General features: G+C 42.1%; 2 protein-coding genes across 7 annotated transcripts; both read left to right on the top strand.

The window, feature by feature from the left end:
- The first annotated feature begins 33,700 nt into the window (after window positions 1–33,700).
- PAMR1 (peptidase domain containing associated with muscle regeneration 1) lies at window positions 33,701–99,741 on the top strand. 3 transcript variants are annotated; one of them, XM_039537180.1, is made up of 12 exons: window positions 33,701–33,902; window positions 47,530–47,706; window positions 48,527–48,655; window positions 57,687–57,801; window positions 62,607–62,824; window positions 68,018–68,125; window positions 88,693–88,863; window positions 91,717–91,929; window positions 93,902–93,968; window positions 95,737–95,969; window positions 97,080–97,372; window positions 98,750–99,741. In XM_039537180.1, the coding sequence occupies exons 1-12, from the start codon at window positions 33,821–33,823 to the stop codon at window positions 99,284–99,286; spliced, it is 2,343 nt and encodes a 780-aa protein (XP_039393114.1). In that variant the 5' UTR covers window positions 33,701–33,820; the 3' UTR covers window positions 99,287–99,741. The 3 variants fall into 3 exon arrangements, with proteins under 3 accessions (XP_039393114.1, XP_039393115.1, XP_039393116.1); XM_039537181.1 differs by having other exon boundaries at window positions 33,701–33,893; XM_039537182.1 differs by having other exon boundaries at window positions 33,823–33,898.
- A 7,596-nt stretch (window positions 99,742–107,337) lies between these two features.
- SLC1A2 (solute carrier family 1 member 2) lies at window positions 107,338–221,449 on the top strand. 4 transcript variants are annotated; one of them, XM_039536664.1, is made up of 11 exons: window positions 107,338–107,805; window positions 177,656–177,795; window positions 180,291–180,443; window positions 181,141–181,391; window positions 184,781–184,949; window positions 188,272–188,398; window positions 195,235–195,468; window positions 201,239–201,433; window positions 206,198–206,332; window positions 215,690–215,921; window positions 219,977–221,449. In XM_039536664.1, exons 1-11 carry the CDS (start codon window positions 107,789–107,791, stop codon window positions 220,049–220,051), a joined length of 1,728 nt encoding a protein of 575 aa, XP_039392598.1. In that variant the 5' UTR covers window positions 107,338–107,788; the 3' UTR covers window positions 220,052–221,449. The 4 variants fall into 4 exon arrangements, with proteins under 4 accessions (XP_039392598.1, XP_039392599.1, XP_039392597.1 ...); XM_039536663.1 differs by lacking the exon at window positions 107,338–107,805 and adding an exon at window positions 149,944–150,006; XM_039536665.1 differs by lacking the exons at window positions 107,338–107,805; window positions 206,198–206,332 and adding an exon at window positions 125,418–125,433.
- Window positions 221,450–239,557: the final 18,108 nt, after the last annotated feature.

Raw genomic sequence — 239,557 nt, forward strand, 5'->3', positions numbered from 1 at the left:
AAAAAATCCTTTTACCTATAAAGGGTTAAGAAGCTCAGGTAACCTAGCTGGCACCTGACCAGAAAGACCAATAAGGGGACAAGATACTTTCAAATCTGGTGGTGGTGGGGAGGGGAATGGCTTTGTTTGTCTGTCTATCCTGTGTGCTTGCTGGAGACAGATCCAGAAAGCAAGCAATCCAACTCCATTAGAATTAGTAAGTACTAGCAAGGGAATGAGTTAGTTTACTTTTATTTTGGCTTGTGATTTTCTCTGTGCTGAGAGGGAGGTGTATTCCTACTTTTCTTTTTGTAACTTTAAAGTTTTGCCCAGAGGGAAATCCTCTGTGTTTTGAATCTGATTGCCCTGTGAGATTATCTTCCATTCTAATTTTACAGAGGTGCTTCTTTTACCTTTTTTCTTTCTAATAAAGTTCTGCTTTTTAAGAATCTGATTGGTTTTTTTAGTGTCCTAAAAAAACCCAACGTTGGTCTGTGCTCATCTTGTTTATTCTCAAGCCTCCCCAGGAAAGGGGGTGTAGGGCTTGGGGGGATACTAGGGGGAGTAGGAACTCCAAGTGGTCCTTTCCCTGAGTTTTGTCTAATCACTTGGTGGTGGTAGCATCACCTAATCCAAGGTGCAAGGGAGAATTTGTGCCTTGGGAAGTTTTTAACCTAAGCTGGTAGAAATAAGTGTTGGGGGTCTTTCATGTGGGTCCCCACATCTGTACCCCAGAGTTCAGAGTGGGGAGGGAACCCTGACAGGGTTGTTGGCAGTTGAGGGTCAATTACAGTAGCCCTCGTACTGCACTAATTTATACCGGTGCCTTATCAGCTCCCAGCCAGTCCCAGCACTGGGGAGCACAAAGGTTGCATAAAGCCATCTTAGCGCATCCACCCCGTCCTGCACCAAGTGCAGTTTGGTTAAGGATAAATAATCTGGGCTCTGCTTTCTGTTGCTGCATCTTCTACAGATTTACCATGTGACCCCAGGCAAATCACTTAGCTTGCTTGTGCCTCAGTTCCCCCATTTGTGAAATGGGGATAATGATACATGCGAGGATGGGAGGATGCATTCATTATTAATGTTTGTGAAGGGCTTTGAGAGGCCCAGTTGGAAAGTGCTATACCAGGTTAATGGATTTTATTATTCATGATTAACCCTGAATTTGTCAGTGCCTGTGTCCTCCTTAGTGATACCAAAATTCAAAACAAAACCTTTTTGAGAATGACTGTCCCTTCTTCAGTCCCCCACCACCACCTGGGCCCTCAGATCCAGATTAATCTTAATCTCCAGCCCTGCTCTGGAAAAAGATCTCTTTCCCCCTTTTGCTTTATTTAAGATGCTACAGTCCCTGGATGGAAAGTCAGGGCGATATCGAGACTACACAAAGAGTTCCCTTTCCTCTGGGAAATTAACCAACATATTTGTTTTGATTTCATCTCAGTTTCTTTGCAAATGACTTTGTGCTGAGCCATTGAACTTTCTGTAAACAGTGTAGTGAGAGCCATAAAATAAATCATCCAAAGAAGAAAAACACCCCAAACACACACATGAGTTACTGGAGCCAATTCTCCCTGCTCTTTGTTAACCATCACAGAAGCTGATTTTCCTCTGAGTCATATAGAGATAACATAAGGCAGTATAAACAAGCAGTGGAATCATGGAGCAACTCAGAAAATAGAGATGTTTATTTTTTGAGCTTTGACATGCATTAAGAAGAGACATCATTGCGGTATTAAAAAAAATCCAGCATGTTATCATCACAGCAAGCATTGGACTTCTCCAGACACAGAACAGTATTAGAGAATAAATGACTCAATATAGTCTGCCAGGCAAGAAATTATATGTAGCTGTTCAGATGGACTGGAAATGGTACAATCTTTTATCTTCTATCCTGGGCAAACCATGCAGTGGGAACTGTGCCAGATCAGGCTCCCGTTTGAGAGCACCGGAACCCCACTTTCTTCCAAGTGCAAGAAAATTTTCTCTAGAAGAAAGACCTCCAGGTTCAGACCAAGATTTTGGAGTCACTGAAGTAGAGGCAGTCCTTGTAGATTCCATTCCAAGGGGACCAGACCCTTTGTATTCTGGGTCAGGACTAAGGGCGTTTCAAGAAATTATACATTGAACTTTGATAATTATTCTTCTATGCAAGTGTTTGTAGAGTTGTCATGTGTTCTGTCTTTGTACAGCACCTCACACTGGGGTTCTGGTCCATGACTAGGGCTCTTAGACACTAGAGTGATTCAAATAATAACATGGTATGATTCAACTTTATACTGCTTTCACATTAAGAAATCCTCCCAGGACCTCTGTGTAATATGATTCTCTTTTACTGATGGGGTAACAGTGACTTGCTCAAGACCAGAAAGGAATTCAGTATCAGGGCTGGGATCCAAACTCGGGACTCCCTGGGCTGTCAGTCCTCTTCTCACAATGCACTTGTGCCTAGAGTATACACAGACCTTTAGCCCACACTTCTCCCCTAGGCTCCCTTTCTGTTTAACCCTCACTATCATCAGTTTTCATCTCTTTCTAACCAGCCCAGCAATGAAGATAAAGGAAACATGAAGGTCCCAGTCTTTTCTTTTGTGTATAAAAATGTGTTAAAGAGAAGGAGCTACCAGTATTGCTTCTTGGTGACCTTGATGCATGGGCGGCAGGTGAACATGCGGTAGGGGGAGGCTAGACCCTGGCCCCTCCCACTCTGCCCCCTGTTCCCCACCGGAGTCCAGAGCACCCCTCCACCTGTGGCAGCCGGCCCCCCTGCGCATCCCCAGCCCTAGTGTGCCGGGTGGGTGATGTGCCCGCAGCCCCAGCCCCGGAGCATCAGGCAGGCATAGATGACACTTTTGTAACTCAAAGAGTGTTGCAATCAGCTCAAGGGAATTCTATGTTAGACCTGCTCTTGACAGATAAAGAGGAACTGATCACAGAACTAAAAATTAATGGCAGCTTAGGTGCAAGTGATCATAACTTGATCACATTTATAATGTGCAAACAGAATAAAGTCCAGAGCAGTAATATATATATACTTGGTGATTTAAAAGGGTCAGATTCACAAAGCTGAAATCAATTATGAGCCAAATCAGCTAGGATGAAGAATTTAATCAGAAAAATTGTTTAAGAACACTTTGCTAGATTCCCAAAATGCCACAGTCGAGGAAGAAGTCTATATTGGTTAAAAAAACAACCTGATTTAGAGGGGGAATGAAGGAAGCGATAATAAATAAAAACACGTGGAAGAAAGGGGGAAGTTGATAGTAATAAATATAAATCAGTATTTAGGAACTGTAGAAAACTGAGAAAGCAAGCAACAGGCATAGAATAAGAAATCTAGGGCCAGCAGAGTTAAAGATAATAATAAATAATAATAATAATAATTGAGTTTTTAAAATTATATTAGGAACAAAAAGAATCCTGACAATGGTATCGGTCCATTACTAGATGGAAATGGTAGAATTGTCAATAATAATCCCTCAAAAGCAGAAGTGTTCAATACATATTTCTGTTCTGTATTTGGGGAAAAAACAGTCTCGTCATTATGATAAAATTCTTTCCATTCCACTAGTATGTCAGGAGGTTGTTAAACAGCATCTACTAAAGTTAGACATTTTAAAATCAGCAGGTCCAGATAACTTGCATCCAAGAGTTTTAAAAGAGCTGACTGGGGAGCTCACTGGACCTCATTACTTTTTAATAACACTTGGAACACTGGGGAAATTCTAGAAAACTGGAAGAAAGCTAATGTTGTGCCAATTTTTTAAAAGGGCAAACGGGACAACCCAGGAAATTATAGGCCTGTCGGCCTAACATCAATACCGGGGCAAGATAAGGGAGCAGTTAATATAGCACTTGATTAATAAAGAATTAAAGGAGAATAATATAATTAATGCTAATGAATATGGGTTTATGGAAACAGATCCTGTTAAACTAGCTTGATATTTTTTTTGGATGAGATTACAAGTTTTGTTGATAAAAGTAATAATGTTGATATAGCAACAAAGAGTCTTGTGGCACCTTATAGACTAACAGACATATAGGAGCATGAGTTTTCGTGGGTGAATACCCACTTCGTCGAATGCATGCACCCACGAAAGCTCATGCTCCTACACGTCTGTTAGTCTATAAGGTGCCACAGGACTCTTTGCTGCTTTTACAGATCCAGACTAACACGGCTACCCCTCTGATGAATGTTGATATAATATACTTAGACTTCTGTAGACTTGGAACCACACAATATTTTGGTTAAACAACTAAAACGATATGAAATTAACATGGCACACACACATTAATGGATTAAAAGATGACTGACTGATATGGGAAATCTTCTTTGAGAGGGTGTGTTTCTAGTGGGGTTCTACAGGGATCTGTTGTTGGTCCTAAAATATTAAACATTTTTATCAGAGACGTAGAGTCAGGAGACACAGCATGCCAAACTGGGATTGCATTATGGATTCTGGTCAGGAAACGAAATAATATTTAATGTGCAACACCCACCTTAATTGTTTTATTATGATAAAATGTCAAGGTTGAATCTAACCATTTCTGCTTAAGGTCAAATGCTTTGTGATATCCAGGAGTGTTTAAAATGCTGCCAATGACCCATTAAGAGCCAGTAGTTAAATGTAAGTGTGGTTTTTTGCTCCTGCTAACGATAGCTCATCTCAATTGATTAGACTCTGCCTGTTGGTATGCATACTTCCACCTTTTCATGTTCTCTGTATGTATAAATATCTCCTGTCTGTGTGTTCCATTCTATGCATCCGAAGAAGTGAGCTTTAGCTCACGAAAGCTCATGCTAAAATAAATTTGTTAGTCTTTAAGGTGCCACAAGTACTCCTGTTTTTTGCTCTGTGATTTATTGTTTTTTGGTAGGGCTTGGGGCAGGAATATCAGCACTGAAACAAACAGCTCATTTCTCTAAAGCCTTGTCTATGCTAACCTTCTTTCCCTTACATTTCCCACAATTGCTTCAAATGGAACCAGGAAAGCAAAAGACAGAACCAAAAACAAACAAACAATCATCATATCACCTAGATTCTAAAAGAAAAGCATCCATTGAGAGCCAAGCAAACAGCAGTGCTGTAATGTACTGGTAGTGGGTGAGTGAACTATGTAAGAGTGAGTGAGTGATGTTGCCCTCTAGTGGCTGGCTTAATGCTGGGGTAAATGACCTACTACTCCCAACAGTTACACATGTTTTTATGTAGTTCATGTATTAGATAACTGTATGTTTAGATATAAAAGACGAGGGTTCTGATCTCAGCTCTGTTGTGTGCAATTTATATTTTAACTACATCTGCAGCACATGGGTTTATTCCTGTCTGTGCGAGAAACAAAGCAATAAAAAGCAATCCTTGGGAGAAGAGCCCTGCAGATCTGGATATCAGCTAGACACGAGACAGTGGTTGGCTTCTCTCTGTGTGAAAATTGAGTACAAAAGACAAGAGAAGCAAAGAGCCAGTAAAGACATTTCTTGGAGCTCCGCTCCTTTGACACTGTATATTCTTGGATATAGCTGAATGCGATGATAAGAGCATAATTGGAGAGAATATGCCATGAGCTGGGTTGTACATATGCCAGCTTTAAAACAACAACAACTACAAATGAAATCAAACCTTTGCTTCAGGAAAAGTGGTTGCCTGTGGCATTTTCCTTCATGTAGGGTTGGCAGGAGAGGAGTTTTATTATTAAAAATGCAGATGGCTCCAATGGCTGGAAAAAAGAGAGTTAAAATCAGCTTGGGGAAGTGCATAGAGTTAGGAATTTGGGAGTGTGACAGAAATGACATGAGTCCTAGAACAAATGGCAGGTGTACCATAACGATTGTTATGCGTACTCAGGATAGGTCAAATGCTGCCTTGACTATGACTACAATATATTTGCATGGGGTGTAAGTCAGGAACAAGTGTCGCTTTACAAAAATAATGTCTTATAGCACATTTCTGCCAGGGATCTCAGATCTGCAGTTTAGGTACTATATTGGGGCCATATGTATGTCTCTAAAAAATCTCTACAAAGCTCTCTGTGTTGGTGATACACAGTACTGACTCTTTGGCATGTTAGCAGCTGTGTCTGAAGTCTCTGTCCTTGAAGAGTCTCAGTTTGATTTTCAGACTGGCAATTCTGGTTTCTTGACTGCATATTTCCCCTTTCCAAACCTATTTACATTCTTTTGGTTTTTACTGCAGGAGAAGGATCAGACACAGAATGTTTGCTGTGTGGCTCAGTCTTCATTAGCTCCAAGACATGTGTCTTGTTAGCCTATATAACAGACTCTATAGTATGACTGGCAAGGCCGAAAGTCAACTGGACATAATACCATAGACCAAAGGTAGGCAACCTATGGCACGCATGCCAAAGACAGCACACGAGCTGATTCTCAGTGGCACTCACACTGCCTGGGTCCTGGCCACTGGTCCAGAAGGCTCTGCATTTTAATTTAATTTTAAATGAAGCTTCTTAAACATTTTAAAAACCTTATTTACTTTACATACAACAATAGTTTAGTTATATATTACAGACTTATAGAAAGAGACCTTCTAAAAACGTTAAAATGTATTACCGGCACGCGAAACCTTAAATTAGAGTGTATAAATGAAGACTCGGCACACCCCTTCTGAAAGGGTGCCGACCCCTGCCATAGACTACACAGTTACAAAGGTCTCAATCAGGATGTCTGCTGCCCCCTATCTTCTACAGCCAGAAACAGTGGTATATAGCAGAGATTTCACTATTCTTGGTTCCCCTACAAACATACACATAACTCACATTCTTCTGCACCCCTGCCTTCCATTATGTTAAGTGATCAACTCCTATTTGATAGCATTCATAGAGAACCCAGCGGATCTACAGCCCTTTTCCATTGCACTGGCCATTCACAGCCAGCTTTTGAAAGCTCCTACATAGTTGGAGAATGCCCCATATGGAAAAAGGATTAGTAATTTAATTTCCCTGATGAACAGTGTGGCATTTCAGTGTTCTCAGACTTCTTAATCATGAGTTAGCCTACTCTTTCATTCCTACTATCACTGTCCCTCTCCTTTTCCTTGACATTCAGGAAAAGTTCAACAGGAGACTGTCACATAACATTTTTTATTAACTCTTTCTCCCTTGCTAGAGTTATTAATTCTTTTTATTTTAATAACCAAGACAATAAAATAATAGTATTTGACACTGGCTCAGCCAGAAAGATCCATCAGTGAAATGTTCTGCTTCTGCAGATGAATGCCAAATCTGTTTAATACTGTACAGAAATTCTACTCAAGAGTTTAAGACAGGAAGTAAAGAAGACATCCATGTGTAACCACAGGGAGAACCCAAATAGGCAGAATGTAGAAAAAAATGTCAAATTTAGCTATAACATCAGGGCTATTCCCCTAATCATGTGACATATGCTGGGAATGACTTTGGTTTTGTTTCATTTCAAAGTTCCTGGGGCTCACAAGTTTCTGGCTCTGACTTGTTGAGTTGCTTGAATAGTAAACAATCAAAACTCATTTGTAAATATGTGGATGAATCAAAGTGCCACTCTAATTTGCAGGCTGTGCAGATGTACCCTTAGTCTCTCTGTGCCTCAGTTGTCATCTGTACAATGGGGATAATAGCATCATGAGGGTTTCAACAACTGCTGGATATTCTTCAAAATGCTGGTGAATCCTGAAAGTGGCATGGCTATTAGCATGAATGATTATTCATTTGAAAATTCAACTGAAAAAATGAGAAGGATGGTTTTACTGCAATTTAGGGGGGGAGGGATAGCTCAGTGGTTTGAGCATTGGCCTGCTAAACCCAGGGTTGTGAGTTCAATCCTTGTGGGGGGGCACCTAGGGATCTGGGGCAAAAATCAGTACTTGGTCCTGCTAGTGAAGGTCCCTTCCAGTTCTAGGAGATATGATAGGGTGCTAGCCAGGAACTTGAGAGACTAATTTTCAGTTCCCTGTTCTGCCACAGACTTTCTGTGTGGTCTTGAGCAAGTCACTCTGCATATGGCTACAATAATGAGTCTCAGAGTCCTGGTCAACAGACTCAGGCTTACATTAGGATGCTAAAACTGTGTTGATGTTCTGGTTCAGGCTGGAGCTTAGGCTCTGAAGCCTAGGGAGAGGGTGAACTTCAGAGCCCAGTCCAAACATCTACATGGCTATTTTACCTCTGTAGTGAAAGCCCTGTGATCCCAAGTCTGTTGACCTGGGGTCTGAGACTTGCTATTGCAGGCTGTGCAGATGTACCCTTAGTTTCTCTGTGCCTCAGTTGTCATCTGTACAATGGGGATAATAGCACTTCCCTATCTGATAGGGGGATTGTGAGAATAGATACATTAAAGATTGTGAGGGGCTCAGATATTACAATATAGGTAGCCATATAAGTACCTAAGATTGACAGAAAATTTGTAGAAGAGAGAACATTCAGTGTTTAGTCATTCTTATGAAGCTCCAGTCACTCAGTCTGAGAGCAGAAACAATAGTGTGTGTGATTTAGGGGACCAATCACACAAGACAAATAGTGAATAGTGAAAAAGAAAGTTTATGAATGATCAGTTGTCCGAAACGCATTCACCCAGTCCATTCAGTGAAGCCTTATGACTAAATGTATACACTCACACTGTTCAGAGAAATGAGTGATACATTGGCTGGGGGACTGGCTGGGGGAATCAGATATAGAGTTTCCCACCTCTATGTCACCAGTTGCAATCTAGCCAGGTTGTTGATAAGGGAAAGTTGTTTCTGTCGGCTGATGTTTAGTGGTTCAGATTAAAATGAGCAAAAAAACCTCAATCCAGTTCCTACTGGACAATGGTCCATATTACTGACACTGTCTGCCACTCTCCTTGGCAATCTCAGAGAGGTTGTAGATTGAAAGGATGGTGGCATCTGAACTTCCCTCTTATCTTTCAGGGGTGAAACATACTGGAAGTGTGATATAGATACAGTGTATATATTGCTGTCGCCTGTGCCATATCTATTCTGGGGATGAGCAGAGAACTTCAGTGTCTGGCATTAAATTCATTTAGCTATATCATAATGTTGGGGATTTTTCAGACCTCTATGTCCTGCCATCTCCAGATCCATCTCTAAAGGGAAATCTGTGGAGCCTGGAGACTGATGGCTGAGAGTTGGGGTCAGGGTCACTGATGCCTCTCTCAGTTCTGAGGACATCTGTGAAAGGACACTCTGGGTATTTCACAAGACAGCTGTCCTGATGAGAGATGCATAAACCAACAGATGAGCAGAGCATGCACAGCACACTAAATGGGGCAATTTTAACAAAGAATTTCAGTGGCTTAAATGGGTCAGTCAGAAGCCCTGCAAAACAAAGTTTGTGAGAAGCCAATTTAATCATGCTGTAAGAAAATAGCCAGTATTTATTCCTAATTAGCTCTTATATAGTGTTTTCCATCCATAGATAACTACCATTACCTCTGTTTTCCAGATGGGGAACCTGAGGCCCAGAGCAGTGCAGTGTCTGCCAGTGCAGCATGAGTTTCTGGGACCAGTACTGTGGAGAGTGCTGTCATATTTTCCACAGAGATGTTTTCTAAGGCTTGTCTGGTGCACAGCCCAGCATAAGCAGGAGTGCAGAGCTGTACCATGCCTCTCCTCCTACACTGGACCAGTCCTGTTTTCTGAAGGAGATTCCCCCCCACCCCCGCTTCCCTCCTTCCCAGCCTCTCAGATGTTCTCCTGCATGGCCCTTATGCAGGCTGTGGGAGTGGGATGTAGGGGGAGTGGCTCCTTTTGTCACCCCTGCCCCTACTCTGACTGCCCACCTGCCTAATGATTAGGCACAACTGAGGCTAAGGGCTTGATCCAGCTCCCCATTAAAATCACTTGGAGTCTTACTGGCTTCTCCCTGGCCTGCCAGTCCTTTGGATCAGCCCCGGGCTCAGACTAAGTCCTTGGATCGGAACTGCTCAGCTTTGGGATGAGTTGGTATCGGGATCCAGATTTTGCAGCATGGTCCATCGCTGGTGGACCTTTCTCATGGGTGCAAGGTGAAGGCACAAAGCCTTTGTACATGGAAAGCTTTGGGCTGTGCTATTGTGGCAGAGAAATTACAGTTCCTGTTTTCCATCCTCTTCTTGACAGGAGAGGCTGGCTCAGATTAGCGAGAGGAGAAGCACAAAGGCTTGTTTGGCTCTTCTCCAGGCCTCTCTTCTTCACCCTCTGCTCTCTCTCAGCTGTGTTGCTATTCCTAGCCAGAGAGACCTAGATCCCAGCCACAGGTATTTACATGGCCTGGTATTTTTACAACCACAAAAAATTAGTTTCCTTTTGGCTGAAAGTGGGTGGAATCCCAGATCTGGAACATGTGCTGGTGGGGTAATGTCTGGAAAAAAATAAAAGAAGCCTACAACATAGAAACACAAGTGCTATGGAAACAAGGGACATAACAAACAAGGCTTAAAGAGACAGGCTCAAAGCTCAGACTTTTGGAACCTACAGGAGGGAAACATACATACAACAGAACTGTTGAGGTTTTTTTGTGCTGGGCCAAAGAGATGGAGTAGCTTTTCACTTAGCTATTAAAATGATATAAATCAGATGCATGAAGATAGATAGATAGATTGCATCTAGTGTGGTGGCTTTCATCTGAAGTCCATTAAAGTGACATGTGACATTTGGAAACTGAACTTCTTTTCTCACATTATCTCTTTTGACAAAAATGTCCACAGTTCACGAAGGATGTTGATAAATTGGAGGGGGTTAAGAGAAGAGCCATGAGAATGATGCAAGGATTCGGAAAGATGACTTTTAGTGATAGACTCAAAGAGCTTAATCTATTTATATTAACAAAGAGAGAAGTTTAAGGGGTGACTTGATTACAGTCTGAAAGTGGGGGAAAATATTTAATAAAGGGCTTCCCAGTCTAGCAGAGAAAGGTATAACATGATCCAGTGGCTGGAGTTTGAAGTTAGACAAATTCAGATTGGAAATAAGTTGTACATTTTTAACTGTGAGAGTAATTAACCATTGGAACAGTCTACCAAGGGTCGTGGTGGAATCTCCATCACTGACAATTTTAAAATCAGTATTGGATGCTTCTCTAAAAGATCTGCTGTAGGAATTATTTTGGGGGAAATTCTATGGCCTGTGTTATACAGGAGGTCAGACCAGATGATCACAATGGTCCCTTCTGGCCTAGGAATTTATGTATGTATGAAGTTGTTCCAATGGTTAATTACTCTCACGGACATTGCTCATGCTTCCTTCTTTCCATTCATGTCCTGTAGATAAAACAGTAGGGAGCATTGTAATTTGTTAACCCACAGATAGGGCTGGTTGAGATGCTGCCAAACTCTGCTGCACAGTTCTCTGGAGTCATGGCAGACAGAGGCGGCAGGTTTGGATAATTTTTGGTGGTGCCCAGAATGGATCCAAATCCGCCCCCCCGCCCAAGGCTCTGGGAGTGGGTTTGGGCTCGGGGAGGGAGTTTAGGTGCTGGGTGCGGGCTCAGGGCTGGGGCAGAGGGTTGGGGTTCAGGAGGGGCTCTGGGCTGGAGTTTGGGTGCAGGCAGTGGCATTTGGGGGCCCCTGGGCCCTTTTAAATCAGCCAGGGGGCAGCAGGAGGGGCCGGAGGCATGCAGGGGTGGCAGGTGGGGCGGAGGGGAGAGACCCAGCCCTGAACATTGGTGGAGCTGGGCCTCCAGGCCCTGAATATTCATGAATTCTGGGCACCATGGGCCCATACAACTTGCCACCCGTGATGGCAGAGTCCCACACCCTCCCAAAGGCCGGTCTTAATGCTAGCATGAGCTTTTTCCAGTGAGTGGTTACATGCTGACTGAGAACCCTCCGGTAATAATTACTTAAGTTCCATGGAGATTCTGGACGCATCCTTATTTATCTAGCAGTGGTATATCACAGGTTTCCTTCCACCCCAAGGCTCCCTGGCTAACAGGAGATCTCAATACATGTCATCTAACTTCCTTCGCATATGCAATTCTGAACATAATTTCTTTTGGGTCTCTCAGTTTCCCTAGGAGGTCTGAACTGCCCCCTTGTGGGCAAGGCAGAAGAGTTTGGGACAGATGTGTGTGGAGGTAGATATGGGCAAACACTAAATCCTAGGCTTTATAACTGAGAATAGGGCTCAGCTGAGGAAGGTTGGTCTTGTAGGCACTGAACTGGGACTCGGGAGATCTGGGTTGAATTTGTGCTATCGCCATAGGCCTCCTGTGTGACCTTGAGTGAGTCACTTAATCTCTCTGCACCTCAGATCACCATCTATAAAATGGGAATATTAATACTTCCTTTCTCTCATCCTTTGTCCATCTAATTTAGATCATAAGATCTTTGGGGCAGGGACTCTTTCTTACAATATGTATATACAGCACTTATCACAATGGGACCTCAACTTCAGCTAAAATCTGAAAGTGTGGCTTTCATACAAAAATTATTTAAAAAAGTACATTGACTAGATTTACAGGAGCTCCCAGATTTCCTACTGTATTGCATGCAGGTTCTTATACTATGCTGCTCACTGTTTCTGAGCTTCTTGAACTGCTACCTAGTGACCTCTGTATAGAAATGTGGAAGGTGCAGTAATCTTGTCCGTCTCATGCTCCCTTTGAAAAAAAAGAAAAGAAAAGAAATAGGCTTCTAAGGTTGTTTCCCTGTTTTATTCAAACTCCTCTACAAGATTCTACTCCTTGAAACCCACCAGGATTAACATCTGGATTATTTGTTAGCAACCCAAAAGGACCTTCATAAATGCATAGCACTATATGCCTCTTTCTCTTCTGCCTTCCTTAAGCCTTTGAGGGGCCATTCCTGGGGTCTTCTCATCTTATGGGAACATTTTTTCCAATGCTGTTGCCCTCACTCTTTACCCAGGCTGCGAGGAATTAGAAAGCGCAGCAAGCATGAGGTATGTGGATTGGAATGTCTGCTGCTCCAGGGACTTAATGGGCTACTGGAATACGCAGACTTTGCTTCAGGTTTCAGTGCACACACACTGTAAATCTTCTTCACAAAATTATAAGAAAAAGAAAGGCACACACAGCTTTGACCAGAGCAGCTACAGCCACAATAAATCTGCCTTCTCTCTTCAAGATGCTGTCTTCACGTCCAACTGCTCATGTTTCTGTGTGATAAAATTAGGGATGTCATTTGCCAAGGGTGAGGGGGGCAGTTCCCCCCTCGACTTTTCATAGCTCCTCACCAGGCTTTGCTGTGGAAATACACATAAATAATAATAGTAATAATAAAGTAAAAAATGGAGAGTTTATTGTTTCCTTAAATTCACTCAAGTTTCCTCAGAATGGGGCCCAACACACTCCAAACCAGGGGATCCTTTCTGACCAACCCAATCCGAGTTTCAAGTATGTGACATTGGTTTTATGTGGTTTCATCTTTTGACTGGGAACATTTTGCACAGCTCTGGCCTGGACTAGTAGTAGGACTTATTTCTTCTGTATGACAACCACTAGTGGGCAATGATACATGTCCACAGCCAGTGCATTAAATCTCACACTCCTGCAATCCTGTCCAGTAAGGGCATATATGCCATCTCTATGTCACAGTGATGAAAAGCTTGATGCTGAAATACAGCCTGAACTAAACAATGGCTACATACTGACCCAGTGTCAATACAGACATCTATTGCCTTTGTTATTTGGGGGCAATTTGCCACCTGGTACAACACAGCTAAACTTTGCATGGAACTAGGAAATATTACATTTGATAGGAGTCTTTGTCCTTCCACTGGATTTCTTTGTTTGAGGATCGAAAGGTTTCTTTTTTCTGATTGTGATGACTGTGTAGCTCTGTTTTATCTGACAATCAGTAGCCAGACAGACACCAGAACAGGTGAAATCAGCAAAGACTCGTGGAATAGCTGTGACAGATACAGCTATTTCCTGCAACATCCTTGAAGAACCTTACTAAATTAAGTTTAAGTATCTTTGGGGTTCAGGGTATTTAATGCAAAGAGTATGTGTTATTGAAGGCCAAGATTGTATGCTACTGTGATGCTCCTCAGAGCTACCCAAGATTGTGAGACGCCTCACCACTACTTGCCCTTAGCAGGAAGCAGTCTTGTCTGTGCCTGCTATAGCTCAGCTCTCTGAAACCACCAGCCTCTGGCCACACAAGCACTGTGTCCAGGTTTCCACAGACTTCATCCTCTTTGTGCAGGCTATTGATAGGCACACACCCATCCCACAAGCACATCTTGCAGTATCCAGACATAATAACCCCTGGGCACTCACTGAAATTACCAGGTAACCTGTTTCCAAAGGAACAGTGTGCACACAAATGTGTTTGTTCAACTGAGGGTCAGCTCCAATATAACATCACAGCAGTGAGCTATATTTATAGTGCAAACAATAATACGTTTATTCTTCTTCTTAGTGTGTGGGCGACATGCCTCAGGTGGCATGTGACCAGGATTCACAACTGAATTTGGTCTGCAAGTCAGATCATTAACTTTCCCAGTCTAGGCCAGGTACTGACAGGGAGTGTGACGTGAACACTGATCCATGCCCCAAGAGAGAGTGAGTAAAGATAATGAAAACAGAATGGTTACATATAAAACAAAAAGACAAACCCAAACCTGGATCTACACTTATCAATGGTTACCTTTCCTATATAGATGCTCCCTGGGTTATGCAAGAACTGACTTATGCAAATTCGCACTTACGGAAAATGTTCCATAAGCCAGAAATAGGATTTTCGAGTTGTGGAAATTTTTGCATAATGTATGGGTATACATTTCGACTTATGCAAAATTCAAATTATGCAATGCTTTCTGGAATGGAACGATTGCGTAAGTCAGGGGGTGTCTGTATAATAAAGTAGATTTTCCCCCACAGACTCAGTCCCTTGCAGAGCTAGCTGGTTTTTGATATTATGACTTCAAACATTCATGAATCACCCCTTTCCTCCAGGGGTTTTCCTCAGTGACTGGATAACAGGATGCCTTACTTGATGCCTAGATTTCGTGGCCTAAAACCCACTTCATCAGATGCATGGAGTGAAAAAACAGTAGGCAGTATATACATTACAGCACATGAAAAGATGGGAGTTGCCTTACCAAGTGTGTGTTGGGGGATCAGTGCTAATGAGGCCAATTCAATCAAGGTGGAAGTGGCCTATTCTCAACAGTTGATAAGAAGGTGTGAATATCAACAGAGGGAAAATTACTTTTTGTTGTGACCCAGCCACTCCCAGTCTTTATTCAGGCCTAATTTGATGGTGTCCAGTTTGCAAATTAATTCCAGTTCTGCAATTTCTCGTTGAAGTCTGTTTTTGAAGTTATATATACTGCCTACTGTTTTTTTTCACTCCATGCATCTGATGAAGTGGGGTTTAGCCCACAAAAGCTTATGCCCAAATAAATTTGTTAGTCTCTAAGGTGCCACAGGGACTCCTCTTTGTTTTTGCTGATACAGACTGACATAGCTACCACTCTGAAACCAGTTATAGTCCAGTAGCTCTTTGAAGCGCACTTCCAGATAAGGCTTTTCTCCCCCGTTGCTTGTTTTTCATGTTGACTTCACGTCTCTGTTGACTTTGTATGTAGATGAGCACCCATTGTGTCAGTTTACAATGCTTAATTTACATTTGGCAGAAAGATGAATAAACACCTCTGGTCTGGCAGGAAACCTGTTTGTCAACTCTGCCTTGTTATGATTTTTAAAAACATATTTTCAGCACATATACACAACTCCCTAAATCTCATCAGTACATACATCTCACAATGGTTATGAAGACCAGTAAGACATAAGCTTTTATTAGATATCTCACTTGACCATATTTGGATAAATATTTTGAAAGTAATGTGTTAGGTGTAGTGAGTTTGTCAGGCCTGTCAGATGTTGCTGTTACAGAACAGAGAACCCTTTGCCAGTTTGCACTGTGCATGCCTAGGGTCACTGTGATCTCTCTAGGAGAGTGATATTATGTGAACCCTGGGACGTGTTATGAACTTCAGAAGAATGTATTAAACAATGGGCCAGACAAAAATTGACTTTTGAGACAATCAGCGTCAAGTGGTTTGCCTGGGGACTCTCTAGAGAGATGTGAATGCTGCAAATTCCCCACCTCCAGTTATCCAAAAACCCAACTCGCTGAAGCTATGCCCTGAGGAGGGAACCACTGTCTACTGATCACCCGTTCCCAGAGTCTCAGGATCAAAGGTCCAAGCTGTATAGTGCAGTGGTTCTCAAAGTCGGGCTGCCGCTTGTTCAGGGAAAGCCCCTGGTGGGCCAGGCCAGTTTGTTTACCTGCTGCATCCGCAGGTTCGGCTGATCGTGGCTCCCACTGGCCGCGGTTGGCCACTCCAGGCCAATGGGGGCTGCGGGAAGGGCAGCCAGCACATCCCTCGGCCCACGCCACTTCCTGCAGCCCCCATTGGCCTGGAGCAGCCAACCGCGGCCAGTGGGAGCCGTGATCGGCAGAACCTGCGGATGCAGCAGGTAAACAAACCAGCCCGGCCTGCCAGGGGCTTTCCCTGAACAAGCGTCGGACTGGCTTTGAGAACCACTGGAGTAGAGGAAAGATTAACCAACTCATGAGTGTGCTTTTTCTGAGCTGAGGCTGTTCTGAGCTTGGGAACAACAGAAAAAAACCCTTTGTGGGGTTTGAAGGACTGACTCCTACCAGAGCCTTTGCTGGAGTTGTGGTGTGATCTCTTGTAATCTTATTAGCATGTGGTTTTTTTTTATTGTTTTTAATATGTTTTCTTTGTAATGCTGTTACCTTAAGAATAAATGTGCTTGCACAGAAAAAGCTGTGTGGTACCTTATAACTCTGGGCAACTACACTGTTCATAGCCTTTGAAGAGAAAGCAAAGTGCAGACACTGCCCTGTTTAGACAGTCTGGTTTGCTGGGAATAGCACAGTGTTGGCAGGGAACTGTAAGCCTGGAAAAACCTCAGTCAGGATGGGGAGAGACATGGGTTTTCCTCACAGGATGGTGATGGCTAAGGAGCCAGGAGACTAGTGTGGGTGCCCTCAAGGAACTTTGGAGGGGGGAATACAAGTGCAGTTCCCCTGAACTGTGACAACAGCGCCTGGATTAGGATTACTGTGGACTCTAGGCAGCAGTTGTGCCAGATGAGCCAAAAGGGAATCTTCCCAGAGACAATCTGGTAGGAGTTGTGTTGAGCTTGTCTTAGCTGGAAGCTGCTGTTTCACATTCTAGAGGTGATCTGAAAAGGGGAAAAATGGGTTTATGCTCTTTTCTTTTTACTATGTACAAAGAAGGCCTGAAAAGGTTTCATTTTATAGATTTTAAAGTTTTTTTCCCCTGCATACTTTTTATATTAGAAATTTAGCTCTTATCTCCTGTTTTTCTTGGTAGACTCTATGGAAAACGAGTGAATGGATAGGATTATAATGAAAGTATAACTGGATTTATTGAGAAGTGAAGTATTTTTTTTCAGACTGTAAAACTCTGTTTTTGTTAACACCCATTTAACTCAAAAACCTTGTAAACATTTGGAAGAAAACATGAGCTTGTTAAAGATTCAATTAATCTCACTCATCAGGGCTGAGAACTACACCGGAGACATCCACAGAATCTTATACATTCCTGATACTTCAAAGGTTAAGCATCAAGCAGAGAAAGTAGATTTTAGGGGATGAAAATGCCAGCATTTCAGGCCTCCTTTATGCACCAAAAAGAAACAAAGAAGGACACACATTTATTTTTCTTTTTCCTTTGCAAGTCACTCTGTGAACAGGCTGGGCCCAAGTCAGTTCTGGTGTAATTGAGACATCATTAAAGATATCCCAGGTCAAAAGTGGGGCCAGCTGTGTTTTCAAAATGTACTCTCTTAGCCTTGACTCTTCATGGCTGCATTTTTAATGTTTGCAGTTTTTAATCTATCAACATTGCTTAATGTAACAAAACAAAATAAACAAATTAGGCAGAGAGCAAAAATTTGTGGAAGTGGCTCAGGGACGGACTGAAAGGTCACACTGGAATTAAATTAACACCAGAACAACCCATTAAAACAACAATTTCCTATCAAATGCTTTGCATTTCCAGTTAAAAAAAAGATACAAAAGAAAATCTTTTACCGGATATAACTCATTAAGAGGGCCAATGCAGGGTACCAAATGGCTTAAATGATGCCCACACAGAAGTGTGTGTGTGTGTGTGTGTGTACACCACACACAAAAAACTATATTAAAAGAAAGTTAAGGTTGCAAAGTCAAGTGATCAAAAGTTAGGAAATGCCAAAATTAAAGTTGCCCGTGCAATCTTAATTTGCTCCCTGTGTGCATCTGCAGCATGATACAGTCTTTAATTACATGATCACATACTATTTTTTCTACAGGACCCTTGCCTCACTAGGTGCATAGGATGGACCTTCTGCGGGGATGAGTTAGGGTCAGGGGCGGCTCCAGGCCCCAGCACACCAAGTGCGTGCTTGGGGCGGCATGCTGCGGGGGGCGCTCTGCCGGTCGGGCGGTAGGCAGGATGCCTTCGGCGGCATGCCTGTGGAGGGTCTGCTGGTCCCGCGGCTTCACCGAAGCCGTGGGACTGGCGACTGGCAGAGCGCCGCCCGCAGCATGACACTGTGCTTGGGGCGGCGAAATGTCTAGAGCCGCCCCTGGTTAGGGTTATGTAATGAAGGAAGCTGTTGTCTGTAGGCTCCTGGCTTCATTTTTTGAAGAAGATAGGAGATGTGTAGCAAATTAAAGACAGGCTTTCAGGAGAGAAAGGATGGTCTCATGATTAAGGCAGTTGAATGCTGCCCTGGAGAATTGGGTTCTATCCCTGCCTCTGCCACAGAGTTCCTCTGTGAATCCAAGCAAGTCACTAAGCCATACTTCACAGGTGGTGACTAATTGTCTTCTTCAGTTTCTGGGTGCCTGACCTGAGACCCCGGGGTCTTGATTTGCAGAAGTGCTGACCAGTTACAGCTACAACTAAAGTCAATGGGAGCTGAACTTTGAACATATAAAGGGATCAAAGTGCTATACAGTGTCTAAATACTCTTGGGGAAAAAAAAAGTCCTGAGGAGTCTCAGATTGGGTATCCAAAATTAATGGACACTTTTGCCCTTAGTGTCTCTGTGCCTGAACTAATAATAATACTTCCTCATCTCATAAGGGTGTTGTGAAAATTAATTCACTAATATTTTTGAAGCACTCAGGTACTGTGGTGATGAGTGCCATAAAAAGCCCACGAGGAAATTAATAATTCTGTCTTCTGAGAAAGGTTTGAATAGTGTGCAGTGGAAAAATAGCATGTGATCATTTAATTAAAGACAATATTGCTCTAACAGTTATAACTAACATGATGTTAATCAGGATTTTTTCCTTAGCATAGACAAGGAGAATTATGTTTAAAATGTATTGGGTTGGGTCAGATTCAGCCTTGGAATACATGCTTAGATGCTATGAGAATGGCCCTATAGAAAATCCGAGGATAGCAATAAGCAGCTGCTATTCCCATTGACACCTTATACCAAGGGTGGGCAATAATTTTTGGAGGGGGGCCACTCCACAAATTTTGGTAAGTCATCATGGGCCGCACATTTCTACTACATTAATGGAGGGGGCATGGGGTCTGGGAGGGAGTTTGGGTGCAGGAGGGAGTTCTGACCTGGGGCAGGGGGTTCAGGTGCGGGAGGGGGTGCGAGGTGCAGGCTCTGGCTGGGAGGTGCTTACCACACGTGGCTCCAGGCCGGCGGTGCAGCGGGGCTCAGACAGGCTGCCTGCATGCCATGGCCCCACGCTGCTCCCAGAAGCGGCTGCGGCTGGCTTCTGCTGGCATGTCTCTGTGTGCCCCTTAGTGGGGAGGGGGCAGCGGGTCTCCATGCGCTGCCTGTGCCTGCAAGCACCGCCCCCACAGCTCCCATTGGCCAGTTTCTGGCCAGTGGGAGCCATGAGCATGTGCTGGGGACGGGGGCAGCGTGCGGAGCCACCTCCCCCTTGCCAGGAGCACGCAGAGACACCCACCCCTGCCTTATACCAAGGTTTGTTCTTGAAAATATATGCCAATTACAATTCTTAAGACATCTGAATTTATGTAAACCTTACATTCAACAAACCTATTAAAAGCAAATCTTGCTCATGAAGGATCCCTATGGAATTCCCTATTGGACAGTGTGACAGTTCTGGAAGGGTAAGGCACTTACGCATGTGCTTAACTTCAGTTGGACTTAAGCACATGCTTTCCTGAATAGAGATGGATTTAAGCATTGCTTAAGTGCTTTTTAAATACTTATGCTTCACGGGATGGGGGTCTAGAGCAGAAATATTCATGAGAATGTTCTGTGGGGCTAGCTGTCTCATGGTATCAGTAGTTATTTAGTTCTGTTACCACAAGGAACTCCTACAAGATCTCACTGCAAGTAAGAGGGATAGAATAGAGACAGTTTATAAAAGCTAAAGGAAACCTGCCCATTGTGTACACCCCAATGACCCAGCCTCAAACTAGAAAACATTGAATACCTAAGTATTAGTCAGTTGCATAAGGGTTAAAGAGAAAATATAGGAAAGGTGAGTGCTATACAAGGGGAAATTCACTGTCTACAGACTAAACTTCCACAGTACATTCTTTTTCCTGAGGAGCTTCAGAGTAATAAAAGAAACAACAGTGTATTTTCTTGGCGGATGAAATTAGATACTGGTGGCCAGTGGCCTCTAGGGAGTTCATATTTATATTATTGAGCATTTTACTCACACTGGAAAAATATTCCTTTTTCCTAAACGTTTGCTCTTTGTCAGGTTGCCAAAGCTTTTCGGGAAGATGAGTCACTATCAAATGACAGTGAAACGGCTAATTTGTGTTTGTTGTGTGAATTATCTTTCGATAGAAAAATGCTGCCATTTTATAATGATCTTGAGTTGGGATCCATGCACAGTGCTTGGACATTTACACAAAGGCTGCGTGAATGTATCAGAAAAGAGTTGTGAGTCCAGCTGTGGCTGCAAGGACATTTGTGTCACAGCAGACATTGGGAGAGTTATTTGAACTGGTATCAGAAGTAGAAGAGGGAGTGCTGCAGGTCAAAATTTAAGTGCATTAGGAGAGCTGCAAGGGAGCCCAGGATTAGAAGAGCAGGGTATAAGAAGGGTCAGGATTGAGGTACACCAGTGAAGCTGAGCGTTACATTATTATTTGTATTATGGTAACATGGTGTCCATTGTGCTAAGCACTGTACATTTAGAATAAAAGATGGTTCCACCCTGAAGGGTTTACAGTCTGAATAAATGAGCCCAGTACTGGAATAGCAGGTGATAATACAACTCAGGATGGAGGTACACTGGCAGAGTTGTGCATGTGTGAGTGTTTGCGCAGTGTCCATAATTAGAATAGCAGGGCCTGTTGCTGGTCAGAACGGAAGTACATTCGGAGAGTTGTGAGGAGCCCTAGGTTTAGAATTGCAATGGCTATCACAGATCAGAACTGAAGTGAACATAGAATTAAAGCAGTGGGTAAAGGAGAGGGGGCTGATATAATTTATTTATACTTTCAAAATTCCTCTGACAAAGTCCCTCATAAGAGGCTGTTAAGGAATCTAAGTAGTCACAGGGTAAAAGGCAAAGTATTGTCATGAATCAAAAACTGGCTAAAACACAGAAAAGAAAGAATAGGACTAAATTACAATTTTCCTCACAGGCGATGCCATGGGCACAGTAAGGTGCCTGAAGATTGCATACGAGGCCTAGTGAAGTTTAATATACCCCGATATAACGTTGTCCTCGGGAGCCAAAAAAATCTTACCGCGTTATAGGTGAAACTGCATTATATCGAACTTGCTTTGATCTGCCGGAGTGCGCAGCCCTGCCCCCCCGGAGCACTGCTTTACCGTGTTATAACCGAATTTGTGTTATATCGGGTCGCGTTATATCAGGGTAGAGGTGTATTTGTTAATGATCTGGAAAGAGGAGTGAGCTGTGAGGTACAAAACGTGCAGATGATACAACGTTATTTAGATTAGTTGAGTCCAGAGAGGACTGTGAGGAAGTTCAGAGAGGTGACTGGTCAGTACAAGGCAGATGAAGTTCAATGTCAACACTGGAGGAAAAAAATTAAACTACTACTTCTCTGAATTAACTATATCAACTCAGGAAAGGGACCTGAGTCTCACTGTGGACAACTCAATGAAGAACTCTGCTCAGGGTGTAGCTGCAGTCGAAAAGAGCAAAGATGATGTTAGGATGCATAAGGAATGAGATAGAGAACAACATGGAAAATATTAAAATGCCTTTATATAAAACAATAGCTCACTTGGAATGCTGTGTGCAGTACGAGTCATCCCATCTCAGACGGCTATTGCAGAACAAGAAGGGGGCCAAAAAAGGGCCATGAGAATGATTAAGGGCATTAAAACCCTCTCATATGAAATGTGATTGTAAAGATTAAAGTTGCGTAAGAAAGGAGATGACTTAGAGAGGGCATAATACAAGTATATCAAATAATAAATGGTCTAGAAGGCAGACCGGGAGTTTCTGTTCTCTCTGCCTTGAACCATAAGAACAAGGGGGCATTATGGGATATTAAAGGTGCCAAATTCAAACCTGATAAAAGCAAATATGTTTCCACACAGTGTGTTATCAGACTATGGAACTGATTGTCAGATGAAGCCTCACCATTGCTGTCACTGAGGCCTAGAATTTAGCAAGTACCAAAAAAAGCAATTGGACATTTATATTTTATCCGGATAATAAGAATATCCATAGTTATAATAGTTAATGCTAACAATTTTTGGAAGGGATATTAACCCTCATGCTTCAGGGCTTATGCCAATCTCTTAACTATTAGGTGTGACAAAGTTCCTCCTCTACCTTGGTGGGTCCTGCGCTTATTGGCAGAGTTGCTCACCTCAGTGATCTTCCCCACAGTCTGGATCAACTCCTCCTGTGTCGGATCAGGAGTTGGGAGGTTTGGGGGGGACCGGGCCCACCCTCTACTCCGGGTTCCAGGGCCCTGTGGATTGCAGCTGTTTATAGTGCCTCCTGTAACAGCTGCATGACGGCTACAACTCCCTGGGCTACTTCCCCATGGTCTCCTCCAAACACCTTCTTTATCCTCACCACAGGACCTTCCTCCTGGTGTCTGATAATGCTTGTACTCCTTAGGGTACGTCTATACTTACCGTCCGGGTCGGCGGCTAGCGTTCGACTTCTCGGAGTTCGAGATATCGCGTCTAATCTAGACGCGATATCTCGAACTCCGAACGCGCTCCCGTCGACTCTGGAACTCCACCACTGCAAACAGCGGTGGCGGAGTCGACAGGGGAGCCGCGGACTTCGATCCCGCGGCGTCTGGACGGGTGAGTACTTAGAACTAAGGTAGTTCGAATAGCGTAGCTGAACTTGCGTACCTTAGTTTGACCCCCTCCTCTTAGTGTAGACCAGGCCTCAGTCCTCCAGCAGCACACCCTCTCAGCTCCTTGCGCCTCTTGCTCCCAGCTCCTCACACACACTTCCTCTCCTCTGGCTCCTTCTCACCTGACTGGAGTGAGCTTCTTTTTAAACCCAGGTGCCCTGATTAGCCTGCCTTGATTGGCTGCAGGTGATCTAATCAGCCTGTCTGCCTTAATTGGTTCTAGCAGGTTCCTGATTACTCTAGTGCAGCCTCTGCTCTGGTCACTCAGGGAACAGAAAACTACTCATCCAGTGACCAGTATATTTGCCCTCTACCAGACTCCTGTACCCCTGGTCTGGGTCTGTCACATAGGGTATAGGTACACAGCAGCTGGGAGACTGCTTCACAGCGTGAGTAGACAGACACAGGCTAGTTCTACCTGAACTAAAAATAGCACTGTGGCTGAGATGGCATGGATGGTGGCCTCTGCCACCTGCAGGATTCTTACCCTTTCCTCTGAAGTACCTCGTGCTGCACTGTAGGAGATGGGATACTGGACTAGATGGACCTGCAGTCAGATCCAGTCAACTGTTCTTATGTTCCTATGTGCATCATCAGAACTATGAGCTGTAGGTTCAGAAGAGTAGGGGGAATTACAAGTCAGGACTGAGGCTTATTGGCAGAATTGTGTGGGAATCCAGTGCTGGAATAGCAGGGGATACTGGGTCAGGACTGAGGTGCGCTGGGAGATTTATCCAGGATTATCAGTCAACACTTTCATTAATACAAAATTATTTTGAAAGGAGAAAATCTGGAAGGGTTCTGAAAAATTGTTCTTCTAATGAGATTTCCATAGGGAAAGTTAAAGTGTTTGCTCAGTCGTCAATTTGGAAACCATCATCTTTCAGCCAGTTTCCTTATTCCCGCCCCCCCTTTAAATACCAAGTACGATTAGATCATGTTATGAACTTATTGCCTGCCAAATTTCATGTTTTCACACATACTGAGCATGGTTGACCTTATACAAGAATCTTAAGCTGATAAACCTGTTTGCTTTACATCCGTCTAATGGGGAAAACTCCCCCCACCAATTTTTTGGAGGCTAATGCAGTAGCTAGAGCCAATTAGTTCGAACTTCTTACCTGTCCAGATGCCGCGGGATCGAAGTCCGCGGCTTCCCCGTCGACTCCGCCACCGCCGTTCGCGGTGGTGGAGTTCCGGAGTCGATGGGAGCGCGTTCGGAGTTCGAACTATCGCGTCTAGATTAGACGCGATAGTTCGAACTCCGAGAAGTCGAACGCGCTCCCGTCGACCCGGCCGTAAGTATGGACGTACCCTCAGTCTTAACCATGGATCGCATGAAGGAAGGTGATGCTATAGCACAACATACGAATATGCAGAACTCTATGCCCTGGACATTAACATTCCCTCTGACCCGTTTACTCTGTGGCACATGCAGCTCAGTTTGGATGATGGTATTTTCTAGCAGACTGTAGAGCATTTCATTTGGAGGAGTTGCAGCAGGATAACAAATGAGGTGTAAATAGCAGAAGTTTATTGGCAAGCCCCAAACACTGAGGGCCAGATCCTCAGTTGGTGTAAATCAGCATAGCATTATTGGCGCCAATAATCTTATGCTGTTTTAGACCAGCTGACAATGTGACCCTCTGTGTGCTTTACTCACACAAAAGTTTCACCTAATTGTCAGTGGCAAATTAGATTAGTGCAACTGGGCTTTTGTGCCGTGGATGTGAGTGTTCAGATCTTAAATCTGTTTCACTGACTAGGATAGAACTTTTTTCTACCCATGCAAACCCACACAATTTGATAAGACAGCTGGTATTTGAAGATGGAAGAGCCAGGACTTGAATATTAGGGTCTGTGGCAGGTTAAGATTGAGGTGTAGTGGTAGAACTGCATGGGGAAACCAGGAATGGAAGAACAGGTAAGGTTGCCAATTAGGACTGACTAATAGCTGGGTCTTCCTATTAGAGAAGGTCCTCCCATAAGTGGACAATTATTTTCAGTAAGAGGGAAATTATCACTCTCTCATTGCCTGGGTTATTTGCTCAAAGATCCCAATATTGAGGATACAGTGTGTGCCTATTATTTGCCATGATTTGTTTTACTATTTGTGTGACTGTAGCAGGTAGTTACATCACAATTTAGTATGCATTATCCACATCCAGGTGCTAATATGTGTCTGGGCCTCTAAGTGTTACTGTAATAAATAAATACATAAATAAAATGATGGCACTAGCTAGTTGTCTCAGAGGAAAGATATCTGTTTTATTCTGTTCAAAAAAACAAATTAGAAAAGTTGCATGGGAAACCTATCTGGAGACTCCCATAACACAGGAATTACAATAATGGATCAAACCAGTCAATCCAATCCAGCATCCTGTGGCCAGCATCACATGCTTCATCTAAAGATACAAGAAAATCCATACTGGGCAGTTATGGAAAAACTGCCCCACCTGGGAAATTTGTTCCTAACCATTGACACTTAATGGATGGACTATTGTGAGAATTCTAGTGCATTAGCACAAAATACCTACAATAACTACAAAATGTAATTTACATTGTTATTTCTAGTATCATGGACCCAGATACTCAGCTGGTGCAAACTGGCATAGCCCCATTGACTTCAGTTGAGCCTATGCTGATTTACACCAGCTGCAAATCATAATTTTCATGGGCCTGAGCCAAAGCCCTTTGAAGTTGATGATAGTCTTTCCACTGACTCCAATGCACTTTGGATCAGGCTGTACCAGATTAAAAAAGTGAACAAAAACTGAAATAGAAACATGTATCAGCAACTAACAAATTTTGGAGTTGTGATAAAGAAAACATACAGGCACTATGAAGTTGTGTACAGCTACAAAAACCACTAGAGACAATGACAACAAATAGTGAATGAACCGGTAGGAGAGACTGGAAACACTCCATTGGATCCAAGGATGGTTTCTTGGGGATTCTTCCTGAGAATGAATTTACTTGTCACAGACAGACTTTTTTCTTAGGCAGTGTTGTATGTCACAATGCAGTGGAAATCAGTGGTATATGAATAGATTTCAGAAGTTTTGCACCGTGCCACCACTGAGGAACTGGTTTAAAGATGGAGAAATAACTAGAAGACATTGGGGAAAAAAAGTGGGAACCTTGGTGTGACGGGGCAGAGTGGCCCCGCACCGGTACAGCAGGGTTTAACCCTTCTCTCTTGGCAGAGGAAGCCACGCCCTGGAAGCTCTGCTGGGCATGCTCCAACTGGAGATCAGATATAAAAGCCTGCAGATCAGCTTAGTCTGGGCTGACTGCTGGAGGAGAAGGACACACGCCACTAGCTCCTGCAGAGGGAGGGCCTGCAAGCCAGGATCCGGGAGGCAGCCAAGCCGAGGCACTACCTTTGACCCAGACGGAGGGCGTCACAGGGGAAGAACACACCAGAAGACCCCCTGCCGCAGAGGAACCAGTATTCACGGTAGGAAGTGACCCAGGGGAACTATAGAGATAAATGGCGTTAAAGCTGTATTGATGATTGGCGTGTTGTGGGTGGATCCCTGCCGAGTGAGTGGCAAGGAAAGCTTGCTGCTACCAGGGCCCTGGGTTGAGGCTTGCTGGAGAGGGCGGGCCTGAGCCCCCTTACCCCCTCACCCCCAAACTGTGAGGGTTTATATGGGCTCTGGCTGCTAGGCCATGCTACCCCACCCGAAAGGGGGTTTATATGGACTCTGGCCACTAGGCTGCACTACCCCACTCGAAAGGGGGTTTATATGGACTCTGGCCACTAGGCTGCGCTACTGCTCCAGACAGGGGGATAGTAGAGAAGAAGGCCAAGAGGTCATAACAGGCTGCCCACAGAGGGGCGGCCACAAGGACGGGAGAGTGGTGAGGTGTGGACACCCCATCCTACCCCTGCCACAAGGGGACGCTGCGGTGACAGGCCTTCCACACCTGGCAAGATAGAATGATGGGAAATAGACTATTTATTTTACTGTACTCCCTCCACTTGTAAAACTGAAGTCCAGCTGGACAAAACAGGGATCTTGGATACTCTTTGTATGCTTATTTCTGCACAGATATGTTGAAAACAGGGCCGCCCGGGGGGGGGGGGAGGCAAGAGGGGCAATTTTCCCCAGGCCCCGAGCCCCACAGGGGCCCCCACGAGAGTTTTTCGGGGCCCCTGGAGCGGGGTCCCTCATTCGCTCCGGGGGGCCTGGAAAACTCTTGCGGGCTGGGTGCAGGAGCTTCTTCGCTCCCGGTCTTCGCCGGCGGGGGGTCCTTCCGCCCTGGAAGGACCCCATGCTGGCGAATTACTGCCGAAGACGGAACGGGACCCGCCGCCGAAGTTCAGCTCGGTCTTTGGCGGTAATTCGGTGGCAGGGAGGCCCTTCCGTTCCGGGACCCGCCGCCGAAGTGCCCCGAAGACCTGCGGCGGGGGCCCCCCGCCGCAGAATTACCGCCGAAGACCGGGCTGCACTTCGGCGGCGGGTCCCGCTTCGGCGGTAATTCGGCGGCGGGGGGCCCCCGCCGCGGGTCTTCGGGGCACTTCGGCGGCGGGTCCCGGAACGGAAGGGCCCCTCGCCGCCGAAGACCCCGGGCCCCCGGAATCCTCTGGGCGGCCCTGGTTGAAAATAATACAAATCAATAACCTCTCTGTCAAGTTGCACACCGCTGACTAGCTTGGGGAGCTGCACCTCACTGACAAAGTTTTTCACTTTGTTTCACATGGGTTTTCAAACCTTTAAAAGGAAGTTGCAGTGATGACTTCTGATCCTTCAGACAGCTACATAAATATTTACTAAAAAAGAAGATATACATATATCTATTAACAGTGAATGTTCACAGCTGTCTTGTTTAGAAATTCCTGTCACTCCCCACAGCAGCAAGAGATGGTGGTGCCATTTTACTGCTTTTTCCCAGCTGGAAGTCCAGTCTGCTGGAATATCTTTTTTTTTTTTTTTTTTTTTACTCTGTATAGTGCCCTCCAATAAGGGGGCCTGATCTCTGATTATTGTCACTGGGTGCTACTGCAATAAATAACAATAACAATAATGATCATCAATATCATTTGAGACTGAAGGAATGTAGTTCAGCCCATGAAATCATGAAACAAGCAGGAAACTTTCAATTGGATCGCAAGATGAGTTCTGTTATTTGTCTGCATTTTAGTTCGGTGCTAAGGCCCTAAATTTTCAAAGACTTACTAACGTGCATATCTGTGATAACTCAGTGGGACTATTCACATGCTGAAAGATAAGCACACGCTTAAGTCTTTGCTGGATCAGAGCCTAAAATATCAGTGATAAGTATAGTATAACTACATAGATGGATAATTTAATTTATGAACTTGAACTTGAGCCCACAGAAGCCAATAGAAAGACTCCCATTGACTTGGGTGAAATTTGAGTCATGACAGAGGGGTGACCGGGCCAAATTTTATTGAGTGGTGTTGCAACCTGCTGTACTGGGTCACAGCACAACTCATGACAGTGGGGTGGCTTGGCCAAATCTGTTGCCCTAGGCAGCTGCCCAGAAATCTGTTGCCATATGCAGCTGCCTAGTTCGCCTTTGCCTGCTCAACTCTTGGTGCTGTCAGTGGTTGGTTGATTAATATCCAAGCCCCAACTATCAGTCTTGTAACTGCCTATCACTTCTCCCACCTTCTTCTCTCTCACTGCAGGTTGCCATGGTGAAGATCACCATATACTGTATACAAAGGAAGAACACAGAAGGAATCACTAAGAGTAAAATCAAATCAAGGCATGAAATAACACTGAAAGAAACATATGGCTTGTTAGATTCCATTAAGCATTTACATTTGTCTGGCCCTGTTTTGCTGGTCATCTGCCCAGAAATATAATTGCAATCATAAACTTTAAACTGACTCCATTTTCCGAAGAAATATGTTAACAAATAAAAACACTATTATTATTGGTTTAAGTCCCATCAGGTTGAAGTCAATAATTAATGCCAATTTTATGGTCTCCAGTTCTTTCGGTTACTTCCATTCTGGCTCACGGGCTCTCCTGGATTGCGAAGAGGAATATTTCTGTTGCTGAGGATAAGGGTCCTGCTCAGAGATGGGAATAGATTGTACAACTGAGTCCAGACAAAGCTCTGCAAACAGCTCTCGCCGTTAGCTGCCTCTGGAGGAATGCTGATAAAATTCTATTGCGGTTCATAAATGCTGGATATTGCATTATGGGCACATATAGTAGAACTTGGAGCTCAAAGGGAAAAGCATGGCCTTAGTTTAATACAGTGAGTAACTTATAAAACAGTCCTCTGATGTTACAGTAAGGTCTGGGATTTCTTTTAAAGGCTGGCTTTTAAAGGCATACACTTTGTAACCTCTCCACTGAAAGGGTTCCCTCATCCAGCAATAAAATTTTGAGGGGTGGAATAAAACATTAGTGTTAATCTTTCATTGAACCGTTGCTTCTGCTACTCCTAAAGCCTCAGGTTTGATTTTCATTTGAATGTAATTTCCACTCTGAGATATAAACCCACTCCAGCATCTCGACTATTCCTTTTCTTTTACATTCTTCCTTGAATGGGTTTTTCAGCGTTGACCAGGGCAAGGTGGGCATGATCATGCTATCATTGTCACCCATAATAAAACTTTATGGGCTTCAAGTTTTGGCTGCAAGTGTTCGAATGCTTTCTTTAGCAGAAAACACTCCCAATGATTTTAATGGGCATCTTGCCTGAGAGAAAACTGCTGAATCAGAACTGCTGAAAGAGATAGGGCATTAGGTCAGTGGTATTGGGGATTAGCAAATCTCAGACTGACATGCTTGGTTTAGGTAACTGTTCAAATCTTGATCATCTAAATTGCTTTGGGTCGCAAGACTGGGGTGGAAGTTACAAAAGAACAGACCCTGTTGTGGTATTTCAGCACTCCAGGGCTGACACAGAACAAGTGATTGCAGAGGTACCTGGAAATGGGAACAAAGAAAAAGTTCACTAAACATTAAAAAAAGGAAAAAGCTTTGTTCTTCTGGTTCAATCTGTGAAATGGGCTTAATTTCAGGTTTGATCTGACTTTGTTCAAATCAGTTCACCCATACCCAACAGTCAGTGTCTAGTGGTTAGACTATAGGATGAAGAATCTGGACTCCTGGGTTCTCTTCCTGTCGCTGTCGCTCACTCACTGTCATATCTGGAAGGTGTAACTTCGGGGCTCTGTTTCCCCAGCTGTAAAATAGTGATAATCCTTATCCACTTCACAGATTGACACACACAATGTTTGTAAAGCACTTTTAGAATTTTGGATGGTGAGCACTATGGAAATGCAAATTGTATTTTAATGATCCCTTAATCATGAATTAGTCACTTATTAATTATTATTATTTGTAGTACCAAAGCACCTAGATGTCCTCATCATGGACCACTGTGCTAGGTGCTATATAAACACAGACCAAAATTATGGCTTATTGATGGGTAGCTACTCTCTAATTTCTGTCATAACACATTGCCTGCAGTTTTCACACCACCATGCCTGCACGCTCTGTTTTACAATTCAGTTGCAGACTGGCATGCAATTTTCAAACCCGTACACTGTATGTGCAGCAGGACAGATAGAAAGTTTGTAGCCAAGTGCTACAGTGAGATTCCTGAGCAGCACAGCACACAGGGCTCAGAGCTTTCAGCTATTTGCTTTCTGTCAGCAAGAGTTACATACAGCCTGAAATATTTGGCAGGAGTGATCTGCTAGTTCATCCCCTGCCTCTCAATGGAGACATAAGAAGTGTATTCAAGAACACTATGTAAGCAGTTTGGAGCCATTGGGTCAAGGGTTCATCTTACATATGGCCCATGTCAATGGGCCATGCACTGGGAGGTCTCTGGGGTCCATGACTGCAGTCAACTCTTTGGATGCTGCGTCACCCACTCTCTGGGGATAGAGGAGGGCTCTTATGGTGATGGATTCACATGGAGGGTCCCTCCTGCAAGGTGCTAAGCACTCTTGAGTAGTGTTGAGCATCCTCACCTCCCACTAGAGTCAGTGGGAGCAGATGGTTCTCAGCCCCTCAGAGGAGTACTCAGCACTATGCAGGATGGATCCTAGTGTCAGATCCACTGGCCCTGCTCTCCTCTGGCCCACCTCACCCAGAAAATAGTCCCCATGCTAGGACACAAGGAGCCCCTGCAGAGTTGCTCTCCACATTCTATGCCCCTTAAAATGGAACCACCCCTGGTCTGCTGTGTTCAAGGACTGCCATGGCTCTTACTTGGGCCACAGGAATTGGCTCAAATATAGGAACACTAGTGGGCCCCTCTCAATTTCTTCCATTTGTTATTGGCCCTTGCACAGTATCTAACTCTACACTTCCCTGTATCCAGCATCCTTTAGTGCTCTGGAGTGTTCCCTTGCCCGGTAGCCTGAGCAGGTTTCTATTCAGACTTTTGTGGAACACCCCCTCAGGGAGCTGTAAGCTAACCTGCAGTTTCTCTCTTACCCAGACTGCCTATGTTACATTCTTTCATCAAGTAACATATAAACTAGGGACGTAAAAGAAGTTATTCATGTTTCCACAGACACTAGAGCTGTTTTGTTCTGCAAGCCGATAAAAACCTCCAGCTTCTATTCTTTCCAAGATCCTTCAGCTATTTTGAGTGACCTTTGTCTTTTTATTACACAGAGAGGAGAATGACTAGTTTACTGACTGGAGTGGCAGAGCTGGCAGTCAGGAATCAGGTCTGGTCAGTGACATGGTCCCTATAAGGCTGATGAACCTGGCCCTTTTTAGAGTTTTGCATCTAAAGTATGTCAGATTTCTGATTTTCTACTTCTCTATTGTGAGAGCAGGTGAAGCTTAGTGTTTTCAACCAGGCTGCTCTTGCAGATTTTGGGTTCAAAGTGAGACAAGAAGCAACAGGTGTTGGGAGTTCAAACTGAGGAGGATCGAAACTGAGAAAACAATATTTGCATGTGCTCTTGCAAAGTGAAGTCAAAAACTGTGCTAGGGATAGCTCAGTGGTTTGAGCATTGGCCTGCTAAACCCAGGCTTGTGAATTCAATCCTTGAGGAGACCACTTAGGGATCTGGGGCAAAAATTGGTCCTGCTAGTGAAGGCAGGGGGCTGGACTTGATGACCTGTCAAGGTCCCTTCCAGTTCTAGGAGATTGGTATATCTCCTATTATTATAACTCCTTAGATTTTATCACAAGTCTACAGCTGCTCTTCTTCCTGCCAGGGGCTGGGGGCAGATGAGGAGCCACCAGTAGAGGAGGATCTGTGACAGCAAGGAAAATAGATGGGGGCGTGGGTCATGGAGGCATGTTGTTCATGCCACTGGCTACTGCTCTGAGATTCTTGATGTTGCCCAGCCTACCTAGAGACCTTATAGGGAGATATAGGTGCATGGTAGAGCTGGTCAGAAAAGAGAATTTCCATGCAGCAGGAAATTCCAACACTGAATTAGCTTTTGTTCTAAATGGGAACAAAAAGTAGAAATTTTCAATTTGGAACCATCAAAACACTTCATTTTGATAATGTTGAAACATTATGCTATAATACAAAGCATTATAAATATAAAATAAATCTAATATTAAAATATAATATAAAAGTTGAACCAAATTAAAATGCAACGATAAAGTCAGAATGAATTGTTTTGACTTTCTTCTCTCGAAATTGACATGTTCCCTTGAAATATTTAGATTTCAACAAAACTACATTTTCCAATAGAAAACTATTCTGTCAAAAGTTTGTCACCTACTAGGGTAGGTGTTCCGAGCCATTCCTTTTGCACTTTGCATTTTATAGCCATAGTGGAACAAATCTTTAAATAACCTTATTCATTATTTGATCCCTGCATAAAAATGTGTGTTACAGTGGTGTTGTTGTAGCCACCTTGGTCTCAGGATGTTGGAGAGACAAAGTACAAGGTCCAATATCTTTTACTGGACCAGCTTCTGTTGGTGAAAGAGACAAACTTTCAAGCCTACACAGAGCTCTTCTTCAGGTTATGTTATGACAGAGGCATCCTCGAGCAGCACATTTCACATGGTGAGGATTCCTGGCCACTGATGGGGGTGGTAGGAATGCTCTCCCCATGCACAGAGCATGACCAGCCTTTCACGAACATGCATCATTGCACCAGCACACAAACTCCTGCACAGTTAAAGGGACCTTGCACTGAGCACCTCCTACTGGGGATACAGGCACCTTCTGCTCATTTACACTAGCTGGTAAGACGTACAAAGGATTTTTTTTCCTTTATAATTTCTTCCCTTTGAAGATGAAAAATGCTGTCTAAATGTGAGCATTATTGCCCTTTATTGATCCCCACCCCATATATCCTCCATTAAGTGGGTTGCCTGCTGGAGCCCAGAAAGGGTTAATGCAGCAGTGGAGAGGTTTGGGGTGACGTCGCGCTTCTGGACGCCTGAGGAGTCTCTTGAAGGTAGTTCCCCTCTGGTGATGATGGGAGTGAGCAGAGGTCTGAAATCCGAGATGCCTCGCAGCCTGGACTTGGTGAGGTCCCAGTAAAAGCAGCTCGCCTGCTATTCCTCTCCCTGAGCAGTCACTCCGTTGCATTGGCCTGGGCAGCATGGAGCTAGCCCCCTGGACTCACATAGGACTCGCACTGCTCCAGCTCCTTTTCATCTCCTGCTTGCCAAGAGGTACTGTAAGTAAGCGAGTGCATTCTATACATGGCTGAATGCTTCCCTTCCCTTTACTGTGGGCAGGGGGCTTTGAGCTCTTGCTGCTGTCCCGAGAAGAGGAGAGATCTGAAGGGATGTTAATAATAGAAGGGGCTTATTATTTATTTATTTATTTATTTATTTGTTACTGGCACCAGGGAGAAACATCCAGGATAATTTCCTGAGACATTTAACAGACTTAAAAGGGAAACAACTGGCTGAATTTATTGGCCAATGGCCATCAAGAGAAGGGGCTGCAATCACTTCACCTACTTAGTGCTTTATTTTCTTAACACTCCGCACTAAGGAAATAATGATAGAAGGGGCACTTAAGTCTATGATTTGTAAAGTAATTTGTTTGTCTTGGCAACAGAGACCAACACCAAGAGGGGGGAAAAAAAAACCAAGAGGGAAAGAAGGAAAACAAAAGCCACACATTGTTTCCGACCTGAGCTTTAGTTCTGCCAGTATTAGTGTTTCAAAGGGGGAACCTTGTTAAAGCTGAATGATCTTTTTATAGCAAATTCTTATTCCACTTTCTGCTGAACCAGCATACTCAGTTCCCTCTTGATAAGGTTAACAATGAGCATTTCAATAGAAGCACACACATTTACTATGATTATTCCTAAGAATGTGCATTGTTTACACATGAATGTGGCTCTAGCTACTTATAAACATTGGCTTCTAATGTCAGCTCTTCGTGCTGCTCTGTGAGGAGTGTTACCCATTAGAAACCAGCAGAGGACTCAGAGATAAGGCGCCTCTAAATCAGTGTTTCTCAGCGAACGGTCGATGGACCAGTGCCGGTCCCTGAGAGATCCCTGACATAGTTTAGGAAGGCAGCATGCTGGTCCCTGGTATCAAAAAGATAGAGAAACACTGCTCACATTTCAGTTGTGAGAGACCCATGATATCGGAATTCCCAGTAAGGTAAGTATCTCTTTAAAAAAATAACGACAGTAAATGTCAAGTAAACACTCCAGTGACCCAGACAATGCAGCTTTCAATAGCTATAAATAACATAGTATTTATGATAATGGCTCAGGATCCTCCCCAGTCTCCGTGGGGAGAGGGGACATAAACAGAGTGGCTTCCCTCTGTCGCAGCTTTATTCTTGTCTCCCAGATAGGCCCTGGGTGGAGGATGGGCACTTTCCATGCAGGTCATGTGCTTCCAAAATGTTAACAAGGGGCTCCCTCCAAAAGGTTCTGACTCAGTGATACAAGTGAACATTCCCTGGGAAAAATACTCTGCCTCCCACTCCACAAAACCCATTAATACTTTCCATTGTTTTCCCTCCCAAATGCATCTACCCTTTGGCTCTAATAATCCTCAGCCCATAACTTATCATGCTTCACTCTCCCCTCTACCTGATGTGACTCTGCTACCCAGCAGCTGTTCCTTACCCTAGCAGCAGTGATGGCAGGTGGGTCCATCCATCCCACAGCCTCTGCTGGTGGCAAAAGAATAGCCTCACAGTCTCTGGTAGTTGTTCTAGTGGGGAGTAAATCCCCCTTAGGGTAGGTCTATACTTACCTGCCGGGTCGACGCGTAGCGTTCGACTTCTCGGAGTTCGAACTATCGCGTCTAATCTAGACGCGATAGTTCGAACTCTGGACGCGCTCCCGTCGACTCCGGAACTCCACCACCGCGAATGGCGGTGGCGGAGTCGACGGGGGAGCCGCGGACTTTGATCCCGCGGCGTCTGGACAGGTAAGAAGTTCGAACTAAGGTAGTTTGACTTCAGCTATGCTATTTGCGTAGCTGAAGTCGCGTACCTTAGTTCGACCCCCCACCCTAGTGTAGACCAGGCCTAAGTTGTTGGGCTGGGTGGTCAGTGGTGGATGAGTGCCCTTTTGGAACTGGAGGTGGGCAGGTGTCTCCTGACTGCTGAAGGCCTCAGAGGTGGGAGGAGGTCTTTACCAGGCTGATGATGGTGGAATGGGTTTTCCTTGGCTGGTGACTGGAGGAATGGGCCTCCAGGTCCCCTGCTGGTACTAATTCTTCAGATGCTGGGAAGGTAGACACCAGCATGGCAAGAGGTGAGCTACAGTGATTGTAGGACTCCCTCTCAATGTAGCAGCACATTGGCCCTATCTCCTCTCCTGCTCCTCCTCTTGCACTGCTATAGTTGGTGGCAGGGAGGAGTGCAGGGACTATGTGGTGCTTTCCCCACATATACCTGGAGGAATTGGTGGGGGATGCAAGAAGGGAGTTCCCCATACAGCAGGGTCACTCAGAAAAGATGGACCATTGTAAAGAGCAGAGCAGCCTTCGCATTTTGGGACAGGTTCAGAAACAATGGTTTGCCACCCAAGGAAGTAACCAATTTCTGTCCATGATTATCACACCCTACTATACAAGGTTTGTGGGGATTTGGGGACAGGGTGGGGGTAAAATTAAGGAGCTGGGTTTTGGAATAAACCTGAAGCATGGCTGATTCGTATTTCCTAGAAAGTGTGTGCATATGTTGAGGTCCCCATGTCTCTTGCTGCAGAAGTGGACCCCAAATGCATTCAAGATACATCCAGATGCATTCAATCTTAGCCACTGGGTTACCTCAGTTTACGTATTTTTAGAGTCTTCACAAGCACAAGGGCTAGAGACTTTCATTCTAAATGAAAGCTGGGATTATCTTTTATACGACCACAAGGGCCAGACCTGGTAACAAGAGGCTTGCAGGATCCCCTACCAGCTCATCAGTGCCCTGTACATTGTCCATCCACCAAACCTACAAGGACTCCCACCTTAATACTGTCAGTGTCAGTATTACTTTGGGTGCTGTCTCCTATGTGAGATGGAACCCCAACATTCCGAGCTTCCAGGGGCAGCAGCCACCAGGGGAGGTCTTACCATATGGATATATTAGAAGGGGATGGGGTCAGGGACCATAGAAGCAATATAGATGCTCTAGTTTAGTGAGAGAACCCCACGTCTGTTGTGTAGAGTGGGGGTAAATCCCACATCCCCATGGGAACAATTCAAAGGAAATTCTGGGATGTGAGCCTCATGGCTTTTCCTGATATCTCTGTGCGTAATTGCAAAGAATGTTATTTGTAAGCAAACCTGCTGAGGTGCTCAGGGTGATGGACAAGAATTCATAATAAAGACTAGAGACTAGTTCAGTCCAAAATCCTTTCTCCAAACACCCACAGATGCTGGGGCTGTTTGGAGATGGATTTGAACTTTGGGGCTTGCCCTTCTCTGTAGACTGGAAAGGACCAACACCCTCCACACTTTGGGAAAGTTTGGCTCGATATCCTAATAAAGATGTGAGCTTTGTGGGTTTTGGCTCGTGTGCTGGTGGGCTCTCCTTCCAGCTCAGGAAAGAAACAGTGTCCTGCCCAAGTCCATTTCAGGCCCTTGTCTCTCAGCACCGTTCATTGATCAAACACAAAACTCAGGAGTAACACCAAACAAAGCAATTCCCCTGCCCAGGGTGGCCTGTAGTCCTCAGAGGCCTTTCACCTTTCCTCTCAGTGGTGGAAGGAAGTCACACCTTTCCCTTAAGTCCCTTGCTAGCTCATGTGACAGGCAGGTAGCCCATAACCCTTTCCTGGCTGTTTTACCCAGTCACAGGCCCGTCTCAAACAAACCCATGATAGCAAACTAACTACAGCAAGATAATAATGCCAAAACTACACAGGGGAAGCTGAGAGGGGGGCAGGGTTGGGGCAGACTGGCCCAAAGTGCTTTAGAGGCTGAAAGCATCCTTCTCATTTTGGTTTATGGCCTGTATTTTGGCCTGACTGGTCAAAAACCTACACTGAGGAGGTGGGGTTTGAGGTTTCCAGGGCTAGGGGAGGATATGGGTTGAAGAGGAGGGTGCTCGAGGTGATTGGGCTCTGAACAAGGTTTGCTGTGGTCTGTACTTGTAGCATAGCATTCTGGCCAGTGACCCAACCAGCCTGCCCTGAAGGGGAAGAGGGAATTTGGGTGGGCTCAGTATAAGGCAATGAGGAAGGGAGAAAGTTCTCAATATGGGGCAATGGTGGATGTGATAAAAATTGCCTTTGGGGAAAAAAAGGTGCTGTTGAAATGTGGGGAGCAAGGAACTGAGAGCTGCTGCTGGGGCAAATATCAACCCCCTAGTGCCTGTCATGACTGCTTATAAATTAGAGTCCCCAAAATGGCAGTAGAAATACCTGCTGGGATGAGGTGGCCTGTAGAACACTGCAGTATTTATTGTACAAGGGGGATTTGTAGGGCTGGTGTTGCTATGTTGGAATTAGAACGGGCACAACATTGACTTTCTTGTGTTGGAAGACTGTGCTCGGCGTTATGCTGACCACTCGTGGTGTCACGTCGGCAATGAAGATCAAGCACCAGAAAACCCAGAAATATTCTTGTTATGTGCTGTTCCTGCCATCATGCCACCTGGATGGCCCACTTCCAGCCCTAGCACATACCAAGTTACTCTCAGACTTTTTCAAACAGCCTCACTTTTGTCAGACTTTTACTTGGCCTTGTTTTTAGTTACATGGAGGTATTTTCAGAGTTGCTTTTTAGGATGGGTCAGGCAAGGCCATTCATATAGAGAAACAAACTTCAAAACCATATTCAAATTCCTATTTATGACAGGACAAAGACCTGAAAAGTCATTTGTTCCCCCCACTAACCATCTTTCTTTTCCTTTCTACAAAGGAAAAGCTTATGGGAGGTTTTTGTTGTATTCTTGCTAAGAAGCAAAGTTCCTGTGTTTATACAGGGTATGACTGGTGCTTGGTATTGGTATTTAATATACGGTAACAATTCTGCAGCCATCCAGGAACTTCACAGTTGTCACTTTGCTGCACATCTGGGCCACTCAGTACTTCATTGCAGTATTCAGAGCCTCTTGCATCAAAACAGGCCCCACCTCTTGAACTACAGTAGAGTCTCCATTACTGTTATGAGTGTAGAGCAGTGATTCTCAACCACGGCCTGTGGGCTGTTTGCAGCCCAATCAGCACATAGTTGAGGCCCATGTGACATCCTCAGGGACATGTAGGTAGTATATATATTGTGTGGATGAGGCCCACATAACACAGAGAGCTGCATATGTGGCCCACAATGGTTAAACAGGTTAAGAACCACTGGTGAAGGGCTTATAAAACACAGTTGATCAGACCTGATCCAGCAGCAGGCTGGTGTATTTACACTAAATAGTATATTTAATACTTTAAAAAATACAGTACTTAAATGGAAAGTATTTTTTGTGGGTTGTTTAGTCCACTTCAAATATACTTCTGCACCTGGAACTAAAAATAGCTTCAGCGCTTAAAAAATGATAAAAATATCATTGAATAACACTTACGGCACTTTTTGTCTTTATAAATATTCAATAACTAAGGGGACAATGTTAACCAGGAATCTAAGCAATGCATAAAAAAGAATTAAAAGCAGTGTCAGCACTTGTCCCTGAATTCACCTGCCAATTTTTGTGGTTTATATACAAGCACTTTCCCTTTGTTTTCCTTCCTTCCCTCTCTTATTTCTATGTGAAATGCCACACAAATAGCAGGGAAAACATACTAACAGGGGAAACAATGACTCTGAGTCCTCACAAAGTTGCTGTCCAATGCACAAAGTAAGCAAACTGAATAGAACAGGAAAATATTTCCCTCTTTCAGCTATCTTAGTTGTTTCCAAGAATTGTAAGTACAAACATTTCAGAGAGAGTATGATTTTTCAAGTTGACATTATTGCCTTCATCTTTTCAACATCTGTAGGAAGCTGGGTATTAGGAGCATCATTTGTACAACGTGGAAACTGAGGCAAAAAGAGGGTAGAACAAAGACCTTCATTTTCAGCAGCGATTCGTGATTTTGGTTGCTTCACTTTCTGAGTGCCCAACTTCAGATATTTTGAAGGGGCTTGATTTTCAGAGGTGCCGAGCACTGACTACTACGGCTGCAATCCACTTGGGCTGCAGATGTGCAGCACCTTTAAAATCAGGTCCCTAGATATCTCAAATGGGGCACCCAAAATACGAGGCATCCAAAATTAGTGCTCTGTGGCTATGTTGACATTGCATTCAGAAGTGTGACTGGAACACACACAAACATACCCAAGCTAGCTTTGATCTAGCTAGTGCAGCAGCAGGGACTAGGCACTTGAGTACATACCCAGGGTCCCAGGATGGCTTCAGTGATGTACCCCAAATCAATAAGAATTAGTTTAAGGGGCAGGATTAGAAAGCTATTGTTCCTGATTCCCAGGCTTGTGCTCAGATCACTAGACAATGACTGAAATCCTGGGCCTATTACAGTCAGTGGGAGAGTTTTGCTATTCACTTCAGTGGAGCCAGGATTCTCTCTTGTTTACAGCTGATAAATTATATAGCTGCTGTGTGTGCTTAGAGCTCTCATGGACTTTAATGTCAGTTCAGCCCACAACACCTACAGGATGGGGACTAGAGACTAATTGCAATATTCTCAAGAATGAAAGTACAATGGAATTAAAAAAATAAAGGAAATTTAAAATCAATAAGCACAGACCTGAAAGGGAAAGAAAATGTATCACCACTTGTTGGGTTTCACCTCTGTCAGTGCTATTTTTTTTTTAATGAGAAAAACTCATTTCAAAGGTATTACACTAGGGAACATTATTTAATATGAAAAGCTTTTAAAAATTGCTCCTTGAAATTCAGACACAAGCTTTCTCCATACAAGAGAACAGTTGTTAATGAGTATCATAGAGTAAGAAGAAAATAAAATAAAAAGGGTCATATTTTTCCTGTCTAACACGAACTGGTTATATAAACATCCAAAGGGATGCAAAGGGAGTATATCTGTTCAAGCTTACTCTTAATGATAAAACACTTTTAATTTGCACAGCACAATTGTCAGAATTCTGGATATAATTACTTAAAGGGAAAACTGTCACGTAATTTAGGCCTCCACATTAGGTGCAACCCATTATTAAAATAGAAATAACTTGTGATTTGTTCAACATTAATGAAAACTGTTTTTTTTTCAAATGGATTTCTATTGTCCCCTGGAGTGTTTGCAACATAAATTTTGCAACAATGTACTGAGGAAACTGACAGTAAGCAAAAGGGAACTTGACCAGTCTTTTATCATTGGCAAAAATAAGGTCAAAAATAAGGTCAAAAAAGGTCAAAAAATTACAGCATACAAAAAAAGTCCAAAATAATTTATTTCTGTAGAAGTATTTCATTTTTAATTAATGCTTAATTATTAAGACTGGTAGTGCCCAAACTGTGATTAGTAACATGGATTTTAGTTTTTTTAAAACATGACATTAGGTTTTTATAAATTAACTATTTTACCTTGACAACTTCGCCTTAGGTCCAGTATATTTGAGGAAGTTGCTGCCTGAAAAGTGACATGAAGATATTTGCAGGAATGTTTCTTATTAATTATTATTATTTTAACAGTTGAGACCTGGATCCACAAATATATTTTGTCTCATAACCTCCACTGATTTCGACAGGCTCTAGGCATTAGCTGTTACCTAGCAAATTTCATCTCTAGATCTCAAAGCGTAGACTAGGGAGAAGGGTAAATATCACTATCTAGATTTTACAGCTGGGGAAAGTGAGCCATGAGAGAGCAGAAGTAGCTTGTAGGATTTGAAATTGTAGTAATTCAAACAATAATAAGACATCTGACTGTTGGATCCAGCAGTGCCATAGGATTCTCTCTCTTTTTGTGAGTTTTGGATAGCATTAATGTATCATTTTTGTATAAAGAGTATGGGAAGTGGGGCACTGCACTCTTTTCTCTCTAGTTACTGAGGGGAAAAGTGTGGATGTGTATTTTGAAAATCAGGATTAAATGAACTAACTAGTTCAAGATGAAAAACTGTATATCTCATTCCTAATCCCCCGGAGTCATCCAATCCCTGACAAACCAGGGCTAGTATGGAGCCATTGACCTACAAGGGAAAGTCTCTGTATCCCAGTTTTCCATTCTCTTCTGTCATACAGTCCATGCTAACCTGGATCTGATTACAGCTAATAACTTAAAGGTGTAGGGTAACATTTTCAAATGTGCCTTCGGCTAGGTCTACACTATAATATTCCACTGGCATGGCTACGTTGGTCAGAGGTGAGATGAGATTTGATCCCTTACCGATACAGTTGTGCTGGCAAAAGCCCCCAACACAGATGCAATTATACTTCCAGAAGTATAGTTTGTTTTGTTTGACGGGGGGTGGGTGTCGAATAAGCAGATGCCCTCAGAGCACTTTGCTGATATAGTATACTGGTACTACTGAAAAAACACACTCGTACATGGGGATGAGAGTGTCCATGGGGAATTGTAGTGCTATAACTAACCTTAGCTTATACCGTATAACTTTCCATGTAGACAAGCCCTTGATCACTTAGGAGCCTAAATCCCATTGATTTTCAATGGGATTTAGGTGCTTAACACTTTCTGAAAGTTTATGTGGAAGGTTTTGTATCTCACTCCCAACGCCCTAGAACCATCCAGTTCCCTCCCCCTACACCCTGGAACTAGTCTGGTTGCCCCTGATCTATGACCGGGTTACCAGTGATCTAGCGGCAAAATGCTGATGCTTTTTGGCTCACTTCAACTGTCACTGAAGTCAGTGTCAAGACTTGACGAGAGTGGAATCAGGCCCATATCTCATTCTCAGCCCCCAAGAGATACATGCTCTCCCAGCCCTCAGACTGAGTAAAGCTGGTGATTTAGAGTTTCTCGCTCTCCCAGCCACCTCTCCATTATTTCAGTAAGACCTTATTGTCTGTACAAACCCTTTTAGGCTTTTTTAAAAAAAAATAAAAATTAAAGAAATACCATGGAACTATTTGGGGGAGGGGTGCAGAGTGTGGAAAGAGAGACTGCACCCCTCTCTGGAGAGGGGTGCAGTGAAAGCTACATTTTGGATGCTTGTGTTTTCATTGAATTGCAAACAATAGTTCTGTCAACCCCTCTGACGTGAGTAGTAATAAAATAATTTCTTGTGGGACTTTATCACCTCGTTCTCCGAGGTCCTGCAGTTTGGGATAGGATTGCATTTGAGGTTTGGCAAGGAGGTGGCTGGGTGAGTCATATGTATGCCCCGACCATCCCAGTGATGGGAAAAACAGACGCTCTTCTGTCAAGGCGATGTGATTAATAAACTGTTTCAGTTCCTCTGCCACACTCCATGCTGGGCAGCACAAGCAGGTCACTCGGCGGGAGGGGGCAGCCGCCTTTTTGGAAAGGTGAAGATGAAATAAGTCTATTTGAAACAAGGAAGAAAAGAATCCTAGGCAGGAAGGAAAGAGAAATGATGTTGGAGGCTGACAGCCAGGGAACATTCCTCAGCACTTGACTTGTTGTGGATTCATTTGCAGAGTGCATTGGGTAATGAAAGGTTGACAGCCCTGAAGATTAGCCATGGAGTTGCTACAGTGCAAAGGCCCAGATTCATCCCTGGGACAGCCCTGTGTGATATATGCTATATAAGTGGGAATATGAGTATCATTTATATAGACGCAAAAAGAGGTTAAGAACAAAGCATTTTCCACAGGACCAGTCCTAGGGTCAGTGCAGAGACTGTGACTCTCCTATTCAGCAATTCAGCTCCCAGGCCAAACTAAACTGAACCCCACTCTGCAATAGCCTTGATAGGCACGTCTACAGTGTAGGTGGAGTGACTTGTATTAGTGGGGCTCATGTCAGTGTGCTGAAAATAGCTGTGTGGATCCTGTGGAGGCTTGGGCTAACCACCCGAGGGGTGAGACCCTCGAGTGAGTCTTTGGGCTCTCTGATGAGATGGCTCACAAAGGGGTCATTAGTACATAGTGAGCTGTGGTTGCCAGGCTGGATCCCTCCATTCCTGCTGGGTACTGAACAACCATCAGATGGTAATGGCCTTATGAACCATAATGGCCCCCAACATTACAGGTGCATTTATATGCTTACTAATAACTGTGAATGCAAATAAAAAGGATGCACACATCTAAGTACCTTACTGAACCTGCAGACCAGGTAGATAGACCTGGAAACGTACCACAATAGCAACGGCTAGGTCGAAGATCTCTTAAAAATCAGATCCTAGCTCACTACCGCCAAACAGGACTGGACGCAGACCAGTGACAGAGGTGAAAAGTTCCACACTACACTGACATGCTCCTAAGTCAACCAGTTACTCCCACCCACTCTCTGACACCTTCCCCCCTGCCATTTGCACTCTTTAATAACATTGCTCTTTCTTGCTCACAGTTTCCATGACCTGGAGCTGGTTTCTTATGTGCAGTTTGTGCCTGGATCTAATGGTCTTTTCTTCCATCATGAAAACCTTATAAATTAGCCCATTGTTTGTTTGCTTGTTCTTGTTTCAGATAAATATTTTGCATGGGGAGTTTTGCAACTCAGCCTCTTTTAGAGTCACTTCAAGTCTCTGCCTGGACATGTTTCTCACTCTCCAGAAATACAGCTGCTGGCTACAAGTCAGACTTGCTCCTTTGAAGGGTGCCTCTATTAGCAAAGTCAAGCCACTAACTGCCCCACAAATATTTTAGCCATGATTCAGAATGGTCCAGCTTCTAATTTATTGCATTTAGCTCCACCAATCAATCCCACCTCCCCTCTTCTGTTCCCTCCCGTCAGTTATGAAAGTAATGGTGAAGGGTGAGTGGGGGAGTAAACTGAGTCCCCAAAAGGGATGAAGTGACATACTGCCCCCAAAAGCAAGAGGATAGCAGCAGGGGAGCCATTATGCCTCTCTGAGTCACAGGTCCTTCCTGGAGCTCCTGCTGGGGCAGAGTATCTGTGTGCTCTTCTAAAGGCTCAATCTAGCCTTCATCAAGACAAAAATGGTCTTTAATATATGTTAGTCGTTCTTTTAAAGTGTCCAAGCAAAATAGCCCTTTCGCCTTTTATTACACAGGGTGAGGAGACATCTGTGTAAAGCAAGCTGGATTCCAGAGTTATTAAAGACACACTGTCAAGTCTTTATGTAGATTTAAAAAAAAAAAGTGTACAAAACCTATGAACAATAGATTCCATTTTTTTTTAAATCCAGAGGAAAAGGTTAAAAATGCCACACCCACGAATGTCCCTGCCATGTGTACTCTCCAAACTTTGCAGCCCTGTGTTAGTGCATGAGAACCTGAAAGTGAATTAAATTGGTTATAAATCAATGGAGAGCCCATTTCAGTGTCTCAGCTAAGTGCAAGAAGTGAGCAAACAGCAGACACGGGGAAAAGGAAATCTCATCTTTACAATTCTTTAAGGGCCAGCGTCTGGTAACCCTTCCCTATGCTGCTTTACTCTGCAAATAGAACTGCTGATTTCAACATGAGTAAAAAGAGAGAAGAATCTGGCCTGTGGGTCTGGTCTAGTTGTACCAATGTAACTAAAGCTGTGATTTGATATCAGTTTAGTTAAAAACACTAACAATTTTGTATGTGGATACTCAGATTGATTTAAACCTGGCTTATATCACTTGCATTGGTAAATTTATCAGCACAATCTAAACTGATATAGATCCCATTTATCACTATGTACTAGAAATCTTTAAGGAAATGAGATTTCCAGCTTGATTTTGGAAACTGAAGAGATTTACATAAAATTTGTTAAAACTTCCAAATTTCAGGGTATTTGTTCAGGGGCTCAGCTTTCACTAGGAATGAGCTGCTTTCTAGGACACCTAATTGCATTGTTATTTTTTAATGGTGGATGGTGAGACGTGTTGAATTGGAATGTCAAAAGTTGAGCAGTTTTAATTAGGAGGATGGTCTTGGCTTAGGGTGAATAGTGGTGAACAGGGACAGGCAAAATCAGATAATTATACCTTTGTAATCAATTTGCTTAGGAATCTGCATGAAATACAGTTCACAACCATCTATACATCACATAACTATATCTCTGTAGAAGAAAGAGGTATAGTTATGTGTTTAGTGGACCCAATATGGTCCAGTTGTTTGTCTGCTGTTCTGGGAGTTAGGAGACTTGAGTTTAATTTTTGGCTACTGTTTTTGCTCTGGGACCACGGGAAAAGACACGTCACCTCCTCAGTTGCCCATTTGTAAAATGAGGGTAATGATACGAATCTTTGCTATATAAGAATTAAGTATTATTATGATTTTAATGCAAGCATATATTATCAGATTGGACAATTACCAAACAAACCACCACCTCCCCAAATGCCAGGTGTTGCTTTTTTGTTGTAGATGGGAAGAAGGCAGGCAACAATCAGGCTTAGAATGCAAACTGACTTATGACTAACTCTGGAGTCCAAACTGTAACACAGTTCCCAGGAGTTTGTGAGGCCGGAGCTAGGAATAGGCTATGGAATTACACCAGGGATGAATTTTTGCCTACAGCGATTTAGCTCTCCAGTTAAATACAAAAATCAAGAAGCTGTAGGTGGTCCCTTTTTGCTGGGCTGACTAACTATCATTAAGAAGAAAGGCAAGCTTCTGAGTGAGACTCAGGCTTCATCGGGCCATGGAGAATTGAGTGAGGCAGACCTACCACTGAATCCTACAGAGAGTTAACTCAGACCTCATTGTTAAATTATGAGACACACTGAATCAAAAAGGAACTGTGTGAAAAGGAAGCCAGGTAACATGGATGGGAGTTCCGCTCCTTAATAGCAATGTCTGGTTTGTTGCAATAACAAAGCAATTCTATCACTCAGAACAAAAGGGAAAGAATATTCTGTGGCCAAAAAGGAAAAAAGAGGCTCTCATTATGTTTCTTTCACATCTCATCTCTCCAGTCTGCTCTCTCACTTCTTATTATCAGGCTCCAGGAAAACAGCCATCAGGTCTGTCAACTGGTTAAGAGACACGCTGACAGCATCATGAGCTCATTAGATTCCAATTTGTAGAGTTAGACAGTATGGTGGAGGAAGGGAGATGGGATCCGTAGATTTACTGTATTAGTCTGCAGTCACTATCCAAGGTATTTCAAGCTGTGGTTTCCTAGAAGGGCACTGTCAGGATAGATTAAATCTCAAAATGCAGCAGTGGGAGGTAATTAAAAATGATTTAAAAATCCTGATCTAATTAGAAATGTTTTCATGAAATGAAATTTCAAACAAACAAAAATCAATGGAACAAACTGTTTTCTCCTGCAATGAAAGCAGCAGGTACTAGTGAAATGAAACTAGGAAATAAACTTGACTAGAAGCCAGAAATGAAACTGACCTCTCCATTTGGACTCCCCATTCTCCAAGCTGCATGAATAGCAAAATAATACACAAAATGGCCGGAAAATTAAACAGTCCAGCAGATATTTTAAATTCATTTGGAATAAATAATCTAAATTGGAGATGAGGTATTGAACAAGGCCTGGGATTTTTAAAAAGAGCTTTAAAGTGAAAATGTCCCTTCAAACTGGGGTTTTTCCCCTCTGAATGCAGAAGCACGGAAGTCTAACAGAGAAAGGAAGGAACATATTTCCTTAATTCTGGGCTCGGTGCCTCTTTGGCTGGCAATGCAAATCTGCCTCTTTGTGTTTTAGCCACAATTTATATTTTGGCAGGATCAGATATGTTACCACGTGGGTTGGCATTTGCCATGTCGCAGGCCTGGGCCAACCTCTTGCCATGTATGATCTGACTATTAACTGAATAACAATCAGTGAATTGGGTAATTCTCTGCATTTTATGCATTATTTCTCCCCCACTGTTTGCTTTCTGTTTGCAGAATACATGGTGATCAATGAAAACTGCCCTGGAGCTGAATGGAATATCATGTGCCGGGAGTGCTGTGAATATGACCAGATCCAGTGTGTCTGCCCGGGCGGGAAAGAAAAAGTGGGCTACACCATTCCCTGCTGCAGGAATGAGGAAAATGAGTGTGACTCCTGTTTAATCCACCCAGGTGTGTTGTGTTGGTTTGTAACATTGTCCCTTGTACCTCTTGTTTTCTCACGCAGGGTTTGTGGAGAAGTGCCAGCATGTGCAGCCGGTCGTTGTGCACAGAACCAGATGGGGCACGCAGCCCATTTTGGCTGCCTGACTTCATGGATTGCTTTTAGTCTCCTCAGGGATCCATCTGTGCCAGTGCAAGCGGCTCCTGCACCAGTGTGAGCTAATGCGTTCAGCATGTGGCCTCATGTAGCACCATTGCTTGTCACACTGTGGGCTGAGAGTTTCCAGGGCTCTCTGTGCAAGCCTGGGAGCTCTCCACAAGGTAAAGTCATAACTAGTTTCACACAGGTCATTTCTGGCTGGGGATTTGATTTCTTCAGCCTCTGGATCTGGTTTGTACATTGCATTACGAAATGAGAGGGGAGAGAGGCTGGGGAGTTCGGACTCTTCAGAAAGCGATGGGAAAGCAAAGTTAAAAGTAGAAAGAGGGAGAACCAGCTGAGAACAAATTAGATTTACTGACAACCAGGGACGGAGCCACGCTGCACTGAAATCCAAACTCACACTTCCCTGAAGGGTTTTCAGAGCAGGGGGGATGGGATGTAGACATACAGGGCAGCTACCAAGCTCAGATCCAGATTCGAGAGCTTGAACTTGCCAATGTGGGGGATGGATGAGATCCACAATAGTCAGCACCACGAAGATCACAAGCTTCTTTTGCAGTGTGAAAAGCAAACAAAGGGATTCCTCCCCCGCTTTTTCCCCACCCCATCCTCTCCCTCCAACACCAGCTGTCTAGATGTCATTCAACAAAGTGACTCTGCTTTCAGGCTGCACCATTTTTGAGAACTGCAAGTCCTGCCGCAACGGCTCCTGGGGTGGAACGCTAGATGACTTCTACATCAAAGGGATCTACTGTGCGGAGTGCAGAACAGGCTGGTATGGAGGGGACTGCATGAGTAAGTGCCCTCAGTGAGATACCCTACAACTGGGCAGGGTAGCACTGGGGATATAGTGGAGGGGATAGTGGAGGGGGTGACTTAATCGGTTCATAGGAATTGCCATGTGTGACGAAGTGGGAACGTTCTTAATGTTTTCTCTGAATACTGTGTGGGTGCCTCAGTTTCCCCTATGCCTTTCTTAAGTATCTAGGTGGCGGGATAAGGGGGTGTGATTGGTGCAGGGCCCTAGAGGGCCAGTGTGATGATGTCTGCACAGAGAATGACTGACTCCCTGTCTCCTGGCAACTGATGGCCTGGGCCCCTCCCCTGCAAAGGTGCCAACTGAAGGTGTTAGAGAACAAAGAGCTCAGGTGGCCTCCTGGCCTAGGAAAGAGACAAAGGCCAGAGGAGGGGCTGGAGAGTTTTAGTTTGGAGCTGGCTGGGGGAATAGAGGGAGCCCCAGGGCTGGGGTCTAAGCTCCCTGCCCCCCAAAACGGATCTGACTGAGGGGTCCTGTTGTCCTAACCTACAAGCTCTGTTTTGGACTGTGTTCCTGTCATCTAATAAACCTTCTGTTTTACTGGCTGGCTGAGAGTCATGGTGAATCGCAGGAAATGGGGGGTGCAGGGCCCTGACTCCCCCACACTCTGTGACACCATGCTATACCAAACCAGTGGTCCAGTTAGTCCAGCATCCTGACTCTGAGAATGGCCAGTACCAGATGCTTCAGAGGAGGGCATAAGAAATCCTGCCAGGAGCAGTTATGTAATAATATGCAGTGCTCAGAGGGATAACTACCTGCTTGCCCTCATCAGTGAGAGGTGGGCTTAGGCTCTGAAGCATGAGTGTTTATAAGCCTTCCAAACTCCTGATGTAGTTTTTTAATCGTTAACTATTGTAACTCTGGATCTTCTTGTTATCCATGTTATTTCTTTGGATTTAGACAAAAATAAAAAGGGTGCCTAACCAAACCCTGCAGAGAATCTTGAGGAAGCATAAAGAATCCTGTGGCACCTTATAGACTAACAGACATATTGGAGGTAAGCATCTGACGAAGTGGGTATTCACCCACAAAAGCTTATGCTCCAATATGTCTGTTAGTCTACAAAGTGCCACAGGACTCTTTGTCGCCTTTTACAGATCCAGACTAACATGGCTACCCCGCTGATACTTGAGGAAGCATGAAGATTTACAAAAACATTTATATTAAATAGCAGCTTATCCTCACAGCCAGCAAAACTCAGGTCCCAACAAAGCACAAATCTCTCCTCGCACAGATCTAACCACCTTCCACAGCAGAAATACAGTGCCTTGTAACTTATTCTGATGGTCAAAAGACTGGGGCTATTTCAGACCAGGATGGGGCTATTTCAGGTCATGTTCCAGAGTATTATAAAATAATGGAAATTTTTTTGTTTGTGTCCTGCTGAGCTCTTAGCCTCAATGTTCTTTTCTGCTAGTGAGTTCCAAAGGCTAATGGTATAAAAAGGTATTTCCTTTTCTCAGTTTTAAATCTGCTGCTTAACCATGTTCTGCACATTTACATGGCTTAGCCTTGAATGAGGATCATCACTGTGGGGAATACTTTTGCTAAGTGAGCCAAAAAAGTGGGGCCTTTGTGGCTGAACTGGCCCATTCTAAGGTTTTCTCAGCTGAAATTCACTGCTCACATCTGAACGTTTCTTTTCAGTTAGGAGAGCCGACCCTCTGTATGTGGGACACATCATTTTTTCCCACATAACCTTAATTTTATTCTATTATTGAACATTTAAAATGCACAGGCAGCTGGGGTGCGGTACACACCTCAAACATGATTCTTTAGAGTTTGCATTCTGGAGTGAAAAGACCCTATAGTTACTTAAAACCAGAACAATTTCCATTGGTCAGAGGACAAAAAGCATTGTCTTCAAAAGCAATTGCAGCCTACACTAGGAGAGTGTGGTCCTTTGTCTCCCTCTAGTGGTGGTCCAAATATGAAGTTTATGAGTCTGTTTCTGCTTCTTGCTAGAGGAGTTAGTCTTTTAGTTTAACGGACAGAATCTCTTGCTTTTAGATCAGAAGGTTCCAGAGTCAAATCTTACTGATGGCCTGAGCAGAATCAATTCCATAATCACTGAAAAATACTGAGCATGGATTGCTATATGAAAAGAAAGACTTTCTTGTAGTTGGCAAAAAATAAAATAAAAAAATTCTAAAGCTGCATTTTTTTGGTCCATCACTTCCGTTTGAAGTCTGTGATTTCCCATTAGAAGTTGAGCAAATAATCACTTATAGAATCATTTACTTGTTTAATAGACTTTCCCCTCTTTTTCTGGTGGCGGAATGGCTGGGAGCTGATCTCAGATTACTCATTATTTGACATTTTTTTGCAAATTGCCTTGCTGTTTGACGCTTAAATGGTGGAAATATGAGCTTTGTTATGTAGTTGTGATTGGTCATGCAAGTCACATGGAGATTTCCCCTGGATAAATGTAACGCTTGTAATCAGGTTTCAGGTACAAACACTCCAGGTAATCAGGTTTCAGTGTGCAAACTTTACACATGGTGTGAACAAACATATGTGTGAGTTATCGCTATTTCTTGCTTTTAAATACTTGGGAGGTGCTCAGAGACTGTATGATAACAGAGGCTGTATAACTGACTGCTAGAGAACGTTTAACTCATTGACTGTTCAGAGACAGCAAACAGAGGAGGGAATAAGCACAACCAAAGCAGAGCCAATGTTGTCCTCCTAAATCTGCAGACATCTTGACACTACAGTTTGAGAGGCATGAAGTGCCCCATTCATCTCAATAAATTGTTGACTCTGAAGCTTAAAGATGACACATACTGCAGTGGTGGGTGTCAGTACAAAATCCTCAGATGGTCAAAAATGGCAACATTTGGGGCGGTTTCACTGCTGATCACCTTAGCAGAAATATGCAGCTAAAGTGCTCATCCTACAGTTCTAAATTACCTTCCATGCCTGCCCAGGTACCAACCAGCTAGGGTGACCAGACAGCAAGTGTGAAACATTGGGACAGGGGGTGAGGGGTAATAGGAGCCTATATAAGAAAAAGACCCAAAAATCAGGACTGTCCCTATAAAATCGGGACATCTGGTCACTCTACAACCAGCCAACTGTCTCGATGCAGCTGTGCCCAGGCAAGTTCTGCAATGCAGATCAGCATTGTGAATAAAAAAGTCTGGAGCACATTAAGCCTGACAGTGCGGGTGTCAGGTTTAATGTGCTTTCAGCTTAATGTGCTGCCACTTCCAGCAGCTCCCATTGGCCCGGAGCACCGATCCACGGCCAGTAGGAGCTGCGATCGGCCGAACCTGCAGACAGGGCAGGTCAACACACCGGCCTGGCCTGCCAGGGGCTTTCCCTACACAAGCGGAGACCCCTGTTTGAGAAACCTTGGATTAAAGGGAGACGGACGCACCCTTTTCTGGGTGTAAAATACATTGCAGTACCACAATCCACTCACCAGATGGTGCCCAGAAGCTCTTAAATGGCTTCTTTTGACCTGTAAGACAACAGACATTGCAATGGGTTATAAGCTGAATGAGGCAAACTGATTTTTCTTTTCCCTGTGTCATAGTTTGCTGGGTGGGAAGTCACAATATTAAGTAAGAATAAGACAAATGAGGACAAAATTCACTTCAAATGGTGCATAAGGATACACAGCTGCACTTCAGCCTCTGAGGCCCACATTTTAACACTGGGCTATTTTGATGAGCCTTTAGACAGTGGTTCTCAAACTTTTGTACTGGTGACCCCTTTTAAAGCTTCCCTTATAAATTAAAAACACTTTTTTACATATTTAACACCATTATAAATGCTGGAGACAAAGTGGGGTTTGGCGTGGAGGCTAACAGATCGTGACCCTCCATGTAATAATCTTGTGACCCCCTGAGGGGTCCCAACCCCCAGTTTGAGAATCCCTGATTTAGAAAGTCTTTATTTGGGGAAAATAAAGGAGAAGGATATGAATTTTTCACACACACACACACACACACACACACACACACACACACACACACACACACACACTTCCATTAGAGTAAAAATATTACTGATGAGATGGCTGATTGCTTAAATGTGTGGGGCTAAATTAAGCCCATCACTGTGAAGTGTGCCCAAGTGGGGAGAGAACAATTTTGGGTCATTATTCACTTAGACTTAATGGTGTGATCAAGAAATGAAGGCCTGTGACTCTACCATTACCACTCCTCTTAAGCCACTGAGGTTCTGTCTCTCTCGCTCCATCCACCCCCCTCCTGCAAATTTCTGAATGCCAGTGGATGTAACACTTCTATCATTGTTGCTTTGTCTCCGGTCTTGGCTCCTGATGGAACCCCACACTGATGCTGGGAAACCCAAACAACAGGTGTTGAACTGTGACCAGATGTCTCCTCCCCCAGTATGAACTCTCATAATGGGATAGAACTCAAAGGACTCTTGAGTTGTTTTTTCTCTCTGTTCCAGGCCTCAGAGAAGAATCTTTATGTGCCACTGAAATCAGCTTTTTTTTTCCAGACAAGAAAGGAACCCTGATGCTGACACTTTTCCAAAGTGGATTATTTTTTTCTGAAAGAAGCCGGATTTGCCAGCATTAGTGGCTGGGGTACAAATTATTCGTGAGAATTTTCCAGGTCTCCCACAGCTTTAGAAGGGGAAGAAAAAAGATCCCATTTGATCAGAAGGTGATGGAGCTGTTGTTTGCCTGCTGTTTGTCTGGGGGAGGCAGCACAATGTCTGCTAGATGAGCAGGAGAAAGGGTGAAGATCTGATCTGATCTCGGATGTGCTTCATGCAGAGAAGCACATCTGAGAATATTCGTTTGGAGGAAGTCTCTGAATGGCTCCTCTTTAGTTTTCAGACCACCTGCTTTGCTGGCCAAACCTACTTCCTTGGCATGGACATTCAGAAGTTCAGACTGTACTGTTCCAAATAGAAAAGTGCATTTAGTATGCCCCGCACATAAGCATTCTTTTGCTTCCCTTTGTGAAAGGCAGGAGTGCAAAGGAAGCTCAAAAGCCCCTGGTTACAAAAGGGAAGCTTTCTTTGAGGTGATCCAAGAACCTTGTCACGCAATCTGAAGATTTCCCGCCGCTTTGTCTCAGGTTGTTTTTGAGGCAGGAGCCAGTAACAATGCAAGGTCCCTTTCCTTGCTGTGGGAAGGCACATTATCATGTGCGCTGTAGCAGATTCTGGCATCTTAGCTGCATCCTAATGGGCCTACAGGAGTGTAGTAATTAATTTTCATCTTTTACATGAAGAACCAACAAAGCCCCGGTGTAGGATGAAACACTTGTGACGAACTCCTCTGAGCTGGAGTGCTGTTTCATCAGGTTCCACTTAATTGCGGGTAGCTGAGGGTAAACCAACAAAGGGTGTTTTATTAGACAGACAATTCTCAACAGGAAACAGGAGCAATTGACCTTCAATTTTCCCATGTCTCTCACCATAGTTCAGACACATAAGGCCTGATTTTCAGAAGCTGGAAGCTATGGATGCTCTGCACTAGTGAAAATCAGGTCACTTCCACTCTTGCTTGTCCTCCAAAGGGAAGTGTGGCTTATGGCAAATGCCACTTACAGTGACAGTCCCGTTAGTCAAGAAGGGAGTGCACTGAGTAGCTCAGGGTCCCTGTTTGGGAATGGACCAAACTGACTGATTCTCAGTCAAGGAGCAGTGAATGGACTAAGGAGGCTGAAAAGCTTCTGGGAAGTCTCTTGGCCCCTCCTCCACAGCTTAACTACAGTCTCTTGGCCTCTTCCAACAGTTCTTCTCCTATGCTTGGTCTGCAGCCTACCCATAATCCCCCAGTGCAGACATGTTATTACCCACAAGGCAATTTCTAGAACAGAAGATGCGGTCAGAAACATCCAGCAGTGTATGAACAGAATGCTTAATGAAAATCCTGATAAGCTGTAAAACTCCACCAGGAAAAGTGTAGCCAAAAAATTAGGCATCAAAAGATGTGATCTGCATGGTACGTGATGACATAACTCTGCACCTTCACTTAAGTAATGTTTATAAAGTCCTTTAGGATCCTTGACAAGGATTTCCATTCTACAAGCGGGGAAACTGAGATATGGTGCAGTTAAGTGACACACTCAAGGTGTTTGGTGGCAGAGCTGAAAATAGAACCCAGGATTCCTTACTCCCAGTCCTCTGCGTTAAAAGTGTTCCATTAACTCCAGGCTGTGGGGAAGAGGAGCATATCAAGTATGGATTATTGAAATTTAGGTCCAGGATTGGGAAGGGATCCAGTGGTGCTCGAGATGCAGCAGTCCCTCTCAAAACTTTCCCGTATCCCACCTACTTTGCCACAGCTCTGAAGGCCTCACTCTGACTAGTTGCTGAGTGGGAGACTGCAAAGGTTAAACGTCTTCCTCTTAACCACATCCACATGTCGGCATGTGAAAAAAGAGGATGAAAGGGACAAGGACTGAGGGGAGGAGTCTTTCTGAGGAGGGGTGGGAAGGAAATGGGATTAGGGCAGTGATTTCCCTACACCCCCCCTGAATTTTCCCAACACCCCCCCCCCAGTTTTGTGAGCTAGTTACATACCAATTTAGTGACTGTTTGGAAATCTGAATTTAAACTGAAACATTAATACACACTTTAAAAGCTTATACAGTGTATGATAAAATATGTGTATCTGAAAAAGTATAATAGATTTGGAAAGTATGAACAGACTAGCTTCCTTGCTTCCTTATACAGCTGTTTTTTATGATGTCAGTGCATTCATTTCGGTGATGTTGGCCAACCTAATAATTTCAAATGATGATTTGTAAGCAAAGTCTAAATGAGTTCTCCCTGACAGCTAAGGCTTCAGGGCCAGATTATATTTACATTCACACCTAATCTACCTAGGTATCCAGCAAACAGAGCTGTGTTGTCCAAGTGATAGATTTTGGCTGGGGTTGGATTACAAACCACTTGAATGTGGGGGGAAGAGGGGATGAAATGTTGTTCTTATTGTATGAGTAAAGGGCACTAGAACTGTACTTAGCCTGTGATGATTTGAAGGCCTCGAGAGAGGTTGGGGACCTGTCCCTCTCCACTGTTTAAAGACAGAGCTGATTAGGCTCCATAGATAGTCTTTTGTTCTGTTAAGTGACCACTGCAGCCGAAATCACTGACAATCAGGTCTAAGTGCTTAGTCCTGTTGTGGGGACAGTGTTCCTGTGGGTACAGTGTTTCTGTGGAAGAGACGGCCCAGCCTGCACTAGCAGTGAGGTTCTCACACTGAAATCACTGAGAGCTGGTGGAACCTCAAGAGACCAACTCACAGAGGTCACAGTGGTAGGTGACAGCAGAAGGTGACTGTGCAGGGCCATTGGCAACAGAGTGGTGGAGTGAACGGTGGCACAACGAACAGCCGTGGCCAGAGCAAACTGTGCCTTTTTGTCCCCCACCTGGAAGGTGTACTCACGTGAAAGCACCTCTGAACTCTGAGTCTCCACTGACCAAGGACAACACTGGTGAGTGGAGTGCGGTGGAGGGAAAAGTCAGGGGCATGTTAAATAAACATTTGTTTGTTGGACTATATTTTAGTCACTTTGCTCCAGAATGCTAGATTTGTGACTGGGAATGGAAACTTATATAAATGTTTCCCAGTAGGCCAAGATTTTTAAAATGCAGTATTTGCCAAGGTTGTTATCTCACATTGTTGCTATCTTGGGAGGTCATTATGTTGGGGAGTTTCTTTACTAAACATTTTTATTATAATTAATTTTTACATAAGAATGGTCATACTGGGTCAGACCCATGGTCCATATAGCCCAGTGCCCTGTCTTACAACAGTGGTCAAGGTCAGGTGCTTCCGAGGGAATGAACAGAACAGGGAATCATCAAGTGATCCATCCCCTGTTGCCCATTCCCAGCTTCTGGCAAACAGAATAGGGACACAGAGCATAGTGTTGCATCCCTCCTCATCCTGGCTAATAGCCACAGATGGACCTGTTCTCCAGGAATTTATCTAGTTCTTTTTAAAATCCTGTTATAGTTTTAGTCTTCACAGCATCCCCTGGAAAAGAGTTCCCTGCGTTGACTTTATATTTCGTGAAGAAATACTTCCTTTTGTTTTTTTAAAATCTGCTGCCTATTAATTTCATTGGGTGACTGCTAGTTCTTGTGTTATTTGAAGGATTAAATAAAATTTCCTTATTCACTTTCTTCGCACCAGTCAAGATTTTGTAGACCTCGATCATATCCCCATTAGTCATCTCTTTTCTAAGCTGAAAATTCCCAGTCACTATAATCGCTCCTCCTGTTTCATACCCCTCATCATTTTAGGTGCCCATCTCTGTACTTTTACCCATTTTTCCAGATCGTTTATGAATATGTTGAACAGCACTGGTCCCAGTACCGACCCCTCAGGGATACCACTATTTATCTCTCTCCATTCTGAAAACTGATAATTTATTCCTACCCTTTATTTCCCATCTTTTAAGCAGTTACTGATCCACGAGAGGACTTTCCTCTTACCCCATGATGGCTTACTTTTCAAAAGTCAATTTAAATTAAATACTTTTTAAAAAAATGTATATTTTTTTAGAAATCTAGATCTGTTATGTGTTATGGTGTAACTTGCATTATTCTTATGTTAAATTTGCATAATCCTAACAAAACATTTACTTTATTCATATCTTTTTTATATATCTCATTGGTCCTGACACCCCCCCTGTAAATTTGAACACCCCCCCCAAATTTCAATTCCTGGGGAAACCACTGGATTAGGGGAGCCCCACATTTTAGGGTAGGACTTGGGGAGACCAAATATTGGTGAGTCCAGACTTTAGCTATGATTAATCTGGTGCGGATGTGGAGAGGTGATACTATATAAGCTTAAAGGAAGGGTGTTGAATTTCTAGATAATGTTGAAATAATATAGTAGTATAATAATACTAATAATATAGTAGGGCATTTTAGTCATTCAGGAAGTTTTGCCTCAGATGTTAGTATGTCAAACGTGTCTGTTCTGGCCCCTTCTCCCTGAGGTGCTGACTGATAGTCTCTAATGGACTTGCTGTTTTTACTTTTCCTCTTCAGGATGTGGGCAGGTTCTTCGGGCTTCCAAGGGTCAGATTTTGCTGGAGAGCTACCCACTGAATGCACACTGTGAATGGACCATTCATGTTAAACCGGGGTTTATCATCGAATTAAGGTAAGTGGGAGGTGAATTTCAGCAAATTCTGTCTTCTGTATGAAGCAAGGTGGCATGTGTAACAGATGGGAATCAGATTTTGATCTCCAGGTGGGTCAGACTCTGGTGGCTCTATGGCAAAGAAAGTGCTGCCCCCATCTTAGGAAGCTACTCCATATTTAGCACCTGGCCCAGCGGGAGATCTGGGAATGCTGCACTCCTAGCCATGTTCTGCCTTCAGTCCTGCTTGGAATGTCAGCTGATACCAACGGATGTTTCTAGAGACATCCAGGGCATTATATATCCCTAGGTGCCATTATGGTCCGAGCATCCAATGGTCCAACAGGGAAGCACCAGACTAGTGTAGAATGGATTCAGTGAAGACAAAACTCTGGAGTGTTTTGGGGCAGGGAGAAACTGGCTCAGGTTACTCTAAATTTGTGTGAAAACAATTAATTAATTTTAATTAATGTACCTTCCCCCCCATAGAATCACAGACATTAGAGAGGGAAACTCCCTCAGACGGAGATGGAAAATGCCTCACATGAGGGGGCGCCCACCACTTCTTGTAGACTTTAATAGATCTCACGGTCAGGAAGTATTTCCTGATACTCAGCCTAAATTTTCCCTTTCTAAATTTCATATAATTACATCAAGTGACGTCCTCTTGAACTACCCTAAATAATTCCTTTCCATCCCTGATGCCTACAAGCTTCCTATATTTGTATAGTTAGTTGTTCAGTCAATCTACGTATCTAGCCCTTTCAATCTTCCCCAATGGCTCAGTCTCCTCAGCCCTTCATCAGGGTTTCTTTTCCAGTGCCTGAGAGTCTTCATTTGGTGCAATTAATTTTGTTTTTGAATGCGTTTGGCAAAGAGCTCACACATACAGCAGGAAGCTTGGCAGGGGATCAGATTCAGCCCCCACCAGCAACTACAATAAGAACATGAGTTAAAGGCTTCACATCAATCTTTCCCCAGCTTTGAGACCAGGCAAAGAAGCAATGTTAGGTGCACAAACACATTTCTAACCACAGATTTAAAGATAGCTTTAATATTAAATCAGAGGAAGGAAAATCACTCAAGGAGAAAATAAATGTGGGGATTCCTTTGACATTAACACCAGTCCCTTTATCATGCTCACCACTGTGTAGTTATTAGCAACAATAATTACAAACACTAACAAGGGTGAAACCTCCTCAGAGCAAGTGCAAGATTCTGTAGGTACCTTCAGGGGTGGCTAGATATAGCAGTGCCTATAACATGGTACAGGGAGTTTGGTGTTCAGACCACTGATGCTGCTCTGTGTTACTCTTAATGGGACTGAGACACATTTCCTTTGCTTTTACAAGTGCATTGTTGGATTGGGCTGTAGTTCACTCTGTGCAAAAAGCAACAAGATTATAAATGATATTGCTTTACATTTATGCACGAGACTCTTTCATTCCTAAGGATGCCAAAGTGCTTCACAAAAGGTGGGCTTGACCCTGCTTTCGATCATATCAGTGGGGGCAGGACTGGGTCCTATGTTTTACAGCACCAGTGAATGCAGCTATCTCTGGGGTGGGAGGATGGCAGCCAACTGGCACAGATCAGCAGTGTACAAGTAAGAAAGGAGAAGGATATTAGGGCAAACCTCTACACTTGCCAATAGTGCAATGGGATCTTTAATTGCCAGGCAGAGTAGACAGGGTATTTGTTTTTAAGGTGTCATCCGCAAGAGCATTGTAGGTTATGCTGCATGGGAAGCCTGCTAGGAATTAAATCTGCAGCTCTAGACCACTCTGTCCCCTCCCTTTCCAGGGGGAGGAGTGATGGTTCTGTGCCTGGAAATTTGTGTTACCATTCAAGCACTGTGAAATTGTTATCACTACTGCTGCCATAGGGCGCAAGGTATCTGATTTGAATGGACAGGTGGCATTACCCTTTGAGAGCTTCCTTCTAGCTGATTTGCTCATTTTTCCATTGTGGCCATTCCCCACACAGTTCAGCAAACTCAATACTAACCCTCTACCTCCCTTGACACAGGGTCCCAGTGTTAGGGTGAAAGAGTCCAGAAGCAGAGTCTGATGAGAGAGCTCCCACTGTTGGGTTTAGGGAAGACAGTAGTTTAAACTCCGCCAAATCTTTCCATCCTGGTCCTGCTGCCTGTGCCTGGCTCTTTAGACTTACTCCACTTCCACATAAACAAGCAGAGTCCCTCTGCCATTGTTACTCTCCGCTCAGAATAGTAATTGTTAGCAAACGGTTCGCGGAGTCACCATGATTCCTGACAATAGCACTCCATGATTCCTGGTCTCCATGTAGCCCCAGCAAACCCTGTGTGATTGCCACAGGGCAATGCTGGTGATCCTATCTGTGTGAAGCAGAAAGGAAACAGGTCACCAGCAGTAGCCAGCCAGCTAGGCCAGACTTCTGTACCTTTCTTCAGGCCTCTGTTTGTTATCTTCCCAAACAAAGCAAGAAAGGTATACAAAAAAAACCCCAACACTGACAACAATCTGGTTAGCGGTTTGGACTCAGATCTGCCAGCTGGTCCTATTTACCAACAAATATCCCTCCCCTCCCCCGCATTGTTAAGCTCTCCTTTATATTCCAGCTGAGAGTGTGGGCTAGTCAGGAGTGCTGATCAGCTGTGTCAGCTGATTCCCAGCACCTGTCTGCGGGGCTGCTCTCTGGCCTAGGGTCAGCTGCTCCCTATCTCGCTCTTCTCCCCGCCCCCCTGCCAGGGCTTTAAAAGGGCAGATCTCCCTGTTGCAGTGGGTTTAATACATACTCACTCACTCTCTGAATCTTACAGGACTGAAAATAAATCATCTTCTGACTTGAGATGTGCTATCCTGTCCTAGGGGATTTGGCTGACCAGTCCTGCTTTGATAAATGGTTGCTGTAGTAGTTTGCTTTGTGTGTGCATTTTCTAGCCTCATTTTTCTTTAATTTGAGATTTATCATGCTCCCTCAGCCCATGTCACATCAGGAGATGAGATACAGCACTCTAGGTAACACACAACTCACATTTTCTTTTATGCTGTGACAGAGCTGTATCTAGGAATTGTTCTTTTCCTTTTGAGAGAAGCTTCCCCCCCCCCCCCCCCGCAGAGGTGTATTCTCAATGCACTCACTAATAACATCACTTCATAACAGTACTTTGCGCTCCTTTTCAGTCTGAGGATCTCCAAGCATTTCATTAACATCAGGGAATTTGGTATTATCATATCCAGGACAGTTAGGAAAATAGTCCCAGTTTTACAGGTGAGGAAATTAAGGTTAAATAACTTGCCCATAACTGTGCTTTAGTCAACAATAGACCCCAAGATTTCAAAAGTGTTCAGTTGACTCCACTGAGAGCAGAGTTAGGACAATGTTGAGGATTTCTGAAAATCCTGTGCCAGGTCTGTCAGCTCCCATCCCTGCACCTTAGCCAAAAGGCCTTGTGCATTTGTACAAATCTATTGCTTCTGTAAGAGCAGATCCCGGGGCTTGATCAGCCAAAGAGAGTTTGTTCTGAGGATGTCATGCTGGTAACTTGATATCTCATGGGTAAGTAACAGAGTGTCAGTCAGACAGAACTGGAATTTGGACTCACCAACTTGCTCATGAAGTTTAAGTGAAACTGAGATGAATTAATGCCTGACGTTTATTGAAAGCAGATGCCATTTTTTTCTCATCCACCTTCCAACAGACCCTTATGAAAACTCTGGGCCATATCTTCCTCTGATATAACTTGGTACAGCTCCATTCAACTGCTCATTCAATGGAGCTATGCAGATTTACACCAGCTGAGGTTCAGCTGTTACTCCAAACACAAAAATAAGTACTGACTGAGTGAAGACAAGTGAGTGTGTATTAATGTTAGTCTGATGGGAGGGGATAGAAGGGCATCAGCCATTTCACATAACACAGGCTTCCTTACGCTCTGAAGCCACCGAGTCCCCAGAAGAGGACAGTCGGGAAATCAACTGTAGACTGGAGGAGTATGCTGAGCATCCAAAATGATTGTGCATTTTTCCCTTCTCTTCCGTTAGAAAATGTTAGATTGCCAGACCATTCAGCCCACCTTTGAAGAGGTAGCATGATAGACTCGGTCTGATCCATTATATCCCTTAAAGAAACGTGGTCTACAGAGTTGAGAGTTTTCAGGGAGATTGGGAAGATTAAAAGCTACATTTTTAAAATATTCTACTGAGCGGTTAGTGGTGTGGGGTGTTCTCTCAGGCACAGAGCTTGGAATCCTTACCCTGCACAGTGATGTAGAGCACAGCACCTCAGGCAATTGCTTATTCTCTAAAGGCTCTTTTTTATTAGCTCTCTGTCTGTTTTTCATTCATTCCGTTTGAATATTTTGGCTTTGTGCTCTGCTAGCAGCAGCATGTTATACTGTTAACTAGTGAGAGCCTTGCTCCATGGCTGATGCAAAAGGATAGATAGCATTTACTGTAAAAGCCTCCAGATATTACCCTCTCCCTTCTGCATTAACCCTGTCCCTTCCCCCTTACACAAAGGGTGTAAGTACTGGCTATTGACAATCAATTCCTGTTTTGTCTTCTGATCTGAAATAAATTGTGTTTTCTTTTTGTTCCCATTCTATCTCTTTCTATCTTATTTCTAAGGGACCTATCATAGTTTCTAAATGCAGAACACAACAATTTAAGTAATACTAATAAAGTCCAAAATGGAGTTTAGCTCTCTGCCCCCTCCAGTGTATCCAGCTGTTATCCTCTCCTTTAGATGGATGCTGTAGGGGGGCAGTAGCTTCTGAACTGAATTTGAAATACAGTCCAGCCAGGTGAGAGTGGCAGTCTGATTTTGATGTCCTTCTGCCTCAGGTTTGCCATGCTGAGCCTGGAGTTTGACTACATGTGCCAGTATGATTATGTGGAGATCCGGGATGGGGACAATATAGATAGCAGGATAATTAAGCGTTTCTGTGGCAATGACAGGCCACCTCCAATCCGAAGCAGTGGGACCTCACTCCATGTTCTCTTCCAGTCCGATGGATCCAAGAACTTCGATGGGTTTCATGCTATCTTTGAAGAAATTACAGGTAAAGGAATAAAAAAAAAACACATGGCCTTTTATTCTCATTAATTCAGTCTCACTAATCTTTCTCGCTGTTCTGCTTCATTAAAAACTTTCATGCTGTGTTGCCAACAGCAGTTTATACAGGTAGGTACAGTGAAGGTACAGTCACCATATGGCTTGCTAAAATGAAGCTCTTCTAAAGTAGACCCCAGTCCCATTATTTGTGCAAAGACTCAACTGATTGCAACAGTTTAGGGCTGAAGTTTCATGGGTTTGTGATGTTTCTTTTTGCACCAAAGAACTGGGAATGAGTGATGAGATGGAATTTTTGTGCACAACTCATCGCAGTCAGGGAGTTGCTTGAAGTAGTACGTTGAAGCAGAGTAAGCAGTTTAAAATGGTAGAAACCTGTTGCATTTCTGGTGTTTTGCCCATGCGAAAATGCTTTAATTATTTCTGCTGCTTCACATTTCAGATCAGTAGGGCTTTTTTAAAAAAAAATTGTTTGTACAGGGAAGATGCAGAAGGCTCTTCCCATATAAAAAACAAACAAAAACATTTTTCTCTCTCCTTCAATGAAGAATGCGATGTGCTAAATATTTTTAATGAAAGAAGTTGAGTTCCAAAATTCCAATCTATTTATTAAACGTATTAAGCTTGAGTCTGATCTTATTTACACAAGGATAGCACCTTCCCCTCTGCATTACACCCTGTCCCTTCTGCCTGCCTGCAAAGGGAAGGCTGATAGCTCCTGTTTTGCCTTCTGATCTGAAGTGGGCTACATGCCTTGTGTCTTCCTTGTATGGGGCAAGTCTGTAAAACCTGTCCATAGAGTTCTTAGCAGAGGAGGCCAACCAGTGTGTGCTGGTTTGCCATAGGAAAATCCTACAGGATCTATAACAGCTAACATTAGGATTTCCCAATCCCTCCCTGAAGTAAGACATATGGGACCCCAGACACACATCAGTGTCCCAGATTCAATGGGATCACATGAGCTGTAAATCTAGTTCAAGAAGTTCAGTTAGTTCATGTAATCTTTGCAGCTAAAGCACACCTGAGCTCCAAACCTATTGGGGTTCAGCTGTTACTAATAACCCAAGGTGCAGTTAACAATCTGAAACGTGCACACACAGAGGAGAAATGGCTGCCCCACGTCTGCATTTACTGAACCCACTTGTCTACTTGCTGGTCCCTATAAATACAATCACAATCACAGCAGGAACAGTTAGACAATGAGAGCTAGCACTGTGCTAATGAAAGGGCTGATGGAAAGCAAACATTGCCTCCACCAAATGAAACCTGGTGTGGGGTATGTTGCATACGGCTGCCTACGCTCCTAGGCCTAACATTTTTGATATGGAGTAGGATGAATTGATTCCATTTTCTCTGCTCAGCATGTACCACTTAGTATTCTAGCACTGTTCTGCACTTTATTTCCACCCCATTATTAATGGTATTTATTTGAGACTGGATGGTGCAAGCAGGGTAATCCATGCAGAGCATGATGCAAAGGGGTGAGAGTTTGTCCGGAGGCCTCATTGTGCACCTTATTATGAATCTGTCCTGGCCTGATGAGTAGCTGAAGTGAAAAGCTTTTGAAACTCTCACTGTGTCTCTTTATGTGAAATGTTAACCTGGCCAGCAGTACTGTTTATGGAGAATACAATGTACAGGGGGGAGCTGAGGGAATGAAAGCTCTGGCAGCATACAGCAAGCTTCAGCATTCAGTCTTCTGAAATCCTTCTCAATGCAAAACCCCAGGGGGTAGCTGACATCCATGTAATAGGCTGAACAGGGCTCACTAGGTCAATCACTTGCATGATTGTTGAGAACAGGATCAGGTAAACACACTCCAAGGCTGAGCAATAGCCCAAAGGGATGCTATGGTATCCGTCGTAGCTTAGCACTGGAGTGAAGAAGATAGGAAAAGTGGCTCATGCAGCGAGAGCAGAGTTTTTTCATTTACATGTGTCCACCTTTGTGGGGCTCTCTTTGTACTTGGGTCACCTTTATTCTGGGGACCCTATGTGGGATACATTTTGCAGAAGTTGTCTCAGAAATCGTGTTCTTCATGAAACGATGACACTGATCAAACATGGGGAAGTAAGACCAAATGGTCAGAGAAACTTAGGGAAATGCAAAATAATCTACAAAAAGTATGTCCCTAGAGGAAAGACCAGTGGACAGCTAGTTAATAAAAGAAACAGCTTAATCGGCTGAATGGCCTATACTGGAAGCAGGTGTTAACCATCCGAGTGCAGCAACAGACACTGTCAGGGATAAAGGGTAATCCAGTCTTTGGCGACAGTGGCCAGAAGTGACTAAGCTGACCTTAGATGTGAAAGACAGGAGGAGGGAGGAAGATTGAAATAAAGTGAGCGGGATAATTCCCCCTGCTCCTGTGTGTGGTTGTCCTTCTTTAATAATCCCCTTGTGGAAGATGAGGGATTCCCAGCTGATTTGCTGGCAACTATTACTCAGGAAACATTATAAATGTCAATACGAAATCCCATAAGTAGGGAGAAGAGCTAACTTCCCTTCATATTTATAATAGAGACAAGCTGGGTGGGCTTGATAGAATGTGTATCCATGGAAATAGAAAGGTTCTGGGAATATCCTAGTTATGTGAGTTTGTTCTATAAATTCTATTGAAACAAAATGTAGCTGGAAAGCAGAAGACTTTTTTTTTTCCTTGCAAAAACTATTGTGAAAAAAATGTTTTCCAACCATCTCTCCTAACTAGTTATAGATAGTTACATGATACCCATCACACTGGAGAGATAGGGCCAAATCCTAGTCCACCAGAGAAAAACTCCCATTGAGTCCAATGAGATTCAAATTTGGTCCATAGGTCTGTTTTTACTGCAGGCCTAATAGATGCTGTCTTAATGGTTTTCATATGCAGCCAGGAAGGAGTTACAATTCCTCAGGTGAAACCAGAACACAAAAGTGGACAATTGTGAGCAAAAATTGGATGTCTAAGTCACTGTGTGGGTGTTCTGGCGGATTCTGTGTTTTAGATTTTTAAAGGGCATAGTGAACTATGACAGATTAGAAATAATGCTGGGTCTGGCTTAATGAGAATCACGACAGTCACCGGTAGCCAGTAGGGTCAGTGGATACTGATCCCTGCCACATGACATGGGGAGGGAACTTTTGTAACCTTGTTCCATGCCATATGACTGAAGCCAGGCAATAAAGTCTCATTTTTATCAGCTCTTTTGTGTGTCACACCTCCATCATAATAACCCACATCCATGCTCATTCATTTGACACAAGTGGCTCCACAGAATAAATTGGCAGACAAATAATGGCTTGTGCTATCAAGACAGAAGCAATAAATAAACGTACCATTGGTCCCATTGCATTGACTTCAACTGACAGGAAGATATGGCCTGTTGGTTGTAAAATATCAGTGCTTCCCTGGCTCTTCAGCCTCTTCTCTCTCTCTCTTTTTAAAAAATGCATTTTCGAACAGCAGGAAAGAACAAAATTATCGTTTGTAAGCTTTTCAGGAATTTGTTATCCTCCTCAGTCACACTTTGGATAACCCCCCACCCCCATCCTCATATCCAAGTCTTTAAAGAGATTGTGCAAGGTTTTAGCAGTGGCTTTCCCTGCCCAACCTAAATACAAATAGCTTTACATCTCCACATGAAATCTTGTCAGAAATCTGGTTTTGATGTTATGAGTGGAGTTCTGTTTCTCTTTCACCAGCTGGGTCAAAGAGACTTGAAAAGCCTGTTTCAATAAAAAAACTTTGCAAAAGAATCTGCTGATTTGACATGGGCCATTCTGGGTTTCATCACATTGAGAGTTTGAATATATTAGTGCCATCTCTGAAACTGATTGTTCTGGTTAAGATTGTGGTCTATGGGGGCAGCTAGGGCACTACCGACCCTGCTTTGCTCCATCAGCGATGTTTAGTGGTAGAGTTCATTCCTCCCTTATGTTAAAGTGGTAATTGGTATATTGTTGATAGACAACTGTGATCTCTAAGTGAATTAGAATTTACTCTTTTTATACTTTTGTAGCAATGATGGACTAGAGGTTCAACAAATAAAGTTATGAGGAACCTTTAGAAAGTCCCCTAAAAGTCCCCAAGAGTATTTTTATGGCAAATTGGGGTGAACTCTTCAATCTGGATCTAGATGTGAACTTTACAGCTCTGGCCTAACTTGGTATGATGGATCTGAACCAGAACATCAGATTCAGAACTTCACAGACTTTGGAGATGTTCCTATTTGAATCTGGATCTACATTTTATGATTTGGGCCCTAGTTTCTACCTGATAAGACCTGAGTTCAGGTTGATTTTCTTCTGAAAAAGTTGGGACCTTCATTACTGCCTGAAGTGGTGCTTGTGTTACATCCCATTAGGAGCTAGTGATTTTCCTCTGCTATAATAGAGGAAATACAGAACCCTGAGGGCCTAAACTCAGATCTCTGAAGATAAGTGGAGGAGGAACTGACTTTAAGCAATTTGTTTTAAAATGTATTTATTTGTAGCTTTAAGGGTGCATCTTTAAAAAGGGAGAGCAGGCCTGGTGCCCAAATGTGTGTGCAGCACAGTGGCTTTTGCCCTTGTTAGTAAGCCTGGTACATGTGCAAATAATTAGCTATGCACGTAGACACCCATTTATGCTTAAAATTTCTGATCTATTTGTGCCACTTCTCTAATTGCACCTGGATAATTGTGCCAGGATGCATCCCAATCAGCTAGTTCCCAACCTGCTTCCTTTGCCAGTTCAAGGTCATCATCATCCTGATTTAAAAGCTCATAATAGGGGTTAAGAGGACACAGGAACATCAACCATTGCATTTGCATCCATGACCCAAGGAGACAGCTATGCTCCTTTAGGGCAATACTGCTCACAAAGCCCAGGATGAGGTATGTAAGAGACAGAGGTAATGTGACCCCTCAGGTAAACCCACTGTAACTCGAAAGCAGTGATAGAAAGATGGGGGGCCACGACGGACGAAGAAAAAGGAAAAACAACCACCAATAAAAGGTTGTACATTCCGAGATCTTCCTTCTAGCAGGGAAGTAAGAAGATTGGAGGGCTCCTTGAATCTACTGAATACTTAACCCTAGATATCTAATTTACCTGGGAGGCCTTTAGAAACTACTGTGATGAGTTATATAGAAAACCGTAGCTAGCTGGTTAGATAAGAACCTTATGAAAGACTGAATATTCTTGCCTCTTCTTTTGCAGCTTGTTCTTCATCTCCATGTTATCATGATGGAACATGTATTCTTGATAAAGTTGGTGCCTACAGATGTGCTTGTCTGGCAGGCTATACCGGGAATCACTGTGAAAGCTGTGAGTATAGGCATTGTGTGTGTGTGTTTGTGTGCGATCAAATGCTGTCATGAACTCAGCCAATTGGTAACTGTCGATATATTTATTGATGTGTAGGTTGATTATAGTAATGGAGGATATAGTGAGCTCCCCATAGCTCCATTAAAGGCATAACACTTGCTTTCTATTAGGATTGCCATTGAAGACTGCAAGGATTTTATGTGCATCATATAAAGAGAGTATTTGGAAAAAATAGTACACAGGGAGACTTATAAAGGAGCATGCTTACTATGAGAGACGTGTATCCAAGCAGCCATTTTCCATCCTATGGGCAGGGTTCCTTTCTTCTACCACCAACCATTTCAGTAGTGCCCCAGGTTTTATGCTATTGCTTTAGCAAATGGCAACCTTTTGGGCAGAGATATTCTACCTGCCCTTACAGGCAACAATCTTCACTGACACAGGGATTAGGTGCAGGGCCGATCAAACAAATGGTAGCTTCTGATCCTGTACAGGTGGATGGTCCCAGTTCTAGCTCTTTATTCATACGGGGGAACTTTTGTTTCTACCATGCCAAGCACGTGGTAAAATAACTGGATTTAGGTGAGATCAAGTCAAATATCTGTTCTTGCCATTTTTATCCTTGATGCCTGAGTAAATTATTCTGCCTAATGAAGAACTTAAGGCTGAGGAGGAATAAGAACTGTGAAATATATGCTAAGATAACGGCTGTGTCAACTGTATCAGCAATATCTCAAGTAATTAGGCCAGGTGGAATTCCAAGTATTTGACTCATGATTGAACTCTGGGGGTATCTGGCTTATGATTGAAACAGCTTACAATGGTAGTGCTGAAAACTACTCCAAATGAAAGCCCACTATGAATCATAGAATCATGCTGTGTTTGCCCATCAAGATTTTCATTTTATGTCTGTGTAAACCATTATAAACCTGTCCTTACATGATTTCACATCTTTGCTCATGATGAAGATTTCACAAAATTCCTCAGGGCCAAGTTCACCCCCTGGTGTAGCAACCTGAGTGGAGTTGCATCGTTGCAATGGCGTTAGCCCCTTATGTCCCTGGCTGTAAGTGGAGGTGAAGGACAGTAAGATTTTTACAGTTCCATAACTATTTCATTCATATGACTAGCTTCATCTCATCAAACACCAGAGTCAGAGGCAAGAAAGTGAAACTGACTAAACATAAACATGGTATTAACTTGTCTAGTTTCACAGGGCAATACACAGAGCAAACAGAATAAATGGTGGCAAAAACAGAGATACAAACATCCATTTTGGTTTTAGAAATCCAAGTGGTGCTTAGTAATAGAGTTCAGGGAAGAAGTAATTTAAAACACTTTTATAAAATGATTTTTAACTTGACATGAATCCTTTAATTTGATTTAAGAAGGAACAGTGCCATTGGATGAAATACTGGGGATTTTATGATGTCCGATGCAGCATGTGGTCCTTTGGCTTCTGTGGAGGAACATTTTTACAGCACAAACCTCACACCTTTTCTGTCAAATACAGAAGGCTTGATATTTTTCCCCATGCATGAATTCCAAACATCTGAGTGGGAAAGCATTGTGATAAAGTCTCTGTTCAAACTGGCTTCCGAGGAACATTTTTAAAGATCTTTCCTTTATTGTTGCCAAAATGTATCCTAAACATTTGCCAAGAAAGTAATGGGGGGAAAAAGCAGAAAATCAAGTTTAATTATACTTTTCAGAGCAAAGGGACAAACTGGAAAAATATCCATGGCAGTAATACTGTAAAAATGGAGTCAAGTAGTTTCCTAACATAGTTGTAGTTCCAAGAATAACATGGAGACCGAATTATGCAATGTAGCTTTTCACCAACCAGATCTTGCAGATATGGAGCTGAGGGGGAAGTGTAGGCCAGCTTTAGTTTTACATAGAACATTTAAAGTGAGGTCACCTTTGCAGCATTGAATAAGCAGTTGTGGAAACCTTGGGTCTGAGTCTCCTTCCAATTTTATTGGAGTTAATGGGCAGTAATCCCACTGAAGTCAATGGATTTATCTCAGTGTAAAATGGGTATAAGTGAGAGGAAGATTAGTGCCTTTGAATATTAAATTGATGTAACAAAATTTGCAACAGAAGGCAGTCAGAGCATTGCAAAGATTTTCATAGGGAACAGTTAGAGAAACTAGACTGCATTCTCTCAAGGAATAGAGATGGAGGGAGCATCTCAGTGAGGCACAGTGAGGCTGCCGGGGGGGGAGGGGCAGAGGGGGCAAATGGGGCAATTTACCCCAGGCCCCAGGCCCCACAGGGGCCCCCACGAGAATATAGTATTCTATAGTATTGCAACTTTTTTTAATGGAAGGGGCCCCCAAAATTGCTTTGCCCCAGCCCCCCTGAATCCTCTGGGCAGCCCTGGCTGTGGGGACTGAGACAGACTCAGCAGAAGTTAGAATTGAAAAAGATGTATGGTACTGGATCATCTAGACTCTGACCATGCCAATGCAGAATTATTCCCTGTCAAGTCTAGTTTTAAATGAGCTAATATATAGGGTCATTCCAGACAATAAGGAGAGCTGCTTTAATGGTACAAACTTCATTGAACCATTTTTTTCCTCTAAACTGAATTCTGTCACTGTGATGAAATGGCCACCGTGTTCAAGCTGCTTCACTGGGACAATATTCAGCCTAATTATTCTGGTATTAATAAAGTGATTAAAGGCCACAGCTCGTGCTCTCTTCTATCTCATACAGTGGCAGCCAGGAAATTGTCTTATCATTTACAATTAGAGGTGTTAATATGGTGGTTTAAAGGCGTCAGCTGAGGGAACTGAGTTGAGGACATGTTAAAACATCTGGTAATGATTCAGTCAAGCATGTTTAAATGGACAAAAGGTGGGTGAGGTATTATCTTTTATTGGACCAGCTTCTATTAGTGAGACAGATAAGCTTTTGAGCTGACACAGAGCTCTTCTTCAGGTCTATCTAATATCCTGGGGCCAACATGACTACTACAACACTGCATACAAAATGCATGAGAAACTACTAATTGAGACAATTCTGATTCCTCTGTGATGACCCTATTAAATGATATATATCACGTGACCTTAAATAACAAAATGTCAATCAGCGGAGGAGTTTAAGTGAGGGCTTCATTACTTCCCCCCCATAAATACAATAAACACCACTCCCAGAGACTGCTTACCTTTAAGAAGCAAAGAATCCTGTGGCACCTTATAGACTAACAGACGTTTTGCAGCATGAGCTTTCGTGGGTGAATACGAAAGTCTTGCATCCGAAGAAGCGGGTATTCACCCACGAAAGCTCATGCTGCAAAACATCTGTTAGTCTATAAGGTGCCACAGGATTCTTTGCTGCTTTTACAGAACCAGACTAACACGGCTACCCCTCTGATACTTGATACCTTTAAGAAAGTTATGATAATCAAGTAAATAGAGAAACCTAACATTACATTAACAATGCTTTTTGCATCATTCTGTCCTCACACTGAGTTAATTGCAACTCCATTGACCTCAACAGAGTTAGCTGTGATTTATGCTAGTATAGGTGAGATCAGAATCAAGCTTTTTGTGTGTGTGTGTGTGTATCTCTCTCTCTCTCTGTAATCATGCAGTCATAGACATTAGAGACAGCAAAGATCTGATCATCTTGTTCATTTTTCTTGTTAATGCTGGGATGTTTCCTGCCATAGCCAGGGACAGAATAGTAATAAATCCTTTAGAGATATAAATTGGAGCAACGGTAAACTGGGTAGAGGTCTGATCCTGTCGCTTCATGCACGGAACTGCCACTCGGAGTCATCATGTTGTTGATGTTTTACAAAGTGATGGCTTGTTCTGCAATTGCAGACAGAATTGGTGGAGTCTTTCCTAACATCACAAAGTTGAGTTTGTCCTCCGAGGACAAACTGTAGAAAGATGATGGCAGCGCTACTTGAGAGCAACGAGTGAGGTGCTCCCTCCCCCACTCCTTCCATCCTGGGACTGAGCGTTCTGACTCAGTAGCCCTCCCAGAGCCTGCTGGCCCCACAAGCAAGGGACTCTGACCTCTTTCTGCTCTGAAATATCCTGTTATCTTTGTTTAAAGCAAAACCAAGCAAACTTGAGTTCTTGAGCAAATGGGGAATTCATTGCTCAGATCCGATTTCCATTTTTCTTCTGTTTCTCAGTCCCGTTTGCCAGGAGCAAGAGATTTGTTCTACATGCTAATGAGAAGGGCATAGCCAACAGACTCAGCTGTAACATGCTGTTCCCTCACTACTACCAGAGCTTTCCTTAGCACAGGGTTTCTCAGACAGGGGACACGGCTTGTGTAGGGAAAGCCCCTGGCGGGCTGGGCTGGTGCGTTTACCTGCCCCTGCTTCCAGCAGCTCCCATTGGATCCGCAGCCAGTGGGAGCCGCAATCGGCCGGACCTGCGGACCGGGCAGATAAACACACCAGCCCGGCCCACCAGGGGCTTTCCCTACACAAGCGGCGACCCCTGTTTGAGAAACCCTGCCTTAACAGTTTTGAGTGGGCCTATGAAAAATTGTTTCAGGCCCCTCCCCACTGCAACTATAATTGATCCCCATCCACTGTCATCATACAAATTAATACGCACAGGCCTGGCGTGAGGATTTGGAGAGGGTCAGTAAAGAAAATCATTGAGATTCCCTCATTCTTAACTGACTTGTTGTGTATAAAAAGGGGAGGAAACTTTATCCTTCCTCCCCCAGCCACCTGCTGTCAGAGAAGTGGAGCCCAGCTGTCTGTGCTGGGTTTTGCACGGAGGTTATACAAGTCAGCTTTTTAATCCCGTGTTTCAAGGGACAAATCTCCAGATAAGGCCAGGATTGAGGGCTTTTTACTGATAGAATATAGGTGTTCACATTTGCAAACTGGACTCCTTATGTGATCAACGCAAATCATCATTGTAACTCAGTACCTCCAAAGGGAGCCACTGCTGTTTTTTCAATTAGCAGGTGCATTATCGTACTGTATGTGCATCATAAGGCCAAGTACATGCCTCATAGTTGTACTTTGGTAGCTCAATGGTAATAAAATGCCTCTGATTCATGGGAAGCCACTATCAGCCCTTTGGCTCAGCTCCGAGACAGCCAGGGGCAGTACGCAGCAGTGCCACGCCAGAAGGAGGAGCCCTGGACGAAGTGGGTATTCACACATGAAAGCTCATGCTCCAATACGTTTGTTAGTCTCTAAGGTGCCACAGAACTCTTTGACCCTTTTACTGAAAAAGAATGTGACTCTTCAGTCACAATTACTTCCCTGCTCCCCGCACCCATTTCTCCAAGTAGGAAATAATTTACTGCAGCTTTTTAATGTGGGTGCAGCTTGCTTCTTCCCTTGCATCAGCTCAACTCTGCTAGCTGGTGTGTTGGGGAGGTGAAACCAAGACTCCACCCACTGCCCATCCTCTGTCCTTGCTAACCTGTTTGGGATGAGGACTAGCAAGAATACAAGCCCTGCTCCCTCCCACATAGATAGACTTGGAGGTGTAATAAAGTGAGTGCTAATGGGCTTGTCTTCATTGTCTTAACTCGAGTCCCAGCCACACCCACAAACACTTCACTTGAATGTGACAGTGCTTTTAAGTTAGTTTGGCTGGCCTGTCTGGAGGTATAGGCTAAAACCTGAATTAGCAAAACTCATGTGTTTTTAATATGACCTCTCTGTATGTGGGCACAGGCACCAACTTTGGCTTTGCCCCAGGTCCCACTCCCACTCCACCCCTTCCCACCCCCACTCCACCCCACCCTGCCTCTTTCTGCCCAATTCTGCCCCCTCCTCTGAGCACGCCACATCCTCGCTCCTCCCCGCCAGCCTCCTGCACACCATGAAAGAAACAGGAGGAAGCACGGGGGGGAGGAAGCACTGATTGGCAGGGCCTGCTGGTGGGCAGGAGGCACTGGGGGGAGGGAGAGGTGCTGATAGGGGGACTGCCAGTGGGTGCTCAGCACCCACCATTTCCCTCCAGTGGGTGCTCCAGCCCTGGAGCACCCACAGAGTTGGGTCTACTGGAGGGCCACTGGAGGGCCAGTAGTCCTCCAATTCCTTCCTATGTGCCCAGAAAAGACAGACAAGTCCGTCCACAATTCACTGAGATGGCGGGGGGAGGGAGGGAACAATTCATAGAGCATCTTAGTTTACTGCATCACAAGAACCATGGGATGTGCACCAAAAAGTCTTAGTGCCACACAGGAGTGCAGTGACAATGCGGACACAGCAGCTCAGATGTTATTGCACACTGTGGGGTCTCCCACTTGAGCTAGGGTAACTTGAGAAGAGTAACTCAGATTGGGTTATTTACTCTTAATTGCAGTGAAGACATACCCAATGCGACTACACAAGCAGGTCTTACGGTTCTGTCCATCTCTTCAGAGGATGGGGTCTCAATGCAATTCTATGGTAATATGGTAATAGTGATGTGGCTAGTATTTTTTAATATTTTGGGAGAAGGCCAGTTATGATGGAACAAGGCCCCTGTCCATCATCTTTCTCTTGCTTCTATTGTACTTATCGAACCTCTTATTGGCTTTTATGCCCCTTGCTAGGTATAACTCATTTTGTGTGCCTTAGTCTTTCTGATTTTGTCCCCCCCCCATGCTCATGTATCTACCATAAAGGACACTGCTTACTTCACTAGGCTACTGTTGAGATAGATATGTTTAAGAGGTAGGCATAGCGTTGCTTAGACTACAGAAAACATGCACCTGGAATTACTATCATGCAAACCCTGTTTTCCTTGATAGTAATGGATGTAAGGAGAGACATTTGGTCTTGGGGTTGGAGAAACAGCATGGGCCAGAGGACAGAATTACAGTCTGAGTCCCAGCTCTGCCACTGACTCACTGTATGGCCTGGGACAAGTCATGCAATGGTTTTTCCATCTGTGAGAAGAAGTTGATAACCTTTGGCTGCCTGGTGGCAGTGTCGGGAGGAGTCGTCAGCTTATCTGGTTGCAGTGCTCTGAAACTGTAATGGGCTAAGTATTGTTACTGGGAAACAGGTGATGTTTCGAGCAAGCCTGAAGGAAGCAGCACCATTTTTAAAATTGTTTCTCCTGGTCCTGTCACCGGTTGTTTTTCAATGCCCATTTGACACCCAGCAGGATTAAATGATATGGAGGTAAAAATGCCTGAGCCCTGTCTATTGCATAGACTCCAGCACTGCTACCACTGGGGACAATTAGAGGTCTCAGTTCTCCTAGTTTTTGTGTCATTAGGAAAAGATTTTAAACCTATTTTAAGGTAACTTGTGGTAGAACAGTACAGGGAGCCTGGGGTTTACTTCAACCTGCTAACCCAACTTTCTCGTCTTCACTAGAATTTTACCTTGTGCTAGTTACCATGTGTTAGCTAAAAGCATTCACTTTTTTCCTAGTGAAGACAAGGCCTTTCTGTGAAAGCAGTTCAATCTCTGGCCCAGATTCTATCCTGCATTTTATAGAAGGCACAGAAGGGGGTGGGTAAAGGTAGTTTTCACCATCTTTGCACTTTCTGAAGTCTGGGCTAACACAGTCCCCGTTATAAAGCTAATTTATGGCAACTTTTCACAGAGACCTTCAGCCAGAATAGTTGAAGCACAGAACACTCTAGCCACACCCACTCCCATCGCCAACACACCTGGGCGTACCACTATCATGTCCCTATGCTAGTGGCTGTGAGGAATGCTGGCATAAAGTCATTACAATAGATCTATGATCAGGGGAATACCTAGCTGAGGTGTCCTGGTTGCTTTCGGCTCCTTTATGCCACAGGAAGAGTGCAAAGGAGCCAGAATGTAGCCAAGAATTTGGGACTCTACCACCATTTACTCCTTGCTTTCTCTGGAGACTGCCAATGTGGCTGCTAATTAATACAATTCATAGCTCTTCGGGTACAAATGCACAAACTGAAGTTTGTGGTCGTCTGAGAATCACATTGAACACTTTCCTGGTATGCCCAAGTATGAAATGTTTCACTCTGCCTTTCTTCAACGGTTCTTCTCAGAGATTTTGCTACTCTGGGATTCAACCATCTATGAAGCTGACTGCCCTATGTGCTCCTCTCTGCTACACACTGTGGACCCAATTCTTCACTGCCTTGCACCTTATGGAACCACTTACCACTGGGCTAAGTGGATATAAAACACTACCAAATCAGAATGGTAGCATTGTATACCAACTTTGCAGAGGTGTGGATGATGACATAAGCGACAAGGCAGCAGGGAAATCACACTCACTTCTTGTTCTCTTTCAGGCTGCCCCCATGCTCCTCTTTGTTTTGTTCACATGCTCAGCAACTGTTTTTTTCAGCCAATCAAAGTACCTTGCTTAGCTGCTTAGCACTCTCCAGCAGGGTGTTGTCTCTGCATTTTATTTCATTCAGTTCTCTTCCTCCCAATACCCTCATACCATCACTTGGTAGTTTTGATCTCATTTTCTTAAACAGGCAAATAGCACAGAACATCATAAGCCTCTTATTTCTCTTATGCATTCAAGGAATGAACTGGCCTTTCTGTAGCCCAAACTAATGCAGGTCTAGATTAGGGTGGCGAGACAGCAAGTGTGAAAAATTGGGACGGGGTTGGGGGGGTAATAGGAGCCTGTATAAGAAAAAGACCCAAAAGTCAGGACAGTCCCTATAAAATCGGGACATTTGGTCACCCTAGTCTAGATCATTAAGATGGTGTTTTTCTATTTGATCATTATTTTTTTATACATTTAAGACACATTTACAAATATTTTCTTGAAGCACCTGGTTTTTCCTTGCAGGTCAGCCATCCTGCTGACCAGGCTTGTCCCTTCTTAATTTGAGATCTGACAAGTGGAAAGGCTTTGGGCCAATTTCATAATTGGATGTAGTGATGAGAATATAATCTTTTATACTACTGTGGTTTTCCTTTTCAGCTGCATGGAGGTTGTATTCTCTGTGGCATGAGAATGTAACATTTACGAAGGGACATATTTTAGAATTTGTTCTATGTATTAATTTTCAATGTGCATAGAGAAGGTGAATGGTGGGGATCATTAGGATTTCAGTTAGCTCAGCATCCTATGAACAAATAGGTCCAATTGTATAATTAAATAGGCCATCCAAATACCGGAAAGGTTGTAACCAGAGACACAGTTTTCTAAGGACTAAGAACAATGCTGATAAAGATCAAGTGGCTAATTGTAAGCAGCAGCTTCCAAATTGCCTCCTGATGAATAAATCACAGTGGGTGACCCAAGCATATTTTCACATGGATACTCTCTCATTCACAGAAGCAGGGAGATGGAAAACATCAGGGGTGTGCTCCAATTGGCTGGAAGGGAATGAGAAGATTTTGGTTTCAGTAGGGATTACATCATAGATTTGTCTAATTATTCCTAGCTGGTGGAACTGTTGCAGAAAAGAAAATTATTTGTGAAGAGGCACAGAGAGCATGACTGGAAATCCACTGGGTAGAGTACCTGTGGATTGATGATCAGCTGTTATGATTTCCTTTGGGCTTCATATGAGGAATGATAATTCTTAATGTTTATACAGAGCTTTTTAGCTTCAAAGACATGTTACAGATGGGTAAACTGAGACTGAAAGGGTTAAGGAGCCAATCTAGTTCCCTTTGCCTCTCCCCCCCACTTCTGCAGATAATGAGAGTACTGATCACACAGGGTGGAGTTGGACACTGGGAGGTTGCCAGAGGGTGTGCACCCAACAGATTCTGAACAGTCTATCTCTGTTGGGTCTTTGTCTGCACGAGGTGCTGGGCCTGAGATAGAAGGGAAATGAGGGTAGAGACAGTTGATCCATAACCGTTATTGGTTGGTATTTCTCCAACACAATCAAAAGTGGAAGCTACAAAAATCTGGTGACCACATGATCATCTGCAGAGGTTCTTTGTGGTCTTGTAGGAAAGGAGTCTTCTGGGGAGTTTCCCTGTGCTCAACCTTGGAGTGGAGGACAGGATTTGCCACTTAGGGTATGTCTACTCTGCACCTGGGAGAATGCTTCCCAGTGTGGGTGGACAGACACATGCTAGCTAAAGGACCCCCTGGGTATGTACTAAGGTGGCTAGCCCAAGCCATCATCTGTTTAGCCCCCAGCTACACTGTTATTTTTCTTATGCTAGCTTAAGCAGAGCTAGCACATGTCTGTCTACTTACTTTGGGAAGCACATTTCCAGCTTCAGTGTAGACATACCCCGAATTAATTGGCCGAGGCCTCTGAAAGTGACTGTGCTGGAGCTGAGGTTAGAATTCAGTAATCACCAACCTCTCTCACCATGAATGTAGATACAGTAGATTATGCTTGATAGCAACCTGGATATTGACAACTTCTGGCTAATAGCAGCATTTAGCTGGGAATCAATCCTGTCCCATTGACTTTAATGTTAGTGGGAGTTCAATATTGGCAACAGCTGCCACTTATTAAAACATTTTTTGGAAGAAGTGCCCCAGCTGCAGGCAGGTTTGCGGGGCTGCAATCCGGGAAGGAAGCAGTGAGATGTAATGAGTCCAAACGCCTGTAGAGCACAGGGAGAGGTACAGTGCAGCCCCACAGGCCCCCAGCACCTCTGCTCCCCATAGAAAGCCCTAGCGCCCGGGCTGCAGCACCTCTCCCCACTGCTGCCTTGCCCAGAGGCTGGTTTGCAAGACTGCAGCCAGGGAAGGCATATCCCAGCACTTCCTTCCCTGTCTGGAGCCTCACAAACCTGCCTTCCTTTTATTAGCAACTTCCAGATAACAGCAACATCTTGCTGGCAACTGAGGGGTTACTAGTAACTGGAATCTACTGTACTATGGTGACAGGCACTATATAGCTAGAGGATTTTGGCTGGTATTCATGTGGCAATAATAGTTCAGTAGTAGAGTTCCCCAGTTCTTGGAGATTCGGTCATACAGCTTATTAAAAAAAGTGCCACAGTTAACAGGAATATTTTTCTAAGAATAGAACCGCCCTTCCCCGCAGCTTCTGTACAGAATGACAGGAGGTCTGCTGCAGTATTTATATCTACGCTTGGCAGAATTCAATTTCTTTCTTTTTTATAATTTTGCTGAATAATATTGATGTCTATTTTTAATTTTTTTTATTTTTATCAAATTAAATTTTCACGTTTAGGGAATCTTATGGTGGGGGAGGCTACAATAATTATTTATTGACAGTAGAACTAGAGATTCAAAAAGTTAAAGCTTTATAACCAATGAAACAAATTATCAACAATCTATGTCAAAATATGCAAAGTAAATAGCCTTAAATCAACTGCTAATCATTTCTCAAGGTCGTTTTTCTTACTTTGCCTATTTGTAAATTTAGATAACTATTGATGGAAACATTTTTTGCATAGGTTTGTGTGCATATGACAAAATCGTTCATTGTTGTATGCAGTGTTGTATCCATGTAGCGTCCTAGAATATTAGAGAGACAATGTGGGTGAGTGTAAAGGTGCAGGACTCACCCCTGCGGCACCCCCTACTGGTCATCTCAAGGAATTATTTCTCCAGCCGTCGGAGCACCCTCTGCAGGGCCGGTGTCCTGCTTGTAGCTGGCCCCGTGTCCCTTCCGGACCCCGGTGTCCCTTTATCCTGGGGCTGCCCCTGGCAATACCCCCACCAGTCTCTATGGGTCTCCCCTCTCTGGGAACCCCCCAACCCTCTAATCCTCACCTTGCCTCAGTCTGGGCTACCACCAGTCACCATCTAGCCCCCGCGCCCTGGGGCAGACTGCAGTGTAAAAGCCACTCATCATAGGCAAGGGGGTTCAGACCTGCTGCCTTCCTCTGCCTCCTAGTACCTCTATGGGCCTAGGACCAGGCCCTGCAGCCTGGGGGGTTGCCAGCCTGGAGCTCCCCTGGTCCTCTGGCTCTCCCCAGGCCTGCTTCACTCCCTAGGGTGACCAGACATCAAGTGTGAAAAATTGGGACAGGGAATGGGGGGGGGGTAATAGGTAGCTATATAAAAAAAAGGCCCCAAATATTGGGACTGTCCCTATAAAATCAGGACATCTGATTACCCTATCACTCCCAGTACCCTTTCTGTAGGCAGCCAGGCCCTGCTCTCTCCCAGCCTGGAGAGAGACTTCCAGGTCTCTGGCTCAATACAGGCCAGCTGCGGCCTGATTGGGGCATGGCCCAGCTGCAGCACTTCCTCAGTCAGCCCAGCATAGCAGCTCTCAGCCACAACCTTCTCCCAGGGCTGACTTTAGCCCTTTTTCTGCTGGAGTGCGGGGAGCTGCCCCACTACACACCCTCCCCCTTAAGATCCCACGGTGTGTGTGTGTGTGTCCTATCTCCCCAGCATTCCTCTCAGCTGGCCCCCCAGAGAGTCCCTCTCCTTGCGCATGCTCTCCAGTGCAAGGCACAGCCAGCTCCCTTCCTCCATAGTTTGGGTTCCCACGGTAGCCCTTCCAGCTCCCCGATGGGATCCCAGGTTTGTCTGGGGCCTCCCTGCCCCTGACAATCCCGTCTTTTGGGCCCTGGTCATCACCACCCCCTCCTTCGAGGCAGTCTCAGACCTGGCCTGGTCCTCTGGCCTCCCCCTCCTTCTCTGTACAGCACCAAACACACAAACATATAGCATATGCACACACACAACCACCCGTTGAGAGGACGGATAATATCCTCCAAAGCAATTCAGCTTTCAGCAGGCCCTTGCTTCAAGACACAATGCATTGATCAAACACAAAAACTCATGAGTAGCACCAAACAAAGCAATTCTCTTTATCAGTATGTATTGCAGCCTACAGAAACTCTTTCTCCTTCTCTGTCTCAGCTGCAGATAGATGACACACTCTCCCATGCGTCTGAAAGTGGGTATTCACCCATGAAAGCTCATGCTCCAATACGTCTGTTAGTCTACAAGGTGCCACGGGACTCTTTATTGCTTTACACCCTCTTTTAAATCCCTACCAGATCATGTGACAGGCAAGTAGCCCTCAATCCTTTCCTGGCTGTTTTACCCAGTCACACAATGATTATCACTCAGGAAGGCCACTTAAATACTCCCCACCAACAAGAGCCAGGAACTTACGGGGGGAGGTGTGGGGGGGACAGGGGTGAGTGTAGATTAGGGAGAGAAGGAATAAATGTGGTTGAAATAAATGTTATCAGAACTTTGTTGTTCACATGGAGTTTCAGAACACAATGAGCAAGAGTAGAGAACAAACTCTATGAAAAATATAGATGACAATAAATACCATAAGGATCAGGTCTGAAAATGTAGTTAATTATGGGGCTTTGTGACGTGCATCCCAGTGCTCTAGGATAGCTGCTGAGCAGTCCAGTGGAGGCATTGTCGAAGCATGTGCGAATCAATCTGGGGTGCTGGATCATCTGCGCCTGCAGGGAGCTATCACCTGGAAGAGCTAGTCTGCAACAGTAGCAGTTGTGACTAGCACAGAGATTGAGGTGAAGATACATTTATTTTATATTGAATCAAGTTTCTCATTTTTCTGAGAGAGGGAGTGTCCCAAGCTACTCCAGCATCAGAGGAAGCAGCATGGTCTGGTGGATAAAGATATGAGGAAACTTGGTTTCTGCTCCTAGCTCCGTCACCGACTCACTGGCTGACTTTGGGCAAGTCACTTAATCACTCTGTGTCTCAGTTGCCCCAACAACAAAATGGGGGTGATGATAGCTATGCATTTTTATAAAGATCTTTGAGATATATGGATGATTAGAGGTAAATATTATTATTCTAACTAACTCTCTTCAGGCAGTTATTTTAATAATCTTGCCCTCAAAAGAAAAATTGGAACAGAAAAAATAAAAGGTGATCAAATGAGATGCCCCAAAGGCAAAATTCAAACCTATTTTGATTTAACACTCTTTATTTCAGCGGGGTTTGGGGCACGCAGGGCCTCTGTATCTGGAAAGGGCATTAAGCTGCATGAAGTTCATGCAGGTAGAGCTGGGTGGGAATTTTCCATTGGAATGATTTTCTGACAGGAAATTCACTTTCAGCAAATTTGAAATTTTCCCAGTTTTGCAGGAAATTTTTTATTTTCAGTTGGAAAATCGTTCCCAGATCCATGGCTCCCTCACTCCTCACTAGCCTGCCTGGAAGGCCACTAGTTAGCCTGGCCTCCCAGGCTCCCGGAGCAGCCTGTCAGGTGGATTGCCCCAGAGCCAGCCCTTTCAAATTCCCAGACTCCCTGAGCTGCCTGACTCTCCACCCAGTGGTCTGCCAGAGCTCTGTGCAGTTCAGGAAGCTTCAGAAACATTTCAAAAGGATCCAAATGAAATTTCAGAATTCCCATATGGTGGGAAATTTTAAAAAACAACAACCAGTGTTTCATTGCATTTCAGAACGATTTTTTTTTTAATTTCGGAATTTCTTGTGGAATGGGAATTCTGGTTTCCTGCCAGATCCATGTGCACATCTCTTCTAACTCCTGTATATGAACTTCCTTCAATATGACACTAACAAACAATGTTCCAGGTGGCGTCTGTAAGCCTCTCTTCAGCTACAGAACAAGTACATCAGAAGAAGCAGCAGCTTCCCCTCCATACTCCCTACTGCCAAGGCACCTCAGTCTTGACCTAAGGGAGTGCACTTAGCAGGGGTGAGAAGACAGCTCAGTCTCCGCGGCTTATTCAGTTCAATCCTTGGCTTCTCAGCTGAGATTGCCAACACACTTTATGCAAAAGCAATACTGCAAGTTAATAGAAAGACCTTCCCTGAAACCAGTTGAACAGGCACAACGTGTTATACACATTAGAACAAAGGTCAGACTGGAAGCAAATCTCTGACTTGGGACTGTGTGACCAGATCAACTTCTTTAGCAGCAGCGGCATTAAAAAGCCTACACAAGCAATTTAAAAACAAACAAACAAAAAACATTTCTAGGCCCTACTGTGTCAGATTTTAGGAGGATAGACTGGAAATGCAAGCCTTGCATTAGGACCAGTGATGATAAATCAGGTATCATCTGGGCATGCAATCTATTATTGAATAGGAGATGCATTATTTAGATATGATGTATTATGTTATATATATATAGGGAACTGGGTGGGAGAGCAGAAAAGTGGCATTTGTTTGAACAACAATGAGGCCATGGGACAAGAACAAATGGCACCTCCAGCAGGACACTGAAGGAAGAAAAAGTGCAGTTGATCTAGTTTCTCCCATTGCAGATTATGAGCATGAAAACCATTTCTAAATGACAGATGATTCAGAACTGAGGAATGTCTCCCAAAAGCAATTGAAAAAGGAAGAGGAATCTGCACTGTATTATTTATAATGGAACATCTGACTTTAAAAACATTTGTTTGTTTATTCTAGTTTTTTCTGAATGCAAAAAAAAATAAATCTGTCCAACAGGGAACAATTTTAATATATTTCACGAGACAGATATGTTTTTCCTTTTCCAGGATGTATCAGTAGGAGACAAAGGAGGGTGCTATTAAATTTTATTACACAGTCCATGAATATGTTACAGAAGCAATTGAGACATCTGTTATTTTTTGTTAGAGCATCTCTTTAACAACAGTGCAGTGCCAGCTGTGTCAGCATTTCTGCTAGAAAGGCCTGCAGCCATCCCTCCTTGTGCTTTTACCCTTTCAGCTCTCACAAGCTACATAAGTCAGGCTGGGTGCATGCTTACCTTAGATATTGCAGTGATGAGGATCTGAAAGTACCTAGGATAGACTGGCTGTGAAATGTCCAAGGAAGACTGGAGGTTGAAAAACAAAGAAAAATTAAAGATGGGAAAGATCTGTTGGATAGTCCAGTCCATTTGTCCACCAGTGCAGGATTGTTCTCTCCAGGGCATTTTCTAGTTCATTGTCTGGTTGAATTTTCAGTTCTCAAATGGCGAATTCTACTGTTTCCATTGGGAGTCTATTCTACAGTCTAAAAGGAAGGTTTTCTTTATATTCACTAAGAATTTTCTGATTCTTAATTTCACCCTATCACTCTTAGACACACCCCTTTGTGCTGCCCTTAATAATTTCCAGCCATCCTTGATGATTTTAGACTTCAGATTATTGTAGGCTATTAGGCAGGGCTCAGCCCTGAACCCTTCTTCATGGGCAAATTCCACATCGTTTATGTCACTTTTCTCTGAACTCCCTCCAGTTTCTCTATATTTTTCTAGCAGTGAGGTGCTCAGAACAAATGCAGTATCGAAGGCATGATCACACCTGTGATATGTGGAGAGGGATTATTTTCAGCTCCAAGACATGATGCATCTGTGTTTAGATAGCCCTAGATTGCACTGACTTTTGTGGTGTGGTTGCATTGAAAACTCATGTTTAATTTGCTGCCCATTATCATCTTGCGTTCATATTTGCTTCCCAGAACCTCTCTCAGTTACTCCATCTGCTGGGTTGCAGGTGGGTATTCTCCTCTGTTCTCAGAGGGGAAGGCATATACCCTATGCAGCAGAGTCTGAAAGTCCTAGGCAGCCTAGGGCTATTGCTTCAGATGCTTGCAGAGTTTTCTCAATCTGTCATTCCTTCAATGTAAACAAATTGCAGTTTTTTATGGTTATTCTTCTGTTTGAGTCCTTAAAAATCAAGGTTTTGTTGGCTCTGGGTGGGCATAAAAGGTCTGATGGTACTTTTCAGAGAGACTCTGCTTATGTCTGGTCAAAGTTTCCTCTACCCCCCCAAGTAGTATGGCCATCACACTGGTGCTGCATATACATAGCTTGAAAAAGTGCTGTGGGAGGAGATGTTATAATCTGAAAAGCTTGGCAGGGTATATGACTGCCAGGGTATATGACAGAACAGGGGACATTGCATTGACACCAAGTTGCTCCCTTAGTCTTAGAAGTAGGATAAGAGCCACTGATGCCTGTGCTTCACTCAGAGAGAAAGTCCTCCTCTTATAGTTTATCAAGACAGGTTTTTCCTTCTTCTGGCCCACTATAGCCATCTAATGCTACATCTGATCAACATTGAAATCCGTAATTACTTAAGAATCCCCAAAGGTGTGAAGCTAGAATCACAGGACAATAGGAATCACTTATTTCAGAGAGAGGACCTGATCCTCAGCAGCTGGCCGGTTCAGGCGCATCTTACTTCAGAGTGAGAGTTTGACTTAAAACCAGATCTCCAACAGAGGTCAGCCACTAAAGAGAATTATAAATAGAACCAGGCGCAGATGGCTGGATGTTTTGCTGGATTGCATGGTACAGGGTTAGGTATAAATGACATCTACTTTCACAAAGTAGTTCACTATTTTTTTAAAAAACTTTTGAGAAATAGCTGCACAGACCACTGGGGGGATTGGGTGTATCCTGAAAGGAGCTGAGAATGTTGAAAGGCTTTAACAAAATATCTCAGACAAAGACCATCCTAAAATTCAATTGCATGCACTATACAATCTGAGGGAGATGAGAATCAATCAGGTTCATGCATCTGACAAGCAGCCATCCAGACAATGAAAGGAAAGAATTATATGAAGCACACAAGGTGCTAGGATTTCTTTCAGGATCATCAGTGGAGATTTCATTGCAAAAAGTGGCCATGAGGTGAAAAGGATAAGGCCCCAGTGGAGCTGTTTAAAATACAGTAGGAGACAAGGATGAAAAGGAAGAGAAGCTGAAAGGAACAAAACAACAGAGAAACTCAAAAGGGTAAAGGATGCTATAAGGGTAACTTTATTAGGACTGCCAGTCCAGTTATTATAGAAGACAATGCAGGACTCAGCTACAATAGCGCAATCTGATGAATGCACTGTGATATAAAATCTGATTAGTTTTGATGAGAACAAAAACTAACATACAAAATGATCCAAGGAGAAAACAAAATGATTGACTAATTCTGCGCTTACAGTGGCAAAGGTGGAAGAACAGGACAGAAGTGAGATAAATGTTTGAAAGACTGTGGTGTCAGAAGAGAACAGACACACAGCAGGTAAAAATATAGGTAACAAAAGGAATGTCTTTGTTAATAATACTTAGCCATTATATGATGAAAGCACTGTAGAGATATTAGCTAATCCTCACACCATTTCTGTGAGGTAGGTAGTTTTATTATCCTCATCTGGTGAATATAGAAAGCAAAGTAACTCACCAAGGCCCCACCATGCGTCTGTTGTCAAGCTAGGATTAGAACTCAGGCCTTCCAACCGTGTGCTCATTCCTCTTAGTGACAGTGTCTTTATTAAATTAGCCCATAATTTAAATGCAATTTAGCTCATAATTTTGATGTTGGGTGTTGTACCAAGATAATGGAACTGAACTGTTAAAGAAAACCTTGAGATGGACAAAGCTAAGAAGGTCACCAGACTGGAAACCAATATAATGAACGGGACTAGAAACTGAAGATCATCATGTAGAATATCAAGCAAGAAAGATACCCTGAGTTTGTGATATTCTCCCAGAAAAAAAAGTTATAGTAGCTGGACAAAGATTCTATCAGAATGGATCCCAAAAGATTGGGAAGCACAATTTAAACTGTAGAGCTGATATGGGATATTGGTTAGGACTACTGAGATGCAGAAAGCCCTATATGGGAGAGGAAGACTAATTCAGAGTGTGTTTTGCAGATATTTATAGTGCTTTCCCTCTTTTTTCAATGTATGGCAGTTGACAAGTCTGTTGTGACTTTATATTTAGAGACGAAAATTAGGAGCATGATGGAATAAATTAGCATTCTGAGAAAGATATGAAGAGTGACTGAGAATGAAAAGACTACACCTGGGCAGGCAAAATATGTTTAGAGATTTTAAAATATCTAGAAAAAATGCTTGAACAGTATGATGAATACATTTCCCCTCTGCTCTCTTTCCTTTACATATGTAAAGCTATCAACTAGGAACCATAACTGTATAAAAGATTCTTTGGTCAGTTTTTAGGATTACCCTTTGGAGTATTCTGGATAAGGATGTATTCAAGTCTAAACTCTGAACCCCCCACGTTTGGGAGTGTTTGGGGTTGGGGTCTTTTCTAGTTACTAAATGTCCAACGGTTTTCTCTCCCAAGGCTCACAGAGCCACGTTGCCAAATGATTGCTTGAAGTGTGTAATATTTCTCAAAATGGTCAGATTTCTATGGACCCTTGATGCTTGTGAATGGTGCGACATTCAGACCTGGTCTTGCAAAACTCACTCACATAAATAGTCCTTATTTATGTGAGTAGTTGCATAGACTTCAGTGAGTCTACTCGCATGTGTCATGAGTAAGGATTACAGGATTGGACCCTGAGAGAGGCTTTGCCATTGACATTGATAGGAACAGGATTTGACCATCAGTTAATAAGTAACAATATTCTTTACACTTCTAGTTAATGAAATAGTAACATAGTAAAAGAAAAATTCATAATCTTGTGAAGGAAGTGTGAAACAGGAAAGATATATCTGGCACCCCTCTGCATTGATACTACCCAGGGGCGGCTCTACAAAGTAGGCTGCCCCAAGCAGCGCGGAGCGCTGCGCCGCCCTTCCCCAGTCCCGCGGCGGGTCCCCTCTTCCCGCGGCTCCGGCATCCTGGGAGGCGTCATTTAACTCGGTTGAGCTCCGCCGGCATGCCTGCGGCAGGTCCACGGAGCCCGGACAGCGGACCTGCCGCAGTCATGCCTGCGGGAGCTCAACCGGGCAGCGGGAAGACGGGACCCGCCGCAGGCTGGACTGCGGCGGGTCCGCTCGCCCCGGGCTCGGGTGGCCCTCCCGCAGGCATGCGGCGGAGCTCCACGAGCCAAATGACACCCTCCCCAGGATGCCGCCCCAAGCGGGCGCTTGGCCCGCTGGTGCCTAGAGCCGCCCCTGATACTACCATCTTCTCTGGGCTACAACTGCTCTTATATAATAAGATAACAGGCACCACTGAAACAGGTAAAACCTTAATCCTGCAGGGCTACACCTGCCTGGAGCCCAATTGACTTCAATGGTGCATCTGTTCTCAGCGAATTGTGGAATAGGGCCCAAGATACACAGAAAGAGAGAGACACTGAATCTTGTGTTCTCTATTATGCCCTTAGAGACATTCTTCCTCGGTGTGATTAAGCTACCCAGCCAACCAGTGTACAAAGGGTGCTGTGACTTGAACATTTACTATCTGCAATAGTTACATTTATTGGGATTTTTCAGTATATCCCAATATAGAAAATACTATGGCAATGGTAAATATTACATTATGGTAAATGACAAGGTCCATTTTTAATGGTTGTTGTTGGGGCCCCACAAAACACAGCTGTACGTGCTTTTAGATGTGAGTGAGAACTATTAAAGAGTATGTGAAAGCTGAAACAAGAATTTTAAAGAATTTCAAAACTGGGGTTTCCAGCTTCTAAATTATATCTAGTATTTCTCTGTTGACCGACAGAGTACTTCATTTAAAACTCCTATTGAGATGGAGGGAGCTTCGAAAAGGGACAGTTTCAGCAAATTAAGGCCCCAGTCCTGCAAACACTCAGGCATGTGCTTACCTTAGCACACATGAGTAATCCCATTGAACTGAATGGTACCACTCGTGCTGAAAGTTAAGCATGTGCATAAGCGTTTGTAGGATCAGGATCACTGAATTTTTTAAAGAACTTGCATGTACCTGGTCTTGTAATTTTGATTCCTGTGCCCATTTTAAGCTATTTTTTTAATGTTCTACATAAAGAATCTTCCTAACACAGTCCTGTTTTTGTAATAAAGTGGATTTTTTTGAAATATCTGAACTGTCAGTGGTGATGTGTAGGACTCCAGGTGCTCCCGCTCATGGTATTGTGGAAGGAGATGACTTTAAATACGGGGCCCAGGTTTACTTCAAGTGCAACGCAGGTTACAGCTTAAAAGGCAGCCGTGTTGCCTACTGTCAGCTTGATGGGAGTTGGTCAACACATCATCCTGAATGTGGTAAGGTTGCTTTAAGTTTTGATTCTTATCATGCCTAATCCATTGTATTGTCATTAAAACAAGCTATTGGGATTTAAATATTGGAATGTCCAAATCTCACTTGGAATTGGGCATATTCATGACTTAACACAATGTTCTTTCATTTCTGTATTTTTAAGACACCATAGTGAATATTAATTTACTATCTTGGTGCCCAGGCCTGCAATCCTTACTCAAGCTAAGCTCCCATTGTTTCATCTATGCCTAAGCAAAGACTGCTGGGCTTGGACTATGATTGCACAATTTCTAGAACCTGAAATACAAAAGAGGACCATGTGTCTTGTGCATTAATGAATAGCTATTTCCAGCATGACTGTGCATCTGATGTTTCTTCTGAAGAGGTTTGTTGCACTCTGTGGCAGTGATTAAGTGACGTATTGTGGGGAGAACAGAGTAACATAGCAATAGGACAGTTGTGCTAGAAAAAGAAAAATACTTTTGGTTAATGTTGCCTTGCTAGTATGAAGCAAACCTTAGATTTGCCATTGAAGATCCAAATCTTTCTTTTCCACCCCTCTGGCCAAACAGCGTCATGTATATATTTCTTCTTCCAGAAAGACGCTTCTGTTTCAGTTGTTTCCCACTGGACAGCTTTTGTTCCCAGATTCCAGAATCCGTTGCACTGCTTGGAGTAGGGCTTTCAAAAAGATGCTAAGGCAAACAATGCAAAATATTCTGGGGAATATTTGGGAACTCCTTAATAAGAGCTCTTGGAGGTCAGCAAGCACAATTAAGGACATCCTTTGGGATGGATAGAAATTCTCCAACTGAAATAAAATATTTTGGAGTTGGGTCTATGACAGTGTCCCTAACATTACGATGACATTGGCTGTACCTCTTTAGTCTATAACTTGGTCTGCCTCTAGCCTTGTCTATTATTAAAGCTATCTAGGTTGTAAGAAGTGTGTTCTTCCCAACTGGCTTCTCCTTCTGTTTAATCTGTCAGATAAGTCATAGCCCTATACTTAACTTATGTCACAGTCTGACACCACAGAAATGATAGTGCTGTCACAAAGTCAGTGATATGCAGGGTCATATAGGAGAAGGCCCTTTTCAAGTGGAGGCAGTTAGCTTACTTGGTTCAGAGAAGTTCAGGGACTTCTGAAATACAAGGGCTCTACCAACCACTTGGTGCAACCATGCTGGATGCTACTATGGAAAATAGTGTACAAAAAAGGGCTCCTTGGTGTGATTTCTTTGCATTACTCAACAAGGATAGACTGACGTAGTGTGGTTTCCTCCTGTCCAGAATGACAGGCCAGATGGCAGCCTGGGTCAGTGCCTGTAGGCAGGTTAAGTATTTGTAGGGTAACTACAGATAGGCACATCAGGTATCTTAATTCCCCATCTCCATTTCTGTGACTTTCTGTGAGATCACATGGTGATGGGAGTTGTACTGTGAGTCATGACCACTAGCAATGTACCAGCCACAAGGTCTTGTGAAGGCAATGAAATTAATACGTGAACAGGAGTAAAGCAAGGGGGAGAATGATGGAACTAAACTAGAAGCAGGCATAGAGCTTCCTTCCTCTCCCTCTCCTGAGCGTCAGGGAGCTCAGCTTCACCTCTTCCTGCCTCTTCAATATGGTCCTGATTCGGCAAAGACTTACGCATGTGCCTAACTTTAAGCAGGTGATCAAGTCCATCTCTATTCAGCACGGCACTCAGGCATATGCTTAACTTTAATCACGTGCTTAAGTCCCATTTAAGTTAATGTAAAAAGAACATGCTTAAGCACTGTGCAGAACAGGGATGGATTTAAGCATGTGATTAAGGCTAGTCATATGGTTAAGTGCTTTGTTGAGTCAGAAAGTATCTGGCAAAATGAAGACTTATGCCCAATTCAGGAAAACAGATGGGAATTGCATTGACCCCATCTATGATGCAAAAAAATACACATTAATTTCAGCCTCATAAGAAAAGCAGGGGGAAAAAAGTCAATGATTGCCAATGGACAATATTAATGGGAAATATTTTATTTTTATTACAGAGCTTCTAAATGCGTAACACAAACAACAGAAAGCTGAAAAAAATAAAGAGTAGGGGGAAATATCACTTTAAGGAACATTTTCAACTAGTTGTAAGCCACAAAAAAGCAGTAAAGGGTAGGAGAAAAACAAAACAAATAAAGGGAAAAGAAAAATGGGAAGGGGATTGAGGAAGAAAAGGAAAAAAAAGTTTTTTATAGACAGAACCTAATGTGAATAAGAACGTTTTCATGTTTGTTCTTTATTTCAGAGAAAATCAGTGTTCTTTATATTTCAGCACTTCCCTGTATTAAGATTGCTATGTTAATGCTAAAAAAAAAAGAGAGAAAAGAAACTGAATATAAACAAAAGTGAACCTAAGTAATCTAGTTTCATTATCCAAACCTAGTGAAATGTGGAAAGTAAATAAAATAGGAAAAATGGTGCAAAAGACTCTGTATTATGTATATGCTTAATTTTATGCACTGTAAGTAGTCCTGTAGAAGCCAATGGAACAACTCACTGTGTAAAGTTAAGCTTATGCCTAAGGTTTTATAGGACTGAGGCCTAAATTAGATTTTTAAAATTGTTTTCGGTTTAAACCCTTTCAGCTTTTAAAAAACCTACAGCGCTGTTAGCAGTATGGCTATTAAGTCTAGGCTAAGACTTCTACATTGACATTGTCCCTTTAATATTTGTTGCTGACTAGTCCTGGCATCACATTTAGTTAAAAAAAATAATTGTAAATTAAGTATAATTTGTGTAGCACTGTCTGCATGAAATGTCAAATGATCAGGGGCTCACAATTCATTTTCTGTGAAAAATGTTTACTTTTTTTTCTTGTTAGTTCTACAAGAAAAAAACTGCTCAGACCCTGGTGGCCCATTCAATGGGTACAGAAGAGTGGTGGAAGACACTGGGCTAATGACTGGACGCTATGCAAAAATCGGCACAGTCATTGCTTTCTTTTGTAACAACTCATATGTTCTTAGTGGTAATGAGCAGAGGACCTGCCAAGACAATGGAGAGTGGTCAGGGAAACAACCAATCTGCATAAAAGGTAGTTTTCAGTCTCTTTGCTACAGCTCATAAAAAGTGATATGTTTTACCTGGAGTTTGTTTTGTATATTATTTTCTGGTTAAACTATCTGTTTTCTAAATGCCTTCAATAAAAGTGTGTGAAATGACTCAATCAGATTGGCACCCGATACTGAAGCTGATAGTCTGCCAACTTTCTCTGGCTGCTGAACTCAGCCAGGGAAGATGCTAGTGATTCCAGCTGAAGTTTCTTCCTTTAAGAAAGAATAGAAATGTATCTCATTTCCCCCAATACCTTTGTTTTCCCTACTCTCATATTGGGATCAGATATGGGCAGGGTCAGTGAATCAAAGAAGACCACCGAGGAACTGGAAAATGAAGAAAGGTCTATTGTGTATAAGGAATTATTAGCCTTGCTGTCACAAGGTCCAGTTTGCAATCAGGCTTAGTCAAGAGGACTCCTTACAATAGTAAGGATTTGCAAGATCAGGCTTACAGTCTGCAGCCTTTCAAGACTTGGTTCAGCAATCCATCTGCATTCAGCAAAGCACTTAAGCATGTGTTTAAGTGCTCTGCTGATTCAGGGTCTAATAGACGTGTGATGGGAACCACCACAAGAGGAAGGAATTTGTGTTGGGAACCGTCTAAACTTTTCCCCAAAGAGAGAGAATTTTGTAATACATATTACCAGATTTTTGTTAAACAAAATGAAATATCATAAGGACAATTATTTATCCTTTTGGGGTTTTGTTCTGTATTTTAAGGTTTAAATACCCCCGCCGCACATTGTGTTAAGTGCTCCATTGATAGAAAGTACCTTTTCCTGCTAAGCCTTTCGATTGATGTTAACAATAACATATGTTATTAATCAAAAATGCAGCTCAATATTGTAGAATGCCACAGTCTATGACTTCTCCAACATGCAGATGAACCACATCCAACAGGAATCCCACAGTCCATCCACTGTACTGGAGGGAAAGAGATCTTGGCACAATCAGCTGCATTATTAAGGACCCATCAAATATCTATTCTCCCCACCCCCAAATAATTATAATAGACATAATTTAAAGTCCTGGGATTCCCCCTTCTGTTATCTTAGGCAAATTTGAGTCAACTTGTTATGTTCGTTCGAATTAGGCCCCTCTCCCAGGAGAGTGTACAAGCTGATAGGTTGGCAGCTCTCTGTAATATCCTACTATTTTCATGCCAGGTGCCCAAACATCTGGATTATCCATGTATGCCTAGGTAGATGGTGATTATATATTTTAATTCAATTTAACAAAAATTCACTCAGATTGCAAATAATCAGATGTGGTCTTTTAATTATTGCTCTGCAAAAGCACTGGTGGTCATTTCTCTCTCTGGCTAAAACTATTATACCTGCCTAAGGCAGAAGAAACTCAGATATTACAAGGATGGGTGCCTGGCAAATGAGATAGATAGATAGATAGATAGATAGATAGATAGATATAGCTAGAGCAACAGAAAAAGTATTTTTAGGGGCAGAGAAAAAACTGGGATCCTCAATTAGTCTCTTGTAGTATATCACATTCTTGGTAGACATTGAAAAGAGTTTGAGAGAGATTGAGAGAGAGCTCGAGCTCAACTCTTTTCAATGTACTGGGAATGTAATATACCACAAGAGACTAGCTGAGGATCCCAGCTTTATCCATCTATCTATCTATCTAGGCAGGTTTAACAGGTTTACAAATCCTTGCCATGTATATATCCGAGACAAAACAAATTATCATTCCAACCGTGAGCATTTGTTTAGAGAAACATACAGTAACATAATAATCAGCTCTCTCTATAACAGGGCCAACAACAGGGGTGTTACTGCATATATTTTAATGAATATAACTATATCTATTTATTGCCTCTTCTCTTAATCCAGTCCATTGTTGCTAGTGGCAGGAAAGGTGGACAGGTATTTGAACCATAACATTTGAGCTCTGAACATGGAAAAGGATTGTGCAACATTGTATTTTTTCTAGCCTGCAGAGAGCCAAAGATCTCTGACCTGGTGAGACAGAAAGTGCTTCCAATGCAGGTTCAGTCAAGGTGAGATTGTAATGCCTCAATTTTAAGAATGTTTGTAGTTTATTCCCCCTACCGGATGCAGCCAGAATTAGGGTTCTGAGCTTTGTAACAGCTAACAGGGATTCCCCAGAGACTCCCTGGGGCTAGTGATGGTGTTTTGCAACTTGGGACTGTGGGGTTTTACTGAAGAAACTGGAGGTGAAGGGGGAAGGGATCCTAGGGTGGTCTATTGCAGTAGGCATCATCACTCAAAGAGATGCTACATGATGTGGTAGGAAGTTGGGTTGGATAGGGATGGGAAAGCTTGGTCAGAAAAAAATCAGAGTCTGCCATGAACTTTTACTCATTTCTCAAAAAGAACCCAACCCAAATCTGTCTGGGGATTCTGCCATGTTCAGAGTAACTCTTTTATAATCGTCATTATTTTTTGGTTTTGTGCCACTCTGCAGTGCTGATCTTGTATGTTTTTAGAGGCAGTGCAAACATCACCAATATCTTCAGTCTCCCTCCTACACACACACACACACCTCTAAAAGATTCACACTGCTTAACACACATGCCACCAAGAAACATATCTGGCCCTTATCACTATAGTATCTGGGCATCTCACACTCATTAATTGAATTTGTCTCCCCATGCAGTAGGAAAGTATTATCCTCATTTGTACAGATGGGGAACTGAAGCAGAGAAAGTGATTTGTCGGCTGTTACACAGAAAGTTGGCAGCTGAATAGGGAACTGAACATAGGCATCAGAAGTCTTAACCTAGTGCCCTATCAACTGGACCATCCTTCCTATTCAGACTTCTTCTTGTTTAAAGAAAAGAAATTGACTTTACTGCCACTGCTCTCAGCCTTAGTATCTTGGCTTTGAGGAGTGTCACATGTAATCCACATACATAAGACAATCTGTCTCTCTAGAACCATAAGGGATATATGCTTAAGTATCATGAGAAAAATCTATCCCCCAGGCATTTCTGGCTCGACTGACTGCAACAGGTAGCAGGAATCTCACAGGAAACTAATTTCCTGTCCATTTTTGCAGTTTTCAGTAGGTTTCCCCACAAGCAATCAGACCTTCATGTACTTCCAAGTGCTTTCTCACAAAGATCATGTAATTCTCATGAATGAAGGATTTAAAATATTAGCTTTGTAAAGTTCATAGTACACATTCAGAATGATTAATTTCATTTTGAGAGCACATTTAAACTTTAAAAATAGGTCCCATATTTCATCAAATCAGTGCAATTCCTAAACTAAAATGTAGTGATTGGTGCAATTATATATTCTCTCTGGTATGGTAATTATCTCTGTTAATTGCAAAATCAAGCTACTTTATCAACATGGTTTAGTCTGAATCTTTTCCCAATACTGCCTATTATAATGCACTAGAGAAAAAGAATGAGTCTAAACTCCTCTCTAGTGAAAATTAATTATAGCGACACCCAGTTCTAGTATAATTTTTCCATTTAAAAATGCAGCATCACATGTCTTTTGCAAATGGTGATAACATGAACTATCATCCACAAAATATTCCTATGTGACCGGAGACATTCCAGAAAAAGTAAACTAAAAAAAACAAAAACAAAAAACAAACCCATCTATAAAAAGGTTGAGCTGCAAATGGGAATTCTGCTAAACTGTGTTGGAGAGTTTTTTACCTTGTGCTTCCAGCAAATAAGCAAAGCCCTTGTGTTTTAAATGGTACTTAGCACAGCTGGTGATAAAGCAATGATCATGATCTTTTTTGTCATATTATTATTTCCCCGTGTTTCTTGTGTGGTGAAACAGGGAGACACCTCTGCATCAACTCTACTCTTCTGCATTCAGTAAACAGAAGCTCGAAATATATCCAACCAAGAAGCCAACCCTGCCCTTTGGAGATCTGCCTCCAGGGTACCAGCATTTGCACACTCAGCTTCAGTATGACTGCATTTCTCCCTTCTACCGCCGCCTGGGAAGCAGCAGGAGGACCTGTCTGAAGACAGGAAAATGGAGCGGGCGGGCTCCCTCATGCATTCCAAGTGAGTTGTTAAGAAGAAAAGAAATGCACATCTCCTTGGGGGGACATATATTCATCTTAGATAATTGGAGATTCCTAACAATGTAGGCTGCCTGTGCTCCCAGCTGGGCGAGAAGGCTCAATGACACTGGGAAGACAGATGACTCTTTCTACTCCTCAGCGGAACTTCTGTTGATGACACCAAGCAAAGAGTCAAGCTTTCAGTTTTGTAATTTGCCAGCAGGCTTTCTAATCATCTAGCTAAGCAATAGACTTAACCAAGTTTGCCTATGATTTGGAAACATTTTCCTATTATTCACATTTTCCTGTCGCACTTAGAGCAAATTCTGTTTTTCACTTGTCTCTGCACTTTGGCAGATAATTTACAGATATATCAGACCAAAAGCAATATAGTGGAACCAGTGAACTTTTAAGAGGCTACTCCCTTTACTCGATCCCTTTACTCGATAGGATGGGCCTATTTTGCAAAGTTCAGAACTGGGTATGAATTAGCTCAGAGTTAGGGGCTATGTAAATCTGGGGATTTGGGAGAGCCCATTATTGTCATAGGGGCAACTGTAAAATTCAGATCCAAACAAAAGTTCAGAGGGCTTTGGATCTGGGACTTTGGTTTGGGCTCATCTCAAGTATCAAGAAATATTTTTTTCAGTCTTTAGTTGCATAAAGCCCATTTCTACGAGATGACCCATTTCTAGTCGATTCTTGTGTGGTTGCTTAAGATGGATTTTAGGGTGGAATTTTCACATAGCTGTGGTGTCATTCTGATTCTTTCATGTCTTTATGTAGTTATATTGTTATAGAGCAGTCTTACAAAATTGTAATGGAAAATTACTAGTTCAGATGCAAAATTTACCTTCCCACCTTTTACCAGAAATTCCAATGAGAATGAAAAAAAAACTAATATTTTATTCGCCCTTTAAAAATAAAAATTCTCAAGGTGAGTGAGTAGAATGTTGCAAGGCTGATCCAGGGGTGAATTGGTAAACATTTTCCTAGTGCTAACAATAAAGTTTAGTACCCTAAGGTGCACCATAGTTTGGAATCAGGAAGTGGAGACATTCAGATTCTTGAGGAAAAAGAATCAACTCATCCTGGGTTCGTATTTTTACAGTCTGTGGAAAAACGGAAAACATCACTCTTCAAAAGACTTCATCTATCAGATGGCCCTGGCAAGCAGCCATCTATCGGAAGGCCAATGGGGTAAAGGATATCAGCCTCCGGAAGGGGGCGTGGATCCTGATCTGCAGTGGGGCCCTGGTGAACGAGCGCACCGTGGTGGTGGCAGCTCACTGTGTCACTGACTTGGGGAAGATCACTGTCCTCAAGACAGCGGAACTCAAAGTGGTCTTGGGGAAATTCTACAGGGACGATGACCGAAATGAGAAGACCATCCAGAACTTACGGGTGAGTAAGGCATTCAGATGGGAGTGGAGAAATGCTGACAGAGATGCAGACCCGGACCACCCCTGTGGTCCGTCTTGAATGAAGAGAAAAAAGCCTATTCATAGGAATATGTATTATATATATTTACATACTTTTGTTTTGACATTCCTGGAGCCTGAAGTCCCATGTTCATTGACAGAACTGTTGGGGGGCCGGGAGGAAGGGGCTCAGCAGCACTGCAAGCTTCCCTGCATATCATCCCACTAACATCCCTCACTTCTGACAAACAGGGATGAATAGACTAGTTCAGCTTGTTGAGCCCATTAAACCATTGGCCTCTTGGGTGAAATTGCCAAAAAAAGAGATGCCAACCGGTGATTATGTTTTTGGAGAGGGAGACACATGTCCACTGATCCTGGTCTGTCGCCATCAACTCATTATACATTTCAGCCCCAGATCTGAATAACTCCAAACTTTGGGGAGGTTTGGATCTGACTCCAGATCCATAGATAACAGTTCAGGTCCAGTTCGCATCAAAGTAATTTGATGAGTTAATTGATTTTCCAAGCTAATCTGGGCAATCTAATGGTTTCATATAAAAATCAGGAGAAACTCAGCAGTTTTCAATGTGTTTTTCTTTTTGATTTTTGAGTTCATTAATATGTTCTCTCCAATAAAATAGAATTGCTTTGTTTTTTATTTTATATTCAACTTTCTGCTTCATTTTGGTACCTAACCCCACATTCCTCTGCCCCGCCAGAGTATTTTACTATTCTTGATAGGAATATCTTTCCCTATTCTGCTCCTGCTGCCTGGAGTTTTCTTCTGACAGCATCTTATCAGCCTAGTAGGGATAAAAGATTAGGCTCTAAAGTTATATATTGCATAATGCATTAACTCTTTCTTTTGCAGTGAGTTATTGGAAGAAACTCAGTAAGATATATTTTAGTTCAGCTGTAGGACACTGTTACATTTCTGCAGACTGAAACAGACATGCAGTCAGTCATTGTCCACTAAAGGACTAGGCAAAGTTTTCTCAATAAAAGGTGAAGCTACTTGAAATATATTTCCCTCTTCCAATTTCATTGCAACTGTAAAATGGGCCCATTTTTGTTGAAAAATTGATTGCCTTTCATTATTTCTTTCTTTTTGCTGTCAGTAAAAATTGATTTGATCCCAAGCAAAAGTTGTCTTTGAAACACCGCATTTGAGTGTTTTGCATGTTTTTGATTTGAAAGAGGATTTGACTGAGTTGCATAGACAAGGAACCTTTGAGTGGTGCGAAACCATCTGAAATGAAATATGAAATTATCGTGGAAAAATTGTCACTGATTTCCCATTCTTCTATTGTCCATCATTAGTAATCCTGTAAATTTTCCTTCTCCGGTTCCTTCCTAGATTTCTGCCATCCTAGTGAATCCAAACTATGACCCCATATTGCTTGATTCCGACATGGCCATTGTAAAACTTCTGGACAAAGCCAAAATCAGCAGCCACGTTCAACCCATTTGCCTGGCATCTGCTCATGATTTGGACCCATCCACAGAAGATTTAAAAATAGTGATTACTGGCTGGAAGATACTGGCTGACATTAAGGATCCCAGCTACAAGAATGATACAATCCGCATGGGAGCTGTTCAGATGGTGGACTCGCTGTTGTGCGAGCAGCAATATGAGGATAATGGAATCCAGGTCATCATCACTGACAGCATGTTCTGTGCCAGGCAGCACCCCACTGCCTTTTCTAACATCTGCCCTGCTGAGACTGGAGGCATTGCAGCCATAACTTTGCCAGGAAAAGCGTCTCCTGAGCTAAAATGGCACCTGATGGGATTAGTGAGCTGGGGTTATGATAAAACTTGCAGCCTAGAACTCTACACTGGTTATACCAAAGCAATCCCATTCAAGGACTGGATTGAGAAGAACATGAAATAAAAAGCTGGGACTGGAAATGGCCTTTTATAAGTTTCGTAGTTTCTCTCACAATCTCTACTGCTTTAGGCTTCTCTTCCCACAGATGAGCCACATTTGGGATTTGGTTAAGGCAGATGCCCTGACAATTTGTCATAGGCGCCGCTGTTCAGTGAGGCCACTTTACTTACAATACAGGCTCTCTCTGCGTGAGGGGTTTCAACATATCTCAGCCTGCCTGTCTCCCTGGGTGGGAAGATGGTGCTTGGCTCCTGAGTCTGACACCCATAAGCAGGACAACTGGAATGGCTGAATTCAGTCTGTGGTATATAGTCAGCTAGATAAATGGATCTGTGTGCATTTCACAAAGGAGCATAGGTTTGAGAGAATTTGGAGGTTGGAAAGAGTAGCCTGAAGTAATTACTATGGATGAGCTTGTTATGGTGTATTCTCTGTATTGCCATAGTATGATGTATTCTTTCCCCCTCCTGAGTGCTGTACACATTAAACGAAGGTTTGTTTTTTAACCTATTTAACCATGTCTGATATCACTTTTATTCAGAGTCCCTGTCTCCTTTTTTATGTCCTATTGTCAGTGGGATGGGCCTCTCCGCTTAGTGGTTATGTGGTAGGGGAACCCAGTCCCTTCCCCTCCACTCTTTTCCAACCCAAGAGCCCTCTTGAGCATCATAAGGCAGGAGTCCACTACTGGCAGTCTGTCTAATGCCTCCCCTGAGCCTCCTCAGCAGGGTAGGGATTCTTGGCCCTGTGCAGCAGACCTCCCTTGGGAAAGCCTTCCTGGCATTGTCCCTTTGCAGCAGCAAGCACAGGTCTGTCTCGCTCCACCTACCATCCTGCTGTGCTGAAGAGACTCCGTTCCACGTCCCTCCTCCAACTGGAGCAGGCCCATGGGGCAGCCCAGAATTGTTCCTGCAGCCTTAACTCTCTAGTGTGGGGGTTTGTCTACCACATCACTCCTACCAAGAGGTATTTTCTGCCTGTGACTGCATGTGCATTGCTCTCACTGGGTGCTGTTCGTGCACATTGAAAGGAAAAAGTGGCACGAAGCCTCAGGTTTAAGGTGTAAACAATTGACAACTTTTTGGAATACATTCAGCTCTGTTATTGGTCTACACAGAAACACTATGATTAAACACAGTTGTAAAGTCCTCGTCACGTATTAAAAACACTAAAGGTATTTTTCAGACGCCTTCTCAGGGGCGTATCCAAGACCTAGTAAGGCCTAAGGGAGTGGATCTCTTTAACACATTCTGATTTGATTTACGATCAGTGAAGCCCTTCGCTGAATCCTGCAGAGTTAGAGTGATGGTCATGATAAACTAAGTAGTCTATTTCCAGCTCTGACTTCTACGATTCCATGAAAACCTTGGTTAGACAGGGTTAGCACTCAATGGTTTCTCTGCATTTACAGATTTGAAAATTATTTAAATGATGGACATTATTGCTGCAGATAGCAATATGTAGTTTAGTTTGCTTTCAGTGGCAGAGGGACTCAGTGTGTTATCTTTTGGGTAGTGTTATTTTTATTGGCAATATGAGTAGACAAATGCATTGCCAAAGTTCAAAAGTTTAAGGGATATGGCCATAGCAATTGACTTCTCATGTTGCATTTTTCTGTTCCAGTTCAATTCCCAGTTAGCCATCTGCCAGCGGACTATGCTTGGCTGACATGCTGCATGGCAAGAAAAAAAGTCTTAATTAAATTTGAAAAATCAGGTCTATTTCATTCCTTCTGTGGGAGGAACTATTTGCCAGTGAATGTATGGGATTTCCTACTCTTACTGTAGAGGTTAGATGTAATTAGGTGACAGTTTTGTGGAGAGGACTGTCTTGCAGTAGGTCAATGCTAGCATTCCTAAGGCTATTAACAAAGAATGAACTAAGAGCATGACAAAGGAAGATACTTGTATATTGGAACATATCCTATCCAGTGAGAGCTCTTTCATGGCTGAAAGAAAGGGGAAGGTGAATCTCTCTATCCTTAATAGTTAGAGTCACTCACTCCCAAAGCAGAAATAAAGAAGGGCCAGGCCTGATTTTCCTCTCACTGACACCGGCGTAACACCAATGTAACTGCATTGCCTTCAGCAGTTATTGAGGACTGAAACCAATGTGAGTGAGAGGAGAATAAGACCCCAAATTCCTCCTTTTTCTGGATATAAAAAATGCCCAGATAAAACCTCCTCAGTGCTCTGGAGTCCAAGCAGCATCGCAAAATCTCATTGTGAGTTAAGTCCAGCCTCAACTTCTCCTCTTCTCCCTTTTATACCTATTAGCTGGGCCTAGTAGCATTATGATCCCCAGCCATATCCATTCCTCAGCCACTTATCTTCTCCCTGACTAGTTCCAATCTCTCACAGACCAGACAGGGAAAACTGAAAGGTTGGGCTTTAGCTATATCTGAGTGACCATAACCCAGCTTTCCACTGGCTACCCAAGAGTCAGATGGGTAAGAGCGTATGTACCCCATCATGGCAAGTAGAGGGATTCAGCTGAAGGAATTACAGAAATGAACTTCAGAATAAGTAAAAATAATTACACCTGTTACATACATCAGAACTCAATTTCCCTTCATTTTGCAAAGTCCATGAATCTGTTCTGAGAGGACACAGACATGAAAACTCCAACCCAGGCTGAGAGTTTGTCAGAGTCCAGGTCAAGAATTGTAACACATTTTGGTCCACACATACAGAGTCATATTCATATACCCACATGGTTGTGTGTTCAGATGTGTGCATGTATAATCCCTCATACAGAGGTGCACACATATGCACACATATACACACATTCTGATTTATATTCATAGAAATTACAGATGGAAAAGCCCTGATAGGTCAGCTAGTTCAAAGGCCAATGAAGGGCTGTTCCCTTCAGCATTTACCAGTACTTTCTAAGTCTAGTTTTAAATATCTTGAGGGAGGGGGCTACTGTGAGTTCCCGTGACAGACTCTTCTGCTTGACCCTGTGGTTGTGATGTCAAAGGAAGTTAGCAGCTGAAATGATCAAGCTGTCACAGCTCTGGTATTCTGGCCTTACAGAATACAGTCAAACCCAATGGTGTTAATTAAACACAGAGCTCACATAATTAACCAAAAAAAAAAAATCTGAAAAACAAGCTGGTATCACAACTCCTTTTTCACCAGGACCTATTTTTTAAATATTAAACTGACTCAAACATCCCTCTTTAAGCAGGTGAGAATCTATGCCATCTGCTAAAGGAAGGCTGTGAAACAGCACAACAGGGATAGCAATGCATTTGCACCAGGGAGAACATCTATGCATTTTAAAAGGTACATGAAGAGATCCCTATTAAAAGCTAATCTCTACCCTCTCTCTCTCTCTCTCACTCCACTGGAGTGACTGGTTCATCTCTCTGGCTTCTATTCAGAAGTCTTTTGGGCAAAATCTGATCAAAAGGTTGGCATATGCCTACCATTTTAGAATACCTCTAAAAGGAGTGGGTATTCGTGGTAGAAGATGGTATTGCGCAGAGTGAACATCTGAAGTTAACTATAGGAGCCAAGAAAATGAAGCCAAATTCATTCCTGGTGTAATATTGTTGATTTCAATAGAATTACCTAGTGATTAATTTGATCCTGGGGCCCTTAAATCTGCATTTAATGGCTATATCCATCTTAGGCACCTGAATGTTCACTTGAGACACCTACAAGCAGATTTAGTCAGACATAAGTGCTTATATTTGAATACCATGTGAGGCAGTGATGTCCAAACTTCTTGCATTTTTGGCACTCAAGGCACTAAATCAGGACCTTCCAGGGTGATTGTGTTAAGAAGAAAATTTGCATATGAATCTGCAAGGATAGTGTGTTCTCTGAGCTGCACCCTGCAATTTTTAAACAGAGGGATTGGAACCAGTTCCATCCAGGAAGGGAAATCAAGGTAGGCATCTGGTTGCTCTGCCTGAGCCCATGGGAGCACCTAGCAAGTGATGGCTCCTCTCCTTGACACAGAAAAGGTGGGAAAAGATGAAAACCAACGGCCATATACAATTCCCTGATTCCCTGCCATGCTTGAGGTCTGCTCTAACTTGTGCCAGCTGGCTATGGTCCCCATGGCAACATACACCAGCTGGGGATAGATGAAGCACATCACACTCCCTCCCCATCGCCTTTGCCTCTGCACCATGGACTGTGGAGTGGGAGGCATAAGAGCCAGCTATACTGACTCTATGGCTGCTGGGGACTCTTCTACTCTGGGGTAATCTCCAGCAGGGTACTTGTGGGTGATACCTGCCCCTTTGTACTGCCTAATCAGGGCAAAGGGGGAATGAACCAGGGCAGAAAATCTACCCACAGTATTACATTGTGGCTCCTTAATCTTAGTGAAATACTATGTTGGTCCTTCAGCCTAAAAAGGTTGGACACCCCTGAATTAAGAGGGCAATGCGAACATCAGCAGCCAGATCCTCAGCTGCTGTTTGTCACTCCATAATGAAGCAACTCTGATTGACATCAGCTTAGCATCTACCACAATATATTATAGGTGGAGCTGGTAGCACTGCCTATAGTTAAGGTTGCCCAGTGCTTTCCATTATAACATGCAGTTTTCAGTTCAGGTTGAAATTTTCTACCCCTGGTGTCTGCCTCAGGCTGAATGTTTTGGGAAAGTTTCAGCAAAACTGGTCAGACATTTCCAAGAATGAGAGTAGGGAAAAATACATTGTTTTTCTTATTTTTAAAAAATTCTTACACCTGTTTGGTTGAGAAGTTCTAGCATCACTATGCTTCAGACCAGGGGCTTAAAATTTGGCAGGGAGGGAGGCGGTCATCCTGCTGTCAGGGATGTGCCTTTTGTTGTCCCAATGTTACTTTTCCCTAATTTGGCCAAGTTATAAACCTCTGGGAAAAAAATCTCAGTTTGCATAAGCTCAGTAGAGATGTCCTACAGGGTCACTGCTAAGAACTCCAAAGATTCCATTTGCATCGAGCATGTGCCAGCCCAGGACTGAGCAGGACTTTCCTTGCAGTTGCTCTCTGCTGCTGCGATGCCAGGCACAGGAACCAAGAATAGGTGGACGGTCTCTCCTGTATTTCCAGTGGTCCTCCTGGTGATGCCCACACAACACGGAGGAGAAGGAATAGGATGTCTGACTGACATGGAGAATGGTGAGGCAGGCAGGAGAAAGAGGTTGGAGGAGTGGGATGGGAGCAGAGGAGGAAGGGGAGAGGAGCTAGGTTGGAATGGTGGACAGGAGCAGAAGGGGAAGGGAGCAAGAGCTTTGGGGAGATGGATGAGATTGGACTGGGCCCTGGGGCAGAAGCCATGGGTTGAGGATGGATAGAAGAGGAGAGGGAAAGGAGTTGGGGCATGATGGGGTAGATGGAAGCAGAGAGGGAGGGGTGCAGGAACTGGGGGTGATGTGGTGGATAGGAGCAGGGAGGAAGGAACTAGTGAGTGGATAGAAGGACGGGGACTGTAGCCAGGAGGCCGGGGTAGAATATAAGCAGAGGAGGTGGACAGAAAGGGAAGGGAAGGGGACAGGAGCTGGATGGGGGACAGACAGGAGAAAAAAAGGGGGAACATAAGTGAGGCGGACTAGACAGAAGTGTCTATAACAACTATAGCACACTCCCTTCCAGAATCTGGAATTGAATGTAGGAGTCTTGAATCTTTACAATCCTTTGCTGACAGCAAATATTGGCAAAACACATAATCACAGTGTATGCTTCAACCCCCTCAAGTCCCTAGTCCGCACATAGGATAACAACCTACCATTGCTACCATTTAAAATGACCAATTATGTTGTATTGTGGTAACAAAAAACACCAGCTTTCTGATTCAATGGCACTGGTGCATGTATGTGGGCAGCTTTCTTTCTCCCTCATAGAGAACTATTTAAATATGATTTGCCCTATTCTGTTCACTTCCTCTGAAGTATCTGGCACCTGCCACTGTTGGAAGACAGGCTACTGGGCTAGATGGACCAGACCATTGATCTAACCCAGTTTGGCCGTTCTTATGGTTTTATGAACACTTATCATGATTAGAGGTTTGTTTATTTTTATAATTCCAGCAGGAGGGCAAAGTCAGAGGCTCTATAGTCACTGGCAGAATTAGTCGCTGTGGTGTTGCAATCTGTGTTCTTGCTGCTTCTCCCCATTTGTTTCTAGGAGCGCGAACCCAGGGATTAGGCTCCATTAGGCTTCTGCATATTTAGCTATTTCTTTTTAATTTAACGAAACGAAACGAAACGAACCACTTAAAATTGACTAACCATGGGACAATTTACCTTTCTGCTAGCTTCACTGTCTCCTTCCAGAAGTACTGATTTACCCACATCTCCAACAGAGGTCAGCAGAGCCCCATTGGAGAGATCTATTCACTGTATTCATACTTTATTTAGTGCAAAGATTCTCTTCGTATGCATCCGAAAGCACACCACATACAAAAGCCATCACCAAAGCACACATTCGCCTCTCATCACTGGTTTCTAAAAAGCTAAGCAGTTTCTTGTGAGTCTTCATATGTCGAAGGCATATGATCTGATCCCTGCTTATCTAATCTATCTATTGATCTGACCTGTTCCATTATTGACGTGGTTTTGCGCCACTTTCCTCTTGTTCTGGCAGCTTGCGAGGCAAATCAGGAATGAAAGAAATGTAGATTCTGCTATCGGTTACTCAAGTGAATATTTCCCTTAACTTCCACAGGGTCTAGTCCTGTGCATAAGGAGTGGGGGGGGGGGGGGAGAAGGGCTGCAGAATAGGCCCTGACTAAGTAAAAAGTCAAGTATCAGAGGGGTAGCCGTGTTAGTCTGGATCTGTAAAAGCAGCAAAGAATCCTGCGGCACCTTATAGACTAACAGATGTTTTGGAGCATGAGCTTTCGTGGGTGAATGCATCCGACGAAGTGGGTATTCACCCACGAAAGCTCATGCTCCAAAACGCCTGTTAGTGTATAAGGTGCCACAGGACTCTTTGCTGCTTAAAAAGTCAAGGACTCCATTCCAGTTGAAGAGAGGTAGAAGAAACCTGACACGTTATTATTGGGGGTCCAGAGAGAGACACATGTAGATCTCCCGTATGAGGAATTTCCCCCCAGCCTTCTGATTTACACTCTGTAAGGCTCTTTATTAATAATAATGCAAATTAATTTTTAAAGCCAGGTAATTTATTCTGGCATCAAAAGAAGAAATGCAGGAAAAGGCTTCTCTGGCATTAACTAACTGCTGACTTGCTTCCAATTTCTCTGTTGTGTGTTTTTCTTTTCTCTCTCCCTCCCCCTATTTATACCGTAGCGTGACCTTTCCCCGCCCCTCGCTTGGAGTCCCAATCCGATTGCTAATCGGGTTTAAAGGACATGAACGTGACAGTTGTCTATCTACCGGGGGAAATTAACTCTTTGCCTTCATCCCTTTCCCCAATGCGATCTCTCTCTCCCCTCCCCCTTGTTTTCTCCTTATACTGTAATTCGGTGGGATTTACCTGCTGCAGAAATGTGTCTCACACTCGCCCCGTTTGCCAAAAGGCTAAAATTTGCTCTAATGTGCTCGAATCGCCTTCCAGTTATACTTCAAGAGCTGCCCCCCCGCCAGTTCCTAACCGGGAAATCCAATCAACAACCCCCCAAAGGCAACGCCACGGAAACAAAGAGAAGAAGCTAAAGACGAGACTGGGAAGGGTCCTCCTTAGGGACCGACTGAGATTTACAGCCGCTGAGCTCGCAAAGCGGCACGAACAATGCAAAGGGAAACGAGCGTGTCTCTCTGCGACTGTTCGGACGCGTCCTTTATGGTTCTAATTTAATCTCCTGGGTTTAACCTCACCGCCGTAGATTTAAAATCCCCTGGCAAAGAGGGGGGCAGGGCAGGTAATGAAAACCGAGCAAGGCTGAATCCCTGCACTAACCCAGCAGCGGAAATCCCTGTCATTCCTCTGGATCCAGGCATTCCCTCGGTGGGATTTTTCTTCTTCTTTAAATAAGAGGCTGGGGGGGGGGGTGGATTTATAGGGGTAACAGCAGCTAGTGATGTCAGCCCTTGCCTAAAATAGAGAAGGATAGACTGCAAATCCACAGCTAGCAGGCTAAAGCCTTCCAATCCAGCCTCAGCCAACACCATGTCAATGTGAAGTCACCCACCACCTCTTCCTCACACACACACACACACACTCACATGCACTCCCCCCTCCCCACCACTCCAGGAGGAGAAAGCAAGGGATCAAAGCCCAGGTGTCCTCCAGAGCCGAACCCTGCCGTCCGCTGCTCCTTTCCCACTGGGGGTGGCAGTGCTTTCCCCTCCAAGACATGAAAGCCTAAAAGACGTGGAGAATATCAATCCAACAGGAGGTGGTGGTAGTGGAGGGGGGTGGAGGAATCTGAAGAGCAGAGCTTCTGGAGTCTTGCCTTTTGGAGCCTTGAGGATTATACAAGGAATTTTTGTGCTGCTACTTAGACGCTAAAGGGGGGGTCCCATCCAAAAGACGGAGCTTCCTTTGCATCCCACCTCCCTTGGATTCTTGAGAAGACAGGGGGGATTTCAGGACCATGGCATCGCCAGAAGGGTGAGGGGGACTGTCAGTTTTGGAGGGTGGGATGGGAGGAAGAGCGTGTGTGTGTGTGTAGTGCTGTGCTGTGGGTGACAGTTTCATTGCATCTGTTTCCTTGTATCCTTCACGCCTCTCCCCCTAAACGAAACCACCAGGGCGCGAGACGGAAAACAGTCAAAGGCAGGGCGGAGAGAGACGGAATTTCAAAAATGAGCCGCTGGGAAGGATTCATTTGCCTGCCGTCCGCAGATGCAAAGGCAAATGTGATCAAACCACCTGCCTCAAAGCTGGAGAGGTGCCCAGATCAATGGTCAAAATGAACAATAAATGGATCTCTGTGTATATGTATAGTCTATATTATGCAGCTTTAACTAACAAAGGGAGGGAACAGAGGAACTAACCAAACCCATTTTTATATTGCAAAACTCCTTAAGGTCTGTGCCAGTTACAGTGAAATGCGGTAAGAGGGGATAAGAAATGCTGGAGCGTGCTGAATGTTACACAAGAGGCATTATTTATGGCACAGTAAAAACAATGTGTTCATGATAGGACAATCCCTCTGCAGCTCTTGTGAAATGTCTGCGAGCACCAGCCACTTACTGGCTTCTCTGGGGTGTGTGTGTGTGTTTTTAAAAGGAAGATCTGCTCGCAAAAGGTTTCTTTGATCGCTGGTTGCCCTCCTGTGATATTGTCTAGCAATATCATTATAATGCGTCTGGCGTGAGCCTCCCTCTTTATCCCTGGACGTTGTCAGGTTGGATCAGCATGATCTGCTCTAGACAGGACCTTCCGAGGACAGAGTGCAAAAGGAGGCTCTGTTTATATACTGGGTTTGTGTCTCCTGGGATGAAAGACTTGATGAGCTGATTTCAGTAACCTGGAGCAAGGGGGCACATTGCTGTAAAGCGTTGGCACCTCAGTGTCACACTACCTGGGCAAAGAACTGTCTTCTTCCAGGCAGATGGGCGTTAGGGCAGCTGACTTGTGGAAGTTGTGTAGAAATTACAGGCGCTGTTTTTTCCCTAGACATTCTAATTCCTCCAGAAAAAAATTAATTCCACGTGTATTCACAGCAGAACTCTGGCATAGTGGAGCAACAGAAACTTTCTTCTCTGGAAGAAATAATAGCTTAGTCTTGGGTACCATGCTGCCTCTGGAGGGAATTTATAGATAACATATATGCACATAACTGTTCCAGTAAACTGCACAGCACTTTAGCATTTCCCCTTGACAATGAAATGACCGATTGGAGGTTATCAATAGATAAATGGAGCCGCAAGGGAGCAGGTTTCAGCTGGGAAAATAGGGTATGTCCAAGTGACTGTAATTGGCCACATCTTACCATTGCGTTATCATGCCCCAGCTTTGACTCTTCTCTGTGCACCATGCAGCCAGATGCCTGTTTTTATTTTAAACTATGAAGTATTTACTAGGTATATGTTTATTTCACAGACTCGTAGACTAATGTATTAGCTACTGTGACAGTGTTTATACAGGAAAGATAACACAACAGAGAGAACAACTATAAGCAAAGACACAGGCTGGTGGGTAGATTTTTCAATCTGAGATGAAGTAAACATTTTTAAAATATAAGCAAACACAGTAGTGCTTTTTAAATACATTGATTGTACAGCCAGATAAAAGAGAGAGAAAAGGGTTTAAATAAACACACTTTTTTTCTCTTTCCATGTTGGAGCACATAATGGGGGCAGGATAGGAAAGGAAGGAAGAAGTTTAAGCATTGTCTTCAAACTCCTACAGGAATGAACATAGATTAAGAAAATCTGGGGCATGGAGCATCAGTGACTTCATGAGTCATCTCTATTTATTTGGTGTATTTGATATAAAAATGCACCAACATGTCTTAGGATCCTTCAGATATAAGCATAACTTCAGTCTCTGCTGCTTTTATCAAAGAGGTTTTTTCTCAAACCACCTGTTTCCAACATGACAACAAAACCCCAATCAAACCAAAAAAACTACCAGCCCCTGCCCCTATCAGGTGTATATCTGAGGATAGAGCTAAGCCTTCTACTATAGTCTAAAGGTCAACAAACTCAGGCTCTTTGGACCAGCAGGGAAAGTGAATTCTGGAAGCATGGGACTTTCTCTATGAATGGCTGTCCAACAATCCTTAACATTTAACACTGGGGTCTGTTAGCTGGAAGGCCACAGATGACCTCCACTGTATAGCAGTATACAGAGTGAGACCCAGTCTCTCAGGTATGTGTTCCTAAATGGGGAAAAGATAGCGAGAAATAGAGGCTAGTGTGAGAAAGCAAAATGGTACTGAGACAGGTTAATCTGACATTCTGCTCTTGAGATAGGTATCTAGGGTGGTATTGATGTGCAGATAAAAACACTTTCAGAGGTGTGTGTGCCATACCTGTATTTAAAATTAAAGTATTTGTGAGTTATTTAACAATTTATCCCTAAATGGGGGAATTTGCACAAAAGTCTCAAAGTTGAGGAGGAGTCAAAAAACATCACCATTTATTTAGCAAATAATAACACAAAGCACCAAAAATATATATAGAGGAGGGCAAATATGCATTCCATTCCCCAGAGGATATTGACTACGTACAGCCAGGGTTCACAGGGGAGGGAGATTTCCTTGCCTCCCCCCTTTTAATAGTGATTGCTTTCTTTCTTCAGTTTCTTCATCAGTCGCTTTTTTCAGACTTTTGTCTTTCTGGCAATCTACTGTCTGGAAAAATCTGTTATGATAAGTTTCTTTGCTAACAACAAACCTAATTAAAATGAAAATGTAGAATGAAATGTCCCTTGAAATAATATCATCAAACGCTGTGTAGGCTGATCAATGTTCCTTTAATAGCAGCCACTGCTGGTTTTCTTAATGCTGAATACATTGGCTGGTATCTTGATTGCTGAGTCTTCCTTTCACAGAGTCCCCTGACATGGATTGCATTACCAAGCTTTCAGGCTGCTGTCTCAAATTGGAAACAGCTAACAAGTAATGCAGGGAGGAAAGCCTGGTCCTGATATTCACAGCTGTACTGTCATAGTTCAAAGAGTCATTCACATTATGACATATTCCTAAAATACCTATCACCGTAGTAACTAGTGTAGCACTTAATTTCTATGGGTTTGTTCCTGCAAGGTGCTGAGCACTCTAATCATGGTCCTGATTGACATGTGCTTCACTTTCAGCATATGAGTAGCCCCATTAAGTTACAGGGGACTGGTCCTACCTCTAAAGTTAAGCATGTGCCTATGTAATTCTTGGGTCAGAGCCAAAGTGCTCGGCACCTTGTGGGACCAAGTCCCATAGTATCTACTTACCAGTCTAATCTGGTTCCCACTGAAGTCAATGGCTGTTTTCCCATTGACTTCAATGAGAGTGGGATCAGGCTCTGTTTCTCTTAGTACATTTATTCTTTTTGAAGGGAGCTGGCCCAGTACATAAGTATTGCTTTAAAACTTACTTTTACAATCTAGAGATGGTCTGAAGCTGTTAAATTTGGATTTATATTTTGAGGGCCGCCCCTCCCCCAAAAGATCAAGTGTTTTGGTTTTAGGCTATTCGTGCAATGGGGATATTTGCAAAATTAGCATACGGGTCTGGGTTTGAATTTTAAATACTTAACTTCCAGAGTTTGTGGGTTTCAGATCTGGATTTTTGTTTTAGACTTACCCATAATAAGAATGTAACCATGGTGAGACTTCTGGTGTCACAAAGAATAAGTGCTAAACAATCAATGTCCAAACCAATCAAAGCCAGAATAGCCCTCCCCATATCATTTCCATCACTCATTAAAGCTCCCCATTAAAACTCTCTTTATGGCATTACAAAACATTTTCATGAATGACCCAGAGACAAGAAAGTGGGATGATGCAGGTAGCAAAAGAAAGTACTTTATCATATAAGAAAGACACAGGCAGAGAAGCCCTAGTATAGATATGTTAAAAAGAAACAGTAGTATTATATATTTATATGTGAATATATATTTCAACTGACAAATAAAAACCAGTGAAAATGGAACAGCTCACTAGATTTCTCATTACATTCAACAATACAGCTGTATCAAGGTGTTTATCCAGTCCTGTGAGCTTATTAGTAAAATCATCTCAGGTTCTTTATAATTTTATATATACACAGAGTGTTTCTTCAATAGACTGTATACCAGCAGAATTCTCACCCTGTTGTAAATGTAGTCTATAGTTCAAGTTATCCCTTCCTGGGGTTTGGCTTTATTGACTCAATTAACAATAGTACAACATAAACTGCAGCCTCAGCTTTCTCCCTAAGCTTGAATGTTCCTAGGGTTTCCTTCAGGACCTCTATCTCAGCCCTTAGTTTCACCATCTCTGAGACGTGCCAGTCTTTTTTATACTCCTAGATTAGAGTTAATTGGACATGTCTGATTTTAACCTCAGAGTGGGTCAGCAAAACTACCTCTGCATCAGTCTGCAGGGATCAAGCAGCTAACATCAGGGTGATTCCATTGAAAAGCTTTTCATCCCCATGCAGGATCCTAGAATTGGCCACATTGTTACACACATATATTTTGCTTCACTTGATTTTCATTTAATAATTTATTCATACAACTCTATTCATGTATACATAGACAGTAGTTGAAGTGTTTGGCATATATGATTAAATATATTGGATTATAAAATCCACCCAAATTTGTTTCATTATTATCTTTATTTGTTATTGACACAGCACCAGTGTTTTAGACCACTTAATTTGTGTTCAGTCTCCATATTTGGGAGACAGATGGAACAGATGAAGCACATAAATGAAAGACATGGACTATGGCCCTGACCCTGCTCTCACTGATGTCAATAGCAAAACTCCCACTGAATTCAATGGGACAGAATTAGGTCCTATGAAATATAAAGCATGTTCCTTAAAACTAACTGCTGATGACACAACAGCCCATGAGACACCAGGTTTCAGTTCAGCCTTGAGTAACAATTTCAAAGAGAAGATACCTAGGGCCCTTTGTTTTCAGTTTTTATTGTATTTAATTTTTCCTGGGAGTTTATCAGTGTTTATTACTCCAACAACAAAAACAGGTAAAAATCGGTGCAAAAAAACTATGAATAATTTTTCCTAGGTAAATACTGGGGGTTATTTTAGTGGACAGAAGGACAGAGGAAAAAAGTATTCAGTAGATTCATGCTTTGAATTCTGTTCATTAATGTGGTTTGCTGCAGAACTAAAACAGAACTCAAAACACAATGCCACCTCTGAGTTTAAGAAAACAATACATCTCCAATCCCCAAATAAAACTTTTCATTTGAATCAACAGTTTACTGTTGTAAATATTTATAGGCTAATAGTTCTAAGTCTACATCTAATAATTGGGCCACACCACTTGCAGCGCATACACTCACTTCATCCTTTTCTCCTGTTTTTGTTTTTTTTAAATCTTAGAATTCTTCCTTGTGTTCTGAAATGTATTCTGAGCCAGGTTTTCCCATTTTAGTGTGTCAGATCTTTAAATCATTCTCTGCTAACAGCTTGAAATGTGTACATGGTGGGTGTGAGATTCACCAGTACGTTTAGATGCATACGTGCTTCAGAGCTTGCATACATACAATAAAGAAACAGGCATGTATCTTCTAGACTAATACATAGCTGTACTTCAACAGGAAGTTTTGCATATACACACAGGCTAATGTATTATCATAATATATATATCTCATGCAATGTATTGTATTTTCCTAACAAGTTATTTTTCATATATTTGAATGATACAAAAGTAGGGTGAAAAATGGAAAAAAACCGAATAATCTTAGTTTTTTACAAAAAGTATTTTTTTCAGTAGAAATCGGTTTAAACTGAAAACCCAGAGGCTTAAAGATACCATATAATCTTAGGCCAAAAATCTCAAGCATGGGTGCCTTAGGTACCCAAAGTCCATATCTAGGCACTTAAATATGACTTTCAACTACACTGAGCATCCAGCAGCAGCTCCTAAAGAAGTCAATGGGAACTTCTGGGTTCTTGGCAGTTTTGAAAATCGAATTACTTATTTAGGCACCTAAATATGAATTTCAAAGCCCAAAGTTAGGCAGCCATTTCTTACAAAGTTTGTGTGTGATTTTATAAAGCACTTGGCGTTGGCATAACTCTGCTCCCACCAAAGTATATATAACATACTATATGGGTTGGGTCACAGAGACCCCCTTGGGGTTGTCACCTGATGTGCTGAGACTACCTCTGAGCCTATTTTCTCTGCCAGTTTGGGCCTCCAGAACCCTGCCTTGTTGAGCCAGACATGCTTTCCTGTTGCAACACAGACCCGGGGTCTGAACCACACCCACAAAAACTTGCAGACTTAAATGAAAACAGCTTAAGAAGTGTTCCTGTCTCCAGCACCCAGACACCCAGCTTCCAATGGGATCCAAACCCCAAATAAATCCATTTTACTCTGTATAAAGCTTATATAGGGTAAACTCATAAATTGTCTGCCCTCTATAACACTGATAGAGAGATATGCACATCTGTTTACTCCCCCAGGTATTAATCACTTACTCTGGGTTAATTAATAAACAAAAGTGATTTTATTAAGTATAAAAAGTAGTATTTAAGTGGTTTCAAGTAATAACAGACAGAACAAGGTAAGTTACTAAGTAAAATAAATCCAAATACGCAAGGCTAACTTAATTCACTAAGGATCTAGTTACAAATACTAACTTCTCACCCTAGATGTTATCTCAAGTACAATCCTTTTCAGACCTATGTTGTAGTTTATGGCCTGGGTCCAGCAATCACTCATACCCGCACAGTTACTGTCCTTTGTTCCAGTTTCTTTCAAGCATCTCTTTGGGGTGAAGAGGCCATCTCTTGAGCCAGCTGAAGACAAAATGGAGAGGCTGCCAGGGCCTTTTATATTCTCTCTTGTGAGCAGAAACCATTTTGTTCTTCTGTGCAAAATTACAGCAACAAGATGGAGTTTGTAGCCTCCTGGGCAAGTCACATGTCCATGAATGATTCAGCTTTTTGCAGGTTGATGCCATTGTTTACATGTTAGTTTGAACATTCCCAGGAAAGCTCAGATGTGGATTGGTGTCTCCCAAAATCCACTGTGGTTAAGTACTGCCAATTACTTGACTAGACACTTCACAATATGTTGGCCAAACCTCCCTTATGTGTTTCCTACAGCAAACACTTCAAATACAAGCATAGAGCCAACGCTCATAACTTCAGATATAAAAATGATACATGCATACAAATAGGAGGAATATATTCAGTAGATCATAACCTTTGCAGATATATGTCACATGACATATCTAGCATAAAGCATATTCCAGTTATGTTATATTTACACTTATAAGCATCTTTCCATAAACATGTAGAGTGCAACATCACACAAACACACACGGACATGTGCATAAGCACACGAAGAGACACTGCATATGTTCTGGTAGCCATGGAGCAAAGGACTTTATTCTTCTAGCCATGGCAGAACCATGGAATTAACTGTATCTACTATACCCCTAGGACCTTCTCATCTCTGCTGTAACCCACTAATCCACCTCCACCCAGACTGCTTCTAACACTGAAAATCTCTGGAGCTTTCAAACAGCCACCATTTTCAATAAGAAAAATTGCTACAAAAAGATTTTATTAAAATAGAACCCCTGTTTAATGAACTAATTGGGGATCGCGTTCATGAAAAAAAAAGTAACATCCCCAAATTATAGCAGGGATGAATAGTAACAGATGTATGCAGTGTGCCTGATTTTATTTTGTTTGAGAGAAACGCCTTTCCGCTTGGACGTTGGGTGAAGGATTGAAGTTACATTCAGTGGCCAAAAAAATTACTATATAGCATAAAAATGGTTCATATAACTCATTGTTCATAAGATGTTGTATATGTCCCAAATGTGGTAGGAGATCACTGGCTTGAAGTCTGGGACATACTGTATCCATTTCTCAACTTGCATCACATCTAATGTCTGATGACGTGTCATGGCTAGAAATACTGGCTTTATTTTGCCTGGAAAACAGATTACAGGTTCACAGTAATAACCCCAGTTCTGCAATCCATATTTTGACAAAATTCCCATTTACGGGATTGATCATGTTATGCAGCATCCATTGCTAGCCCTGGTTAGTTGTGAAATATCGGACTTTACAACTTACAACCTGATTTATAGAATATAAAATTTATAGTGTTTTTAGAGGCTTTAAAAATGGTTGGCTATTTTTTTCTCTCCCTTCACATAGGCACCTGGACTCTTGATATTAAGTGGGGCCTATCTAGTTTTATAAGCAGAAGGAAATGAGAATGTAAATTGTCAAACATTTCAAAAGGAGCTTTTCTGTAAAATGTGTGGCATAGACTCATGACATTGACACTCCTGGGTAACGTGGCCATCCCAAACAAGTGCAAATAAAACTTAAACCACCATCTCTCAGTATATAATTATACTTATACACTAATCTCTCTCTGTGTCTATATCGATGTGTATGTGGTCCCCAAGCCTCAAGTTCAGCCAGGCTGCATTGGTGCAGGTTATGGGTTATGGTGGTGTGGCATTAAACCACCTCTGTGCTTCCCTTGTTCCCAGCTGGAGTACAGTTTGATCCCTAGCCTCAAGGATGCTTTAGTTAAACTGGTTTGTTTTAGGCTGCTTGATGCTGTTAATTTGTAATGGGACTGCCAGAGTGCCAGCCCATCCCCCCCGACAGGACAGTGGGGTCAGGAGAAAGTGGTGTAGGACTGACTCCGACTGGATGGGAATCCTCATCTGTCAGTTTAGGATGGCTCAATGGTTTTGCAAATGGGGCATTTCATGGCTGAGGATTTGGCCCATAATTTATATATATATTTTTAAGCTTTATTTTAAGTTCCTTTATTTTTTTTCTAGTTATGGTCCCCAAGAATTTCAAATTGTCTGTGAAACTGGCAAGCAAAAACTAGATTTCAGGGTCAAGTTTAGGGTTTCCTAGTTTACTTCCAGGTCATTTGGAGAGCAGCTAACTGAATGGAGCATAGTGCAGACCTAGAGATGGGCCCAAACTAGAAGTTTGGATGTGACCCCACACAGACTTTGGGGATGTCAGGATACAAATCCAGACCTGTACTTCACAGCTTGGTCCCATTGCTGTGTATTTGACCAAACCAGAACACTGAAACTAAACACCCTCAAATGTGAGGAAATGTTAAATTCATATTGCAATCCAAACCTCAGGCCTTAGGCTCATGTCTGCACAGAACCCTCTTCACACAATGTGGCACCCTGTTAGAAAACTGATGGAGAGAAGGCCCTATGCTAAGAAGAATGCTTCAATTCTTGATCCTTCCTTGTTGAATCTCTCTTCATTTTCCCCCTGGTGTCCTGCTGTGTTGATTGGTTGGGATGAATTACCGTATATACTTGTTCATAAGCCAAATATTTTTGGTAAAAAAGTGAAGCATCAAAGAGCGGGGGTCGGCTTATAAATGGGTCTACACCAGAATTTGATGATTTTAAACTCTATGGGATTATTGAATTGAATATCTAATACATTGTCATTTTGTTTACCTGGAGCACCAGGCCGCCACTTCCCGCAGCTCCCATTGGCTGAGAACAGTGAACCGCAGCCACAGGGAGCTGAGAGGCTCCATGCCTGCAGACGTTCCAGGTAAACAAAACGTCCCGACCCACCAGCTACTTACCCTGATGGGCTGGGAGCCAAAGTTTGCTGACCCATTTATTGATGTCAATACTGCAGCCTTTTAAAGTTGCAAAGGCTTTGTTTAGTGGACTAGATTGGCTTGAAAGGAATACTAAAAGACCAGTGCTGAAGATCTGCATGACATTTGACCCATGCATTTCACAAAATGCTACACCTTACAAGCCAATCAGAAAAATACAATTAACTATATACTGGTGTCAGTCTGCTACTGTGTAATTTGATCTCTTCATGCATTTCTACCAATGGATCTCGTAAGTCTTGAGCCCATATGAAAATATAACGTGCAGAGTTGATGGAATTGCTAATAAAATTTAAATAGCCTGTTATCACCACAGACATGCCAGTCTACAGGGCTGCTTTGAAATAAACAAAGAACAATACTAATTTGACAGCGATAAAGCAGGTGACATTCCTATATAAAGTCCTACAAAATCTATAACTATAATAATAATAATAATCTATTTTCTTACTAGTATTTAAAATGAACAGTGAAATCAAAAGAAAATGGTCTCCTTATCATGCAGCGTTCAAACTTAAAGTTATTGAATATGCAGAAGCAAACAATAATTGCGCTACTGCTTGTGAATTCTGTATCAATGAGAAGCAAGTAAGAGAATGGCGAAAAAATAAAACAACGCTAAAAGACATGCCAAGAAGCAAGAAAAAATGTCCAACGAGGTGCCCTTCATTTCCTGAGCTGGAGAAAGATCTCAATAATTGGGTTGTTGAATGTCGACAAAATGGGTACATTGTCACTAGAAGTGGAATTCATCTGTGTGCTCTGCAAATGTCAAAAGACGACAAATACAGGTCAGTAAAGCCATCAATGTTTGTCGCATCAGTGGGTTGGTGTACTCGCTTCATGAACCGTCATGGTCTCTGTCTTCGTCAGCGAACAAAGATAGCGCAAAAGCTGCCGAGAGATCTGGAAGAAAAAAAATCAAATCTTTCCAAAGGTTTATTATAAAATATCAAAAGAACTGTCACAAATAGGAAATATGGACGAACTACCGATGACATTCGATCTCCTGAGCTACAGTACGGTAACCGGTGTTGGTGAAAAAACAGTTTTAATTAAAACCACTGGCCATGACAAAATCCATTTTATGGTGGTTTTATTGTGTTTGGCAAATGGACCAAAGCTCCCTCCTGTTGTTATTTTTAAAAGAAAAACCTTACCTAAAAACATGAGATTTCCTGCTGGTGTCATCGTATATGCACACAAAAAGGGATGGATGGATGAAAGTGGGACCATTGAATGGCTGGAAAAAGTGTGGAATGAGAGACCAGGATCACTTTTCAAGAAACCTCTATACTCGTTTGGGACACGTTCAAGGCACACAAGATGGATGAGGTGAAAAATTGTGGCCAAAAATATAAAAACTACTTTGGCTGTAATACCTGGAGGCTTAACTTCAGTTCTATAGCTGCTTGATGTCTGCCTGAACAAACCCTTTAAAGGCAGGCTACACAAATTGTGGTCTGAATGGATGTGCTCAAGCATGGCAAAGTTGACAAAAGGTGGGAATCTTCTGAAGCCCAACTTCAATCTGGTCGCCCAGTGGGTCAAGGATGCGTGGGTGTCCATTCCCTCGGAAATGATAGAAAATTCATTTTGGAAATGCTGTATCAGCAATGCACTCGGTGGATCAGAAGATGATGCCATATTTGAAAATGACACAAAAGAGGCTGATGACTAGAAGGAATCTGAGTCTGAAGACAACACTGCCGACATCTACGATGACAATGCACATGCAGCTGTGACTGAAGCCGAGTTTAATGAACTGTTTGGTGAATCAGAGACTGATTCAGACTTTGAAGGATTTTAAGACTTTTAAAGTCTCATGTTGTTCTAAGGTACTTGTTTTAAATATCCATTTACTGATTTTAAATATTGACTGTAATTTTGAAGGTGAATACATATTTGTTCAATTATTGTTATAACAACAGGTTTTTCGTTAGATTACATTAAAATAATTCTAGCAAAACTTTTGAGTGTTTCTTGTGATGCCAACTTTTAAAATATAGCAGGGGTCGGAAAATTTTGGCTCCTGGCCCATCAGGGTAAGCTGCTGGTGGGTTGGGATGTTTTGTTTACTTGGAGCGTTTACTTGCAGGCACAGAGCCCCTCAGTGGTCGCGGTTTGCTGTTCCCAGCAACACAGCATACAATCATTAAAATCTGGACATTTAGTTTAAAAAGCTGCTTATATGAATTTATATTTGTATTTATGCATTTATATTCATTCCAAAAACAATGAGGAGTCCTTGTGGCACCTTAGAGACTAACACACTTGTTAGTCTCTAAGGTGCCACAAGGTCTCCTCATTGTTTTTGCTGATACAGACTAACACGGCTACCTCTCTGAAGCCTATTCATTCCAAAGGATCTCAAAGTACTTTAAAGCTAATTTCTGGCTGTACATGCACTGGCATACAGCGAAGACAAGAGGCCGAATTCAGATTAGCATGTTCCCTAATTGTATATAAAATCCCTTAAACCAATTTACGCTCAGTCATGTGTAAGGGATGCTAGATTGGGGTAGCCGTCACTATGAGGATCTGAAGGAAGATGTAAGAACATGTAGGTTAGAGTAAATCTCACATGATTTAACTTGCAGCTTCTTACACTTTCCTGTCCTGCTACTTTGTTTTCTTCTGGGCCTTCAGCATGTGAGTTACACCATCATTGACTCCCTTGGGTTAAGTGGGCCCAATTTAGACGGAGAGAGAGTATGAATGCAATGTTTGAAAGGAGATATTTCTAAGTGAATTTAAATAGGACTGATTCACCTCTTGGTTTTGCTGGTGCAAATCAAGAGTACATCAGTGAGTTCCACTAGTATAAAACCAGGGTAAGTGAGAGGAGAATCAGCTGGAAGAAGCTGCAAAAAACATTAAATTATACCTGTCTTACACATTGGTAGAGGGGGTGTAAGAAGGTCTAAGGGAATCTAACTTTCACCTTAGCATGTGGCCCAGTTAGTCTCAATTAAGGCCCAGCTGTGGAACCCTCGTTCATGTTGCCAAGAGCTTATAACAGTAGCTCCACTCAAGCCCATGAGACTATGCTGGTAAGTGCTCACCTATATTAGGGTTCCACAACTGAGCCCTTGGATTCATTTAGACTCATTTGATCCAAGTACGCATGCAAGCTGCATTGCAGCAGGTGTGGGAGTGAAGATGAGACTCTGCAATGGTGCATTAACAGGTCCATGCTGCCAATGAATGAGACCCAGACTACTCATAGCAGAGGGCATGGACCAGTGTAAAAGAGGCATGGTTGGAGGGAAAATCTGGCTACCAAATATACAGTTTTCCCTAGCAAATAGCTAGCTCTGCCCTGATTCTGATATCCCTCCTCCGTGATGGCACAATGTCTCACTCACTGAATTTATTTGCAACTTTGAGAGTATAAGAACTGCTGCCCACTCCAGGCTTGCTTAGGAAAGATTTGGCTCTATGTGCATAGGAATCAATTAACGCACTACTGCAATATGGAATGTGGCAGCTGTTTGTAACATACAGCTACAAAACAATTCAGGACCAGAAGAGAAGAACACAGCACACAATTGATATTAGGGAATTTAAAGTGGGCGGATTGTAATTACTCATGTAGCAATTTGTCCTGGGATAATGCCCCTATCCTTATAAAAAGTGCCATGGAATCATTAACTGCCACACCACTTAGGAGCATTATAATTTCCTGTTCATTATATTATTAAAGCACATCTATGATGTTTCTAGTATTAATATTTGCTACCTATAGTTTTTCTTTTTTGAAAATCATAGGAATAAATTATCTGATGATCTATTGAATTGGGGTGATAATAGTAGCTTTCCAAAGGGAAATCTCAAAGATCCTCTGAAATATACTTTATACTATACTTAAAGTCATATACTTTAATGTCAAAAAGGTCCCTGCAAACAGATACGTTTCATGTGTGTATTATTACATGCAAAGATTCCTGGTTTTGAAGTATTTCAAAAAACTAATTCTGCTCCGGACTTAGCTATTGATTTATAAGCCAAGTCGTGGGGTTTCATTTTGTTCATTTGCCTTCAAATGGAAGTAAGAAGACTGTTTGTATAGAAAAACTGGATGTTTCAATCCTCCTACACACTGATAAGTGATAACACAGAGAGATATACTGGATGCATGCTGGGATCAGTATGTACGGATATCACCGCTGCATACTTATGGGAGAGAGAAATTTTATACATTTCCCAACAGGTGGCAGTAAATGTCAGTACTTTCTCCACTATTAAAAGCTATCAGGCTTTGTATTTAGAAATAAAAAACCCCTCTCTTCTGAATTAGCTCTTTAAATCCATGATGCTTTATGACATTTCTAACTGCAGCTTATTCAAAACCACATATAGTCATATATTGTTTTCAGAGTTCCTGAATGTCAGTTGTAATTCTGCTAAAATATGGGAATTTTCTTATGGCTACTGATTTGATCAGGGTTGGCAACCTTTCAGAAGTGGTGTGCTGAGTCTTTATTTATTCACTCTGATTTAATACATTTTAACATTTTTAGAAGGTCTTTTTCTATAAGTCTATAATATGTAACTAAACTATTGTTGTATGTAAAGTAAATAAGGTTTTTAAAATGTTTAAGAAGCTTCATTTAAAATTAAATTAAAATGCAGAACCCCCCGGACTGGTGGCCAGGACCCAGGCAGTGTGAGTGCCACTGAAAATCAGCTCACATTCTGCCTTTGGCACGCATGCCATAGGTTGCCTACCTCTGTATTTGATAATCTGTACAACAGCAGTTTCGGAGAATCCCTCAAATTCTAATGGAATACATGTCAGTATGTTCATGAGAGTACCTATTGTCTTTACTGCATGTTTCTAAATTCTGCACAACGTTCTTATCTGTTTCAGCTAAGACTCATGGTTAATTTGTATTCACTTCCTTGCAAGTTTATTGCTTTACCTTGCTTGTAAATATCAAATTATGATTAAAGGTAAAGCAACAATACGGTAGGGGTTGTAAACTTTTACTAGGTTGGTTCATACTCACATATGACAATTACCTTTTAAAAAAAAAAGGAAAGAAAAAGCTCTACAGGAATAAGATGACAGTGATGTGTTGATCAATGCTATTTTTGTTGAGGCACTATACTTCTGAAAGTGATCTTGTTCAAAGAGACAGTACCAAGGTCCTGTGGCAGTTAAGGAGTTCATGACACTCTTTGTTAGAACAAAAATGTTAACTCCAATGCCTTGGCCAAATTCAGATACGGATAATTACAGTCTGCATACCCAAATAGTACCCACAGTTTAAATTATATCCTCCACTTCCTGTCCTAAACTGTGGTATTGTTATGCCTTATGAAGCAGTTGCTGAATGTCACCCCAACAGTAGGTTAATTAAACTGGTGAGTTACATATCAGTTTAATCTCATAAAACGTTATGGGATCATCTGAATAGAAGGAGGTCTGTACATTTAAGATACTATTATTATTGTTCATTAGTATTATGGAAATGCCTAGAGGTTCAGGTTGGGGACTACTGTGCGCTAGGCTCCATGCACACATACATTAAAGAAATAGAGATTGTAAATTGTTTGGGGCAGGGTCTATGTATATCAAGATTCCCTCAAAGCCATATAGAGAGAACATGCCAACATCTATTAATAGAAGTTGTCCCTGTTCTGAAAATCTTTTTCTAGATTAAAATATCACCAGCAATTGATACCATGATGCTTTGACATCGCAGTATAAAAGGGCTCAGGTGGGCTATGACAAATTGAATTTGTAGCATTTCTTTATTCACTACAAAACAGGCAGCAAGTCACCTTCAAATCAGCTACATTGTTTGTCATATTTAGTAAGCCCGGCACATTGACTGTATTGGTGAGTTTCTATATCATGGGGGAACAAGTTAAGGTGTAATAATAAAAAAGATCAAATGCTAGCATTGCTATTATTATTTGCCTTTTTGACTTGCAAGCTCCACTGAAGCATCTTAGTAGGCCAGTGTATGCAGCACTTCCATGATACTATAGAACTGAACAATTATATTTTACTAGTTAGGTGTTTTCTCCCATCATTTGCTATGATATTTTTCTGCTCTAATAAATGCAATACATTTTTGAAAGTTCAGCACCAAATGTTGTACACCATTCACCATGACCTGTTGTGTATGAAATGGATTCCTTATGCAGAGATATTGGCCAACTGACACAAAGACAATATTTAATTAATGTAATTGACTTTCAAAAGTGTTTATTGACATTTTTAATACTACTTGGTAGTAACAATTCATAATACGTTTGTTCTATTCAAGCTTCACATAGCAGGTAGAAAAACCCTGTGCTTTGTGAATCAATACAGCAGCCATTGCAAATCTGAGGGGATTACACCAACCACCATAGGTCAAAGATTGCTAAAACATTCCTAACAAAGAGCCTGGGATACTGGATGGCTCCAACTGACTGGTAATGAGATATAGAGCATTTTGCCTTAGGGTCAGCCATTCTAATTCACCCGATGTCAGTAGTGATTAAAAGCCACTGTTATTTGAAGTCTTCGAATAAGTCTGGTAACCTTCAGCACTCGGTGCTCTATTGAATATGCATCTCCATAACAGCAAATCAAACATAGGCAACAACTGATGCCCATGTGGGTTGTCTCAACCTAGAGGCCAACTGCTGAAGTGTAAATTGCATACATCACCCCATGACTAACTTATTTCCATAACTTGTATCCCTCATACATTGTTTTCTTGTCTTTTACATGGGGTTGGAAGGAAGGAGAAATATATATGTCATCCTGTTACTCCATCCACCTTTCCTTCTGCTTCCACTTCCCTCCCTCCAGGACCTGTGTTTTTGTAATCTTTTTTCTCATCAGTATATTAGCTAGATTGGCCAGACTGGTCACTGTGGAGCGATGCAAGCTGTTCCTTTCATATCTATTAACATAGTGCCTAGAAGCCAAAATGGGATTGTAGCCTAGTTACTTTTGCACATACTAAAAAACAGTCTTTGCCCTAAACAGACAAATCATACAGAAGGTGGGAAAAATGAAAGGCCATCATGCTCATTTTACAGATTGGAAATTGAAGAATAAGGTAGATTAAGTGATTTATCCAAAGTCACACAGGAAGTCTGTGGCTGGGCTGGGAATTGAACCCGATTACCTTAATTCCCAGTCCAGGACCTTAAAAACAAGACCATCAGTTCCTTTCAGACGACCCTTTCATACATCTCAACCTTGAGGAGGTAGATCCTCTCCTCTGGGCAGGCAGCAAAGAAGAGAGACCTAACTGAGGGAATTAAGCCATATTTCTCTTGTGTAGAACAGCTGTGGCTTCCTTTCCTTTCCTTGTTTTCCCAAGAAGAAAAAATCAGATTTAAATTACTATGGGATAATGAGGTTCTTCTCTTTTTTCTGGATCATTTTGGCTGCAGTTTAAAATGATGTCTGAAAAACCTGACAACAACATTTTATTTGCAGTGACAGATTCCATTTCTTACAACTGCAGTTTCTAACTGTGCTACAATTGATGTGCTTATTAAAAGCAGTGGAAGAAATGAAACCAACTTTAAGGTATCAAGCAATATGTGCTTGAAGACTGGATGGGAAACTTCCCTGTGACTAGAAATGTATCACTGTGAAACATACAAAGAAGGGCAGAATGGAAATGTCTACACTGGCAGATAGCCAGCTCATTGCATTCCACAAAAACTTGGTTTGGTGTTTGCTTTGTGGGTTAACAGAAAAATATTCAAGAAATGCAGTGAAAACCCACCCTAAAACCATGGCTTATTTAACAATGTAAGGTTCAACATGTCATGTTGCAACAAGTAGATTCTCTCTCATTACTTATGCTCTGTGATGTTATATCAGATCTTGTGCAGCAGAACAGAGCAGCAGGAGGCAAAGAAAAGTTACCAAATCTGTTAAATAATCATTTATGAAAGACAACCAGCCGTTCAGGAGATGTCCAATGGCTCATGGAAAAAGGTGAGTAAGAAAGAATGTAATGGTATGTGTCTGTGAAACAGGCAACAATTAATTGTTGGCTCTATGCATTAAACAGTTCTCCCTGTTTGAAGAGGGGACCCATTTTCTACGGAACCCTAGAGAAAATATTTGTAATTATGGCCAGCTCTACACCATTGCAAGAAAGGATTTGTGCTACTCTCACTGACTTTAAAGGGATCATGACTAGACCCAACATTGCTTACTGTATATAATGTAGAAATATCCCTTTGAAGAATAATGCTGGCACAGGTAGAGAGGGGAATTAAAGAGTCCAGGGTCTATGACATCTCTGTGCTGACTGGGAGCTCCCTTAGCAGGAGAATTAAAGGCATTCTCAATTCCCTTAGCAGTGGAGCAGGCCAGAGAATCTGGCCCTTAATCTAGTCACCTTTTAAAACCTTTTAATGCCACGTGGCCATAAATTATTCCATGACAAGTTATTCCATTGTCTGATTATAGCTGTTTCCAAGCTGCCAGTATTTATACTTTGCTAGATGGATGTGTGTTTGTTTTCATTAAGTGCCAAAAGGTACAGCAGACCAGAGCTTCTAGGATTATTTGAAAACAAGTCAGAAAGAAGTAATAAGGCAGCCAAGAAGGATCTTTGTGTTGTATCAGGGATTTAAGTATATAATTAGGGAAGTTAGTATAATTCTCCATTGTAAAAGCAAATACAAAGAGCTAGTCTAGTTATTTTGATGCATAAATATTTGACCTGAAATAATGTATTGAGTATCCCTACCATCCTCAAAAACAAAAACAAGCAAAGAACTGTTGATTAAACAGTCTCCAAGGTGGAAGAGAAGCACTCTGACTTACTGTTGGGATTTAACAACAACAACAACAACAACAACACCTTGCCCTTCTAGGGTAGGGTTACCAGATAGCAACTGCGAAAAAATGGGATGGGGATGGGGGGTAATAGGCGCCTATATAAGAAAAAGTCCCAAAAAATGGTACTGTCCCTTTAAAATCGGGACATCTGGTCACTCTATTCTAGGGCCTTATCTAAAGCCCATTGAAGTCAATGGCTCCTGTTCATTTCAATGGGTTTTGGATTGGGGCTCAATTGTGCATTTCATGTGAGGATCTTAGAGCATTTGATAAATCTTGTCTAAACCTCCCAACATCCCTGTGTAATAGATAAGTGTTGTGAAGAAAACTAAAGTACAGAATGTGGACACATTTTCAAAGGCACTTGCACTTACACACATGCAAATGTGCAATGTGTGAGCATACAAATGTAGCTCATTGGTTAAGTGTTTTACTCTAATGGCTGGTGCACATAGAGGATTGGAGTCTACTACAGCTTCAACCTAATGTAGTTACTTTTATAGCTTGAGTGGAAGTGGCTTGTATTTTCAGGGCTGAAGGTCCTAGGTTTAATTCTCACTGATGATCCATGGTGGGGTCATTAAACAAAAGCTGGTGTTTGTGTGTATGTACAAACTGTGGCTTGAGGGTAAAAATATCTATATGCATGTCCAAATCAAGGTTACGTGCATGCACTGGAAGTTTGTTAAAAGTCAATGTGCAGTTTAGCACACTTACTTTTGAAACTGTGCCCCTCACTGACTTGACTAAGGTTACAAAGCTGGGAATAGAACTCAGGAATCCTGGCTACCAGTCCTATATACTATTTATACCAAAAGCCTGTACTAATGCACAGTATATCAGTATCTCAGACTTGTTAACCATATTTGTGCTTTACATAGTGATTCTTTCTCTTATCTTTTCTGTTCATACACTGTAGTAACAATGGTTAAAATATAAATATATCTGAATCACGCATTACTGTGGATTAGTGCTAAAAATATATCAGAGTTGTATCTAACAGTGCAGGGGGTTTGTAGCAGGGTGCTGGTGCACAAGCACCTAATTAGCCCCTGCTCAGCCAGCCTCAATCAGGGGAAATAGATTGGGGCTGGGGAGAAGGCTGGTGCCTGGCCTCAGGAACTGGCTGCACCTGTGGGCCTGCTCAGAGGAGAGCTATAAAGGCTGGCTGGCAGCCAGTGCAAAAGGGGGGATTGGCCAGGGAAGGGGTAGTCTCCAGAGAGAAGGGAGAACCCCTGTAAAGAGGAGACCAAAGCCTTGTAAACTTTGTATATAGTGTTGCTGGTGGTGGGTACTATAATATAAATAAAGACCACGGGTGCTGCAAAAGAGAAGCCTGAAGGTGCTTTATTAAAGGAGCCCAGAGCAGCGGGAAGGCAGGCCAGGAAAGGACCCGGTTACAGGGTTGTTTAAAATAAACTCAATTAAGGCATTACAGGATTTTCTACAGTGCTTCCCATATACCTATTTTCATCACTGCAATTTACGTTTTCCAGCGTTTGTGTTATATTAACTCATCACAAGAATGACTTAGAAAGGCATGTGAGGGATGTGGTACATGTCTAACCACTATTTCAGTGGCCAGCTACATACTGCTTAATTGGGTTGTCATTGTAGACTCTCTCAGAATGCACAGCTGAACTTTCCCCCACATTTGAGCCACAAAGCTCTGTTAAGTCCGCAGAAGGCACTTTTACTTGCCCCACTGCTCTTTCTGGCTCAGAGAGGCTCCTATTGCATTCACATGGAAAAATTGCTTTCAGTGGAACAGGCTGGTCCCTGCTCCAGTGTTGGCTGTTATAATGCACAAGATATGAACACACCACAAATTCAGAGGTAAAGTGTAAGTCAGGTCTTCTTTTATTAACTTCCACACACTCAGTGAGACTCTTTTAGAAGTACTCACACACATTCTGCCACTATCCAAGGGAATCCAAGGTGGTGTAACTTACAAGATAAGGAGTTTGCAGGACTTACTTTGACTTACATCATCTTACAGCTTGCTGGAAGTTTCACCAACCTGCGCTGGCTTGGAATTGAATCTCTAGAATCCAGCCAGGAGATGGGGGTTACACTAATGGTCAAATCCACTCTTGCATCCGGTTATCAGCTGGCATACACCACGCTCTGCAAGTTTGAACCTGGTGGATGAAACTTCCAGTACCCAAAATGAATTTGACTCATGCCTACTTATCATACAAAGATCATTTAGTTCTGTGTCAGAACAACAGGCCTTTGCTTGTTCAGTCTATGATGTGGTAACTAAACACCCTACTGTTGGTGTATAAGGAACAGGACAGAGATCTCAGAGCTGACTCTCCCCAGTCATGGGAAGGACCCTACCAATAGATCAAAATTTGAGAAAGCAGAAGCACACAGTTGCTTATGGCTATGTGGAAAGGTAACATGCATCCCTGTGTACTGTTCAGCAACCTTTATGCTGCGTATAGAAATTGATGCTAAAAATGACAATATTCCCAGTTCTGCCATCACATAGCCTTCAGATAGTGATGAATACTGCCATATGAATAGAATATAATTTCAATGACATATGGGGGCTATATGAAAGTGTGAAACTAACACTAAAAATGATGTATTGAGAAAGCCAAAGCAAGCCAAGCAGAAACTTCCTTTATGAGGTTGTGAGGAGAGAGTTCACAGATGGCAAGTGGACATTTTATTTACAAAATGCCAGAAAGTAAGATAATAAAGCCCAATTAAGGGAATAACAGAGACACTACCATTTCCAAGTAATGATTGTAGAGTATTGCTTTCCCTGTATTTAAAGGGACACTGACAAGATAAAAATCCAAAACCCACTCTGTCTGCAGATGTATCAAAGGGCAGAACTGGACCCAATGTATTTAAAATGTAGCTTTCTCTGTATTAATAATAATACATTAAATTACTGAAACTCATCATTTTTTAAAATTATTTTTTTTTGTCACCACTTATGCTGGTTCTTCACTTTTTGCCCTTCATCCAGTTTGAACAATATAACCTGACAGGTCAGTTATTCTATTGTTTCTAGTCAGTTGTACTTTCTGCTCCTCACTGGGCATTAGCTCAGTACTGTTATGTCTATGATGAAATCAGAGCACTGCAGGGGGAGATTTAAATACATCTGCTTCCAATAAAATTCCAAATGAAAATAGAAAGCATTAAACATACTTCTATTCTATTCTGTTCTATTCTATTCTACATTTGGTTCTATCTAAGGTATTATATAGCATCACCAAAATAGCTGAATGTCTCACAGTCTTCTGTATTTATGTACACGACACCCCTGTGAGGTCAGGAAGTACAGATGGGGCACAAAGAGACTAAAGCCACATCTACACCATAGGTGTACAGCAGCACAGCTGTGGTGCTGCAGTGCCATAGTGTAGATGTTTCCTACAGTGATGGAAAGGTTTTTTTTCCATTGCTGTAGGTAATCCACCTCTCTGAGCAGTGGTAGCTAGGTCAATGGAAGAATTCTTCTGTCAACCTACCCACATCTACACGGGGGGTTAGTTTGGCATAACTACCGCTCTAATGAGTGTGAATTTTTCACATCCCTGAGCACTGAAGCTGTCAAGCTAACTTTTTAAGCGTAGACTAGGCCTAAGTGACTTGCCCAGGTTCGTGCGGAAAGTCTGTGTCAAAGCAGGGAACTGAACCCATGTGTGACAATTTGCCCAGGCTAGCGCCCTAACCACTGGAACATCCTTCATCTCATGGTTAATGATGCTCCCCCCACTCCCTTCTTTAACAACTAGACCTGAAGCTGATAACTACTTCCCTTTAAGGTAAGCAGCCACAAGCAGGCATGGTAGAAGAGGCTATTCCATTAGCTTCACCTTGCTTCCATCATTGCTTCTGAATTTGACCCCAAATCTTTTCAACTATAGGGTTTATTTAGGATGCCCATAGCTAGATCCTATCACCTTCTTTTGTCCGTGCATGTTTGCCTCTTCTTTTACATACATCTCTCCCATAAACTCCTTCCTCCCCCCTCGATTTTCTTCCATCAGCCACAGCAGTAGCTGTGATTTAGATCAGGTTAAAATGATTGTTGATCATTGAAGTGAATTTGGTGCTCATGAATGGTACTGAATGGATGGCCCTGGAGAATAGATTTCACTCTGTATTTATCCGCAGAAAGGGAGCAGCTATGCCAATGTCTGAAGCTGATTCAGCTGTGTGCCTGCTTCAAGGGAGATTTTTAAAGGCACACTTGGAAGTTGGATGCCTAATTTTAAGCATGCCTTTGAGAACCCCCACCTCCCTGTTTTGTAGGAGTATGAGGGAATTCAGTCTCTATAGCCTATTCGGCCCTGTGTCTCTCTGCTGAGACTGCCAATGTGGGTATTGATTAGAGTAGTGTTTTGTGATTATTTGGGTATCTGTTCATTATCTTCAGCTCACACAAAAATATGACATGGACCTTTTTACAACAGCACGTTAACATATATTAAATTCATGGCCCAATGACATACACTTCAGCATTTCTGATTCTATACAGTAGAGGGCAGTGAAATACAAACACTGACTCTCTCTCTCTCTCATTGGTCTATATTACAATATGAACATGAAACTCACAGGTATCCACAAATGAGTGCAACTAGAAGATACATGTAAAATACAATCCTTCACTTCACCCCATTCAAACTGGTGACGTTTGAACTGCCTTACTGTTTAAGGGCTAAATTTTCTACCAGGATAAATTGTTCCAGCTCCATTAACTTCAATGGACCTCTGCTGATTTGTTAAAAAAAGTACAATACAGTATTAAATGAGTTGCAGAATGTATATTTTGAGGCAACCCCAACTGAAACTGTCTGTACATACACACACACACACAGACACACACTTTGACAAGTATGCCGCGTTCATGCCCAAATACATTTTTATGAATAGGGCTCTTACCATGGCAACCTAACATTGTCAAGTTGATTATTCAAGAGTGAATTATTAATGGTTTTCAGCAAAAGAAAATTCAGTACTACATTCATTATAGCTGTGGACTGCGATGTTGAGTGCCTCGTTGTGAAAATGCTAGGAGACTTTTATAGCAGAAAATGTCACTGTGCTATGTAGGCCATAAGTCTCTTTCTTTTATTTATTTATTTTATCCACAAACTATATGATCTATTTTTCAGAGCCTTTAAGCAGCCACAGCAGTTTAATCCATTGTACCATCTAATGAACACAAAGAGTGGGCTATGATTTAAAGATAATTTCTTTTGTATTTTTCCCTCAAGTTTCAAAAATCAAATAACCAATTTCATTAAAAAAATCAGAGTATTTTTTATCTTGAAAGTACTTTTTGCCCTTTAATAAAGTAATATTTTAAATTATAATCTATGCAGTAATTTTAGAAATCATGATTCAAGAAATAATGTTGCTGGCATTTCCTGGCTTTTTACACAGCTTTTCTTGGCAGAGATGGGATGGTTGTAGAGATGGGCCTGAAAGCCTCTGAGTTTGGATCTGGGTGTAGACTAAAACTTTCCAGATGTTCACTGATGCTCAGATCCAGGGGTTTGTTCCAGGCCAGTATAAAGGTAGGGATAAACTGTGATGTTTGGATTATCTAAGTGAGGGTAAATAGAGTGTTCAGGTCCAAAGTTTTAGCTTGAAGTATTTATTAGTTAAATAATACATTTCTCATCATTATTCTCCTCAGAAAGAGTCTCCTAACATTTTGTTTTGCAAAATTTCCCAAAACTCTTAAGAGGCATAAACCTGAATTTTTTTCTGTGGATTGATGCACATCTCAAAATGGAATCAAAGGGAACCAGAGGGATAGTTATGAGGACAGGCCTTATCCTTACCTCTAAAATCATGTACGTTTGTTCTGTTATCGTAGACACATTATCCTGTTGTGGAAAGTCCAGAACTATTCCTACAAGACCTAAAAACTGGATATCAGAATGTTCAGCTTTTCAAAAGATGTGAGTGACTGAACACCGTAGGCTTCCGTGTAACAACTTTAAAACATTATGAAGCCTGATCTTTCTTCACTGAGTTCTCAGAGGTGTGGACAATAGGTTTCTCTGATTAGCCAATTTGTCTTTGCACTGAGTCTTTTCTTATCTGCACTGAAGCGTTTTGTTGATGGCTCCTGTCACAGTAACATTTTCAAATTATTGGAGAAAATGTTGAACATTTGTTCTTAAAGAGGAACATAGAGTTAATTTAAGTTTGACTTAAGGAATTTATAGATAACATATGCTGCTTGCCTCAGTCTGTGAGTGTATCATATTTGTGCCTTAGGTAACTGAAGGCCTTTAATTAATACATTAGGGACCAAATTCAACCTTGGCATAAGTGGATGCAAATCCCAAAGAAGTCAACTGTAATTATGCTCAAGTATAAAAGGGCAAAATTTGGCCCTAAGGGTGACTATTGCTGTGAAGAAGTGGATGATTTAATGAATGTCAATAGTTTTACTGATTATCTGACTGGAACTAATGCAGCCCCCAAAATGTTCTCATGTTAAATTTGGGATGGGTTCTTCAGGGTCTTTCATTATTTGCATTCTTCAAGGTCCTGGTTAGGATCATGAAGGGGACCTTTCTAGGACAGAACATTATTTCCCTTCAAGAACTGGTAATTCAGTATGGTACAGGGCTCAGCTAGTTCTGTCTTCATCCTTTGTGGATTTAGGTTTAGAGCTACTTATGTTTTGGGGCCAAATTCAGACTTGGTGTGGGCAGGTGCAACTTGACTGAAGTCTAGGGGAGCTGAGCATGACTACACTAGACCAATTCCGTTGGCTGGTGATATCTTGATTCTACTTCTGTTACATGGTGCCCATAGAGAGAGTCCTTCCACTCCTACCTTTCCATACAGTGATGGTGCATATGCTCAAGCTTCATTATATGTTGACAAGGAGTTTTATAACCTTGAGGATGTAGATTTTCCCCACAGCTCTCCTCTAGCTCTCTTTACACTCCAGATGGGCATTACTATACAGGAACAAGATCAAAGACAGGTTAGATGTACTTGGATGGAAAAAGAGTGCTAGGGGTCTAGGGCAGGTGCTGCTTCCTCATCAGCCAAACAGACATGAACCATATCTGCTCAGTTGCCCATCACAGGACTTTGATGAGCACACTGAAAAAATGAAACAGGGGAAGTAGAGAGGTAACAGTCATTGCTTTGCAGAGGCACCCACCTGGTGCATTGCTCACCAAAAAGACAATAAACTGAAGAGCAGGTGGCCTTGCTGACAGTCATTCAAGTCAGCTCATGCTTCACTGCACCCTGACAGAAAGGAATGTGCATTCCCGTTACTGAGAAAACTATAGGAATTCAATAATTGAAAAAAACAGGGAGCAGACTAACCCCAGCAACTGATCTAGAATATACATCACAACAGCTGGCTACTTGGAGAGACTGAAAGGTAGAGTGAGAGTTTTGCACACACAAGTATGGGGAAGTTTTCTATATTAGTCCACCAAAATAAGAGAGCAAAGCAGGGTTGTTGCTTATCTTTATAAGGGGGAGAAAACTCAATAAGTTTGTGTGAAGTTTTAAGTATCTGAGAATCATGTAGTGTGTTAGTGCTTAGCACAGGATTTTCCTCTAATATTTGAGCAGCATGCTGAGATGTAGAACTCCAGAGTTAAACATGCATTTGCAATTCCAAGGAGAAGGAATTCATTAGCTTTATCCAAGGAGATATAATTAGGAATAGTGAGATAGAATGAAACAAAGTAGAAATTAGATTGAGTATCCAGAAAAAATTCCTAATGAATGAATGTATTTATTTATTAATGATGAGATTAATTAGGCTGTGACATAGTTTCCCAAGGGAAATAGTAGAAGATCCATTACTTCATCCTTTAACTGTGGATTGGTCAAATCACTCAACTATACTACAGGGAACAATCCTAGATTGTCATGTGTGATGGCCTAACTGGCCTAATACAGGGGTAGGCAACCTATGGCACGGGTGCCGAAAGCGGCACGCGAGCTGATTTTCAGTGCACTTACACTACCCGGGTCCTGGCCACCAGTCCAGGGGGCTCTGCATTTTAATTTTATTTTAAATGAAGCTTCTTAAGCATTTTAAAAACCTTATTTACTTTACATACAACAATAGTTTAGTTATATATTACAGACTTATAGAAAGAGACCTTCTAAAAACGTTAACATGTATTACTGGCACGTGAAACCTTAAATTAGATGAATAAATGAAGATTCGGCACAGCACTTCTGAAAGGTTGCCAACCTCTGGCCTAATATCTCTTATTTCATTGGTGGGCGGGGAGGGAGATTTTCAAGGGCACAATGGAAAGTAGGCGCCTACCTCCTCTCATCAATTCTCGGGGAGAGATGGGTAGTCTAACTGGCTTTAAAATCTCCCCCTGGAATGTTTTTGGGATACAGTCAGTGGACACAGCACAACTGATGGAGAAGGATCACCTAACCACCTGCATAGTCTATGCTCATCACTGTGATGTCTGATCACTTTTGAAAGGCCAACTTTGTTCTAGGAGGGAAAGTATGTCTCTTAGCGCTATGTGCATGAAAAAGGCTCAGATTGCCAGTCTGAGGTAAGCGCGTCCTAATGGCTAGGACCATGGGAGATCCTGAACCATATGTCAATGGATACTTAACAACGGGGATAAAGGAGACTCAACATGTGAGCAGTGTGTGCAATTTATCAAACCCGCACTCAGGCTGCCATTCGGGGATGTTGGAACTGCTCAGTAAAGGCAGAAGTAATCATGATTCAGAAATAACAGACAACTCCCTCTTCCTCAACACTGTAAAAGGAAACATTACCAATCAAATAGCAAGAAATGCAATAAAATACTCAGGAAATGCCTTTGGGATTTTAGCGCATGGAATTTTTTCTCAGCTCGTCTATCATTATTACCATGCAAAGCCCCCGGGGCCTGATGTAATGGATCTAAAGGATGGCTGGCTGGCTAATGCTCCAGAAATCCTTCTAACACAACAATATGTAGGTGAATGGGAATGGGCCAGGTTTCTCAGCTGATGTGATTAGGACAATTTTTTTGCACACATTCTTTGCTTCACATGAATGAGATAAATAGTGAATTACTGCAAGCGCCAGGGGCTTTCTTTCTACCAAAAACAATTCCTCTTCTTGCTGGTATTTTCCCCTCATCCCTAGGACTATCGTATCTTTTCCTCTTTTCCAGTTAGGAGGCAGCCAAGTCATTTGTTATTCCAACAACCGTATCCATGGTGCTCTTTGCACAGACTGGCAGGAGTTAAACGCTACCATAATCAGCCAGCTGACTTCCCCTTCAGAGATGGTATGAATTGCTGCCAGGAATCTAAGACCTGAAATTCATGCCCAAAATAGGACAAAACACTACCATTACAGTCTCATTTATGAGATCTAGTGGAGTATCACTGAGATATTTGCATGTATTTACAAGGCACTCAGCTGCCCAGTAATTCAACAAACATCCCATGCTTAGCAGTAGATTGGTGTGTCATTTTAGGAAAAATTGTACAGTGTGCAGTCTTTTCTTGTAGGTATTTGTATCTCTGTCTCCGAAATGGAGAGGAAAATGCTGGGATTATGTAGCATAGAAGAGAAGAGTTCTAGCCCAATTTTGCAAAACTTGCTCTCTGTCAGCTGACCAGGATGAGAGCAGTGTAGCCTAGTGGCCAGAGTGGGTAGCTGGAGCCAAAACTTGAAGGCGGAAACTGAGAACCGGAGCCCAGGGTCAAGCTGGATCTGTAGTCAGGAGCCAGAGGTGAGAGTCAAACTAGAGGTCAGTAACTGGAGTGGGCAGGGTAGCAGGCAAGGAGGAGTTTAAGGCAAGGGCAGGACAGATGCAAGGCAGGAGCAGAAGGAACAAGGTAATGCAGGAACATGCACAGTGGTGGGTAAGAGCATTGAGAAACCAGCAAGCTGCTTCTCCTGCTGCATCCAATCAGGTGGTGGAGCCAGTCTGCCAGCCTGCTGCAGGACAGCTGTACTGATGAGGCTTCCTGGAGACTAGCTCTGCTGCAGGCCCCAATTCCTGAGACTCTCACAAGCAGTCCCATTGAAGCCAATAGGGCTACATGCATAAATAAGAGTTACAGAATTGAGCCCTTTATAGATATTTAACATTGTAGGGCCAGGTTCTCTGCTTCACTGAGTTGATGCCTGGTGAAGCAGGGAGGGGCCTGTGAGGGACTGTCAGCTCCTTGGCTGAGTCTCTGCCAACCCTGGCTCCAGGGCAGGTTAGAGTAGCCTCTCTCATACATTATAACACAATAAAATATCAAGGGCTGCCCATAAATCTGCCACCCACAAGTCCATCTCCTCTTCACGAACTGAGAAAAGAGACCTTTGGTAGTTATAGAGGCTAAAATAAAGGTAACAAAATCTCATGCCTAATGCAAGAAAACTAGAGACAGGTGTGAGTCCTGCCTCCTTAAAATACAGTGAGCAATTACAGGCAGAACGGTGTGAATTTGTTTCTCCCTAGTGATTCTAAAAATACCCCAAGAAAGAGAGAAACAAACTACGAAAAACACAGGTGTGTGGAGCCCACCCTCCCCCAGACACTATTAAGATTACACTAGAATCTTAAACAGGGAAGTGTCACAACCATTCTAGCTGCCTTTCTGTAGCTCATTTACAACAGGTCTTCTCTTCAGTCGGGTGGATATAAAGGAGGATTAATTGAAAAGCCATTTGGTATCTTCTTGCAGCTCACTAAAAATAAACTGTCATGCTTTTATCCAGAAAGAGGTACAAGGACTACAAAAGAAGGGTAGTGCTTAAGACAACATGGGCTCACATTCAAAGAAAGAACACACTTGATTCGTTTTGAAATGAGTGAAATCTTAATGTGGATACAATGTGGTTTTGTTTAATAGCTTTGTATGTGGGCAAATCTTGGTACCCATCAGAACCGGCACTTTGCATAAGCAGACTAAACAATTGCTTAAGGCCCTGAGCTGCTCAAGGCCCCCCCGCCCCAGCCATTCACTTTTTATTAGGTATTGTGTTTGTGTGTGTGGGCAGGGGGAATATTCTTGTTTAGGACCCCCAATGTGCTAGCTCCCCCTCTGGTACTCATGATATTCAAGTGACATATTTTACAAACGCTAAAGGCTCCTTCCAAAAGGCTACTTCCAAAATTGTTGCTCCGTCATTAAACAATCCAACCAACCAACAAGTTAGCATACATTAGAACTGTTCAATTAAAAAGGCAACAAGACATTGAAATCTATCGGGTGCTACTATAGCTTTCTTTGAATCAGGTTTCAAACAGGAACTATTTTTGAGTCATTCTATGGCCTGTGTTATACAGGAGATCAGACTAGATGACCTCCTGACCTCCAAATCTATGAATCTGTAAATTTGACAAATCCTTACATTTATTTGTGGTTTAGGGGACCCCTTAATGAATGAAAGAGATGGATAGGAGATGGAATGATTCTGTTGGTTGAGTCTGAAAAGTAAACAATCGGACGACTCCTCAAGTCAGCACAAATGGGGAAAACACACACACTGCCTTAAAACAAGCCTCAAATGGCTGTTGCGAAGGATGATAATTAGCAAGACTGAAGGCAATCAAGTAATCAAGGCCCTTACTGTTTGTTTTTAGTAAAGTTTATTACAGATTTAATGTATCAGCAAGGTATCTTTTCACACATGCCAACCACAGTTTGTTGAGCTGTTTGTGGATCAGTAAAATTTGCAAAAGTACCTGAGAGATTAGGCTCCTAAATCACTTAGGCATTTTTGAACATTTTACCTGAGATTCTATCATCAGATCTTTCAAGGACTATCATCAGATGACCCATTTCTCTTCCCATTAGATCTAAGAAAATCAGAAATGCTATTATCATGTACAACAAGGATCCTGGAAAATGATAACTGACATTAATACTTTACCATTTGTTTTCCCTAGACTGTGCCCTTTTAGGATGTGGTGGACAGATGGGTTACTTTACTAGAATGTCATCTTAGTGCTTGGTGAAGTGGGGACTTGAATTGATTAAACTCTGCTATTATTCTGAGTGGCAGATTTTGCCTTACTACTGCTCCTCCTGCAGCATTCTAGCAGCTTCAGCTTTACCTCTGGAGAAGAAGCAACTGTAGGGTATATTTTGAGAATAGTTAATATTCAAGCTGCAGTTTGGAATAAGCAGAAACAAGGGTTATGGATGAAAAGCTGGCTCAGTTTGCTTTCTGCACAATGTTCTATGCTTTCAAAAATGTACTGGGCTTTCCTTTCATTGGTCAGAAAACAAAGTTATTAGCTTTACAAGATGGAAGCAACTGCACTGTTCAGTGAGTTACAAAGTACAGTTACACATACACCACATGATACATATATTTAGAATGAAAACAGTGATTCAAACTATTTTAAGTACAATGAGGTTTGTACTTTGCTTCTCAGTATTGTATTTATTGAGTTGGCACCATATTTTATAGTTTCTGTGTACAACATTTGCTGCATTTTGAGAAGAGCCTGCCACATGATATGTAACTGTTTAAATATAAAAGGCCAGATCCTGATACACTTAGATTAGAGTAACACCTGGTGCTACTCAGTGTGAGTAAGAGTATCAGAATCTAGCACCAGAATAAGCTCTTTGCAAAATGAGGTGGAATATTTATGTTTCTCTAACAAAATATGTTGTAGTAGTTCTTTGAATTGCAAAAATGATTTAATATTCTAGGAGATATTAGCTTCCTCTCTGTTTTCTCTTTCTGAAGAGGTCACTTGGGAGGTGTAATTAGAACAAAGAAGAGTTTAGTGCATGATCTGTGTTAAAACTCCCTGCTTTTCAAACACATTTATCATGGAATTTGGTATTAATAATCCAAAGGTTTGAGTCATCCAGAACATTGGTAAGAGAAATATTTAGAAAATTATTCATCCATGGGAAACTAAATTAAGTGAGCAGACACCAAAATGTTTGTCTGTCAGTCAAAATCTAGTTTTTTACTATTGTAACTATTGAATTTAATACAGTAACAGTGTAAAAGAGGAATGGGTCCAGTGGCGAATCAGGTCCAAAAAGTGCTACAGAACCATGCCCTGATTCTAATTTAAGCCTCTATATACCTGGAGTAACTGCACTGAAATCAATAGGCCAAATTCTCTTCTCAGTTACAGCCATGCAACTTTCATTGACTTCAATGGGAACAGCACTATGTACATGTAAGAAGAATTTGACTTAGAATTACACAACTGTAAAACTGGTATAAGAGAGATCAGTGTGTGTGTGTATGTGTGTGTGTAATACATAAATTTCCTCTTGTAGCCCACTCTTCTAAATGTATGTAAAATTATGGCCTGGATTCTGATCAGTTATGTGGGTGGAAAATCAAATGTAACTCCAAGGTCTCCCATTTACTAACTGTATAACTGAGTTCACTGGAGTTACTGCTGCTTTCCATTGGGGTAACTGAGATCAGAATCTGGCCCTCGGCCTTTTCTACCCTAGATAGAGCACAGCTTTAAATATGGTAGGGACATGTGGAGAATGAGGGTCTAAGTGCATTTATTTTTGATTCACAAACATGATACAGAGATGTCAAAAGCAATGAAATAAAAATCAGATGCAGAATGACACATGATGGAGTACAACTGTGCTTACAATACATCAGAAAGGCTCTGCAGTGTGTCAGAGTCGTACTATTTTCTATACTATTTTTTAATCCTGTTTTCACTCTCAAGACACATGGACTAAAGTGACTTGGCTGTTATTTGCCAAGTCTGTAACTGTGCTTGTAATGAGGAGCATGAAACATAGATTATTTCACTGGCTCCCATAGAGACATCTGCAGGGCGGGGGAATGTAAAATGCACTGGGAGTTGAGACTATAAAATTGGAATCATAAGAGGATACTCTGCAACTGTCCTAAATATGGTTATGTATTTTTTATCAATAGCACACTACTGCTGTTGTCTTGAATAATAACCAAGGTAGAAAGGAACAGAAATGTAAAGTTCGCATAAGGACGTATTTGCCCTCATTTTAAATTAGTCCAGGGAAAGTTCTGGGGTTGTCTGAGGATTACCTGAAGAGGCACCCTAGCCTGCCAAGACAAGTCCCTGTTACAAGATAAGAGAGGTTGCTGTGGACTCCCTGAGGCCTTCTTCTAGATTTCTATTTTGCCACAGTTATTTGTGTGATTCCCAGACTCCAGAGACTTTCTAAGAATAGAAAATGACAGATAGCGTGTAAACTTACCAATGAGAGGTGCATGGCAGGTATGTGGCTAGTAAGACAGTTTGAGTAATTGTGTTTATGATTCTTCTCTGGAGTTGTTTATTAGAGTATGCGCCAGTGGTTTCTCATGCCAGTAGATGAATTTCCTTTTTCTTTTTTTAAAATGTAAAATCTTTTTTTTTTTGCAGTGCTAATGATAAAATGTTGATAGTAAGGCAGTACTTTGTACTTCTGTTATGACGTTCAAACTAGTTTCTAAAGATGCTCTAGTTAAACATCATAGCACACCTCTGTAGAAGGTAATATTAATATTATTTTACAGCAGGGTAAACTGAGGCTACACTATGCTACTTTAGTCCAGCGGCAGAACTAAGAACAGAACTAAGGAGTCCTGACTCCAAGTCCTTGTTATAAGTGCTAAGGGGCAAATTCATGACTAGCAGAAGCAAACTTAATCCCACTGAAGTCAGTGGAACTAGCCAGCTTACTCCAGTGTAAATTTGGCCTTAGAAATACATATGAAATCATCTTATTAATTATCCTTCTAGTCTCCACCCTGGCCCAACTTCATGATTAAGTAAAAATAAACACACACACACACGTGAGAGAACCTCTATATAATCGTCGTTATTCAATTATTTCCATTGCTCAAACTGAATATCTGGTCATTCCTTTCAGACTTTGAGCTGTGGATTCTTTTCTAGCAAACCTTTCAAATGGTTGCCAGATGTTACACCAGTCTTTTGGTTAGATCCAAACATCTTTTCTATTAAGTCTGCTACCCAACTCCTCTCTGATGTCCTTTCTGCCTTAGCATTATCAGTTTTCCTAGCTAGACCGAAAGGTCCAAAATCTGGGCCTACTGGTAAAACTCCCATTGTCTTCAGAAAGACCAGGATGTGACCCTCAATGACCTATTTATGTTTTCAATAATTCAGAACAAAGATCACAAATGGAAAGACATTAGTAAAATAATCAGTGTGCGCATAAGTTTAAGAACATAAGGAATTGCCACCGTATAACAGATCAGTTATTCCCTAAAATTATTAATAGAGCTGGTCAGAAAATGTTTGCTTGTTTTTTGTGAAAAAAGTTTTTAAATGAAAAATTTTAAATTTCCTCTAAAAAATTTTCACAGAAACTTTCTGGCCTTCCAGTGAAAAATAAAAACAAATTGATTTATGGTTTTTAATCCAAAAATTGGAAAATTTAGAAAGGAACAAAAATCTCCAGCAAAAATGTATGGTTTGAAAAAGGCCATTTTAGTGAATAAAATTTCAAATGAAATTTTGGACTAGTTCTGTCTAATAATGTGCTTTTTATTGTACTCAGTGCCTGATGATCCAACTTAAACCTCAGTAATGCACCTTGCCCTGAAATTTACCATAGTGGGGTTTCTTCTTGGGCCTTGTTGATAATAAGTATATGCCCTGAAGTATGAACACTGATTGCTCATATAATATTAGGTGTTGCTCTTTTATTTTTAATCAGTGTCTAGTCTTTTGTTTGAAGCTCACTAAGCTATATATTCTAATTAAGTCTGATGACAGTCAGTTGAGAAGGATAATTATGCATGTGTTTGTGTTTGATAGAGGAGAAACAGTATCATATGGTGCATTTTTTATTCACCAGATTGTACATCCATTTCCAGTGTCCCCAAAGGAATTTTCATAGCTAATTATTTCCATGCTGCAGTAAAATGAATTTGGGGATGGGAGTACTCTTTGATGCCTTTGCAAAAACTAATATCTGAAAAAGTTTAACCCCCCCTCTCCTCCCGCTGGACACAGTTTCCTTGCAGAGTGAATGTATTGTCACTTGAGCCCTTTAAAACTGCACTAGAGAAAATTGGGGAGAGTGTACAGTAGGAAAAGCCTTGAGAAAGGCTGAAGTGGGGTAGGAAGGAATAGAGTAGGTAGAGATCCTTGTGTAGAACTGAACCATTCCTTGTAGACACTGGCTTGTATTGGGGGTGGTGTGGAACAACCCCAAACCAGGGGAGTTCTGGGATAGACTCTGCCTTGGAATCCCTCCTGGAGCTCCTTAGCACCCAGAGGGAGTATTCCTTTCAGGGAAGGCATTGTGGTTCCCCCTGAGTGTACCATCACAGTATGGAAAGGATGGAGAAACCATGGCTCCCCAACTTGCCTGCCCTCAAGAGAGAGATGCATATGGACTGCCTATGGTTACCAGCCTTTGTGAAGGGTAAAAATGATGATGAAGAAGTTCTTTGTTCCCTCTTTCCCTTGTTTCCCTCCCCAATCCCCAGGATCAGCTGGGAACAATCTGACCTATAAGCAGTCTTGTCTGCCTTTAGTTTCTGTGGTTCGTTTCTCTCCTGGAGGGAGGTGGGGCATGCATTATCAATGTGTTTGCATCTGTTTTCTGTGTACATGTCCAGAATGAGTTATAAAAAGAAATATTATTTCACCAGCTGTGCTGTTCTTCTTGAGCAGCTGGACGTGGTTTGTGCGTAAGCCAGCAAAACAGTGACAAAAAGGGAATGTGCCATAGTGGTATATTTACATCCTATAGCACGCAAAGGGGAAGCTCCTCTCCTCCCCTCCCTTTAGATTAATTCCTTCAGTGACTTTCAGCTTGTGTTTTGCCCATCGCCCTCTTAAGCAGGACTGCAGACCTGGTCCAAAGCCCACTGAAATCATGGACTTTAATGAAATTGGATCAGACCCCAAGGGAGGAAGAACAGTGCAGCTGTGGAAGTGAGGAGATTTGGGTGCTGTTCCTGACTTGCTTCACCATGGACAAGTCATGTAGCACAGACCTGAGGTATAAGTTCTGTGGGAATGTGCTTCAGGGAGACACAGCCCTTGTGCTATTACTTAGCAGGGTGCAGTGTTCACTGCCATCTAGGGCTGGGCAGCTCTGTGCGCCAGTACAGAAGGGTGAAAGGTCATCTAGTTGTCTTTCCCCATTTCTTTGAAGAACTTACAGTCCATGAAGCACTAGCCTGATGTAGCCTCTTGTCCCTAAGGGTTGGCAGGGTCCTATATAGAAGTCTCAGAAAAGATGTCAACCACTGAGTAGACCATGGACTCAAGGAGTAGTCCCTATAAGGCACAGATGAAGCACTGCACAGGGCTGGTCCCTGGTATAACTTGGATCTGTCTGAAGTTCTAAATTATGCTGACTCTCAATGAGCTCCAAGGGAAACTCAGCTACCCCCACTTCCCCTGGCCCTGGACCCTGGGCTGACTTCAGAAAGGGTCACCCAAGGATTCAGATATGCAGGGTAGATTCTCTGAGAGCTGGTTAAGTCAGCTTTAAGGCAACTTTGTGCAGGTGAAGTGGCAGAAAGCTGCCCCAACGTCTTCATAGTTCTAATTTCAGACGAGCCTGTGAGTTAGTGTCACAGTAACATGAGTCCTCACATTATCGCTAGAGAAAATGTACAACACAGGCTGCCCAGCTCCTCCAACACAGGACCCTCAGCCTGTTGTGCTCAGTCTGTGAAAGATGTAGCATAAGGAGGCTCCAGACTGTCAGATAACAGGTTAGTTTTCAATGATACCTCTCAAATGCCTTGAGTATGATACAAAAATTAAAAACTCAGGGTCTGGTTCACCCATGAACCTGGGCTTCAAACCCCACACCCTCAGTGGCAGAAAGTCTGACAGGGTGGGTGGAGAGTGGCATACACAGCTGACAACATCCCTGCGGCACTGGGGGGCCCAGAGCCCAGGACATAACCTATGAACTGAGAAGGGGCAGGACCAGGCCAGCTGGGATATGAATGAGTTTCCCATGGAGCACCAGTGAAATGTAAATCTGCTGGTGAAACCCAAATTCTGTCCCCTCAGCTTGTCAGTATGTATACTCCATTGTGTTTGTAGGGTGAATTTCATCCACATGGCCAGATCCTCAGCTAGCATACATGACCATAGCTCCACTGAAGTCAGCTGAGAATCTGACCCACAGGCTTCAAGAAAGTATATAAAAATAGACCATAGAGAAAAAGACCTCTCCATCTCTTCCCATTCTCTCTCCATTCTCCAAACAATCCTCTCCAGCCTCCTTCCCCCAACATGAGGCAGGAAAAACAAGGTGAGTCTTACAGTCCAAGAAAAAAAATCAACAAATCTGGACTTGGACAGACCCAGATCTGTCCTAGCTTGCAGCAGCTCAGAAGTCGCATGGCTGCTAGCAATTCTGTTGAAACTGAGATTGATTTTTTTGTTTGTTTTCAGCTGGGAACATAGGTCAGTTTTGGACACAAAATGTACAACTATATACAGAATGTGACAGAACACTGGGCCACACACCACCTATTTCTCATTCTGATTGGCCAGAGTTTCCCTGTAAGTAACCAATCAAAGGTGAAATCTGGTGTGGGAAGCAGAGCAAATTTGCAAAGAGATGATAGTAGTTATTGCTGGCTGTTTGCCGTCTGCCAAGATTCATTCCCATTCAGGTCACAGAAAAGCTTCTTGAATCTTTAATAGGATATTATCTAAACCCACACCACTCCATATGACTAATAAATTGCATTTTGGTAGCTCCAGTACTTCTGCCTTCATATTAATGCGAGTTTCATACCTTTTAAGTGCTCATCTTTGTGACAGTCTTTCCTAACCTTTAGATCTAAATGTATCCCATCAGAACCTGCTGTTCTCTCCTTTTAAATGTTAAGGGCCAACATTTCCCATGCTTAGATTTGGTACCAAACTAAATGGGATCCCGGGTCTGGTGCATTCTATTGATTCCTTAGGACATTTACCAGTGCTGCAACATTTACTAAATGTAGGGTGACCAGATGTCCCGATTTTATAGGGACAGTCCCGATTTTTAGGTCTTTTTCTTATATAGGGTCCTATTATCCCTCACCCCCTGTCCTGATTTTTCACACTTGCTATCTGGTCACCTTAACTAAATGGGAGAAGCACTAATCCAATTGAATTCAATAGTACTACTCATGTAGAGTAAGTGCTGCTCAACATCAGTAAGGGAAGCAGAATCAGCGCCATAGTAAGTTAATTTCAAGAGGGGCTTTCTTTCTCTATTATGTTCAGTCTTTGGGGAGGTGTGGAAGGGAAGAGAGGCACCAGGAGCCTCATTCTTACTGAGTTCTCCTGTGAAGGCATGGAGCACAACAATACTTGTGGGCCTCTACTGCCTCTATTCAAGGTGACAGTGTCCATGGTCTTCCTTCCCCTTCACATCTTGCCCGTCACTACTTATCTACTCTTGATTGTTATGATGTCACCCAGTAATCCCCTTCCAGTGACAGCCTCGGGATAAGATCTCATCCACTCCTCATCAAAATATCACACAGTGGAAGTCAGGCCAAGTGAAAGACTCTGAACTGCAGCCAAGTAAAAGGGCAACAGATAGGAAACACCTGCCTGAGTATTCTTTTTCTAGCTTACACCTAATGAAATGTTGCAAGATCTTTTCCTGTGGCCTTAGAAACAACCCCATGAATATCAGTTATTTAACAGGGATACAAATAATAGTGGAAGTGGTGAAATGCTGTAACTTGCACAGATTTGATATTGAGTGTGGGAAGATCCTTTGTCTCTGCTATGTCCATTTTCTGCTTAGCCCGTGGCACAAAGAGGATGGAATGCTGCTTTTGTATCAGGGAAGCCCTGGATGGCACAGAGCTAGCAGAGCCTGTTGTATGGCACCTCCTTCTTACCCCCACACACTTGCAACAAGGCAGAAGGGGATGAGGTTAGAATTGTTGGCACTCCGGCTGACAAAATGATCCACAGGAGGCAGTTACTGACATAAATTAGAGCAGATCTGGAGCTGAACAGACTCTGGCCCACAGACTTTAAGCAAAGTATAATTTGTGTGTGGGGGAGAATCAGCCCTGACTGCTCATAATATCAGAGGAGTATGAAGGTGGCTTTAAGATACAGTTGCATTCTCCTCAGGTTCTACTGCTGAATGTGGCTCTGTTGGACCTGAGGGCTTGGTATTCCTTTTTGTCTTGATCCTTTGGGACAAATATTCACTTCAGAATTTTGGGTCAATGCTGGCTGACATATTGATACAGCATAATGGAAGGCCCAACAGACATTTGGGACTCATCATTTGTCAAGGATTAAGTTAACCAGTGTCAGGACTAATCTCTGATTCAGAGTCAGACTGACACTTTGGCCAAATTCTGCTCTCAGTTTCATATTAAAGTCAATTTAATCAGTATAAATGAGAACAGAATTTGGACCTACATCTGGATAATAACAATCAGTAGGAAGAAAAAAAATGCTTGAAATGCTAAATGTTCACATGGGCTAAGCCTGTATTGTCAACAGAGCATGGAATTCCTCTTTGAGAGTTCTTTTCCTTTACATTCATTTTAAATAAAGCAAGAGAAAGGCATTTCATATTTTGGAAATAATGAAGTATGTACTAAATTAGAGAGCAAGAGAAAGAGTGTATAGAAATTGAACGGTGGCCTTTAAATGACTAAATGTAAACAGTCAAACAGATTTCTGTCATTGAAATCATATGTGAAATTCATATTAAATAGACACAGTCTAATTGTTCCATGAACTTAAGCTGGAGGAAAGCAGTAAAGTCATTCATATATGAATATTATATATATTTATATATATATTTATATTTAATTTCATCTTTGGTTTTTAAACCTTCTACTAATTGCATGGGATGTTGTTTGAAGTTCATATGAGGATTAAATTCATCTTCTATAAAATAGCATAGAACAGCTTCAGAATTTTATATAAGCTGAGATGATAACATTTAAGTGTCGTGACAATGAAAGATAGCAGAAGAGTGAACCACCTTCTTTACTTTGCTGCTTTTTCTGTGGGGCAGTGAGATAACTGGAGGGCAATATTTCATTTTCATTTTATTGCTTTCCCTTCCTTCTTCGTAGTTTTTTCTCTGAGATGGAATAAAAGGGCCTACTTCACCACTAAGTTACTCCATTTTCTACAGTGAGTTTTGAGTATCTCTCAATTCAATAGCATTTGGGTCCATAATTTTGATTCAGACCTCTGTAAAAGATAGTCATCATTTACAAAACCCTAAGCTTCAGGTTTCAAACACTCCATTGAAGCTCAGAGGCGTTTGGAGCTATGGTTTTTATTTGGGCTTCTCTCTAATTTTTAATACTTTATTTTCAAAGGAATTTGTAATTCTCCTGCCCCCATTCAAATTGGATTTGAATACATTCAAGGAAAATGAAGCCTGTTTGTGTCAGGGATTGTTTCCCCCTTCTAACTGACTTGAGAATAATTTCTGTGGTACTTTACTTACCACTTCAGTGCACCATAGCTTAAGTCTGTTATGAAAAGGGCACATTCCACACAGGACAATAAAATAACATTTATTTCAAGTTCAATTGCCTTGTGGTTTAAGCACAGAACTCAGAGACAAGAGATCCGAGTTCTATTCCATATATACCACAGATATGCTGTACCTGACATGGGGAAAATTAAGTGAATTGCCCAATCTGTGAAATGGGAATAACGAGGTTTACTGTGTCTCACATGAGGTGAACTGAGCCTTAATTAATTCATGCCTGCGAATGGTGCTTTGAAGATTTTCAGATAGAAGACACTAGGAAAATGCATTACAACATCAGGAGAGCACTATGGTTTCTCAAAAATTTCTCAGTAACTCCAGCTTTATCTACAGGGATATAGTTTTGCATTCTGTGGGCATGGCAAAAGCTATTGGGTGGATGAAAATCCTTGTTCTGCTTCCATTCTCCCAAAATTAGTTTTCTTTTCATCTTCTCAAAGTTATTGTGACCACAGCCTACCAAAAGTGAGGGGAGCAGTATATGATAGGAGCAATTCAAGGCAAAGAAATGTGATGAAGCATAAGGAAATAGGTCTTAACTCTGGAACACAGGCAACAACATATCTTGTCTAGGCTCTGCTGCTGGATACAAACTACAAGGCGTTATGGGTTTGTATAGCTTTATTGCTGGAAAGGAAGCAGCACTCCTGGCTACAGTGTAAACCCCAGTAATAAGTGGAGGTTTCAGAAGGAAGGCTTTTAGTGACTGGTCCTGAAGATAAGACCTTGTTCATTCCAAACTATAAACCTCACAGTGGAATTAAGGCCAGATAGATGATATGGCATTCATTGCTCTGAACTTTAGTAAAGTAAATGAGGTGATAACAGCAGATGTGATACTTTTGATTGCTAAATACTTCCTTTTGGTTTACATGTAAATTAGGCATTGGAAAATCTTTTTCCATGGCTTTTGACCTGACATTGTGAATAGCATGGTTCTCTTCTTTATTTTACAGGTAGACATGTGGGCTCAAATTCACTGGTAATGTGAATTATGGTGCAACTTGTGCACATATGATATTCAAAAGGTGCGCAAATGGGTGTGACTTACACAATGAGAAGGCAGATGTGTAGCAGGGAGAGTAATGAACAGGAAGGTTGCTTTCCATAGGTGTCAAGAAAAGATCCATGTATACTTCCACTCTTTCCTTCTCCATCTTCTTTTGATCTTTCAGAAATTTTAGGCAAAATTTTTTTAGTGAGGTTGTTCACCTAAATTATTGCTCTGATTAATTAATTTCACTCCAACACCATTGAGATGGTGCATATTCAGAGGAGTTCAGTTCTTGAGAGAGGACTGCTGATACAGCTAATTCAGCTCAGAGATACATGTAGGTTGGGGTGAGGTGCACCAGCAATCCTCACTGAATGAGCCAGGACCTCTACTGAGGAGCTCCAAAAAACTGCCTCATCCAGCCTTCCAGCCTGAAGGAGAGATCCCTCCAACGAGGGTGTTTTTTCTGGGACAAAGGAGGATTAAGAGAAAAATTGAGGTGAGATCCCATGGGTCTATTCTGCCTTCCACTTGGTTTAATTAAATCACTGACTAATTTGATCCTCTGTTTAATTTGATTGAACCCTTCAGGCTCCAAACTGCATGTATTAAAAATAATACAACTTCTACTCTTTATTTTGATAAGTTGTGATCACTTTAAGCAAGTATTATGGGGCATTGCAGTAACTGGGTAGTCCCTAATGAGTCAGGAACAGACAACATTCCGAATGCCTCAGAAGAGAAGTTAAGGATCTAGGGAAAATAATTTCACATGTAGGTTGCTGAATGGCCATTATTCCCCACCCCATGTGCGCTGCAGGCTGCGATATACACACAGAGGACAGTTGTGCATTTCAATCAAAGTGATAGGAATGGTCTTGCTCAAAGGGAATGAAGGTCGTGAGATCCAAATTTTCAAATTTGAGCCTCTAAAGGTAGATGTTCAGGGTACCTAATTTCAGATGCCCACATTGAAAAATTTATCCCTTATATCTTTAAAACAATGACAAAGAAGGAATAAGATTATTTTGACATGCCTGTATTACACACTGTCCAAATAATCATTTAACAACCTTGAGCTCCAGAGCCAGGAAAGTAATCAGTAGGAGTCCCTCACCATTAGTCTTTGACATGACATCAGCCAGTGGAGTGAATAAACACTAGAGGTTTGATAAGAGAGTCTAGTTAAAAGCCTCTTACAAGTCAGAATACTGAAGATGAGTCAGACCTTCTCTGCTGTAACTCATGGCACCAGTGTTTCTGTATAGGTAAGTGGAAATGTCAGTGGTCAGACCAGATTTCTCTGGAATTATTTTGCTCTATTTTTAGCTGAGATTGGTATATTTTCCCTCCCCATTCTACGTGGAAAAAAACCTGCAAAATTCAGGGAGAGGTTACAGAATAAACAAAGGCAAATAATAGAATGGTACAAAATATGCAATGTGTTGTCACTGATACTGGGGTCTGTGGCAGAGAGGATGTGTGATTGTTGTATAGGACCTCAGGGAGCAAATCAAAGGGGGCTGTATGTTACCATCATGCTGTTCAGATCCCTGGGGCTATTGGGGCCATTGTGGTTCCTAGCATAAATTGGAGCAGATTTAAGGCCAGTGGTTTGCTAGAGTGCAGCAGCATTCTGGCCATACCCATGACACACCCATTATGTGAAGGAGGAGTCTGGAGGTGGAGCTCAGAGCCAGCAAGCACAACTTTATGCCACCTGGAAATTTCCTCCTACTGGGAAAATCCTCAAGAGCCCACCTGGGGCAGCTTTATGTCTGTGTAATGGTTGTAAAGAAATGTAGTGTGGGTCAGGATCTGGTCCGTGGAATTTATTGTGCAAACCACTGTGATTGTTCTGGTGTGCTGCAGACTTGCAACAAGCCTCATTGTCAATGGGAGCCTTAAATCCTGAAAAATCAGGCATTGGGGGCGGGGAGCCTTAGAAAATGTCATGTACTACTTTGCTGGGAGCAGTGGAAACAGGCGAAAAGTTTTATGATATTCTATTAATTACTTGGACAACTTGAACTCCATATAACATAACTGAATCATTTGCTATGGCAAATGTCTAGTCTTTTGAATATTGCAATGGAAGTCATGATATGCAGGCTTTCTCCTTGGTTCTGAAACTAGCTCTTTGTATGATCTTGTGCAAATGATTTTCATTGCTCATTTTCACCAACGAAAAATGAATAGCTTTTCAATAGTTACTTTATGTTCCTTAATGTTTGTAAAGCATTTTGAGATTCTGTAGGAGTCCAAAGGATTGTTTTTAATTACAAAACCTGCATTAGCTAATTAGTAAATATGTATTTTGCATTCTTCCTGAATATATTTGTCACAGTATAATTTGATGTCATTGTGTGACATCCTTATTAACACATTGTTTAAATTACAAAATATAAGTTTTAATTTTTAAATTTGTTCTATAAGTCCTAAATTTATCATAACATCACATTATATCATAATAATTAAGAGTTTCTATGGCTGGTTATCTCAGTGTTATACCTGGAGAATTAGTTATAATAATTATTATGGTCGATAACTAAAACTATTCCATTATAATCTTGTTTTCAGTTGTTCATAAGTTTCACCCTTTGGGGCTGAAATTTTTGAGCCTTGGTTTCCACCCAAAGGTGAACTTTTCTAGAAAATTTGAGCAAAAGCATTTTTTAGTATAAGTATGAGTGTGAAAAAGCCCCACACTTTTGCCACTACCATAATCTGGCAACTTCAGGTATGAAGCCTAGGAGTAGAAAATTTAAAATATACTAGTGAACTAGCCATTGAGACAGGGGGTGGGACTCAGTGTTCAGATGGTATAAATTTGGGTGAATTGTGATAGGGCAAATAGTCCCTTTTTCACATTCACAGGATGGGTGATTAGTTCGGATTTCTTTTAACATATTTTATCAAGATTTTAAGCAAAGGAAAGATGCGGTGCACATGTGTGTCACTCTGTGCATCCAGGAGATACTGGCATAATCTGCATGGCTAGGCTTCAAGGAGAAAAAGGCAACATTAAATGGGTAATGGAGGTATCTCCCGTTATGACTGAGCTGAACCAGGACATCTGGCTACCATCTTATGGTTCAACCTATCCTAGAGATAAAGTAGAATTGTGAAGATTGATTAAGATGTTTGGATCTGAGATTTTGGTTCAGGAGCACCTCTCAAATGGGATCCAAATTGTTAACATGGTCATTCCAGGTCATATGGCACAAGATTGAAGTAGCTGGCAAAATATTGCATGAGGAAGGCATTTACTTCCAAGGCATGTGGGGAGGGATCTTGAGGGTTCTGACTAGAGCTGGTTGGGAAAAAGTTCCCCTCCCCATGGAAAATATCGGCTTCTGGGAGAAAAATCAAAACCTGAAATATTTGGGCCGAAAACCAAAGTATTTTGATTTGGAATGTAGCTGTGGTGCCTCATGCCCTCCTTCTACCTATAGGCTGGGCTCCCTGGTCAGACTACATCTCTTGGTAGGGGCAGGTGGTGCACCATGAGAAAGGTAGTACCATGGGAGCCCATACCATAGAGGAGAATGAGGAGATCAGATAACCAAACAATAAATCCAAGGAAGTATGGCTGAGGCATATATTAATAAAAATATTTCTGTTTCCAGAGGAGATATTTTGGTTTTGGAACAAAAAAAATCAAATTTTTTTGCAGAAAACAAACTTTTAATGAAAACATTTGTCAAAAACCCAAGTTTGCCATCGAAAAAATTTTCAATGGAAATTTTTGACCAGTTCTAGTTCTGACCTTTCTCTACCCAACTTCAGTCATTTATTTGTATCAGAGCACTAAATCAAGAGAGCATTAATTAGGAGTCACACATTCAGGTTAAGTGGTCATAGCCCACACAATCAATTCCCTTCCATTTTGGGAAGGTGAGCATCGGTGGACTGGAGTCCTTTTGTTTGTGTATTCCTATATTTTGTCCATCCATTGGTCAGATCTTCCTATTTTAGACACACCTGCATAATTGAGAGGAAGAGGAGGAGAGCTCTTGCTCCAGGGAAGCGACAGCAGAAGGCAGCTGGGCTAAATGATATGCTGAAGCCCTGAAATAAACTCACACCAGTGATGTGTCTGTGTGACATGGAGCAGCTGAGAAAAGAAATGAATTCATAAGGAGATTAAAGGGGCATGCAAATAAGAGACAGAGAAACACACACTGACCTCGGTTAACTTGGAAAAGCTTATTAAAGAAGGAGAAAAGCATATTGTATGGTTTGGAGTTCAACATGAAGATGAGCTCTTTTGGGTGAGATTTATTACAAGTGTGGGAAATTACTGCACAGTATGCTATTATGAAGAAATAAGAACATAAGAACGGCCGTACCGGGTCAGACCAAAGGTCAATCTAGCCCAGTATCTGTCTACCGACAGTGGCCAATGCCAGGTGCCCCAGAGGGAGTGAACCTAACAGGCAATGATCAAGTGATCTCTCTCCTGCCATCCATCTCCATCCTCTGACGAACAGAGGCTAGGGACACCATTCTTACCCATCCTAGCTAATAGCCATTTATGGACTTAGCCACCATGAATTTATCCAGTTCCCTTTTAAACATTGTTATAGTCCTAGCCTTCACAACCTCCTCAGGTAAGGAGTTCCACAAGTTGACTGTGCGCTGCATGAAGAAGAACTTCCTTTTATTTGTTTTAAACCTGCTGCCTATTAATTTCATTTGGTGACCCCTAGTTCTTGTATTATGGGAATAAGTAAATAACTTTTCCTTATCCACTTTCTCAACATCACTCATGATTTATATACCTCTAGCATATCCCCCCCTAGTCTTCTCTTTTCCAAGCTGAAGAGTCCTAGCCTCTTTAATTTTTCCTCGTATGGGACCCTCTCCAAACCCCTAATCATTTTAGTTGCCCTTTTCTGAACCTTTTCTAGTGCTAGAATATCTTTTTTGAGGTGAGGAGACCACATCTGTATACAGTATTCGAGATGTGGGCGTACCATGGATTTATATAAGGGCAATAATATATACTCAGTCTTATTCTCTATCCCCTTTTTAATGATTCCTAACATCCTGTTTGCTTTTTTGACCGCCTCTGCACACTGCATGGACATCTTCAGAGAACTATCCACGATGACTCCAAGATCTTTTTCCTGACTCATTGTAGCTAAATTAGCCCCCATCATATTGTATGTATAGTTGGGGTTATTTTTTCCAATGTGCATTACTTTACATTTATCCACATTAAATTTCATTTGCCATTTTGTTGCCCAGTCACTTAGTTTTGTGAGATCTTTTTGAAGTTCTTCACAATCTGCTTTGGTCTTAACTATCTTGAGTAGTTTAGTATCATCTGCAAACTTTGCCACCTCACTGTTTACCCCTTTCTCCAGATCATTTATGAATAAATTGAATAGGATTGGTCCTAGGACTGACCCTTGGGGAACACCACTAGTTACCCCTCTCCATTCTGAGAATTTACCATTAATTCCTACCCTTTGTTCCCTGTCCTTTAACCAGTTCTCAATCCATGAAAGGACCCTCCCTTTAATCCCATGACAGCTTAATTTACATAAGAGCCTTTGGTGAGGGACCTTTTCAAAGGCTTTCTGGAAAAATACACTATGTCCACCGGATCCCCCTTGTCCACATGTTTGTTGACCCCTTCAAAGAGCTCTAATAGATTAGTAAGACACGATTTCCCTTTACAGAAACCATGTTGACTATTGCTCAACAGTTTGTTTTTCTATGTGTCTGACAATTTTATTCTTAACTATTGTTTTGACTAATTTGCCCGGTACCGACTTTAAACTTACTGGTCTGTAATTGACAGGATCACCCCTAGAGCCCTTTTTAAATAAGCTTCCTGTTATTTCCAGTAGTGTTTTTCTAGGTGGAAGCAAAGGGTCTTGACATGTCAGTTCAGTGGCCATGTAAGAATAGCCATGGATGAACCAGTATTCCTGATAATCTGTTAACTAAAAAACTACTGGTTAGGTGACGGAGTCCTGTACCCATACTAAAGGCTGGAAGAAATTGCCATTGAAATGAATGTCATTCATATGTGTATAAGATAAATGAATTTCTCACTCTTTACCTGAATTTATCCTGCTCATATAAATATAGCCATGCTAGCTTCGCTCTTTGTTAAATACAAATTCAGAAAGAAGGATAGATAAGGAGGTAGTAGATGTTGCTAGTGGGGAGTTATAATGGAATACGGAGGGCATGTCTACATGGAGAAATTGATTGGAATAGCTATTGTAGAATAAACTATTCCACAAAAGCTATTCTGATCAATTTCCTCATGTAGACAAGCCCAGAGTTTTTCATTTCTAGGTCAGCGGTTCAAATCTAGTACAGATCAGGAGTGACCAAACATGTTTGATGTCTGATATCCCATGTGAAAAGAGTTGATAATCATGCTCTAATTCCTGGAGAACAAATATCCACATCCTTGAAAAATCAGCATTGACAGTAAAAATCTTGTTAGCCATTTCAGCAGGTAGGGCAAGAATCAAATCAACATAGGACTCAGCTTAGATCTTACCCCAAAAAGGTGATTGAAGCATTGAGTGAGTTTGCTGGGCAGGGGCAAGGGGAAACCTACAAAGGTCCTTTCTGTCTTATACTTGTCCTGTGGTTAAAGAACTTCTGGCCATGTCTACACTACAAAATTAAGTCGACCTATCTACATACAGGTGCCACAGTAATGACATCAAGTGTGTGTGTCTACACATGGCTCCTTGTGTCGGTGGGGCATGACCTCATCAGGAGCACTTGTATCAATTGTACTGTCAGCATGAGGCATTGTGAGATGGCTCCTGAAAGCCATTAACAGTTGACAAAAGCAACGCAATATCTACACCGACACTGCATCGACCTAACTACATCAACTTTGACTCTACACCGGATGTGGAGGTAGAATTATTAAGTTGGGGTTGTGGGGCAGTTACATCGGCAGGAGTGAAATTTAAGTGTAGACACTTCCATAGTTAGGTTGCCCTAAACTCCCTTGTGTTGATCTTATTCTCTAGTGTAGACCAGACCACAGCCTCCAATGTCTTGAGTCTTCAACAGTACTAAAAATCCATTTAATGAGATACTTTAAGAAGCTTGGTTTGCAATCTAGGGAAGTCTCTGAGACTGCAAGCTGACAAGCTATACGTTGCCAACAAGCAACAGGTGAAAATATGACTGTTACAGGAAAAAGTACAGTTAACAGAAAATATCAACTTACTATCTGCTATTAATATGTATTGAACTTCTTAGAGTGCTGTATTATATACTGCTATTTCTTCTGTGGAAAGATCACTTACTTTCTGTTAATCACTGGTTTATTATTGTTAGTGGTTTTGGTAATAATTGCAGGTTAATTGTTTTGATATATCATAGAAGTGTTGCACCTCAAGTAGGAGAATCACAGTCAGCAATCACTTTTGTACAGACACTTCAACATAAAAAACTGAGCACTGTGTATTTCAGCTCCCTCTCTTGCCCCCCCCCCCCCACTACAGTCCACTTTTTCTTTTCATTTGTGAAGTCTGCCAGGTCCAGGATTCCTTGTTACTACAGTAAAGAGTCTTCTAGTCTCTTGTAATGAGCCACAATAAACCATATCACCCTTCCCTGAGAGTGGAAAGAAAGGATTTAGAAACTGAACGAAGACAGCTTCAATGGTACTTAATGCTAAGAAGATTTTCTGAGACTAGAGTACTTTAATTTGCATTCAAAATATGGGCTGAGTCCATGAATATTGGAATTTAGCTAAACTCTTCCAGTGCCAGACAGAACATGCAGTGTATAGACACACAGAACGGTAGAATTCCAGATGGCTCTGGAGCCATAAACACTATGCCATCTATTTATACCCATTCCCTTCAAATCAACAGCACTTGATTAAAGCAGACCAGTTCCTGCCTTATTGCCTGTTCTCACCACCATCAATTGTAGCAAACAGCAAGATCTGGTCTCCCCACACAACAGTTATAAGGACGTTTTGGGGAGAGCAGAGGAAGGAGAAACAATATTGGAATCCTTTGCTTGCCTGGAAAATCAGATGTTAAAGATCTTGTAAGATATTTTCATAACTGGATACCAGAACAACACAGGTGACAGAGTCACCAGTACATACATTGTGCTTCACTTTTACAAGTGCAATCTATAAAATTACCATGGTGCTTACAGTATTTACTAGACTTACTATAGGAGTTACCAAAGCAGCATCCTGAATACCATGGTAACATTAATGATTTGCAAAGACATTTGTAATGCTTCTAATGACAACCATTGTAAATGTAAAAATTAAATCAAATAACTTAATAAAACTTCTGCCAGGAAATGTAGAATTGGACTCACTACCCACCTCTCCAACACCTCAGCCCCCACAGAAAGCTCTGCTCACAAAGAAGAATACATGAGCAAACGGAATCACAGTGTAATCTTATTTATGTATCTCTGCCTTTTCATTTGTTGTCAGACTCCTTGTGCCTTGCCAGAATTCAAGATTGTAAACTTGTTAGGGCAGGTACCATGCTTGTCTGTCTTTCTGTGAGTTACCTAGGACACCAGTGGGCATGGGAGAAATAAATAAAGACAATGCTACACTCCAGGCCTGATTCCCTGCTGCCTTGCATGTATTAGATCATTTCCACCTGTGCAAAATGGAACCTAAGAACATAGGAATAGCTGTTCTGGGTAAGACAGACTATTTAACATAGTACCTTCTCTCTGACAGCAAAGAATCCTGTGGTACCTTATAGACTAACAGACGTTTTGCAGCATGAGCTTTCATGGGTGAATACCCACTTCGTCGGATGCAAGTAGTGGAAATTTCCAGGGGCAGGTATATATATATGCAAGCAAGAAGCAAGGTAGAGATAACGAGGTTAGTTCAATCAGGGAGGATGAGGCCCTGTTCTAGCAGTTGAGGTGTGAAAACCAAGGGAGGAGAAACTGGTTCTGTAGTTGGCAAGATTGGTTTTCACACCTCAACTGCTAGAACAGGGCCTCATCCTCGTTATCTCTAGCTTGCTCCTTGCTTGCATATATATATATACCTGCCCCTGGAAATTTCCACTACTTGCAACCGACGAAGTGGGTATTCACCCACGAAAGCTCATGCTGCAAAACGTCTGTTAGTCTATAAGGTGCCACAGGATTCTTTGCTGCTTTTACAGATCCAGACTAACACAGCTACCCCTCTGATACTTCTCTCTGACAGTGGCCATTACCAGCTGCTTCAGAGAAAGGAGCAAGAAACCTTGCAGCAGGCAATTATGCAATAAGCTGCCCCCAGGGAAAATTTCTTCCTAACCCCCAATACTTCAGGGGAAAATGTAAAAGACCCTGTAGTCAACATTCCTGTCATTATCAGGAGTTTTTTCTTTACCAATGTCAGGGTATATCTACGCAGCAAAGAAAAACCTGCAGCTAGGCCATGCCAGCTGACTCGGGCCCGCAGGGCTGGGGCTGTTTATTGCTGTGTAGACTTCTGGGCTTGGGCTGGATCCTGAGCCCTGGGACCCTCTGACCCTGCTGGGTCCTAGAGCGCAAGCTACAGCCTGAGCCCAGAAATCTATACAGCAATGAAACTACTCTACAGCCCGAACTCCATGGGCTTGAGTCGGCTGGTACAGGCCAGCTGCAGGTTTTTCTTTGCTGTGTAGCCATATTCTAAGTGGTTGGCTTATGCCACAAAATATGAAGGTTTGTGTCCCTTCTCAAAATTATTTTATCTAAAGTAACTGTAGATATTCCTATTATTCATACAAATGTCTCATTTTTTTTAATCCTGCTATACTTTTGGACGCAACAACATGACTGGTATGAGTGCAAAGTGGGTGTAAAACACTATCACTGATGTAAGTGAGAATTCTGAGCTGGTAGCATTTACACCCACTTCACACTTTGTGTAAGTTACTCCACAGCATGTATGGCAATTGGAGAATCAGGCTGGAAGTGTTCTTGTCACTATTTGGAGTGCTGGTGTCTGAGCTCTGCAGACAAATTAAAATATCTGGGCCTGCTTGTGGCTGCAGCAAGCTCTTTTCTCGGTGCCTTGTGAGCTGCAATTGGTGATGGCTGTTCCCATTTTAGCTCCCTGCCTTTGTTAAGACTGAGGGTGAAAGTGATATCAGAGCTGTACCTATACACATCCTGCACTGAAGTTATTTAAACTGATTGCGTTCTTTAGTTGGGTGCAAGCCAGAATTGTTAACAAGATCCTTCCAAAAGAAAAAACAGAAAAGGATTATTCAGTGATACAGAACAGTGGAAAACCCAGTGTACGCCTCAGTTGTATTTGTGAAATATATCCTACTGTTTACCATAACGCTTAATTTAAAGCCCAGTAAATACCATTTGAGGAAAGATGGCAAGTGCTGTGATACTTTCTATTTCCTACCCATTCTGCAAGAAATAAAAGTAGGTTAGAAGGGGAACTTTATGAAAGAAGTTTGCTTTGATTTTATGGAGCATAACAGTTGCCTTATCAGATCAGACCCATGGTCCATCTGGTGTAGCATCCAGTGTCTATTATCAACCAGTACTAGATGCTTCAGAGGAAGGCGCAAGGACCCCTACTGTGGGCATGAAATAACCTGCCATAAGAAAGTAATTTCTTCTAAACTCCAGGTAATAAGTATTTGGCTCTTGCCTTTAAGATGAAGATTTATCCCACAGTAATTTTTATTCTATCACATGTAACAAGAATGACTACACTAGAGTTTTGAAGTGCTGAGAGTAATCACAGCACATTAGCTAGCAGAAAAAGGCATGAGTATGCAGTGCCAGCTTCTAGGACAAGTTAGCAACTTGAATGATCTACCAGCTTGAATAAGGGAAGGCACAAGGCACTCGTTCTTTAGGACTTCTCTGCACTTATCCAGTGGGAGAGAGGGGATTTCAGTGGTGTCTGATTCTGTTCCAGCCTATCAGGACACACAGCTGTATTTTGTAGGATTTCACCAATCCTCCTCAAGGCTCAAATCCCAACTCAATCTGTTATCTGATCATCTCATTGAGTAGCCTTCCACAGGAGCCTCAGAAATTCAGGAGGGGATTGGCTGATCATAGCTGACTGGTTTTTGTCTTCTTTAAGACACTGTTCAGATAAACACTAATATCTATATACACTATAGGATATGAAAGCAAGTCTGGGTTTAATGTGCTCATAGTACATCTATGCTAGGAAAATGACCTGTTGTGGACAATGTAGACTGTAGACTGTAAACCCCCAGTCCTACACAAACATCCCTCAAATGAGGTTGAAAATAGATTAGCTAATGTAGGCATTCATTCCATCACTTCGCAAGATGCGTGGCACACATCCTTTACTGTGCTGAAAACAGATTGGCTGCTAGTAGAGGATCTATCTGTTTTCAATCCCAGATGATGAACGAGGGAGAGGAAGACAATGTATACAGGGCCTAAGTGGGCTGGAGATGGGAAGTATCTTGCTAAATATTCAGTGTGGATTTATTATAGGAGGCACAAATGACTTGGGACAAGTGAGCTTAAATGGTTCCGGGCTTGGGTAAATGCTTAGAAGTGAGGATATTTATCTGACACTTATCTGAGCTTGTTGGGTCTTCAAAACTAGATTTAGATCAGATCTCTCACAAAAACAGGGTTTCCCATGAGATTCCTTGCACTTTCCGTTCTGTTCTTTGCTGGAAGCTGGATGTGCAAAGCCAGGCAAAAATTTAAAAGAAAAATACTGGAATTCTTTAGAAACAAAGTTCAGTTCTAGAAATGGGAGAGATTTTGGGGAGAGTGAGAGTCTTATTTTCCCAGGTAGGTTCACATCAAAAACATATGAATAACTATAGAATAATTGGGTGGCAGAACATTGTAACTACTCAGTACAGCTGGGAAAAGAAATAAGAACGAATAAGTTATCTGGATGAACTTTACCTTTTTTCTGCTCTTGAGTTCTATGGTGATGAATGAGATGTAAATGCCTAGGTAGAGAGATGGATGGAATTGTCTATGGACAGATTATGTTTTTCCTCAAATGTATTAGTTATTCAGAATGATTTATTATAGGAGTTCTGGGAATAGTTTTTAGTTTCTAGCACTTATTTGCAAGTGGTTCATTGTATCTGAATAGACATGGTGGGGCCAGACCCTTGGCTACAGGAGAGCAAAGGGAACTTAAGCTGCCATAAGGCAGTATCTGTGAATTCACCTAGCATAATATATTTCCTCAGCTCGTCCTTTTCTGTCCACATCTTGCTTTGGAATGGACCCCGCTGCCCTAGGGCCACAGCTAGGAGGCAGTTAAGAGGTGGGCTGGGGAAATGTCAGGGTTGTGTCAATGGTGGGGATGAAGAGTGATGTACTCTGGCGTTCTTGGCCAGCAAGGTGGCTACCTGGGGGCTGTTATCCAGCCCTCTGAACTTTTTCAAGTTCACTCAAAACCACTTTAACAATTTGGCCGATGACTCACCAGGTTTTAAGGAAGATGTCCCTTATTTGGTGCCTGATATTACACGCTAGGTATCTAATAAAGAGCAGCTCAGACGCATTTATCGGATAAGAAGTCTATTTTCAAGCTATAATTTTTGCAGAGAATCGTACGCTGTAACTCAGAGATGTGATTTTAGATGTGAATGAAACATTGTGGGGTGCTATCTCTGATAAATCAGCTTTGCCTTGTGGAGGTTTTTTTATACAGTCCATTTGTTTCCCTGAAATATAGCTGGCCACCCTTGCTATTCACACTTCATGTTTGTTTGTCTTTAAGCACAATTGTAGAATGACTGTACTTGCTTGTCTAACACCTACGCTTCCCAGTAGAAAATAATCCCTTGCAAACACCTGTCAGTCATTAGTTGCAATATCAATGAAGCTGCAAACAGAGCAGAATTAAGGTGCATGGAACACAGGAACCACATAAAAATGCCCCCACTTTATTAGGCTGTGACATGAGTGTGATTAAGTTATTGAAAACTGTGAACTACCCCTGTGCCAAAGGCAAATGTTCAGATGTTATTAATTGTCATTTCCCTGGCTAAAATCCTTCCTCTCCATCTGGTTCTCGGACCAATAAGGCCCATAAATTAAGTTACACCTGGGCTATACCAAGAAGTATACAAGCCTCTGCTATGTACTATTTAAAGACATCAGGCTTGATTCTTCTCTCACACCAGTGTAAATCAGGCAAAAGCCCACTGAAGTCAATGAAGTTAGGGTGGTTAAAGATCAGAATGAAGCCACACTAGAAGTGGGGATTTTAAGTATTTCCAGAACTACTCTTTTAAACATACAGCTTCCAAAACAAACTTAAAAACAGAGCAGGAAATAGAAAGTGTTCTCACTAAAGCCAAATTTTAGCATGACTTCAGAGCATCGTGACTATTTCAGATTGGCTTTCTTCCCTCTGAAATTTGGCTTCTACATTGTCTGACTTGGAGAGGCCTTTACAACTCACTCTAAAATTCATTTTCCCGACAAGTTTCAAGTACAGGGGGTAGGGAAAGAGGCGTTGGAGTCAGCACCATTCCATTATTAAAACAAAGTGGCTGGAGTGATTACATATCATGATAGAGATGAGCCCAAACCAAAAGCCCAGAGCTGAACACCTCAAAAACTGAGGAAGCCTTGGCTGGCTCCCATCTCTGATCCAAAATCCCAACTCCCTGTAGGCTTTGAGGGGAAGTTGGATCAGAATTTTGCCAAAGTCTCTGCTGGGATAAATTGGTACTGTTCCATTTTGCATCAGCCCCCCGACACTTAGGTCCATCTGTAATATATGGCAAACAATAGAAGAGATTTTCTCTTTGTTAGAAAATTACCATACAAGTCCTGATTTCAGAACAGCATGACTGCAGAAAGCAGACAGTATTGTAACCAATATATTTCACACTTACATGGCTGGTGAGAAACTTTTATTGACACCAGTTGAACTAAGCGGTTCTTTTCCTAAATCCCCTTAAAAGGTCAAGTGAATTTGGTAAGAATGTAATTTATTTTAATTTAATCTAATCAAATTAAAGAAAAGAATGATTGATTTAGGCTTGGTTTAGACATTTTCCCTGAATTGTGATCTCATACTAATCCAGAAATTTACCTTTTAATTTTTTTTTAAATGGCAGGAGTACAGCTAGTGAGCGTGCAGCACAATGCAGTTAGATAACTTTTCAGCTCCCAGTATTTCAGGCCACCAAGTAATGGGAAACTGATGATAACTGCATCAGATGAGAAGGAACTGAAATGGATGGGCGGGGGGGGGGGGGAATAAGATTTTCAATGAAACTGCTGAACATTCCTTTTCAAATCAGATACTTCAAGTAATTCCTGTGGGGGATTTTGAAGTATCCATTCCATTCCTCCAGCTGAAGCAGCTTGCTTGTCACATTTGGTGATGGTCACAGTTCTGTAAATGCACACACACTTGCCTATTTTGTAATGCTTAGCAAGACAGGTTATGTGCATGAAGCACAGATTTAAATGGATACTATCTCAGAAGAGAATAGCTCGGGCAATGATCTGCTACATGCTAGCAGAAGAATGTGATGGAACTTGGACAGTATTGACATCTTAGACACATCATAGAGCAGAAGTGGCAGGATTAAAACATTCCAAGAAGACAACAAGAACTTGTTTATTTAGTTGGTTTTATAGCAGAAATGTAACCACAGTCCTTATAGAATTAAGAGCTATACATCTGTAGCTTCATAACTGAGAGGGTCTTTGTATTAGAAGCTAATAAAGTGAGCATATGAGACTTATAGGGCTATGCATTGCCCTTAGAAGGAGATATATAGTAACTACACATCAGCATATTTATGACAACTGAAGATGGTTCACAATAAGTGCTTGGCTGCAAATTCTTCAAGCCCCAGGGCATGGAAAGCTTGTCTCAGGTATAGGCTGATGTCCTTTGATTGGTATAACGTCCTAGTTAATAAGGCAGGTAAGTACAGTGATTAAACTGGCTGATTACATCATTACCTGCTGGATTTTTGGGACGGTCACTTTAGAACATTCAAAGACCAGACTGTTTTTTTCTGTAGTCTCATTAAGGTTTGCACAAGACAAAGTAGGATGGGGGCAGGGAGGAGTTAAAGTTGACACTGAAACAGTCTTTTAAATACATAAAATAATATCTGCTGCAAAATCAGCAATAAACTGTCATTTACTGGGTTGTTTTTCTCTACAGTGAGACAGATTTAAGTAAACTAGAGGCATCCTATTTTGCTTTAAAGATAAACTTGGAAAGTCATTCTATGGAAAGCCATCCAACTATTAACTAGAAAAAAGGGGAGGCACCACAAATTTTACCCTAACTTGGGCATTAATCTTACTCCAAGAAGTGGGTATTACCACAACATTATCTAATGTATCACATTTCTAATGTGTCCATTATCATAGTATCCATGCTCCATGTTTTTTTGACAGAACAATCTTTTCCCTAAAACTGTTGATAGGGAATGACCATAAATGTAAATGATCAAGAGATCTTCTGTTTCTGATTGAATAACGAACTAGAGCTTTCATCAGATTATTAGAAATCTGCAACAGAACCAGTAAATAGAATTTTAGTTTCTTTGCTGGTCACCAGCACTCCGATACTGCTATTTTTAAGTACTGTTCAAAAATATCCTCTTTCAGACAATAACATTTTCAAATAACCAAAATAATGGCCTTATATATAAAAACAAAAACCCAGTCCCTATCCTGCTAAGGTTCATGGTTACCTAGCTAATCAATACATCAATTGTTCACAGTATTATGGCTTTCAAGCATGAAGGACTCACAAAGTTATATCATTCAATAGAGTGGTGAAGGTGTGTCCAGTCCTTGGCTATAGGCCTGCTTTCCTTGGTAATTTTGTGAATAATTCAACAGCTATTAAATTGTGCCCTTTTTAGCACAAGGATGCTAGGTCTTTTCTTTTGCAAAACATTCTGATTTTTACCTCGATGTGTTTCCATTGGTTAAGGCCCCAATTCAGTCAACCACTTAAGCATGTCCTTAAAGTAAAGCACACGCGTAAGTGCTTTGCTACATCAGGGCTGAAATGCTGTCAGAGCAGAAGAGCTAACATGCTACAGCAACAGCAGAGTTCACAGTACTTGGGATCAGAAGAGAAGAAAATACATGTGTTTGTGACATCTGCTGTAGTGAGCTCTGAGCTTTATGTATTTACTCCATGGCTGGTTCAGTGCATGGGTCACATTGCAGCCTCATGATGAAGTGGTGGCAATTAGAATAGTCATTATATAAGGCAGGTTTTCAGTGCTTCATGCATAGTCTTTTTATAACATTTATCAAAACTAATCTGAAGGTATCCATTGATCAAATACTGGCGTGTGTGTGTCGGTACACACACACACACACACACACACACACACACACACACACACACACAAAACTTGGCCCAGAGAATCCATCCCAGGTTTTCCACAGATCTTATTCCATGCTGAGACAGGACTGGGAATTTAGTCAGCATTGTGTGAATATCAGTGTATGTAATCAATCATTGCAGCTCATAGTTATGCATCTCGCTATTGCATCTCAGTACTATGGTTTAAGGAGCTATCTGTAATATGGGATACAAGATCAGCCACCAAGCACAGTTTCTCATGCAGTTATGACAGTGTGCCTCCATCCTGAGTTGCAAAAGCACCGCCAGGCTTTTCTTGGACTAAGATTGCCAAGTTTGCAGTAGTTTTATGATACTGTCAGAGATTCAGAAAGAAGTGTGCTCACCCATACCCTCTTACAGTGAGAATGTGGACAATGCTCTGTGGGCTGTAGAAAAATGTCTGGTTATGGATGAATATTTAGGGAAGGCTGATACCAGAAATCATCTGGCTCCCACCAAAGCTGGGAATTCTCTCCTACTTCAGGAAAATTTTGGTATTTAATAGTAGCGTGCCCTGTACTGTAATAGACAACCTTTTCCTATCTCCTCAGCATATAAGTTACACAGAGACTCTCTCTTGTAGAGTGAGTGTTAGCAGGTCTAAGGGAGTCTAACGCCTAATCCTGCCTTTCGCATTACCTCTTAACATGATCCCTTTTCTTTTAGTTAGCCGTGTGTTCCATGCAGAAGTAAGGCACTGCATAAATAATACATAATAATGTATAATGTTATTCTGGAGTTGGGTAATCACACTACCTCATTGAAGCTCTTGGGAGTGATAGCTGCCTTCCATTCAGGCTAAATGAGGAAACAATTAAATGCCCCTTTATTGAGCGATAGCTGCAACAATGGAAAACCACCCCAAGGATTAGACCACATGCCACTTTGGGCAGTGGCTAAGCCATACGGTCTGAAGAGTTTCCAGAGGTCTGCTAAACACAGGGGCAGGACCACTGATTTGATTTCAGCTGTGTGCCTGGGGATATGTTTTCAATACACAGTTAGCTCAGGTGATTGGCAGTATGGGTGTGAACCCCTGGGTTAGCATATCCCAGGTCTGGGATTCCCACTGGAAAGCCTTGCCTGCGTTACTGTGTACTCACTGTTTCTGCACTTGCCCGCGTATGGCTGGGGGCATATTCCATAGTTCTTTGTACAGACAAGCTTCTAGGATTCCTTCCTAGTCAGCTGTGGGAGAAGTTGTCTATCCTTCAAAGGGAATTGTGAGAAGGGCATTGAAGGACTATCATCACTCAAGCAATTTTGCCTGGAAACTCACTGCAAAGTGGGCAGGTTCCAGCCTTAGGTTACATCTACACTGGCACTTATGTTGGGAAAACTTTTGTCACTCAGGGATGTGAAAAAAACCCCACACCCCTGAGCGACATAAGTTTTGCCGGCATAAGCGCTCGTGTGCACAGTGCTATGCAGACGGGGGACGCTCTCCTACCTACATAGCTACCGCCACTCATTGAGCTGGTTTTATTATGTCGATGGGAGAACTCTCTCCAGTCAGCATAGAGTGGGCTACACGAGCGCTCTTACAACAGTGCAGCTGCATTGGTAGAGTGGTGCTGCTGTAAGCTTGTAAGTTTAGAGCATGGACTCAAACCCACCCCTCATCCAAGTAAGCCAGATCAGCTGAAAGTGGTTTTTCAGTATGAATGGGAGGAATGTTTGGGCTAAAAACCAAGGTAAAAAGCCAGGTTAACTGTGCAGTGAAAACATACTGTGTGTGTGTGCGCAAGAAGCAGCCAGAGAACAGGAGACAGACAAAAGCAGGAGAAACTCCACAGAAGCACACAAAGCAAGCAGCAAGGAAGCCCGACAGACAGAGAAGCACTTGTAGCAGGAGAGTAAAGCTAAGAGAGTGTTTTTTGGGTGTTGCCTGGAAAGAGGCTTGGAATTGTGAGCAAAGAAACTGTTATTTGATTCCTACTGTGTTCATGGAAACAGGACTGTGTGTATGACCTTTGTAAGGGTACGTCTACACTACCCGCTGGATCGGCGGGTAGTGATCCATCTATCGGGGATCGATTTATCGCATCTAGTGTAGACACGATAAATCGATCCCCGATTGCGCTGCCATTGACTCCGGAATTCCACCACAGCGAGAGGCAGAAGCGGAGTCGACGGCGGAGCGGCAGCCGTCGATCCTGCTCCGCGAGGATGTGAAGTAAGTGATTCTAAGTCGATATAAGATACGTTGACTTCAGCTACGCTATTCTCGTAGCTGAAGTTGCATATCTTAGATCGACCCCCCCAGTGTAGACCAGGCCCAAGTAAAGAGGATTGCATCAAAGAAACACCTGACTATATCCATTTCTTCTCATAATAGAAAAAATGCACAACACACCAAATATTGGTTAACCAAAAAGGAGTAACAATAACAACCATCATCCATCCATATACAGATATATAGAAAATAATAATAATATTGATGCCTTTGCTCGGTTAGCCTGCAGTTCTTAGAGGATGTATTTCTGACATGTCTAACAGAAGGAATGGATAAAAATAGATCACCTGGACAACCTATTTATCTGAATACCCAACCTAACTCACCCAGCTACCCAAAACAAATTTTTGTCTATCTTGATAGTCTTCTTTTCTCTCCTTTTCCAGCATGATCAGCAATGCATATGCTGCCATTCTGTTGTGTCAGAACGGAGTTTATAGAAAATGTGACCATTAAAAAGTACAATTAGACAGAAAAAAATGCCCTGCATTGGGTCAAAACTAGTGGAGCATTTTAGGATTTCCTTTGTAAAAAGCCTTTTTGGTTCCAGCAGATGGCATGCACTCATCAAAGCATGCTGCGCTGTGATCATAAATACTGCTCCAAGGAACAGCTGTCAAAAAAGATAAAACAGCACATGCTAAGCTTTAGGACCTAAAATAATTTGTCACAAGAGATTCTATTATGCTACACTTAATTTCTGTAATCCCTTTAACATATTCCAGGAAGGCAGCGTTTCTCATAATGAAGTTTCTTTTGCTTTTTAAGAGCCTAACCCATGTGGCTTTTAACAAGAGCATGCTTTGGCTCTAAACAACTCTGTGAAAGGGCTATTGTCTTAGGGCTATTGTGATTACATCCATGTTTAGCTTTGACTATAACAGTACTGTTTTCACTTATATAGGCAAGAAAAAAAAACAGGTTTTGGGGAAGAGGCAATAGATTGTTGTTAGTATTTATGCAGTTAAATTAGATTTACCAAAAGAGAATATAGATATTAAAATAATGCTGTCTGTCCATCATGCTAGGCTATATGACAATTGCATTTGGATGAACCCATTTGAAACACCCGTTAACTCAAAACTCACAGAGATAAAATCAACTTTGAACTTTTTAAAGAATTCCTTAAAAGAAGTCTGAGAAACCAGTGAGGGCTCATCACTTCCTACAGCCTAAGAGAAATTAAAAGTCCATAAGGGTGCATAAAAGCAATTTGGGACTTTCACTTCAATTCACTAATCTGTATTTAGACATTATTTCACACAGGGAGGCAGACCTGTCTCTTAGAAAACCTGGAGTTCTTAGCAGCAACCCTTCAGTGGGCATGGTTTGCAATTCTACCCACAATAGTTTCTGTCAAACAGTTTACCCCACCCAGGAAACATTGAGCAGCAGTAGCTTTATAATGAGTAACCTAGGCTGGAATGATACAGTGCTGGATATTGGATTCCATGTTTGATGTTGGTTCACTGATGAGCATCACTCAGATGAAACCACATGGAATATAATGCATTTTTAATTAATAAGTTCCCTTTCACTGAATATAGCTGAAGTCTAACCAAACTTCATTCTACCTGTGACCTTTGCAAGTTTTAAAGCAAAATATCCAAACATGAAAGGTCCAGCTCTCTCGGGCATTATACCAGTAGCAAAAAAAATGTCCTGAAGTGTTGCCCTATTTGAATTTTAAAGGTGCAGCTGTTTGCTAAGGGTTAATCATAGGTCCTGGCTGGACTCATGGCTGCTCAGGGGTGGTGTATAAAGGGAAGCGGAAGATGGACGTAAAAGGAAGGGCTGTACTTCTGTCCTTTCAGTTGGTTAGAGCAGAAAAAGCCCTTGGGCATTACAATTTGGGTAATGACCCAGCCATGATGATTCCTGATGTCAGATTTGTGTCCATTTATTCTTTTGCATAGGAGACTGTCCGGTTTGGCCAATGTACATAACATACAAAAACCAGTAGGAGAACACTTCAACCTCTCTGATCACTCAGTAACAGACTTAAAGGTGGCAATTTTGCAACCAAAAAGTTTCAAAAACAGACTCCAACGAGAAACTGCTGAACTGGAATTAATTTGAAAACTAGATACCATTAACTTGGGCTTGAATAGAGACTGGGAGTGGCTGGGTCATTACACAAATTGAATCTATTTCCCTATGTAAGTTTCCTCACATCTTCTTGTCAACTGTCTGAAATGGGCCATCTTGATTATCACTACAAAAGTTTTTTTCCTCCTGCTGATAATAGCTCATCTTAATTAATTAGCATCTTAGAGTTGGTATGGCAACTTCCACCTTTTCATGTTCTCTGTATGTATATATATCTTCTAACTATACGTTCCATTCTGTGCGTCCGATGAAGTGGGCTGTAGACCATGAAAGCTTATGCTCAAATAAATGTGTTAGTTTCTAAGGTGCCACAAGTACTCCTGTTCTTTTTGCGGATACAAACTAACACGGCTGCTTCTCTGAAATTAATTACCACAGTAATTAAGCATTAGGTCCTGATCTTTTGTGGAAGAGTGTTGCCTAATTTTCTACACCATTTATTATAAAGCCTCATCATAAATATGTCAGTAAGAAGGGAATGCCACACATGCACTGATAAATAAAACGTCATAAACTTTATTGCAATTTATTGCATAGCATGGTTTAACCTACAGTTTGCTCTGTACCTTGCTTGTACAAAAAACAGAACTCAGAGTCACTTTAGGACCTGGAGTTCAGAGCAAACCTTTGCAGTATCACACTGGGATTTCCTATATTCTGGCATGAAGTTCAAGGACAAAGAGTGAAAAGATGATATGACAACAGGGCATCCCCAGAGTTTCACACATATATATCACTGTCACATTTAAAGATTTTAAATAATTATCAAGGGTGAGATCTTCAGTAAGTAGAAGTCTAAAGATGGTTCCACTAACTATAATATTGATCATTTAAGGCTGTTATGCTAGCAGATAAGAGCATAGATCCCTCATGTGTATATGTACCTTCTGTAAGTTCATCTAAATACTTTGTTAATCATGAGGCCCCTGATCTTGGACCATTAAAGTCAATGGGAGCTTTGCCAATGGGTACCAGTATGTGAAAAATAGAACAACTCTCTCGTCTCTTAAAAGAGGTAGGTGGCGTCTATTAAAGCACCTTTCATTCATACCACAGAGACTGGCGTATACAATATACTTCATTTGTTTGTTAAGGCCACTCTAGGATTGGCCACAGTTTGCAGACACATCATGGATGTATCAGTTCTTAAATGGTTCTACAACAGGCACATTTCATATTGCCAATTTTCAGTACGGTAAAGTTCTTAGGTATTTGTGTTTTGTTCATTTGGAACTAACCCTACAAAATGTTCACTTCTACTGAGGTTTGCCATGCCAGAAACTTACACACAAATCCTTTAAGAGATGCCATCATTAGCTCCGTTATGGCTAAACACCACAAGCACAAACAATGATTCCAGCATATTCAGTATTGCCCCGAAATTAAGGATCAGGAGTCATGAATCAATGGTGTGACATTTGCAGACCCATTGCTCTGTGGTGTGCCATGTTATTGGCACTTGGCCAGTGATGAGGATAATGCATCAGATACTTCCCAGCTTTCTGCAATTTCTTACTACCTTCCCTTTTCCTCAGTGGTCTGTGGGAACTTCTGTAGACATAGCCATAGACTCCTTCCCAAATTCTATCCCAATGTGCTCTATTTTCTAGTCAAATCCAGCCAGGCCACTCTCACCAGCAAGCAATCATACAAAGCATCCCTTTTCTTTGTTCCTTTAAAAAGAATTCTCTTAAAAATCTTTTATTCACGATGTTCAAAGCTCTCCCTGCCAGGTTCAAAAGCTGGAGAACCTGTTAAAGAAATTATTTGCTCAGCAGAAATCTCCTGCCAATTTCACTAGGAGTTTAAACAAACAGGGCTTCATTTCAAACTTTGCCAACTCAAGTGGATTGTGAAAGTTTTTAATTTTTTTTTGTGGGGAACAATAGGAAACAAAAGGTGAGTGAGCAGATGTAGCAATTCAGTTTGGAAATAACTGCATGTTCACTTGGAAACACCCATGTGCCCTGTGTGTGCTGCAGGTTAGTTGCTTTAAATGCGGGACATTACGCTTGTAGAAAAGATTAATCCAAGAGGAAAGAACAAGCTCCTAAGCTGAGCCAAACAGAACAGATCTTCTTCCCACTATGAAAAACAAGTCACGTTTCAAAATGTGTCACTAGTAATGCCATCGTCTGGGCCAGATCCAGCCCTGGGTTAAGTGGTTTAACAGAGGTTTGTATTTGGGCCATCACTTATTTGTTCTCGTAAACATAACAAGGAATAGCATACAGAATAAGGTTGCAATTCAATCAAGGTCTTCAGTGACGGCACAGGGGTTTTTAAAAAATCCTTTAATGCAGACTAATGCTTAGCTTCTGCTTTTGTTTTGGTGAATGATTTTTATTTTGTTTTTATTTTTGATATTTGCGAAGAGGCATATGGCTTAAACCTGACCCATGTGCTTTAGCAATATATAATCCACTGTTTGATAACTGGCCAACACATAGCAACCGTGATCATCAAATCCAGCATAGATTACACAGACACAATAGCATTTCTGCAGCTCAGTTTCCCCTGCAAGGATCATGGGGATGCACCAATGGATTTTCCAAAAGTCATAAAGTAATACAAAACTTATCTAAAGCAAAAGATACACAGGACAGCGGTATACATTCCAATAGTGAAATTACATTTGGTCACAGAACATCTCTTTAAAGAAGCTAAACTGTGGCCACCCCCTTGCAATGCATTAAGACAGTCTGGGACTTTTTTTCAGCTACAGAGTGGAGCTGCCTTATAAGCAGGCTTTGTAGTGTTTGAGCCCTAATTTCGTAGTCACTCATTATTGTTGGTTATGGAAATTCGCCATCTTCCCTCAAACCCTGAGAGCAGAGTCACTTTTTTCCTCACTCATTCTTCCACACACTTTTAGAGCTCTACTCTTGTAGCCTTTATTTTCTACTTGGGATTTGTAAGCCAAAATACGGATAAGTGTGAAAGAGCCTTAGTACCACTAATAAATATCATAGGAGGCCAAATTCAGTCCTTGGTAGCACACATGCAACTCCACTGATCAAGTTTGGCCTGAAATCACTAAGATCTAGTAGACACACGCCCCTACAATGCCATTTTTACAGTGATTTTTTTCAGAGCAGAAGTGCACATTAACTTCGCTCCTCTCAGCCAGACATACTGGGAAATTTTCCTTGTTCTCACATGTCTTGTTTTGCCAGTAGAAGTGTGAGGGTTCAAGAAAGCCTCTCCCAAAGCTCTTTTTTAAGCAGGAGGGGGCCTGAACTAGTGCTGCAGTTGAGGGATCGCACGTATAGGATTTGGCAGCATCAGCAGGCACTAGTTTTGTTAATTGTCATCTAACCTGAGAAATGTTTTAATTCAGAGTCCAACGGAATATACCAAATCATCCACAAATGGCCTCTAGAGAATAAACATAACAGCCTGCTAGTTGAAATAACAATGGTTACAAAATTCTGTAATCCCTATATTTTTTTACTATCTTCCTTTCCAGAGAAAAGCTAATGTTGTAGTAAAGCCCTTAGGCAAGTCTATGCTACCAGGCTTCAAAAACATTACAACCAATACTCCCACTAAAGTCAGTTGACTCCTGTGCTATTTCTAACCTTCACTATGCTAAAGCAATAATTCATGCTATTGAAACGCTTTCTGTTTCCCTTATAGCCCTCAGATACCTACCCTTTCCCCCAGGCACTCAATAGGTACAATCATGCTCACCCAGCGCTGAGTTTTATACTTGATTGCTTGCTTGACCCAGGTGAACTAGCTCCTTAAATTAAACGCAGCCCCTGCTAATTTACCCAGCACTCAGAATCTAGTTTCACTAGCCCCATCACAATCTTGGTTTATAGGCTTCAATTACATTATAATTTACTCTTCTCCACGTGCGTCCACTCTAGGTTCCTGCCATCTGTATGAGTGCTCAGATTCTTGGGAGCTAGGCACATAAATACTTTTGAGGAACTGAACCCTTCTCCATGACTGGGGAACAGGGTAATTGTCACTCTCAGCAACATGCAATTTGTTATCCCTTAATTTGTGGGGCTGGTAATGGCTCGATGACTCAGAAAAAGCAATTTTTTCCTAGGTTTAAGTTTATACCCATTAATGTAAATGCAAGAAGAAAAGAAACAATTGAAAGTGAGAGCAAATAGAAGCCTTCCACATGGGGAGGTAGCAAGAAACCATTTTTGCACTTGTGTATTAGTGCTCAAGAGCCAGAAAGTAAAACAAACCGCCATTTAAAATTTGCAATTTACCTAAGCTAAGTAAACATATTTACCTGCATATCTGCAATAAGGCTTTATATACTGCCCTATATTTACTGTAGGTAATGTCCTTAATGCCGCAAATCCCACAGGCATAGGCACCAACTCTGTGGGTGCTCCAGGGCTAGAGCACCCACAGAAAAAAATTAGCGGGTGCTCAGCACCCACTGGCAGCAAGCTACCCCTTCCCACTAGTGCCTCCCATCTGCCGGCAGCCCCACAGATCAACTACCCCGCTCCCTCCTAGCACCTACCACCTGCTGCAATCAACTGTTTTGTGGTGTGTAGGAGGCTCTGGGGGTGGTGGGAGGAGCGGGGATGGGGTGCACTTAGGGGAGTTGGCAGAACTGGGCAGGAAGAGGCAGGGAAGAGATAGGGCAGGAAGAGGTGGGGCGGGGTGGGGACTTGGGGAAGGAGTGGAGTGGAGGAGAGGCTTGGGTCAGAACAGGGGCAGGAAGAGGTGGGATGGTGTGGGGGCCTGGGGTGAGCCTCTCCCAGGCCCAGAGGAAGCTGGAGCCTATGCACACAGGTTCTAGAGCCCAGGTTCCAGCCCAAGCCCAGAAGTCTACACAACAATGAAACAGCCCTGCACCTGGGGTCAGAGTTTGGGTTCATCTCTTCTTATGTGTCAGAGCTGGACAAAAAATAGAATTTCCACCCCATAGGAAATTATGAGATTTTGAAATCATGCAAAGTGCTATGGTGGGTCTTTGCTGATCATAAGTAGTTTTCTCTCAGTTTCAAGTCTCATTAAACATTTCAGTATAGTAGCCGGTACCACCATGCTGGGGCATTCATTGTGTTCTGTACCAGGCAGAGGGCCAGCCTCCTATTCCTGCACTAACTTGTTAGCTCTCAGGGGATGGTATGCCAGAATTGTCTATTTGAGAGAAGCTAGAGAAAGAAGGTGTGCCAGTACTTGCAAATTTCAAATACTCACGCACATCACCAGCTTTTAGCTAGAGAGGGGCTTGAACCAAAACTCCAAGTGCGAACACCCTGAGAAAATTCTGACCCAAATTTTACAATTAGGGGTCATCTCTAGTTTCCACTGCACCTCCAAATGGAATGTGTCACCCACTTTAGACAAATATCTACCCCACACCTAGTGTTCTCTCATCATATATTCCCGTAAAACCTTGAAGATAAGTTACAGGAAACTTTAGGCAAGATCAAAAAGAAAAGATCCCCCACATCATTGCAAACTTGAGGGCACTCAGCACCTCAGAGGAGTTCTCAGTAACCAGCAGGATCAAGTCCCACTTTGGTGTCTTGTGCTCCACTTGAGGCCTTTGCAATGCATTCAGAAGACAAGCGTTACATATTTTAGGTCTTAGAGAGTGAAAAGTGTGACTGCAGCATGCATTGACTCTGGAAATTCTAACCAATTCCTCTTTTATAAGGCAGAACAATCATTGTTGCTGAAATTTGTTAGCTGTAAATATCTGTTGAAAGTGGTGGTGCTAGATGACAACTGGCATGTAATAAAATGGGGCCACAAAGGATAATGATCTAAACCAGAGGTGGGCAAACTACAGCCCGCTGGCCACATTCAGCCCACGGGACCCTCCTGCCTGGCCCCTGAGCTCCTGCCCTGGGAGGTTCGCCCGCAGCCTCAGCTCACCGCGCCGCCGGCGCAATGCTCTGGGCAGCAGGGCTGCGAGTCCCTCGGGCAGCGCAGCTGCAGAGCCCGGCCTGATCTGAGGCTCTGTGCTGTGTGGTGGTGTGGATGATTCCAGCTGAGCACCTGTCCTGGTGCTCTGGGCAGTGCGGCTGTAGCGCCGCCAGCCATCGGTGCTCCAGGCAGTGCGCTAAGGGAGCAGGGAACGGGGCGGTGGATAGAGGGGAGGGGAGTTCAGGGTGGTGGTCTGGGGGTGGAGGGGTGGATAGACATCAGGATGGTCAGAGGGCAGGGAATGGGGGGTTGAATAGAGGCAGGGGCTGGTCAGGAAGGGGCGGGGTTGGATGGGGAGGCAGGGGCAGTCAGGGACAGGGGTTCCAGGGGCGGCTAGAGGACAAGGAGAATGGGTGGTTGGATGGGGCAAGGGTCCGGGGGGGCAGTCAGGAATGGGAGGAGGGGTTGGATGGAGTGGTGGGGGGTAGTCAAGGGTGGGGGTTCTGTGGGCAGTCAGGGGACAGGGAGCGGGGTGTGTGTGGATGGGGTAGGGGTCCCGGGGGGGGGCTGTCAGGGAATAGGGGTGTTGGATGTGGCAGGAGTCCTGGGGTGGGGGCCATCAGGGGGCGAGAACAAGGCGGGGTGGGGGCCGGGCCATGTCTGGCTGTTTGGGGAGGCACAGCCTCCCCTAACCAGCCCTCCATACAATTTCTGAAACCCGATGCGGCCCTCAGGCCAAAAAATTTGCCTGCCCCTGATCTAAACATTTGAATTTTTAACATTGCTGTTGGCAGTGAGATATTTATCCACAGGTCAGACAGAGAAAATATTGCTCCAGTGTTTTCAGTGTGCTGCATACAGTACACCACATCTCGGTACAAAATATAGATTGTGTAGCACATGATAAAATCACGACTCAAGTGCAGTGTTCAACTTTTGTAATCTTTCTGCAGTTACTTGGGAACCATACATCTGTTCTCTCTATGAATCATGGCATTTGCTTTGACATGGACTGATGACTAACTGACTGAGTTATTTGTTTATATCATTTCGGGGGCTCCATTTCTACCTTGTAAATGATATTTGGCCTTCCAGAGTGACCTGGGACTTAATGCCTATACAAATTCTGCTCTCATGCCAGTGTATGGAACTTCTGTGGAAATCAGTGGAAGATGCACAAATCTAACTGAGGGCAGAACAGGGCCCATTATGATGATCTGCTCTCCTTATCTTGAGTAGGAGTACCTGTACTACATGAGTAGGCCTATTGATTTCAGTGGGCCTCTCAGTGTGTAAGGTACCACTCACTGTGAGCAGGGGTGGCAGAATGAGGGCTATAGTGCACAAAGAATTGACTTTTTAAAATGTTGGATAAATAAAAGGCATTTTTTGGCTCAGTTCTTTCCCATGCCTGAGCTGGAAAAGAGAAGAGCTGGGGGCCTGAGGGAATCAGTTGCAGCTCTCTGATATGGTGCCGCCTGACCTGGCATTAGGTAGAGTGGTGGAAGGGACTTTACACCAGTGGAGCATGGGTATGACAATGCTCTCCTCCACCATGATCCCCCACTTTGGCATTCCACCTGCCTCCCTGACACATTTCCTGTGCTGGCTGTGCTACCTTTACCTACCACAGAAAGTCTCCACAAGGATCCAGGCACTTAGCATCACTTGGACAGTGCAAAATGGCCAGAGCAGAAAGGGGAATCTGATTCACTGTCAGTAGCTCTGGCACTGCACCAACTTTGCATATGGTGCAAGAATATCCTGTGTAGACCTAGCTTTTAATTAGAATATTTTTAGTGCTACGTGCTGTCTTGTCTTTTGCACGGCTGCTCTCTAGCATAGCCATTTGGAAGCCTGGGCAGGATGTTGCTACTTATCCTCTGAGCACAGATGCAACAAAGCTAGTTTGCAACTTCCTCCCAGACAGTTATATAGGGCCCCACATCCTCCAAGAGAGAGCATGTGCTGCAGCTGTCTGCCACCACTGTGGGGATCACTGCTCAGCATGCTTCTCTTTGTGGTCATTCACCTGGATCCGCCCTGCACACTGAGAGCCCTGCTGCTTGGGCACTGCACATCACAGGGCACCACAGACAGAGCTTAGGCCTTTCCCCGCTTCCCCACTGGGGATGCCACAGCACTTTAGCTGTTATGCATTTGGCCATGTTTGTATGGAACTTTCTTGACAATACCTCAGCTGAACTGGTTGTGCAAAGGCTGGGACGTTCCCTATCTTGCTATGAGAATAAGAGTCCCCAGACACATGTGACAGTGGTACATTTAAAGTTCAACTGATTTCTCCCGCTTCTGGCACCTGGTACTATAGCTTCTTACCTGGTATTCATTTTTCTTCTAGTGTCAACAATATGCCTAAGCAGGTAGAAGTGCGGATGCATCAAAGCCACCTGAGCCCTGTGGAGCCAAGGCCCAAGAATATATGTCTGCGATTCTTCCAATCACTCAGAAAAAACCTGCTCCTGTCTCTTACTGTATTTGGTAAGATATACTCTGCTTGTATGCATCCTGTGTTTCTTTGTGTTTGTCCATCTTACACCACAGACTGTACCTGTGTTCAGCAATGGCAAACTTGTAGGCAATCTCAGCTGGGCAGCCAAGCAATGAATGGGCAACGGAGACTGAACTTACCCTTTCCCCCTGTAAGCATGGTTCAGTTAGTTCAGGGAAAAGGCACATGGATGGAGTAGTAGCATGGAGGAATCCTGCAGAGCTGATGTCCATGCTGCATGTGTTTTGTGGATGTAATAGGACTTAAGTGATGTCTTTCACCACCACTAAAGAAAATGGAGATTTTCTCTTTTTTCAATCTCTTTGAAAATATAAAAACAAACCCTTTACCTGACCCTTTACACTTTCCTCCACTCAGCCTCTCCGAGACTCAAGCTTTATCTCCTATGTCTCCCTTGCCACAGACATTGAGTTCAGTGACCTAGTTTGATAAAGTGCTTTCTGGTTAAAGCACCCTCCAAATATGGACCAGTTTGACATCTTTTTGTGGTTCACTGGCCCCGTTTCCACTCCTTTTTTTCAAATGCTGTGAATTCACAGACCCAGTCCATTTTGCCATAGCTTAAATGACCAACTGCAGCTTTAGTTCAAAAGTAGTACAACTTTTAATCTTCCCATAGCTGAAATTGGACAAGAAGTTTGGGCTTGGACCAGTCCCTCAAAGATGCCTGATTCACTTCCCAAGAGGATCACAATAATAAAATAAGTTTATTTCTCATTGAACCAACCTGATATCACCATAGAACCATAAGTTATTCCAGCAATACTTTCAAAGCACAATTCAGATTGTCTTGTGGTATCTTATTACAATGGAGATTGTACACGAGGCCTGAGATCAGAAAGACAGAGACAGCTGAGATGAAAACACTCAGTAACAGTGCAAAGGGAAATTCAAGTATTTTAAAGATGTAAATGCTGTACTTAGATTGTAAGCTATTTGGGGCAGGGACTGTCTTTTTATTCTGTTTACATAGCACCTAGAAAAAATGGGGTGCTGGTCCCTGACTAGGGCTCCAAGATAATATTGCAATACAAATAAATAATAGTAATAACTAATCAAAGGAATTGTATAAGATGATCTAAGATAGTGAGACTAAGAACAATGGGATGAAATTCAGCAATCAAAGGTTTAGGCTGTATATTGAAAAATGTTATATAACCGTGACATGTGCAGGATTACGGAAGTCTCTTAAGGGGAATAGTGGCAGCCCCATTGCCTTAGCAATTTTAGATTGGAATAGATGAAAAGGTGTACTGTATTGTACTCCACTGTAGGGAACAGTCCTGACAGGGGGTAATCTATTAGGTCTTTTCTGATCTATTGTGTGTCTGTGAACTGGATACTAATAGCAATCCATTCAGAGAACTCAAGGTTAGTATTAAATATATTGGTAACAACATATTGAAATGTATATTCATCACTAAATCTTTCTAGTTCTCCCATCAGATCTATCTCTGAGCTGTGATATTGTTTGCCAATTCTTCTGTAGGAAGAGAGCTCAAAGCAAAATATATGCTTGGTAAGACTAATACCATTGGGGTTTAGAAATGATGCTGTTCTAGTGGTGAAAGCAGAGGACTGGTACTCAGGACTGATGGGTTCTATTTCTGGCTTTTCTACTGATTGTATTTGGCTTTGACTGTCAGTATAGTCTTGAGTAACTCACTTCACCTCTCTGTGCCTCAGTTCAGGCATCTGCACAGTGATTATACTAATTACACTTACCTTCCTCTGAGGGCATTGTGAGACTTAATTAATATTTGCAAATTACTGTGGGGTTGTCAGACGAAAGAGAACACTGGACAGAATGTAATAGGATCATTCTGAAACCATTTTTCTTCAAGATTGTTCTTTGGTGTATTGAATAAAGATTGAAGTTTCCACTGTACTCCACTCTGGTAAGGCCTCAACTGGAGTATTGTATCCAGTTCTGGGCACCATGTTTCAGGAAAGATGTGCACAAATTGAAGAAAGTCCAGAGGAAAGCAACAAAAATGATTAAAAGTCTAGAATACATGACCTATGAGGAAAGATTGAAATAACTGGATTTGTTTAGTCTGGAAAAGAGAAGACTGAGGGGGGACATGGTAACAATTCTCAAGTATATAAAATATTGTTACAAGAAAGAGGGTGAAAAATTGTTCTTGTTAACCTCTGAGAATAAGACAAGAAGCAACGGGCTTAAATTGTAGCAAGCGAGGTTTAGGTTGGACATTAGGAAAAACTTCCTGTCAGGGTAGTTAAACACTGGAATAAATTGCCTTGGGAGGTTCTGGAATCTCTGTCACTGGAGGTTTTTAAGAACAGTTAGACATACACCTGTCATGAATGGCCTCATTATTACGTAGTCCTTCCTTGAGTGCAGGGGACTGGACTAGATGACCTGTTGAGGTCCCTTCCAGTACTACACTTCTATGACTCTATGATTCCTTTCCCCGCCCTTCCTTTTTATTTCTCCTTTCAGGTGTCATCATGGGTGCAGTGTGTGGGGGTCTTCTTCGCCTGGCAACTCCTATTGATCCTGACATCATCATGTTAATAGCCTTCCCAGGAGATATCCTTATGAGGATGTTAAAAATGTTGATCCTACCTTTAATTATATCCAGTTTAATCACAGGTGAGCTCTATTAGCAATAAATGCTTTAAAATACTAGCTAAAGACACTACATGGTTCATCTTTAGTGAGAAGGGAAGAATAATTATGTGATGCAGTGAATCTTTTGCAATTAATAATAGCTGATTCAAATTTCATGGGTCAAGTCCATTTCTGGTGTAACTTCATTGATTTCAGTAGTTGATGCTGCTAACCAATTTATGTCCAAATAAGCATGTGCTACCCTCTTGAATGTCACCATTTTCCTAATATACTGTCTTACCCACATCCTAAAGTGGGATTTGTATCAATGGCAGCACAGGTCTGGACAGCACGGATTGCTCAAAGCTGTGTGCCATCCTTGAAATGACCAGCTTCCAGGAAATAAAGGGCAAAAGGACATCACTACAAGGTTTGCGTTGCCGTAATGAACATGATTAGTGTTTCTCAATAACACCCCTCAATTAGGGATTCAGTTGAATTCAGTCTTAGCCATTTCTCCACAGGTAGCAGGAGCTTTAAACATCTGTTGTTCAGATGGGAGAAAAATTGGAGGTTCTTCAGGGCACTATCTACATTGTGAAGAATTCCTAAGGGAGGAAAAACATCTCAAGATAGTCACTAAAAATGGAAATAACTATAGGCAGAGTCTCCGGGTGGTTTGTGATAATTTGATGAACTGTGTAATAACTAGTCCCACTGCATATTTCTTTAAACGCAGGACTGTCAGGTTTGGATGCTAAAGCTAGTGGCCGATTGGGCACAAGAGCCATGGTCTATTACATGTCCACTACTATCATTGCTGCTGTGCTAGGGGTGATTCTGGTTTTAGCCATTCACCCAGGAAATCCAAAACTCAAGAAGCAGCTGGGAGAAGGAAAGAAAAATGATGAAGTATCCAGTTTGGATGCTTTCTTGGATCTCATCCGCAACCTGTTCCCTGAAAATCTAGTCCAAGCATGCTTCCAGCAGGTAAATACTCCTATACCTCACAACATTCTTTTTAAATGCGAAGACCTTTTTACATTCCAAGATATGTGTTCAGAGTTCTGTCTTTCACCTAGTGAGTGGCATTAAATTACTGATGGGGCGAATACAGGACTATAGTTTTGGGCAGGTAAATTAAAAAGGGAAATAGTTTATATGGTAACTGTTTTCTTTTACTATGTAGTAACTTTGTTACTGATTTCAGTTCTTGAGCATTTTTATTTGAATCAATTCTCTGAAAAAGGTCTTTTCAGTTCACTATTAAGTAATCTTTTAAAATCACCTCATTCTTCATGTACAATATTTAATGCTCTATAAAGATGCTGGGTTCTGGCTGGTTGATGAATCATTAAACATTTCACCTCTCAGCTGCTGGTTGAATTTGAATTCAGCCCAGGTGCTAAGGGACTGATCTGATGGTTGTCCAATGCCCTCTGTGGTGGTTTCAGGCCAGTTCCTAGTGATCAGGTGTCCACATCACAAAACCAACTGTCCCATACAGCAAGTTCACTGTCTGTCTGGAGACCAAGATCTATATGGATAATGGAGCCAAATAGCTGAACTGCCATGAGGTCAGATGTAAGGCATCTTGTGGGGGCAGTGGCTGAGAGGGGAGGAGATTTACACTGCTGTTGCCTATTCTGGAGTTAAATACTTCAGCGCCTAATCACTTTTCACCAGCACTAAGTTAATACAGCATTGGTAAGAGATAAAGGAAATGCTTACAAAGAACACATGTTTCCCAGTTCCTCTGTCAGCAGTTTTCTTGTGAGTGAGATGCTTTTTCCTAAAGTTAAATTGTTTGGCAATCATGTAGCCTATTTTTGTTGACCCAAACAAGATTTGTTGCCAAACCTATTATTAGATGTTCCTAAATGATACTACTTGAAATAGAATGTTAACTGGAGCTGTGGCTACAGGTGGGAGGGTTAGGTGAGAAGTAAAGTGACAACACAGAGAGGGGCAGACTTAAGCTGCCAAAAGGACCCAGAGAGCTTTATTTCTTCCCTACACTCACACATAAAAACACAGAGTTTTAAAAAGAATATGTTCAGAATATTCCCAAATCATCCTGGGGATAGAGGTCATGTGGCCAGATCAAAACCACAATGTTTTATTTGAAAATTGAGAAGTGTCCTCATAAAATAAGCGGGGTTCTGTTTTTCCCCTTTTGCTCCTACTTATATCATAGAGAGGAAGAGAATTCAGCCCTTGATCTGTAGAAAATGGATCAAATATCCATAGGTAGGGACAGGGAATGAGTGGGAAAGAGAGCAAGGGTGAATTAAGCTGCTAATATCCAGCACTTTTCTTGGACTTGTTCAGTGGGCATAGTGTTAATGGCTAGTGTACACAGTTCATCTTGCCACCTATGGCTCAGCTATCACGCTGACCCTTTTTTAACATTGCCCCATATGGGCCCCGTCCAAAGCCTACCAAAGTCAATAGACAGACTCCCAGTGACTTAAATAGGCTTCAGATGGGGGCCCAAATGAGCTTTTAGTGTTCCCATATTTTATCTGAACAAATTGCAAACTAGCCTCCACCAAAGCTTCTGTCATAAAGCCACATCCCTTTTACTATTCAGCTGTAACCCCTCACATACTGGCTTTTGGAGTGTGCCTCTACCTGTTTTCCCTCTTGGTGCCCGGGGAGGTTGGGGTCCTTTCCCCTCCTCACCTGGTCTGGGTGGTATCAAAGGCTGCTTTCCCTTCCTATGGTTATCAGGAATAGCTTAGTGGCCATTTAACATGTCCTGGTGGCCTTTTAACATGTCCTGGTGGCCTTGGATGCAAGAAGTCTTTTTGCAGACCTCCAGCCAGGTATTTTAGAATTATTTTGTAATGTTAATGGCAGTGGCACTGAATTGCAATGATCTACCAGGGAGAGAGAGAGTTTCCCTTGCTGCCAGGTAGATGACAGTAAAGGGACCCAGGTTGCATGCAAAGTACAGCTTGGTTGGAGAGTTGAACCTGGTGGAGTTTGAGACTTTTGTGAACCTCTTGAATTATTTTTTTGGATTTAAAAACAGTTTGATTTGTAAACCTCATTTTCCTGTAATGAAACTCATTATTTCTCTACTCACCCATGCTTAGTTTGTGAGTTTATGTACTTCTGAAAAGTGTTACACCATTTAACCTAAACGTGTGATCTAGAATGAATACTAATGTCCAGATAAGCATTTTTTTACTTTCAAGATGCTTATCTGAACCTGCACTTTACTAGTGATGAGGAGCTGACTTCAATTATGGGTCTGATCCTGGGAAGTGCTGAGGACCTTCAGCTTTCATTGACTCCAGTGGGAGCTGTGAGTGCTCAGAATCAACACCCCCTATTTGTTTCTGTAGCTGTACACAGCTTTGACATTACATCCATTTCACATAAAAATCACAGGATGATAAAATTCCCAAGATAAAAATGAAATCAGATGAAAAACAAATGTTGGCTGGCTTCAGGATTGCTGAAGACTTTCTCACACATTGTCAGTGTTCTTTTCTAGCTGAGTATTTTTATTTTCTAGATTTAGAGGAGGCACATTTTTAAACAGGATCTTAAACTTTGAATCTGGGCATCAGCCACAATATATCCCACATAAGCCCTCCCAACAAGCTGCAGGTACAATTGTAACAGGTTAAGGTGCAGAAATGGCTCTGTATCCCTAATACTTTAATTTCACAATAACTTATCCAGCTGTTACGTGCCAAGGTTTTTTCTGAGTGCTATCATTAATGAGATCCTACTATCGCTGCATATAGAAATAGCAGATGCTTTTCCAGGTAGCTGTGGTAAGATGTCTGTGCCAGGAGGTCTCTGTGTATACCAGTTTTATTTGAACTCTCATAGATAGGAACTTTGAACCAATCTAGAAAGGAACGAGTCACATGATGGGAGGAGATGTGTTAGAAATATCAGAACATGTTTTTGAACTAAACGATCATGGTAGCTTAGATCGGAGGTGCCCCCGCCCCCCTGGGTAAAAGTCTTTGTTGTGTACCGTTGTTGATGCAGAATTGCTGCTATCACCCACTCCAAAGGTATGTACAGAATACACTGCATGAAGCACTTTTTGATCCTTCTGAATGAAAGGGCATATATGTAAGATGTTATGGATTAACAATTAAGAAGAGGGTGTTTGCCATCCTCATTATGCTGCTGTTTTGGAATAGGATCCCAGGACTTAATTACACTTGGAACTATTATAAACTAACATTTTTGGAAGAGGGGTTAGAGGTGTTGGATTGCATGGTCTGATCCTCTAAACACCGCACTGCCCGGGGTTATTTGGAAAGGGGAGTATTATTTATTCTCTGATCCCCCATATGTATTAAATCCAGTTGTGATTCCATTCTCATCTCATCTTGTAACTCCTTCAGATCCAAACTGTCACTAAGAAAGTGCTGGTGCCCCCACAAACTGAAGAATCACCTAACGTCACTGACTCTGTCTTTGCTCTGATGAACGAGACGATGGCTGAAGCACCACCAGAAGCCCAGCTGATCATTAAAAAGGGGCTGGAGTTTAAAGATGGAATGAATGTCTTAGGTAAAGAAACTTGTTTCCTGTTAAAAAAAACAGGAGTACTTGTGGCACCTTAAAGACTAACAAGTTTATTTTAGCATGAGCTTTCGTGAGCTAAAGCTCACTTCTTCGGATGCATAGAATGGAACACACAGACAGGAGATATTTATACATACAGAGAACATGAAAAGGTGGAAGTATGCGTACCAACAGGCAGAGTCTAATCAATTGAGATGAGCTATCGTTAGCAGGAGGAAAAAAAAACTTTTTGAAGTGATAATTAAGATGGCCCATAGAAGGTGTGAGGAGAACTTAACATAGGGAAATAGATTCAATTGGTGTAATGACCCAACCATTCCCAGTCTTTATTTAGACCACAGTTAATGGTATCTAGTTTGCATATTAATTCAAGTTCAGCAGTCTCTCTTTGGAGTCTGTTTTTGAAGTTTTTTTGTTGCAAAATTGCCACCTTCAAGTCTGTCACTGAGTGGTTATAAAGGTTGAAGTGTTCTCCCACTGGTTTTTGAATGTTGAAACTTATATTGATAACATACCAGCTCTTGCTTTTCAGTGACAGTCAGTGGGTAGCCGGGTTGGTCTGATCAATTCTGGAGTCCAAATTTGGCCTACGCAGTACATCACCAAAAGTGGCTACCACTTGCTGGCTGTTTGTTGGCCTAAGTGATACAAATCTGATGGTCTCAGTACTGTTCCTACTGCCCATGTGCCCACATCACAGATCCAACCATCACAATTATCACTAATTGGCAACCTTATAGAAAGGCTGAGACATTAATAGTAACAATGTCTTGATCATTTGTTAGACTCTGTAAATTCCCCAAATATCCTATGCATGGGGGAAGCTTGAACAGCTGGTGCACCTGCTTTATCTGGTCCATGGAGACAAAGAATTTAAGTCTGCTGGGCACTCTTTCTTGGGCACTTTGTTCTAAGTTGTAACTGTAGGGACAGAACTAAACAAGGAGTCTTGGGGGTCGTAAACTGCACCAGTTGAGGAGAATCCCTTGGGAACATTGACATGCCTCTGAGTCATAATTCCCTCCCCGAGTCATAATTCTCTCCCTGCTTCCTCTTTGTCCAGGGGAGAGTAACCTTTAAAAGCACTAAATTACAAACCTCCCCCAGCATGCCACCTCAGCTATACTGGCCAGCAAATGGAGATGGAGTTAAGTTTCTGCTCATTCCCCACCCATTCCTTCCAGCTCACCTCATCAGTGGGAGAGAAAGAGGGGGCAGACATGCTGCACCTACATACTTCTGGGCACAGAGACATGTGGTCCTATTAACCATGCCAGGGCTTAAGGAAGGGTCCTGCTCCTGCTTACTCTGCTGTGTATAGTCCAGATAACAACCACGCCACAAATTTGTGCTGTTTGACCACACATCCACACTTATTATATATCATTCCAAGGCAGAATGCTACCGGGGTCACTAGTATTTACTTATTACTATATATATATAAAAAGAGACAATATGGATAATGTGAGAGATACATTAGATTTGGTACTAGGTTTTGGAGGAAATTGTATCCCACTGACAATGTCATTAATAACAAGAATGACTGAAAGGCCAATACATTGCTGAAGCAGAAGAAAATAAATCTACTACTGCATTATATAGTAATGGTCCAATAACACTAGAGCTTATGATGCCATTACTACAGTAGTTTGGCCCATGACGACATAATATGTCAGGGGGGTTTATAAGAAAAATGAAAATGGAGGGAGATTAGCCTCATAGTTGCATGAGTTAAAGGAGCTGGGCAAATTTGAGTGCTATGAGTAATGTGACTGCTAGTTTGGCATTAAGTGGACAAAAACCACCTACTAACATTTTCTGACCACAGTTGGGATTCCAGGAAATTACCTGGTCAGTGACTATTTAAGAGTTTATCAACAACACATCCCTCCATGCTCTACAGCACACACAGACACACATCCTTTATTTCTACTTGTGATACTCAAGTACAACACACCCATACTAATGAGTGAGTTTTTGGATAGCCAAGGTGGTCATTTCTGGCATCTGCAACCACTTTCTTCCTGTTTTTATATCCTAATGGGACTCATGTAGCTTTTTGACAAGGGAAATTCCCAGCTGAGCTCACACACTAGGTAAATGCTGAACTCTCATCATGTCTCACAGTTCAACCTTTTAATGGTTGCTGAGCTTCAGAACTTTTTCTTGATCCCTGCAAATTCCCAGGTAGCAAAGCCTTGCATCCAGGGTGACCAGACAGGAAGTGTGAAAAATTGGGACAGGGGTGGGGGTAATAGAAGCCTATATAAGAAAAAAGACCCCAAAATCGGGACTGTCCCTATAAAATCAGGACATCTGGTCACCCTACTTGCATCAGAGCACACTAATCCTAAATAGCATATATAGATTATCAAGTAGTCCCTAGCGTACTCATTCACTCAATTGATTCTCATTTGGTTTTCTAATACCCAAGAGTTTCCTCCATTTGTTTAAAACAGTTACAATTTCCTCCGTTATATTACTATAGGGCCTGCTCCTGCTCCCATTGGATTTAAAGGGAAAACTCCCAATCATTTCATCTGGAGCAGCATTAGTCCTTTAATATGTATATCTATACTTTAAGATATACAATTATTCCTCTTGGATGAGCTAGTCACAAGAAGTGTGTGTGTGTGTGTGGTGTGTGTGTTGAGAGATGGGGAAGGGGTGCTCCCTTTGCATCTCACTGTATTCTGAGGTTGGCTCCTGTACAGGGTAGAACCACATCAGGGCTGGTCTAAAATTAAGCAAAGCTGGACATGGCCCATAGAAGGTATTGTGGCAGCCAGAGATCTTTGGGCTCTGGCCACTCCCCTTTGTCAGGCTGTGAGGCCTCTGCGGTCTCTGTGGCATCAAGGAAGCCTATAATATGAGTGTTCCTTTGGTGGACAGGTGAACCAAAGGAACAGACAAGAGCAGTGTAAAGGGGCCATGCAATGGAGATTCAGTACCCCTACTTTCAAACTGAATCAAATCAAATACTGTAAATTCACTATTAATTATTATTTTATTGATTGAGTCATCATCTAGGTGCTATATTATGATATAAGAAAATAAACAGTCTCTATGCCATGGAATTTATAGGCTAGTAGAAAATAAAGAATAAAGAATACTTCCTGGTTTCCACTGTGGAAGTTTAGCACAAGATCACATTAACAAGAGGTAAAGCATTTCAGCTGTGAAATACAGTGCAATTGTTTGAAGGTTGAATTAACAGGGTGGCTTTATTCTGACATAGCTGCAGAGACTCAGACCAAAAAACATGCTTCTTAACTGGTGGTTCTCTGTGGTGTGATTCCTCCCACAGGCCTGATAGGGTTCTTCATTGCTTTTGGCGTTGCTATGGGGAAGATGGGAGAGCAGGCCAAAATGATGGTGGATTTCTTCAGCATCCTGAATGAGATTGTAATGAAACTAGTGACTATGATCATGTGGTAAGTCAAGATCGTAACTTCTAAGATACAAAAAACACACAAGCCAAATCCTGCCGCAGACTGGACATATTATACTTTATTGGCAATCCATACAACTAAAGATTTCAGCTCCCTGGGCTGGCTCTTTAAACTATGACAAGGATGGCACAACTAGAAGAACATTGTTTCCTTTTGGGTGCCGGGTGCATTTTGAAACATTTCTGAAGATGACAGGCAAGCTGTCATTTTTTGCGTACAGGGCTCCAAGACATGCAGGCACCAGCTTAAGACCTTTAGCACTAGTGTAAAAATATCACATTTATTATAGTGGTTTACTACAGTAAAAAACAAACATCCCTTCAAAACATAACAACATTAAGCTTCTCCTGTGAGTCTAGCATAATAATAAACCGTAGGCTCGGAGGCATAATTACAGAGGAGCCAAGAGGCATGCTCTATTTCCAGTGTTCTACAGCAAAATTGGCTTGCCCAAAATATGCATTCCACCAAAATGAGATTTCCAATGGTTTGCATCAATATACGAAAGTTTCCTCCTATAGCCTCTGTGAGTCCATGCAAAGTCTGCATTCTATAAAATCAGCAGAGTAAGAGGCATTGAACTGAGTTGTCTCACTAGGAAAGTGTGTGGCATGCCCATTCAGAACAGCTTCCCTTCCACATCCCAGCAATGGAGTGACTCCAGCCAGTTGGGATGGAGGCCTTGTTTACATTTCTTGAGCAGGATTTTTTTCTTTTGTATCACTTATTTGAGAGTTGCCCCAGAGCTATTTACTGTTTATATATAAGTGCCAAGTATGCCTGTGTCATCTACAGATAGCCTTTCAGAACAAAACACGCTCCGGAGCATTTGGCATAAAACCTATTGCTTTTGGTACATTGTGGGTCCTGCACTAATGAACTAGAGAGAGAGAGGAAGCAAAAAGCCCTTCACTCACCCACCCATCACAGGATAATGTCATACCTTGGCTAGCAGTGGTGGGGAATGCCAGGAGATAGCACTCTAGGGTTTCTGGCAGCTTTAATTCACACACCACTTTGGTTTAAATGAATTAAGTTCATTGGGGTGCTATTCATTAGTGCCTGGAATGTAACTGAGGTTTTGAGGTTTCCGGCAGAAGGCACTATATAAGAATGACGCTTATCTGTGTGAGACTGCCTATAATGACAGCTGAAAAGGAGGTAAAACAACAGCCTGATTTTCTTACTGTCTCTCTATTTTTTCAGTCTGGTCCCTCACCACAAATAGACAGTGTAGCTTTTGTGAGGAAGGCTATTTTGATTTATTATAATCTGCTGCTCTTTAATATATAGACAAGCAATGAATATAATTCTTCAAATACTCCAAGAAACTGGGTTTACCAATATTCCACTTAAGCAGCACTGGCCAGCACGCCCAGGGCAAAACTTGTTACTTTGGTCTAATCAGTAATGTAAAGCTTCTGTTGGCTTCAGAGCCATACCAGTAGAACAAAATTAGTTTTTCATTGATGTTTCAGTACATGTTCCTCTGTCCTAGAGAGGGGAGACTGAGCGATACCAGCTGTACCTCTTATTCATCTTTGCCCAGATTTTTTAAAGAATTATTGTTGCAGGGGACAAGAATCAGCTTTTTGTGTTCATAAAGATAAAAACCTTCCTCCTTTATACAAAGGTGCCATCGCGCCAGCTATTCAAAATTTCTTTCTGAAGAAAGCTCCAGGCCCTTGGGCAATTCCAGTGATTTGAGACTCTTATGAGCCATAAGAACATAAAATAAAATTGGACATCTGGTTGTCTGGGTACACATACTAAATCCTGACACAGCAATATTTGATAAATTGGTTACTGTCCATTTAGTAGGTTTTCTGAAAAACAACATCCATAAAAATAACTGGATCTACATCAACTACTGGTGTAACATGGGGTAATGCAATCCATGGAACAGAGAAGCTAACCATTCCTGTTTCCTGCCCAGCAAAGCTTACCAGAGGGGGACAACCAGCAGTAAGGGTAACCCAGAACATGAATGCACAGTACTGGGTAGTAACTAATTACAAGACATTTATATATAAAGACCTCAGGTGTAGTGTCACTACTCCAAATTTCTTGTTTACTTCTCATATACATAATACTGTGGAACACGCTATAACAATGCCTATCCCAGTATTTCAAAATACTCAGCCTACTACTAATGATGATACAGGTGATAACTGCAATTGCTCTAATAGGAGTGTGTTTCTATCTGTGTCATCACAGTAAAAGGGCCAGAATTCAACACCAGACTGGAAAAACATGGTTATGCTTGGATATAAGGTGGTGTCCTATGTACACATACATACTATACATATATACCCATATACGCTACAAATATATAGCCATATCCATATTATTCATATATATTAATTATTTGGGAGTGCCTCTAAGGCTCAATCATAATACTACATTCCTCTGTCATAGTCCCGGGCCTCACATTCCCAAGCCACCATAAAGGACTAAAAATAATTGGGTAATAAAATCTGTCTATCAGTAGAATGTGGGAATGTGCAGACTAAAAAGACAGGTGGGGCATGAGTTATGGATGGTAAAATAAGGTAACCACATAACAGTGTTTAGCCCACTGAGTTATCTTTAGTCCATGCATTATGCTTTTCCGGGACAATGGGTAAACATCCTCCCCATAAAAAGACAAAACGTGGGAGAATGTAGTAAAATGAGGCCGTGAAACATAAGCCTTGTATCACAGGCCTGGAGTGAGGCCTGAGGCCCGAACTAAAGTAATGGTCAAGACTTTACTAACATAAAGCAAAGTTAAGCAAGCCCTGCTCACAGAAGTTGGCAAGAAGAAGGCTAATTGCACATATACACATATCCGGGGCAGCACGCAGAGGGAACACACTCACACAGCCGACTGTTATCAACATTAAACAGAGCAGAGCACCACACCAGTGACATCTGACAACTGAACAAAACTGTTTTGAATAATGTGCCTTAGTTAAGATGCAGTGTTTTTTGTGGTGTGCTGTTTTAACCATTTAACAGCCATGGTTATAGTTTGCAATATTTTACATTTTAAGTCTCCAGTCTCTGCCCTAGCCTTACAAATTACATTACATGTTTCTTCCCCATTATATTTTTTAAACTCGGTGGGGATTTTCAGGGAGGGGTTAATGGGGGTTCCATAGCTCGTGGTTTTCTGTCATGTTAGATTGCGATTCCTGGAGCAGACAGCTCACTTACTCACCAGATCAGATATCACCAGTGTGGTGCTCTGCTCTGTTCAATGTTGATAACAGTCAGCTGTGTGTGTGTGTTCCCTCTGTGTGCTGCCCCGGCTCTGCGCAGATAGCTGGCACAGCAGACCCCAAGAGAACCCCCAATAACCACAGACTCCATTAAGGTACGAAGACATCCGGCCAGGTTTATTGCCAAACAAAACACTGTCTCTAGCTCCCCAGCTCAGATGTCTATGGTTCTGCTAGTACATATGTGTTCCCTGACAATGGACGCAGCTCAATCAGTGGCAGAACTCTCCACTGCCCCCTAGGCTGGACAAAGACATCTACTCAGGGATGCATTCTTATATACAGGAACAAACACGTTACACATCACTCCTGACGTATTGAGGTACAACACCTCTACATGTTAGGGTGCTGCTTCTCTCCCGGTATAGATTGGTTTGAACAAACAACTCTATCCATTATATTATCCTTTTGACCCTGTCTTTACGATGGGTCAGCCTGTTCCTCATTATCTCTGTGGAATGTGTTCATACCAGAATGTTCTGGTGCCATCCTGGCACATGTTCATCCTATTAGGACTTGATACCTTTTAGATATGTGTATACATGCAATTAACAGCCTTCTTCTTGCCAACTTCTGTGAGCAGAGCCTGCCTCTGGCTCAGAGCTTAACTTTACTTTATGTTAGCAAAGTCTTGACCATTACTTTAGTTCAGGCCTCATTCTGGGCCTCTGATACAAGGCTTGTTTCAGGGCCTCATCTTACTACAGTGGTGATGCTGTATATCCCTCTACAAGGATTATCCTTGGTGAATCTTATAGGAAACACAGACTGCACAGCAACTGATGAAATGGTTTGAAATATTACGCCTAAATTTGTAAGTGACTAGTGAAGTAAGGTGCCATTTTTTGGGTGATCTGGAGAAAGGGGTAAACAGTGAGGTGGCAAAGTTTGCAGATGATACTAAACTGCTCAAGATAGTTAAGATCAAAGCAGACTGTGAAGAACTTCAAAAATCTCACAAAACTAAGTGATTGGGCAACAAAATGGCAAATTAAATTTAATGTGGATAAATGTATAGTAATGCACATTGGAAAAAATAACCCCAACTATACATACAATATGATGAGGGCTAATTTAGCTACAACTAATCAGGAAAGAGATCTTGGAGTCATCGTGGATAGTTCTCTGAAGACATCCGCACAGGGTACAGCAGCAGTCAAAAAAACAAACAGGATGTTAGGAATCATTTAAAAAGAGATAGAGAATAAGACGGAGAATATCTTACTGCCGTTATATAAATCCATGGTACGCCCACATCTTGAATACTGCTTACAGATGTGGTCTCCTCATCTCTAAAAAGATATACTAGCTTTAGAAAAAGTTCAGAAAAGGGCAACTAAAATGATGAGGGGTTTGGAACAGGTCCCATATGAGGAGAGATTAAAGAGGCTAGGACTTTTCAGCTTGGAAAAGACTGGGGGGATATGATAGAGGTATATAAAAATCATGAGTGGTGTGGAGAAAGTGAATAAGGAAAAGTTATTTATTTGTTCCCATAATATAAGAACTAGGGGCCACTAAATGAAATTAATGGGCAACAGGTTTAAAACAAATAAAAGGAAGCTCTTTTTCACATAGCGCACAGTCGACCTGTGGAACTCCTTGCCTGAGGAGGGTTTGAAAGCTAGGACTATAACAGGGTTTAAAAGACAACTAGATAAATTCATGGAGGTTAAGTCCATTAATGGCTATTAGCCAGGATGGGTAAGGAACGGTGTCCCTAGCCTCTGTTTGTCAGAGGGTGGAGATGGAAGGGTAGGGGAGAGATCACTTGATCATTGCCTGTTAGATTCACTCTCTCTGGAGCACCTGGTATTGGCGACTGTTGGTAGACAGGATACTGAGCTGGATGGACCTTTGGTCTGACTCAGATGGCCATTCTTATTGGTGCCACATCTGAGAAAACTGAAAGCGCCCGATTTTCAGAAAGCCCTTTGCTCCTGCCCTCTGAAACTCAGATCCCTTCAAATCCTCTCAAGTTAGGCACCCATAATCACTAGCCACTTTTGAAAACTTAGACCCCCCTCCCTTTTTATTCAGGAGGGACATTTTATTGTTTGCTCTTCCTCTAAAAGTACAGTTTCCTCACAGCAGGAATGTTATAAAAAGAAGCTGAGCAAGATGAGTACCATAAACCAGCATTTGCGAACATTCTTAACAATGAAAAATGTCTCCTTGCTTCAAATGTGTTGAGGACTTTCTTAGCTGGTGTTTGTGAAGATTCAACAAAGGAGATTTGTTTACATGAATGTTTTGGAAAGGCTTTTCAATGTGACTAAATTCATCCCTGTGCAGAGTAGCCCAGCACAAACCTCTGCAACATTTATGTCCCACTTAAACCTTCCTGATAAAGGTAAAAATGTATGGAAGTAATGTATAAAATTTGTACTGACTCCTCTGAGGTGGAGTAAATGTTAACTTGTATGAACTCACATTCACATGACATGAAGGCATTCCTTGCACACATTATTTGTCATTTATTAGAAGTATAATAAATGAACAATGCACCATGCACAGTCAGTCTGTGGAACCCTTTGCCAGAGGATGTTGTAAAGGCACAAACTATAATAGGGTTAAAAAGAGAACTAGATAAATTAATGGAAGATAAACCTATCTATGGCTATTAGCCAGGATGGGCAGGGATGGTGTCCTTGTCCATTCCCAGGTTCTGGCAAACAGAGGCTGGGAATGGACAATGGGATGGATCACTTGATGATTACCTGTTCTCTTCATTTCTTCTGACGCTCCTGGCATTGGCCACTGGCAGTTGAAAGGATACTGGGCTAGATTGACCTTTAGTCTGACGCAGTATGGCTAGTCTTATGTTCTTAAAAATTATGTAGTACCAAAATGTGTTATTGTTATTCCCATTTAAAATCAAAGAGCAAAAGTAATACCATGTAACTTAGGTGACCAGTCACACACCACAGGTAATCAAAGCATATAGTTAACAAACAATCCATAGATTAAAAACTGCTTGTTGAAACAATTCAATGAGCACAAAATAGATTGGTGCACAGGAAAAATGGCTAGATGCATCAGATCATTTATCTACAACAAATAATTCAGACCTGAACTTGATGAAAAATGCTACATAACAGTGAAGTATTATAACCAAAATACAGTATTCTTCAGTAAAGATCCAAAACACGTCCATGTATAGTACAGTTACTACCTGCTTATGGGATATTACTCTAGGGTCAAAGCCTTACTCTGCAAACATACATTGAATTCAATGGTGGAGAGTAAAAAAAACAAGTAGAAATTGAGTAAAAACCTCAGGATTTGGCCCCTGAAGTATTGTAGTATTACTTTTAGTGGGGTGTTATGGCAGGTTCCTCTGAATAGGCTTTACTCAGACCATATTAAGAGAGGCATGAAGGACAGCCACTGAACCACCATCATTCAGTAGTTCTGTATCCTCTTCACATCTCTAAGTGTTCAGTCTAGAAGTCTGGATCTCTCTCCATAGTCCCAGATGTTTTTGTGCACAGGTTTTATGGCTGCATGCTGCAAGGATCAGTTCCATCTGTTTGTTCTGTTTTTTTCCCCTAGGTACTCTCCTTTCGGCATTGCCTGCCTTATTTGCGGGAAAATCATTGCAATTAAGGACTTAGAAGTGGTTGCTAGGCAACTTGGAATGTACATGGTAACGGTGATCGTGGGCCTTCTCATCCACGGTGGGATCTTCTTGCCTTCACTGTACTTCGTGATAACAAGGAAAAGCCCCTTCACATTCCTTGCTGGCATTTTCCAGGCATGGATCACAGCTCTAGGCACAGCTTCCAGGTACTCCATGTGAACTGCCACCTTATTTATATTTTAGCAGCTCATTAGCTGCCATTTAGACATTATGCAGCTGCTGTTCTGACCTTTACTAGAAAGTTATTTTATCATTAATACCAATCAGTAAACAGTTTTGGATCTCCTTAATCTATTTGGGAAAAAAAAATCTTTACCTCACACTCTGTAGGCTTTAAAGAGAGGCAGGATGGATAGTGGCCATAGAGGCTGGATAGTGGCCCCAGGCTGAATGTCAGGGGACCTGACTTCTGTTCCCTGCACTGCCACTGACTCAATATGTAAACTTGTGCAAATCAGGTAACATGTGTGCTTTAGTTTCCTGACCCGTAAAATAGGGATAGTGCTACTTACCCACCTTGGTTAAGCACTTTAAGATCTGTGGATGAAGTGCTATGAGTGTTACTAGTTATTAAATGGAAATGTACAGAGCCATAATTGTCACAAGGCTCCATATTTGTCACAGTTCTGGGGTTAACTGCACCTCTGCCCTCCTCTGTTGTCTACTCAAGCATGCCCCTTTACATTGCAGGCCTCCAGTAACACTTCTCTGTGAGTGGATACCCACATCCCTCTCTCTCCAGACCAGGGATTTAGGCTTGCTGTTCCCCTGCAATTCACGGAAACTATCCCAGCAGCTCTAATCTCAGTCCAGCACCTGCAGTTCCACTCTCTCCTAGAGGCTATGACAGTGTTTACCAATGACAAGCCAGCTTTTACAAAGTACAGTACATTTATTCTAGGGAAAAAGTATTACAGAGAAATATATCCTGAAACAATAAACGCTCTGCATGTGTGCTAAGCTTACCAGATGTTACCCATCTTCCACATGGAGATCCTGGCAAGTTCCACTCCTTCCCACTCTTCCAGCAGGGCTTTTTCCTCTTGGTTATAGTTTCATGGAAGTTTGAGGATCAAAGTGAGGCTCCCCGAGCCAGTTCAGGCTGACACTTTATACCAAAAGCCTTAACTTGTCTGCCACATCTTTTGAACTGGGTCTGAACCAGTATGTGCAATTTGCCCCAGAGGTGGTACTTCTCTGGAGCTGTTTATCTGTTCCAGGATCTGCAGTAGTTACCCCTGTTGATTTTAGTTCCCTGGGGTGGCACAGTAACCCTCCTTCTTGGAGCTAGCAGACAATCCCCATCTCATGAAGATAAATATAGACACACATTTATGAGTTAAAAAAAAAGAGGAGTCCTTGTGGCACCTTAGAGACTAACAAATTTATTTGGGCATAAGCTTTTGTGGGCTAGAACCCACTTCATCAGATGTATGAAGAAAGAAATACAGGAGCAGGTATAAATACATGAAAGGATGGGGGTGCTTTCCCAAGTGTTAGGTCAGTCTAATGAGATAAATCAATTAACAGCAGGATACCACTGAAACCTGTCACACTTGAGTAATCCCTTTGCCCATAGCTCATGGCACAGCTCAATGTAGAAATGTTTCCATGTTTTCAAGGTCTCACATTTGTCACAATAGTCACATTGCTGCTTCTAAATGAAGTTGCAATGCTAAGTTTCAAGTAGGGAACACAAGAGGTAGATGAAGGTCCTGTACTGTCACCAGCATCAGAGGGGTAGCCGTGTTAGTCTGGATCTGTAAAAGCGGCAAAGAATCCTGTGGCACCTTATAGACTAACACACGTTTTGCAGCATGAGCTTTCATGGGTGAATACCCACTTCGTCGGATGCAAGTGCAAGTTGCTCATGCTGCAAAACGTCTGTTAGTCTATAAGGTGCCACAGGATTCTTTGCTGCTGTCACCAGCAGTTTCCCCTATGACTGCTTCCTCAGGGCTGGAATTTAGGAATACCCTGAGTGATGATATTGAGTAGCACAAGCTGTTTAGTTAGTCTGAGAGCTAGAAAACCACAAGGTATGTCTGTGCACTTTGACCTAAATAAAGTTCTATTTATATTTATAATAACTCAGCACCTGGCTCTTCTCTACCAAAAATGACGCAACAGGTATCCCACGAGCTCTTTGCAAATTAGGACTGGGAACTAAATTTTGCCCAATCAGAAGGAAGGAGATACTCAATCTCATTGAAAAGTCTATTTTTCTGTGTCTTTCGGCCAAGTTTGGACGGGTAAAGTGGTTTGGATAAGGATCTGAATTGTTTAGTCTTTCATCTAGAGCACAGATCTGCTAATCAGTAAATGGAAAGGGAGTTGGAGACTTGATTTTATTCTAGCACTAGAAAAAGTTCAGAAAAGGGCAACTAAAATGATTAGGGGTTTAGAGAGGGTCCCATATGAGGAAAGATTAAAGAGGCTAGGACTCTTCAGCTTGGAAAAGAGAAGACTAAGGGGGGACATGATAGAGGTATATAAAATCATGAGTGATGTTGAGAAAGTGGATAAGGAAAAGTTATTTACTTATTCCCATAATACAAGAACTAGGGGTCACCAAGTGAAATTAATAGGCAGCAGGTTTAAAACAAATAAAAGGAAGTTCTTCTTCACGCAGCGCACAGTCAACTTGTGGAATTCCTTACCTGAGGAGGTTGTGAAGGCTAGGACTATAACAATGTTTAAAAGGGGACTGGATAAATTCATGGTGGCTAAGTCCATAAATGGCTATTAGCTAGGATGGGTAAGAATGGTGTCCCTAGCCTCTGTTCGTCAGAGGATGGAGATGGATGGCAGGAGAGAGATCACTTGATCATTGCCTGTTAGGTTCACTTCCTCTGGGGCACCTGGCATTGGCCACTGTCGGTAGACAGATACTGGGCTAGATGGACCTTTGGTCTGACCCGGTACGGCCTTTCTTATGTTCTTATGATGACTAAGGGCAGGTCTACACTAAGGGTGGGGGTCGAACTAGGGTACGCAAGTTCAGCTACGTGAATAGCGTAGCTGAACTCGAAGTACCCTAGTTCGAACTACTCACCCATCCAGACGCCGTGGGATCGAAGTCCGCGGCTCCAAGGTCGACTCCGCCACTGCCGTTTGCAGTGGTGGAGGACCGGAGCGCGCGGGGAGTTCGAACTATCACGTCTAGATTAGACGCGGTAGTTTGAACTCCGAGAAGTTGAACTCACCGCGTCGACCCGGCAGGTAAGGGTAGACTAGCCCTAAGGAACTGGTAATAAGACATGGTGCTTTTCTCTAGAGATCATTGGTTTTCAATGGAAAATTGGGTTTTCGACTAAATAAAGTCTTGCCCTTATTTCCCCTCTATGGGTTCTGAACCCACAGCCCTCTCTCATGATGCACCATAGCTAGTGACTTCTATGATGCACTGCAGTGGCTCAACAAGACAGGAGATTGTGATGGATCAGGGGAGATATCTGGCCTGGGAGCCTGGCCCATAGAGGAGAATGGGGGCCTAAGAGACAAAAAAACTACAACTTCAATGTGGCACTGAGGCAGCATTTCTGAATCAAAGTGTTCGGTTTTCAACCAAAAGGTTTTGGCTGAAAAATGTTGGGTTGTGTCCAAAATGTTTTATTCACCAAAACAATCACAATTTTCCACAGAAAAAAAAATCTGTTGTTACGACCAGATCTCACCCACTGGTTCACATATAACCTGGAAGTCTTTACATTTGACAGCTGTTCAGAGGCCTGTGTGAAATGATGCAGTAGTTCAGTCCAAATTCTTATAGACAAGTGTCCACATCACAAAAATAACTATCACACTATTGCAGCTGGCACTCTTGTTTAGGTCCTTACTGAGAAGCCAAAATTCTTGGACAATCAAATACTTCCTCATACCATGATTAAGATTGTTAGGACAATCTTGTACTGCTTTTACCTACCCTGCACTTCTTTCAGAGGTGATAAAAAGCACTTTCAGACCCAGAGCAGTCAAACCATTCATGAGCACAAAATTCACCTATGTTAAAAAAAGAAAGTAAAATTAAGGGGGAAAAGTCTTGCTTGTCTTCCAAATTACAAAGCAACACCTCAATGTAAATGGCAAAACCAGGGGGAGTCAGTTACAGCAGCCCTAGGTAGGCTACTGCCATGTACATACTTTCATCTCCGCTCGAAGTTGTGAAAAGTGACTCATGTAGAAGAAAATGAAGCTTATTTAATTGAACATCAATGGTGTGTCCGAACTGTGTTTTCCCTTTCTGAGGAATAAGATATGGAAATCCCTTTGTCATGGAAGTCAGCACAGCATAGCAGAGTGAAAAAACAGGAAGTACTCCTCCGTCAATGACCCACAATATACATTCAGCCATCTTCATACATGCAAACAGCCATATACATGGACTACTAAGGCAGCTCATGGGGGAATATGCCTTACATTTCCCATCTTGAAGTGAGATTATTCTGGTTTTTTAATATATATTTTGTGTGACACCCAGAATGAATATTTGGTTGGCTGTGGTAAAAAACTAAACCATATGGGTGCCAGAACAGAGTTGGCTGAAGCTATTTACCAGGTTCATATAGCTCAGTGAGTGAGAAAAGCAGTCAAGCATTATAAGCACAGGACCAGGAGCCAGGAATACGAACACCAAATTGGCCTCTGACACTTCATCTGGGATATTGAAGAAGTCACTTAATCTTTTGGTTTCTCATTTTACCCTTCTGTAAAATGGGGATATCTATATTGTCCTACTTCATAGAATCACTATGGGGACTAAGTAATGAATATGTTAAATACTGAAGTTGCAAGGCAGTATATGCACTATGTAGTAAGGCTTTATTGTAGTATATTTTAGTGAATTCAGCCCTTTGTTCTGCTCACTATAAGCAACAGTAAACATTCTTGTCAGACCAAAACTAGTATTGATACAGTAATCAGGATGACCTTTGAGAAATTTCCATTAGCTCACATGGGGGTATGCAAACGAGTTGGTACAGACACGCTTCAGCTATCTTTATACTGAGCAACTGCTCTTAACAGGAATTTCCCCAGAACAGTGTTCACTTTTCAGAAGTGACTCTGGTCAGGATGTAACCAAGTTACTTTAGTGGAGGGTTGGACCAGAGTCAAGCACTGAAAATGAAAAGCATCAATACATGTAATTGAATTGGATTCATTAATTTAGAGGCAGATCATTCAGCTGAGCTAAGCACACTTGGGCAGCAGAGGAAGGAATCTCAATTCACTGGACAGAAAGAGTGGTTTGGAACAACACTGCTGAGGGTACTCAGGCCCAATGGGTGAAATAGCTTGCTCTGCTCCCTACAGAGGGGATGGCGAGGAAGATCCACACAAGCACCTGTTCCTCAGCGCCAGCCTTGCTGTCCCCCAAACTCTGAATGAGGAGTGCATAGGCCACTGGTTCTTCTGCAAAGAACACCTCCACAACTGAAGAGAAGCAGGATTTGACCCTTCAGTATTGATTTGAATTCCCATCGCAAAAAGTCATTTGGCTCTGTGCTTTGAAAAAAATCCAAGAAAGAATTCATAAATTGGATAGAAATTCCAACTAGCCCCTGTGTGACCCAGAATCTCACCTCCAGTTAATACTGAAGTGTGTCTTGATTGAAAAGAGGTTTATGGACACAGGAGGATTAAAAACAACAAAATTTGGCAGAGGAAGGGAAAATATGAAATGTTGCCAGCTTTCTAGCAATGAGGTACTAAAAATCACATATTAAGCACTGAGCTTGTCTTTCCCATAGAATTCAGTAACTTCTATTTGGTTGCACGTTCTTTAGTGCACGTATTGGACATGAGAAAGGAAATGGTCATAGCAAAATTGCAATAGTTCTGATCTTGTTCCATCATGCAAGAATATTGTGTACCATGTAACCCTGTCTTTCTTCATGTCTTTGCTCATTCTTTTAGTGCTGGTACATTACCTGTCACTTTCCGTTGTCTTGAAGAAAACTTGGGCATTGATAAGCGTGTCACAAGATTTGTCCTGCCTGTTGGAGCAACGATAAACATGGATGGGACGGCCCTTTATGAAGCAGTTGCTGCCATCTTCATAGCACAGATGAATGGAATTGTGTTGGATGGTGGGCAGATAGTCACTGTGAGGTGGGTTCTATATGTTTCTGCAAAGAACTGGGTCTTTGATTTAGAAGACTGTATAGCATGAAGACGCAGTGATGGCTTCTGAATGCCTATGTATTCTTACACAGTGAAATGTGTGGACTTTGGCTTCTAACAGTGGCATTCAATGGATAAGACTGTTAAATAGATATGGCCCTGATTCATAGGATCTAAGACCAGAACGAACCATTGTGATCCTCTAATCCAACCTCCTGTATTAATACAGGCTGTAAGACTTCCTAAATTGATTCTCCACTGCCTTGTACTGTGTGTTGCCATCATTTGTGACTTCTGGGTTAGTAACATTTTAAACTCATTTTGTACAGGAGTAACTGTACAGGAGGGAGGGATAGATCAGTGGTTTGAGCATTTACCTGCTTAAACACAGGATTGTGAGCTCAATCCTTGAGAGGGCCACTTAGGGATCTGGGGTAAAATCAGTACTTGGTCCTGCTAGTGAAAATGGGGGGCTGGACTCAATGACCTTTCAGCTGAGTGAGACAGGTATATCTCCATATATATTGTACAACACAAGGTTCAAAGCAACGGTCTTATCTGTCCAACATAATAAACTTAGTTAGATGCAGAGGGATGCTCCAAGCTAGGTACAGGACATTAATTATTTAGAAAGTCCATACAAGTACTAATAGAAAAAGACTTTCCCATAGAAAGTATCCATATGGTTAGCTTGGGTTATTCCCTCTTATTTTGCCAATTAATAATAAAAATAATGCCCTTGGTGCAAGGCATTTTCCGGCTGTGAGGGGGCAATGGTAGCGAAGAGATATGGCTGCAGTGTAACATATTCTGGCATAGTCCAGACGAGCAGAGGGATTTCTTGGGAGCTGCCATCTGCCAGTAGACATGAGAGCAGCCCTCATGCACTTTTACACTTGTCCTGGGGCCGACTAGGTCTCTAGGCAGCCCCTTTGATTAGGGGAAGAGGGGCATATATGCCTCCCCATGCCACATTTACAATGAGTGTTGCTGTGGCACAAGTATTGATGTAGCCCTTCAGTTCCTAGAAGCAAGGCTGGGAGTCACAGGGTATTCTACTCACCACTTGATAGTTCCTCCTCCAGGCTGTTCTGGGGATTAGTTCTGCTCAGTTAACACCCCTTTCCAGCAGTAGCAGTCCCTCACTTTCTGTCTGCAGCCCTTCTCTTGCTCCAGGAGCTGCTGCTTCCTCTTTGTGATTCAGCCCCCTGGACAGAACAGTAAGTGGTTTTCCCTTCCGGGGTATGATACTTTCCAGGTATCTCTGGACAAACAGATTCAACAGTCCTCACATCCACTGCCCTACTGCTGTGACTCAGTCTGCTAGTTCATTATCCCTAGCCATACCACTCTGGTAGGCTTAGTTGGTAAGAAGGCCACCCTCTACTCTGGGTTCCAGTCCAGGTCCCTTTACCGAGCAGTCAAGGTCTGCAGCTTCCATAACCTTACTGCTCTTGCCCTGGGGCTACTTCCTATTCTGCTTCCACTCACACTAGTCAAGTCCCTCTCTTCTAGGGTCTACTAGGTCTCAGGAATTCCTCATCCTCCTTCCCTCAGGGAGCGTGACTACCACTCTTCACCCTGTAGCCTCCTTTTTGTTGCCAGTCTCTTGGCTTTATGTAAGCCCCATCTGTTCCCTCTCAGGTGATCTAGATTCCAATTAGCGGCTTCCTCCTAGCCTAAATATCTTTCCGGTCTGCCACTTAATTGGTTAATTGGGTGTGCTTGGCCTAATTCAGTCTTCTCAGGGCAGGTGTGGGAAGTGCACCCCATCACACAGGGATGTCACCCATTTCAAGCAGGACTACATCAATGCTCAGTAAGGGACATTTAGTGTGTTCCAGCAGGGTCCACCCAGGGGAGTTAGAGAGGAAAACACTTGTGTGCGCTACAGCTCATGTCCCCATATGGCCCAGCAATCCCTCATGTGCAGGTGTAGAACCACTTGGTCATGTTCAAGAGGCACTAGAGAGGTACAAGTCTTGGAGAAGTTGGAACATGGCTGGGTGAGGGGAAGTGGCACTGAAGACAGCTTACCCGCTGGCTGGAGAATAGGTACCCCAACATGGCAAGTCAAAGAAATGGAAACTTCAGATAAATCTAAGGGTGAATGTAAATAACTACCAACATGGTTTATATTGATCTATTTCTATTTTAATAACTTTTGCTGACCCAAGTGGCAGGGTATCAGATCAGTCCTGCCACATGAAATGAGTTTGACACCCCTGAGCTATCGTTACAGCGAAATAGACTGGAGACCGTAGATCTTAAATTCTATCTCAGTGTGCTCACATTAAGCCAGAGTACAGTAGATATATTCCTACTATGGCAAATCATTACATATAGAACTGTGTGGAAATACCTGGAAGCTCAAAGGAATACACACATTTAAGTTAGGTAAGTATAATTTTGGCATGTTTTACTGTAATCCAATTTAAAGTCATATTCGATCCTGTTACTAAAAAAAGAGAATGGCAAAGTTATGACTGTTGCAGCTGAATTCGTTTACAATGGAAAACATGACAAATGCACTAAGCCTGACATTTTGAATCATAATAATTCAAACCACACATGAATGCTGCCAAGTTTGCCTTTTCCTTGTGTCTCTAATCCACCCACCTTCCTCTTAGCTAACCCCTTTTCAGGATAAAGAAGTGCCTGCACTGGAATTTCTAGTGTTGTGTTTCTTGCCCAACTATATTAGCAACATATTTTCCAGTTCTTTACCTCCTGCAGGTTACTTACAATAATAAAATATGGTTTTAAAGGAGTTAGGTTGCTTCTCTCAAAGGCAGATGCTGTAAAGTTGGACCTTGAATAATACAATTTAGTTTTTAGCAATAAGAACATTCTTTTTAAAGATGAGTTGCTAATAAAATATTTGCTGGCAGAGGAATTTCTGGGACTTGTGGATCTGAATTATTCTTCTTGCTCCTACTCTAAAGAATTGTCTCACTGTGCCTGATTCAGATTTCACACCATTTGTACACTAGTGCAGTTGACCTCCTGAACTTCCCAGAATTATTCTTGATGTATGCTGGTGTGAGATCGGAATGAGGTTGACAGCAGTGGTCCTGTGGATTAGCCATAGGAAATGGGATGACATTTGTGTTGTGACACTCAGACTATGTTCTGATATGGCAGTGCAAATGGATAGAAGGTTGTTCTCTTATGTCTGCCAACCCCAACTAGCAATGCTGGGGTTAGGTTCAAATGACCCAAATGCAGGCTCAGGCAGGTTTAGTAACTCTCCTTTTTGCACCTCAGATCTGCCCTTTTGGGCATTTCTGCTTTAACCCAACAACCAAACCTAGCAAAGCAACCTACCCCTTGGAGATGATAATCCTGGAAATGGTAGGGGCTAAAATACTGTGTCCTCACATTAGCACCATGCTGTAGCCAAGTATTTACCCCATGGAGGCACTTATTCCCCCACCTCTTTATTGGAAGCACTTTAAAATTAATTCCTTGGTGAACCCACAGCATCTCAAATGTAGTAGTAAATAGCGTGATCTATTTCAGACAGACAGAGACTTCTTTTATATTTTTTTATTGTTCTTTGGCTCCCTTGCTGCCTAATTTATTTTCCATTCTACAAAGGAATGCCTAGTGTCTCTGAAGCTGTAGCCTGGTTTTTCAGACTTCCAGCATTTGTAGCACAGACATTCACTGTACTCGACTTTCACATTCTACTAACTGGAGCAAAAGTAGGCATGGCTCTGGATTCGCAAAACCTAATTGGCTGAATGTTGGTTTTGCAAACCAGAACAAGAGTACTTTGTATCTGGGCTTGGTTTATCACAAGCTCCCAGAGTTTGGAGCATGTGACTGTAGGATACATGGTCTTTCACCATTTCCTTATTGATAACAACCAATTCCCCCACACAGGGCCTGCTCTAGGCACCAGTGCTCCAAGCATGGGCTTGGGGTGGCACTTTCCAAGAGGCGGCACACCGGCTCCTTTTTTTTTTTTTTTTTGGCTTGGGGCGCAAAAAGCCGGGAGCCGGCCCTGAGCGGAGGTGAGCTGCGGCAGCGGGTGACGCAAGAAGGGCTTCAGGAAGTAACCCAGGGGTTACTGTTGCCTACTCCCCTGAGTGCGCTGCTGCTCCGCTTCTCCCCTCTCCCTCCCTGGGAGGGAGGGGTAGGAGGGGAAGTGCGGTGCGCCCGGGGGAGGAGGCGGGGCTGGGGATTTGGGGAAAGGGTTGGAATGGGGCAGGGAAGGGGTGAAGTTGGGGCGGGGCCGGGGGGAGCGCAGGGAATTTTTTTTGCTTGGGGTGGCAAAAAACTTGGAGCCTGCCCTGCCCCCATACTATTATCTCACAAAACGATCTGCAAGCTCTGTAAATTAACATTAATGAACCGCACTGGAAATTCAGCCTGCAGTCCCTACACTGCAGAAATTCCAGTTGGAATGTGGAGGTGGATATGGGTAAAAGCCCTGGATTCAAACATCTCTGAAATGTAGGGAAGGAGGTTGAAAATCAAAACCAGGCTAACGGTATGAATGTTGCAAATTGCCTTTATCTGTATAGTAGTCTGAACAAACCCCCCAGATCTGAACACTCTTAAATTGGAGTTGGTGGAGGAACAGAATCCTCAAAGTTGTGGCTTGAGCCCATGTCTAGTAGTTATGCAGCCCTGCATTTTCTGGGACATGCCAGGTGAAAACCAACCTTTTGTTTTGATCAAGTGAGTACACATTGAAAGTCACATCCTCCTTGTTGTTACCCAATACTGTGTTTGTTCTTACAGTCTGACAGCCACCTTAGCAAGTGTTGGAGCTGCCAGTATACCCAGTGCAGGACTGGTCACCATGCTTCTCATCCTCACTGCAGTGGGTCTCCCTACTCAGGACATCAGTCTGCTTGTTGCTGTTGACTGGCTCTTGTAAGTAATAGTGACTCCATGATTCAATCCGAAGAAGTCATCATGTACTTACATCAAGTAACAAATAATGATTTACTCTTCTCTGCTATCTTTCAATCATGGATCTCAAAGCACACTAAAATATACCTATTGTACAGATGGAGCAACTGAGGCACAGATAGGTGAAGTGGTTTGACATGGGCCACTTAAGTCAGCATTAGAACAAGAAATAGAACCTAAAGGGCAGATCTAAACTATGGCTGGTGTAATTTGCAATAGTTACACTGAAGTCAGTTGACTTAAACAATTGACTTCAATGGAGCTATGACAATTTATACCAGCTGAGGATCCTGTCCCTAAGAGGCTTGAGTCACAGACTCCTGCCAAAGCCACTACATTCCCTAGAGATATGTAACCTTCCAAGCTGTTGTTCCAAACTACAAACATAGTTCAATAACAGTTATTTAACTCTGCTTTTATGTTTCCTTATTATAATTCTTGTCTAAATGGAGGGTTGGGTACCAAGTCTGTGGATGGGTACTGCAGTGATGCCTGTCTAGAACAGAAGGATTTTAGATGGCATTGGGCATTTGTATTAATAATGTCATCTCCAGTTACATTAGCTAGAATGAACATGCTTCAGGATACAGCCAACTGCTTGAGGTTAGGAAGAAATCCCCCCACCGTACCCCCATGATAATAGTTGTCTGTTATGTTATGGGAGTCTTACACCTTTCTCTGAAGCATCAGGTACTTATGGAGATAGAGCTACAGATGTGATGGACCACTGATCCATCCAGCATAGCACATTCTACGTTCCTAATAGAATCAGGTTTCTTCATTGAGTTCTTCTCAGCAAAGACACTATAGGATGAATGTCCTAAAGGAGCCCACAAACCAAATGAAATGAGAAAGCAAACTGGAAAATGGAAGGATATTCCTGGTCAGTTTTTACCAGGAGATTCTCTAAAACATGACCTGACCTACCTTTCAACCTCAGGGTTTTGGGATTAGAGTCCTTTCAGTGCCATTGCAGATCCTCAGCCAAGAGACGTCCACCTGTTCAACCCTTCTCCCAGAGCTTTCTGTTCCTCACCTCTGGGATTTAGAAGCCCCATTAATAATTATAACAACAATAAGACACCCAGAGTCAGATCCTCAGGTACATTTTAGATTGGAGGCATAGACATCTTTGTGCCACCTTGCCACAGAGTTCCCAGGGACCAGTTCATCCCATCAACACAACTTAGTGCAGTCCCAGGGCTCCTCTAAGTTGCACTGATTGGTGACAGGCCCCTAGAAACCTTTACATCAGCCTGAATTGCAGTAGCACAGTGCACTCCGGTCACTGCCTTTCCTGCTTCAGCATATCACTACACAGCCTAAGCTATAAGGTTGCAGGTAGTAATGCTGGGAAGAAGTGTAACACTAGCTATGCCAGCTTTATACCACTTACTGATTTCCCCATGCCAGGGGAATCCCCAGCAGCCCAATTGATGCATCTGAGTATTTGACTTTGAAACTTTAGTGACATAATGTGCTATTTATCCCTTGTTGCCATTGGCCCTTGTTGCCTTATTGGGAAGCATTCAAGGTCTCAATCCACCCCATAACATAGCCCCTGTAGCCATCCTTCTGTGATATATCTGCTAGATCTGAGACGAGGGATTTTCTTCAGTTACACCCTGTCAGTGTATCACCCTGTCTGTGAGACACCAGCATCTAAGAACAGTTGCCAGCTCCAGTCCCAGCTATAGGGGAAAATGAGGCAGGAATTTACAGCTGGGGCAAGCAAAGGGAAAACATGATTTTAAAAACTATATCGTAATTGTGTGAAATCATAGCTCAGAATGGGGAACCAGGGTGGGGCTCAGCAGGCAGCTGGAGAAGGGCAAAGAGGATATTGTGTGGTTTTAAATACATTGGTGAAGTCATGGCTCAAAACAGGAAAATGGCGTAGGAATTTGCAGCTAGGAGTGGCAGGACAAGAGGAGGTCCGTGCTCAGGTTTTAAATATATGTTTTCATTGGAACTCAAAATAGGCCAAGTAGATAGGGTTCTGCTGCTGGAAGGAGGATGTATAAATGCAGCATGTGGTTTGTTTGGGTTTTTTAGGGAAATGTCATTTTAAGCCCTGCCTACACTAGTGAACCTCAGAGCTGTAATTCATGAGAAGTGCTGCTCCACTGGCGGGAGCTACAGTGTGGGCAGGGCCCAGACGATTTTACCTCTGGGTCATCTAGCCCTGCTCAGAGGCATGTTAAACAACATGGGAGTAGAAATGCCTGTGCCGTGGAGCTGCACCGATGGTGAATCCCCGTTATGAAGCTTGCTAGTACAGACAAGGCCAGAGTCAGAGAAGGAACTTCTGAAAGGAAAGTTACAGGATTGTGTCCAAGTGAAAGACAAGCCTGGAACCTTCTCCCAAACTGGGAGGGCTCTGGGGTTCTTTGGCCTGACAAGCAACAGTTCAATCCATAGTGATAAAATTCAGAGACCTAGCGTCAAGGCTTCAGAGAGAAAGAAAATGAGAAAAAAAGGAGGCATGTTCTGTATATCTTGTCATGCTGATAAAGCTAATGAAACATTCAGAGCCTGATTCTGACCTTGCTTATGCTAGTTTAACACCAATGTAAATCCATTAACTTCTGTGTGAGATCAGAATCAGGCTGTCTATTAACTGACTGAGTGATAGATATAAATACAGGAGATGGATACAGGTGCAGACAATCATAATGAGCCTGATATCTGGAACTTGTCTGGATGCAAATCAATACAGTAGATATCTTTTAAGAATAGCAATTGTCCTGGCATTTCAGGTCAAATTAGAAAAAAATCTTGTAAAAATGGCTCATCTTGTGAGCTTTTTACTGTTCAAGATGAAAGAAAAGATCACAAAAATCACCTGATTTGTCAGGATTAGGCTGAAATCTCACAGAAAACAGCTTTCACAGTTTCAGAACTCTCAAACCCAAACCTGAGTTTTGACTGGGTCTCAGCCTTGACTCTCTCTCCCTCCCCCTCAAATTGAGGCTTAAGGGGTTTCTGGATCTAGATCAGATCATATCCTCATTGGTCCCTCTCTTGTACAGAGAGATTGGGTAGAAAGACACACAGAACTTTATCAGGCAAATTTTCCAAGCTTTCACAACTCTCGCAGTTTCTTAATTTAAAACTACACAAAACTCAGCGGTGACATTTAATAGGAAAGCATTATGTGCCAACAGCTGGAACGAATCCAGCATCATTAGTAAAGCTGGCTACTTTCCAACTGTGAGACTAACAAGCTTAGCAAATGCCATACCATGGGCCCAGGTACAGAAGTAGTTTGCATTGGGAAAACTGCTCAGATTCAACATCTAAAGCAGACACCTACATTCAGAAACCAACTGGTAAAGTTTGCATGACATCTGAATCTTTTCTGTAGCTTGTGTAACATGGGTCTAAATTCAAAATGCTTAGGCACACGTTCCTTGGGAAAGCTGATATTTGAATGTTATTGCTTAGGTCTGTTTCTAGAATGTAAACTCAAGTAAAATGAGTGCCAACAAGATGAAGGCAAGTTAAGCATGTCACTTTTTGAGTCAGTGGAAGCCTTGAAGGATTTATTTTAATCTCTTTTTAGAGTACCTAGTCAAGAAAGGTCCTTGGAAGGGACAATGTTTTTTTACATACTAGTATTAATAATAATACCTAACAACACTTTGTGGACCTGCTTCTCCTCTCACTCATATAGTGGTTTAACTTTATTGCCTCCAATGCTGCTAACTTTGATTGATACAGAGTGAGTAGAATACAGAGTCAGACCCTATGAGCCTGATCCAACTCTCATAAAAGTCAATGGGAGTTGGATCTGATCCTACAAGAGAAATAACGTAAGTATGAGAAATCCTTTCTTCTTCAGATGAAAGAATTTTTTTGTCTGATCACTGCTGACCCAGCCATCAGTCATGTATTGATTCTTCTGATCTTGACATTACTAGGTATTTTGGGTAGTCAGAAGAGAGATTGAGTCCTTCAGCACTCCTTGTGTTTCCAAAATATTTGCTGTATCTCAGCAAAAGCCAGGCTGACTCCCTTTCTCAATCTTCCTTTCAGAATTCGTGTTTCAGACTACATTGAAGTTGATATGTTGGACAAATAATTTAGTAGGCCAAATTTTCCTCTTATTTACACTGATGCAACCCTATTGACTTCAGTGGAGTCATACTATTGTAATCAACAACATAATTTGGTCTATTGTTTTTAAGAATAGAATGAATGGAACCTTCTCTCTTCACCCATCCTTTCTCTCTGGATGCAATCAGCCTGGCTGAAGTCAATGGGAGTCAGTGGGGCCAGGATTTCACCCTCTGTGTTTCCGTTAAGTCAATCAAGCCCAGTCTACAGTGAATAGTTCTGAAACATTGTGCTGTTTGCTTAGTTGAATGTCTTTTCTTGTCTACTAACAGACACAGATAGATTGAGGCATCTCCTCGCCTGTTAAATATAAACCACACTGGAGCTATATTTGTGGATTCTGGTCTCCACCTCCTGTCTGGCATTCTGAGCACTCACCCTGGAGTGGCATTAATGAATTCATTCAAGATGTAAGACTATTCACTCAAAATTATTCAGGCGTTCTATAATGTTTCCATGGAGATCTCATTGCAGAGTTCAGTATATTTGATGGGTTTTGTTAAAAAATGAACCCTCTGCAAGTAATATTTTCTAAGTCTGCCACTTCCACTAGGGTAGGCATCATACGTGCATGGCATGATAACTCTATAAAATCTTTCACTCAAGCAAAGCAAAACTGGAGGGATTTTTCCTTCTATAATGTTTTGTTGTGAGTATTGCCCATAAATGAAAAATGTTTTTCACACTTTGGTACTATTTTTATGAACATTTTGCAAAAAATTGCTGATATGCTTATGAAATTCCATAATTATGGTCTGACAACCATAATTGTCAGACATAATAGCAAAATAATGAAAAACACTTGTGAAAGCGATTCAATTGGGTTTTGTAAATGTTTACACTGAAATTTTAATCAAAGCACTAAACATAAGTTTCACTCAGTCATGCATAAGGATATAAAATGATTAGTAGTAGTTCACTGATTTGTAAAATCAGATTTAAACTTTTGGCGCAGTGCTAAGCGGCTGTACAATGCAAACCTAGTACCAGCAATATTAGAAAGAGCAGGGAAAAAACAATGTTGTCAAATCAATGACTGTCACGTGGAAAGGAATTCTACTGGCATGGAATCGTACATGCCTGCTTCTCTGTCATTTGATCAAAGTTCATATTGCTCAATCTTCCTGTCATCCTCTGAGTAGACTTGGGTTTTTTGGAAATACACCTCAGCCTTTCTGTATTCCCATTTCTGATTGACTCCCTGATGAACCAGAAACCAAGACACCACAAGCACTCTTCCCTTGCTTGCTGTGGGTTTGTTAGAGTAGAATTAACAGAGTTTTCTGAGGATGCTTCTGTCCAGCTAATATCGGTAGAGGTCTACAGATTTATTATTATTGTTGTTGGTTTACATTTTTGACCCTAAAAGGATGTCAAAGCCAGGGGCGCCAACTTATATGGGCTCAAGGGGCTTAAGCCCCAGGAATATTCAAGGCTGAGGGCTCTGCTCCACCAATATTTGGAGCTGGGTTTCTTGCCTGCCCCCGCCTCAGAGCTTCCCTGCCTGAAAGAAAACAGCCAGTGACTCTCTCCTTTGTTTGTGCTGCTTCTGCCTAAGGCTATAGAGATCAGCAGCCGGCAGCCTCTTGGAGCACCGGGGGAGGGGAAGAGGGAGAGAGGAGAAGGAAGGAGGCACACAGGTGCTTGGGAGCTCTCTCCCCCGCCCCCCTGGGGCAGCAGCAGGGGTGGGGAGGCCACACATGATGGCAACCCCCCCCCCGCCCCGGTGTGACGAACTGGGAATGTTCTTAATGTTTTCTCTGAATACTGTGTTGGTGCCTCAGTGTCCCCTCTGCAGTTCTTTGCTGCAGAGCAAAAGGCCAGTGCACCTAAATTCCTGGCACTCTGTATCCTAACAACTGATGGCCTGGGCCCCTTTTCTGCAAAGGTGCCGGCTGAAGGTGTTGGAGACAAAGGGGTCAGGTCACCTCCTGGCCCGGAAAGGGGCTGAGCAGAGAGGAGGGGCTGGAGGGGGTGGTTAGTCTGGAGCTGGCTGGGGATGAGGAGTGAAGTGCAGATGGGGGGAGGGGGTCCTGCCTCACTGCCCCCCAGGATGGACCTGGCCGAGGGGTCTGGTTCGCTGTACCTGTAAGCTCTGTTTTAGACCCTGTTCCTGTCATCGAAAAAACCTCTGTTTTACTGGCTGGCCGAGAGTCATGTCTGACTGTGAAGTGGGGGTGCAGGACCCTGTGGCTTCCCCAGGACCCTGCTGGGGTGGGCTCGCTGTGGGAAGCACACGGAGGGGCAGAGGATGCTGAATGCTCCAAGGAGAGACCCAGGAGGTGAAGCCGTATGAGCTTCTTGCCCTGCAGACAGTCTGCTCCGAGGGAGAGGAGGCTCCCCAGAGTCCTGCCTGGCTTGGTGGGGAGCAGTTCCAGAGCAGCGCCCGGGGACTCCGTGACACCCAGTACGCCGCCCTGCCCAGTACCCACCATAGGGGAGGTGAGTGGGCTTTCTGGACCTGAGAGAGTCCCTAGGAGCATGTGCAGTGACTGTGGTGCAGAGTGAGTGTGCTGCAGGGAGGAAGGAGAGGAGACGTCCCTCCCCTGGAGCTAGCTGCTGCTGGTAACGGGGTGTAGGGGGGGGAATCCTCTCTGGCCCTAGCCCTGGGGCAGCCTGTCTGCATCCCAAGTTCCTTATCCCCAGCCCTGTGCCCCCAGCACCCCAACCCTGAGCAACCTCCTGCACTGTGAACCCCTCATCCCCAATCCCACCCCAGAGCCCTCACCTGAGGGGAAAAACATGCAACTTAAGTTTGGTGGTCAGTTTGGAGTATCATTGTGTTTAGCACAATACTTGATTATATTACACCCCTTTAAAGTATATAACTAGTCGTATACAGGTGTTACAAAGTGGGAATGTTCTTCTCTGAATACTGTGTGGGTGCCTCAGTTTCCCCTATGCATTTCTCAAGGATCTAGATGGTGGGATAAGGGGGTGTGATTGTTGTAGAGCCCTAGAGGGCCAGTGTGATGCTGTCTGCACAGAGAATGGCTGCAATCCTGTCTCCATGCAACTGATGGCCTGGACCACTCTCCTGCAAGCTGACAACTGAAGGTGTTGGAGAACAAAGAGATCAGGTGGCCTCCTAATGCCTGGAAAAGAGACAAAGGCCAGAGGAGGGAGTGTCAGTGCCTGTGCAGACTTCCGGGAAGCGCCTGGTGTGGAAGGGGATGCTGGGATGCTTTGGAACTACTCCATACAAAGCCAGTCAGGACTCTGGGGGAGCCTCCTCTCTCTGAGCATACTGTCTCCAGGGCAAGAAGCTTACATCTTCCTGGGTCTGACCTCAGAGCATTCAGCCCTTTCCACACCGTGCACTTTCTGCAGCGAGTCTGCCCAGGCAGGTCCTGGGGCAACCAGAGGTCCCTGCACCCCAACTCTGCAGTAAACCTGACTCTCAGCCAGCTGGTAAAACAGAAGGTTTATTAGACGACAGGATCACAGTCTAAAACAGAGCTTGTAGGTACAGAAAACAGGACCCCTCAGTCAGGTCCATCTTGGGGGGTGGGGAGCCCAGACCCAAGTTCTGGGCCTCTCCCGATTTCCCCAGCCAGCTCCAAACTGACACTCCCTCATCTGGCCTTTGTGTCTCTTCCGGACAAGGAGGCCACCTGATCTTTGTCCTCAACACTGTCAGTTGGCACCTTGCAGGGGAAATTGAGGCACCCACACAGTATTCAGAGAAAACATTAAGAACATTCCCACTTTGTCACAACAGGTGCAACAAAATTTAATACCGTATATTGAAGCAGGCAAGTGCTGCTTCTGACTTTCCACTTTTAATTGACCTTTGTAATCTCGTGGTGCCGACGCATGGTAGCTTCATTTTATATCGGCTTACAGGGTGAGAGCGGGGGGGTGGGGGGTGGGGGGGGGCGGACCACCATTTTGGGCCCCACCAAAAATTATACGAACCTGCCGCCTATGATCAAAGCACCCTTTAAGTTAAATAGACATGCACAACACTATACATGGATCACTTCCTCTGCCCCTGAACTCTTGGGGTGAAATGTGACTTTTTAATAGTCCCACAGTGTTATTGTTGTCATTAACATCAGTGTGAAACAGGTGTAAAATGGCACCAGACCAGAGTGAAAGCATTTTACATCTACTTGCACTTAATTTACACTGACATAAATGACTACATAGGGTGCAATGGAGCAGCTCTAGTGTCTGCTACAGGCAGGAGACATGGAATCAAGGCACTGCAACGTGTTCTCACACAACCTCCCTTTAAAAAACTTGCCCCTGAGCAGGGTTCTGGTGTGGGGGAGAATCTAGTCTTTCATGTTCAGAATCATCAGCAGTGTAAAAAGGATACTGGTCTAATGTCTGCAAGTGCCAACAAATGTGTTTCCTTGTAAAGAAGCATGTGGGCCTAATTTGGCATCAACTTGCAACCAGGAGGCTCTTATTACTGAAGAGGTGTCACTGGTTCATCATTTCACAGATTATGACCTATATTTGATTGGCACATATACCCTATGAATACTGGCATACAACAGTGTGAATGGGCACCGTGCCACTGTAACAGCTGGCTGTGTGTCTAGTGGTGCGAGGGAACCAGAATCCAACAGGAGCACTGAAGGTTTGAGTCCCATAGCGAGATTTCACATCACCTTCCCATAGTTTCCTCAGCTTGAATAAAGGGGAGATGCTATTTATTTACACCAGTTGAGAGCTGGAATAAGTCACTAAATCTAAAATCGTTTCCCCTGGTTGTGTAAAGAGAATTTAGGGCCCTGATGAATTCAGATTAATTTACTGGCAGTGAAATGGGACGTGCATAACTATACGAAATCTCCAACCCAAGAAGCAGGCACTTTACAGATCTCAGCAAAATGCAAAATACTGTTTGGCTGTTTCTTTGTACAATCGCTCTGCCACATCAGGGATCCAGATCTGTGACTATGGGCATCTGTGCCATGGAAGTCTGTATATAGTTTCTGTTTGAACAGTCCCCTGGGAAGGCATTTCTTTTCAACTTCTCTTGAAAGCTAAAATCCTTTCCACTCTAAAGATCTCATAAACATTCTGTAGAGGATAAATGACAGCAGCAGCAGCACCTGCAATATTAGGCACTCCTTTCATCCCGAACTTTCCCCTTTCCCTAATAGTGAACTCCAGACAACAAGTGAGTCTTTCATGCTCCAGACGGATTTATCATTAACTATCAAACCTCTCTTTCTCCTGCAGAGACCGGATGAGAACATCAGTAAATGTTGTAGGAGATTCTTTTGGTGCTGGCATTGTGTATCACCTCTCCAAGGCAGAGCTGGAAAACCTGGATTCCCAGCATAAGGGGCATGAAGACATTGAAATGACCAAGACTCAGTCAATTTATGATGACATGAAAAATCATAGGGAAAACAACTCAAACCAATGTGTTTATGCAGCTCACAACTCTGTCATAGTAGATGAATGCAAGGTACCTTTCACATTTATGGATATCGAGACTTGTATATAGCAGTGCATGCTTTGTTTTACTTCATTTTTTAACCTGCATGTATTTTTTTTAAATTGTTTCACAAATGTGACAGTCTTTGTGAACGTCAGACATTTTAAGTAAGTTTAAGAAGTTACAAAGATTTTTTTGCACTCTTCTTAAACATGGCATTTGAAAAATCATATACAATGTTTACATATCAAAAACTAAGGGATTATGCAGCGTATTATGGAATATTCCAAAACTCAGAGAGAATATGGCTATCTACCTAGTTTCCTTTGTTAACAGAGAGCTTATTGCTACTCAAATGAAGGCTAGTTGTAAACCAAGTGCAGGTATTATTATTTGATGGCACTCTTCCATGATACGCCATAAAGAGACTCACGTGTTAAATGCACCATATCACTGGTCGCTCCAGCACTCAGACAGCATGTGTATGCTTTTCTTTCATCATAATTCTTGGTAGTCATTGTAAAAATACAAACTTTGCAATTTCTATCTAATCTTCACTGTAACTAACCTGGATTTTAAAAAGAAAAAAAATGTCTTGATTAGAGTGAAGCGAACTTCAGAAACCCCATCAGTTGAATGAAAAGCTAGGTTGAGTGATTTGTGTATAAAGGTTTACCAGGCAACCAGGACTAGGACAGGCCTGATTAAAATCAAAAGACAATATTTAATTGAAAAGGGAAAAAATCAAAAACAAATTAACACTTTTCATTTTACGGCCAATTTTTTTCTTTAGCTGCTTCTCCTGTTCCTCCCACCTGATTATATATCAAGTGACCTGTTCCATAGTTTATCAAAACATGTCTAGATTGGCTAGTGAGTCAACTACACCCAGATATTTGTCCACAGAGAGAAAGAGAAAGCTTGTGGATTCTCTGGCACCTTTAAGTCTCCACAACAGACTTAGAATGGACACAAGTCCCATCTCTAAAATCCAATTGCTAAGTTATCGTAGACAATGGAGATGGAAAAGATTTATGATGTCATTTTCCCCACTCCTAAGCCAAAGATCATTCTTCACGGTACATTTTTTCAGAGGTTTGCCCTATCGAGGGTCAAATAACTTGTTTGAAAAATGGTATTTTCCCTTAAAGTTTTGAATTAACCAAAGCTTTCATTTTGTTCGACATTTTTTCATGGAATTTTTCAGTTTTTTGGTGAAGTTAAGATGAATGAAACTTTTCATTTTGAATGAAAAAATCATTTTGTTTTGGTTTTCAATTTTGGGGAATATTTTCCCCCTTTCTCTTCGCTTCCCCTCTTTCCTTTCATTCCACTGGAAAATCAAGAATAAAGGGGGGGGAAAGTAGAGTGCAGCAGAAGAAATAAAAATTTGAAAATTGAAACCAAATGAATTTTTTATACATTTTGTTGTTTTTTCTTTTGAAAGGAAAAGAAATTGTCTGGCAATATCTGTTTCTTTTTAAAAGACATTTTTCATGAAAGAAAATCAACATTTTTTTAAATCAATTCTAGACACGATTGATGGGTTTTTTTTATCACTTCCTTTGAAAAACCATTTCACAGTCTGATAAAACTGTTCCTCTTCCTAAAGAGGTGGAAAGAACCAATTACCTTTGATGTTAGGATCAGTCCTGGGGTTTTTGGCCTAACAATTACTGGCTGATTTTATTGGATTTAGTGCTACTAGGAAGCACCTGAAGATACACTAATGTGGGCTTCAGTCTTACTGTGACACACTCTGGGCTTGATTTTAGAAGGAGTTCAGAACTTGCACCACTTCAGGACTTTTCAGGACCAGTCCCCCTTTCATTTAAAAAATACCAACAAGCCATAAGTTATTGGCTGTGTCACAATCACTAAAATTGTCCCAAACACAGTGGGATTTGGAGGTTTATGTCATCACTTGCAAGTGATGCTTTAGTGACACTGCTACCAGGAACTTTTTAAGGTGGTATTTTTGCTGGACAGTTCCACAGAGAAACTGGATTGAGTTACAAAGGTTCCTAATTACAGGAACTCATAGAACCCAGGGAACAGAACTTCCCTAATTTGGGATTGCCTCACTTTCATCATGGTGAAGCTTGCTCTTTCCTCCTTCTTGCACTCTACCAGTGCTGAGCTAGCCAGGTTTTCCCCTCTGCTAATTTTCATTCCCCGTCCCCCCTCCACAGTCTCTTTTAAGGACCTCAAAAGGGAGAGTGATGGATGCACTAGTCCACCCCTCATTATTTTGTCCACCAGTTAGCTCTAATTTCAAACACACCAATTTTGGTTCATTGTTTTTCAGTCCCACACTGGTCTTGTTTACCAGACATGAACTTAACACAGTTCTTGACTTATATCAGCAGGCATTTTTTGTTTGGATACCACTGACTCCTAAGCTAGCAAAATTCGACAATTGTCATTGTTGTTTTGGGCTTGCTCTTCATTGGGAGCTACGTTCAAGTGTATGAGAGGAACCTTGACCTAGTAGAGTAAACACAGGACTGTCCTTGGGCAAATACTTGTCTGGCTCAGTGTCCTCACCTGCCAAATGGGGATAATAATATTTACCTACCTCACAGGGGTGTTGTGAGGATTAGCTGATGTTTGTAAAGCGCTTTGAACATGTAAAGTGCTCTACAACCGCCAAGTATTTTGGTAATGATGATGATGTAATATTACCTTATCAGGCTCCAAATACCAAGGTCTTGGGCTTGAAGAGATATTTCCTTATCCTGCAGAATTCACTGGAAGGGAGAAAAGTTCGCTGCAACTCTGATCAAAGTTTTGAAAAGCTAATATATTAACATGTCATCTCTATTTACTTCCTGTAATATACTCCAGATAATTCAAGTCTGTTATAGTCTTGTGCAGCCCCTATATATTTATAATAAGCAGGCTATTTTTTATGTTGGAGTATAATGGCTCTTATTGCATGATATTTCTCTATTTTTATGATCACATTTCACATTACTTTATGTGGTTTTCAGTTCCAAATGTGCTGTTTATTCTTGTAACTGCATGTGTTTCCCTTCCAATTATCTGGCTTTGTTTTAAACATTGGTGCATTTTTGTAATGTTTCCCTGTCCCAATGCTTCCATACATATGGTTTACCCATCATGCGGAATATCAGTCCTGTCTTTAAGTTTTCATATGAAGCTGAGGACAGTAACTTGGAAGGTAAGCTAGGAAAGAATAGGCCATGCATATAGAATTAGACGAAAGGTTCCCATGCTATGTAAAGGCCCAGTTCATTTTCCTCAGTCAAACAAAATACTTTAGCTTGAGCCCCACACATCTCCTGTTAAGGATCTCATATGGCTATTTTTCTATTGACTGTTGGGTTGTAACACGGCCATCGTTTCCCATGAACTGATAAACCAATATTGGTCTTCCACCATACTTATCAAATTAATATTGTAGCATGAACCTTTAAATGCTACAATGACCCTTTTTGTTGTTCTGTGTATAAAATATAGTAATAAGAATTGTTTGACCTGATTGTAACTGAACCTTTCACATGCATGAGTAGAATAGACGCACAATGAATGATGCTTTACAACATGTCTGTGGAGCAGCTATTCTGCCATTTTCTTTGAAGTTCTTGTAATGTGTGTGTATATATGTATCCACATTCCTCTATCATTCTGTCCCTTTCACATTCCTCCATATCTTCCACCAGATGTCCTGCAGTGCAGATGAGTTCTATAGGAAATTTTTTTAGTTCAAGTTAAACTCTTCTTGCAAATTAGGAAAAGTCTGAAAGCAACAGGACTATCTATATGTGTAAAATATTTATGAAAACTATATGACTTCAAAACAGTGAAGGGAAAATAAAATCCAAAAAACATGGATCATTGTTAACTCATGTTTTCTAGCCAATATTAAAATTACGCCCCCCCCACACCTCTCCGCACTTTGAGGACATTGTGAATTATGAATAAATATATATAAAATACATATATATTCACACATGGAGTATGTTATTCCTATAAATATCATGCTTCTCCATATAACTCATAACTTTTCTTGTCAAAGTGCCTTGGCCTTTAAGTTAGATGTCAATGATAATTACTTGCAGGTGACACTGGCAACCAATGGCAAATCTGCAGACTTCACTGTTGTTGAGGAAGAGCCTTGGAAACGTGAAAATTAAGGAAAGCGAGTCCCATCTCCATCTTTAATAAGCCCCTGAAGCTATCTTATGGTAAAAGATATCAAGATTAAAGAATATTTCTCTATTTATTTAACATCTAAAGTTTCTGCTTATTTAATTTGTTAACTGAAACTTAGCAAAGATCTCATAAAGTCATTGTAGCTACCGTGTTTTTGCCAAATAGTGATCCATAACTATCTGTCTCACTTGTACTGTTTGAATGGATGCAGTGGAGAATACTCTGAGTTAACAGTTATGTCCTCACCAGACTCTCTCTTTTGCTCAAGATGCAGAAAATGTAGATGCTGCAAAATGGAAAGATCAAAAAGCCGGTATGGCTTTCTCCAGGGACTCAGGGTAATGAACATATAGCATCATATAAACCTTAAATTGTTCTCAGTGTCTCTTCTTGTGATGTATGTACAAATCAGTACTGCAGTGTACCTTTGGTACAGTCAACATTGTGTAACTACAGTATTTATTGTAAGTGTCTCTAAAGGTTTTCTATAAGTTTTATTGATAATTAGTAGCTGGCATGGGGGACTCAAAATTTTCATCTTCTCAGGTACACTTAAAATTAAGTGTCTCAAATAAATATTTCATTTAAATTCACACCAGGCATAACTTTATTAAAATCAGAGGAGTAAATACAAAGGGCCAGATCCTGGACCTTTCAGATAGCACCAGATTCTGATGCTCTCTTCACATCAAATAGGACCTTACAGCGCAGGTAGTCCCTCTGAAACTATTCAAGGAGAATGATGTTATTCAACTTAAGGAAGAGCACCAGAATCTGTCCCCAAATGATTATTGAACATTCTTTTTGTTGAGGATAAGCAATTATATGTAATAGGGTGTTAAAATGTAATGGTGCTTAGCATACGTTGATTTGTTAACTAAGCTAAACTAAATGTATATTTAGGACACTTAATTTGAAGTGATAACTATTTTTCTTCTCAAGTACATCTTAGATTTGAGCCAATAAGCTAAATCCTGAAGTCATTACCTGGTCAAATTTTGCATTGAAGTCAATGGGAATTTTGCCAGAGTTAGGACTGACTGAAAAGTAAACCAGGACTTCAGGATTTCAGTCCAATAAATTGAATCCCCATCTCTCTGTTGTGAATAAACAATTTGTATAAATGTCTTTGATGTCAGGCAAGCAGTGATTCTAGATCACATGGCATATGAATAAACAAGGCAGAGTTTTGTCAACACGGTATAACTAATTCATTCATCTATAAGACATAGAGGTGCAATAATCATTCTCTTAGGTTGTTTAAAAGGTGCTTGTTAAAAATCAGTGCTTGTAAAGAACATAGGCGTAATCTATTATGAAATTAATAATATTTTACAGCAAATCTGAGCCAGGTAGCTGTGGGAAACTCTGCCCTCTGACCAAACCTTCTGTGATGTGAGTGTTTCTTACAATGTTCTCTGAGCTGTCCAGCCTATGAGCTTATAATGAACCTACCTACAAGGTGAGATGGGAAATGAAGCACATATGCTTCTCGCTGTCCATGCACAGTGTAGTGCTGCCATTGACGTAAACTGGAATAACATGTGTGAATGTAGAGTTTAAACAATAATCCAGTCTAGTTTTGCTAATTTGTATTTGTGTTAGCTATTCCAGTGAAGTCACTATGAGCCCCTGCTAGTAAGGACTACTCACCTGTTTAATGATTTGCAGAATCAAACCTATAGTCAACATATTCACCATTCAAATATTTGTAGCTGTGCAGTATTTTCCTTGGGAACATTAGTGCTCTTTTGACATCCCCTTTCTGACTCACTAACTGAAAAGTCCTAAAGAATTTAATAGCTATTAAACTTCTGTGGGTTCTATAGACATTATTCTGACAACCTAAAGAATTTAATAGAGAATTAGTCCTTTTCTGTAGGTCTTTTGTACCATTCTATGGAATTCTGTTCCATCTTGTTCAACGTATTTAATGGCAATTGTGGGTACAAAGAACTTCTCAGGATTGGGGACTTAGTCTGGATTTGAAGAAGAGTTCACTTCCCTGTTCCCCACAGCAAGAGATCAATTGCCCAAGACAGATGTAACACTCTCTAAAATGAACTATAACATTTGGGCTGTTGGCTCACCTCACATGAAAGTCACTGAGAGCTAAGCAGCAATTGTATAAGGTGACCATATTTCCAAAAGACAAAACAGGACACCCCAGCTGCTCACCTGTGGCCCCTTTCCCCCCATGCAAGGCTGTTCCCCATCACAGGTACCCTGCAGGGGCCTCCTCACGAGGCTGTTTGCTGGAACCCTGCAGGGAAGGGTGGCTCCCTCAGGAGGCTATCGCCAATGGCTGGAACCTTGCTGCCCTCCACCCCCCCAGCTCAGCCTCCTCCCCCATGAGGGGCTGGCATCTCTGATCTCTCCCTCTGCACCGCACCCTGCTTGTTTTGGACAAAAGCGGGCATTTGTCCCATTTGCTCTTGCCAACTGATCAAGTCAGCAAGAGCAAAATGGGATAAATGTGTCCTTTTTTTTTTAAGTCAGGACAGGGCTTAAAAAAGGGCCTGTCCCAGCCAAAATGGGACGTATGATCACCCTACAATTATACCAGACTAGAACATAGTGTTCGTCGTAGTGTAGAGCTTGGGTTCTCAAAGGTTTTCATAGCCTGGCCCATATTTTAGAGAGGTGGTCTCCTAAACCACTTCCATCCTATTCATAATAATCTAACTTCCCTGTGGCAGCCACAGCAATTGCCTACATTAGGAAAGTGTTTAGTATATTTTTAGCTATCGTTTAAAGCAATATGATAGCTGGAAACAGGTAGGAGAGCCAGCACCATGTGACTAAGCTGTTCCACACAGTTACCTATTGAGAACACTGGTTCAGACATCCTTCCTTACACTTATCTGCTTTGGACATATTGCCCTTTAAAAAGTGATTCGTCAGATGGGACTAGAGGAGGAGGAGGTGAAAATCTAGAGTAACTCCACCCACGTACAGAGAACAAATTTGGGGCTTTAGTTTTGACTAAAAAAGCACACTGTAGGACTTTTAAGTAAGACTTTATAGTTGCAGTAACTCAGGGAACTTTCAAAGATAATTACAATGTCACTCTTCTACTTATAATATAGAAATGTACTACTTATGGGAAACACTTTGGCTATCCCCCAGGCTGAATTCTCCCATGTAATATTTAATGTGTAGCTACTCTGGCACAGTACTGAATTTAACCATCAAAAAGCTTTCCATTTCTTGGGGGAAACTGTAACTCATACTTGGCTTGCAGTTGGTAATTTACTCATTCCACATGAGGCTGGGTTGCTGCTTAACTAAACAAACAAGAAAAAAACCCAGGAAATGGCCACTCCAGCTATTGCAAGTTTCACATTTGAGTGGATAATGCTGTCACTGTCACATCGTCCTTTAGTCTCATTATTTTGCATTTGGCCTTCAGTATTCTCTTCCTTTACTCATTTCCCCATTGTTTGGATGGCAAAACTCAAGGATGAGCACAGGATAAAGCAGCACACATGCTCTTGAGTTATTTCCATGTGAACTGAAGTTTCCTTCTACAGTCATTTTCTTTGCTCTGCTCTCAGCTATTCCCCTGCTGCTTACACAAGTATGATATATGAGTGCCCTCTAGAACACTGACATCATCAGTGAAATATGGAAAGTCTTGATCCTGGTAAGCTTCCTTAGTCAGAGAAGCATTTAAGCACATGGTTAAAATTTAGCAGCACATGCTTTTCTGAATAGGACTGTAGTTAAGCACCTGCTTGAGAACTTTGCTGAATGAGGGCCATGACTCTGTTAGGGTTTGTTCTGGTGCTAGTCTTCAAGGCCCAGTGCACGTTATAATTAACTTGGGGAAACAGTTTGCTTCTGAATGTGTTCCTTCTTCTGTACTCCTCCTCCAGAAAAACAAAGATGACACCAGCACTTTGTATAAACAAGAAGTTTGCACAGGTCTCATGCATTAAGATGCCCTTATATTTATGCCAGTTAGACAGTATTACAGTAAGGGCCTCTGTCATTTAAAACTGAGAGACTATTTTTGTTTCTTTGGAAAACAGGGACTGTGCCTGCAAGATGCTGACCACTCTGAATTCCCTTTGGGAACTGAGGATGTATGCTTCCTTCCAGGAAGCACTTAGCACCTGGCAGCCTGAACAGAGCCTGATCAGCCCAACTATATGCACTAAAAACTCCCAGGAATTTTAAGATAGAGAAGGATTATTATTTTTCATCCTTCACCATTCCAGAGCAGTTGCTATTAATACATTGTCTGTTCTTAATGCTAGCTGGAGACTTTGGCCCCGATCCTACATTGTTGGAAAGCAATTGGGGTTTCATCACTGATTTCAGTGGGAGCAGGATCAGAGCCTGTACTTCATGTTGAGGCCCATGCTGTCTTATTTGAAATGGTCTGGTTTCAGTTTCTGTACATATAGCGATCTCAGTCATTTATCATTATAAATACACCATCATTCCTCCACCTGCAAAGACCAAAATATGGGCCTCAACATGAGAGACAGAAGAAAATCAATGTATGCTGTAAGCTAAAATAGGGAGGGATTAATTCATTCATAAATAGGGCTATTGTGGGAGCTTGTTTTGTCAATGCTGGCAGGTAAGCCACAGACAATAATATGGATTCTGATTAAATTGATTGAATGGTCTGTGTTTTCAGCTTTTGAAAGCTTTAAACTCTTGCAATATAGAAGAATCTAAGAAGGATCAAGGTTCAACAGTGGCCCCTCCCACCTCCTTCAGCCAATGGAAACAGACTGTGCAATTCCTTCCGCCTGATCCCAGTGAATGATCTTTTCTTGGTTCTCTAGCTGATGATGTCTCCCCCATCCAAAAGGTCCCTGCCAATATGCCATAAAGGAAAATCACTTCCCATCCCCAAATCCAGCAATGAGTTTAAACCTCTGCCTCTGAATTCAGATCACTGTCATTAAACTTCTGATCTGTTTATACCCTGAGCTATAGCTAGTGTCCATTTTTGTCTAGAATCCTAGTAAATGGACTCTTCCAATACCTCTGGGAACTCAGAATTCCAAACACTACGGGGTTTTAAAGATCCTTGAGCAGTATAGATTTCTGATTTGTTTTCCAAGTATGGGTATCATCAGTCCTTGGGTTGGTACTTTGATGGCTGCCGATGTTTAGCAGAGCAAACTACTTGTCTTATAAATAGAAGCAGCAGCAAAAAACAACAGAGCTCAAATGAATTTACTCTGGCAACTGCCTGTATTTTCTTTGCTTTCCCAGCCTCATGCTGTTATATGATTCCTGTTGTAGCAGCTCAGCAGCAATCAAACAGTTTTCTGAAAACAGCATCAGTTGCCAGTCTAGCCTCTGACTTCTACAGCCTCTTATAATGCCTTTAGAAAGGCTTTGAGCTTTAGTACCAGGCCTGAAAAACCCTATTATGAATATTTAAAGTACATCTCCTGCTCATCAGATTAAGTCCCATTTGTTCCATTTTTGTTTACTGCATTTGGTTTTACTCCAGGAAGCACAGAATAATAAATAAAGGCAACTTATAAAAATATGCTGCAGTATGCTACTGTACCAAGCCAGAAGACTACAGTTGAGCATATTACTGTGACTTCTTGGGTCATTACTGTAATATTTGTCTTGTGTGTTATTGTCATAAGCATATAGCACATTGGGACAAATTCTTCTCCGGTGTAACCCTACTGATCTGAATGGAGTTACACCAGGGATTAATTCTGCTGCTGCTGCTGCAGTAGCATGATTATTATTTTTAGGCCATCTTATAATGTTGTGTTGAAACTACTGCTACACATAGATGTATTATGAAAAACATAGCTTTGAGAGTGATCTTTTTCAGTCAAGCTCATGATGCTGAAGAAAAAGACTTTTATCTAGTTTTGTTTGGCAGAAGAGTGATGTACAGATTATAGCTACAGCCATTACAAAAAGCAACTGCCCTGCACAACAATGTTATAGAGAAAGGGAAGGGAGAATAAGGAGGATACGTGAAACAAATTTGCTGAACTTTGCCCTGAGACAGTGTTCAATTCTTGCTCAATATTGACCAGAAGCAATATTTTGTAACATACATTTTTCACCTCTCCAGTAATCTTGCATTCCCCCTACACACACACCAGCAGGGACCAGTCCTGCAGTTCTCAGCAGACTCTGCCATCCTGGTATTACTTAGGCAAAACTTCCACTAAAGTCAATGAGAGCTGTGCCAAAGAGACTGCAGAATTGGGTCCACACTGATAGTTACCCTTTGCTTCTCCCTATTTCTTCCTAGGCTCTTGTTTGCTATTGAATTGAAATCTGTTGCTGTAATGAGCCAGAGTGCTGCTACTTTTCACTAATGCCCAGGCACTGAGAACTTGTTTATCTGTAGAATGCATGGGTTTAGTGACACAAGACTCTTTAGAACAAACCCACAGTGTTTCCTCCTACCCAAGAGACATCTTCATCTGGAAAGTTGAAACCTAACAACTTTCTGCTACCCACAGTTACAATTCCTAATGGATATGACAGTGATGCATTTAAAGCCATGGTCCTTTATAAACCCTGAGCTCCATATGGCGACATTGTTTAAGCATACTGTTGAGGCACTGCATAGATTTTCTGCTAGTTAAAGATGCCACTCACCAATGTGCTAATGAAGGTTTTGGAGAGGCAGGGAGGCATGATATTTCTTACATCACCCAGCTTTTTGGTTTATTTCCCCAAATCACCTATTTGTCTATCTAGGTTCTTATATAGAGATGTCACCTGCTGTTGTTGGAGTATTTAATGCTTCTAGTTTGATTTTTGTAACTAAAGATAGCACCGAGAGTCTTCAATATTTTCAAGAAATACTCTGAGACATACACCTTTACACAGAGAGGAAACTTACCAAATTGTGTTTCATAGATAGCATCACGTAACCTAGATGGTCTAATTACTGCATAGAGCTTTGTACATAAATAGGATACTTCATGGGGATTTTTGTATCGTTCTTTTCTATTTGTTTTCTACAGTTTGGAAGACCATTTGCAAAGCATATTTACAAACCGATTTTGTAGTCAGTACTGTAGATTCAAGTATTTCCATTTTTGGCTTCATGTAGGCTTGTAAGTTCTCATGTACCGCAGGTTGTCTTTCCTTCTTAAAGAATATTGCAACAAAAATCTATAGACTTCTTTCCAACCTATCCTGCTTGCTTTCTTAATGTATCCAGTTTATACTCTAGTGTGAACTGTAATTTATAGAATGCATGAGAAAAGAATTACACATGTAATTACACTTGTTAAATATGGTATGCTCAAAACTGATTCAGCCATTAATACAGATTTTATGGGTGTGTACCTGTTCTCCAGAAACCAGAAAGAACTACAATGTAGCGGGAACTAAATTGCTTAGTATCTGTAATTTACAGACACACAAATATTTTCTTACAATATTTTATATATGACCATATAAGATAAGAGAAAAAATTCTTACAGGTGATCCACACCTTAGAGCAAAACCAGTTTTCTAACAGCATTTTAGAATTAATATTTTTTTTCTGTATTTTGTTTAATGAACTAAGAAAAGCAATTTAGTGATGAATTATAAGCAAAGCACAAAATGCAATAGGAATTAAGAATTTTAAGGTGTCCTTAAATGCTGCAGTTCACTATGGAACACTGTATTATTATATCCTAAACAATCTTCTAGATTGACAGTTTTATGGATTGCTCAGCCCTTAATTGTGACATTTGGCATGGTTTTACCTGGGCCAAACCCTTAGTTGTTTCTCAGGGTCAGATCCTGAATAACTGATTTACCCACAACTCTTAGGTTGCGAGCTGGAGATCTGCATGTGCAAGGAGTACAGGATCAGGCACTCAGTCCATCTTACTCAAGCAAAACTTGTATGAGTTTGGCCTAGGTAAAGGATTCAGTATTTGGCCTCTTAGCTTTGCCTTCATGTAAATGGACCAATGGCACAACAATGGGACCACTTTAATAGGGTAACGCTATAGCAATACCTCCTGCCTTCTTAAACATTTATAAGAAAAACAAACAGTATATTTTTGACCAGGACAAGTGGGATTTATTTTTCTTTTATAACAATCAATTCTTGTTAAACAAATACCTGTTGGACTTAAGGTCATGACATTAATGAAGCATATTTAATTAGTAAAACAAAATGACTACAGTCAATTGCTTAGTTAAAATCAACAACAAAAATTGCATCATGGAAAATTCCTTATGTGGCGAATCAACCACATGGCATACAATTCAAGACAAAAAACCATGGAATTGAAAAATGTTACCTGTCCACAGAGCAGATACATTTTCAGAAATGTGTTGTAGGGCCCTGGTAGTCTCCTGAGGTTTATGTGGGTAAAATATATATATTTGTGTATTGATGTGCCCTTATTTTTTAATCTCCTTATATTTTTTAATCCGTCATATCAGGTATTCTCTTAATTGGAGTTGAAGGTAGCATAGTGTGTAGCTGAAGTACTAACAGCTGTCAAAGCATGGACTCCTTATAAATACCAATTTTTATACATTGCTTAAGCATGATGATCAGTGCCTCTCCTCACTTTTGTGTAGATAACATGGCTATCTATGTGTAATTTCAGTGAATGTGCATTGAGACATAGTAGAAAATTTGATCTCTGTTTTTAAAAACTCTTTTCTGGTTGTTTTTGGCTTGGTTGTCTGGGTTGTGTTTATTTTAGACATTTAACTGAATAATTTCCATGGCTTGATAACTGGTTTTGTATGTTCGTATATAAACAACTTTTCAGTGCATATCTTGTTTTGATAATGGTCAAATCCTATATGCAGCCCACTCATTGTAAATATGTTATTGTTAGTTTTCAACTATCTAACCAGCATTGCGTATGAAATTCCCTGGCACTCAGTGAACGTGATTGCAGTATGGATTTGCTGCACTGTGAATGCAATAGTTAATACATTATGAATTAATGTGCATGTAGCATGATGAATTTAGTTTAGGAGTAGATTCTTCTTGTTCACTTGGCATGTTGGAACTGTAGCAACATAAGGTTAGTAAGTCACTGTGTAAATTAGCACAATGGTCAGAAGGAAAAATTAACTTTACTGTACTCTCCCTCTGGGTACCATGTCTATGTTTGGCGTTATGCGTAGCTTACAACAAGGAATCCATATTTGCACAGCAGAGTTTCAGGATTCCTCTGACTCACTTTCAGTTACTCATTGACTGCAGACTCCAGCGAGAAACTACAGTCAGAAGACAATGACTAAGCCTGACATTTAGTCTTAAACAGAAGCACATGCTTGACTGCTTACTTTATTATGTGCCCTGGAATGCAAAGCATGAACCTTCATTTCATTTCCTCTGCAGAAACAATCTGAGAGTAAGATTTATAGAACCATAAGTACATGGATGGACTAATGCTGTTTCCATTATCAAATAAGGATATTAATAGATATTGAGAATTAAGCACAAAATCAAGTGGATGTCGGTTGTGCAAAAAGGACAAAAAATGTTCTTTGGTTGGTGTTCATTTATGCTTATTTGATTTGCAAAATAATACGTCCCATACAATGCACATATGGCAAATATATATAATGGCAGGGATATTGTAAAACCTGTGCTATAAGTCATGTCCATGAGCTTATAAGAAAAAATCTTCATTTCTGGACAGAAAACTGAAAGTGTTGTGAAGTGCAACTGATGCTCAGTAGATCTGAGACACCTCGGGGGAGATGCATCAAGCCGATTCGTTCCTAGAGACAAGGGTCCTGATTCTCTCACAGTTGAAAGTAACTCCGTTAGCGTCAATGGAGTTAAACCAGGGTAAAACTGGAATGAGTTCAGAATCAGGCCCAACCAGTGGGGGATGTGTGGGTTCTTATGAGACGTATTATGTTTCCGTTCAAACTGCATGTTCCACAGTACTGCATGTCTTCCCTGCTTACTTCTAGGCCTAACATGCTTCCTCTCAAGAGAGACCCACTCACTAGCTAGGATCCTTCATGTAAAAAGAAACAAAACAAAAAGATAAGCTTGATCTTTTTCCTTCGATTGTAAATGTTTATCTGGGACTTGAAGTGACGTATTGTACAGTATCTGTAGCACATTTTGTTTGAAGACTAATGAATGCAGACGATAAAATTTCTACTAACTCTGGGCTCCTTTCTTTTATAGTGTAGTAGGAATGCCTTGTTGACTAAATAGATTTTATATAAGTAATTCAGACCTTCTCTTCCTTACAGTAATACTTTAGCCATTTGCTTTAAATGCTTTCTTACTGTGTGAACTGATTTCTGTAACTTTCATGTATAAAACAAACTGGACATTCTTTATATACTGGAAATAATCAGTGAATACAATATTTCACTAAGTGTTGTACCTTTTATGTATATACCATCAATAAATGTTGATTCATAATTCTCATGGTTGATATTTGTGTGTATCGTACACCAAGTCATTTGTTGAAACCACAGCCTAAAGGTTTCTCCTTTCCACTAAAGAATTATTATTTAGGGGCCACCCTGAATATGAAGTACTCCAGTTATGCACAGAACAGATATAGCACAGTGGGAGTAGCAAGCTCCTCCCTGCCCTGCTAATGCATCTTACCCAGCTCTGGATTCAGCACCTTTGTGACTGAATAGTTACTTCACTCTCCATGCCCATTTAATCCAGTGCTCAGCCAACAAAGAGGTGGGGGTGAAGCTGCTAATGCCAATAGTGAAGGTGATTCTCATGATGTGGGCAGCTGTTTAGTAGGCGACGGACTGAGATCAGCCACTCCAAACAACCCCCCATTCAGTTACAGTTTGCTAAATCTAGGAGGCCTCGGGAGCACTGAAAATCCTTGCGCAAAAAATAATATGATTCTTATTCTTTTAATTGAATGTCTGTATACCACAGCCATGAAGCTATAGAAAGGCCTAAGACAAAATTGTCACCAGAGCTGTGAACACTTGAAATTATGTGAATCCCCTGCGGTTCTCAAACTTTTGTACTGGTGACCCCTTTCACACAGCAAGCCTCTGAGTGTGATCCCCCTTATAAATTAAAAACCCTTTTTTGTATATCTAACACCATTATAAATGCTGGAGGCAAAGTGGGGTTTAGCGTGGAGGCTGACAGCTAGCGACCCCCCCCCATTTAATAACCTTGTGACCCCCTGAGGGGTTCCAACCCCCAGTTTGAGAACCCTTGCTTTAGAGTTGTTTCAGGGAACATTCACGCAAGTGATATATTTTGTTTGCACGAACGATTGATTGGTGGAAGATGTGTGCTCATGAGAATGTGTTCACCTGGTGCCAGGAATCATTTTATGGCCTTCTTGATGTTTGTGGCAGGGCACAGAAACTCAGCCACGTGACTGAAGTGCTCAGTCGATGTTTATTGCTAGTCACCTCTGCTAGCCGCTACTCCCATACTGAACTAGTTATCATTTCTTGGATATGAATTTGAATGAAAATGAATGCTCTGATTGGCTTTCTATGCTGAACTGTGGAAAGTGGATCTGTATTTGCCTAAGCATCAGAAATATCAATCCATAGCTGTATACTCCCAATATTTGTAATACAGAAACATGGAGTGTTATTTTATCAATATCACACTCCAGGCTGTGGAGTTATACCAAGATACGCACATGTCTTGGTGGGGGTAGGGGAGGTTTTAAGCCCAGTGGCATATTTTATGTCCTATTTTTGATGTATATTAACTGAAATTCTAATTCTAGAGAAGCCTGAGAGTCCTGTTACAGAGAAAGGATAACACTGAACACACGTAGTTGCTTTAGCAACCTGACCTCCTTCTGCTGTCTACTAAAAATTAAATCCTGCCTTATTAGTTTCGCTGAAATAAGAGGTACCTTTGCAGAGGAATCTGTTTAATATCTGAGTTATAATTAGAAGTTGCCAATGGAATGATTCACTGTCACAGGTGGTGCAGCTGTTAAATGTGATGGGGAAGCTAAAATGTTTATTGTCAAAGTGGGAATAATTACAGTTAGTATAATTACAGTTATATTATTCTATCATATGAAATGATCAGTCCTCTAATTTGTGAGCTTTAATAGCCTGCAGGCTGTGATCTTATTAGCTCTGACAAAGCTAGGAAGGGGCAAGCATGTGCTTGGGAGACTGCTAAGGAAAACCCAGGGTATGGCAGAAAGTGGTGTTGGCAGTCCACTAGCTGGCACTCTGCCCTCTGAGTCAGTCATGAGCCAATGCCCCAGTATGGTGACAGAGGGGATTTTTTGGACAAAACTTAAATCAGAAGTCCTGATCACTCTTAGTCATTAAAATTCCTCTTGAAATTAGTTGAACTCAGGCTTCTCCCTCACTTCCTGGCCTAATCTGGTATGTTGTGCACTTTTACACCCCCTTTTATGCTCCTCCAACCCAGAGATGGTTTCTCTGTATTGGCACATCACTTTGATAAGCTTGAACCATATTTTGGGATCCTTTAGAATGAAAGGAACTATAACAAGATCTATGTTGATTACATTCCAAAGCTTTGTTATGTTAAAAGCATAGAAGAAAAATATAGGATGAACAGAGGACCCTCCTAGTTAAGTGCTCCAGGTGAAAACTCTCACTTTCCAACGCAGCCCCCAAAATCCCCAGTCCTAGAGGACAACAAAGAATCCTGTGGCACCTTATAGACTAACAGACGTTTTGCAGCATGAGCTTTCGTGGGTGAATGCCCACTTCTTCGGATGCAAGAACAATTAGAGGACAATTCCTTTCCAACATGACTGTGATTGTTTATGGAGGGAGCCCTTCTTTATCAAGGAAACAGGTGCCATGAGGTAGAGTAAAAAAGGGTCCCTTGTGGATCATTTACTAATAGCAAAAGCGTTTTTTTTAATCCCTTTTCCCCCAATCCCCTGAGGGCATGTAAGAAAATAATAATGAAGAGGAGGTTCTCAGGAAAGCATGAGACTGTCATGCAATTCTCAGATCTCATGTACATCCTTTTACCATGTACTTTGCACTAGATGCTGTATAAACAGGAAGAGAAGTCATCATCATACTGAAAGAAACTGGTGCACCCAAAGTTAATACACCCCCAGGAAAAATATTAAAACTGATGTGACCGTGAGACCTGAGGCAGAATTAGTTAGCTATAATAGATCCAAGTGTAGTCACTTATACTGGCCTAGTAGTATTATTAATATTTATTTAGAACAGCAGCCAAAGGCCCCGATCAGGGTCAAGGCCCCACTTCAGGAGCTGAAGTAATTCTGTTATGAAGTGGGGCATCTGAGTTTGGTGCCAGTTTTCTGGGCTATGAAAAGTTGAGAGAATCACAGAAACAATAGGCTTTGCCATTATGTGGAGAGAATGAAATTAAATGTCTCGTCTGCATTAGAAGTAGTAGGGAGGAAACTAGACTACGTGCGAGTCTGCATCTTGTGGTTGTAGTGATCTCTGTAAGGCACTCAAGTATTGCAGTAATGCACATGACATACATGTACAGACAAATAAAGAAGAGCACTGAATTCTGCCCACAGGAAACTGTACTGACAAGCTGTGAAAGGAGCGAGGCTCCAGCCCCCCCACCTTCAAAGGGAAGATTGCTGATGAGGCTTAGAAGGAAAAGGAGAAGAGGGCTATTAAACAGGGTACATCTGTGAGATCCCTCTTCAAGCTTCAAGAGGGTCTGAGAGGCCTACAGCTCTCCTAAGGAAAACAATTAAACAAATCGAGAAACTGATTTTGCTCTCATGATTTAATTCTAGTCCAAGAGAAGGAATTTGCATGTGATACTATAGACAGGCGAGCATGTTTGCAAAAGTTTATGCAACCCAGACTAGAACACAAAGCATTTAATAAATGAGGTATTAGTCATACACCCAAATATAGTGTGTCCATTGTCACATATTTACCATCAATTTCCAGAATTGGCACATTATCACTGGGATGATAGGAGGGTATGGCTAGTTAGAGTCTTCCAGGTATGATGGACCTATCCTGGGAATAACACTGTTTGGCTACTGACATCTCTGTGTATTGCAATACAGTATCCATGAAGATGCGTTTACTGACTCTCCTGGGTTTGGGACGTGCATAAAGTAGTAGCCATGTCTTGGTAAGCTATATAAGCTTTATCCTTTCACTTTTTGGTCACTAATTCAAAAGCAGGTAAGGTCAGTTACTACTTCTGAAATGGAAAAGGGATCACCCATACACTGCTTTCCTGCCTGCATACACCCCTCCATCCTCTGGAAAAACACCCACTGTGATCTGAATGGAGGAGGCTGATGCTGAAGCGCACAAAGGGTAGAATATGGAGTGCCTTTAATAATGTTTAATTATGGCAGCAATGATTTCAAACTGTTGTTCTGTTGATTGCTGCAGGATTTGGAGCAGAGGGAAATTAAGGACTGGCTTACTCAGGTCAAAACATTCCCCTCCACCCCCAGCTATATTCAGCCAAAGTGAACACAAACCTAGTCTTGTAGGGCCAGATTTCAGAAGTATTTAGCTGTTTAAAGATACTGGTAGGCATCCGATGATTCAAAAGCATCTAAGCATGTTAAGCCCCTAAATCATTGATGTTAGGCACCTGCTGGGATTTACAGAAGGCCCTAAGTAGGTTAGGCACCTATCTGCATCTTTAGGCTTTTTAAATATCTTTGAAAATCTGGCTCATAATCCTTACTCATGGCCATAATTACTTGGCTGAATAAGAACCTACTCCCATGAGTCAGGGCTGCAGGACTGGCCTTTGTGGGTGATTTGAATTCTTTCATTCTCTCCTTTGTCATCCTACATTATTTCTCAAAGACAATATTCCTTGTGAGTGAGAAATAATTAAGTCTCATGGCACTGGACTAGGATTTGGGAGACTCCTAGTCAATTCCTGGCTTGGCCACTGGCCTGCTAGGTAACCTTGGGCAAGTCACTTCCCTTTTTATCAGAGGGGTAGCCGTGTTAGTCTGGTTCTGTAGAAGCAGCAAAGAATCCTGTGGCACCTTATAGACTAACAGACGTTTTGCAGCATGAGCTTTCGTGGGTGAATCTTGCATCCGAAGAAGTGGGTATTCACTCACGAAAGCTCACGCTGCAAAACGTCTGTTAGTCTATAAGGTGCCACAGGATTCTTTGCTGCTTCCCTCTTTATGCCTCTGTTTCCCCAGCTGTAGAATGGGGATAATGATACTTACCTCCTTTGTCAAGCACTTTGAAATCTAAAAACGAAAAGTGCTATATCAGAGCTAGGTGGTGTTATCATTATTAAATCCCATTTACACCCTATTTTCAGGACATAAGGCCTTGTATTGCCCCTCTGCACAAGGGTGAATTTAATCTCTTATGAACAAGTGATTTTTGACCTACTTTGCTGTTTATATCACTGGCTTTTAGAGAAATGAAAAAGAATTCATTCACAACTTTTTGGCGCAAATAGAAGATGTGTTATTAACAAATGAATCACAAAAGAAAGAAGAAGAAAAGGAAAGAGGAGAAAAAGAAACTTACTTCTCGCTGCAAATTTCACTTTTTCCTCTGATGAATAAGATGAGCCAATTCAGTCAAACAACACCAGCTTATTATTTTCATTAATAAGTTGAGAACAGATTTTTTATTATAAAAAAAATTCCACATTTGCAAACTACAACAAACAAGTACAGGTTTTGTACACAACAGCGTCACTGCATGATTAAAGCCCAAACATTTAATCTCTTGTGGATATGAAAAGGAAAACAAACCAACCCATTGCTCTAGAGTTTTGTGGTGAGGCTTTCATCATTTAGGGTTCTAATCCAGAGCACTTGCAAAAAAGAATTTCTCCTCCCACTCCCAGGATTTGCGGAATCGTAGCAAATGTCTGCTGGGACCACTGTGTCTTGGACACTGAAGGAAGCTAAGGCATGCTGGAGAGGCTTGTTTCCACTCAAAGGCAAGCATTGTCAACTTGGGGGAGTGGGGACCATTCTGCAAGCTGGGTGTGGAAACTTTCCACCAGGAGCCACAGCGTGGGCACTGACAGAAACCTGAAACAGCAGCCCTGAGATAAGTGCTTTCTGTTCCAGAGACAAAAGCTGTAAATACAGCCTCAGGTTTAAGGTTTGAACAGGAGAAAAAAAGTCTTCAGTTCAGCCCTGGCTGCTCTGGGTAGAAAGAAGGCATGAGGCCTGCATTCACGGTCCTGCTTTCAGAGAAAATGGGGTCACTGATAACGATCTAAGTATTTTCCAGGTTAAGCCAGTGAAGGAAAACAAACAAAGCACCAAAAAGTGTGAGAAAATAATGCCAATGGCTCGAATTAAACCAACAAACGCAAGAAAATTCAGCTGAAGCTCTATCCTTAACCCAACTTGCTTGTGCTCTGGAAGTTCAAACCTACTACTAAACTGGTGTCCTGGAGAGAGAGTTTCTAAGAGGAGCAGCACAGAATTCACAACCCAGGGGGCAGTGAAGCTAAGATGGCTTAAAGTGAACTTTGCACCATCCTGGTCCTGAGCTGCTCTGAGTGCTGGAGGAGCCACCAAACGTAATTTAGCCCTGGAGGCCTGTCTAACTTTTGGCATCCTCCCGTGCCTGAAATCTCTGCTCCCAATACACTTCTCCTGCCTCCAAACCCACCCCACCATGCTCCCTATGCCAGTACTTACAAGAGGACCGCCCGAGGGCAGCCTCACGGCTGTCTGCCTCAGTTTCTGCGCCAAATTCTTCCCAGACAGAACCAGGGCTTTTAGGTCCCTTTTACAACACACTGGCCCTTTACCTGGTATAAAGGGGCCAGAGCTAGAACCAGGCTCTCATTCCTGGTGTATAGAGAGTGAATAAATGATAATAGATCAATTTTATCAAGGTGTTTAACCATGGTCCATTATTTCAGCATGAACTCTGAGTGTGCCTGGGTATTGTAATCTTATCTTCCCATAGACCCTTAAAGCTACACAGGGCAGGGGAGCTTATTTCTACAGCAGTGTTAGCGATAGGTAAACCGAGTCAGGAAAACATTCGATGCCTCATTCCATCCCCAGGTCATACACCTCTGCCCATTTCCACAACTAAGCTCAATGTGAACCATTTTTTTCAGAATCTGCTCTCTTCACTTAAAGCTAAAAAAATGTTCACATACCTTCCTGAATCAAGGCCTAAATGAGATCAGAATTTGGCCTTTTTACTTGAAGGAACAATACATTTTATTTCGAGCAATCCAAATAAAACAAACTGCTAAATTACATACAAAAATATATATGGTTTTTAACTTCACAATTCTATCTTAAAATGGCTAAAACATTATTTTCCTCTCAAAGCTTGTGAGGGAAGAAGCAAAAACTCTAATTGTTTCTGGATTTCTTTTCAGCAAGTTTTTGTCTGGAACAAATGTTTATTGTTTAGTTAGAAATAGGGATTAGTGAACATTATGGAGGGTAGTTATGTGATTTTTTTTTAAACAACTGTACTGAGCTTTACAAGGTATTCAAAGCCAATTTTAATTCACAAGTCTTATTTCCCTGAAAATTAAAATACATACTGTTTTCCAGTGATGCTGCAATTATTTGAAACATTTTTTTTCCTGGGTAGAGGAAAACCTTTGCTATGTATAAGGAATAGAGGAACTTTCCAAAAATATAGTCTGGCACAATGAGGTCCCTATATATGGCATTAAAACAATGTCTATTTTTTATGAGAATTTTTTTCACTCCCCTTTTTGTTCCTTTTGTCTGTCTCTCTGCCTTTGGTTTTCATTCTGATCTCTCATCAATTTTCACTTTAATTTTATCATTGGATTTTCTTCTCTATTCCTTTTTTCCTAAGCGGAACTCAATGATGTTTAAGTCAAACTTTCAAACCTCCATATTCCAGTGGGTTTGAAATTAGATAAAAGGGATTCACTTATCCCCAGAAAATTTGAAAAGAGGGGAAAAGGTTATAATAAAAAATGGCGACTTCCCTTTAAGCCAGAGGTCGGCAACCTTTCAGAAGTGGTGTGCCAAGTCTTCATTTAGTCACTCTAATTTAAGGTTTCGTGTGCCAGTCATACATTTTAACATTTTTAGAAGGTCTCTTTCTAGAAGTCATAATATATAATTAAACTATTGTTGTATGTAAAGTAAATAAGATTTTTAAAATGTTTAAGAAGCTTCATTTAAAATTAAATTAAAATGCAGAGCCCCCCAGACTGGTGGCCGGGACCCGGTCGGCATGAGTGCCACTGAAAATCAGCTTGTGTGCCGCCTTCAGAACGCATGCCATAGTTGCCTACCCCTGCTTTAAGCAGTGCTTACAGGCAAATGCCACTGTTTAGATGTTTTCCAGGTGACCGTGGAACACATGCTGACTGTAAGTAGAGCTTTCATTGACTTCAATTGCCTTTCTCCTTGAAAAACAATCCGAGTTCTTGAGGGCAGGAGGCCACCTCTGACTGAGGACACTTTTGATAAACAGCAACTTTTTATCATCACTACTTTCCAAAAATTGCAGTACTGGGAAATATTCAATATTCACAGTGGACTTGAATGTGGGCAGTGTACATGCATACAAAAGTGGATTTTCATTCCATGTTAACTGGTGAAACGCCATAATTCCTCCATGAAAAGGGAAAAACCAACAACCCCAAACCTGCTTAGCCTGAGTAAACTTTAAAAACATAATAATAGGTGCCAGAAAGTATTGGCATGGACAGTTCCAGAAGCCGTGTGTTAAGCACTGGGAAAGTACATCTTTAACAGTAGCTTTAAATAGAGATAATGAAGACAAAAGTATAATCTGAACCATATTTAAAGGGCATCATTAGTCGTCTTTGCCAAATTCACACTTTGAGTTTTCTTTACTTTGAGTAGGGAAAGCAGTTGTTCTTAACTGCAGACATGTACTGCTTGCCACCTGGCATAGTAATAACTAGATGAGCTGTGAGTGGGAGAGATCTCACATTCAGCTTACAAAAAGTGGGAGGAAAGCTCACTGGGAAAGATCAGTTCAGGTTTTTTGCCTAGAATTACATGTTCAAGTGTCAGCTGCTAAGTACCAGTTCTGGTGAAGGGACTTTCCCAGTGAGCAACATAGAGATTTCACTCTCACTGCACCACTTCTTTTAACTATCTCACAAACTTCTTGCTGCCTACTTGCTTCTCTCTCATCCTAATCACATTAAGCTCTGTTCCCCAAAACACCTTACTCCATTAAAGTGAATGGGAGACTTGTCACTGACTTCAATGGAGGCATGATTTCACCCCCGGCAACTTTGGGTTTCAACATCTTTTTCCCTATATCAGAAAGCTAATCAGTATCCAGATCTATCACCTGTGTCTATATTTATCTAAATATAAAGTATCAAATCTAATTCAGTCTAATCAACTACAACTAGAGTAGTAGGAGCCATGAGTAGCTTACTAAGATGAAGTAAAAGCTTTTGGCTGCAGTATTGAATAACTTCCCCCAAGAGGCCATTCTAAATCAAAATAGTCCCCACAACTACTGACTCAATGAAGTTTCTTTGAGGCCTTGTCTACACTACGGGGGAAAGACGATCTAAGCTATGCAATTTGAATTATGTTAGTAGTGTAATTCAAATCGACATA

Source organism: Mauremys reevesii, linkage group 4 (genome assembly GCF_016161935.1).
Source record: "Mauremys reevesii isolate NIE-2019 linkage group 4, ASM1616193v1, whole genome shotgun sequence".
In the NCBI taxonomy this organism is placed as follows: Eukaryota; Metazoa; Chordata; order Testudines; family Geoemydidae; genus Mauremys; species Mauremys reevesii.

Bases quoted from the DNA above. Each gene is read 5' to 3' on its own strand.
- PAMR1 (XM_039537180.1), top strand. From the start codon at position 33,821: ATGGAGCTAGCCCCCTGGACTCACATAGGACTCGCACTGCTCCAGCTC. The intron at 48,656-57,686 runs GTAAGTGCCCTC...TTTCCTCTTCAG, and splicing joins GTATGGAGGGGACTGCATGA to GATGTGGGCAGGTTCTTCGG. The intron at 97,373-98,749 runs GTGAGTAAGGCA...GTTCCTTCCTAG, and splicing joins AGACCATCCAGAACTTACGG to ATTTCTGCCATCCTAGTGAA.
- SLC1A2 (XM_039536663.1), top strand. From the start codon at position 149,984: ATGGCACCAGTGTTTCTGTATAG. The intron at 181,392-184,780 runs GTAAATACTCCT...TAACTCCTTCAG, and splicing joins TCCAAGCATGCTTCCAGCAG to ATCCAAACTGTCACTAAGAA. The intron at 206,333-215,689 runs GTAAGTAATAGT...TTTCTCCTGCAG, and splicing joins GTTGCTGTTGACTGGCTCTT to AGACCGGATGAGAACATCAG.